The sequence below is a fragment of the Leptodactylus fuscus genome, chromosome 8 (genome assembly GCF_031893055.1).
Source record: "Leptodactylus fuscus isolate aLepFus1 chromosome 8, aLepFus1.hap2, whole genome shotgun sequence".
Classification (NCBI taxonomy): domain Eukaryota; kingdom Metazoa; phylum Chordata; class Amphibia; order Anura; family Leptodactylidae; genus Leptodactylus; species Leptodactylus fuscus.
In genome coordinates this window covers 9,127,650-9,416,007 of record NC_134272.1, presented here as the reverse complement: position 1 = coordinate 9,416,007, position 288,358 = coordinate 9,127,650, and the positions used below count along the sequence as shown (strand labels likewise).

Sequence of the window (288,358 nt, the reverse complement as noted above, 5' to 3'; positions counted from 1 at the left end):
ACTATATACAAGAGGGGGCTTACAGGTCCTGTGCACATCACTATATACAAGAGGGGACTTACAGGTCCTGTGCACATGTGACTATATACAAGAGGGGGCTTACAGGTCCTCTGCACATGTCACTATATACAAGAGGGGGCTTACAGGTCCTCTGCACATGTCGCTATATACAAGAGGGGGCTTACAGGTCCTGTGCACATCACTATATACAAGAGGGGACTTACAGGTCCTGTGCACATGTCACTATATACAAGAGGGGGCTCGTGACACAGTAGCTCACCCATCTCTAGTATTGATCATTTGCAATGGATATGACCATGAATATTTGATTTCCCAGCCATGATGACTCTTCCAGAGATTCCACAAATGCCCATTGGGTTTAGCTCTGTTATCAATCTCCTTGGTCCTTTAGTTGGTGGTCACTGTACTTGGTGCTGATATCAGAATGACATTTGCAGTATTTGACTTATAGCAGATAACATGACTTGTAGGTTTTCTGAGTGACACTTGAAGTGTCTTGGAGATCCCCAGGACACCGGTGTCCCGTTTCTTCCACACTCCCTCAGGGCTGTCCCATGGAGTGGGAGGCCGCAGGGCAGCCCCTCATTACATTACCTTGCATTCCTCTGCTGCCTCTCCTTTGCCCCTTGCTAAGTGTGGCAGATGGTAGCTACAAGGAGCGCTGATCTATTAAACTGCCATCAGTCACCAGCCCAGCTCAAGGAGCCTTGTTTGTTTTGCACTGTAAGACTGTAAGAGCTTCCTACAGCTTGCAGCCATTAGCGCAGGGCTCGGCTATCCATCTTTCGTTGGGTTCCAAACATTAACTTCGTTCCCATCGTGTTGTGAGCCCGGGCTCTTCACGTCTCCATGTCACTTATACCTCCAGGTTAATGGAAGGGTCGGCAGCCATCAACTGTCAATGGATCTCAGGAAGCGCCATAAAAACCGTAAAACCGTCCACAGGGCTCACGGCACTTTACATAAAAACTAAAACAATAATAAAATAGCAAAAATCTGGTCTCTTCTATTATTGCTTATTTTAGTTAGTTTTTACAGTATTCCTTAGGGATTACTATGTAATCATTGAGCTACAGGAACTACCACCATCAGGGGCACCCAAAGGTATCTACTGTCTGCACGTACTGTATAGGAGCCGGCTGATTAGAAAACCGGTAACAAGTCCTATATGGTTCCCACCGCCATCTTGGAGAACTAAGCCCAGATCTCCTGTGGATGTTGCTTGCTGCAATCCGTATGTCTCTTCTAGTCATCCCAGACAGACTGGATGATGATGAGATCAGGGCTATATCTGTGGGGGCCGGATCATCCCTTTCAGGACTCCTCCTCCAAAGGGCAAAAGTGACACCAAATATTGATGGGATTTACATTTCTCTTTTTCTGCATTCACTTCATTCAGGTGAAATAAAAATAAACTATTAACCCTTCTATTTCTGAAAGCATTCTTCCTTTGCAACATTTTTTGCACAGTACTATACCTCATATCACCCAAACTTCACCCATCTGTAGATAACTATTTCAGGGCAAGAAGGGGCAAGAACCCAGAAGCAGCACCCTATCACCCTGCAAATGCATAGGGGGCAGGGCCTGATTTGCTAGATTTGCCTACAAACAGTTTCACGTCCTTCAGCATCGATTGCTCAGGAATGGTGGGGGCTAGAGAAAAAAATTCCAACTGCACTGGAATCAGTGGAGCAGTGCCTGGGACAGGACATGATGGAAGTGGTGAAAGGTCCTCTTTAAGTACAAATGTATTAAAATTTTTGATACTCAATCTTAAAAAAGTCAATCAAATAATTCTAAGTAAACTTCATTAGTTGCAAGTAAAAATAAAGACTAAATGTGTTAGGTGATCTGAAAAAAAGCAAAGGTTGCAAAATCGATGCAGAAGAATGTTTGTCTTCAATGTATTACATTAAGATTAATGGAGATGGGGCAACACGGTGGCTCAGTGGTTAGCACTGCAGTCTTGCAGCGCTGGAGTCCTGGGTTTGCATCCCGCCAGGAACAACATCTGCAAGGAATTACGATCCCGATCTTTTCCAGCAGGATCGAGGTCGGAGGTTATCTCAAGATCCAGAACTGCACCAGTTTTGGAAATCGTAGCATGCCTGCACCGCGTTTTTTTTACCACAAAGTGAGCATGGGATTTGCTAGAATCCCACCCACTTTGCCCTTACTATAAGCGTTTCCGGACCGTAGGGCTCGGCCTTAGGGGTTAAACTGTCTATTAAAGTGTTATCAGATACTGTTTGGTTTCTGGGTTATTGTGAAGGTTTCCGGTGCGGATTTTACAACTACCTTCATCCTTTTGACCATGTCCAGCCATAAGACTAATGGACCCCTATTTATCTAAGGAGTCTTCTGCCTAAGATAAACAGCTGGAAGGAGCGGAGAGAAGCCGACTTGGTTCACACTCTCAAGACACATTTTCCTGACATGATGTAATGTGGGAAAAGAAAGATGCTCGCACAGTGATACATAAGAGATTGAGTTTGTCTCCTAAGTGTTTGGTTGCAAGTTTTATGTCTCTTAAGGCCTGGGATTTCTGCTTATGGCGAAGTGATTCACACCCTAATGAAATCAAAGATCTTAATATGTGGCCAAAATATTGTTATGAAAAAAATCACTTCCCACCCGATTTTTTCCGCCTAGGAATACCCACAATTGAGATTTTCTCAGGACGTTCAAGTGACTGGAACATGTGGAAAGCATAAGGGTCGTGTTTATTATTCTTCTATATTACTAATTGTTCTTTATTAGACGTTTAAAGGAAAAGTAGCACGAGAACCCGAGTCTGGATACAATATGGATACAATATGGATATATTGGAGGAGAACCATACACATGGAGGAGAACCATGCACATGGAGGAGAACCATACAAATGGAGGAGAACCATACAAATGGAGGAGAACCATACACATGGAGGAGAACCATACAAATGGAGGAGAACCATACAAATGGAGGAGAACCATACACATGGAGGACAACCATACACATGGAAGAGAACCATACACATGGAGGAGAACCATACACATGGAGGGGAACCATACACATAGAGGAGAACCATACACATGGAGGAGAACCATACACATGGAGGAGAACCATACACATGGAGGAGAACCATACACATGGAGGAGAACCATACACATGGAGGGGAACCATACACATGGAGGGGAACCATACACATGGAGGGGAACCATACACATGGAGGAGAACCATACACATGGGTGGCCACATCTCTAGCTGGGTGCTCATGACCAGCGGACATCTTATTGGAGGTCAGGGACTACAAATGGACAAATCGGTCTACAGTAAACCAGATTGGACCCAAATAGTCCAAAAGTTTTGAGATCACACTCCAAACTTTGGGGGTTCAACTCCAATGGTTCAAAAGTGCAATTATTATACTCTGGGGTCTCTTCAGAAGGGAGCCAAGGGTGTTGCAAAGAGATCCCGAAGCGGTGAGAGAAGCTAAGTATTATTTTTGTCACCTCCCATGGGTCTCCATCTATTTTAATAATTTCACTTCCAATTCTAACCAAATTTGTTCGACCCAAAACAGATCTTTTGCCCAAAGATGTCAAACATGCACTGAAACAAATCTATAGAGGTTCGCCCATACTTATTAGGGGTCGTCTTTAGCCTAATTGGAGGGAAAGTGGTGAACAAGACAGTAGAAAGTTTGGGTGCAGGAACAGGATACTGGTCCCTTGCACTCCAACAATTTTCATTGGGGATCACAATCTAGATTCCAACCTAACCTATAAGTATGTTTTTGGAGTGTGGGAGGAGACCCCTGCAAACAAGGAGAGAACATACCCCAAGACTCTATCGACCTTAGCTGGATTTGACTCCAGGACACCAGCGCTGACAACTACCAAGTCACGCACAAAATTCCAACGTCCAATAGACAGGGGCCATGATGTTTTCATGTGGCTGCAGAAAGGAAGTTGATGGTTTGGTAGATCAATAGCTCATTTCAAAGCCTAAATGTCACAATGGCCAACTGTAGCCGTGTACCCACTAGATCACTAACACTAATGGCTAAACAAGGGATTGTGAGTTTCTTGCCATTAGACACCAGAAGTCTAGCTTTGCTCTTTTTGGTTTGGCCTTTCTTGAAGCTACTTGGACATGTTCCTCCAAACCTAGTCACTCCTCGGTAGGACCTGTGTCTGGAGACTTTGTGTGCCTTCACTTCCACCAGTGGTGACCTGGAGAACATTGACATTGGTGGGATTCAGGGGTATTTGGTGAGCACTGACAGGCTAGGAGCTGGTGCATACACACAACCCAAGACCAGATTGGCACGATAAGGAGAAAATCAGTAATTGGAAACATGACGTTGGCCATCGTAGGGGAGTCAACCTAATAGCGATGATGCATACAGTACAAGAATGCGATCCTTGTTTTTATAGGTCCCATGCTTAGAATCCCTGGAGGCAGCTGGTGAGCAGAAAGGACAAACACAATAATCGTAGACCTTTCCAGTGATCCTTTCCCAGATTAATTGTAAAGTCATTTCACTGTACAAGTGAATGCGCTAATCCTATTTATATAAGTTGAGTTGACCTATTTCCCAGCCCTAGGAAGCTGCTGTACCAAGTATCAAAAGAAAGAAGATCTAAGACAGAGCACTCGTCATTGTTCGGCAACTGGTCTATACCTCACAATGGCCACCTACGTCAGAGCTTGGATAACGCCAAGACCTTGTATAGAAGCATCTCTAAAGAAAAGCCTACATGAATCAAGCCTGCTTTCAAAAACAAGCCATGTCCTCAAAGCCTTGGTCAGTCCTCCCCTATTGACAGGTGTCCTCCGCCTTCTTTTCGGGTTCCCATCACTGGAACTTCTATCCTTTTGATGGATTGCTTCTTATTTCAATATGAATGGTCATCTCAGCTTGGAACAGCCTGTTTAGCTTTGGTTTGTTAAGCTGACGCCCCAATCTGTCCCCCCTCTTATTTTCCATGCTCCATTTTATGGCAAAAAGCAAAGTAGTTAACAGGGGCAAGGGGGGAGGGGGGAGTCTCCTGCTTTGACAACCACCGCTTTTCTCCAAATGTGTTGAGGAGAATGGGGGGAGGAGTGAGCAACCGGGGTATGATATCAGTTTTTGTCTAAGATTTACTGTGCGTTGTCTCACAAGGGAAGGAGACAAACAAAACTGAATAGAGGGAATCTTGCCGGGAAATTCTCTGTTTAAACAAGTAATTCTTGGTAAGGAACATTAGGGTTGTCCGAGGGGTCTATAGGCACCATAATGGGGAATGTAGAGAATGCACGTTAGATTGTGGTCCGGGTGCAAAGTCAACCAGAATTCTGAATCTATTGAGACATAATAATATAGAGTAAAATTTTTCAAAAACATTGACCATCGTGCCTCTGTGAACCAGAGATTTTATGGGGTTTCCTGGACTTCAATGTGGATGATCTACTCTTAGGTTAAATCAGTACCGTCAGATTGTTGGGGGGTCCAAAGCCTGGCCGACCCCAATAAATAATAATGTGTTAAACTATTTACATTAGCAACAGTCAAAAGAGTAAGTTTTTCAAAAACATTGTCCATCATGCCATAGGATGATCCATGGATTAAGATGTTTTTTTTTTCCAGGACCTAAACGTTGATGAGATACAAATGGACCAACCAAATCCAAAAGGAACTGGTGAAGTGATGACGTATTCTTAGGGTAAATCAACAATATCAGATTGGTGGGGGTCCAGTACCCAGGAGTCCCACCGTTCATCCATTTCAAGAGGTTACAACGTTCCAGCAAGTACTATGCTTTATGGTTACAGCACAGCGCCCTACAATGTATAGTGGCTGTACTTGATATCGGAGCTTAGCACCCTCCCCTTGAATGGGTCATATGGTGGATGAATGTGACGTCACCTGCAGAGGTGTAATGTGATGCAAAATCTACCGCCCTGGTGCCATTTAGAGTAGTTAGATATTTTATGGGGCAGAGGGGCTTTTAGGGTTCATCAGGTTGCAGGATCCCTAATAGCTACGTTGGTCACATGGCTTGTGAGGCCGAAGCGGCATTTACCCGAGCACTGTATAGCAGACCTGAACAAATACAATGGAGTGGAGATCATTGGCCCAGAATGGACACTAGATGATAATCCCCAGGGCAGATACATTCTGTGTACAACGTTGCAGCATTCCTTTCTGCTTTACACATATCGGATACGTTTTTGGCCTCTTATAACATTCCGCAGTATATTCTATTCTACAAGAAGTGATTCTACATAATTGGCGTCTTACGTCATGGCACTGTTGTTGGAATCCGCTCACGGAGCGAAGTTGCGTCCAATTCTTTTCTAACAAAAAAAAAGAGACTTTTCAATGTTCCCGATATCCACAATCCTTTGAATGACACATAATGCGATTGTGTAGGCTGGAATGTCTTTATAGCTCCTGCTCTACTTTCTATACAAGCAATTGTTTTTCTCTATTCCAAAAGACATGTCCTCGGGGATGGGTTGGACTCCTGGTAACTGTTTTTCCCGTAATAACCAAAGCAAATATTCCTACTATAGTCTAACTTCAGCAAGCACGAACTTAACTCCTTTACTGCCAAGTCCCGTCTTCTCAAATACCGCAGAGGATTAGTGCGGGAGCTAGAAACAGGTTGTCGTGTATTAGAAGCGTTCAGCCGTGGAACAGCTTAGGAAATGCTTCATAAATGACATAAAAGTAAGACTAATTGAGAGATATAGGGCTGATGAGCGGAGCCCTGCGGTCCATAAGTCTACGACATATAGGTCTACTCATCAGTTATATGGTTTTTATACTGGACGTCTATTGTACATAGTTACATAGTTACATAGTAGATGAGGTTGAATGGAGACATCAGTCCATCAAGTCCAACCTATAACCCTACAACCCCTACAATGTTGATCCAGGGGAAGACAAAACCCCCCATGAGGCTCATGCCAATTGGCCCATTTCAGGTTCCTAGTACCTATAGCCGGCACCCCACCTTGAGGACCAGGCCCTTCGTTTGGGTCAAATTGGCCCAAAAGGGCATTTTACAACTAGTTGTCCAAAATTACATAACCCATCTATTGCCCATGTATAGTATAAGGGATATAGAGTTCTAGAGCTTGGTTATATAGCAAAGTATGAACAGTAGGGGAGCAATAATAGGGTTTGCAGAGCTAACAGTCACCCCAGAGCCCTGGTCCCTGAGGGCAGGGTTTTCCACTATGCCTAGGAACTTCAAGTTATGCCTCGGGATGGCAGGCTTATAGTGAACCTCCTGTCTACCTGTCCTGTCCTGTCTCGTATTAACAAATATAGAACATGTTTATCCAGATTGGCACGAGCCCTCTGAGGTCTCTACCATCCACCCAGTTTTGCCAGATGATGACTTAAAGGGTATGTATAGTTAAAGGAAATAGTTCAGAATGGGATAAAATAATAAAAGAAGCTTTACATCCCTGCTTATAGAGCAGGAGGAGCCGAGCAGATTGATATATAGTAATGTGGGAATAGATTCACTAGAATATGACATTTATCCATTGAAATTTCTGCTCATTCTATGCTGGTGAAGTCTAGGAGGCGGAGCTATCAGTGCCTGTACATACATTCTGATTGATCCGCCTCCTAGACTCTCAGCCCAAAAAGAGCTGAGGTTTCAATGAATAAATGACACCTTATACTAAATCTATATATCAATCTGCTCATCTCTATCTACTCTACAACATGCTGTCTGCAGATTTTTCACGTGACAGGTTCCCTTTAAATATATTTTGCAAGACAGTCCCAAAAACTCAGCATTGTAAAAAGTGAAAACGTCTCATAAGATCACGTTGTTATATAAACCAGTATGATCAATGGGTCAGAGACAGCTCGGCTCTATCACATTCATTGTGTACTATGAAGCCTGCCTTTGTACGCTTTTAGAAGCCTCCTGGCAATACTTGGCAATCCCTCCATAGCCGGTGGGTGAGTGGCGCTGGAATTAAAGGCATCCATATTTTGATGTCTTTCGATTTCTTGACCGTGGCTGGACAAGAGCGAGATGGTGTCAGGGGAGATCTGCATGGGCTGCAAGTCGGAACATCCATCGCTCTCCTCGGAGCACAATGACGTGATTTACGAAGTCCCTGAAGACTCCCATAACGAGTGATTATGAAGATAATCTTGTTTCCCTTAGTCCTAACAGCGGCACAATGTGGGGTATTTCTGCCCCTGTGTGCTGGTAGGACAGGCGGATATTTAATTAGCCAATCAAATGCGTGGCAGGCCCTATAAGAGGGCACAAGAACCTCCCCTCTGCGTGTAAATACAAAAGTACCTCCATTACATTTATATACAGTTTTATACATAAGATATGATTCCCAGGGTGGGAAATCTTGTGCCGCTGTTAGGACTAAGGGAAACAAGATTATCTTCATAATCACTCGTTCCCTGTCGTCCTCAACAGCGGCACAATGTGGGGATATAGCAAGCAGGTCCCCAAGATGGGTGGGACAAACCCATGACCGAACTTAAACTGGTCTGGGCAAAGGCAGTGGAATCTGCCACTTGGTCCTTCAGGCGGTAATGCCAAATGAAGGTGGATTCAGATGCCCAAGAGGCAGCTGCATATATTTGGTCCACAGACAAAGCACTTCTTTCTGCCCGTGAAGTGGACACTGCCCTGGTTGAATGGGCATGAAGGAAAGATGGAGCCGACAGCCCTTGGGCGGTATAGGCGACTCTAATAGTCTCGGTAACCCACCGGGATATTGTAGCTTTGGCGGCTTTGGCGCCCTTGTTTTTCCCCGTGTAGCTGACCAACAGGTTTTCAGTCCACCTAAAGGGGCGAGTGCGCTGCAAGTAGATCTGCAGGCATCTAACCACATCCAGCTTGTGCCATCTTTCTTCTTCAGCAGAAGAAGGGAACGGAAAAAATACTGGAAGGGAAATCAGTTGGTTCCTGTTTACAGCAGATGGCACCTTGGGACGAAACCCAGGGAGGAACCTAAGCTGTACATGGTCAGAGAAAAAGGTGGTATATGGCTCCTCAGCGGACAAAGCTTGTAGTTCACTAACGCGTTTGGCAGGTGTGACTGCCAATAGCAGCGCCATTTTGCCGGTTAGCGACTTGAGGGAGACCTCTTCCAGAGGTTCAAATGGCTGGCCACATAGGGCGTTCAGGACCGGAATAAGGTCCCATTGGTGGACAGGGGTGTTTACCACCGGTCTCAGCCTAGTTGCCCCTTTAATAAAGGTGCTCACTAAAGGATCCTGAGACAAACGCCTCCCCAGATAGGCGGACAGGGCCGCTACGTGTACCTTGAGTGTGGCCGCAGCAAGACCTCTGTCTAGTCCGTCTTGAAGGAAGTCCAGGATCGCCTCCGTAGGGGGATCGGTGGAGTCCACTTGATGCTGCAGACACCAGGCATTAAAGATGTTACCTATTCGACGGTAGTTCCTGTTAGTCGAATCTGCTCTGGCGCTGGATAGGGTCTTCAAGACGGCTTGTGACAGTCCTCTATTTCTCAATAGGGACTGGTCAACCTCCAGGCTGTCAGGTTGAGGCTCCGCAGATCCTGGCATCTCAGCTCTCCTTGGGTTACCAGGTCTGGGAGTGGGGGAAGCCTCCAATATATGCCCTGACTCATTTGTATGAGCTGAGCAAACCAAGCCCTTTTTGGCCAGAACGGGATTATGGCTATTCCCGAGGCTTGGTCCTGTCTTATTTTTATCAATACCTTCGGTATGATTGGAATTGGAGGGAATATGTAAAACAGCCTGAACCTCCATGGGATGGACAGGGCATCCACCGCCAAGGGATTGTCCTCCTGGTACAGAGAGCAGAAGGTCCCCACCTTGGCGTTGAGTCGGGTAGCCATAAGATCGACCTCCGGGAGACCCCATCTCTGGACGATCTGTTGAAATACGTCTGGATTGAGAGACCATTCTCCTGATACGGTAATACCCTGACTCAGCTGATCCGCTACTATGTTCAGGGAGCCCTTTATGTGAACAGCGGATAACTGGACCAGATTCTTCTCCGCCTAGGCAAATATGAGATTCGTCTCTCTCAGCAAGGTTGGTGACCTGGTGCCCCCTTGTTTGTTTATATAGACTACCACCGTCATATTGTCTGACCGGTTTTTGACAGACTTGCCTTTCAATTCTGGGGCAAAGTGTACTAGGGCCAGGTACACTGCTCTGAGTTCCTTGAGATTGGATGACCCCAGCTCCGGACATCTCCATCGTCCTTGTACAGTTTTGTCTTGACAATGGGCTCCCCATCCCCACTGGGATGCATCTGTTGTCAACAGGGTCCACACTGTCGGGACCGTGGACCTTCCGTCTTTCAGGTGTATCCACCATCTGAGGGAAAGACGGGTAGCGGGAGAAAGGCAGATCTTCTTGTGCAATCCCCGTGGAGACCTGTTCCAGGTTCTCAACACTTCCATCTGCAGGGGACGCAAATGCCATAAAGTCCAAGGCACCGCCCTGGCCGAGGATGACATCAGGCCCAGGACTCTCATGGCGGTCCGGATGGTTACCTGCCGAGTGCGCAATAGGAATCGTGCACTGGCTTGGATTCTTTCCTTCCTTGGACTGGAGAGGAAGATCTGCATCGCTTCTGAATCCACTATAAATCCGAGGAATTTTCTTCAGGTGGATGGAACGATTTCGGACTTCTCCCAATTGATAATCCTAACTCCTGTAGGAAGTTGATGGCAAGGTTGAGCTGCTGGAGGAGGGCAGCAGGAGACTGAGCTTTCAGTAGCCAGTCGTCTAGATAAGGGACGATGAAAAGACCCTGAAGTCTGAGGGCCGCGGCGACCGGAGAAATCACCTTGGTGAATACCAGTGGGGCGGATGTGATGCCGAATGGCAGAGCTGTGAATTGATAGTGCTCCCTGTGGCCGGCCATAGCGACGGCAATCCTGAGGAACTTCCTGTGGAAATGAGCAATGGGGACATGTAGATAGGCGTCCCTCAAATCGAGGGTAACTATCACCTCTCCTGGCTGAAGAAACACAGCCACGGAATCCACGGTTTCCATTCGAAATGACCTCTTCCTGATAAACCGATTGAGGTACCTCAGATCTATTATCATCCTCCAGCCCCCGGTGAACTTGGGGACCAGAAAGACGGGGGAGTAGACTCCCAGACCGAGGTCTGAGGCTGGTATGTTCTCCAGGGCGCCCTTGGTAACATATTCGGCAACCAAGGCTTCTAGACTGGCCTGCTGAGAAGGTGGAAGAGTTTGGGTGGAAACGAACCGATCTGGAGGTGGAAGATGAAAGTCGATGTGATACCCGTGTTGTATGATCTTCAACACCCATGGGTCTTGGATATGGGTGAACCATGCTCTGGAAAAGGAGGAAAGACGTCCTCCCAGGAAGGGGGGCCACAGGGAGCTGCCCCACGTCAAAACTCAGGCTTCCTCTTGGTGTCCTCCTTGGAAGCGCCACGACCAGCTCCCCTAGGGCGATATCTAAAACGCCGTTGTTGGGAAGGGCGTCTATAATTAGAGGAAGAACCTCTGCCTCTAGAGGGAGCACGTCTGCCCCTGGATGCTTGAGGTAGGGACCTTCCCCTACCTTCAGCTAATCCCTCCATAATGGCGTCTATAAGCTTTGGCCAGACACCCTTCCCGGCTCAAAGGGGAGAGCACAGAGTGCTGCTTTAGACGCAAAATCTGCCCGCCAAGGCTTTAGCCAAAGGGGTCTACGGGCCGCAGTAGACAACGCCATAGATTTGGCGGAGATTTTTAATTGATGGCAGGAGGATTCCGCCAAATAATCTGCAGCCCTATGAACTCTTTTCATAGAGGCCAGAATCTCATCTCTGTCTACGCCCAAGTCTATATCCCGCTCCAAGGCGGCTAAGCGGTTGCGCCAAAAGTCACCAACCATAGAGGAGGCTATGGCCACAGAGGCTTGCGCGGAGGAAGCTGAGTAGACCTTCTTCAGAACGGAGTCCGCCCTACGATCCAGAGGGTCCTGAAGATTTGAACCATCTTCCAAGGGCACCAGGGTTCTGCGGGACAGCTTTGCTACGGCCAAATCCACCTTCGGGGGAGGCCCCCAGGAATCCCACTGGGTAGTGTTAATAGGAAACAAACTCTTGAAGATCCTGGAAAGCGAATGTCCTTTCTCTGGCTGTTTCCACTGCTGCGCCATAAGGTCGGTCAGCGTGGCGTCCGCATGGAAGGCAATATGTCCCCCAGAGGCAGACGTGGAGGCTTCCCCGTCAACATCTCGGCCCACTGTAGACCGGATGGACTTCAGCAGCCTGCCCGTTTGTTCATAATGGAACGCAGTTCTGCTGGAATAACTGAGTCGTCCTCGGAGGAATCATCCTCTGCCACCCGCAGGTGTTACAAGGGGGGGGGGGAGAGACGAGGAACGGAGCTCAGAGCATGGTCTCCTGGTGAGCTGAGACAAGGTGCAATGGATCCCTTTGAGGGAATCATCCTGCAAAATAAAAAGGAGAGTACAAGCAAGGGAAAAACTATTTACCCAAGCGATGCCCAAACTCACCATCTCCTTGACCCATGCCATCATATCTCTGGGAGAGGGCTCCACAGGTGGAGGACCTCTGCACCCGCGACAACGGGCCCACTCATAGCCTGAAAATAGGCAAGTTATAGGACCAGTAGTACCCCGCAGGGCACAACCTTTCAAGCCGCTACCTACCATCAGGGAGCGGTGTGTCGCAATCGAAGCAGGAAAGATGTTTCCTCTTGGAAGAGGTTTTCCTCCTACCATCCCCAGGAGGGGTAGTAGAGGATGACATATCCTACAGAGAGAGATAATAGACCATGCAACACTGTCACCATGACATCATACCAGCTTTTAAAAAAAGGGTAAATCTTACCAGGTCCAGTAGACCGGACAGAGAGGTGACTTGGCGCCCAATGTGCGACTCGAACCCACGACCTTGAGATTAAGAGTCTCATGCTCTACCGACTGAGCTAGCCGGGCTGGCGCTGTGAACAGGATCTGAACCTGTGCGGGGAGACCCCATTGGATTTCGAGTCCAAAACCTTAACCACTCGGCCATCACAGCCGGTTCCCAATAAAGTTTGCAAACTGGAAAAGAGTTCAAGATCAATGAACACCACAATCGCACGCCTTCAGCAGATACTGCAGGAAGGTCTCTGACACCAGGCCAGCCAGCCTCTTAATTCTGGCCGGCTGGAAGTGGGCGGAGCCACAATCAAAGCAGGTGAGGCAACCTGCCCAGACAACTAACCCTGTAATCAGGGGTCTGCAAAGATATACATTCCCCCCCACCAAGAGGCCCTTAACACGGGCACTTACCCCCACATCTCCCCGTCTTTTCCGGCCTTTAATAAGGCCTGAATCTTCCCTGAGTGAGCGGCCGCCAGCGCCAGGCCGTTGCCATGGCGCTATGATACTTCCGGCGAAACCGGAAGTGCGCGCTTACAGCGGCCGGCGGGGAACAGGATACACAACAGTGTGGTTCCACCCGCCGGCAGTCCGCGCAGCCACCAGAGGCGGCATGCGGAGTCCCCGAACTCTCACCAAAATGTCAGGTAAGTCACAAGGAGCAGGGGAAGCGGAGGAGAGGGGGGGCAGGGGGGATAGAGGGGGGTAGCCACACATGGCTAACAAGACCTTCTCCCCGCAGGGCACAGAAGGTGACAAGAAGAAAACAACCGCTCAGGAGGTGAGTGATCCTGCTGAGCTTCTCAAAGAGGACACAAGTCCTCCCACCTGTCCTCTGTCCACACAGGACAGAAAAAAACACGCAGAGGGGAGGTTCTTGTGCCCTCTTATAGGGCCTGCCACGCATTTGATTGGCTAATTAAATATCCGCCTGTCCTACCAGCACACAGGGGCAGAAATACCCCACATTGTGCCGCTGTTGAGGACGACAGGGAAAGAAACTTTCCTTCTTCTGATTACATTATCACATGTGTTTCCGCCTATGGAGACTTGTTACTGACTTAACATTTCCTACATGTGAAATCTCCAGGTGACCGTATAATCTTGGATTTTATTGCATCCACACCAGAGTTTTCTGCTCCTTTGATAAATATGGAAGGAATGCGGCCTCTTGTCTTGATTTTGCTTTCCAAGTCTGAACAATCGATTGGTCACGGCTTCTTTCGCTCGCTTCCCGTATTCAGCAGAAAACAGAGGGGCACTTAGAAATTCAGCATGAAAGGGCATTGACTGTGGGCAAGTGAAAAGATGGCTGCGTCAGGAGGTCACAGTTAGGGGGGGCCATTCACCTCAATGAAAGAAACAACCCCTCCCAACTAACATAACTGTTTACTGCGCGAAGGATAATAGTTTGGATACATCAGTGTACCCCATACAGTGGCTTGGGGGCCACATATGGCCCTGACACTCTGCATGTGACGCCCCAATAAGAGCCATGATTAGGGTCTCTCTCCTTACATCTTAATATCCTGGTTTTTTTCTTACTTGAGCAGCAAGAGCAGCGCTCCCATTGAGGAAGACCCGCCCCCAGTGCACCAACGGTCTCATTTGCATAAGGCATTTGCATAAGTTGTAACCTATGCTTGGGGGCCCCCTTTAAGCTCAACATACACATCCATATCATATTTAAGGAGACTTGAGAACAAAGGATTGGACATGTTAAAATCCAACATGCCTGATCATCTTTCATCCAACATCTTCCCACAGGGACACTACCATAGATGACCGACCGATCCTGGTGAGATGTTCCCCTGACATTCATCTCTCGTACCCTTAGACAGGAACCGCAACATTTTTTTAAGGCACAGGACACTTCGTTGGAATTCAGTTCCGTTTTAGCTCGAATCCATTTTTTGCACATTTTTTTGGCACCCGCAGCTCGAGGACCTGGATGATATATACTGTGTGTGTTGCAATGTTGTGACCGCATAGCCAAAAAAAAAGAAAAAAAACTGTCAGGGCTTGATGAAGTGTCTCCGCATAGACCTTCTGTACACATTGGGCGGGTTTACTTAGCAAATGCATCATTATTCTTCTGCAAATTTTAGACAGAGAGTGAAGCACCTGGCCTGCCAAATACATGATCTACTGGACTATAAACCTGCGCCCTGTCTGGCACCGTGTCGGAGCTCTCATACATTCCGGCATCTTACCGCACTATGGATACAATCTATCCCATCTGCCTCTCCAATAAAAATTTGTTATAGGATTTTTGGAACATCATTCACAGCCAATATAAGGAAACGATAATCCCGAAGTCCCAGTTAGGTTACATTTTTGCAACATGGGGACTTGAACTCAACAACATTTGTTTGGCGGAGAGCTATTCCTTCTGAATTTCTCATACACATGCATACTTGGCTCAGTCAGAGTGGCTCATATGACTGCTGAGATCAATCACTGGACTCAGTGGTCACTGGTAAGGAACCGGCAATGTATGTGAGTGATGTCATCAGTCCCTCTCCATTAGTGTCAGCAGTCACGGGAGTCCCTGCACTTCCACCTCTGCGAGTCCCAACACAGGAGGGAAAGGATATGGTGCAGCCGGGATAACTATGAATTTATTTATTTTTTATGAATTTGCTATCATTCCCAGACACTCCCTTTAAGTGGGCATCGCCTGAATGTAGATGAATGGCGCTGGGTGTAAATGGTCTATATCCTGAGATATATCCTCTGGTGTCTTCAGGACATTGTCTTCTAGATGTTATGTGTTGTGGTTTGGAAGCAGTTAAGTGACTTCACTTAGTAATTTTTCCCTTTTGCAGCCATCAGCATTATATCTATCAGCGGAGTCCTCCCTTGTGATAATACCGAGAGATCAAAGCCGAAGGGTAATTGTTAGCTCATGAGTCAAACATAAGACAAGTCAATATTGGATTTGCCTTGATGCTTCCAGATGCAGGCTGCTCACAGTGTATATATATATACAGGCTGCTCGCTGTGTATATTTGTGCCAGGATTTCATCTCTGTCTATGTTCCTATTACTTGCCCTATAGACTTTGCACACGTCGGCTATTCAAGACCCAGATCAAAGGCTTAAGATGCCTTTGTGCTCCTTCCCATATACCAGTGGATGTGACCATACATTGTCTCCTGAGCTGGTATACAGACTGCGCCCCTGGAATGTGATTATTATATAACATCTGCCGGCTACACTACATGCAATGTGTACAGACAAGTCGGAGTTAATTGTGCGGTGGAATGAAAAACAGGAAAACAGCCCCGATCTGGCAGAAATCTTATAGGTCTGTCCTAAGGAAAAATAATACACAATAACAGACTGAGATGACTCGCAAACATTAAAGGGATGGTCTGATATTAAAGAAACCTGACTGATTTGTAACCGGAAACAGCGCCACTCTTGTCTACAGGCTTTGTCTGGTATTGCGATATTCATTTGTAGTCACTAAACTGCAGATACAACATGTGGATAAGAAAAGTAACACTCACGGCTGTCTGAAATTGTTACCTAAGGGATCTTATCAAGTCTTGGATTCGACCTGAATTTTCCAAAAGTTTCGGACTCACCCCAGCCCTGCAGATAGATAGGTTACTGTCACCAGACCCAGCATATCACCCCAGCCCTGCAGATAGATAGGTTACTGTCACCAGACCCAGCATATCACCCCAGCCCTGCAGATAGATAGGTTACTGTCACCAGACCCAGCATATCACCCCAGCCCTGCAGATAGATAGGTTACTGTCACCAGACCCAGCATATCACCCCAGCACTGCAGATAGATAGGTTACTGTCACCAGACCCAGCATATCACCCCAGCACTGCAGATAGATAGGTTACTGTCACCAGAACCAGCATATCACCCCAGCCCTGCAGATAGATAGGTTACTGTCACCAGAACCAGTATATCACCCCAGCCCTGCAGATAGATAGGTTAGTGTCACCAGAACCAGCATATCACCCCAGCCCTGCAGATAAATAGGTTACTGTCACCAGAACCAGCATATCACCCCAGCCCTGCAGATAGATAGGTTACTGTCACCAGACCCAGCATATCACCCCAGCACTGCAGATAGATAGGTTACTGTCACCAGAACCAGCATATCACCCCAGCCCTGCAGATAGATAGGTTACTGTCACCAGACCCAGCATATCACCCCAGCCCTGCAGATAGATAGGTTACTGTCACCAGAACCAGTATATCACCCCAGCCCTGCAGATAGATAGGTTACTGTCACCAGCATATCACCCCAGCCCTGCAGATAGATAGGTTAGTGTCACCAGACCCAGCATATCACCCCAGCCCTGCAGATAGATAGGTTAGTGTCACCAGAACCAGCATATCACCCCAGCCCTGCAGATAGATAGGTTACTGTCACCAGAACCAGCATATCACCCCAGCCCTGCAGATAGATAGGTTAGTGTCACCAGACCCAGCATATCACCCCAGCCCTGCAGATAGATAGGTTAATGTCACCAGAACCAGTATATCACCCCAGCCCTGCAGATAGATAGGTTAGTGTCACCAGACCCAGCATATCACCCCAGCCCTGCAGATAGATAGGTTAGTGTCACCAGAACCAGCATATCACCCCAGTCCTGCAGATAGATAGGTTACTGTCACCAGAACCAGCATATCACCCCAGTCCTGCAGATAGATAGGTTAGTATCACCAGAACCAGCATATCACCCCAGCCCTGCAGATAGATAGGTTACTGTCACCAGACTCAGCATATCACCCCAGTCCTGCAGATAGATAGGTTAATGTCACCAGAACAGCATATCACCCCAGCCATGCAGATAGATAGGTTACTGTCACCAGAACCAGCATATCACCCCAGTCCTGCAGATAGATAGGTTACTGTCACCAGACCCAGCATATCACCCCAGCCCTGCAGATAGATAGGTTACTGTCACCAGAACCAGTATATCACCCCAGCCCTGCAGATAGATAGGTTACTGTCACCAGACTCAGCATATCACCCCAGCCCTGCAGATAGATAGGTTACTGTCACCAGCATATCACCCCAGCCCTGCAGATAGATAGGTTAGTGTCACCAGACCCAGCATATCACCCCAGCCCTGCAGATAGATGGGTTAGTGTCACCTGAACCAGCATATCACCCCAGCCCTGCAGATAGATAGGTTAGTGTCACCAGACCCAGCATATCACCCCAGCCCTGCAGATAGATAGGTTACTGTCACCAGACCCAGCATATCACCCCAGCCCTGCAGATAGATAGGTTACTGTCACCAGACCCAGCATATCACCCCAGCCCTGCAGATAGATAGGTTAGTGTCACCAGACCCAGCATATCACCCCAGCCCTGCAGATAGATAGGTTAGTGTCACCAGAACCAGCATATCACCCCAGTCCTGCAGATAGATAGGTTAGTATCACCAGAACCAGCATATCACCCCAGCCCTGCAGATAGATAGGTTACTGTCACCAGACTCAGCATATCACCCCAGTCCTGCAGATAGATAGGTTAATGTCACCAGAACCAGCATATCACCCCAGCCATGCAGATAGATAGGTTACTGTCACCAGAACCAGCATATCACCCCAGTCCTGCAGATAGATAGGTTACTGTCACCAGACTCAGCATATCACCCCAGCCCTGCAGATAGATAGGTTACTGCCACCAGAACCAGCATATCACCCCAGTCCTGCAGATAGATAGGTTAGTATCACCAGAACCAGCATATCACCCCAGCCCTGCAGATAGATAGGTTATAGTCACCAGAACCAGAATATCACTCCAGCCCTGTAGACAGATAGGTTAGTGTCACCAGAACCAGCATATCACCCCAGCCCTGCAGATAGATAGGTTACTGTCATCAGACCCAGCATATCACCCCAGCACTGCAGATAGATAGGTTACTGTCACCAGAACCAGCATATCACCCCAGCCCTGCAGATAGATAGGTTACTGTCACCAGAACCAGCATATCACCCCAGCCCTGTAGATAGATAGGTTACTGTCACCAGACCCAGCATATCACCCCAGCCCTGCAGATAGATAGGTTACTGCCACCAGAACCAGTATATCACCCCAGCCCTGCAGATAGATAGGTTACTGTCACCAGAACCAGCATATCACCCCAGCCCTGCAGATAGATAGGTTAGTGTCACCAGAACCAGCATATCACCCCAGCCCTACAGATAGATAGGTTACTGTCACCAGAACCAGCATATCACCCCAGCCCTGCAGATAGATAGGTTAGTGTCACCTGAATCACAAGGTGTTTCGCCCCTGCCTGCCTTTGTTGCTTGAATATCCCTTTTTCTTGCACTCTTTGGAGCAATGACAACACCCTTGTTGCTCCAAATTTTGCATATTGTCAAAAACAATATTGTGGGTACGGAGGCAACAAAATCACCATTTGATTCAGTTGACCTTAACCTATGTATCTGGGTTGATATGCTGTGTCTGGTGACAGACTCCCTTTAATCCCTCTAGCATTGGGCCCTTAACAATGGGTCGTCTTCTTCTTTATGACAGGACGGATATGAAAGTTTACAATAACAACATCTCCATATGGAATTACAACCCTCCTGGTATTTTCAGACTACTCTTTGACTTGTTCTTCTAGAACATGGAGGAGATATTAATAGATCTGCTTTGAAGGCAATCCCTATAACCGGCCATCGCCAGAATCGGCAACATGTAGATGAATGATTTCCCATAGTACACGGGTTCACCCACATGAATCAATAGGCAGTCTCTAAAACCGGCCCCGTTCTATTTGTTGTCCGCGGGCCCCGGCTGAGGTTACTGCAGGGACAGTGATCTTTGCGTGACACGCTCCTTCTTACTGGTTCCTTCCAAAAACAAACTACATGTTAAGAAAACAGGAGGGAATTAGAAGGACTTTCCAACCCTCTGGGAGACAATACTTCACCCCAACATAACTGTTTGTGATCCTCGGCCTGGCCGATAAGTGTGTTATTCTATAGAATTAGTAGAAAGTATTAAAACGGCAGAGACTTTATAAAAATCAGGGAATCTGGGAAAGAAGAAGGGGCCACGGAGGAAGAATTTTTTAGCTAGGCAATTTATCATCCATGGCCATGTTGTCTAACCATGATCCAGCCCAGCGTTCCCAATGCTGCAAGAGAACTCTCCAGCACCGCCTCCGTCTTCTTCGCGCCTTCTTCCAGCGCTGGCTTCAAACTTCTAGGCCTCGGGCCTAGGGCAAAGCCAACTACTTGCTGTCCGGCCACAAGAAAATGGCAGCTTACACAGTATTGTAAGCAGCCATTCTCTTGTGGCCAGCCCGAGGCCTAGAAGTTTGAAGCCACCGCCGGAGGAAGACGCAAAGAAGACCCATTCCTGAAGAAGATGGAGGTGGCACTGGAGAGTTCTCTCGCAGCATTGGGGACGCCCCCAGTGCTGTTTGCACGCTGAGGGCCGCCCCCAGTGCTGCGAGAGAACTCATTTGCATACCGGCAAAAACGGGGATTTCTAGGGAACAGCGGCGTGGAGAAGACATCTAAAGGTAGGAGAAAAATGGCCTTTCTTAAAGCTATTCCTAAGTGATAAGCAGAAAAAAATTCAGTTTAAATGATAGGATCCCTTTAAGAAATGCACTATATCCTATAAATTCTACTAAGTCTACGTTCACCTCTGTGTCAGTGTCCATTGAAAACCAGCGGAGGATAAAGTCCTGCACAGAGTCCTCCTCTTAGTTTAAAGACGGTGGTCACACAGCGGAGCCCATTATAGTGAATGGGGTCCACCGGGCTTCTTGTGTAACCGCTGTTTTAGTGGCCCGCCTTTTTATTGTTCGGAGGCCCCGTGATGGAGAAGGCAATACTGTTTTGAACCAATTGTAGGGGTTATCTTTTCAGCAGTCACCTTCTTTACATTCCAAACAGGATTACAATAGTGGATAACACCTTTATAGGTAACATCACTGACCCATCATTGCTTCATCGGATAGGGTAGTCCTAAGGGAACATCCTCCATTTAAAGGGATAGCTAGTGTGATATATTCAGGGTGCCCTTTAATTTTATGAAGATGTCCATTTAATGACCGCAGCAGGAATTTTCATACTTCATTGATAAGACCAGGCAACGCTTTCTTTCTACCTGTCACCAGCCCAACGACATCCATCATGTGATCGGTTTTGTTTTTCCAGATCAGCTATTCCAAAGATATAAGCCCTGTTAGTCTTGATGTAAATTAGGGCCTAGGGGTGGGGTCTCTGAGTGCTGTAAGTCATGCAGTGTCACCGCCCAATTGTCTAATCGAGCATAATTTACAGCAACACCACAGGGCTTATATCTTTGGAATGGCTGAACGGATTTGGATAAATAAGACATCGAAATTCTCAGGTTGACTCTGCCGATCAGATTATGGATATCATTGGGCTGTTGACAGCTCCTCTGTCCCTTTTGACGTACTACAAGTCTCAGATAATCTTTCTATTGCCCGATCATACTATCCATCATCATTATCATCATTGCCCAAGTCCCCGTAAATAAACTGATTATCCGAAGTGTCCTGAGTCCTGAGCCATGTTTAGTATAGACCCCGCTCATCTCTGCAGGCGTCCACTGTGTAAACAGCCATACAATGAAGGTCCCGGCCTTGTGATAGACATCCCCTCTCTATTGGCATCAATGGCTTTTAGAATTTTCTACAATCCCAGACAGGAGACGCTCATTATACAGCCCCGTCCCTGGAGACGCAAGTCTTTGTCCTTTGTGATGTCTCAGTGTCAAACTATAGGCTCTGCCATATTCGCTGTTTACACCCCTACCATCCCCCAAAATCAGATTAGGATCATCCTCTTAGTAAACTAGTTAACCCCACATTAATTCCGATATCAGATCACAAATCACATTAAGGGTCCTCTATCGTGGCGACATTCATTGTTTAACAAAATAGGTGCAAACAGCGCCACTTATGTCTATGGGTTATGTCTGGTATTGCAGCTCAAACACATTCGACTAATGTTGCAATACCAGAGACGGTCAAGAGGGGCGCTATTTCTGGAGGATAGACAAACACTAGATAAAGGAACTGCCATCTCTCTGACCCCTCCTGTAATAATAGTCACTAGACACTCCATAATACTCTGCGTTTGATCTGTTCTACTTATCATTATGGTAATTTACTGGAAATGTGACCAAATGAATTTTTTATGATCTTTCCACTGGTGACATTAGAATGGTGCTGCTTATGAGGATGACCTTTGTGAAAAAAATGTGAGAAATACATAAATTGGAGTGTAGGACGGCAAAACCACAGGAAGGACTTCAGACAAAGCATCGCAGAGACAGACCGCAGCCCTCCCTCCATGTAAAGGCCATCTCTTCTTGTCTCGCCGACACAACTGTGATGTGATTTTGTGCATGTGTTGTCAGATGCCGCCAGGACGGAGGAAGTCCATGAGCAAATAGAACGGCACAGTCCTCGAAAACCGACATGGAGATTAGATAGACCCGGCGAAATGCAAAAAGCACAAAGAGATGGCGACGCTCTGAGAATATTATCTTGTAATCTGCGCTGTTTCGGTTGGTCAATTGATTATTTGCAAAACAAACCAAAATGTTGACAATCCCTTAAAGGGATTAAGGAATTGGACAAACCACCATTTTGAGAAACATAAAAAGAATCCTTCTCAACTGTCCCCAGCACTCTGTTCTCCACCACCAGTGTCCATTCGATCCTCATACCATGTCCTAGATGTGAGTGACATCACTAGTCCTTCTGAGACCACTTCCAATGACAAGGGCATGGTTAAACAGACAGTGGTGGCAGACAACGGAGCTCCAGAGATAGCTGAGTATGAGTTTGCTTTAAAGATAGGTTCCTAGGAGCCCTGACAGTGTCATACACTATGTATTATAGATAGGTTCCTAGGAGCCCTGACAGTGTCATACACTATGTATTATAGATAGGTTCCTAGGAGCCCTGAGTGTGTCATACACTATGTATTATAGATATATAGTCCTAGGAGCCCTGACAGTGTCATACACTATGTATTATAGATATATAGTCCTAGGAGTCCTGACAGTGTCATACACTATGTATTATAGATATATATAGTCCTAGGAGTCCTGACAGTGTCATACACTATGTATTATAGATATATAGTCCTAGGAGCGCTGACAGTGTCATACACTATGTATTATAGATAGGTTCCTAGGAGCCCTGACAGTGTCATACACTATGTATTATAGATAGGTTCCTAGGAGCGCTGACAGTGTCATACACTATGTATTATAGATAGGTTCCTAGGAGCCCTGACAGTGTCATACACTATGTATTATAGATAGGTTCCTAGGAGCCCTGACAGTGTCATACACTATGTATTATAGATAGGTTCCTAGGAGCCCTGACAGTGTCATACACTATGTATTATAGATAGGTTCCTAGGAGTCCTTACAGTGTTATACACTATGTTTTATAGATAGGTTCCTAGGAGCGCTGACAGTGTCATACACTATGTATTATAGATAGGTTCCTAGGAGCCCTGACAGTGTCATACACTATGTATTATAGATAGGTTCCTAGGAGCCCTGATAGTGTCATACACTATGTATTATAGATATATAGTCCTAGGAGCCCTGACAGTGTCATACACTATGTATTATAGATATATAGTCCTAGGAGTCCTGACAGTGTCATACACTATGTATTATAGATATATAGTCCTAGGAGTCCTGACAGTGTCATACACTATGTATTATAGGTAGGTTCCTAGGAGCCCTGACAGTGTCATACACTATGTATTATAGATAGGTTCCTAGGAGCCCTGACAGTGTCATACACTATGTATTATAGATAGGTTCCTAGGAGCCCTGACAGTGTCATACACTATGTATTATAGATAGGTTCCTAGGAGCCCTGATAGTGTCATACACTATGTATTATAGATATATAGTCCTAGGAGCCCTGACAGTGTCATACACTATGTATTATAGATATATAGTCCTAGGAGTCCTGACAGTGTCATACACTATGTATTATAGATATATAGTCCTAGGAGTCCTGACAGTGTCATACACTATGTATTATAGATAGGTTCCTAGGAGCCCTGACAGTGTCATACACTATGTATTATAGATAGGTTCCTAGGAGCCCTGACAGTGTTATACACTATGTATTATAGATAGGTTCCTAGGAGCCCTGACAGTGTCATACACTATGTATTATAGATAGGTTCCTAGGAGCCCTGACAGTGTCATACACTATGTATTATAGATAAGTTCCTAGGAGCCCTGACAGTGTTATACACTATGTATTATAGATAAGTTCCTAGGAGTCCTGACAGTGTCATACACTATGAATTATAGATAGGTTCCTAGGAGTCCTGACAGTGTCATACACCATGTATTATAGATAGGTTCCTAGGAGCCCTGACAGTGTCATACACTATGTATTATAGATAGGTTCCTAGGAGTCCTGACAGTGTCATACACTATGTATTATAGATATATATAGTCCTAGGAGCCCTGACAGTGTCATACACTATGTTTTAAGGTAAGTTAGGGTGTGGTTCACACTAAATTTGTTCAACCTGAATCATCGGATCGAACCACCCAGAACCGAAACAAGGATCCCCTTGTTTTTACACTCCCAATTGAGGACATACGTACAATATTTGCTTTATTTTTGAAAATATTAATTTTATTATAGTTTTTCGATTTTTGCAGCCGCTATAAAAATAATTCAGGCCTAAGGAACTGTAAATGGAGCTACGGGACCCTAAAATCCATAAATGACTCTAAAATGACTTTATCCTAATGGCTCGTAACCTGAATGTTGTCACCATATACCACTGTAATGTAGATATGTATATCTGATGTATTTCACCGGTGACCCCATTCCACCTCTTTGCTATAACACTGCAGCTGTGCGTTATCGAGGGCTGCACATTACCGGGTGGGCACAAGTGACTCTCATAAAGGCCTCCATTGTTTTATGTTGAATAGGAGCCATGTGTTCTGCTAAAGCCCCGCTTGCTGCTAACAAGCCCACCACGCAGTGCACACTGAGCATGAGATTAGTGCTTCTATCACCTCAAATTTAGCTATGGGCCACTTCCCTTGCTCTCGCTACATGCTGGTGCACGGTGGGAACAGTTTGTTGATGGAAGGTTGCACCTACAGCTTCAGACCATCGAGTCCTACAAGGCTCCGCGGCACGTTAATCGGATTCTCATGCTACTGCCTGAGCCGGTCCGTAAGGATCATGTGACCAAGTACACCGATTATGGGAAAATGTCAGGGCTTAATACTTGTAAATATGAGGTGGTAATGACTTAAAACAAAGCCGGTAATCGCATGTAATTGTCACACCAGCCGCGGCAGGCATAAAGGCCGTGACTCCAGTGAATGCGAATAGTCGCCCTGGAATCTGCAGGTACAGGAATGGCGGATTCTGCACAGGAGAAAGTGGTTTTACTTTCTTGACTCTTCCGAGTTTCTACTTGGTAAAAATTCTTCTTGGTTGCGTTTTTGGTAAACCTGTACAGCAATGGCAAAGTGGCCGCCGTGAAAACCTTCGTTCATGAGAGGAGAAATTACTATATTCCACAAGTGAATGGGTCTTATCATGACCAGGGTGTCCGAGACCATAGGATTTCAGAAGGACGGGATAACTTTTTTAGGTGTTTGAGATTGCCCCATGTTTTCCCCAACAGATGATGATAAAGGACCAGCCATGTTGCCCAATCTCTCAGGAGATAACTTGCCACCAAAGGTGTCTGGTGCTCACCCACATACACAACAACGTTACCTGGATTAGCAGTGTTTGACCATTTCATCACCCAGTGACCAATATCAGAATGTGACAATTGAGGTCGGGGTTTTTTTTTGACCATTTTTAGGGAGCGCTCACACTACCGTCGGTGTCCGACAGGTAGTGTCCGCTCCTAGTGTCCGCTCAAAATCTGTCATGGACATTAGGAGCGGACACTAGCTGTGTCCGTGACACCTGTCATTCATTTCAATGGGCATCGGGTGCTTTCTTTTGCACTCTGTGCCCGTCCTTCCCTGTCCGCAAGTGAAGATGTCCGACTTCTCAAGCGGACAGAAAAACCCTGCCAAACCAAGTGTGCAGGTGCATGGGGATGTCAGAAGGTTTGTTGGCTGTTGGCCAGATGACAGCAATTTAAGGCTACATTCACATTCACATCGGCGTCTCCGTAGCAGTATCCGCTGAAATCACAGGAGAAAAAAGGGAAGGAGGAAGGAAGGGAGGAAGAGAGAAAAGAAGGAAGGAAGAAAGAAAGAAAGAAAGAAAGAAAGAAAGAAAGAAAGAAAGAAAGAAAGAAAGAAAGAAAGAGAAAGAAAGAAAGAAAGAAAGAAAGAAAGAAAGAAAGAAAGAAAGAAAGAAAGAAAGAAAGAAAGAAAGAAAGAAAGAAAGAAAGAAAGAAAAGAAGGGAGGAAGAATGGATGAATGGAAGGAAGGAAGGAAGAAAGAAAGAAAGAAAGAAAGAAAGAAAGAAAGAAAGAAAGAAAGAAAGAAAGAAAGAAAGAAAGAAAGAAAGAAAGAAAGAAAAGAAAAGAAGGAAGGGAAGGGAGGATGGATGGATGGAAGGAGGGAAGGACAGGCAGGTACGGAGGATGCTGGGTAAGGAAGAAAGAATGAGAAGTAAAAGAAAACAAAATAGAGGAAGGAGACAAGTGAAGGATGGAGGATGTTCATTTCTAGGCCGTATAGCTGGAGCTGAGCAGTGACAAGGACTGATAGAATTGTACAATTCATTTCCTCGCCGTCTTTGGGCTCCAGGACAGGTGTGCATGTTGCAGAGGGACCGGAATTCATTTCTACAGCTGATCGGAGCATCTGGCACCTCATGTATACTCCTTTAACAAAGCCAAGGGATCTCCCCGCTCTCCCAGGAGCAGCTGGCCCCGAGCTACAAGCTTTGTCTGAGAAACCGAGTCTGGAAAGGTTCACGTCTAAGACACATGGCCAGTCTGCTGCCTCCAGTATCATGTGGTGTATTCATCAGACGGCTTGCCTCTACAAGGAGTTAAAGGCTGCAGCTGGCACCGGCAATATCTGCCTGCGGGCGAGATCTGTTACCAGCACAATATTGTAGGTGGACGCACCGCGCTAATATCACCGCCTAATGACGGATCTAATGGAGTAGACACTGCAAACAGCGGGGAAAAATTAACCACATCCTGACCGGACACATTTTCCCTAGTTCGAGTTTTTTCGTACATGCGGTTTTGAAGGCTATAGATTTTTTTTTCGTTAATAATTTTTGTCTCTTTTCTTCGAGATCAATTTTTCTTTTATATAATTTTCGTGTCCGGGCAGAGTTAATTCCCAACCATCTGTCTGTATAAAGTCAATAGGCAGTTGGTACGGGGTTAAATTATGCAATAAAGAGAGTAAACCTTAACTGCAATACCAGGCACAACCTGCGGACGTGAGCGGCGCTGTTTCTGGGTAATACAGTTGAATTAACTGTTCTAAAAACTATAATATTAAAAGTTTTTTCAGCTTTTTCTCATGTCATCAAGGGAAAATTTGTGTTGGGACAAAATCTGCGCCCAACACCTGACCGCGCTCAATTGTGAGAACTGAAGAGGCGAGATGTTTAATTATCCGTCTCCCAGCTGTGAGAAATGGATGGTTTTAATAAAAAAAAGGAAATGCCTGCAATATGGAGGAATGTCTTCATACAGTTGCACATGGTGCCTGCGGGGTCTGGACTGTGTCTCCTAATGAGGACGTTATGGAGGGTATTTACTAACCAGGGACAAATGTGCAGGAAAATGGGCGATAACAACCTTCATTACTGCAAGATGGATGCTATGGAGGATCAAGCATGTCGCGTGCAGAAGCGGGACGTCTGCAAGAAAGTCCACTATAGAACCCTGGGAAACACCTGAAGATTCTGCAGCAGATTTATTGCAGATAGCAGGGAAGTTCCCCTGCAAATCTGCAGCAGATTCATTCCAGGTGACCCACAAACCGTGCAGCAAAACATTCTGGATTCTGGTGTATTGTTACATCTTATTTGCAGGACCCCCCAACTTCTGGTTTTTGCATTGCAAAGGTGAAAAACACATTCATTGATACACTGCATGCTGGGTATAAAATCTGCAGCGCAAAGTGATTTTAGTTGTGTGCCCCCCCACGGTGTAATGGCGCCTCACTGAGCCCTTCACAATGTAATGTCCCCCATCTTGTAGCTCCCACAGTATAATGGTTCTGCCTTGTGGCCCTCAAATGTAAAGTGGCCCCTGGCAGTATAATGGCCCCACCTTGTGACCCCACAGTATAATGCCCCCTCCTTGTAGCCCACACAGTATAATGGCTGTATATTTATGGCCCCACCTTGTGACCCCAAAAGAATAAAGGCCTCATACTTTATGGCCCACACAATATAATGGCTATTGGTGGTGGTTCCATAGTATAATGGCCCCCACCTAGTGGCTCTCATAGCATAATGGACCTTCCTTGGGGATCCCATAGTATAATGCACCCTCTTTGTGGCCCACACAGTATAATGGCTATTGGTGGTGGTTCCATAGTATAATGGCCCCCACCTAGTGGCTCTCACAGCATAATGGACCTTCCTTGGAGTTCCCATAGTATAATGCATCCTCTTTGTGGCCCACACAGTATAATGGCTATTGGTGGTGGTTCCATAGTATAATGGCCCCCACCTAATGGCTCTAACCGCATAATGGACCTTCCTTGGGGCTCCCATATTATAATGCACACCCCTTGTGGCCCACACAATATATTGACCTCCTCCTAGAGGTTCTCACAGCACAATGAACCTTCCTTGGGGCTCCCATAGTATAATGCACCATCCTTGTAGCCCACACAGTATAATGCCCTCCTCCTTGTTCCCCAAAAGAAAAAGGCACAAAACAAACAAACAAAAACTAATACTCACCACCTGTCTCTACTGCTGGTGCCTTGGGAGTAGCGGGGGTCAATGTAGTGTAATGTTGCCCCTGCCAGATTCCAAGCTGCAGAGGATAATAGTAAAGCAAGGCGGTTTTCAGCTTCACCATTGTAGTCAGTCTCATCTTCATCCTCCGGACACAGATAGGTTTGAAGCTGGAACATAAACCCAACACCGCAGTGGGACAGCACCAGAAATCCAGGACTGTCCCGTTGAATCTAGAATGGATGGGAAATATACAAAGTGTGATCCTGATCTAAGGGTAGCCCATACTTACCAACTCTCTAATAACATCTGGGAGGCTCCGGGGAAAAGGGGAACCCTCTCAGACTCTTGAGCTTCATATATATATATATATATATATATATTTTATGTGCATGGTGATTGGTGGGATGATGGGATTAGATGCAGTCCTGGCAACAGAATTTACATTTAGGGGCAGAGTAGTGGGTTGTAAAGGGTGTCTGACCCCACAAAGAAGGTGCTGCTGGCAGAAAAATGGGACAGGCTATGGTACAATATCCTACCTTATGGACAACCCCCTGTCTGGTTGGTGGGGGTTCCAACCACTGATCACGAGAAGCAGTGATCCAACCATTCACCGTGCCAGAGACGGGTAAGAGGAACTGACAGACTCCCTATAATCGTCTTTCCGTTACCCTTTGGTGGATCCCTCACCCTTGTTTCTAACTCTATTGACCCATGAAGAGCGTATTCCCACCACCCACCACCATAACCCAATCGGACTGGAGGCCCCATCTCTAGATACACCACGGCAGCCAAATGTGCCGCCTCTCCAGCTCACACATTTTCCCACAAGTTGGCCATCGCATCCACATCGCAACGCGTGACAAACCAGACTCAAAAACATTCGCCATCCCCGAAACGGCATTTAAGGGCCATTAAGAGCACAACACCGCGACTTGCTCTATAAAAGCACAAAGAGGAGGAAGGCCTCCGATCAAAACCATCTGCTTCTCGAGGGCGCCAAGTACAAACACGGCAAAACGAGAGTATTACTAAGTAGGTGGCGAGATGGCGGCTTCGATGGGTATCCCAATAAGGGAAATATTAGAAAATAACATGTGTCAGGGATTTCCTTTTCCCACGGAGCACAAAGGATTCGCACTGGCAACCACCCAGTTGGCAGATACAGATAAAGCCTCTTTTTGCTCAATGAAATTTAATGAATACGCTTAGAGTGCACTTCCCGAATTCTCCGGTACAATCGGAGGGCATATTAGTGTCTGAAGCGAGCCCTTCATGTTTCTATGGAGATGCGGAGCTCCACAATGGCCCTGCACAGATCTCCTCATTAGCATGCATTTATGTATCTCTGGCTGCTCCCGGATTACGCCGAGGTTCCCAGCCCTGGTTTCTTTCGCCCCAATTCAGGACGGGATGGGGAATCAATGCAATGCTCTGATGTCTACTAAGAGCCCACTTTAATTGGGACCTGGGCCAGGGTGCGGCTGAGCCATTGTCGGAGCATTCCTAAGAGTTGTTCACCAGCTAGAGATGACTATGCCCCAACAATGAGGCTAGTGTACCAGAGAATTTTACTTTTCTCCTCATTAACATAGGAAATCTTTCAGGGAAACTTCAGAAATCCATGAGGCCTGGTCGAGTTCCCACCAGCGTCCCCGACCTGTCATGAGTGACTCAACCCGTCTACGAGCCAAAACCTCCAGAATAGAAATTCTTCTCCTCTCCTCAAGAGCTGAGATCGCTTTCTTAGACCTAAGTGATCGGGATCTCCATTATCCTCCTAATCTGCTAACCTAAAACAGACAGCCCCAACGCTCCGTAGGGCAGGAACGCGCTGGCAGGCGGCGCGCTGCTCAGGGACGAGTCCGCAGATCTGTCTTCTCAGCAGTTTTCCTCTGATTTTGAGCCAAACTTCTTTTTTTCTATGAGAAATGCAAAGCGTGTGAAAGTCTTATATAATGATATGGTAAAGCCGGGCAGATTATACGTGGTCAGTACATATAATAATAGAGGCGAGATGATATGGTATACGGGAGATGACGGCCGGAGATCAGGGAGGACACAGCATATAATAGACTCAGGGAGCAAGGGGTTAAAGGGAACCTAGTAGAATGCCTTATGTCTGATCGGCAGGTTATAGGGCCCGAGGAGATGCAAGGACTGATATCTGGATTTATAGGAAGAGATTCAGAAGAAATGTTATTCATTCAAATTCTGGGTCTTTCTGAGCTTAGGAGTCCAGTGGGTGGAGCTAATAATTGACTGACAGGTATCTTGTAACTAAACTGTCATACGGGAAAGACTGGAAGACACTGAGAAGGAACGCATACCGGAATAGTGATCAAACATTACATGATGGCCATGGGATGGATAGATAGATAGATAGATAGATAGATAGGAGATAGATAGATAGTTAGATAGGAGATAGATAGATAGATAGATAAGAGATAGATAGATAGATAGATAGATAGATAGGAGATAGATAGATAGATAGATAGATAGGAGATAGATAGATAGATAGATAGTTAGATAGGAGATAGATAGATAGATAGATAGATAGATAGATAGATAGATAGGAGATAGATAGATAGATAGATAGATAGATAGATAGATAGATAGATAGGAGATAGATAGATAGATAGATAGATAGATAGATAGATAGGAGATAGATAGATAGATAGATAGATAGATAGATAGGAGATAGATAGATAGATAGATAGATAGATAGATAGATAGATAGATAGATATGATTCTACACACATATAGTGGATATTATTTGGATTACTTGATGTCTCTCCGCTTTGGCCTTGGGTATTCTTCCTAGATTTTACAGTCACATCTATTCTCACCATCGGGGGCGCCATATACTTTAGCAGTACACTTCTATGCTATCTGCTCTCTCTGGCCTTCCACCTGCTGCGGCCAATTCTCATTACCTCTCTTATCACCTCGGCGGCTCCGCCAGATCCTTTGCTGTGAATAGAAAGCAGTTTAAGTTTCTTGCCAAGAACTAAAAGGGTCTCATCATGTTACGTCATTAACATGTCCTAAGAAACCCTGCTGCCTGCGCTCCCCGGGGGCCGCCGAACCAGTTGGGCCAGTTTTACTTTTCTAAAAATTCAGAATTTCAGACTAAGGCGATTTCTGCTGTTTGTGAACCCGGAGTGTAAAATACATGACATTCTTCTTAATAAAACGTGCAGAACTTTGGGCGACCTGAAATATGCAGAACTGCTTTGATGTGACACGAGGAGGCGCGAAATCGAATACCGGTCAGCGTAAAGGGATTGATCGGGGGCGAGAATGGCAACTATTTGTATTTATTCCCCGCTGCCTATATATAATAGCACCAACATATTCCGTAGGGTGGAGCTGTCACTGAAGAGGTAGAAGAACAAGACGTAGAATGGAGAAGAAGATGTCAAGGTGGACAATTGCCCCAAATACCTCTCCTCTCTGCTCCGTCTCTGGAGGTCCTAGGTGGTTCACGCTCTACTTGGACACCATGTAATGCTTGGGAAAACTAACACTTGCTGCTAGGTTCCAGCTGTTCACCAGAGGTTGTAGCAGAAGGACAGCTTATTTAGGAAAAGCAAAAATAGTCCAGAGTGGAGAACATCTGTGCGTGTGTGGTCTAAGTGGCAAAAACACTGTTTTTCAAAAGCAGCGCCCCACCTGTTCAAAGGGCGTTTCCGGTATTGCAGCTAAAGTGAGTGAGGCTAAAGCTGGCCATTCACATGAGATTTTTGATGGGTTCCTCATTATCAATATTAACAACTGAACGGCCAAATTGGATGGGAAAAAAGCAAAAACGTGCAATGAGTCTGAACAAGTTGGTTGATGGATTGAAAACAGCGGCTGATCATGCCAACAGCAAGCCAAAAATATCCAATGTGACCAGTAGTCGACTGAGGTCAACATCTACATCTACAGAAATCTGATGTGTGTGGCCAGATTGGGGCCGGGGTCCTGCGGTGTTTTACATTCTCTGCATAGTGGATGGGAAAAATATGGAATTTCCACAACTGTTGCGGCTTTGGAAATTGTAGCATGTCATTTATACCTATGGAATCGCCGGAGGTTTCCCTATATGTATAATGTGAACGCGCTGCAGGTTTTTCCCGTGGCGCCTTAATTGCTGCGGTCACATCTGTCCATAGGTAACGACTTAAAGGGGTTTCCCGGGATTGCATTTTTTGGCCAATCCTTAGGATAGATGAGAGGCGCCTCCTGCACCGTCACCATCATCTGTATAGGGCGGCTTCCGATACACATCTGACGCAACAACATGGGGCTGTAAGTAGTGGGGCCCTGTGCACTGTATAGGAGCCGGTCACTGGTACTACATCCATTACAAACGGCATCCAACTCCATGCTGTGTATAGTACGGGTGTCGGACACAGCCCTGATCAGATATTGGACAGGCCTTTAAAACACAATTCCTGGACAACCCCTTTAAGTTGCTACCTATGGACAGAGGTGGCGCTGTTTTAGAAGCCATTTCTTGCACGTTTCCTATCCCGGGGCCTCATCGGCTAAACCTCGGAGAACGTTCCCTTACCTCCCGTAGTAATAAATGGCTGAAGGAAATAAAGGGTTTGCAGTAGGTCGCCTTACAGCATTAGCGCGGCCCCCGTCACCTAGACATGAGTGTCAGCTGGCAGCCAGATAAGCCCTGATGGAAACTTCTGGATACATTTCAGACTTTTTAAGTGCAGAAACATGGAAATGGGAGCAACAAGAGAAGGAGAGAAGCAGAGACACCGAAGAGGCCTCCTGATAAGCCCAATGAGCTGCTATTTGGCAGGTTCAGACCCTAATTTAGTCTCCGTCCATTGTGACTCTTTTAACAAAAGCCACCAGTTTGATTCCCACAGAGTTGACTTACAATGGAGACACAACGGGCCTCTCTGGGGACATGAAAGTATCCCGGGCTATCAGCCTTGTAGAAAGCTTGTTGCAGAAAAGAGTGTTGAAAAAGTGAGAGTCTACCTGCCCCGGCGAACACCTGATCTGAGCTCCTGCGGTATTACTGTGCTCCTGCCATTGTCTGCCCCCTACTCCCTAATGTAACAGTGCGTGTAAAGGAGCCTGGTACAAGGGCGGCCCCGGGGATAATGCACCGAGAAGAGACCTGTCTGCTAGTAATGGAGTCTGATACATGAGCACAGAACCAGTGGCCCTTGTGTACTCACTGCTATATGGAAAAGGGGTTGACAAAATAAAAATTCCAAAAACAGCGCCACACCTGCACGCAGGTTATGTGTAGTATTGCAGCTGATAGCTATCCTCATGGGTTTGTCTGGCCCGTACCAGTACATCAGCCTGAGGTCATCTCTCAAGAGTCCATCTAAGTAATCTATAGGAGGTGCAGGGGTTGCAACTGCACCCACGGCATGAAGTTTAAAAGTGCACCTGTGCAAAAGTTTTAGGGAGAGGTGGAAAAAATTCTGTGGAGTAGGAATGCTTTCAGAAACAGAAGGGTTAATAGTTTATTTTTGTGAAGAAAAGAGAAATGTAAGTCCCATCAATATTTAGTGTGACCCTTGCCCATTGTAGGAGGAGTCCTAGAAGTGATGATCCGACCCCCACAGAACCCCACAGAGCCCTGATCTCATCACCATCCAGTCTGTCTAGGATAACATGAGGGACAGACGGATTGGAGCAAGCAACATCCACAGAAGATCTGGGCTTAGTTCTCCAAGATGGCGGCAAGATACACAACCTCATCAAAGCTCTTACAGCCCAAAAAATCTGTCCAGTTGTTACCCCGCTGTGTTCGGGATAACCAACTCAAGACTCCATCCAGATATGTGCGTGCAATATTTACGATCACCTATAAAACCAAAATGAAAGGTGATGCCCAGAATTAGAAAAACATAACCATTGTTTTTCAGAAATAGCGCCCCACCAATCCATAGGTTGCATCTGGTATTACAACTCAGCTACATTAACATTAATAGCACCGAGGTACGATACTAGCTAACCAGTACACAGGTATGACCCTGTTTTTTGGAAGCAGATCCGTTTTTTCTACTCCTGAACAATCCCTTTAATTGATAAATTCCCACATTTGAAATAAAATGTGATTTTCTTGCTTGGGACTTGGCTACAATCTATGGGAACTTCCTGGAAAGGGATACAATTGAAGCCCCTCGCATGAGCCTGGAATCAATAGACGCTTGCCGAGAGCCGAGCCACAGACTTGGTCATCTTTCTCATGTTACATAGTTGGACGCGCCTGCACATGGTATTAGAATAACTTGTAGTCATAGATTGTAACAATGTGAGGTTTACAGATGACGTAGAATAATTCCCACGTATAGAAGAAGCCGCGTCTTCTACTTACTCTTACATTACACCCCTTGTATCCCCTTTAAGCATCGCCCCTGCACCATTGCCCCAGTTATTACTCTTCTGCATGGTCTTCTGGTTATATCGGGCCGGGCGCGAGGCCAAGATAAAGATTTCGATACATAAATGTTTGCCCCGCGCGGTATGCCGTTACATAGTGTCTCATATTGCTGTCACATTTGTGAGCAGAATATAAAAATATGAGGACGGTTGTAAAAATGAAAACATTTTCACACCATTAAAAATTTCCTTCCCATGTTTTGGCCGCCACTATTGTATTCCCTGGACCAGTTGTTGGCCATTACAGATACGGTAGCGAACACGCCATCCGGGCGGGCCATGCTACTGGTAAGGGGCCCCGGGGGGATAGGCCCGGAGACAAACCAAACATGTGGATGGGTGGCATGGGAACACACTTGGAAACTTCCATATAGAAGGAAGCTAGATAAAGATGAGCGGAGGCGAAACATGAAGGTCCCCAATGCAAAATATGTCAAGGGCCCCCCCATAGCATGTGCCATCTATAACACTGACATCTTCTTATGTTGTAGACAGATCTTTGACCCAGGGCCAGGTAGCAATTGTCACCTTTGCACCTTGGCCCCTGAAGATGAGCACCAGAACCAGCATATCACCCCAGCCCTGCAGATAGATAGGTTACTGTCACCAGAACCAGCATATCACCCCAGCCCTGCAGATAGATAGGTTACTGTCACCAGAACCAGCATATCACCCCAGCCCTGCAGATAGATAGGTTACTGTCACCAGAACCAGCATATCACCCCAGCCCTGCAGATAGATAGGTTACTGTCACCAGAACCAGCATATCACCCCATCCCTGCAGATAGATAGGTTACTGTCACCAGAACCAGCATATCACCCCAGCCCTGCAGATAGATAGGTTACTGTCACCAGAACCAGCATATCACCCCAGTCCTGCAGATAGATAGGTTACTGTCACCAGAACCAGCATATCACCCCAGCCCTGCAGATAGATAGGTTACTGTCACCAGAACCAGCATATCACCCCAGTCCTGCAGATAGATAGGTTACTGTCACCAGAACCAGCATATCACCCCAGCCCTGCAGATAGATAGGTTACTGTCACCAGAACCAGCATATCATCCCAGCCCTGCAGATAGATAGGTTACTGTCACCAGAATCAGCATATCACCCCAGCCCTGCAGATAGATAGGTTACTGTCACCAGAACCAGCATATCACCCCAGTCCTGCAGATAGATAGGTTACTGTCACCAGTACCAGCATATCACCCCAGTCCTGCAGATAGATAGGTTACTGTCACCAGAACCAGCATATCACCCCAGCCCTGCAGGTAGATAGGTTACTGTCACCAGAACCAGCATATCACCCCAGCCCTGCAGATAGATAGGTTACTGTCACCAGACCCAGCATATCACCCCAGTCCTGCAGATAGATAGGTTAGTGTCACCAGACCCCAGTATATCACCCCAGCCCTGCAGATAGGTAGGTTACTGTCACCAGGACCAGCATATCACCCCAGCCCTGCAGATAGATAGGTTACTGTCACCAGAACCAGCATATCACCCCAGCCCTGCAGATAGATAGGTTACTGTCACCAGACCCAGCATATCACCCCAGCCCAGCAGATAGATAGGTTACTGTCACCAGAACCAGCATATCCCCCCAGTCCTGCAGATAGATAGGTTACTGTCACCAGACCCAGCATATCACCCCAGCCCTGCAGATAGATAGGTTACTGTCACCACAACCAGCATATCACCCCAGCCCTGCAGATAGATAGGTTACTGTCACCAGAACCAGCATATCACCCCAGTCCTGCAGATAGATAGGTTACTGTCACCAGAACCAGCATATCACCCCAGTCCTGCAGATAGATAGGTTACTGTCACCAGAACCAGCATATCACCCCAGCCCTGCAGATAGATAAGTTACTGTCACCAGAACCAGCATATCACCCCAGCCCTGCAGATAGATAGGTTACTGTCACCAGAACCAGCATATCACCCCAGTCCTGCAGATAGATAGGTTACTGTCACCAGAACCAGCATATCACCCCAGCCCTGCAGATAGATAGGTTACTGTCACCAGACCCAGTATATCACCCCAGACCTGCAGATAGATAGGTTATACTAGTTCTGATGTCAGACTCCCTTTAAGATAAGATATTGGGCCAAGTAACATGGGCCAGTGGTGGCAGACTCCCTTTAAAGGTTTTTTTTTTCCAGACTTACAAGTATTACGACCTGTCCTTTGGATAGGTCACTAATTTAAGATGACCAGGGGTCTGACATCCAAGACCCCCATGGACCAGTTGTTTAAAATGACAGCAGTGCTCTTTGGTTCTTTGGAGCTCAGTCTCATTTAAGAGAATAAGGCTGAGCTGCAATACCAATCACTGCCACTAGACAATGAACAGCGCTGTGCTTGGTTTTCAGTAAAGATGCTGTGATCTCGTTAAACATCTTATCCATGGGGTTCTCCCCTTAGGTGCTTAAAGGGGTGTTGCACTTCATATCTCTCTCTCTGTAGCATGTATATACTCACTTGTCCGATTGGCTGGAGGTCAGCAGGCTCATGTGCCGGCCAAAGGTCAGGAAGACCAGGAGCCCGAACTAAGACCTTCTGTGGGACCCCCAGCCAAATGTACGGGCGAGTATATAGTGTTTATTATTTAAAGCCATACATTCAGACCCCCCCCTTTAATGGCAAAGTCAGCTCTGCTACATCTATAAATGTGTTGCATTCCACAAAACCGCCAATCATAACAAGTTGTATCGAGAGGAAAACTTTAGCAATGTTTGTCAAACATGAGAAAACAGATTTCCTGTAAGATTTACCCTAAAATTAAGGAACCGCACGGCCCACCCTGGAAGTGAGAGCGTTAACTGCAGACTTAATTGGCTTTTCTGTGACATTCCCACGAATCCCGGGGCTTTAGCTGACGTTCCGGCCGATCATGTGGATTTCATTTAACTAATTTATTTAATGTATGAAAAAAAAGAAGAAGAAGGAGATTATCCCTCCGCCTATAACGTTCCAATTGCAACTTCCTCCGATATCGATACCCCTTATCCCTCGCAGGTTTTCTTTTCCTGCTGTTCTCCACTTCCGATTCCCCTGTTTTTCTTATTGACCTCCTTCATTTCCTCGCCAGGAACCTTTGACCCCGAGCACCAGTGGGTGCAAAATGATGAAAACTACATGTGCAGATTGTTGACAGTGGGAAGACTGAAACATGGAAACAAACACTACATGCTAGGCTTACTGTGTGAACACGGCTCTGTGCAAGTATCAAGTTACGTATCGCTGACCCTACAAAGGCGGAATCGGTCTCAGCAAAAAATATCTGAATGTAACAATGTATTAATAGAAGACGACCTAGACATGCAGTGTTGTATATGCTGGTCTTACAGGAGGTTTCCGAAACGTATATAGCAGGTCTTCAGTCAGCACTGCGGCCTCTTGTATCCTAGTGGCTGTGCTTGGTATTGCAGCTCAGCCTCATTCAATTGAATGGGACTGAGCTAGGCTTGAGATTTCAGGATCGATTTTAAAATCCGATTTCTGATCATTTTCCAATTTGAAATTTGCTCAATTGCCGATCGGGATCTGATCTTTCCCGATCCCAATTGCTCAACCCTAGTCAATGCTTCTCTATGGGAAAAGTCACTCTTAGGGTTGAGCCAATCTTGAGATTCCAAAATCCGATTTCCGATCATTTTCCCAATCGCGATCAATTGACGATCCCGATTTGATCTTTTCCGAACCCGATCACTCAACCCTAGACTGAGCTGCTGCTGTACCATGTGGTCAATAAAGGTGGTGCACAGAAAAATGGCTGCAGCACTATTTCTTCAAATACTTAGGTGTCCGGGTTTCACCGCTTTCGATGTCTATGGGAGAGTTTTCTAGACATGTTCTGTGCAGAGTCAGGGAATAGATACCGGTAAGCTGATAAGGCATCATCTATTATCAGCAATGGATGTAATGATGGGTCTATGGTGTTATCTATAGAGGTGTTATCTTCTATTGTAATACTATCTGTGATGTAAAGGAGGTGATTGCTGCAAAAAAAACCCTTACAGAATTCACGTGTCGGTCTATTATTAGGCTTAGTAGTGAAAGTGAAAATTTCAGCATCTCTAAAAAATCTAAAAAATTCTATTATAAGCCATTTCCTGATGAAAATTTACACTAAGAACAACCCTGTAAGTCTTGGAATAAATAGAATAAGCCGCTGAAGCCGAGAGAACAAGTATGAATATTTTATTGTCTGTACTCAGAGGAAGAAAATGCGAATGTTTCTGCCGGAGAAAGGAAAAGCAGAGAAAAATCAAAATAGCCAGAAACAAGGGAGCCATCAACATGATGAATAAGCGGGATATTGAACCGGGTCCAAGGCTCGCTGGTAGCTTGGGATCCATTTAGCCTCGGGCCTGGGTGACATCACAGCTTGTTTCTGACAGTAGAACCTTGTAATCTGGACACGGCCGGGATAACGTGCTCGTATTACACAGGACTGTCCGACATCTTCTAGAAATGCAGAACAATTCACAAAGTTGTTTTTTTTTTCTTAAGCAAAAATCTAAGACAGTCGTGGGAATTACAGATTTATTCAGGGCAGAAATTCAATTTCTTATTGTTTATAAGGGATCATATTCCAGAATCCAATGGGTTGTCCCTTAATATAGGGGGAGGGGGGGGGTAACTCATGTGAGACCTCCAACAGCTGGAGCAGGGGGGCGCTACATTGAGGGTCTCCCGCTCTGGAGGACCCAGCATGGCCATACATTACACAAACACTGAGATCAATGGACTCCGTGTAATTCTTCCTTCTCCCTGTGGTGGCGCTACTGGGTCCTCCAGAGTGAGAGATGTTCTGTGTAGCTGGATATAGACTGGCAAATACTCAGAATACTAAATACATTTTCTACATCAGCCCATTAAAGGGGCAGTCCATTGGCCTTATCCCTTTTTGTAAGAAGAGTCCCCAGACCAGAAGCAAATCACAGGGCACCGTAGTGACCAACAGGAACCAGCCAGTGAGCAGATTCTCTGCAGCGCCCCCACAGGAGGCAATAATCACAGCAAAGGTCCTGTAAAAATATTTGTAATTTTTTTTTTTTTTTTTAACAACTCTCTTAAGTAGATAAAAAATTGTCTGGTATAAAAATATAAAAAATTCATTAATAAAAATAAAAAAAATATAAAACTTAATAATAAAAACAATTGATTAAAAAAATGGTATAAAAATATATAAAAATCAATAAAAAAAAACAATTAATTGAAAAAAATATAGTATAAAAGTCAATAAAAAAACAATAGATTAAAAAAAAAAAATGTGTCGGGTATAAAAATATAAAAGTTCAATAAAAAAAAACCAATTGATTAAAATATTGGTCTGGTCTAAAAATAGAAAAAAATCAATAAAAAAAACCATAAAAAAATACAATTAAATCAAAAAACAAACAAACGATTGATTTAAAATAATAAAAAAAAACTCCGCAACCAAAACAGTTGATTTTTTTTTAAATTGTCTGCTATAAAAAAAACATATAAAACAATAAAAAAATAACAAGTGAAAAAAATTCTAATATAAAACATAAAATTAAATTAAAAAAATTGAACAAAAAAAATATAAAACTCAACAACAACAATTGTTGAGTTAAAAAAATAACATTATATAAAAGGCAATAGCAATGCAAAAAAAATTGCCTGATATAAAAATATTTAAAAATCAATAAAAAATTGGTATGAAAATATATAGTAACTCAATAAAAAAAAATTGATTTAAAAAATGGTATAAAAATATAGAAAATTCAATAAAAAATTTTTTTATTTTAAAAGAAGCCTTTAAAAAAGCAAATCTCATGGCAATACACTGCAGTTAGTAGATATAATGGACAATTTTTCTCATTCACTTCCATGAAGTAATTTGCGCTTGTTCCAGTAATATTTGATCCCATTAGTATCTGTGGGTTATCTGCCGGTCACACTATAAGACTCCATATACATGCCATACACGTTACATACATACAGGATATGAAGCCTAGTAATGTGATATTAGAGGTTACGCTTCCACCTACAGCCTCTATTCTTAGACGCCTCCTTCCCTTCAGTCTATACGATGACCTCGCGTCCTCCATACGGCCCATCAGATAAGTTTCCATCATTATATAAGCCATGCCTGTGCGTGTTTATAGTCATTGTATCCCATCGTAGATGTCTCTTCTCCAGTGTAAACAAGTCTAATTTCACCGACGTGTCTCATAATTGGAGTGGTCATCTGTTGTCTGGCTCTGGATATTATCTAACGCTACTACAATGGGATTTTTCACAATCTGGCTGCACAAATCCCATGCTTCTCCTTAAAGGGCCATCCCAATGGAGGCTGAGCATGGGATATATAATTCCATTAGATATGGATTCCTTAGTAATTAATGACATTATATAGGCGAGTTAAGGCCCTATTACATAGGCCGACCTGGTTGGACGTCCCCAGGAGCCCTCACGCCTACTCCCACTCCTTTGTAGGATTTATATGCGGCAGATCATCACTACTTCATTGGGAAGATCATTGATATTCCCCAAAAATTGTCCCGATAATAGGATTGTGTAAAGGAGTCCTTAGCCATAGCCTGTGTGAGATCTGCCGTAAAAACTTCCATAATGACCATGTACTCTTACTAAAACGAGCCCACAACCTATATGGTGACATCTATGCAAAATGTGTTGGCCGAGCTCTTGTTGTTGACATGAAGGGCACATTATGTATCCAGGGCACATACAATAATAAATAATAATGAAGTCAATAATTACAGTTTAGGTCTCATTGGAGTCATTCACTTTTTTTGTCTTCTCATTTGGTCCAAGCCACCATGATGACTTCTTCCTGCAAAACAGACAACTTTGGCTTCTTGTTTTCCCATCATTCTCCTGATCTTTATCAAACCTACAGTGCACAACCTTCCCACCCAACTGATACCTTAATTTCTGTGCCTGCTAGAAAATAATGTAATAATACAGGTAGGCCACAGTGCCCTCCTGTTCCCCACAGAACCCCACTGTCCTCCACAGTACACCCTTGTCCTCCGCAATGCCCTCCTGTCCACTACAGAACCCCACTGTCCTCCATGGTGCCCCACCATCCTCCACAATGCCCTTCTGTCCCCCACTGTCCTCCACATTTCTCCCTTGTCTTACACAATGCCCTCCTGTGTTTACAGAACCCCATGGTGCCCCACCATCTCCACAATGGCCCACTGTCCTCCACAGTACACCTTTGTCCTCCACAATGCCCTCCTGTCCACTACAGAACCCCACTGTCCTCCATGGTGCCCCACCATCCTCCACAGTGCCCTCCTGTCCTCCACAGCTTCTTCCCAGTGCTGTAAACCCCTATTTCCATAGTGCCTTCCCATCCTTCACAGGGCCTCCCTGTCTCCCACAGCCAGCACCAAAGGACCAATATATCTGTACCAATATACCAGCATCTGACATAACACAGGCAGGCAATAATGTGATTGTCCAATTTAGGGGCATTCACTTGGTGAGAGAGAAGGAGGTGACAGTGGTGATGTGGACCTCTTCTTCCCAGTGCTGTAAACCAGCAGTAGTCAAAACTGAATTGGCACAACCAGGGGGGACCGACTGCAGTCCACCCTGTTACTACCGAAGCATGTCCCAGAAGAAGGACACCTATAAGAGCACCAGAAGACCACACCTGCAGAGTCAACCCCGTGACTACATGATCACTCCTGGACATAGAAAAGCTGAATGTGGGAGCAAATACTGTAAAGACACCAATTCACAAGCCGGCGGTTATGTGAAACCAATTGATTTATGGGCTGTAATAATGGGCGGATTAGTTTAGCATCAGCGATGAACCCACCAGAGCCGCAAACCTGGAAGATCTTCCCGTTTGTGTCAAAACTCCATTCCCATCTGCTCTTGAGGTTTCTCTCGACTCCCATAAACAACAATCCCTAAAGATATAAAGAGACAGAGACGATTTCCCCCTTTCCCGTCCTTCCTTCTACCCCATAAAGTAAGATATCACATGTGGGCCATATTCTCTGACAAAGCAAATTCTTACTGGATTATAATTTAATATCTGCAAAGCCTCAACTTTCAAAGACAAACAAATGGAAAATCGGGTCACAATTTTCCTTTGAGTGAGAGAAGAGAAACAGGCTGCGAGTCTCTGGAGAGTGGAGATGGGATCCCGTCCAGTGCAAGCGACCGAGAGCTCCCAGATCCTGGCTCCTGCACTTAAAGGGGAAGAAAGCTTCTAAGAAAACAATTAAAGTAAAAAAAAAAATGGTGCCTATATTATAGAGACCTAGCCAAAATTTGGTCTTTATATTGTATTTCCTTGCAGAGATATTGCAACATTTCTGCTACATTGTGGCGGCCATTGTTCTAGAAACAGGAAGTGCAGCCATATTGGTAGCCAACTTCTCCGAAGCTGTCCCCTTGGTGCTAGAATATTCTGAATAATCTTTTACCATATTTTCTTCACAGTTTTCACTCTGGCCACTAAGCCTAATAATAGAGTGCTATCTGCCAATTCTGTAGGGGTTCACCTTATTACAATAGAAGATAACACCTCTATAAATAACATCACTGACCCATTATTACATCCCTACTGACGATAGACGATGCCCTCCCCCTACATACTGTCCCCGACTCTAAATGGTTAATGGTCTATGTGGGAACCCTCCGCGCGCTTCGCTCCTTCCCGCTTTCATCTTATGTAAATGTGCTTGCCGCATGCTCGGTTTCTCTAAATATAAAATCCTTGACCCCAAACTCTCCCTTTTCGGTATTCTTGGAAAGTAAATATTTTTCTTTTTGCCGATGGTTTATTTTAAAATCACAATTTGCAATTTTCACAATGAGAATCGAGGATCGTCCTGCGTGGAAGAAGTGAAGGTTCTCAGGCCGGGGCTATATCATTTACACATCGGTGGTTTTCGCTGTACAAGTCAATTATATGTTTACAAGACGCGATTACAGGAAGACGTTTATGGAATGACATCATGGGGCTGCACAAGGCGCATATTTTTATGCTGACACATGACTTCCATTGGGTGAGAGGCTCGGACTATCCATCTCTCTAGAGCCTGACATATTGACCACAATGGCACTGGAGCAATGTCACACGTTTCGTGGCCAGGAAAATCGTCGGCGTGTTTCCATGTAACGCTGACATAGCCGGGTGTATCGCGCTGGTGACAAGGACGTCTGTGCTGCACATAGAATGCACTAAGACCTTTACTGCCGTGACAAACTACAGTGACAATGTAACTTATTACTGGACTAATGTCGTCTGTGGCTTGGCCGACATGGCCACATTGTGGTTGCAGTAGGGACATGGTGGCCATCTTCATCTCGGACAGAGTGGGGACATTGCGGCGAGAATGGAGACATTGGGGCTGGAATGTAATTACATCATGAGGATGGAGAATGCACATAGTTTTACGCTTACACATGGCTTACATTGGGTGAGAGGCTTCGACTATCCAATTCTCTGGAGTCTGACACTTTGACCACAAGAACACTAGACCGAACAATGTCACACATTTCGTGGCCAAGAAAATCATCGGACTGTTTCCATGTAGCCCTGACATTACTTTACAGTACATAGATAGGTGACAAGGACATCAATGCAAGTCACATATTGCAGCTGAGATGGAACTTTTGGGACACCAATTGCTGGAATAGTCTCATTGTGCCTGGAATTGGATCATTGTGGCTTGAATGGGGGAACCTTTAGCTTGGCCAGACTCGAGACATTGTTGCTGCAAATCAGAGCTGGGTTGGAAGGATCTAATGGGGACATATGTTGGTTGGCTAGAATAGGGACATTGTGGCTGGAATGGGGGCATATGTGGCTACAATAGAGACAGTAGAGCTTGGTTGGGGACATCTGTAGCTTGGCTACACTGGAGACATTGTGGCTGGAATGGGGGCATATGCAATTTAGCCAGAATAAGGACATTGTAGATAAAATAGAGACATTAGAGCTGGGTTGGGGACATCTGTAAATTGGCAAGACTGGAGACATTGTGGCTGGATTGAGTCTGTATTCTTGACCAGAATAGGTGAGTTGTGGCTGGAATAGGGGCATATGTGGCTACAATAGAGACAGTAGAGCTGGGTTGGGGACATCTGTAGCTTGGCTACACTGGAGACATTGTGGCTGGAATTGAGAGCTAATTGTAGGGATCTGTAGAAGGACCAGAGTGGGACATTGGGGCTGGAATGGGGGCATATGTAGCATGGCCAAACTGGGATATTGAGTCTGTAATGGAGACATTGGGGTTGAAATTTGGGCATATGTAGCTTACCCAGAATAGGCAAGTGGTTGGAATAGGGATGTATTTGATAACAAGACTGGAATGGGAAAATTGATGCTGAAATTGAGACATCTGTAGCTTTACTTCTATAGAAAATCTTTACCTTGGCAAGAAAGGGGACATGGAATGTGACTGGGATATGGAGATCTGTGGATGTAGTGAACACCTATGGTCTATAGTCTAGTGGTATCCATGGTTGGCGCAGACAGTTAAGGGGACCACATTGGCTTAATGTCAGGAAAACTGGGGCTCAAAAATAATCAATGTAAAGAACGTGTCTCACTTATGTCACATACGATTCTACGTTCAATGGGACTGAGAATTCAGATTTTGACCCCAGATGAAGAAGTGATGGGAAGGACTGTTACCAACAAATATTGGTGGTTCCATTTAGACAAATTTTTAAGAGTTGAGTATACAATCCAAAATTCTAAAACTAAATCTATCCCAACCAGACAACCCCACCCCATGCCATGTTCCAGCAGGTACATTGGGTCTACATGTCTTTGCTGCAGACAGAGCCCATTGTTGGACCTTGCTGTACGTTGCCCTCAGCTTGATCTTACAGCGAGCCTATTAAATACCCCATGGACCCTTCTATCTGGACGTCTTCTCCTTTTCTCCGCTGACCTCCAGGAGAACCTCCTTCCTTTCTGCCCATGGCAGACGCAGCTCTCAGCACCATTGTTCAGGTTTATCTATAAATCTTCGAGGAAAGGTGACAGTCACATTCTTGTTTCTTTTGTGCAGAATTCCTCCCAGCTGCAAGTCCAGTCATATAGGTTTTATTCCTGCTGGATTTCTATCCAAACCAGCAGATGTTTCTGTGTTACTGCAAATGAACCTGATATTAAATAACCATTTGGGAAGTTTCGATAGATCCTCGTAGATCGCAACCGCGTCAGAAAAATGGCAGGGAAAACGACTTCAGGAAATGCATTTATATCTACATAGTAATAATACGCTATACTGGAGACGACTGGCGATACTTATAGGCGGCAGCTTACTGCGATATAGGCACAGCCCCAAAAATATACAGTATTTACTATGCAAGCTAGGTGCATGCTTAAAGGGAGTGTCACCATAACCAGTATATCACCCCAGCCCTGCAGATAGATAGGTTACTGTCACCAGACCCAGCATATCACCCCAGCCCTGCAGATAGATAGGTTACTGTCACCAGACCCAGCATATCACCCCAGTCCTGCAGATAGATAGGTTACTGTCACCAGACCCAGCATATCACCCCAGCCCTGCAGATAGATAGGTTACTGTCACCAGAACCAGCATATCACCCCAGTCCTGCAGATAGATAGGTTACTGTCACCAGAACCAGCATATCACCCCAGTCCTGTAGATAGATAGGTTACTGTCACCAGAACCAGCATATCACCCCAGCCCTGCAGATAGATAGGTTACTGTCACCAGAACCAGCATATCACACCAGCCCTGCAGATAGATAGGTTACTGTCACCAGAACCAGCATATCACCCCAGTCCTGCAGATAGATAGGTTACTGCCACCAGAACCAGCATATCACCCCAGCCCTGCAGATAGATAGGTTAGTGTCACCAGAACCAGCATATCACCCCAGCCCTGCAGATAGATAGGTTACTGTCACCAGAACTAGCATATCACCCCAGCCCTGCAGATAGATAGGTTACTGTCACCAGAACCAGCATATCCCCCAGCCCTGCAGATAGATACGTTAGTGTCACCAGAACCAGCATATCACCCCAGCCCTGCAGATAGATAGGTTACTATCACCAGAACCAGCATATCACCCCAGTCCTGCAGATAGATAGGTTACTGTCACCAGAACCAGCAGATCACCCCAGCCCTGCAGATAGATAGGTTACTGTCACCAGAGCCAGCATATCACCCCAGCCCTGCAGATAGATAGGTTACTGTCACCAGACCCAGCATATCACCCCAGCCCTGCAGATAGATAGGTTACTGTCACCAGAGCCAGCATATCACCCCAGCCCTGCGGATAGATAGGTTACTGTCACCAGAACCAGCATATCACCCCAGCCCTGCAGATAGATAGGTTACTGTCACCAGAACCAGCATATCACCCCAGCCCTGCAGATAGATAGGTTACTGTCACCAGAACCAGCATATCACCCCAGCCCTGCAGATAGATAGGTTACTGTCACCAGAACCAGCATATCACCCCAGCCCTGCAGATAGATAGGTTAGTGTCATATCCCCTATTGTCCCCTATTGTGTCATATGGACACAGAAGACCCTCCTTCCTCAGGCAGAACCAAAAGTCACTCACAAATATATATATAATGTTTAAGAGTTTATTCAGAGAATTGTATGGCCGGACAGTGCAGTGAAGGAGATGGATGTAGGACCCACATTGATGATCTTCTACAGGACCAGCATCTATTTCATTAGTCATCGTCTCCTGGACGTCCGCTTTAAACTACAACTCTACCACTTGGAGACCCTTCACTGGAGATTTCCAGGACTTCTATATTGATGACCTATCCTATCACTCATTCCTACTACATTTCTATTATAAGACATCAGTCCGGTAATATGTACAGATGTCACCTACTCCTTCCAGCAACAAACCACAGGAAGTTGGTTTTGGCCAAAGGCCCAAGACAGGAACGAGGAATATTCTCCAGAAGCAAAAAACAAAGATTTGCAGGTAATACTTTGCACTACTTACAAACAATGGACAACTCGGCCAAGGAAGAATGAAGAATCATTATTAATATATAAAGAATTCCATATACCATACCAGACGGAGGTTCTACTACTCTAACCATTGGCCCTGCAGTGCTCATGTCTTCATATGCTCTTTGCTATAGTCACATGCTGCAGTTTTTTGGCATCACAATGGAGGGCCAAGTCTGATCTTGGGGTGCGCCAAGGGTACGCCTCTGTATTGGAGCATTTAGTGGTTTTCTATAAAAATCTATTACAATTGCTACTCCTCGGCAGAATCCATGGGACTTCTTCAATGACCTTTGCAGTATCAATGGGTTTATTTAGTGGCCACATTGGCAGGAGGAGGCCCTCATATTAAGCCATTTGTGTCTGAGGTAACTGGGCAGCTGTTCAACCCTTCCCTACACCCCAGACCATTGTATAATCCACTTTGCCAATTACATATTTGCCGCATCCTCTTCATGGCCACGTCTCACGGACTGTTCGGCGTCTGTTCCTCCAAAATATGATTAGGATCCATGCAATTGAATTAGAGGGGACTGGCTTGTACAGAAAGCGGGGCCCTCATAGGGATACGTCTCATTCTGCAGATCAGAACAGATCCTGATTGTATTGGGGGTTTTGCTAGAGATTGCATCTCCTGAGCCGGGCTCCTTACAGCGCTACGCGAGGATTTTGGCAAGGACCGTGGAATTTTATTTTGTGACCCTAGGACTGTAATGTTGTTCTGTCTCGTGCCTGTCAATTTTTTAAAAAATGTTGGGGGTGGGGGGAAGAGCCCGGGGAATGTGGGGAGAGGGTGCAGCTGTCAGCGTGCTCTGGATAATAATTGTGCTAAGAGGGAATACAGGACACCAGGGCTCTGTGCACACTGTACACAGCCGCTGCGCACCACAGACACCGGACATCAATGGCTCTCTTGTGTCCCAGCAAGACATGATTCATTCCATCCAGATGCACTTGTGTAAGACGTCCATTACTTCTGCTTGGGCTCAAAATCTGGGGCATCCAACAACGCAAGTGAAAAGTGGCGGCCATATATAGAAATGGCATTTTCGGGGGATTTAGGACAGATACGTTAGTAATGGTTTCCAAATATGTAAAGGAATAGAAGGTGCAATTTGCACTCTGGCCACTAAGACTGATAATAGACTGACACTGACCAATTCTGTATGGGTTTTCTTTGCAGCAGTCACCTCATTTACATCCCAGGCTGTATCACAATAGAAGATAACACCTCTATAGATGACACCACTGACCCATCAGTGCATGCACTACTGACAATACATGATGTCACGGCTTATTTATGAACAAAATATGTCTCCCATAGACCCCCATATTGTTTCTGCCTATGGCCATGACTATGCTGTAAAGCATAAAACCAAACTGTAATCAGGGCAGAGGAGAAGCTCAGGCAAGATGGCCGCCCCCATAGTCATGGACAGAAAATAGAATTTCAAAAATGATCGGCATCCAACCTCCCATGCTGACCTATAATGTCCATCAGAGTCCATATAAAATATGACAATATCTTCCCGGTGGTTCAGGTGGTCCTAGGAGGACCCAGCAGAAGAAACCCACATTTGAAGGATACAGTCCTATGAAAAAGTTTGGGCACCCCTATTAATCTTAATCATTTTTTGTTCTAAATATTTTGGTGTTTGCAGCAGCCATTTCAGTTTGATATATCTAATAACTGATGGACACAGTAATATTTCAGGATTGAAATGAGGTTTATTGTACTAACAGAAAATGTGCAATATGCATTAAACCAAAATTTGACCGGTGCAAAAGTATGGGCACCCTTATCATTTTATTGATTTGAATTCCCCTAACTACTTTTTACTGACTTACTGAAGCACAAAATTGGTTTTGTAACCTCAGTGAGCTTTGAACTTCATAGCCAGATCTATCCAATCATAAGAAAAGGTATTTAAGGTGGCCAATTGCAAGTTGATCTCCTATTTGAATCTCCTCTGAAGAGTGGCATCATGGGCTACTCAAAACAACTCTCAAATGATCTGAAAACAAAGATTGTTCAACATAGTTGTTCAGGGGAAGGATACAAAACGTTGTCTCAGAGATTTAACCTGTCAGTTTCCACTGTGAGGAACATAGTAAGGAAATGGAAGACCACAGGGACAGTTCTTGTTAAGCCCAGAAGTGGCAGGCCAAGAAAAATATCAGAAAGGCAGAGAAGAAGAATGGTGAGAACAGTCAAGGACAATCCACAGACCACCTCCAAAGAGCTGCAGCATCATCTTGCTGCAGATGGTGTCACTGTGCATCGGTCAACTATACAGCGCACTTTGCACAAATAGAAGCTGTATGGGAGACTGATGAGAAAGAAGCCGTTTCTGCACGTACGCCACAAATAGAGTTGCCTGAGGTATGAAAAAGCACATTTGGACAAGGCAGCTTCATTTTGGAAACAAAAATTGAGTTGTTTGGTTATAAAAAAAGGCGTTATGCATGGCGTCCAAAAAGAAACAGCATTCCAAGAAAAACACATGCTACCCACTGTAAAATTTGGTGGAGGTTCCATCATGCTTTGGAGCTGTGTGGCCAATGCCGGCATCGGGAATCTTGGTAAAGTTGAGGGTCACATGGATTCCACTCAGTATCAGCAGATTCTTGAGAATAATGTTCAAGAATCAGTGACGAAGTTGAAGTTACGCCGGGGATGGATATTTCAGCAAGACAATGATCCAAAACACCGCTCCAAATCCTCAGGCATTCATGCAGAGGAACAATTACAATGTTCTGGAATGGCCATCCCAGTCCCCAGACCTGAATATCATTGACCATCTGTGGGATGATTTGAAGCGGGCTGTCCATGCTCGGCGACCATCTAACTTAACTGAACTTGAATTGTTTGTCCAAAATACCTTCATCCAGGATCCAGGAACTGATTAAAAGCTACAGGAAGCGACTAGAGGCTGTTATCTTTGCAAAAGGAGGATCTACTAAATATTAATGTCACTTTTCTGTTGAGGTGCCCATACTTTTGCACCGGTCAAATTTTGGTTTAATGCATATTGCACATTTTCTGTTAGTACAATAAACCTCATTCCAATCCTGAAATATTACTGTGTCCATCAGTTATTAGATATATCAAACTGAAATGGCTGCTGCAAATACCAAAATATTTAGAACTAAAAATGATTAAGATTAATAGGGGTGCCCAAACTTTTTCATAGGACTGTACTATGGCCTGTTTCCTAGGGGTTCTTAGATGGGGGCCCCCCAAATCCTTTATCTAGTGGGGCCAAGGATCTATTTCAGAATAATCCAACTGCATTATAAAGCCCCAGCGATCTATAGAGGTGTATCTGCCGACAAGCATGCTGACTGATTCCAATGGTTCCCAGAAGAACTATGAATGCAGCTCTGAAGTCTATAACTCCTGACCATAATACCATAAAGTGATGTTCAGATGCAGTAATTCGCTACTCTTATGACAATGGTTTCGCAACGTATAGGAGATGATGTTGGCGTCCAATGAACCATGACTTGTTTCGGAGCCTCTATCTCTTCTATAAACAGATTCCTCTGCGTTACCTTTGCCCTGAACTGCCTTTTCCTACCTCCAGGGTAGAACAACACCATTACTGGGTATAAATAGCTGTTCAGGATGCGGCCACCGATGGAAGGTCAAGCAGCAGGGAAGACGTTCTATCGATCCATGGATTGTTTGTCGTCGAGGATCTTTATTACGGATCTGTACCTTCTGTGTTTTTGGATGGCTTCCCTCAGGAACTGATAGTGAGATAAATAACAAAAACTAAGAGAGAGCCAATGTATTGCTGTCTTGGCGAGCGAGCAGCTGGAAGGACAAACTAGGAGTTATAGCCTTTAAGAAGATATAAGACTGCGAGGGAAGGTTCACCATTGGCCATGAATTGTTACAAGATTTCAGCCAAGTTATAAAAGCCGATTACATTCCAGTTTCCTAGATATTGTGATGTCCACCTATCAGGAAGAGAGGGAATCGATTGCCCCCACCACTGGTCTACACCATCATACCCACCTTGAACTAGAACATCCAATCCTTTTCAGACCATGCACTATAGTATTCTTTACATTTAGCACAATTCCCCAGCGCGAGCAATGCTCCTCCCGCACTTGAGGTACCTGCCAAGAAAGCGCAAACTGCAAAACACAATGTGCACAATAAAGAGTTCACAGCACATACCCATTCCCAATGAGATGGCCTAGCAAGCGGACAAACAGAGGTCAGGTCAGGTGGAGTTCTTTCATTATGGTACAATGGGCAGAGGTCAGGGCAGATAGAACAGGGTCAGAGAAGGCAAATGGACAGAGGTCAGGGCAGATAGAACAGGGTCAGAGATGAAAAATTGGAAGAGGTCAGGGCAGATAGAACTGGGTCAGAGATGGTAAACAGGCAGAAGTCAGGGCAGATGAAGTTCTTTCATAACAGAACAACTGACAGAGGTCAGGGCAGATAGAACAATATCAGAAATGGCAAACGGCACAGGTCAGGGGAGACAGAACAGGGCCAGAGATGGCAAACAGGCACAGGTCAGGGCAGATAGAACAGAGTCAGAGATGGCAAACGGCACAGGTCAGGGGAGACAGAACAGAGTCAGAGATGGCAAATAGACAGAGGTCAGGGCAGTTGGAACAGGGTCAGAGATGGCAAAAAGGCAGAGGTCAGGGCAGACGGAGTTCTTTCCTAATGGAACAACTGACAGAGGTCAGGGTAGATAGAACAGGGTCAGAGATGGCAAACGGGCACAGGTCTGGGCAGATAGAAAAGGGTCAGAGATGGCAAACAGGCAGAAGTCAGGGCAGATGGAGTTCTTTCCTAATGGAACAACTGGCAGAGGTCAGGGCAGACAGAACAGGGTGAGAGACAACATACAGGCAGAAGTCAGGGCAGTTGGAACAGGTTCCGATACAGTTATACAGGTAAAGGTCAGAAAACAATCAACAATTTATCTCAACACCTTTGCGGGGACACCAGGAGCTTTATTGCTCAGGTATCTTGCAGTGGGGAAGACGCCTTATATAACCCCCAAGGCTGTGAACAGATTACAAGAGTCAGATGTAGACACTGGGGGCAGAATTCAGTGACGAGAAACAATATTGAGTAAACGGGGGACCGCGGGGAGAGGAGATGAGGTATTATAGTTCAGCTGCCAGCAGAGTAATATATATGGCCAGCTTTAGCATTCGGGTCTTCAATATCCATATTATACCATGATTAGAACAGGGTATATATCAGATATCCCACCATGGTACCCCGTCATATAGTAGAGAATTATCTTATAGTCTATAGATGTTGTCATGGTTACAGATAATTGTATCAATCCTGATCATTCTTGTCACATATCAGATACATTTCAGCCTTTGTCTCACACTCACATTATTTATTATGTATTTATTATGCTTACTTATATAGCGCCATCCTATTCCGCAGCACTTTACAGGCATTGACAGTCACTGTCCCATATAGGACGCACAATCTACAATCCCTATCCGTGTGTCTTTGGTTGGGCTCCTCTTACCTATTCTCTAAGCCTGGAAGCGTTCGCTCAGATTCCGTCACTCGGTGAGAATGTTACAATTTCCCGTGACATCTTTTAACACCAATATAATTGTTACCTGATGGGATGAAGTGGACCATAAAGAAAGTTTAGGGTAGGGATTAGGGGCTTGTTTTTTGTTGTTTTTGTGCACCAATCTGTCGGAGTGGACTAACCTGTCCAGTTGGGGGCAGACAAAGACTTGGAGTATTCTGAGTGACACAATGTTTTCATAGCCTAAAACTAAGAAATGATAAGCTCCGCTCAAGCTGAATGGTGCACCATCGTAATGTAATGGAGGAGACGTAAGAATTCCCCTGCGAGATCTATGTACATGGGAGTAAGAAGAAAGTACCTTTATGTTAGGAGGCCATATTTAGTTCTTAAAGGGGTTGTCGACTCTAGAAACTTAACTTAATATAGTGGCATCTGTCATTATGAACCTCTATCAAATATCTATATAATATGTATTAATATATAAGAGTCTCTATCTCTCTGGAGGACTAAAGACATCCATGATCTACATGGACAACCCATGGATTCCAAAGAGCACCATGTAATGCTTTTGCTCCCCTGCGGGGGCACTGTGTGAAGATTGAGCACTGCCACATTCCCCTACATGTAACATCTGATTGTGGTAAATCTCAGCAATGGGATATCCCATTATTTGCAAATTTTCAAGGGTCTAAAACTCCTATAATGTTACAGCCTACAAGGTGGTTCATCTTTTCAAGTGTGAATGAAGCCTTCACTGGACTAAGAAGAAGTCCACACTGCTGCTCTCAAAAATGGTGTCCATGCCTGCAGTGAATATGGAGCTTAAAGGGATTGTCTCATGGGTTGTGACTCATAGATGATGGCTGTGGGTAAGGGAACCCATTCTATGATGTCCATAGGCTTTAATAGGACCTATGGACAGGGGTTATCTTCATGAAACAGTCCCTTACAAGAGGACCTATCCTGACATGTCTAGGCACAGGTGGACAGCTGCCAGCACCTGGATGGTGGCAATATGGTGCACTAGCGTTCACTACTCTCCCTATGTGCCAGTTCTCTATCCTGCCCTCATGGAGCTGCCAACCAGACACCGTCCCCTGTGAGTCATCTGGAGTTTCACCAGTGGGGAATGGACATGCATTGCGGTTGTCCTCTTTGCTGTAGATGTTGTGGTACAGCGGACATGCACAGGGTCAACATACACAGTAGGGTAGTAGGGTACACAGTAGGGTAGTAGCATTACTTGGTTGGACCTCTGGGCTGTGATGGTGGATGATGCATTTCCATGGTCGTAGGGGATGGACCACCTGTCACTACAGGTCTCAGGGTCCTGCTCACAAGGGGCTCAATGGGGTGTCTGGTTCAATGAACTATCTCACGTCTAGGCGGGGGTGTCCTTCTCCTCTCCGCCAGTGGTATACAAGGCTCTCCCATTTCACCTGGTTTCATGAGATGTTGCCTCCTCCAAGGAGCGAGTATCCCTCCTGCTCCTACAAGTGTCTCAGACAAGGAGCCTCCTCCTGCCCTTGGTTAGATGGGGTAATACTTGATGTCAGTAGGTTGCAACAAAGGAGATCAACAAACAATGTCTCATAACCCAGAAGACTCCAATAACATATTTAGGAATGGACCACCTCTATGAGAGACACATAAAAGCTTTGCAAACCCTAAATATTAAGCTTCGAGTTCATCTCATGTTCAGATTGTGACAAATAACACGGCTTTGTCCTATAGCCCAGCGGCTGCTACAGAGGCCCCGATAATCTCAGAAACACAATTTTCAGATCATTTCAGACACTGAATAGCTGTACGCCTTCCAAGTCCAGCTGAATGTGTCCCCGGAGGACGAATGCCTGTGCACTGCTTAAGCCGTCACTCTCCACTCCCTTGTATTACATGGCGATTGCCTGAAGAATCTGCTAAACTCAAAGTCGCCATGTCCTGATAGTCGCCATGTCCTACACTGTTACTCCTTAGTAAGAGGACATTGTGTTCCTGGTATTTTATGCTCAAGTCCTCAAGACCTACATAGAAGTCAAACAGAATCTTGTTTGGTGCCTGTTCTTGGCTCTCGCCCCAGGGCACATGATCAGTCGCCACTTTGTATCTTTGGCTATGGTTAATGGTTATGGTTTCCAAGGACCGATAACAATGTCACTTATTTTTGGGATGTCATTGTCTTCCTTGTGAGTTTGGGACGTCTTTTTCGAGATCCAGGAGTGAAGATACCAAATATGTAACAAGCGCCCAGTATGTCAGGGTCACGGCCACCTACAATAAGATGGCACTTAAGAGACTGAACTAATGAATTTCACGGCTTACAACTATTGGAGGATGGTGAAGGTAAGAAATGGGGCCAATAGACTGTTACATAGTAGATGAGGTTGGATAAAAACATCAGTCCATCAAGTCCAACCTATAACCCTACAATCCCTACAGTGTTGAAATCCTACAAGGAACTCTCTGCTATCTGTGTCCAGATCTAAGCGCTTCATGAACTCGGAGGTAAAGGTCATAGATCAACATAGAAGTCCTGCAGTCTATTTGTTTTGCCCAAGAATGACCATGTGTCTCCTTATTTTGTCTTTCAACCAAATGGTCAAACTGGACAGTCATTTAGGTTATTCAGAGACCTGAAGGACAAGATAACCAACCACTTGTTAGACCAGTTTGTCAAGAACCCAATGTAGAGACAGGCAAGATGTGGAGAAGATCTTGTACTTTCCAAGAAAGAAGAGATAACAAGAGTCAAGTCACTCACTTGAACACGATGTACGGTTTTTATTTTATGGAAATGACCATAACCTATATATCTGCAGGGCTGGGGTGATATGCTGGTTCTGGTGACAGTAACCTATCTATCTGCAGGACTGGGGTGATATGCTGGTTCTGGTGACAGTAACCTATCTATCTGCAGGGCTGGGGTGATATGCTGGTTCTGGTGACAGTAACCTATCTATCTGCAGGGCTGGGGTGATATGCTGGGTCTGGTGACACTAACCTATCTATCTGCAGGGCTGGGGTGATATGCTGGTTCTGGTGACAGTAACCTATCTATCTGCAGGGCTGGGGTGATATGCTGGGTCTGGTGACAGTAACCTATCTATCTGCAGGACTGGGGTGATATGCTGGTTCTGGTGACAGTAACCTATCTATCTGCAGGGCTGGGGTGATATGCTGGGTCTGGTGACAGTAACCTATCTATCTGCAGGACTGGGGTGATATGCTGGTTCTGGTGACAGTAACCTATCTATCTGCAGGGCTGGGGTGATATGCTGGTTCTGGTGACAGTAACCTATCTATCTGCAGGGCTGGGGTGATATGTTGGATCTGGTGACAGTAACCTATCTATCTGCAGGGCTGGGGTGATATGCTGGTTCTGGTGACAGTAACCTATCTATCTGCAGGGCTGGGGTGATATGTTGTGTCCTGTTGATGGTACGATATAGTATTGGAAGCCAATGGGCGAGAGTGGTGCTATTATTTGTCTACACTAGATTGTCCATGCAATGCCTATCCTCTAATCCTCTCAATGACAAGTCCAGGATCAGACATGTTGGTAATAATGGATCAGTCATTCTATCCTCATGTACATTAGGTTGCTGACCATGTCTTAGGTATATGGCCAATGTTAAGGTCATGCAGTTGAACCTAAATTTCAATGGGAACAGCGGACTGTATGTTGTGTATTAAATGTTCAGCCATTGTTTGTAAAAGAAGGATTGGTCATGTTGAATTTCAATATGCCTGATCCTTTGTGATCAAGGGAGATAAATCACCCCAAAGACATCTGGTGGTAACTCTCATCCGCCCCTGCATCTGTAAGGAGAACACAAGCAGAGATAACGAACCAAGTGTGCACGTCTATGTGGAGACTGAAAGGAATAGCTGTCAGCCCAACAAGAATTAGATTGACAGTTATGGAAGTATATAATATACAGCAAATAACTGTATGTCTGTACACGCCCTTATAAAATCCTAATAATCCTCCTTATCTGTCATCTTCAGTCTTCTAAGAATAGTTCAAACGTCTTACCCAGTAATCTTAAGAAACCCTAAACTGGTGACAAAGTCCTTGTATACGTGGTATATGTGATAACCACATCAGATAAGAATCAGTATAGCCTGTAAGGTCCGCCATATCTGATAGAGCCTTCCTATACATTGACCATATACTGTCAGATCTGCAGCCTCATGTGACTCCGTACAGATCGTATCATCACATTTCTGTTAAGGCTGATACTTATCAGATGCCGAGTAATGAAGTAAGACGGGGTTTACTGGGGCCAATGGTATCCGCCATGCTTCTGCTTCGCTACAAATATCCTACCGTTTTGTGTCCACAGCTCCTATGCAGGTCTATGTGTCTCCATGATACAGACTACAAATAATCCCGCTGTAGTCTGATCCTGCAGTGATGTCTCCGGCTCCTCCAGTACCAATAATTCTCCCCACCAGCAGCCATAGCTCCGCCACAAGTTAATTTTCACAAGTTTTCGTGGCTTACAACTTGTTTTCACATTTACTTAGCAGATGACAAGATTCTAGGATGGGAACTGGCGGAGGTTTCTGGAAGCTTTGTGGTTCTCGTCTGGGTTTAATTGACTTGTGCTGCAGTTTTCAAGTTCATTTTAGAATTAAATTGGCTTTAAATGCTGTGGATTGCGCAAAAATGCTGGCGAGGAAGCGCAACGGGAAATGAAATGTGGAGGGAAAAAAACAAAAAGCTTGCAAAACAATTCTAAGATAAATTAGTAACAAATAGTCATGAACAATGTGTAATAAATATAATAAATACAATGTATAAGAAATACAATAAATACAATGTATAAGAAATACAATAAATACAATGTATAGTAAATATAATAAATACAATAAATACAATGTATAGTAAATACTATGTGTACTGAATACAATGTATCCTAAAGGGTAAAATCATTCTGCAACTGCAGATACAATAAAGGAATTCTGTATCGGAATTTATGAAGCGTGAAAATATTTGCATTCCATTATTTCCTGGACATGTCGCACTGAACTTACCGGATCCTTCTGTTATATTAAAAATAAATCTGATAGACCTTTCCAGAAGATAACAACACACCATGTTTGTCTATATAACAGGCCATAGGTTTATACTAAAGACTAATGTGGAGACCCTTGTGTATACCTGTTTTAGTTGATGTACCATTTTGTTGTCAGCAGCGGCGTAGCTATAGCGGACGCAGGGCTAGCGATTGTTACAGTGTATTCTGTGTGATGTATCATCAGTCCGCCTCCTGCTTCTGATAGGTTTCTTCCTATCAGCTCTTACAAGCAGGAAAGAGCAGTATTGTGAAGATGCATGTCACATAAATTGTATAGACAAGCAGTGTTAGTCAGGAGAGAGCAATGCAACGTAGCATCTAATGGTTATACACTGGAGACTCTGCACACAGCACATGCTAAAAGTAAAGAGAGGCAGGGTGTCAAAGGAGAACAATGCTAAGCAGTGTCTAATAGAAATACACTGGAGACTCTGCACATGCAAAAAAATAAAGAAGCAATGTGAGTTAAGGGAGAACAATGGTAAGCAGTAGAGATGAGCGAGTACTATTTGAAACAGCCGTATCTCATAGAAATACACTGGAGACTCTGCACACATAGCTAGTACTGACAAGCAGTATGTGTATGGGGAGAGTAATGTAAAGAAGAATCTCATAGTAATACACCGGAGACTCTGCACACAGCACACATCGATAGTATATAGAGAGGCAGTGTGAGTAAGGGGAGAGCAATATAAAGCAACACCTCATGGAAATACACTGGAGACTCTGCACACAGCACAAATAAATAGTATAAACACGCAGTATAAGTCAGAAAACTTCAGATAGTCTTTGCATGACTTCACCTACTTTATCGCTTCATTTCCTGTCACTTAGATAAGAAATGAATGATATCTTCAGCAGCATTGGAAGGATGTAAAGAACAAGATGTATGGAGTCTGACAGAACCTTATAAGTAATGATGTAATCCTGTAGTTCACGTGAAGTCAGACAGACAGGTGAGCAAAATCCGGACTAGTGGTCAGTCTGGGGATTACACATCACCGATAGCTCTGATAGATTGAGATATATAAATGCCCAGAACATGGAGGATGAGAAGGGACATTGACTTCATTCTTTGAGACTAAATATATTTTCTATGTAACCCCCGGATATTCAGAATCAGACCTGAGTAGATCTGCAGGGGGGTCCTCGTGTCCCCATTGCCCGTTCTCGGTCCCTCTTCTGGATTATGGGGCTCATCCTTCCCTTGTGTCCTCGTGGATTCCATCACATCATCTCCCGGGGATCCACCGGTGAAATCCTACAAAACTCAGAATTTATGCTGCAACGTCTAAAACTGATTTGTTAATTCGAGACAGACCGAGGACCGAAGGCAATGGGGGGATTTGTGTGAAAGCCCAATATCTTGGCATTGTTACATTGTGATTTATAATCAGCCGAAGTTTTCTGACTGGACGACCTACAGGGAGTCTCACATCAAGGACTTAGATTACAGCCCAACACTCAGATTTCCTTTCCATCTCTACAATAATATACAGATTTAATTATAGACAGAACAATGCAAAGCAAAGGGAATTCTGCAGGATTGGAAATAGGGTCTGCTTTTGTGCAGAAACAGCGCCCCTCTCCGGCATTGGCTGAGTCTGGTATTGCAGCTTATCTGGAATCATGCACGTATTGCAATGTCAGACACAGCCTGTGTGCTACGGGAAGCGGGATGTGAACCCTGGTTAGACACAGGGCCACAGCTAGAGTCTAAGTAGTATCCTCAGTGTTGACCCTTTAATGCCCGCTTAGTGAGGCTACCAGGTCGGTACTTTTTGGAGTGGTCCTGGTGGCAGCTGGCTAGGGCCAAAGAGACAACATTGTGAAGCGGTGGTCAAGAATGGGCGTGCAAGGTCGTAAACAAAGCCGAAAGGTCAGGACAGGCAGAGGTCACACGGAGAAGGTCAGCCGAATCGGGTCAGAGAGAATTCCATCTCTCCCTATGAAGTCAGTCCCTATAAGACACCATACACATGATGGTAACAATGATGGATAAACCCTCAACACCGAAAAAGTAAAGCGAGAAGCCGCACGTTTCCCCTCTGACGCAACGCTTGTTTTATTGGTTTCTGGCTGTGTTTTCTGAGCATTTTGGCTGGAACCTCTGACATGTTTAGAGGAAAACTCACAGGAGAGGACGATAAGGAAGAATTCCTATTACAGAGCATCCCCTGGAAAGTACAGAGTGATGGAGACTTGGCCGCAGATGGACTCGCCGGTAATGCGGGCCAGACGTGGGCTACACAGGGACTCGCTTATATTGCAGAGACACTCGCAGCTGTTTCATTGTGAATCACTTTAGGATGTGATGTAGTTTTGCTGGCTGCGGAACAACTCCATATTCTCATGTCACAAAGGAGAGGTGGAATAAGAGAAAATCTCATCCAGGATTACAAGTGTTCCTCAAAACTGTAATTTCCCCCTTTCCTGTTATTCACTTTTCATTCCTGATGTATCATTTTACTGCAGATAGAAGAGGAGACCCTCCCTATTGTGTATCCCAAAGCCAGGACAGACTGTGTATCTGTGTAAAGGAGGAGGAGCCGCCGCCTGCCAGAGATGGCGCTAGGTGCGGACTAGTTTAGGTCCTTGCTCAGGAGTGCCCCGTGCAGCTGTTGTGCGTCTACTTACGCTTCGTCGTGCACTTATGACCTGTAATTTGTTGGATATGACTTGTTGCATTGTATGATGTCACACTGTCACTTTCATAGTATACTTGCACTAGAGATGGGAGAGCCGTGCGAGATTCGTTTAATGAATATTTACAAGTTTTGTCCTCCTTTTTCTTGTTTGGTTGTTAGTGCTAGGCTCATACACTACAGTAAAGGCCTGAAGGAGGTGCAGAAACATAACAAACACTGATCCTTCCCTCTCCGGACCTCTCCCGGGCTCCCTCGCAGTGTGCGCCACTCCTTCATGGGAACCTTTGGACCTCTTCAAGTCTCCTGGGTGACATCAGTGGCCCCAGGGAACATTGACATCATAACACTTGCACAATCACAGGTCAGTCGTCACCAAGGAGGCCAGAAGAAGACTCACAAAGGAGCGCAGGACGCCTTCGCTTTTATGCTCTTTGGACTCCAGAGTATATGATCCATGGGGGGGGCGAAACCCAAAAATGAGGGATTGAACCGGACCCAAGATCTTTTTGAAAATTTGAGACAAACCCAACTAGATACAAGACAGATCGCTCTACCAAGTTGGTCTTGGTGGCACAATGGCACTCCAAACCAGTGAAACCTGGTTGCACCCATTGGTTGTGCATCAGGCGGCATCTCTTTGGCATCGCTCGATGCAGAGTCTTCACATGCTACGGCTTGATGTCTTGTAGTCAGATCAGACAGGAAGACTCTCATAATGATAAACATCATCAATATACCTGGGATACAATGTATCACTTGCCTGTGACATCAATACATTCTATGAGCCAGAGGTCATGGTAGGAGAACATGAGCCAAGCCCAGGGTGACCTTCAGTTTGCATAGAAGCCACTTAAAGGGATGTATAGCCGGGAAAGATTTCCTATATGGTGTGGCAGATAAAGCTGATCTATTTATCACAACTGCACCCAAAATTGGTGCACCCCAATGTGCACATCAGGGACCAGCATGCAGAAACCTCACCCCCTTTAGAAGATGGTCACTTATTTTCTCATGGGGGTTTGCAAATGACATGCACAGACACAGCCTCATATGCAGCAGAGCCAAACCTGTATGTTATGGGGTACTTGAAAAGCCTTGGGCATTAGGACATCACCCCACATCCCCCCAAAACCTCTGCCTTGGGCATCAAGAGAGGGCAGCACGTCCCAGGACAGGGCGCCGTCCCACATCCAAGAATAGTATAAGAACCCCCTTCAGATCTATCAATGACAACGTCCGCCCCTGATCCTCTTTGTTCTGGCCGCATCCTATTAACCAGTCGGGGTTATATCTTTTTCCTTGACACGTCCTCCTTGTGAGACAAGTAACTGGTCAAGTGATCATAAATCTTTGGGGTCCTGCCAAGCCACATTTTTTTTTTTTTTTTTGCTCCCCACGTCTTTTCTCACCAAGTCAAGCTGAAAAGCAAACATAAGAAACCAGGAAGATGGGGCGATGCCTTTGTCCCTGCCTTTATGCGGAGTTCAATGCTTGCTTCGGACGCTTGTGTCTTTTGAGTCCATGCTTTCCACAACAATGACCGATCATAATCCGACTCTGAAGGGTCCGGGGTCTAAACTCAGAGATCACTGCCAAGGGATCTGGAGTCGGCCGTCATTCCCCATAGTTCTGGTGCCTGAGACTCCATTGAACTGTAAGAATGACAATGAAAAGAGAGCTTGTTTCTTTAAGAATCCGACATTCTTTTCTGTCTCCACAGCATCAAAGTGAGAAATGCCCCAATTAACCCCTTCCGCAACCGCAGAATTTTGCACATTTTTGTTATATCAGCGTAGATGTATAAATATTAGGACGTCGTGGTCACGTTCACGGCCCGGGTTACTGATATTAGGCCGATCTCATTATTTTATAGATTTTTCATCCTTCCTTAACGGGGCAGAAATAACCTAAGGAATTAAAGGGATATTCTGGTAATTGCAAGTTATTACACAGCACAGGGATAGGGAACTGTCAGATCATTGGGGTCCACCAATAATGAGAACGGGGGTCCTACGTGCCTGGTACAAATGGAGTTACATGCACATTGCAAGTCTACGGGACTGTCAGCGTCGGCCATTGTCTGACTGTCACTTATACCAAGCACACAGAACCCGTATTGTCATAAACCAACCAGACACATATCCATTATTTTTGGAGAGCGGCACCATGCACCATGCACAAGCCTATGTCATCGACACACATTTCACAACGCCCATTATGATGTCAGAAAGACCCATTATGATGCCTCAGATCTCCATTGTAATATCACAATGACCAATTGTGATGTCACAATGTCTATTGTAATGGCACGGGGCCCATTGTCAAGTCACAATGCCTCAATGTGATGTCACAGAGTCTGCAGTGATGTCATCATAAACCACTGGTTAGAGATTGACGTCTTCTTTCTGACCACAGCCGTCAGCGATTTAGTCCGTGCATTGGTTTTCTGATTCTACAGCCCTGGTTGCATAGTCACCTCCAAAATCAAGGCCGTACCTGGTAATTATTAGGATAGCGCCCCCTTCATTCCAACTAAGAGCAATGCAAGACATAACAAATCCATGGGCTCTGGCTTGGGTGCAGCCCCCGGCCCTGTGTATATGTATGAGCCCTCATTGTTTGGCCCGGACGCCCGTCCTTCCCAGATGCCTCTGAGTGGGAGCAGGGACTCATCTGCGAGGCCATATGGGCCATGTAATGGACAAACAGAAATGACATGAGAAAGATGAAGCCAAAAATAAAAGGCATGTTTGTTATCAGGGATCCAGGAATCTGCAGGATGAGCCATTACTTAGCATACAGCTGCACATATAGCCTATAACCTCAGGGGACAGGGACACCATCAGTGACTGCTGTATAGACCTGAGATGGCGGCATTGTGGTGGGCCCGTGTTCTCAGTATGCACAGGCTCCACATGTGCCGGGGACAAGCGGCCTATTGTTGCTGGCGTTCTGAGGCTTTCTGTCGCTGCTGCTAATACTGGGCTTGAACTTGCCGCTGACCCGCGCATCTGTCTCTTCCCAAGACACAGGAGACAGCAGGCAGTGTGGGACGTCAAGAAAAACAGGCCCGGCACACCCGTGACCCCTGCAGTGGCGGCCATGTCTGCGGGGCGTTACGTAACCTCCAAGGAGATGATGTCCAAAATAAATAAGAAATGGACGAAACGTTTCACCCGCCATAAAATCTTCACTTTCATCTAAACTGCTCCATTTCTTCTAAGGAGGAAACGCAGGACATGGAGGGGAGTGGGAGAACGATATAAGATCCGCCGCCATGTCTGACCGTCACACGGAGAAACCTACAAGTTCTGGAGAATTGTGGGAAAGGATTCCGTATAACTTGTATTTCATTCATGTAACGCCCTAATCTTAAGAGTCCAATGGGCGGTGCTACTGAGTGACTGACAGCCTGCACTGTAGGACTGGCCATATCCGACCACCCATTGGACTCCTGAGAATAGAAAGAGCAAGGGTTTAGGATGCCGGTGTCCCTCCCGGTGAGGCCTGGACCCCATGTGACCAATCTGTGACCTCAGAGGTCGCTGGAGAGGGTCCGATGATGTCACTCACATACGGAACGCTGCGGCGAGGGGAGTATGTTTTATGGGCTTTTCATTTTATTTTACACCTGCCAGGCCTCCAAGCCCCAGACAACGCCCTGCAATGTATCTGGACTGTGCGAATCAGAATTTAGGATTATTTTCAATGTCTTCCCCAGTTCTGTATACTGTGTGTGGCCGCTTATGGTATATATGTATGAAACCTTCATCTATAGCAGGGATAGGGAACGTACGGCTTTCCAGCTGTTGCAAAACTACAACTCCCAGCATGCATACTGGCTCTGCTGTTCTTGGAACTCCCATGGAAGTGAATGGAGCATGCTGGGAGTTGTAGTTTCACAGGAGTTGGAGGAATCCAACATGAGGCCATAAGTGTGCATTCTGTAAGGAGGAAAAACATGTAGCAGGTGGAGGATTTGGCATTTTGTGGCCCCAACCAAAGTTATGTCTGGGGATAAGACTACCCCGTAATATCCGCACACACCATACTGCCGCCTCACATACAGTATAATAACCCCTTAATGCCCCTATACAGAGTATACTAACTCTTTAGAGCCCCCATACACAGTATAATACCCCCTTATTGCCCCTCCACACAGTGTAATGCCCCCTTAGTGGCCCCCACACAGTGTAATGCCCCCTTAGTGGCCCCCACACAGTATAATACCCCCTTATTGCCCCACCACACAGTATTATGCCCCCTTAGTGGCCCCCACACTTGCCTGTTACATTGACCTCCCTCCTCCGTTTTGCCGCCCCCATTGAGTATAATATCAGCCATTACATAATGAATAACCCAATAAGTAACGGCCAACATAGAAAGAAAAAACCATTCAGCCGTGTCTTGTGGGTCGGCCCTGGACAGAGATCTGCTGGGACTGATTTCTTAATTTTATTTCGGAATTATCGGCAAGTAGTGGTCAATGGGGCCCCCTCTTATCTCTGGGCCCCGGAAACAGGGAACCTGTGCAGATCCTGGGCCACAGAGAGCAGCTGACGTCTGTCCACTAGGGGGCATCATCTGAGACTGCTGGTATAAGAAGACACTGTATAGAGCAGCGGGCTGAGCCGGTCAGGGCATTGCTGAGACTTGTGGTGTCACCAGATGATTTAGGGGGGATCAGATAATTTGCTGCGACTGTTTTGACTCCGAACCCCTTATGTGTGCATTGTGGCCAACAGGGGGGAGGTAAAGAGATTCTTGGTGGGAAGGTGTCGGGGATTGTGGAGGGGTCTCCATGTAGAGGCCGCACGTGGAGCCCTGGAGGATTTCATATGTAAGTGTTATATTCCTTCAGGCCTCGTGGAATAAGGAGGGGGGGCACAAACTTTCACATATGACACACTTCTGACTTTTCAACAAACACTCCAACACATATGAGTGAGCGCTGGAAGGAGCTGTCAGAGCCCCAAGTAGGCCGGAGGGTAGAAACCAAGCTATTTATATACCGCTGCTGGTGTCAGCAATATGGCCGCCATTAACCCTATGCATGCTAAGAGCGGAGTCAGAGACCTTAAAGGGGCGCTCCACTTATATAGGATAAGCTGATATTTACACCTACTAAGTCCTTAGTTACTACAGTCCAACACTGATGGCGTGGCGCCCCCTATGGGAAACGCTGAGATGTGTTTGCCAAAGAGCTTACACTCTAAGGGTCGTTGCACACGGAGTTAATGCATAATACATGTGCATAGAATACATGGGTAAGAATAACACTCCCATTGGCTTCAATGAAATTTTTTACACGTGTAAAAAACGCGTCAAAATACGCTTCACGTTTCTTGGCACGTATTTTGACGCTTTTTTTTTTTTGTGTGTAAAAATCCTCATTCATGTGAATAGGAAAACTCATCATGTGGTGACCATTTATGCAATGGATGTTTTTAACCCCACGTAGCGAACCGCAGCGCAAAAACATACGCAAATTTTTGCGTGAGATTTCAAAATTCGATTTCCGATCATTTACCAGTCGATCCCGATCATAACATTTGCTCGATCACCAATCGGGATCCGATCTTTTCCGAACCCGATCACTCAACCCTAAAAATGTATTAAAAATTCAGCGGGGGGCGTTGGCATAAAATACGCCCCCCGCTGCCTGTGTCTGACCCTGTTCACACTTGGGTGAGTCGCTGCAATGGAGCCTTCACATGGAGTAAACACGCGTGCAAAATACATGTGTAAAAATACGCCTGTATAATGTCATTGAAGTCAATGGGAGTCTTATTTTTTGTATTTTGCAAAAATACACATGCGTTTACTCCCCAATTCTACAACTTATAGAATGGGATCATCTCCGCAGCCCGTGCACCGATTTCTGCAGGGAACTGAAAACCCCAAATACAGGGGCAGCCTGGTCACTGAGGGGTATATAGGGAGGGGGGCATTCACACAGGGCGGATTTGTTGTACCCATTATTGAAAATCAGTGCTTCTGCATCCGCTGCGTGTGAATTGACTCCTATTGCTATCCCCAGTCTGCGGCTATGAGGACATGCTGGTAGTTGTAGTCCCCCAGGACGATGCTTGCTATGAAGAGTCAGAAACGTCTCGGGCTTTAAGAGAAGTGCATGTTGTGTCCGCTATATGCCGCAGCGGTGCCGCACACGTCTGTCCTGTCGCCTCCCACGTGTGATTCCTCTCCAGGGGGCGTGTCCAACGTTAACCACACCCCCGACAGGCGTGGAAACCCCTAAAGCCCCGCCCTCCGCTGAGTTCTATTGAGCGCGGGGCGGGGTCAGGCTCAGGTGGGCGTGGTCCTGTAGTCGGAGATTTTAAATCCCAGGCGGCGGCGTTGTTGTGCTGCAGAGTGTGATCAGAGCCTGAGCGGGGAGCAGTGCGGCGCCAGCGGATCTATAGCACCGGACACAATGCTGAAGAACTGCGGGAGGAAATTTCTGCTGTCCCTGGTCGGGGCTACTGTCACCTGCCTGCTGGTGCTCATGGTGGACCAGCAGAGCCGGCAGGTGGTGGTCCTGGAGCTGCCACCACAGGGGAAGGACCTTAGTCCAGGAAAGCGACTGGTACTGGTGGAGGAACCTTCTCCAGCCCAGACCATGGAAGGAGCAGAGGCATCAGCTGCTCATGCCAAGGGGGCTCAGACCTTCTCGGCTTATATCAACAAGCTGACCCGGGTGAGGAGAGACGTGGAGCAGGTGGTGACCCCAACCCCAGAGGAGCCCCCCCTGGAGAACATCACCGCCAACGAGGTCTTCATAGCGGTGAAGACCACCAAGAAATTCCACCGATCCAGGATGGACCTTCTCATGGACACTTGGATCTCCAGGAACAAGGAACAGGTGAGACGCTGATGCTAAATCTATCATCCTGACACACTGTAACAGCCCCTCAGCTGTGGTGACAATGGCCGCCAAGGCATTTGTCACATCCATTGACAGTGACAGCTGTGCTGGTGATTCTCAGATGTCTATCAATGCATTGTGGTCATAGACCTGAGATATTTATCTGCAGAGCCAGCTATGTGATGTACAAATCTGCAGATACAAATCTGATGTCTATGGTGAGATTGCAGTCTAGTGCATGGTCCTATCCTAAAGAGAAATCCTACTCTGCTTTGTTTAATTTGCCAAATGTAAAGATGAGGCCGATGTGTAGAGTAAAGTCATGTGTCCACCAGAAACCTTCTGCAGATGTTTGACCTTGCATGGTCACCACTACAGGAGACAATGTCCTTACTAGGTAGAGTTTACGAGTTGTTGTTGTGCGGCATAGACTTACAAGGCTCTAAGATGTCTATATTGTTTTGTATATGGTGAAACCTCTCCAAAAGACCACCTCTTTGAGAAGTCCACCCTCCTAGTCCATGACAGTTCCTAGTCTTGTCATATACTATGTGTTCATTGAGAAGACCACTTACTTTCCATGACAGTTCAGCCCCGTCATGCACTGTCTTCTTTGAGAAGACCACCCTCCTATTCCATGACCGTTCCTAGCTCCATATACTATGACTACTTTGAGAAGACCACCTTCATTTTCAATGAGCGTTCTCAGTCTTATCCTATACTATGTCTTCCTTGAGAAGACCACTCATTTTTCTTGACCGTTCAGTCTTATTATACACTCTTCATTGAGGAGACCACCCTTGTTTTCCACGACAGTCCAGTCTCATCATGCATTATGACTTCTTTGAGAAGACCACTCACTTTCCTTGACCATTGAGTCTCATCCTATACCATGTCTTTGTCATTGAGAAGACCACTCACTTTCCTTGACCATTGAGTCTCCTCATATACCATGTCTTTGTCATTGAGAAGACCACTCATGTTCCTTGACCATTCAGTCTTATCCTATACCATGTCTTTGTCAGTGAGAAGACCACTCACTTTCCTTGGCCATTGAGTCTCATCCTATACCATGTCTTTGTCATTGAGAAGACCACTCACTTTCCTTGACCGTTCAGTCTTATCGTAGACTCTTCATTAAGACCATTCTCAGTCCCTTCCTAGACTGTGACTTCTTTGAGAAGACCACCTCCTATACCACCATGGGTGGTCATCTCAAAGTGGTTTCACAGTAGTTCCTTGAACCTACTTGGAGGAGCCTTCACAAGCTCTTGAGATGTTGCGTATAGTTGCAATGCTCTACCAAACATCATCAAAGCTTCCTGTCAGGATCTGAAGGAACCTGTGTTAGACTGAAGTGTCGGCTTCTAGAAGGTCTTGGCCTGGTCTTTAGATGCTTTTACCTGGTGTATAAATTCTCCTTTTCAAGAGTCTCTTTCATTGTGACTTTTTTTTTTCCTTAAGGGAAATAAAATCTGACTTCTGAATGAGAATCCAAGACTCCATTGAAGATCAGGGGGAGAGAGGATAAATTTCAAGAGTCTTATAGAATGACATCCCTTAGAATGAATGTCTTCTTTGGTTTCTCATTGTTCTGTTGAGTTTTGCAGGCAGTTTGAGTTCCCAGGGACCGAGGCTGTTCTCTCACGCTGTCCCCCTGCGTTGGATAACAATGCCCCTTTTCTCCAAGCAAGGAGAAAGGCTTTTGCCGCCTCATCCATGAGGCTTTTATCATGGGAACACTTAAGTCCAAGCTATCGCTGTGGTGTCCAGGTCAGGTTGCCTAGAGATGTGGGCCAATGAAGCCCCAAGACGAGGGGGGTTAGCTAGTAAGAGTAGGGGGGGTAGTAGCATTCTGGGATCCCCTTTGACAGGTTGACAGTCCTTGAAGGCCGTTTCAGGGAAATGTGACCAAAATAGGTTTGGAAGTGGAGTCTTTATTGGGCTGGTGGAGCTGGTGTTGGGTTCATTGAGATAAGGCTTGACAGCTACTCAGGGCTCGCACTATAGATGGGGGATAATCCTCTTTAAGGCCTAAAAAAAAAAATTTCTAGCAAGTGTCATGGACAATAGAAAGCCTCTGCGCGCTGGCCCTTTAAGAGCAGAAGGTTTTATGCAAATCTCCTTTAACTGTTCCTTTTCGGAGGACGAGTCTCCACTTCTTCTTCTTGTATACAGTCAGCAATGATCTTGTGTTTTGTCAACAGCTCATACTAAATTGCAGTTTTTCTGCCAGGTCCTGAGGGTACACGTGGAATTTCCAGTCCGCCGTGCCCCGGGGTAGTAAACATCCAGTGTTTAACCCAAAACAGAGTAGTCGCCCACTCACACACGCGCTCAGCCTTCATTATTGGCACTCATGCCTCCTCCACCTAGTGGCTTCCTTCTTCTGAGGTTTAACCCTTCCAGGGTTAATGCCGTGTCTTATCTGGTCGCCTTGGAGGACACAGTGTCTTTGATGGACACAATAGGGCCGGGTATCCCGTATCTTGTTCTGGTGCTCGGATATGGTTACCTCGCTCTATTGTCTCGGCTTTGGTTTCCGATGACTATGTTGGAGACTTTATTAAGATATGGACCACCGGGCACGGTGAGGGGGCGACCTGTCATGGCCTAGTGACCGATACTACATATTTAATGGACATAGACTTCAGTAGCTCGATGCCCTCGTTGTAATGGAATCCGAGTAGATGTTGTGGTCTATTTGTAGCTTTGGAGGACAATGGCTGCCCCCTGGGGCTATTGGATATGTAGATACTGTGTAATGGTAAACTGCGTAGCTCTTGGTGTATTTTGTATCCGTGAGTGACAGGTGGGACTGGTATAAGGGTTAATATTCTGCTGATATCATCAGACTTCACTTGTCCAAGAACAATATATAGCACGCGCCTCCGGCAGGGAACGGGTTCTGCACACATCAGATACCTAAGATCCTCTGGATGGGACATCAGCACGACTTGTGTCTGCACCCCTGGCAATGACAAGACAGGTTGCCCCTGTCCTCAGGTCTAACGGCTCAGGAAAGGCGTGCCGTGCTCCTGACATGCTCCTGACGTGCCGCTCTGTGTACATATCAACAAGGATCAGCCTGGAAGAATTCACATGTGTTTGGGGTATAAACATACCTGAGTTTATGGTCCAATCCGATCAGATCTAACCAGGAAGAACTGGTTGTGACCTCCTGGAGCAGGTTCTTGGGGGCGAGCAGAGTCTGCACAACCTGTATCCAAAAATATACAAAACAGGGTGAGGAGGTAATTTTTTTTGTTTTTAATTGCTAGGGTTGAGCCGAGAGCCAGTGTTTTGGGTTCACCTGTTGGATGTCTTGTATTGCTGACGGTGTCCTCCTCCCATAAGAACCTTCTCAGCGGAGCAGGTATCATCCTGTCAAACCTGTCTGCTGGCACCGCAGCGGGAAATTCAAATTTCAAAAAATTCACGTCCAAGATCGGAGATTGCACCACCATTTGTGTATTGTGCGTCGCTCATTATACACAACATCATACTATACCCCCTCCTGCCCCTCCCGACAGGCAAATTTACCAAAGGGGCTACCCATTGTTAGGACTAGTAGCAAGACCAGACCTCTTGGGGGGGTGACCGAGGGAGGGGTTGGGGGTCCTCCATTGTCCACACCTACTGCAGCGGTGGTCTCTATTGTTACGAGAGGAGTTGGCATCCTGTCATTATTTAAGCCGCTGATTTTTAGAACAATGACGTTTCCTCTGCCCCTTTTCTTAAGGGACTGAACATTTGGTGACCGAAACTAAAAATTTCGAGAAGTTCAGAGAACAAAAATAAATCTTCAAATTGAAAGTCGACGGCTAAAAACCAGAAGTAAGATTTTAGAAGAATCGGGCGAATGAGTCACCGAAGTGGGGCGGTTGTGACATTATGGAAGATTTTTTTGTAACTTTTTGAGAATTTTTGTATCCTTGGCATGAATGAAGTTTCTCGCCCTCCCCCCACCTCGCTTGTCACTTTGCTCTCCTGCCAGCTTGACATTCACTGTCACCTACATGTTAGCAAAGCTGTAAAACTTCTGAGACGTCTTATAAAACCCGCAATCGACACTTTTGAACCCTGTACTTTGCCTTAAGGTGTTAACCTCGCCTCTTCCAGAAAGTTGTCGCTGCCTTGAAGAAAATACTTAAAGGAACCAAAAACTCCTTCACTAGATGAATGCGCTGACTGTAAGAGCAGAGGCGGATCTATACGCTTATATATACCGCTATACCATTGGGGTAAGGGTTACTCTTTTTGGAATGCCCAAATTCTGGCATTCCTTAAGGAGCAGATGAAGGTTAATTGTTGGGGTTTAATTAGATTTCCTGGCCGGGCTCCTGAAGCCTTGGGCCTGGCAGGAAGGGGTGTGAGGCAGGGACTCTGCAGATCACCGATATCTCCCAAGAGGTGACACTTAGGGCTTTAAGCAGGCCGTCCCTTCCTTCCAAGGAGCAAGGAGCAGGCAAGCGGTCTACAAGTTTCCGGAGTTTCCTTCCAAGCTGTTCCTTTCCTGTTCATCCATACAGAAAGGAGACTCTTATTCCAGAGCCAGGAATCATCCCATTGTCTCTTTAGGTCTCGGTAGGGAAGAAGGAGGGGTAAGGGGCCGATGACCACGGGGTCCGATTGTTCTTGAGACCTGGCAATAAACAGTCTTTTTATCTATTAATAGTATAAAGGCTTCTCCTAGGGTGATGAAACGAACCTGCGATAAGATAAGCGCCGTACCTTCCTACCGGCCGTCGCCGCGATCGTGTCGCTTCAATGTGTTGACCATGAAGTCAAGTTCAGCAGATAGGAAGGGAGGGCGACGTATACGAGTCCCGACAATGGGCACAATAACCACTTTAACCAATTTCAGCCTTTCTTGTGTTAAATTCATCTCCATCAATAATCCTAGACCCCCTCCCCAACCTTATTCTCTTCCACCCCCCACCCCACCCCAAACAGGCGGAAGAATAGGTCTCCGCATCAATCATTTTCTTTTCTTCTCCCTTCAATACCCCAAGCTTAACCAGGCCAGCTGTATGCTAATAAGGACGGACATGTCTCGGCTTAAACTCTCCCCCTACGACGGAGGGTAGCCGGCGACATTTAGCCCCTTTTGTTAGAAAACAGGCTCCCAACTTTTCCCCTCCGACATAAAGAATACCCACTGCCAGCGTAAATGATTGTTGACGGTGACGCTAGCACTTCAGCCGCTTTCCAGGGCACTTCCCTCCTACCACTTTGTCTTTTGTTGCCCTGTTTTCTCTTCTCTTTGTTGCACGCTTCTTATTTATCTTCCGCCCAAGGTGGCGACCGGCAGCTGGCACCGCGCTCCCTTCTTCTAGCTTTCTCCAAAACTGATTGATGGGACTTATGTTTTCTCGTGTTGTGAATATCTTCCTCCCCACAACAATAAGGACGCACAATGAAAACCTAACCACAGAGACAGCCGACATCTGCTTAGCCCGAGCTGTGTAAATAAGGGAGTGCGGCCGGGCAGGTGGAAGAAGGTAGAGCGGGGCGGGGGAAGGAAGGTAGCCGTCAGATAGGCAACTCCATGAACCTGAGATATTGAGTTACATAGGAACGGCTGGGGGCGTGAAGACAAAAAATAAGAATCTGAAAACAAGCGGGCAGGTGCTAAGGCTGGCAGAGCCCTCTGGGCGCTCCATGCCAGGGCTCGTGCCATAGACAGCTGCTCTTACTGTACAAAAAGTGCAATGTTGTATGTTATTCTATAGACCTGTATACATCATACGCTGGATTATAACCTGTAGGGATCATCGTTGCCTTCTGCGTATTGTTTTTGGCAAATCGACCCCGTCCCTTATAGAACAAAGCCCTGGAGTAAAAATCTTCCTCCATTGTCATTTACCAGCCTCAGGGGTTTTATTCTTGAATTTTTTAACCAACACAGCTGTCTCTATTCAAAGCCTCCCCACACAATAGGGAACGGCTTGTGGATCTGCACGGGGTTAGCTCCAAATTACATGCCCCCCCCAACCATCTGCTCTTCTGCCTCCTATTTGAATAAGCCTCCCAGGTGCGCAGAAAATCTAATGTTCCCTTTGTCGGGATTGTATCTTTCAGACTTACATTTTTACGGACGGCGAAGACGAGGAGCTGCAACAAAAGACAGGTGAGCTTGAGTTTACGTTTCCTTAATGATATTGTTGTAATTGAATTTTTTTTGCAGGAGAGGTGAGTACCTAAAGCCTAAATCCGAAAGGAACAAAAAGTTGCAAGATCTTGAATAGTAAAAAAAGTTGCCATTTTGATTTGTATCAACTTTTTGGCCTTATGTTTTCAAAAAGATATTGGGCTTTAAACCCAACGTTCTGTTTAAGACGCTGCAAACGTATTGGGTCGGTCAATATTGGGATAAGACGGGGTGGTTAAGTGCCCCTCGGCTTTGTCAAGGCGTAATCCTTACAAATGGTCGTCGTCCTGCTCTGGGCTCCTTAGACTGTATCTTAGCCCTTGTTTTTATGGTTAAGACCTTCTTAACTAGACTGCTGAGGAGTAATCTGTAGTATTAACCAGTATGGATAGTGGGGGGCTGGAACACCAGCAGAGGGGTGGGTTTTGTACTAATGCGGCATGTGTATTTTTTCTTCCCCCGTTGAGTCGGGGTCACGGCCTTTATTCTGCTCATGTAAATGATTTCCATTCAGACTACTGATACAGCTTCTATTGAGCGCACGCAGCCAGTAACAGGTGGCCTGATCTGGGAAAGTCCATGCTCAATGGGACAGCGTTCCTTGAAAAAAAAAAAAAAAAAAATAGCTTGGGGAGGGTGGACTTGTAATTAACCCTTTCAAAATCCCCCCCACACACACACACTTGAGGTTGCCCAGCCCCCCATTCTTTGCAAAGTGACAATGTCGTGTTCCATCTGCTACCTCCATCCCCCATGGATGTTCTTCTCGAATGTAACCTTATACCCTCTCCCCCAGCAGCTGTATTAAACCACGCTTGCAATGACCGATCATAACCCATAATTCTTTGCAAGTTGCTTCCATATTAACTTTTTCTTTGTATTGTCATTTTTTGCAGGAAATGTCATCAGCACGAACTGCTCCGCCGCTCACAGCCGTCAAGCCTTGTCCTGCAAGATGGCCGTGGAGTATGACAAGTTCATAGAGTCCAACAAGAAGTAAGGGTCCAAAAATTACAAAAATGAGCGGCTTCTTGAAAAGTTTTAGGTACTTACATGGGGCTGCTTTCTTGTATCTAAGCTTTTGTCTCTACTTCTCAGGTGGTTCTGTCATGTGGATGACGATAACTACGTCAACATGAAGACTCTGCTAAAACTGCTCTCCCGGTACCTCCATACTGATGACCTCTATATCGGGAAGCCAAGCTTAGATCGGCCCATCCAAGCAACCGAGAGGATCAGTGAAAGCAAGATGGTAAGCTACATAGACCCCCGGTAGGACTATGACCCATGATAACCTTTAGACGGTATTTTTCGAAACGTAGCTTGATCTATATACTAATGATATATTCTCTTCGCAGCGTCCAGTCAACTTCTGGTTCGCCACTGGAGGAGCCGGCTTCTGCATCAGCCGTGGACTGGCATTGAAAATGAGTCCATGGGCAAGGTAAGAATTGGTGGTATCAATACCTTTCCATGGAATGGCCAATGTTTCTTATGGCACTGAAGGTTGAAATGGAATTTTTTAAAAATAAAAATTCTTGGTTTTTTTTGTTAGTGGTGGACACTTCATGAACACCGCCGAGAAGATCAGACTTCCCGATGACTGTACCATTGGTTACATCATAGAGTCTGTGCTGGGTGTAAAATTAATCCGGAGCAACCTCTTTCATTCTCATTTGGAGAACCTGCACCAAGTTCCTCAAAGTGAAATCCACAATCAGGTAAGGAACAGAATCCATTGTGGAAGGAGGAGACTTGTAATATATACCGGGTAGAACGTGAGTGAGCAAAAACGGCATGTTTAGCATTATTGGAAAAACTTGGGTTGTAATAAAGTTCTTTGTTTCTTAGGTGACGTTAAGTTATGGAATGTTTGAAAATAAGAGGAACGCAATCCTGATGAAGGGGGCTTTTTCAGTTGAAGAGGATCCATCAAGGTGAACAACATTTAGTGTTATACCTAATTTTTTATTATTGTTTTATATCCCAAAGGTGTCTATTAAGCTGAACAACACCTCCTAGTTTAATAAAACCATAGGTTCACCAACCTATAGCCCTACAAATCCAGAGGAAGTTAAAAACTCCTATATTAGTTGAAAAATTCCTTCCCGACTCCAAGTTTGGCAGAATAAATTTGTGGATCTACCTCTTAGCTCTAAAAAATCTATTCCCCATTTGATAGCTTAATGCAAAGTCATTTTTTATGCACCTACCATCCCGGACGAGCCCCCATAGTTGTATAAAATGTTGATGAAAACTTCTAGGAATCTAAACTTGTTCTCTTCTTTCCAGATTCCGATCCATCCATTGTCTGTTGTATCCCGACACACCTTGGTGCCCCAAGAATATTAGCTATTAGAAGACTACAAATCTTCTTCAACCTCGTCCCAAGTTTCCCTGGTATCCGAAGGGCTATGTGGGACCTGTACGTGTTACCCTTGCTGTGAACGTTGCCGATTTCTGTGCATTGAACGCACAGTGTTTGGTTACATAGGCTGCTGTGCGGCCGGTTACTGTCTCTGCTTCCGCAGCCAGTGACAGCTTATCTCTACAGAGCACCTCCTCGTGTGGCTGAGAGGTGTGCGGACTTCTGGAACAGAGCCTGAAGACTGGCATACTTAGTGCTTGTATGTCACGTGGCCTCTAGACTCTTAAAAAAAAATTGCTTTGCAGTGTCTGCTATTCTTATAGAATGTATGCTGAAGACCTGCTTGCTAAACATTTGCTTCCTGTGAGCTACCTATAGTATATTAATGGCTTTCCCTATAGTGGACCAAAACTTCAAGCACCAATTCTGGTGATCTGGACCCATGTCCTTCTATCCCCGAGTTACTGAAATACTTAAACTTTTTGGTACTTTTTATGTCGGCTTGTAATGATTCCAGCAGGACCTTCTTGGTGCTACTAATTTTTAACTTCTCATAGGTCTTGCGTGCAGTTTTGGGAAAGCTTTGAGTTTATTTTAGAGAATGTTTCCCCCCCTTTACATTTCTTAGGCTCCGGATTTATGTCCAAATGAAGACGACCCCCCCCAACCTTCTTAAACCCTCTCGAATAGATTTATATTTTAATATTTTTATACTTGGGTTCTGCTCCTATAAGATTGTGGCTTGAGAGAGTCGCCATCTTGGATCGAGCTGGAGTTTTACCAGGTTCCTGCCGCTGTTTTGCGTCATATTTGACGGTTGTAGCAGTGAATCGGGTGATCACTTTTAAGGCACTTTTTGATCTTCTGTGTATACCTAGAGCTGGACTCTTAAAGCACCTTAAGCTGCCACACTGAAATGGCCTCCAACATTTAGGATGTTGAGCGCTGCCCGTCTGGTCCCATCCTTTTCCTAGACCACTGTTGATGGTTAGAGGAAGCATCGGGAAGTTATAGTAAGGCCACGTTTTTTGATTTATTGAGATCAAAAAGTTTCAGTGCGAAAACTCTGCCAGTAAAGACTAAGACGGACTACAAAGCCCAAGCTGATAACCTAGCATTATATCAAGTGGGCCCATACGACCTATAAACCATGACTTATGGCACCTTACAATTACCTGTAGAATCCGGTGTGATCCAAGAGAGACCCTATCCAAGTTTTTGGCCCCATATGCTAGTAGGGTGAGGTCGCTTGACTCTACCTACCCACAAGGTCTCATTTCACTCCTGATAACCCTTCTCCCCCCACACCATTGCACCCGAACCATGCGGTGCCCATTAATACTCTATGCAAAACTTATTCTAATCTGGGAACAGCGGCATCTATCAGGAGCACACAGCCCCTTGGCGGACCGGTCCATGCCGCTAACTTTAAGCAGCGTCCTGCGGTCAAACTGCACAGTGTTCTGCCGATTTGCTATAGAACTTGCTAGTTTCCAGCACCCAGTGGGTTAATCCCTCTTCAGTCCGTTTAGCGGCAGAGTTTTCCGGCAGCTTCTAGGTGACACTTTGGGGGGTGTAGTATTATTGCCCATACTGGGCGTTGCCTGTATATAATGTATAGATGCAGTATTTTTTTACTGTGGATCTCACAAATCTTTTTTAATGTATCTAATGAATTTTATAGATTTTTCTGTGGATCAGAAAACGCGGTTAATGAAATCTGTTCTATCTTTGCTTGCCTTATTAAATTATCCCAGTATCTGGGGGTTCATTGTTATAGGACTTTATTGTGGTTTTTTTAATCTAAAGAGAATTAACATTCGTTCTCAGGGGAATTATACCTGGTGTCAGGGTGATTCTGATCTATGTCGTCGTCTGCTTAAATAAAGCAGTTTCTTGCTGAAACCGGTTGTATTGTCTCATTGCTATGGATTGTGCACCGATACATATAGATACATATAGATACTTATAGATACATGAGTGTTCTGCTGATCTGTGATCACATGACTGGGGGAGAGCTTGTTCAAGATGGAGGAGACTGTCAGATGGATGAAGACCAAGGAGCAAAAATCCTGAAAATTGTTAAAATTTCATCAAATAGTTCATGAATATCTTATTTTGTTTAGATGTCTTATCCGTAAGTTTCAGTTTCACATCCATCAACCTAAGTGAGGTTGTACCTTTATGGGTAAGGCATCAATTTTAGAAACTTGTCTCCAGTAGAGATGAGCGAACACTGTTCGGATCAGCCGATCTGAACAGCACGCTCCCATAGAAATGAATGGAAGCACCTGTGACGCAGACTTTGCTGGCGGCTGGCCGCTTAACCCCCCGCGTGCCAGCCGCTTCCATTCATTTCTAGGGGAGTGTGCTGTGAGCGTGCTGTTCAGAACGGCTGTTCCGAACAGTGTTTGCTCATCTCTAGTCTCCAGTGCTCCTCGATGATCCAGAAATGGTCAAGAGTGGACTAAATATTACTGTTGGTGGTCTTCCTCCATAGGTTCTGTATTTCGATATTGTTGGATACATGAATATAGGTAATACGTGTCAATCCTCAAAGTATCTACTCATTTGGATCCATCAGATCTGCTAAATGCTACTGTATTTGTAGGTTCCCGTTTTATATAAACCCTGAAATATTGAAGTTGAAGAGTCTATGGAAATTTCCTCTAGTAAAGACCCCAATAGACCCTGGGTACAGCATTAAGATCTACCTGGAAGCTCCTGGGCATGCTCCGAGAGGGGGTACTCGCATTGAAGAATTTGTAGACTCTGGAAGAATCTGACTTAATAGGTGGTAGGAATGGACTTGAAGTGGAAGACTGCCTTAAATTCCTCTCCAAATTCTGTACAGTGAACCTACCCTTACTGGGCTCCCCCCTACCATATCCCAATTCTGGTGTCTTCTGGGGTACATTGGGCACCAGTGACTTAGTTTTCCCATAGGTAATCCCAGACCCTGCCAACCAACAATGTTTCTTACTAGTCGGCCATAATACAGTTCTTGTATCGTTTACAGAAAATTCTGATCAGAAGTTCTCGCTTTGACTTTGCACGTACAGGAAATGTTGAAGTGAAACCACAGATTAAAACCACATTGCTGCTTCCTCTTCAGCTGCCCAGAAGCAGCGAGATACCCAGAAATGAGCCAGGCCCTGCCAGCCGGCTGCAAACTTCTACCCACAAGAAGACGACTTACTCAGCAACAGAAAAATAAATGCTTATCGCAACACAATCTGTAGCTGAGACACAAGTTTGTGGGCAGCCGGTTAGTGTGACCGGTAAATAACCCAACACTCGGCGCAGGAAAATGCATCACATCAGCTTCCTCTTATCTGAGATGTCATATGACTAACCATCTGTCCTCGTCACCCATCTCCTTGTAAAGCTTTGTTCACATTTCTGTATTTGGTATCAGTATTAGAAGTCAAAACCAAGAGTGGAACCTACAGAGGAAAACAATGGAAGAATTTCCATATGTTTCCAACAATGGACCACATTTCCATAGCTTGGACCACTCATGGTGTTGACTTGCCAATATGGATGCAAAATACGGACCATCCTGCTGCTGAAATTATTATGTTACAAGTTGGACATAAAACAGGATAGACTCCATAACCGGGACAATATGGAACCCTACGCTGGTGCTTGCTGATTTCCTTGCCCAGCTCAGGTTGAACATATAAAAGCTGGTGCGTTCCTCATCGGTCTTGAGAATCTGTCCTCCTGGCTTCGCACCTAATTTTGGATGAGGTGCACACCTTGGTGCATCCTCAGAGGTCCGTGCACCTAAGCAGAGATCTAGACCAGCTTCTGGTTGTCTTAGATTTCTGGAATTTAGGCCAAAAAAGTGGTGTAAATTATGATAAATGTGATGGAGCTCATGACCATACCCCATGAAGCCCACCACCAAGACCCCTGGTGTGCAGTTTTAATTGCTCATTTTACACAAAGGACACGTCCGTTAGATCTGCAAGGTTTTTGGGGTTTTTTGTGACTTGCCCCATAAGAAAGACCCAAGTCCCGAGTAATTGCCTTCAAGCAGAGTTGACTTCTGCTGGATATTTTTGACCTATTGTTGGGCCACTTTACCCTTCCCTTGTTTCCTAATGTAAAGTAGATTTGTGAACCCCTGACATGACTGGCATCACAACTTCCCATATGTACTTCTGCTCATGTCCGGCACCTGCAGACATTGATGCCACCTATAACTTGACTATAAGTGTCACTGTCTCGTTGTCCTCCACCTACTGCCAAGTTATTGATGGGATCATTGACTGCAGGTGCCAGAGGCTGCCAAAATATGGGAGAACATCAGTTATAAACAGAAGGGGTAAGTATAGAACCAGTTCCCAGTACTTGAATCCACATTCCTGCCATCTGTTACCCTGGTTCATACCACCCATGGAGATGGACCATTGACTACATGGTTTGTGGTCATCACTATGAATTGGTCCTTCAAGACATTGATAAAATAAATGTAATAAGCATATACTGGAGACTAGATTATATATGGTAATGTTTCCATCTGGTGTCATGACTTGACCCCCGGCTATATTTAGAAGGTTACGAGATTGCCCATTGAGTTGTCTTGCTGTACAAATACTATACATAGACCACAACTCGTACTAGACAAGAAAAGCTCAATGGGTTTCCGTTCCTGGAGTGGGAAAATGAATGGAGAATCTCAGTAATGCAAAGAACTGGATGCAACTAGTTATTATGCAGAGATGTTTCCATGACATGTCATCCATTTGTAGTAATATCTAGATATTGTAGTTTGGGGGTCCATGATGGGTCTTCAGGGTGGACTCAATCTCTACGTTCTGTTGACTACTTGGAATGTGAATCCTCACGTTAAGATGACTTTTTTATTAATAGGTCTTGACCTTTTCAATCAGTCTGGATTATGAACCACGTGTGACCTTTAGTGAAGGTTAGCCACCCATCAAAATCAAATGGAAACTCTCCTTCAAGTGGTTCTTTCTTTATCTTAAAGAGGAAATGGAGACACGTTAAGAACCTTCTCTCCGACACGAGAGTCTCTCTTGCAAGGAAGCCGAGTACATTCTGCTCCAGTAATGGTGGTATAGTGGTTTGCACATTGGATTTATCACGTTGACCCGGGCCTGTAGCCGTAGCGGCCTCTAGTTTATAGCCCAAGCAGTACCCAAAGTACAGACATTTTCACCAAAGTTCCCCCATAGGGCACCTTCACAGCCCTCTAAGAACTGAAGCTGGTTGTCACAGGTCTGACTTTTTTACCCCCTGCTATTATCCCCGAAGAAAGCTAAGTAGTACATGGCAGCCATATAAATGATTGGCCAACCATATGAAACATGGGTGGCTCAAGTATTGCAGAGCAACAAGGGGTTAAAGGGGTTGTTCAGGGATCTTAAATTACTTCCTCCGGCCATTTGTTCATGCTGGACCTGATGGTTCTGAGCTGGTTCCAAGACTGACCCATTTGATGGGAACGAACCCTGACCCCCTTGTGACTCTGCCCCTTCCTTGCTCTTTTGGGGGCTTGCAGACCATCTCAGAGGTAACCACCTCTCAAAATTGGAGACGATCAAGCGGAAAGACCCAGAGGCTGTTCTGATGACGTGGCCCAGCACCAGGTACGATAACAACCCATTGACACCGCATTAATGTGTTGACGGGATACAGAGACCCCTTTTTCTGCAAACTACTTCGGTCAACTATGACTATGGCATTGAAGAGGTTAATTAACGCGGATTGGAGAGATCTCTAATCCTAACCATTATAGTGGGAGCCCAACTAAGGTCTCTGTCCTGCGCCCATGTTATCACCTTGAAGTACACGTACGAAATTGTCGGTGAACGCCTTCGTGTTCGTGGCCTACATGTAGGTCAACCGTCAAGAAGGGGTTAATTAACAAATTATATTGGACCTATAAATGGTGTGAAAAGGTGAAGCTTTGAGTCAGATCGTCCATTATAAATCAGCGTTGTTGTGGGTAAACAGCCCGTCCTTCCTCTCGCCCTCCCGGTAGCATCATTTTAGGGAGGGCTATAAAGCTGAATGTGAGGTCCACGTATTTCACTCTTTCTTCTCCCGTGGCAGGTCCCTTCTACTTGTGCATGTCAATGTCGCCTCCGCTTCATTCACACGATTCTTTTACAATTCCAACCAAACATTCCCCCATTGTGGCCTTCCCTCCTGGCCCTTGACTGGAGCGTGCATTGTAGGCCCGGAAACCATGGAAACCTTTCTGCCATCGCTGGAAAAAGGGTCTTTTTGTGCTCGGAGACTTTCTATACCTCGTCCCCGCAGCTCCTACATAAAGACGTGAGGAGGAAAGTGATTGCTGGGGTGTAAATAAACTGTTTGGATTTTGGGCAGGGAGGGATGAGGAAACATTACACGGGTGACAGGACGGAGCAGTCATCTTGGTCTGAGTCATCTCCTCCATGGAGCGGACGTTATTCCTCAAGTCAAGACATTGGAGCTCAGTATCATCCTAGACAAGGGTGAAGGAAGCAGAGACCTAGAGGACTAGTTAAAGGGGAACTCCTACAATTGATATTGACCCACAAAATAGGTGACAAGTGTTTGATAAGTGGGACCTCCACATCCACTGGAACAGAAATCCTTCGTCTAGGTTCACATGATTTAGACGGTCTTGGATTCTCTCCAAATTCAGGCCCTGTGTAACTCCACCATGGCGGGGCTTCAGCTATCCCAAGCAAGTTTGCTCTATCATTACCCCCAGAAACAATGGGGTAAGATCATCGTGGCCCTCACCCTTACTGGTTCAGCAAGAGACAACCAAAATGCTTCCATGACAGCCACAATGCCCCCCTTTTGGCCACAATGCCCCCCTTTTGGCCCCAATGCCCCCTTTTTAGCCCCAATCCCCTCCTACTTGCACATGTCCGGACCCACAGCTTTGACATCTGTCGCTGCTGCTTCCCTTGCCAGTCTTCTAAGGACATCTATACCTAAGCCACGTGTCCCCGATGCCCAGGCCCATTGTACAACAGGAAATTTTGGCCGTGCCATGTAATGAGTTTCTAACCCTCCGCTCTATGGGAGCTGTACTGGCAGCAGAGCTTTACATGGTGAACCTTATCTTAAAGTGTCTGACCTCGGCAATACTACACTCACCGGCCACTTTATTAGGTACACCATGCTAGTAACGGGTTGGACCCCCTTTTGCCTTCAGAACTGCCTCAATTCTTCGTGGCATAGATACAACAAGGTGCTGGAAGCATTCCTCAGAGATTTTGGTCCATATTGACATGATGGCATCACACAGTTGCAGTCGCAGATTTGTCGGCTGCACATCCATGATGCGAATCTCCCGTTCCACCACATCCCAAAGATGCTCCTCTATTGGATTGAGATCTGGTGACTGTGGAGGCCATTGGAGTACAGTGAACTCATTGTCATGTTCAAGAAACCAGTCTGAGATGATTCCAGCTTTATGACATGGCATTGCATTATCCTGCTGAAAGTAGCCATCAGATGTTGGGTACATTGTGGTCATAAAGGGATGGACATGGTCAGCAACAATACTCAGGTAGGCTTTGGCGTTACAACGATGCTCAATTGGTACCAAGGGGCCCAAAGAGTGCCAAGAAAATATTCCCCACACCATGACACCACCACCACCAGCCTGAACCGTTACTGATACAAGGCAGGATGGATCCATGCTTTCATGTTGTTGACGCCAAATTCTGACCCTACCATCCGAATGTCGCAGCAGAAATCGATACTCATCAGACCAGGCAACGTTTTTCCAATCTTCAATTGTCCAATTTCGATGAGCTTGTGCAAATTGTAGCCTCAGTTTCCTGTTCTTAGCTGAAAGGAGTGGCACCCGGTGTGGTCTTCTGCTGCTGTAGCCCATCTGTAGCCTCAAAGTTCGACGTACTGTGCGGCGTTCAGAGATGCTCTTCTGGCTACCTTGGTTGTAACGGGTGGCTATTTGAGTCACTGTTGCCTTTCTATCAGCTCGAACCAGTCTGGCCATTCTCCTCTGACCTCTGGCATCAACAACGCATTTCCGCCCACAGAACTGCCGCTCACTGGATGTTTTTTCTTTTTCGGACCATTCTCTGTAAACCCTAGAGATGGTTGTGCGTGAAAATCCCAGTAGATCAGCAGTTTCTGAAATACTCAGACCAGCCCTTCTGGCACCAACAACCATGCCACGTTCAAAGGCACTCAAATCACCTTTCTTCCCCATACTGATGCTCGGTTTGAACTGCAGGAGATTGTCTTGACCATGTCTACATGCCTAAATGCACTGAGTTGCCGCCATGTGATTGGCTGATTAGAAATTAAGTGTTAACGAGCAGTTGGACAGGTGTACCTAATAAAGTGGCCGGTGAGTGTATATTCCTGCCACTTTGGGTTCAGCAACTCTCGGGGGACACATATGGGCCTTATGTTACAGCCCTAATAATAACATATTCACTGGCCGGGTGCCAACTCCATAGACACGCAGTGATCCAAAAGCCTCAATTCTCCAGAGTTTTGGTCCATTACACATAATAGCTGTTTGTATGTTGCCTATGAACACAGTCTAGTCCAGCGGAGAGGCCAGATGGGTTTTGGGATGTCATCACGTTGCAGATTACAGCGATCCGAGGCAGTCCGATAGGATCCTATTTCTAGAGGCAGGTGGCACAAATTTGCAAGAGTAAAATATATTCTTAGTCTAATTTTCCAAACTCACAAATCTTTCTACATCTGCACAGATAACGGTATCGTGGGCTGACGGCCGGGATTTGGTTTCATAACATTAACATTCCTAGAAATGTATATGTGTCAGTCAACATAGTAATGAGATTCTACGTGGTAGTTGTATGACCAATCTCCACAATAGCTCTCCTTAAAGTGAATGTGCCACTAAACTTAGAGAGGACCCCTAATACTATGTAAAATACATTATAGCTGGGGGGACTTGTACAGATTTTGTATCAGGGCTTAATATTACATCTCTGACCATATTTATCTATCTGCAGGGCTGGGGTGATATGCTGGTTCTGGTGACAGTAACCTATCTATCTGCAGGGCTGGGGTGATATGCTGGTTCTGGTGACAGTAACCTATCTATCTGCAGGGCTGGGGTGATATGCTGGTTCTGGTGACACTAACCTATCTATCTGCAGAGCTGGGGTGACATGCTGGGTCTGGTGACAGTAACCTATCTATCTGCAGGGCTGGGGTGATATGCTGGTTCTGGTGACAGTAACCTATCTATCTGCAGGGCTGGGGTGATATGCTGGGTCTGGTGACAGTAACCTATCTATCTGCAGGGCTGGGGTGATATGCTGGGTCTGGTGACAGTAACCTATCTATCTGCAGGGCTGGGGTGATATGCTGGGTCTGGTGACAGTAACCTATCTATCTGCAGGGCTGGGGTGATATGCTGGTTCTGGTGACAGTAACCTATCTATCTGCAGGGCTGGGGTGATATGCTGGGTCTGGTGACAGTAACCTATCTATCTGCAGGGCTGGGGTGATATGCTGGGTCTGGTGACAGTAACCTATCTATCTGCAGGACTGGGGTGATATGCTTGGTCTGGTGACAGTAACCTATCTATCTGCAGAGCTGGGGTGATATGCTGGTTCTGGTGACAATAACCTATCTATCTGCAGGGCTGGGGTGATATGCTGGTTCTGGTGACACTAACCTATCTATCTGCAGGGCTGGGGTGATATGCTGGTTCTGGTGACACTATAACCTATCTATATGCAGGGCTGGGGTGATATGCTGGTACTGGTGACACTAACCTATCTATCTGCAGGGCTGGGGTGATATGCTTGGTCTGGTGACAGTAACCTATCTATCTGCAGGGCTGGGGTGATATGCTGGGTCTGGTGACAGTAACCTAGCTATCTGCAGGGCTGGGGTGATATGCTGGGTCTGGTGACAGTAACCTATCTATCTGCAGGGCTGGGGTGATATGCTGGTACTGGTGACACTAACCTATCTATCTGCAGGGCTGGGTGATATGCTTGGTCTGGTGACAGTAACCTATCTATCTGCAGGGCTGGGGTGATATGCTGGGTCTGGTGACAGTAACCTATCTATCTGCAGGGCTGGGGTGATATGCTGGGTCTGGTGACAGTAACCTATCTATCTGCAGGACTGGGGTGATATGCTGGTCTGGTGACAGTAACCTATCTATCTGCAGGGCTGGGGTGATATTCTGGTTCTGGTGACAGTAACCTATCTATCTGCAGGGCTGGGGTGATATGCTGGTTCTGGTGACAGTAACCTATCTATCTGCAGGGCTGGGGTGATATGCTGGGTCTGGTGACAGTAACCTATCTATCTGCAGGACTGGGGTGATATGCTGGGTCTGGTGACAGTAACCTATCTATCTGCAGGGTTGGGGTGATATGCTGGGTCTGGTGACAGTAACCTATCTATCTGCAGGGCTGGGGTGATATGCTGGTTCTGGTGACAGTAACCTATCTATCTGCAGGGCTGGGGTGATATGCTGGTTCTAGTGACAGTAACCTATCTATCTGCAGGGCTGGGGTGATATGCTGGTTCTGGTGACAGTAACCTATCTATCTGCAAGGCTGGGGTGATATGCTGGGTCTGGTGACAGTAACCTATCTATCTGCAGGACTGGGGTGATATGCTGGTTCTGGTGACAGTAACCTATCTATCTGCAGGGCTGGGGTGATATGCTGGGTCTGGTGACAGTAACCTATCTATCTGCAGGGCTGGTAACATGGTCTATGCAGAGAGTCCGCTCAGTGGACAATGGTCCTGCCCTTCCTTTGTAAATATTCCAGTTGCACCTGTGGGCCAGACAAAAAAAAATTGACAAAAGGCCATTGAGTGTGATGTCGTGGTGGGAATGTGAGTGACAGCCATAGAACAGCTGCACGCTCAGTGCCCTGCTATCTTTGTGGACAGAGGTTTAGGGTCAGTGTTGCGGCTTCTTCTGTCTAGGTCGCGGAGCACAATGCCCATTGACCACGAGCCTCTCTGGTGCATTTTACAGCTTCTCATTTTGCAGATGTCACAGGACAGTGATCTGATTTGGATTGTTCCTAACCTGTCACTCAAACCACTTGGTGACACAACAAGGCAGCGTGCAGGCAGTGTGCCCTGTCCGTAGGCATATGGTTAAGTCAGACTATACAAATGTAAGTTCCTTCAAGGCGTTGGGATGTTTTTGCTTCCGTATATTAAGTCAATTTTGATTATTTATCCTTTAATTCACTTATTTTTGTCAATGGTGATTGGAGAAGCCGACAGATAAGACTTGTTGGTGCCACCTCTGAGACCAGCACCTACAGCACATGCCCGAGTAGCCCCCTGGCTACACCCCTGCATATACATTGCCCCCAACCCCCTCCATAAAGATGGATCCCTGTATGGGGGACAACTGATGGTAGTAATTTTACCATATGGGGCCCATCAGAGTACCAGAGAATCCTCCTGTGGGCCAAGCTCTAACACAATAATGGTCCAGAAGACACTCAAGTTGAAGAAACACTATGGTCTATCTCCTCTAGGTTGTTGGAGGTTGAGCCTCCAGAATCCAAGGAACCTCAGCCTGACACTGTAAATGTGTGTATTCTGTCCCAAATGTTTCAATGCAACCACCATATACGAAGCCCCTGATCTCCTGATAAAAGGCCAAGAGAAGAAGTGAGGCCAAGCTCACATCTCCAACATTGTCTCTATTCTTCTGCTCCATCGCAAGACTACAAGAACAAAAGCATGGTTCGGCTAATGGAGGACAACCATGGATCCTGAGGGAATCCATTGACTAGCATGGGGCTCCATTGGATGTCACTTATTTTTTCACAGACGGGATTCTTTTGTCCAGGTCATCTTCCAGACTCTGAACGAAGACACTGAGGTGATCATAGCCTAACTTGGAGGAGATGACAATGGAAGGATCTACTTTACAAGATGCCAGTGGATGTGCGAGTGGTTGGCCACTAAAGTGTTTCTCCAGTCCTGGTGCACGTGTGACGGAGAATAGGAGATGGCAGCTGCCAGTGAGGGTGTTTTTGTCACTATACAGGTCTCACTTTGGAGGTATTGACTTGTGTGACTTCCACATGGTGCTAAGAACACACTTTTACTCAGTGTCCTGATCTGAATTGTCCCTTTGTTCCTTTTATGACCTTATTTACATCTCAGTGTGAAGCAAGTGTGCCCTGAGAAGAGAGGACTCCGGCCTTCAGGTCCTACTAAAACCAGCACAATGTTAGGAAAGATGGCTACTGATACCTTGGTTGACCTGATCGATAATGAGCCTTCACCAATATGTCATTGAAGGGGTTGTTTTATGAGAAATATCTCCTCTCTTGAGCTGCATCCTCTGCAAACAGCTGATCGTCCCGAGAAAATTCACAGGTAGGCCAAACAGAAATCTAGGGTCACATAGCAGTCGTTCTAAGGCAGCGGTCTCCAACACACGGCCCCTGAGGCTGTCCTCTATGGGACATGGGCAGGGATAGGAGGCAGCCGGCTTCCCCCAGTTCTTCCGATCTAGTTGTTAAAAATGCAGTCGGATAACGGAATGGGGAGAAGAGGAGCTCCAATCCATTACTGACATTGGCAGAGCGGGAAGTTGTAGGCTTCTTGCTCCACCATTTTCCAGAAGATATGGCCTGGGGCCTACAAGATTTGGGCAGAGTAAATGCAGTACTTACCTGAAACCTCCCACACCTACCCAAAGTGCACAGAACACGTCACAGCTGAGAAGTAATAGTCACCTCTGTATAAGGGCACTGATGTGGGCCAGGCCACTGTATGGAGGACAACTGGTGGTAGTAATTCTATTGTATGGGGCCAACATAAGGAACGCAACCAGTCAACTCCAAATTTTTGCTACGTGTGTCCCATTTGCCTGGACAAGTTTGAGACCTCGGTTCTAAAGACTAGTGTTCAATATAATACATGGACAATTTGGGTCAGGCAAAGAACTCTGAGACCTCTATGTCCTGGCCCATAGAAGAGGAGCCTTAAGGCGGAATCCTCCTTTATGTTCATACATCGGATCAGTTTATCTCTATGCAAAAAATTGTTAACCTCTGACCCATCTTCTGATATTCTTGTCCTGTGGGAAACTTTTTGCCTTCCCAGTTGGAGCTCATTACACATGTGGTGTGTAATGTGAAGGGTGGCCGCAACGTGTGACTATTACAATATCCTGCACCCAAAACCAGCCATTTGGTGGAGGTCACCTTTGTGAATTTCAAAGGGTGTAGCCAGGCACACTTCACTGTCAGGGCTGCTGTGAGACTTCCTTCCATGAAACTTAATTACGGAGGAGGTGACGAGATTGTGTCCTGTCTCGGAGGAGGCCAGAAGTGTGCTGCACCTCTTCACTCTTAGGTTTTTCCCACAGTTTTTGGTGTGGCAGGCGTACGCATTATAATGAACTCTATTTGCCCCCCACCGACACATTAGCACCGAATGAGTCGACATTACAAATTTACATTCCCGGGAACCCATATCACTTCTAAGATACTTAATCATCTTGCGCCTTGACACCAGCTCCGCATGGCCTCCATTTGTTGAAGGTGTTGTGCATTGTTGGGTCATTTTTGGCTTTTTTTTCCCGGGCTATGCTCATCCTGTGCTTTTAATTGGCAACGCAGCGTATGATCATAAACCTTGGTGTAAGACATTGGGGATGGGGGGGTTACATGGTGTAGGAACATTAAGCTGGTCATGCACCTCCAATAGCCATGGTGGTGTCCCAAGTCACCCCAGACAGATGTACAGTTTTGGAGGACATGTCTTACATAATACATGAAGGTCTTATGAACTTTAGTCCTTATTAAACAAGACCTCATATACTCTTACCTGGTGGTAGAGCTCAGTTACATCTCTTCTAACCAACATACATTTTGGCAGAGTCCTGACCATGTATGGCCGCTAGAAGGTGGCTTTTTCCACTTGAAGACTTCACTTTACAGGACTCCCTTTCCATAGCCCATTTTAAACAGTATTATGGGGTATAATACTGTGTGCAGGGGCCACTAAGGGACATAATATTGTGTGCAGGGGCCACTATGGGACATAATACTGTGTGCAGGGGCCACTATGGGACATAATACTGTATGCAGGGGCCACTATGGGGGATAATACTGTGTGTAGGGGCCACTAAGGGACATAATATTGTGTGCAGGGGCCACTATGGGGGATAATACTGGGTGCAGGGGCCACTATGGGACATAATACTGTGTACAGGGGCCACTATGGGGGATAATACTGTGTGTAGGGGCCACTATGGGGGATAATACTGTATGCAGGGGCCAATATGGGACATAATACTGTGTGCAGGGGCCACTATGGGGGATAATACTGTGTGCAGGGGCCACTAAGGGACATAATACTGTGTGCAGGGGCTACTATGGGGGATAATACTGTGTGCAGGGGTCACTATGGGGGATAATACTGTGTGCAGGGGCCACTATGGGGGATAATACTGTGTGCAGGGGCCACTATGGGGGATAATACTGTGTGCAGAGGCCACTATGGGGGATAATACTGTGTGCAGGGGCCACTATGGGGGATAATACTGTGTGCAGGGGCCACTATGGGGGATAATACTGTGTGCAGGGGCTACTATGGGGGATAATACTGTGTGCAGGGGTCACTATGGGGGATAATACTGTGTGCAGGGGCCACTATGGGACATAATACTGTGTGCAGGGGCCACTATGGGGGATAATACTGTGTGCAGGGGCTACTATGGGGGATAATACTGTGTGCAGGGGTCACTATGGGGGATAATACTGTGTGCAGGGGCCACTATGGGACATAATACTGTGTGCAGGGGCCACTATGGGGGATAATACTGTGTGCAGGGGCCACTATGGGGGATAATACTGTGTGCAGGGGCCACTATGGGGGATAATACTGTGTGCAGGGCCACTAAGGGACATAATACTGTGTGCAGGGGCCACTATGGGACATAATACTGTGTGCAGGGGCCACTATGGGACATAATACTGTGTGCAGGGGCCACTATGGGACATAATACTGTGTGCAGGGGCCACTATGGGACATAATACTGTGTGCAGGGGCCACTATGGGGGATAATACTGTGTGCAGGGGCCACTATGGGGGATAATACTGTGTGCAGGGGCCACTATGGGGGATAATACTGTGTGCAGGGGCCACTATGGGACATAATACTGTGTGCAGGGGCCACTATGGGGTATAATACTGTGTGCAGGGGCCACTATGGGACATAATACTGTGTGCAGGGGCCACTATGGTGGATAATACTGTGTGCAGGGGCCACTATGGGACATAATACTGTGTGCAGGGGCCACTATGGGGGATAATACTGTGTGCAGGGGCCACTATGGGGGATAATACTGTGTGCAGGGGCCACTATGGGGGATAATACTGTGTGCAGGGCCACTAAGGGACATAATACTGTGTGCAGGGGCCACTATGGGGGATAATACTGTGTGCAGGGGCCACTATGGGGGATAATAATGTGTGCAGGGGCCACTATGGGGGATAATACTGTGTGCAGGGGCCACTATGGCGTCAAAGAGTGTCTTTCACTCTGGAGGACCCAACATGTCCACGTATTACACTTGTAGATTATAGTCCTCAACTAAACTGTGTCAATCTTTATTTCCCCTGCGGGGGTGCTGTAGAGAAGCTGAACACTTAGCTTTGGGTTCTCCTACAGATGACATCTAATTTTAGGAATACACAATTAACTCTTTGCATACAGTATCTATCACCTAATTCAGCAGCTCCACTCATGATACCCCACACGCCCCAAACAAGAACGATGAGACCCTAAAGACACTCAAACCGCCAACCCCACCCACGGACCCCATACCCATACCCCTCCACCACCCCCAACCTCTGTTTGCTTTGGCAACACCAAATGTCTTATTCTTTGGTAACGCAAATAAAGCTCATTTGTATGGTGATACCACAGGTCCATGAGGCACCTCAGTGTCAGGGTGACTGCTATGTCAATGCTACATAACCAAAATGGCTTCTTTTACACTTCGCTTCATATTAAAGTCATCTTCATATCCTCCTGTTGTCCATGTCCTGCTTGTCCGTCTTCTTCTTGGCTGACTCTTGTATAAATGACCTTCTGTGTCTTCTCCACCTTCTGCAATAACCTAATCATATACTTGTGCCTGGTGTTTTGCTTGACTTCATGATATTGGTTGTAGGATCTTTGGGGATGATCTTCGGAAAATAAAGTGACATTCCAGAGATTTATGGTCCATGGAAAACCTTATTACTTGTAGAAGAACTGAAATGGGAACGAGGAAATGCTAACAAGGCCTGGTTGATGGCCAACGAAGTGTCAAAAGAGAATCTGACCCAAGTCTACTGGAGCTGATAGAAGATCTCCGATTCTCAGGGGAAGGGGGGACGGAAAACATGGAAAACACAGGACAATAAATGACACAGATGACAAGGCTGAACCTGAATAGATCTATCTTATATCATCTATCTATCTATCTATCTATCTATCTATCTATCTATCTATCTCCTATCTATCTATCTATCTATCTATCTATCTATCTATCTATCTCCTATCTATCTATCTATCTATCTATCTATCTATCTATCTATCTCCTATCTATCTATCTATCTATCTATCTATCTATCTCCTATCTATCTATCTATCTATCTATCTATCTATCTATCTTATATCATCTATCTATCTATCTATCTATCTATCTATCTATCTCCTATCTATCTATCTATCTATCTATCTCCTATCTATCTATCTATCTATCTATCTATCTATCTATCTATCTCCTATCTATCTATCTATCTATCTATCTATCTATCTTATATCATCTATCTATCTATCTATCTATCTCCTATCTATCTATCTATCTATCTATCTATCTATCTATCTATCTCCTATCTATCTATCTATCTATCTATCTATCTATCATCTATCTATCTATCTATCTATCTATCTATCTATCTCCTATCTATCTATCTATCTATCTATCTATCTATCTATCTATCTCCTATCTATCTATCTATCTATCTCCTATCTATCTATCTATCTATCTATCTATCTATCTATCTCCTATCTATCTATCTATCTATCTATCTATCTATCTCCTATCTATCTATCTATCTATCTATCTCCTATCTATCTAGCTATCTATCTATCTATCTATCTATCTATCTATCTATCTATCTCCTATCTATCTATCTATCTATCTATCTATCTATCTATCTATCTATCTCCTATCTATCTATCTCCTATCTATCTATCTATTTATCTATCTATCTATCTATCTATCTATCTATCTATCTATCTATCTCCTATCTATCTATCTATCTATCTATCTATCTATCTCCTATCTATCTATCTATTTATCTATCTATCTATCTATCTATCTATCTATCTCCTATCTATCTATCTATCTATCTATCTATCTATCTATCTCCTATCTATCTATCTATCTATCTATCTATCTATCTATCTATCTATCTATCTCTATGTACCTATTATGGGTTGTAGGTCGTCCTCTTCTCACAGAGGGTCAGGGGGTGTCAGACCAGTTGCATTGTCCGTCTTTAGTGATGCAGTAAACTTAGTAAACCATTGTCATAGTGGCCATCTTGCATGACACACTCGGCCGCCGCTCGCTGGATTTCTGGCTCATTGCCTGGATTGGAATTCTGATGATTTTGTCTCACGTCGCCTTAATGGGAAAGCTTATGATGAGATTATACACTTTACAGACAATCTGCAGACATCGCTAGGACATTACCCTAGAACAGTTATCTGTCATGTGCAGGGACTCCTAACATTAATAGTGATAATGGCGCCAACATATTCCATAGCGGTTACAGTGAATGAGATAAACCAGCAAATCACCTAAAGCCCGGGAACCTTCTCTGCAGATTCTAATGGACAAGTGTTAAACTATTCGGAATAAAGTGAATTGAGGCCCTGGAATGAGTTGTCGCCTTTGCAAAGTGTGAGTGAGGAGTGTGACCTTATCAGGAATGGGAATGTTGTAGAGACCTGGGTGTGGAGATTGTCATGTGGCAACTGAAGTAATGAAGAAAACACTTGACTAAACAAGTGTGCCAGGGGCCTCATGTCCTCTCCTCATGTTCACACCATAGTGTCATCTCACAGTATCCATAGGTGTTGCCTTGATGCCCTGCAGTGAGGATCTCCTTCTCAAGGTCTGTTTGTGAAGTGTGCAACCCCATGACCCACCAGACACAAGGTGCTAATTTCCTTATTCTCGCCAAGAAGATATTCTGACACTAACCTATCTATCTGCAGAGCTGGGGTGATATGCTGGGTCTGGTGACAGTAACCTATCTATCTGCAGGACTGGGGTGATATGCTGGTTCTGGTGACAGTAACCTATCTATCTGCAGGACTGGGGTGATATGCTGGTTCTGGTGACAGTAACCTATCTATCTGCAGGGCTGGGGTGATATGCTGGTTCTGGTGACAGTAACCTATCTATCTGCAGGGCTGGGGTGATATGCTGGTTCTGGTGACAGTAACCTATCTATCTGCAGGGCTGGGGTGATATGCTGGTTCTGGTGACAGTAACCTATCTATCTGCAGGGCTGGGGTGATATGCTGGTTCTGGTGACAGTAACCTATCTATCTGCAGGGCTGGGGTGATATGCTGGTTCTGGTGACAGTAACCTATCTATCTGCAGGGCTGGGGTGATATGCTGGTTCTGGTGACAGTAACCTATCTATCTGCAGGGCTGGGGTGATATGCTGGGTCTGGTGACAGTAACCTATCTATCTGCAGGGCTGGGGTGATATGCTGCGGTCTGATGACAGTAACCTATCTATCTGCAGGACTGGGGTGATATGCTGGTTCTGGTGACAGTAACCTATCTATCTGCAGGGCTGGGGTGATATGCTGGTTCTGGTGACAGTAACCTAACTATCTGCAGGGCTGGGGTGATATGATGGGTCTGGTGACACTAACCTATCTATCTGCAGAGCTGGGGTGATATGCTGGTTCTGGTGACAGTAACCTATCTATCTGCAGGGCTGGGGTGATATGCTGGGTCTGGTGACAGTAACCTATCTATCTGCAGGACTGGGGTGATATGCTGGTTCTGGTGACAGTAACCTATCTATCTGCAGGACTGGGGTGATATGCTGGTTCTGGTGACAGTAACCTATCTATCTGCAGGACTGGGGTGATATGCTGGTTCTGGTGACAGTAACCTATCTATCTGCAGGGCTGGGGTGATATGCTGGTTCTGGTGACAGTAACCTATCTATCTGCAGAGCTGGGGTGATATGCTGGGTCTGGTGACACTAACCTATCTATCTGCAGGGCTGGGGTGATATGCTGGGTCTGGTGACAGTAACCTATCTATCTGCAGGACTGGGGTGATATGCTGGTTCTGGTGACAGTAACCTATCTATCTGCAGGGCTGGGGTTATATGCTGGTTCTGGTGACAGTAACCTATCTATCTGCAGGGCTGGGGTGATATGCTGGGTCTGGTGACAGTAACCTATCTATCTGCAGGGCTGGGGTGATATGCTGGTTCTGGTGACAGTAACCTATCTATCTGCAGGGCTGGGGTGATATACTGGTTCTGGTGACAGTAACCTATCTATCTGCAGGGCTGGGGTGATATGCTGGGTCTGGTGACAGTAACCTATCTATCTGTAGGGCTGGGGTGATATGCTGGATCTGGTGACAGTAACCTATCTATCTGCAGGGCTGGGGTGATATGCTGGGTCTGGTGACAGTAACCTATCTATCTGTAGGGCTGGGGTGATATGCTGGATCTGGTGACAGTAACCTATCTATTTGCAGGGCTGGGGTGATATGCTGGTTCTGGTGACAGTAACCTATCTATCTGCAGGGCTGGGGTGATATGCTAGTTCTGGTGACAGTAACCTATCTATCTGCAGGGCTGGGGTGATATGCTGGTTCTGGTGACAGTAACCTATCTATCTGCAGGGCTGGGGTGATATGCTGGGTCTGGTGACAGTAACCTATCTATCTGCAGGACTGGGGTGATATGCTGGTTCTGGTGACAGTAACCTATCTATCTGCAGGACTGGGGTGATATGCTGGTTCTGGTGACAGTAACCTATCTATCTGCAGGGCTGGGGTGATATGCTGGTTCTGGTGACAGTAACCTATCTATCTGCAGGTCTGGGGTGATATGCCGTGACATTATGTTTAATGTTCTTGCTTGGGTCACCGTGGCCAAGGTTGGAGACTTTTCCTCTGGATTGTCCTCTGTGTGACATCTCCTTATTACAAGATACTTCACTACTGTTGCCATTTTCCTTGCGTGTTAAGTATCAGAATATTTCCTTTGTGAGAATAAGGAAATTAGCACCTGGTGTCTGGTGGGTCAGGGGGTGGCACACTTCACAAAGACCCTGCAAAGGAGATCCTGACACCAGGGCATCAAGACAACACCTATGGATACAGTGACAATGACACTATGGTGTGAACATGAGGAGAGGATATAAGGTCCCTGACACACTTGTTTAGTCAAGAGTCAAGTGTCTATTTCATTGCCACATGACAAAACCCGCACCAAGGTGTACGCAACATTCCCGAAGTCACACTCATCACTGCCACCCTGCAAAGGTGACAACTCCTTCACTTCATGCAGAATAGTGTAACACATGTCCATTAGAATCTGCAGAGAAGTAATTCTAATAAGCAACTAGAATCTGCCTTTAGTACCCCAGCCCTGCAGATAGATAGGTTAGTGTCACCAGAACCAGCATATCACCCCAGCCCTGCAGATAGATAGGTTAGTGTCACCAGAACCAGCATATCACCCCAGCCCTGCAGATAGATAGGTTACTGTCACCAGACCCAGCATATCACCCCAGCCCTGCAGATAGATAGGCTAGTATCACCAGAACCAGCATATAACCCCAGCCCTGCAGATAGATAGGTTACTGTCACCAGACCCAGCATATCACCCCAGTCCTGCAGATAGATAGGTTACTGTCACCAGAACCAGTATATCACCCCAGCCCTGCAGATAGATAGGTTACTGTCACCAGACCCCGCATATCACCCCAGCCCTGCAGATAGATAGGTTACTGTCACCAGACCAAGCATATCACCCCAGCCCTGCAGATAGATAGGTTACTGTCACCAGACCCCGCATATCACCCCAGCCCTGCAGATAGATAGGTTACTGTCACCAGAACCAGCATATCACCCCAGCCCTGCAGATAGATAGGTTACTGTCACCAGAACCAGCATATCACCCCAGCCCTGCAGATAGATAGGTTACTGTCACCAGAACCAGCATATCACCCCAGCCCTGCAGATAGATAGGTTACTGTCACCAGAACCAGCATATCACCCCAGCCCTGCAGATAGATAGGTTACTGTCACCAGAACCAGCATATCACCCCAGCCCTGCAGATAGATAGGTTACTGTCACCAGAAACAGCATATCACCCCAGCCCTGCAGATAGATAGGTTACTGTCACCAGAAACAGCATATCACCCCAGCCCTGCAGATAGATAGGTTACTGTCACCAGAACCAGCATATCACCCCAGCCCTGCAGATAGATAGGTTACTGTCACCAGAACCAGCATATCACCCCAGCCCTGCAGATAGATAGGTTACTGTCACCAGTACACAGCATATCACCCCAGCCCTGCAGATAGATAGGTTACTGTCACCAGACCGCAGCATATCACCCCAGCCCTGCAGATAGATAGGTTACTGTCACCAGAACCAGCATATCACCCCAGCCCTGCAGATAGATAGGTTACTGTCACCAGTACCAGCATATCACCCCAGCCCTGCAGATAGATAGGTTACTGTCACCAGTACCAGCATATCACCCCAGACCTGCAGATAGATAGGTTACTGTCACCAGACCGCAGCATATCACCCCAGCCCTGCAGATAGATAGGTTACTGTCACCAGACCCAGCATATCACCCCAGTCCTGCAGATAGATAGGTTACTGTCACCAGACCGCAGCATATCACCCCAGCCCTGCAGATAGATAGGTTACTGTCACCAGTACCAGCATATCACCCCAGACCTGCAGATAGATAGGTTACTGTCACCAGACCGCAGCATATCACCCCAGCCCTGCAGATAGATAGGTTACTGTCACCAGACCCAGCATATCACCCCAGCCCTGCAGATAGATAGGTTACTGTCACCAGACCCCGCATATCACCCCAGCCCTGCAGATAGAGAGGTTACTGTCACCAGACCAAGCATATCACCCCAGCCCTGCAGATAGATAGGTTACTGTCACCAGACCCCGCATATCACCCCAGCCCTGCAGATAGATAGGTTACTGTCACCAGACCGCAGCATATCACCCCAGCCCTGCAGATAGATAGGTTACTGTCACCAGAACCAGCATATCACCCCAGCCCTGCAGATAGATAGGTTACTGTCACCAGAACCAGCATATCACCCCAGCCCTGCAGATAGATAGGTTACTGTCACCAGAAACAGCATATCACCCCAGCCCTGCAGATAGATAGGTTACTGTCACCAGAACCAGCATATCACCCCAGCCCTGCAGATAGATAGGTTACTGTCACCAGAACCAGCATATCACCCCAGCCCTGCAGATAGATAGGTTACTGTCACCAGAACCAGCATATCACCCCAGCCCTGCAGATAGATAGGTTACTGTCACCAGTACACAGCATATCACCCCAGCCCTGCAGATAGATAGGTTTCTGTCACCAGACCGCAGCATATCACCCCAGCCCTGCAGATAGATAGGTTACTGTCACCAGAACCAGCATATCACCCCAGCCCTGCAGATAGATAGGTTACTGTCACCAGTACCAGCATATCACCCCAGCCCTGCAGATAGATAGGTTACTGTCACCAGTACCAGCATATCACCCCAGACCTGCAGATAGATAGGTTACTGTCACCAGATCCAGCATATCACCCCAGCCCTGCAGATAGATAGGTTACTGTCACCAGAACCAGCATATCACCCCAGCCCTGCAGATAGATAGGTTACTGTCACCAGACCGCAGCATATCACCCCAGCCCTGCAGATAGATAGGTTACTGTCACCAGACCCATCATATCACCCCAGTCCTGCAGATAGATAGGTTACTGTCACCAGAACCAGTATATCACCCCAGCCCTGCAGATAGATAGGTTACTGTCACCAGACCCCGCATATCACCCCAGCCCTGCAGATAGAGAGGTTACTGTCACCAGACCAAGCATATCACCCCAGCCCTGCAGATAGATAGGTTACTGTCACCAGACCGCAGCATATCACCCCAGCCCTGCAGATAGATAGGTTACTGTCACCAGACCCAGCATATCACCCCAGTCCTGCAGATAGATAGGTTACTGTCACCAGAACCAGTATATCACCCCAGCCCTGCAGATAGATAGGTTACTGTCACCAGACCCCGCATATCACCCCAGCCCTGCAGATAGAGAGGTTACTGTCACCAGAACCAGTATATCACCCCAGCCCTGCAGATAGATAGGTTACTGTCACTAGACCGCAGCATATCACCCCAGCCCTGCAGATAGAGAGGTTACTGTCACCAGAACCAGCATATCACCCCAGCCCTGCAGATAGATAGGTTACTGTCACCAGACCCAGCATATCACCCCAGCCCTGCAGATAGATAGGTTACTGTCACCAGAACAGCATATCACCCCAGCCCTGCAGATAGATAGGTTAGTGTCACCAGACCCAGCATATCACCCCAGCCCTGCAGATAGATAGGTTACTGTCACCAGAACCAGCATATCACCCCAGCCCTGCAGATAGATAGGTTACTGTCACCAGAACCAGCATATCACCCCAGCCCTGCAGATAGATAGGTTAGTGTCACCAGACCCAGCATATCACCCCAGCCCTGCAGATAGATAGGTTACTGTCACCAGACCCAGCATATCACCCCAGCCCTGCAGATAGAGAGGTTACTGTCACCAGAACCAGCATATCACCCCAGCCCTGCAGATAGATAGGTTACTGTCACCAGAACCAGCATATCACCCCAGCCCTGCAGATAGATAGGTTACTGTCACCAGAACCAGCATATCACCCCAGCCCTGCAGATAGATAGGTTACTGTCACCAGAACCAGCATATCACCCCAGCCCTGCAGATAGATAGGTTACTGTCACCAGAACCAGCATATTACCCCAGCCCTGCAGATAGATAGGTTACTGTCACCAGACCCAGCATATCACCCCAGCCCTGCAGATAGATAGGTTACTGTCACCAGACCCAGCATATCACCCCAGCCCTGCAGATAGATAGGTTATTGTCACCAGACCCAGCATATCACCCCAGCCCTGCAGATAGATAGGTTACTGTCACCAGAACCAGCATATCACCCCAGCCCTGCAGATAGATAGGTTACTGTCACCAGACCCAGTATATCACCCCAGCCCTGCAGATAGATAGGTTACTGTCACCAGAACCAGCATATCACCCCAGCCCTGCAGATAGATAGGTTACTGTCACCAGAACCAGCATATCACCCCAGCCCTGCAGATAGATAGGTTACTGTCACTATTATTAAATTACGGATATATATTTTTTAGTATACAAGGCCATCTCAAGAAATATGCAATGTAATATGTGAGAGGAAACAGATATGGTTGAGGTCAAACTGCACAAAAAATATCTGGCTTTTTGAAACTTGCATTTATTTAATACACCAGTAGGTGGCGGCATGTAATGCACTAGATCCATCTGATCAGATGAAATGGACTGAGCAGTAAACTAGCGCCACCTAGAGGAGGAGGAGGAGAAAATTATACAACAGCAAACAAAAACACTATGTCTGGGGGTGACGGCCAAATATAGCAGTGGACGCCTCTGGGAAAAAGAACGAGGGAAAGATAGATCAGTATTCGCCCCTATCCCTTTTCCTTTATATTTTGTGACATCATCACATCTCCATAGAAACATTATTATCTGGTGGTCTTTGAAGGACCCCCATCTGGGGTGGTCTCTAAATTTATTAAAGCCAAAGGATTGTTGGCCCCTGATCCAACTGTGATGGAGATAGAAGGGTAAATAAGCACATAAGGGATGGTGGGCCAAGGGAGGGTCTGGGGCTCGGTCTAGGACAGGGGTCGGCAACCTTGGGCTCTCCAGCTGCTGTGACACTACAACTCCCAGCATGCTCCATTCACTTCCATTGGAGTTCCAAGAACAGTAGAGCAAGTATGCATGCTGGGAGTTGTAGTGTCACAACAGCTGGGCGCAGACCCCTGGTCCAGGCCTTTGGAGTCACTTTTATTTTTGCACAAGCCGACTCCAACTCCAAAGTCATAATCGGTAACTTTTTCCCATCTCTGACTCCTCCGAAAACTGGTCCCAACACTGACTCCACCTCCCTGGACGGGACCCCGATTGATCTCCTTAGTAACCCCCCCCCCCCCCCTTCTCGCTCTTCATCCGTTTTCAGCCAAAGAAAGTTTGAGCCTAAATTTGAGCAAGTAAAAACTTGTAAAATTCCCGATCCAGACGAAGGCGCTGAAACGTGCGAGTGGATGAGATGACACAGTGCGTGCTGCGTTGTGTAAACCGTCTGCTTCAGTTAACCCCTTCCTCCCTGGATTCTGAGGTTCGCCACATGCCAAGCTTTACATTGACTTCACCTTTTCATGTAGCAGAGGAACGTGTCAGCCGATTTCCTCCACAGAACAAGAAAAAAAGACGTTTCCTGACTGCGGAGCGAGAGATCTGTAGCGGGGCTGATACTGTACAAGTTGTTATGTAGCTGAGTTGAGTAAGCTAACATCCAGGGGTGTAACTCGAGGGGGTGCAGCCTTAGGGGGGGCCATAAGCACTGCTATGAGTATTGAGATTGCAGCTTCCATCTGACCCATAAGCCAAGGAGACCCACAAATTACCCGAACCACACGAAGGTGGATTAAACTCCTTAGCACCCGTAACCATCACTATCAAGAATTTGCTCTAGGGATGAGGGGCCCAGACAAAAGATTGCACCGGGGCCCACAAGACTTTAGCTGTCACCAGTTATTGCAGCACACACATAAAGGCCTCTGGTCTTACAAGGGGTTCTGTACCTTTTATCCTGTCCTGGAGTCCCTAGCCCTTAGGCCAGATGTGTGGGGAGTCAACACCAGCACCCCACCGCTTTGAGCTTTCATGTTGTAGACCTTTTTGTTTCATAGACCCATCACATTGCATGGTCTGCTCGCAGCTCAGTCCCATTCAAGTGAATGGGGCTGAGCCGCAATACCAAGCCCAGCCACTATACACTGCACAGCACTGTGTTTGGCCGCAGAGGGATCAGATGCCATGTCATATAGTCATCAGAAGGGTTAATGCCGGCAATCAGATTGGACTCTGGTTTTGGGCATTGCAGTCGGATCTCTAAGTTATGAGCGGACGCCATATTTAAAGTGCTGACGTTTGCCATACTATTACGGAGGGTGTCAGCGAGGGGTTAAACAGAATGAAGGCTGAACCCACGACGGTGATAAATGGGCGCATTAATATCCAGGACACCAAAAGGATATAGGGATACAGTCCCGGCCGTCCACGTGTGTCCTCCAGATAAATCATCCATTACTAGGAGTGTCTAGAAGAATTCGCCGCCGATTCCTCTACATTCCTTGTAATACAATGTCACATTCATCTCCTCCCGGGGTTCCATAAATCTTCCCCTATATCTGATAATTATAGGGCTCCTGTCATGTGCGGCCTATGGGGACGGCACCCCCTTCCTCTTCTAGTCCTATAGTTACTATTCCACAGGCGTCAGGTCCGGGCCCATGTTGGGGCGTAACTATATGCAGAGATGATAGATGCACCTGGCCCTGGTGCTCGGGGGGGAAAGGGGGCCCAAAGGGGAGGGGGATAAGGGTCACACATTTTCACATATCGCCTGTGTACTTGGTTTGTGAATATTTGTAGGATATTTTGGAAGTTCGGGGTGAAGTTTATTATCCTATAAGATCTCTTCAGGCCCCAATTTTAATTCTAACACCCCCCAGCATTCCAGTTTTCTTCCCCGGTCATCCACCATCTTATTAAACCCGCAGGTCACCGCTAAGGGCTGTGATAGGGTTTCAGGAATCATATGGGGTCATCGATGACATCACTCTTTGACCTTACAGTATCATCACCCTGATGTCGTGTCATAGCTTGATGACATCATTCCTTCCCCTGATCACAGAAGACAATGGTGGACGACCCAGGAAGAAGTTCAGAACGGCCGGGGATGTGGCGACAGAGCCCAGGAATGTTTCTGCAGTTTTCGCACCTTTCCTGGCTACCAACTACTGAAATTTTCACTCTGCTTCCGAAACAAATTTTTCCAGTGACTATCTGGAATATTTGCAATAAGAATCTCATGAGGTTTTCCCATCACTACGTGCAGAGGCTCCAGGGGCCCCAGTGCAAACTCTGCAGCCAGACCCCCAACTATAATGCATGGTGTAAAGAACTAGTCTCCTCATATTTGGAAGAGATTGTGGTTCCCATAACGTTCCTGGGCAACTGTACCCTCAGCACCCCCAATGTTGTTCTCCTGTTGGGGCCAGTATTGCAGATTAGGGTCTACACTAGGAATAGGGACAGTGAGGATCGGTGGTGCCTGGTGTTGGGGTCATTGTTCAGGGATAGATATAGGGAGAGTTGGCGCCCGTTGTCATCTGTTTAGGCCCCATGCAGCGGACCGAGTCTTCACCCGATGTGGGGGTGATCTGCTGTCCTGCTACATATCATTGCACTTGTTACTGTCCAGCTTGGCCCTACTGTAAGACTTGGGGGTATCTGAGTACTGGAGACACCCAGGAGAACCTGGACAAGACGACTTCTATCGTTGTGATGAAATTCGTCAGCCCAATCATAGGTTCCCTGGTCCCCAAAGGTTAGAAGATGCCTGAAGAGAACGGGGGCAGGGCATGGAGCCCAGGAGAGGTGAGTATGAGCGTGTTAGGTTTTTACCCACCTGCCCTGGGCGTCTGCCTATTATACCATTGGTTCTTGGGTAACGAACCCCAATTTTTTGGAAAAGTTTCACTCTCCGCTAGGCATTCCGCGTGTCTATGTGAAGATCCACTATCACAGAACGGACTGTCTGCAGATACACGATGAAATCCCGCTGACGGCCATGATGAGCTGAGAAGCCGGCCCCGTAATAACCCTGCGGCTCTCTCTTGCAGACGGTTTAATACTTTTTTGGGATTAGATTTTTTTCACTTATTCCTGGTTTGGATACAAGGAGGGGCGGCATGCCAGGACAGACTAAGACTTATGCCCTGTTAATACTTGCCTTACATTTACATACAATAGAAGCCCGGACCCACATCTCACACCCACCAGCAACGGATAGACATTCTACGTCTGGTGTATGTTTATTACTCAGCACCATAAATGTAACGATTTTATGTCGTAGAATTATCTCTACTCTGCACTGGACTGTATCAGGCACTGACGGACCATGTGATGGGGTTGGACAGGACTGGAAAAACCTGTAAAGACCACCAGGATGTGCAGGTACATGTCCTGCTCAATGGAATGGGACTTTGCTGCAGTTCCTTTGGCAGCCAGCGGACTGAGAACATCCCTTTGCAGGGGATAGTAAGTCAGTATTGCTGCCCCTTGTCTCTCAGGCCAAGTCGGCATCCAAGAAGTAGAATATTCTCAGTCCCCTGGCTGCAAAATCTCCTTGAGATGGAAATAACCCTTTAAAGGGGACCGTTTATCATTTCCAAAAACGCCACCTCTTTGCATCCTTTAGTAGACACCGTTCCACTGATTCTGGAACAGTTTGAATTTTCTCTCTAGCCCCCACCGTTCCCGAGCAATCATTGATGTTAGTTTCAGCACAACTATTTCCTCTGCTGTGAGGTGGGCGGTCCTTGTCTTTCTGCTCAAGTCTAGGACCGCCCCCTCACAGAAGAGAACACAAATGTGCTGAAAGTAACAGCAATGATTGCTCGGGAGTGGTGGGGGCTAGAGAAAAAATTTCAACTGCGCCAGAATCAGTGAAGTGGTGCCTACTGAAGAAGGCAAAGAGTTGGAGGTGGTGAAAGGTCCCCTTTAAGGATAGCAAGTGGCTGCCAAATCATCAGTGGCTAACCCACCGTAGCAGTTTATTGGATATGGTGTATATTTAAAGAAAGGGTTGGGGGGATATCGTCACTCCATAGGCCGCGGCCATTTTAGTTAGTCTGAGACAAATCCCCAATTGTTGGATTTAATTAAAAATGGAACAATTTGGGATATTCAGATCAAACCCAGCTCATAATGAGGCAGGTTACTCATCTCTAGTCCTGGACCTTTCAGGACATTCGGAAAGTGCATAATGAAAACCCAAAACTCTAAAACAGCAACGGCAAATTTGTGAAAACTTTTTGATATAAAATCCTAATATTAAACAAATCTGCAATGAAGTTGATGGTCCACAAGACGCAGAAATCTCACCTCTGGTCATGAACGTTCTTTCATTTCTTAGTCTTCTGCCCATTTTCATTGCTGCCACAGGGTACTGAATATTTCTGTTCTGGTGCTGCCACCTGGTGGATACTTTACAATACAGCACATACTGATAACTTGTATGACAAAGTGGTAAAGTCTCTATAGGACCATGATGGCGAACCTATGGCACTCAGAGCCCTCTCTTTGGACACCCATTTGTGGAACAGATTATACTGTGTTGGGGCCACCGTGGAGCAAATTGTACTGTGTGGGGACCACTGTTCAGCAGATTATACTGTGTAGGGACCACTGTGCAGCAGATTATACTGTGTAGGGACCACTGTGCAGCAGTTTGTACTGTGTGGGGGCCACTATGGAGCTGATTGGACTGTGTGAGGGTCATAGTGGAGCAAATTGTACTGTCTGTGGATCACCGTGGAGCAGATTGTACTGTGTGGAGGCCACTCTGGAGCAGATTGTACTGTGTGCGGATCACTGTGGAGTAGATTGTACTGTGTGGGGGCCACTGTGGAGCAGATTGTACTGTGTGCGTATCACTGTGGAGCAGATTGTACTGTGTGGAGGCCACTGTGGAGCAGATTGTACTGTGTGCGGATCACTGTGGAGCAGATTGTACTGTGTGGAGGCCACTGTGGAGCAGATTGTACTGTGTGCGGATCACTGTGGAGCAGATTGTACTGTGTGGGGGCCACTGTGGAGCAGATTGTACTGTGTGCGTATCACTGTGGAGCAGATTGTACTGTGTGGAGGCCACTGTGGAGCAGATTGTACTGTGTGCGTATCACTGTGGAGCAGATTGTACTGTGTGGAGGCCACTGTGGAGCAGATTGTACTGTGTGCAGATCACTGTGGAGCAGATTGTACTGTGTTGAGGTCACAGTGGAGCAGAAAGCTCTATAAAGCCCCATTCGTATGACCATATTTTGCAGGTCAGCAATTGTGGATCTGCACATTAAAAGGTTAAATTCCCGTGTTGGCACTTAGTAATAAATTAGTGGGTCTTGGGTTGCAGTTTGGGCACTCGGTCTCTAATAGATTCGCCATCATAACTATAGGATGTCACTATTACTGTAGAGAAACATTCGGGGGACCAAGGTGTGGAGTGAAAAATCTCAAACTGATTAGAGTGGTGTCTGATATTGCAGTATGGTCTAGACTTAGGCTGCAGTACTGTACTCAGCCATAGGGGGTGCTGTTTCTGGGAGAAAAAAAACAAAAACACTTTCTCCTAATTTCATACAATCTCTTCAGCTAATATGGATCTTGCTCAGTAACTGTGGGGCTCGCACCTGGATGATGAAGGACCTGAAAAGGGGACAGTCCTAGAGTTCAAATTTTTAACCCCAAAAATTGTGAGTTACAGTCTGCCGCTAAAGACCGCAGTGACCATTATACAGTAACACATCGCCATCTGCAGGATATGTGAGGTATAGCAGGATGTTTTAAGATTCTTAGATACATTGGATACAATTGCAAAGGATGGCTATGGCCCCTTCGACTTGGGTTGTGACCTAATAAAACGGGCGGGGGGGACGTCCTTAGTTCTGGCCAAATGGAAGTGTCGGAGACCAATAAAACGAGCGATGGTCTAACTCGCACATTGTATCAGTTTTGTCTGGCATGATATAGCCATAGATATGCCAAGTATACGGAATAGGACACATGCTGTGTTTATGCAGTTGTTAAATGTATCAAAGGAACACACCAGACGAAACTGATACACTGTGCGGGTTCCGCGGGGGCGGAGCATCACACAGGAAGTCAAAGGATAGAAGTTGTGCTCCGCCCCTGCGCTTAGCATTGCACCGTGCAGCAGTTTTCATGAATGTCGCTTTGCCATTCAATCCGCTGCCCGACCTAGACGTATTCCTCTGCCACAGCCCTACCAGTCCCAGAGGATACGGACCTGCAACAATCTGAGCAGGTCTACACCAGGTTCCGTTTTTTTTGTTTTTAATGAAGGTACGGTCAAGTGTTCACTGCCCCAGACATTTACAAAGGATGGATTTTATTAAATATAACAATTCATACAGAAAGTGGAAGTTAACCATGAGATAACCATTAGATACCTAGTCGGACATTATAGCTATAAAAAATAATAATATATAGAAAATGTTTCCCTCCAATTATTTCTGATCGTCTCCTAATTTCGCAGGTTATCCAGCTCTCGTGTTTTACTGAAATTTTACATTTATTGTTTAGTGGAAACAATAGGCGCATAGTTTGAAGGTGTGATGTCTAGAAGCTGCGTCGCTTTGGACAATCCCTTTTAGAAGGATCCCTTTAAGATACGATGGTCACAGGAGTATCTTGTTTCTGGGACCTGCAATGGTCTACAAGTGTCCAATTTGCCTTCAGCGCCACTACAGGAGAAATGCAAAATGACACAAATAAAGAGGAAGCGCCGGATTAGAAAAACATGATAAACAGTGCCACACTTGTCCACAGGTTGTATGTGGTATTGCAGCTAAAATGCATTATTTTCTAGGGAGTTAAGCTGCAATACCAGACCTGGACAGGTGTGGTGCTGTTTTTGAAAGAATGTAGGCATGCTTTTCTAGTCCTGGACAACCCCTTTAAGCCTGTGGGTGGTCTAAGTAAGACACGGATGTTCTGGGTCCTCCAGAGAGATGTTCTTTGTACTCCTGATGGGCATCCAGGACAGGCCCATGACTTTGCATTGACTCCCAAAGATGGCAAGTAAGCCAGACCTAATTCTTATTGGTTTGAAGGCAATTTAGAAATACGGTGAAGCCTCTTTGAGAAGACTCTGCCCCACCCTAATGCAGACTATACTATCTGTGACAGATTTCAGCTCTACCATACGTTAGGCATTTCTGAAGACCACCCTCCGAATACAACTTTGGGTGGTTTCATTGTATAAGTACATCCTTAAAGGGGACCTTTGACTATATCCATCAACTCAAGCACGTCACATCCTTCAATAGACTCTTCTCTTCTTATTCTAGTGCACTTGGAATTTTTCCTCTAGCCCCCACCATTCCCGAACAATCATCGTTGTTAGTTTCAGTACAGTTGGGTTCTCTACTACCAGGTGGGCGGTCCTGAGCTGGAGGAGAAAGACAGGGACCGCCCACCTGACAGCAGACCCATTAATTGTACTGAATCTTACAGCAATGACTGTTCGGGAACGGTGGGGGCTAGAGAAAAAATTCCAACTGTGCCAGAATCAGTGGGACAGAAGCTATGGAAGGAAGCAAAGAGTTGGAGACGAGGAGACGGTGATAGGTCCTCCTTGAAATACAAGTGTTACCGCTCTGCTTAGAAGCCTAGAGTATTACAGCCTAAAGTGAATCCGTATTAAAATTTCCTAATTTTTAAACAGTGACTACAAGAAATGGTAAAGGTCAGCCCAAATTCAAAAAATATTGTCCAAAAAAACCAAACAAAACTAGATTTAAGGCCAGTTTCCTTAAGACTGGCAAGCAAGCTGAACCTATTAAGATCACAAAGAGGACACAAACACTACAGTAATCATCTCAAGATTTGTTGTGTCTTGAGTCGGTTTCCTTTTACAATAACATGGCAATCTTTTACAGGGGACACAGAGTCAAACATGCTATTTACATTTCACATTTTCAAGATGTCTGTTCTAGAAGAGCCTTTATCTTGTTCCGTTTTGGCTGTTCTAGTCAAGGATATGAAGAATTAAAAAAAAAAACAATGACGCGAAAACCAAGGTGCCAACAACAGCATTGTGCTTCCTACAGGACGTCGATGAAGTGGCAGAACAGTCCGGAATGGTCTTACTTGGACCAGCTTGGCTCAGTTTTATATCCTACGGCCCGAGCCATTAAGACTTAATGCAAAAAAAAATCTTCATTTCTTAAGATTCATCGATACTGTGATTAGATCATGATAAGGAGTCCTTTGCGTTTTCTCCAAAATGGCACAAGTCCATGGTCAAAGTGAGGTGCGGTACATTGACGATGTACATTTCATATCCCATTACAAGGGTTAGGAGATATCTGTACAACAACAACGAAAAAAAAAGAATCCCATTACTATTCTGCAAAGCTTTCTGGCAGCTGACAGACATTGGATGATCAAGCTCAACAGCTTTAGCACCAGTGATAGAAGTTGGAGAGCTCCAGTTGTAGACGTCTTGACTGTAGGCGGTGAGGTTTTGAGTTAGATCCAGCTGTAACAACGCGTTCTCCTGAATTACGGTAAATCTCAGGGACGTCGTGGCCTGACGGTTATCAGATGAATATTACAAACTTATTTGTAAAAGTCTGACCAAAGACCAAAAAATCTATGAGCCTCAGGTAAAAGCAAGACTCATATATATGGCATTTATAAGGGCAGTGAGACATCCGTCGTCTGGTAAGTGGGGTGGACGAAGATATAACAACCATTTATACAATGTAGCGATAGGGAAAGGGGGAACGGATCATTGTAGTCTAATGTAAATAGTCGCCCATTATCTTTCACCAGGTCCTTTGCCGACCCAAACCTGGTCATGTCTTATAGGTCCTTTGTCGACCTAAACATGGTAATATCCCACAGGTCCTTTGCTGACCCAAGTATGGTCATGTTCTACAGGTCTTTGGCAACCCAAAAACGTGGTCATGTTCCACAGTCTGAGAAAGAGCCATAGATGTTCATGTATTGCATTGTCTCCTGTCTATCCATTAGTAGTAAAATCACAAGTAGATTAGCCAGTCCATTAATAGTTAAAAAAACCAAACAGAGCCAACGCAGTCGGAAAGCACGAGAGGCCGTTTAGTAACGCTTGCCTTTGGAGACATAGTGGTTTCTGTAGGGAATAGGGTTTAGCTGCTCTGTTGAACGCAATTGGCAAAAAAGTCAAAGGCAAGACTGGCCATGTGGCCCTATGAAGGGCTACAGTGGTTACCACTTCACACCAGTATAGGTGGAGGTATATGGCAGTAATGCCCCCATGTGTGTAACCAACAATCTGTATTCTGCACTTTCCTAAAGTCTGCATGGTTCTATAGGAATCCCTATACAAATGTCTCAAGACTGCAAGAATAAGAAGGGTCCTAAAACAAGTCTGCATCGTCTAGAGAGAGTCCTGGATACTGGATGGAAGGTCTTGTAAGGAAATAATAGTCACTCCGACAGGACGTCAAGAGGTTTCTAGGAAAGCAGAAGATTTGATAACATCTAATAACAGGGGTCCAGTAAGGGGAATAGTTTGTGTACAGACAAGTGTTACCAACTGTACAATGTGGAGATGGCAAGTGCAGTGGAGTCCGGATATAAAAGGGGATGTTCAAGACCCCGGAAAAGGATCTACAGGAGGGGTCATCAGTATCAGATCGTAACGGTCCGACAAACGGACACGGACCCAGGCATCTGATTTGGCTGTCGAAAGCTGCATATAATGTATATAATGTATACGTCCAGACACATCCCTGCTACTATTTGAGTGAATGGGAGCAGAACAGCAGTTCCCCAGCGCTACCGCTAATGTACGGAGCCAGAAGCTGTATACAGTGTACGGAGCCAGAAGCTGTATACAGAGCCAGAAGCTGTATACAGTGTACAGAGCCAGAAGCTGAATACAGTGTACAGAGCCAGAAGCTGAATACAGTGTACAGAGCCAGAAGCTGTATACAGTGTACAGAGCCAGAAGCTGTACACAGTGTACGGAGCCAGAAGCTGTACACAGTGTACAGAGCCAGAAGCTGTATACAGAGCCAGAAGCTGAATACAGAGCCAGAAGCTGAATACAGAGCCAGAAGCTGAATACAGAGCCAGAAGCTGAATACAGAGCCAGAAGCTGTATACAGTGTACAGAGCCAGAAGCTGTATACAGAGCCAGAAGCTGTATACAGAGCCAGAAGCTGTATACAGTGTACGGAGCCAGAAGCTGAATACAGTGTACAGAGCCAGAAGCTGAATACAGTGTACGGAGCCAGAAGCTGAATACAGTGTACAGAGCCAGAAGCTGAATACAGTGTACAGAGCCAGAAGCTGAATACAGTGTACAGAGCCAGAAGCTGAATACAGTGTACAGAGCCAGAAGCTGAATACAGTGTACAGAGCCAGAAGCTGTATACAGTGTACAGAGCCAGAAGCTGTATACAGAGCCAGAAGCTGAATACAGTGTACAGAGCCAGAAGCTGTATACAGAGCCAGAAGCTGAATACAGTGTACAAAGCCAGAAGCTGTATACAGTGTACAGAGTCACACACCCTGTACAGGGGAACTGCATCTCTGCTCCCATTCACTGAAATAGAAGTTAAGCCTTTCCAGCCGTATACCTTATACATGGCTTCCGACACCTGGTGTGGGGTCCAGGTGTCGGACCCCAATGGATCTGATATTGATTACCTGTGGATAGGTCTCGCCTTAGTCTCAGACAACCACTTTAATGAAGATGTCCAGGCTTAGACAAAAATGGCTTCTATTTTCTAAAAACAGCACCACACCTTTCTGCAGGTTTTGTCTGGTGTTGCAGCTCAGCTTCATTACAGTGAGAGCGGCTAAGCCGTCATACCAGACACAGCCTGGACCAAAGCAGCCATGTTTTTGTAGTCTTGGACAACCCCTTTAACTTTCCGTATAAAGCAGAGTATCGTATCACAGAGCATTGAACCACAGGCATTACACAGAGCGTGGTAAGACCGACACTACATGCAATTTACAATCTGGAATGTGCACAGAAAGTCTGGTCATTGGTGACAAAAAAAATCGCTGCCGACCCTGCTAATAGTTTAGTGCATTTTTACAAAATAAAAAATTTTTTTTAATTTCAATATTAATCATAGTCAGTGGTTTCCAAAGGGTTACAAATAATACTGAACAAAAACATTGGCTTTGTAGGCAAGGGGGGAAGAGGGGCAGAAAGGCAACATTAAAAACCAGTAAGCCAAGACCTTGTAAAAGAATACAAAATACAATGTTACATACAGTTTAAATAATAAAATTGCACAAAAATATGAATTCCTTCCAAAAAAAGGCAAAAGAAGAAAAAACATGAGACTTAAAAGACCCCCGGAGGGACGGCGGTCCGTCTATAGAGATAAAAAGGGTTAAGATTCCTGGACTGAGGGATGAGCTCCTCGTTGAGGTCATCGAATACCGAGGAACATCCCAAGCAATTCCACATTTCCATGCAACGGCTTCCTTCGCTCTTCCCGTGGACAGGAGGCAGGGTCTGAAGGCAAGAAGTACAGGGAGGGGGTGTCTAGGAACGCCAACTATTTTTTTTGTAGACACATTGAACCACACAGCGGGAGGAGTTCGGGGCTATGGCAGGTGGACCTCTGTTGGAGACGTCTGTGTCACCCGCTTGCTAGCGAGCTTCCGATTCTGGGCGGTTAGTAGCCAGATACTTTGCTCTCATGCTTGACGTGTACTGGGGAAAAAAAAAAAAAAAAGAGAAAAAAAATTAAAAGTTAGTCGAGTGCTCGGACTTGGAATATAAATGACAAGACCCCGATTTATTCTCATTAAAGTAACCAACAATGTGGGATGAACAAGTCTACACGGGTCTGGTGGATGGTTTGGCGACAATCCGACCCCTTAACCCAAAACATGACCATCGTGATGAATGGCGGAGACATGGAGGTAGCGGTATGGAAGACGACTCCAATGAAGACAAGACGTGGGTGGTATATACCCTATCTCCACGGCTCTCGTTATGGATGGCATACCCTGAAATCTGGAGCGGTCAAGGACATCAATATATTAGTCGTTTGCATTTTCCTTAGTTCAGCCTAAGAACCTCTAAAAGTGGAGGCCCAAACTTAGGGGGCTTTGCAATAACATACAAGTTCAAGAGTTTGGACCTGGGCCGGTTCCTCAGCTTCTTTCACGATACCAGGGGTTGGAGCACCTACGATCAAAGACAACGGATGGCCTATTGTATGGTTATTGCCCTAGAAACGTCCTTAAAGGGAAGCTCCACCTTTAGTAGTCAGACCCAACAGAGTAAGGCGGCCGTGCACATTAGATTTTGTATAGGATTGTCCATATTGGAGGCGCCAAAAGTGGACAATGATGTCAACCACTGGTATTTTTGGCCAACATCCATCTGAAAATTTGCTTTTGGTCGGGCTAAAGTCTGCGCAGACCCGCCTCGAATGATCAAGAGTCTCTACAGGTCAGAGGTCATTCATCAACCGAAATGGCAGAGTCTCTCATTTGGACTGATGACATTCTCCCCGAGTAGAATACATTGCCAGATACATAACAGGATGCAAGGCCCTGACTGATGACAGGGCGCAGGCTACACAACTGCTGGGCGCGACTCACTCACCTTGTCTACGTGAAGGAAAAAGTTGCTGCAATGGGACATTAAAAAATACTTTGAGGCGCCCCAATATTTGGATACTTATATGAGGTGGCAAAGCCGCAACGAGAGCAACATGCAAAGTTCTAAGAGCAGCATCCTGCTGACAGTTTCCTGTTTTCTACATTCTTCTACACCAGAAAAAAATTCTTAATTTTTTTTTTTTTTTGTTATATTGGTGGAAGATTTCTGCTGAAATGAAAGGAACAGATGAGTAACCCCGCCCACAACAAAAAATCAAAACTCCAATCATACCACAATACAAGGTGGGACATCACCATAGAAGTGTGATCAAACTAACAAAAATCAGTGCTGCCCCCTACAGGACAAAAGCATGATCACACATCTACGTGTTCACAGCAACTGTGTGCAGACATGAATGTGCACATGAACACGGACAGGGGGATGTGTTACTGGTGCAGCACTCTCTTATCCTGCCATGTCTTCGGCCTGGCACCCATGTGGGCACACCGAGGAGTGGAGCTTTTTACCATGAAAACTTTCAAATGCTCCAATGCCTGGACCACCATTTATTTGGTGACCGTGGCCACCGCTGCACTATATTACAACACAAGGAAAGTGAATGGGGTTATGTTGAGCCTTGCAGATTACTACGACCCTACTGCGGCTGTACAGTTGTGGTCGCAGCAATCCAAGAATCGCAACGCAACCCTATTCACTTCCATCAATCTGTGATGACAAAGCAACCTGTGGACACGCAGTCAATGCCATAGTGCACACCCACCCTGCAGCATAGGTGACAAAATCAGCACAGGCTGCAACATGCATGGGCTAGCAAGATGGCGTCTAGTCTTTGTCAGACTACCCCTTTAAAGGGATTGCACATTTATCACCTATAGGTGATGTCTGAACGCTGGGGGCCCCGGTTTTGGAATGAGATGATGTCTATCCTAGGTAACCTGCTTGATCTTTACTCTGGTCAGACGGCTACTCATTGTGGAAGAATGGGGGGCCCGGGGACCTGTTGTAGACATCGAAAAAGGACCCAGCCATCAGACAATGATGATGGTGATAAATGTCTACTGTAGTCTGTGACTAGGACATAGACAAGAGACTGTAGTCTGCTGACTGCTCCACATGGATTATATTTTTTTTGTATCATCATGCGACCTCATGTGCTCCTTATTGTACCCCTGACCTTCCTCTGTCACCCAGTCAGACAATGGCAATATAAAGGGAACTATTTCGGAAGAATTTACTACTCCCTGAGCTCCCTCGACCTGCATGTCTGGATCACCTGAACGCAAGTGCAAGACAATAGCAGCCATGAAAACAATGGAGGGAGATGGCAGGAAGTCCACGGGATGGTCATTGTTTTCTGCAGGAATGGAGGTCAATGTGTTAACACCTGTGGAGGGGAAGGAAACAAGAGAGAACAAAAACACCAACAATTTGGAGCCCCAGAGTTATCCAGATGACAAAGACTGGAGAGAGCGGTGAGGGGGGTGGGGAGGGGGGAGAGGTTGGCAAGCTGAGCTCATCCTCATGCATGCAGCCAGCAAGAAGGTTGCGCCACAGCTCTGCCCTCTGCCAAGTGCGGGGCGGCTGCTGCCAAAGCTGGATGGAGTAAAGCACAGCGGGCGGCGGGCAGACACAGTGTAAGCACAGACAGCGTGACTCCATTGGAAGGGATCAAGCGAGGATGAAGAGGACGTGTTCGGAGGAGTGCGGGTCACAAGTGTCAGGGCAGCCGAAATGTGATCATGGAGAGAGCGCTGACTACTAAGGCAACATCTTACAGCAGGAGACAACATGAGCCAAAAATATGGCCTCCTGGATCTCCACCACACTCAACACTACATGACGTATACTCGTAAAGGGGACCTTTCTCCACCAACTCCTGGCATCCTTCAATAGGTGGCGCTCCAGTGTTCCCCCACCGTTCCTGAGCAGACAACAAGCCCCTCTAATAAGTACAACCTAGATGATCGTCACTATGTCGTGTGGAGAAGCAGATACACCTATAAGACGTAACATCAAACGGGTGCCGGAGACTAGAAGGAAGGTTCGATGTAAATGCCGCAGGTGGCAAATGGTATTATAGTTCACCGGACACAGCCCAGAGCGGAGGAAAGCTGGGTCAGACATCACTAACTCTCTACAAACCCCCTTTAAGAGTCCTTAAAGTGCACCTCTAGGTATAAAGCACTTGCCATAGATAAACAGTACAAGTGAATAGAAGAAACGTCTAGAAGGACATCGGTTTCCTTCTCTGCTTATCAGGCTATGTTACTCTTTACATATTAGACTATGAAGTGGGGAGGCATTGGACAAGACACTAATAATTACTGCGGCTACACTCTGATACTCTGCTAGGTTGTAGATAGGAGGCTGTGAGTGCACAGAATAAGCCAATAAATCCCTTACTCCACCTTCCCTTCTCTGTAGAGCTCTAGGTGTGGCGCTGAATAAGGAGACAAAATCTTCTGCAAGCAACAGATAAGGAGGAGAACAGGTTAACAAGCAGAGAAGGAAACCCATCTCCTTAATAAGATATATTACAAAGTTTCTTATAGTCTCCTGACAAGTTAGAGGTACCCTTTACGCATAGGATTGGGGCTAACTACCCAACACCTCCAAATCTAAGGTGCCCATAGAAATGAGCTACTATTCGTATGGGCTCGGCTCTGTGGATATCTGTGCTCTTACTGGGTGGTCCAGTATACATACAGTATACCTCCGATATAAGGCTACCACATTATCTGCAGGTTGCCCCCTGGGGTCCCATTGAATAAAAATGCTGCACAGTATACTTTCTTTTAGCAATGGCCCTCGGAATAGGAAAGCGCAGATTTATACACCCCAACAGAGGCCAGAAAACACTCTTGTGGCCTCCTTCAGGTGAATGGAGCCCTATGGACATAGAGCCCTTGCTGGTCTTCCTCCCTTCAATCTTAAGATATTAGAAGAATCCCATAAGGAATGGCCATTGGACCGCTAGAGTATAACAGATCTGTTCACAGGGTAAACCTTGGTACCTCCCGAAATGTGTAACCTTATGATGAATTCATTTTGTAAAGGGCCGTGTGATAAAGGTTTCAGCAGGGAAAGGACATGCATGCTTGGCACAGCCATTGCTATGGAGGAGGACGGGGGAATTCTGCCATTGTTTATCATGGGGTTGGGAGGGAGATCACATTGGCAGATCACACTCCTGCCCGTCCATAGTCCGCAGGGAAGGTTAGACTTTCAGCTTTATATCTTTTTATAATTATATTTCTATCAAATATTTAGGTTTTTATTAAACACACCGTCAAATATAGAAGGACGGGGAATAATGAGGTTTCACAATGCCCTAGGCCCTTCACATGAGGGATAGTTATAATCTACATCGGTGCAGATGGTCCTCAGATCCTCCTCCCGTGTTCTTCCTAAATAAGCCCTCTGGTATGTTACAGGACAAACTAGCCATAGGATTATAAAGAGGACTCTCCGCATCTGACACCTAAAGCTACTTAGACTTTACATTGTTCTGCTCCTCTGTTATTCCTCTGGGAAATGACTAAAAGGATCATTGGGCATTTATTATTATTTCTCTTACTTACATAGCACCAACCTATACCGCAGCGCTTTTAATCACTGTCCCATATAAAAGATGACAATGTATAATCCCTATCAGTAGGTATTTGGAGTGCGGGAACCCAAGGAAACATGGGGAGAACTTGTTGATCAGTGGAGTCCCACACCGATTATGAGAATGGGGACACGGGGACCCCCCCCAGCGGACTGTTCTTGGCCGTCTCTGGCAGTCCCAAAGTAGAGAATGGAACCACAGTGCACATGTGACCAGTTGCTCCATTTGGGGGAACTAGAGACCCCCCCATTCTAATGATCCTTGGATGTCCCAACAGTCGAAGACTTGACGATGGAGCAACCAGACGCTCCATTCCTTTGCAAGCGCAAGGAATCCCATTCTCATGATCAGAGGGGGTCCCAATGGCTGGACAATAACTGGAACGCCCCTTTAAGCCTTAACCAGAGCTGTGTCCTCTTTGTCTAGATCAGTCGGAGTACAGTAATGGCGCATCATAGTACTTTAGCATTAGAGCTAGGTGTGATATGTTAAAATTCCCGTTGTGAAAGTGGTATGCTCCACTAGGAGAATGGTAACACCTACGTGGTCAATTTATACATTTCCAGGAGGAATAACAGAGGACTGGCGTAAGCAAAGATACAGCAGCATTGTCATTACATTACAAGTGTCAGGAGAGATGACAGGTCCGCTAGAAAGGAGAGAATCAACACTTCTCCCCTATGAATGGTCTGTGGGGGTTCAGTGGCAGGACCCCCAGTGTTCACACATTTATCCCACCTCTACATAGGGGATATGTGTCCTCTAAGGATAGAAAACAGTATTTTGGATATCTATAACTAAACTTTCAGACTTATGATTTTCTTGCAGAACTCGAGTTATGAATACATTGTGTCTCCTTTCTGTGAGATCCTCCATGTATTCACATGAGGGGGGGGGTTCATGTCACACAGTTATATCTCAGGTATTATATAACATACAAGCTTGCTCCTGGTGTCATATGGAAGAGGAGATTCTCTTCTTTCATGTGACACTAAAGTTAGACAATCTATATTATTTACAGAGATATCACTGGTTGAAAACACAGTCGGGATTAGGAGATCTATAGACAGAATGTATAAGATATAGGATACAAAAATCCCAATTCCTGACCGTGTGCACATATTATAATGTCCAAAACAGAACTGTATGAAGAGACCCCCCTCTACCTCTTACACAGCCCCGTCCTCCATACACAGTAATATTCAGAAGGAGCAGGAACAAGGGAGAGAGTGAAACCATCAGGATGTCACAGAAAGGAGACCAAAATGTGTTAATAAAGTCTATTCCAATGAATGACAAATACTGACAGAAAATCAAACGCTGTCCGAAACTTTAGTTATGCTTTTGTTTTTATCTATATGCGAGTGAGATCTTTAGAGTGATGGCAACTTTACTCCAAAGAGTAACCTATCTATCTGCAGGACTGGGGTGATATGCTGGTTCTGGTGACAGTAACCTATCTATCTGCAGGACTGGGGTGATATGCTGGTTCTGGTGACAGTAACCTATCTATCTGCAGGGCTGGGGTGATATGCTGGTTCTGGTGACAGTAACCTATCTACCTGCAGGGCTGGGGTGATATGCTGGCTCTGGTGACAGTAACCTATCTATCTGCAGGGCTGGGGTGATATGCTGGGTCTGGTGACAGTAACCTATCTATCTGCAGGGCTGGGGTGATATGCTGGTTCTGGTGACAGTAACCTATCTATCTGCAGGGCTGGGGTGATATGCTGGGTCTGGTGACAGTAACCTATCTATCTGCAGGGCTGGGGTGATATGCTGGTTCTGGTGACAGTAACCTATCTATCTGCAGGGCTGGGGTGATATGCTGGTTCTGGTGACAGTAACCTATCTATCTGCAGGGCTGGGGTGATATGCTGGTTCTGGTGACAGTAACCTATCTATCTGCAGGGCTGGGGTGATATGCTGGATCTGGTGACAGTAACCTATCTATCTGCAGGGCTGGGGTGATATGCTGGTTCTGGTGACAGTAACCTATCTATCTTCAGGACTGGGGTGATATGCTGGTTCTGCTGACAGACTCCCTTTAAGCTCTTCCATCTTGTTTTTGGCTACGCCGGGGGTATAAGTTCTCAGTATTCCTGCATACCTTGGCTTCTCACTTCCATTGTGATACTATCAGTGAATCTTCCTGCATAAGAGATTACAGTAGACAACACTTTCCTCTACAGTGGAAGATAAAGGTATGTCGCCATATACCGGCCCCTATAATGGGTACACAGGGACGTATGGACACATCACAGATTCACAATTGGGGACACTACCACCATATATCTCTGACGTAGCCAAAAATCTGACCTTACGTGACACCTGTCCATACCTTCAGTGTTGATGAGAGGGACATTATCCATTGTCCTGCACCATACATGTTCTCCATGGTGTCCTACATGAACATTAGTCAGACGCTGACTCTAGCCATTAATATATCCCAGATCTGTCCCATTTCAGGCTTTGGTTGTGGTGTTTGGGGAGTTGGTGGCGTTGGCCGGGAGGGAGGTAGAAAAGGAGGAGAAGAGTGCAGGGTAAAGGAGAAGGGAAGGGTTACGTGAGGGGAAGGAGGACCTTGGTTTCAGTACCTGTTCCAATAGAGAGCGCTGTTACCAGTACGTCCGGGCATTGTCCGAGGGTTTAAACTGCCAGCTCAAATGGCTGCTACTGTCCATGGCAGCCAAATACAACTGTGATGTTGCAGGAAAGAAAGAGAAAAAGAAAGTGGAGCCTGAACGTGCAATGAAACATGATATAGTGCAGCCGACACATCATGGTGGATTGTACATCCATGTGTGTGCAAGAGGGAGGGCGCTATCACTCTACAGGAATAGCCCTGGATCAAAAAAAAGGGAGCACACGGGGGAGGGAAGACTTGGAGAAGAGATACCAACAAACACTTCACCATGTCAGACGTCTCGCCATGTTCTTTAGATACCAGTACCTGGGCGTTACCGTATGTATTCGTGATGGAATAGAGAATGACCCCCAAATTCTGCAGGAGACTGAACCCCTTGAGGCTGGGCATAGCTGTCAGTCTCGGAGCGGTCTAAAGCATAGGGCCCCCCTTTATTTGGTCTTCTAAGACCCTAAGTGAAATGCCAGTAATAAAGAAGATGCATCCAGCCAGGCCCCATATTGGATGGAGAGCTTGAAAACCAAATATGGAGAACATCATCCAGTAATAAAATCCTGGTTTGCCCGGTACAAGTGCCGTCACCTTCCCCATTGCTATAGAAGGAGGTCAGAGCATAGGCTTACAATTCCTCCATGACCACACAGTTTACTTGTTCACCTCCCCTTTAATGAGTAGCGAAGAGGCCGCTCCGGGGTCGTCTGTCCATTCTGAAAGCAGGAAGGCCGATGTATGGGCTACATAAAGAAACATCACTCAAAACGCCATACTAAGTCCTCTGCAACTGATGAGCTATAAATCTGATCCGAGGGTCAGTGACCGATTCCATATATACCCGTGTGTGGTGCAGACCGAGCAAGAAACCGCCTGTAAAGTCAGAGAAGGGATAAAATTCTGTCAGCCCGCGGTCACCACTAGGGGGAGGCAATGAGCTTGCTGCATACTGAGTATACATTATACCCAATCATCACACAGTAAGCAGTGAGCTCCCCCTAGAGGTGGTTGCAGACAGTGAGAATCCAAAATCACCAGGGAATCCACCAACATGGCTGGATGAGAATGCGTGTGCCCAATATCGGCTACATTACAATATTCCTAAAGGAACACTACATCTAAAGATAAATACTACAAGCAAAGAGATATAACTCTCACATTTTCTGCATGATCCTGACACAAACCGTCCAGTAGAAACCCTGCAGAAAGCAAAGGGTTAAACTCCTACTGACTGGTGGAGGGTTGGGGGGGGGGGGGGTCAGTGTATTTTACAAGGGTTTTCCAGGTTATATATACATACCCTTAGGCTAGGTCATCTATAGCAGATCAATGGGGGGGGGGGGATGACACCTGGCGCCCCCACCAATCCGCTGCTTGCACCCAGAGCTGGATGTAGCGCAGAACACAGTTTCCTATGTAGCAACCTGACCTGTTTGCAGTTCACCGCCCAGTAACCCGGCCAAGATCTCTGGCTGTGAACCGCTGATCAGTAGGGGTGCCTGATCCCCACCGACCCCTGACATTCTAAGGACAGACCATCAAGCTCTATAATCCAGCAAGCCCTTTCAATGATCCTTTGTTCCTCTACAGACAGGAGGGGGGGGGGGGGGAGGTTCCTGCTGCAGCTGGTTGTCTTACAATCAGACACGATACAAGGAGGGACATGGCTGGTCCCCTGAGAGAAGATTTATTTTATAGGTGTCTCAGTTGTAATAGAAGACTAAATACGATCAAAGGAAAAGGAAGAGACGAAGGGAGGAAGTGATGGGAGATTTTTCAGTTTCCATATGTTATGTATTACTGTATGTGAGGAAACGGCCAATCTCAAGGGGGCAACACAGAATGGCCTAGACTAAAATCCAGAATGGCCAATCCTTGTTGCTCTTGACATCAGCGGGAGCGGACTGCTGCCCCTAGACTTCTCCCAATGACCGAGGCAAACAGGACCAGTGAGAGCTAAAATGTGTCCTTGGAGGAAACCTTTACTGCGTCAGGGAGCACAAGAAATATTCGGGAGATTCAGCTTATATGGCCAAGAGACAATGATAAGATGAAGCAGTGACCACCACCAGCACGCTCTCTGACTGTCTAATAGAGGATACTAGGTGACTATTCCCAGCATGACCATACAGTGCCCAATGGAAAGCTTGCGGCCTGAGTAATGGTCGGGGTCTGTGTCCAACGGTTGAGCCGATCCCCTTCCAGCAAAGAGAAATCTTAAAGATACAGCGCACAATCTCATTTACTTCCAGCTTGTGACAAGACTTTCTGAATTTGGTGTGAAAGCACTTAAAGGGGCACCTCCGTCTAATATGGGGGTGCCGTATCTCTAGGACATGCCATCTCTTCGTGACTGGTGGGGGGTTCGACCTCTCACAGCACCACGGCCCCGTGATCACAGTGATGGCAGATCCTAGTCAAAGGGGAAAACTGGAAAAACTAGCGCCCTGTCCATTTCAACGTTGCAGAGGACCAGGGGTAGGTGAGAGTCACTTCTTTCCTTATTTATCTCACCCCCCTTGGATGAAGTGGAACCCTGCCTGCAAGTTGAATGTAAGAGGACCTCTACAAGCTTACCCCAAATCCAGCAAAGGTGAGGATGACCGAGACAGACTCCATGAAAATGGCTCTGGGATGAGATGTTCACACGAGCACGTATGGAGGTGACGTTCAGGTGCACACAGAGATACAAAGTAACAGAGACCCCCATCCTCAATGTCTTCCCTAAAACTACAGACTATGAGGGTTTGGGTATCTTCAGATAATATGGCAATGGACAACGCTGGAGCTGTGTGTGTGTGAGGGGATTTGCACGTGACTTCAACGTATATGGGATATGTAGTATAGGTAATGGATCAGTCTATGCACCGACGTGTCTGCCCTTACCCTCAGCTACTATCTGGTTAAAGGGGTGGTCGCATTCCGCGCAGCCAGGGGGAGGGCTATAAAATAAATCTGCATTTGGCCTTACCTGCATCCTCTGCGCTGGGCCGGTTGCAGCGCTGACATCACCAGAGCAGCCATTCTGTATGCAAACAGAGCCCCGGAGGTGATGGCCGGCCCAGCGCGGGAACAGAGAGCGAGAAGCAGGTAAGAACCAATGCAGAGTTATTTTATAGCCCTCTCCCTAACGGTCAGCAATTTTATTTTTTTTTTTAATTCTGGACAACCCCTTTAATAGAGAATTTTTTTTCATTCTGTAACTCACAACACAACCACTAGGTGGCCACATACAGGATAGACATCCTGTGACAGAACATTGCTGAATCGTGATGTTTTTGAAGAGCTGCTCATCTTGTGACACATGTACGTGGACATGTCCAGCCAAGAGGTAAGGTAAGGAAGGACACACGCCGTACGTCGGCTGATGCCAATGACTATTTGAATTGGTTGATGCTCGAGGTTAAATAGATAGTCATCCCAGTTTAAAGGGGTTACCCCGGATTAGAAACAGCGCCGCTCTTATCCACAACTTCTGTTTGGTACTGCAACTTGCTTTGAAATAAGGATGAGTTGCAATACCAAACATGGCCCAGGCACAAGGGTGGCACTGTTTCTGAAGCAACCTTCAAGGTCTGAATGTGCCACATTTATGGAGTAGACTAATGAAGAGAACCTTTCACCACCTCCACTTCTTTTGCATCCTTTAATAGGCCCATCTTCACTGATTCCAGTACAGCTGGGGACTTTCTATAGCGTCTACTGTTCCTGAGCAACCAGTACAGGAAGTTTTGGTGCCTGGTACGTAAAGTAGACTCTCTAATGTCTAGTGGGTGGTGTCAGACAGGAGAAGGCAAGGGGGCATGGCTCAGGGCTCCAATCAGAGGCAGACAATGTAGGAGCTCTGAGTCACGCCCCCTTGCCTGCTCCTGTCTGACACCACCCACTTGACATTAGAGAGTCTAGTTATCATACCAGGCACCAAAGTGCATTGGTTGCTCAGGAACGGTGGGGGGCACAGAAAAAATTCCAACTATGCCACAACCAGTGGAGCAGCGTTCATATAAGGATGAAAAGAGCCGGAGTAACGGGGGGTGGTGAAAGGTCATGCAGCACTTGCTTATGTTTTACCAATATACTTCAGACACTATGCAGACTGCTCCCTCCTCCAAGTACTGTCTAGTTGACTACCTACTATCAGAGATGTGACTGCGCTCATTTCTAACAGGAGGACTATAGAAAACATGCAGGACGTGAGGCCTAACACACACTCAGCTCTGCCCGGATGATGTAGAATGGGGGTGAAGTGGCAACAAAACTTACTGAAGGAGGAGGTGACTCACGGCCAATCAGAGGAGTGTTTTCACAGCGGGGATTTTGGAAGTTTGCATTCTGACTCCTGCAAAAACGGAAATACCTTCATCAAAATAAAACTGTGGCTTCAGAATCCAGGTGTCAAGATAGAGACAAAACAGATTCTGCGCAAGGAATGGATCACTCTAAAGCAGCCGCCTACTAAAGCCAAGAGCACAAAGGGTTAATAAGAGACGCCAACCAGAGGAAAAGACCATGCACCCACCTAGACAGGCCGAGGAGGAGACGGGCAGGGCCTTGGCTGAAGACAGAATGGCAACACTGTAGACTATCACCTATAAGCTCCTTGATCGGGGAAGATAAAGGGTCCTAAATGGGTCTGGTCGGTGCTACTTACTGGCCAAGATGGCCATATAATGGCCGTGTTCACCAGGTTGGAGTCCTCTCATGCGCTTGCTTGGCCAGTCACAAGAGCCAACATAGCTCAAGCGCACCAATTTACACAAAGAGCAGTAGCCCGATCAGGTGATTGGGGTTCCCATAGCTGCACCCACTGTCTAGCACTGAGATCTCCCTCCTAGTAATACATGTGAGGTCTGTGTCCCCAGGACGCCGCTGCCTTCACTAGCTCTTCTACCTTGTCTAATCCCCCCGCCCGCTGTATAATCTGCTGTAGGTTCTCTCCTTTCTCTTTACCCTCATACACAGTCTGAGCCCTAAATGATCTTTTCTATCCGTCTACAGCCTGTGTGATCTGCCTCCTCTGATTACTTGGATGTCTCTCCCCCCCCCCCCCCCGTTGCTTCATTCTTAGCTGTTTACAACCTCCTCCACTCCCTGCTGCCATCTTTAACACCAAGAAATTTAGGGACAGAAAGCGCAAGCAGAGCTGACGGATCTGGAGGAGTCTCCAAGTGTGGAAAAATGCTGCAAAGTAAGAATGTTTTCAGAGATAGAAGGGTTAATAGTTTATTTTTGTCAAATAACAAAAATGAAGTGAATGGAAAAAAATAGAAATGCAAATCCCATTAATCTTTGGTGTGACCTTTGCCCTTTGGAGGAGGAGTTCTGGAAGTGATGATCCGGCCCCCGCAGAGCCCTGACCTCATCATCATCCAGTCTGTCTGGGATGACATGAAGAGGCAGACAGATTGGAGCAAACAACATCCACAGAAGATCTGGGCTTAGTTCTCCAAGATGGCGGCAGGAACAACCTCCCTGCCCAGTTCTACCAAAAACTGTCTGCAAGTACCGAGAAGAAGGCAAAGGGCAAAGGTCACACCAAATACTGATGAAATTTACATTTCTCTTTTCTTCATTTTAGAACATACTTACTTTGCAGCATTTTTTCCACACCTGCCTAAAATGTCTGTGCAGTCCCGTATATCGGACTCAGCAGGACAGCCGGCTAGGTGAAGAAGTTACACATACTACACAGAAGTGAAACGATAGAAAAATGCTAATAAAGACAATTTAAAAAGTTACTAATTCTGCATTTGGGAATCAAATGAAATTTAAAAAAAAAAAATCATTGCATCGGTGTCCATGGCCTTTAAGAGGGCAATAATCCATCATGTGGTGTGTTTATGAGCTTACTCTGCTGTAGAGATTGTATTGTTGTCAGCCATGTTCCCTGTAATGACTGAAGTGGCGGTGACCCTTCTCGCCCCAGTGTCATAGTACATGGTATTATAAACACCCTATAAGATGGCCGACTCACATACATATGATGGGTTTCTTCCTTCCTGAGGGGATACCGGGGGATTACATGTACAGATACACTCACATGTCGTGTATACATGGAGCCCGCTATTTAAAGTTATTACACCAAAATCTGCATAAAGCTGCAGTATGAACAAACAGGTCTGTACAACCGCTGACCATATAAAAGTATACAGGTAAATCCTGTGTGTATCGGGGGCGAAATGTATTGCTGGTCCTGTTGTATGTGACCGTGTCATGACTGTAATATGTTATATGTGACACAGCAGACAGGACTCGTCTCCATACATCCATAAGAGTAACGTCATTCATGGCCGCTAACATTTTTTGGGTTTTTAGATGTAACTAAATATTTCATTTTCTTGCAGCATTTTTTAAATTTGTAATAAACTATATGAACAAATGTTGGGTCTTTCTGTGAAATTCTGCACTGAAATCCATTTTTCCCCCTATTTCACTATTCACAGCTGAAATCTGTACACTGTTTTCAATAGGTGGGAAGCTGAGGAAGTGGATGGGGTCACTTAAAGGGATCCTATCATTGGATACCCTCCCCCCCCCCCTAACAAGTAGGAATAACCTTAAGAAAGGCTATTCTTCTCCTACCTTCAGATGTCTTCTCCGCGCCGCTGTTCGGTAGAAATTCGGGTTTTCTTCAGTATGCAAATGAGTTCTCTCGCAGCACTGGGGGCATCTCCAATGCTGAGAGAGAACTCTCCAGTGACGCCTCCATCTTCTTCTGGAACGTCCTCTTGCTGTGTCTTCTTTTGTCCTGGGTTTCAATCTTCTAGGCCTCGGGCAGAGACGACTGTGCATGCCTGGGCCACAAGAAAATGGCCGCTTACACCAGCTTACTGTAAGAAGTAAGCTGGTGTAAGCGGCCATTTTCTTGTGGCCCGGGCATGTGCAGTCGGTTCTGCCTGAGGCCTAGAAGATTGAAACCCAGGACAGAAGAAGACACGGAGAGGCTGTTCATGAAGAAGATGGAGGCAGGGCTGGAGAGTTCTCTCGCAGTATTGGGGACGCTCCCAGTGCTGCGAGAGAACTTATTTTCATACCAAAGAAAACCCGGATTTCTACTGAACAGCGGTGCAGAGAAGACATCTAAAGGTATACCTACATGTTAGGGAGAAAAAAGGGTATCTAATGATAGGATTACTTTAAAACACTTATATTTTGGGCATGTAATAAGATAGACCAGTGCACCTGGTGTCCTATGAAAGCCCAAGGGCAGGATCTTGCATAGTGCAGGGCAGCTGTAGAGGCTGGGGGGGGGGGGGGGGGGGGGGGGTGAGAGGTCACTTTAACCATTAAAAAATGTAGAACAATTGTGCCGTCGTGTGAAAAATGCACCAAAATCACAGTTCTATTGCTATTACGTCTAGAGCTATCACCAGTTGAATAGGCAGCTGCTCCAAATCCCGACTGGTGCCGTCCCTGGAGACAAAACTGTAATCTGGTGTCCTATGAAAGCAGGGATTCTTGTCTTTCATATGGCACCAGGAACATTATTCTAAATTATAAAATGTCCAAGATATATCGGTTTAATGTGACCCTCCCCAGACTCAGCTTCTTTGCATTATACAAGTGCCCACCCACCTGTACACAGTCAGATGCAGTATACAGAGCTCAGCTTTAATAGGGAAAGAAAAGAAGAAAAATAACTTTACGTTCTATTATACTATACAATTATTAATATTCTATAATATTAATGTATTTAGATACATAGTTTGCCTATTTATTTTCATAGGAATTCAATCATTTTTCCTGATTTAGAGGATCTTTATTGCTTCTTACTGACCATATAGGACACGGCCCTGGCGATAACCCTGTACATGGCTAATCCTGCTCTCAACTAAGATGTGACTATATAGTAGTTTCCAGTGTAGACAAGGCTCTCCTACCCTACAGTAGGTATATATCTAGGGTTCCGCTAGCTTAAATGATGCAAAAGTTTATACCAGATTCACTACAGATGTAATAGGGAAAAAATAGGAGGAAATGTAACATAAAACACTCATGACTGTGAGGCCACCGACTATGAGGTGAAATGCTGATGAGGAAGGGGCTGCACAACATGTAAAGGTCATCTATGACAGGATTCCACAATTGTCTTGTGCAATAACTCAATTACAATGTATACTATACCATCCCCCCATCTATGAGGCTGACTTACATGTACTCCGTCACTGGTGCGTTGCTGACGGTATGTGCGGCTGCCGGGATACTTGTCTCGCTGCCGTAGCTGCTCCCACAACTGTACAAGCTTGGCATGTGCACCCTGTAGAGGTTGTCATGAGTCTGTCGCGTCCCTGGTGTGGTGGCCTCCTCGTCCCCGTCTTCATAACTGCCCCTGCCAGGAGAATAAGCAAGCGTTGCGGAAATTACCAACAAACCTTACTGAGAAAATGGCAAACGCTAAAGCAGCACTTACAAAGAAACACAATATCCTTAAGCCCTAAGTATACGGAAAGTTATTAAGGTCATGAATTCAGAGGGTCCCTGGACTTGCATATTAGGATAGGTCGTCCATACGGGATCAGTGGGGGGTTCTGACAACGGAGACTACTATTGGGCAGCTGCTTGAAGAGACCCCAGTGATGGGGCGAGTATTGCAGCGTCATCACTGGATACAAAGCACAGCGCTGAACTGTGTGTAGTGGCTTTGTCTGGTATTGCAGGTTAGCCCTATTTGCTTGAATGGGACTGAGTGCTGTTTTTGTCCGTGCCAATGACTTAATATTCGTCAATCACATGACAGGGGCAATGGCACCGAAGGCTCTTCAAACAGCTAACTAGCAGGGGTCCTCAATATCAAACCTCCCCCCAACCCCATCACATATTGATAACCTAACCTAAGGAAACACTATTGATAAATAAGTTCTGGAAAACTCCTTTAAAATTACACCTAAGGGTACAGAGGCTGACATTGCCAAATACATTTTGCACATTTTCCACTAAGCCACTTGAAACTGTTTTAGGCACAAAACGAGCCTAAAACAATAAGGTACAGGAGGGTATTTTGTGCAAATGGTGCCAGGATTTGTATAAGACTTCTGATACAACTGAAAGTTTATAAGAGATTTATAAATTCTTCACAACATCAACGGGAAACCTGAGATTTTCCAGCAGATGCAATGCTACGTAATTGTATTGTATTGTATTGTATTGTAATTGTATTGTATTCAGGTAGCCATGCTTACTCCTATAGCACCACTAGATGGCAGAAGATTCACACAAATCACTGGATAGGACCAGACGTGTAGAGAATGCACAACTGTAACTCATCTACAAACATGAAGGATTTAAAGCAGGCATGTCAAACTCAGGGTACCCCGAGGGCCACATGAGTAACAAGAGGTTGTTACGAGGGCCGCACACAGCAGCTAATGGCTAGGGCCTAGGGGACTGATCACTAATACCATGCATCACAAAAATCCGGCATTTCTATTGCAGGCTACATAGAGTAGCCTACAATAGAAAGTATAGAATGACAGGCTGGAGCCTCACAAGGCTCCCGGCTGCCATAAAAATACACGCAGGCCCCGAATCTTTCTCTGGGTGCCTGCAATTGCCGGTAAAATGGCACCTCAGTTAAAGCTGGCAGACACCATTATTGTGTTGGAGTTTTGGGGAAGGGTTGGAGTGCTGGGGGAGGGGGCCTTCTGGATGTCTGGCCCTTCCTTGGGCCTGAGGACTGTTTTTTCCCACCCACTTGCAATTCTTGCACTTGGGGGTTAATAGGAGCACTACAGACTGTAATGCTCCAATTAACCCCCAAGTGAAAGAATTACAAGGTGGGTGGGAAAAAAAACAGTCCTCAAGTCCAAGGAAGGGCCAGACAGACATCAAAAAGCCCCCCTCCCCCAGCACTCCAACCCCCCTCCCCCCCCATCATCGTAAATCTAGTATTTATCCCCTCTCCGTAGGATAGGGGTTAAATACTTGAAAAATCACAATTCTTTCTGCAGAAGCTTACCTGATTCTGCTTTTCAGCCTGCGCAGTGGTCTTGTGAGACCGTGTAGGACGCAGGCACACGTCGGTTGAGGACCTGATTACGTGGCCACGTCACCCGGCGTGTGGGGAGGAGGGGGCGGAGCGGAGGGAGGAGGGGGGGAGCGGAGGAGGCAGAGAGCAGGCAGGGAGACCTGCTCTCTGCGAAGGGTGAGGGGCGGCCGCTGGAGCAGCGCTGCGTCCAGCAGGGCCGCCCCAATCCACCGCTCACTTTCCTTGTACATCTGCGGCCCGCACAAAAGTCTCACACTTTGTCTCTAAAGTTTAGAGACAATGTTTGAGACTTTTGTGCGGGCCGCAGATATGCCTGTAAAGGGCCGCATGCGGCCCGCGGGCCGCATGTTTGACATGCCTGATTTAAAGGGACAGAAAACCCAAAAAGCAAATTTTACAAAACAAAAATAGCTAGTTCTAATGTGCACTGAGCACCCAAGTGGCCACACAAGCGCTACACAATGGCCGTGGGAAATGTAACTCACGTCTTGGAGTGCATTTTGGAACAGGTTTCTGGAAGGTCTGAACAATTCCAACATGACACAATCCTGTTACGGACTCACCTCCTCTGCTGCCAGGTATGGGGCACGCTGCAAACTATAGAGCTGAACATCAGGGCGGTGACAAAGGAGAAAAGTACCAGGTAGATGAGCCCCTCCACGCCATCATAGCAGAAACCAGTAAGAGACTGGACGTAATCCTTCAAGGGGACAACACACAAGAGATGTCTTAGTGCACAGATCCCATCCAGAAATCATACAAAGCCTGGCATTGTCCGCACAGCCCTTACCAAATGTAAGCCGCGGCAGTCCACCAGCGCCGTCAGATGCTGCAGGTTGATCTCAGTGGAATTGAGGACTCCTTGGATGTTGACCAGTTTATCCTGCAATGAAACGAAAACCTCAGTCCACAGTCATGAAGATATTTACTAGAGCAGCGATATGTGACTGGGACTGTCAGAAGGCCCCGGGACTGCTCAGGGCCCGAGGACAAGACGACAGATGCTTGGAAGCAACGCTCTTACCATAGACTTGGGGTAATCCTTAACAGCGGACCGCAAGAGATCCAGAACGTCGTCCTGCATCTCCACCAGGGCTTTGTGACCACTTGACAACATCTGTAAGAGACACACGAGGACATGAGGGTCCATTGCTATAACTAACCAACATTTGGGTTCATCACAAATAATAAGAGACCTATTGAGTGGTCACTGCTATCAAGATGGAAGTATAGCTACTTGACTTTCTTGCACCATGTTGTAATGTATTGGAGCAGACCAGGCCCAGAATCCTCTCTATAGACAATAACACCTTCCAGCAGATCTTTCCTGCATCCGTAGCCAATATAACTAGTTCTGCTGACTTGTCCCCAGGCTTTACGTCATTGCCGCAGGAGATGGAAGGACCTACCTGCTGGAAAGGATTAGCAGATCCCGGGTTACAGAACAGATAGTAGTTCAGGATTTCTGGAAAGAGAAAAAAATAAAAGATATAAATAGGTGTAATTCTTTCCGTAGCGGGAGCCATGACACGAGATTATTTCAGCCTTATCAGCATAACACAGAAGGCGAGCCATTTAGCAGAGCGCTCCGGGACCGCAGGGAATCGCCAGGGATGGAAAACCTTTTACATTAGATATACGCAGTGTTTACATCTCGCACATCCCGAAGGGCAATTAAGAGTCAGCGGGAGTTGGAAATGGATGTCTGGCCGCAGCCGTGCGGGGTTCATTTACAGGAACAGTCGCCATTTCTGCATTAAGTCTTTAATTCCAATGATGGTCGGAGTCTCTGGATGAGATCTTTGGCTTGTCGACATATTCTGACCCTGCATGGCTGTGTCCGGATCAGCGGAGTGTCTTGCATATTTTTTCAGCGTCCTGCTTTGGTCCCTGCCACCCAATGTGAAGCAGATTCAGGACAGAATTTGGAGCAGATAAACAGATGGAATCAGCTGCAAATTCCTCCGTGTGAACGTATCCTTAGGTCTTCCACAATAAATTCCTCTCCTAAATAAATGAGATTTGGGCCATCTGCAATGGACCCCTGCTAAAGTGCAGCTGCGGCGAGGAGATACCTATGGCTGCAGCACTTCAGTGTTGATCCCTCATGTACTGGATTACTGGGACTATTGGCAGCAAAATCAGATTGTCTCCATTTTATTGGAGAGTTCTTCAAAGGCCTCGCTCGGCACAAGCCGACTGTTTGTTTAGCGACTGTATAATAACATGGCGTCTATGATAGAAGACTTTGATTTGCAAAGCAGATGAGCCAAGTGCAGAGAGAACAGAGGGGAACGCCGAATACATTACAGCTGCTGATGTGAAGAGACATCTCAGGATAGAGCCCGGGCCTCAGCCCCACAATGCTAATAAGCCGCCCTTGTCAGGATGGAGCCCGGGCCTCAGCCCCACAATGCTAATAAGCCGCCCTTGTCAGAATAGAGCCCGGGCCTCAGCCCCACAATGCTAATAAGCCGCCCTTGTCAGGATGGAGCCCGGGCCTCAGCCCCACAATGCTAGTAAGCCGCCCCTGTCAGGATAGAGCCCGGGCCTCAGCCCCACAATGCTAATAAGCCGCCCCTGTCAGGATAGAGCCCAGGCCTCAGCCCCACAATGCTAATAAGCCGCCCTTGTCAGGATAGAGCCCGGGCCTCAGCCCCACAATGCTAATAAGCCGCCCTTGTCAGGATAGAGCCCGGGCCTCAGCCCCACAATGCTAATAAGCCGCCCCTGTCAGGATAGAGCCCGGGCCTCAGCCCCACAATGCTAATAAGCCGCCCTTGTCAGAATAGAGCCCGGGCCTCAGCCCCACAATGCTAATAAGCCGCCCTTGTCAGAATAGAGCCCGGGCCTCAGCCCCACAATGCTAATAAGCCGCCCTTGTCAGGATAGAGCCCGGGCCTCAGCCCCACAATGCTAATAAGCCGCCCTTGTCAGGATAGAGCCCGGGCTTCAGCCCCACAATGATAATAAGCCGCCCCTGTCAGGATGGAGCCCGGGCCTCAGCCCCACAATGCTAATAAGCCGCCCTTGTCAGGATGGAGCCCGGGCCTCAGCCCCACAATGCTAATAAGCCGCCCCTGTCAGGATAAAGCCCAGGCCTCAGCCCCACAATGCTAATAAGCCGCCCTTGTCAGAATAGAGCCCGGGCCTCAGCCCCACAATGCTAATAAGCTGCCCTTGTCAGGATGGAGCCCGGGCCTCAGCCCCACAATGCTAATAAGCCGCCCCTGTCAGGATAGAGCCCGGGCCTCAGCCCCACAATGCGAATAAGCCGCCCTTGTCAGAATAGAGCCCGGGCCTCAGCCCCACAATGCTAATAAGCTGCCCTTGTCAGGATGGAGCCCGGGCCTCAGCCCCACAATGCTAATAAGCCGCCCTTGTCAGGATGGAGCCCGGGCCTCAGCCCCACAATGCTAATAAGCCGCCCTTGTCAGGATGGAGCCCGGGCCTCAGCCCCACAATGATAATAAGCCGCCCTTGTCTGACATATCAGCCGCTCAGTTCACACCTTGGAGATGTAAAACCCTTCAAAGACGAGGAGAAGGAAACACTGCCAGATCTGAGCATAAGGGAAGACGACTACAGGATATAGTGCAGGATGTCAGAAAGACGGGGAAGGGGGGGGGGGGGGTGACAGACTAAGAAAGGGGAGACTGGGTCAAAAGGAGGAGCACAGCGTCAAGGGGGAGCACAGCGTCAAGGGGGAGCACAGCGTCAAGGGGGAGCACAGCGTCAAGGGGGAGCACAGCGTCAAGGGGGAGCACAGCGTCAACGGGGAACACAGCGTCAAAAGGGGAGAACAGCAACAAAATCGGGGGGACAGTCGGAATGAGGAGGGGGAGGTGGTAGCATACGTAGAGATGGATAGTGGGGAATAAAGGTAGAATAGGGGTAAAGGGATTGATAGAGCGGGATAGTGAGAACAGGGAGAGGGGGAGGTGACCGAAGAACAGGGGGATAGAAACAGAGGAGAATAAAGGTGGCAAAGAGTGGAGGAAGGGGGGCAGCGAGATAAGATAAAGGGATGGAGGAGGGCTCAGTGGTTAGCACTGCAGCCTTGCAGCGCTGGAGTCCTGGGTTCAAATCCCGCCCAGGACAACATCTGCAAGGAGTTTGTATGCTCTCCCCGTGTTTGCGTGGCTTTCCTCCGGTTTCCTCTCACACATCAAAGACATACTGATAGGGAATTTAGTTTGTGAGCCCTATATGGGACAGTGACTGACAATGTCTGTAAAGCGCTGCGGAATATGATGGCGCTATACAAGTAAGCATAATAAATAAGAGGGAAAGGGAAAAGGGACAGAGAGAGAGGGGGGGAATGATGGAGGGACAAACAGAGATAGAGGAGGGGAAGGTGGGGGGCAGAATAAGAAATAGGGAGAGACAGAGGAAGTTCTGTAATATTTTACACCCACAGCACAATAAATGGTTAATCTGACCTCCATATTCTGCAGGTTATAAAACAATATGGACAAAACCCAAGGACACAACATATCAGTCCTATGTGTATTCCATATTAATCTATAGGTCATATGTGAAGGGAATAATATACCTGAGCCCTGACATCTTACGCAGGAGATGATCACAAGTCCTGACCCTCCATCACCTCCCACGGCCATGAAGACAATGGTCAGGAAATCGCGCCCAACCCCCAGGTAGTAAATGTTCCTCTGAATGTTGAAGACGACGTCTCCACCTCCATAAACATTCTGATAAACCCCTTTCCCGAGGTCTGAATATTTCATGCAGCTCTCAGGAGATGGGTTGCGTGCGCGCCTGTGTTTGCAGCTACCAGAAAGCATGCCATGGCAGCCGACAGATGTGCTGTATAATTCATTGCTCTCCTCGGCGGCCGCTTTCACCAGCTGTTCATCCTCGTGTATTGTGTGACTTGTCTATCGCTCGGCCGAGCCAATAAAATGGAATTAGCCATAGGCAGCAGAATTGTGCCGCCATCCTAACCCATACTAGGACGGTCCAGAGCTTTCATAGCACATATGGCACCAAGATGCCGGCGATGAAGCTTCACATCTCCATCATCATTAGCCAGAGGAACAGTATCAGGTACACAGACGTCACATCAAAGGATAGAGGCGAGGAGCGGGCTTGTGATTTAGGATGTTTACATCCCTCCTCCATGTTATGTAATGCACCTGGAGTTCTTGGCTGGAAGATGTAAACTAGACAAGATTAGTAGAGATCAGAAACATATGGCTAAATCTATCAGATAGAGCGCCCCCTCTGTCCATAGACTGTGTCTGCAGTTCAACAACATTCGATTGAAAATATTAAGCTGCAATACCAGACATGCATATAGATGGCCAAGGACAATGAATAATGACCAAACACAAATGACAGGGGTCATCCTATTCAGGCAAAATGCACACTTGCAATTTAAGTGAGGCATACATTACAGCAGGGAATGAAGGGTTAAAGCCTGTGATGTTATTATCCTACTAAGTAATGACTGCACTTAAAGGAAGGGATCAATCTGACATGAGAGCGAGCGGAGCTCCCGGGTCCCCTGTAAGCGGAGGCCTCCCCTCTATCACCTCCTCCACTCAGGTTTTAATAGGGTTGCTACAGGCTCAAGGCTACTAAATTAGACATGAGGAGACGCTGCACAAGAAAGCTTCAAAGTGCAAAACCTTGTTATTGGGATGTGGAATGAAGATTTCTCTGTCCGCTATCGTTTCATCTGGAATTAGTGGAGCTGTAGTACAAGTCCCATATACTAATAAGTTATATACAGCAATACACAGTATACAGCACAGTAGTAGTGTCACCAGAGATGTGAAGGGGTGGACGGCCAGAAACAAAAGGATTGTCTGATGAACAGACCCGTTTTATTAAAGTCTGGGCACAACTGGGCACGAATGGCCATCCGTGTATAGTCTATAGGGGCTGGGGTGATATGCTGGTTCTGGTGACAGTAACCTATCTATCTGCAGGGCTGGGGTGATATGCTGGGATCTGGTGACAGTAACCTATCTATCTGCAGGGCTGGGGTGATATGCTGGGTCTGGTGACAGTAACCTATCTATCTGCAGGGCTGGGGTGATATGCTGGGTCTGGTGACAGTAACCTATCTATCTGCAGGGCTGGGGTGATATGCTGGGTCTGGTGACAGTAACCTATCTATCTGCAGGGCTGGGGTGATATGCTGGGTCTGGTGACAGTAACCTATCTATCTGCAGGGCTGGGGTGATATGCTGGTTCTGGTGACAGTAACCTATCTATCTGCAGGGCTGGGGTGATATGCTGGGTCTGGTGACAGTAACCTATCTATCTGCAGGGCTGGGGTGATATGCTGGTTCTGGTGACAGTAACCTATCTATCTGCAGGGCTGGGGTGATATGCTGGTTCTGGTGACAGTAACCTATCTGCAGGGCTGGGGTGATATGCTGGTTCTGGTGACAGTAACCTATCTATCTGTAGGGCTGGGGTGATATGCTGGTTCTGGTGACAGTAACCTATCTATCTGCAGGGCTGAGGTGATATGATAGGGTCTGGTGACAGTAACCTATCTATCTGCAGGGCTGGGGTGATATACTGGTTCTGGTGACAGTAACCTATCTGCAGGGCTGGGGTGATATGCTGGGTCTGGTGACAGTAACCTATCTATCTGCAGGACTGGGGTGATATGCTGGTTCTGGTGACAGTAACCTATCTATCTGCAGGGCTGGGGTGATATGCTGGTTCTGGTGACAGTAACCTATCTATCTGCAGGGCTGGGGTGATATGCTGGTTCTGGTGACAGTAACCTATCTATCTGCAGGGCTGGGGTGATATACTGGTTCTGGTGACAGTAACCTATCTATCTGCAGGGCTGGGGTGATATGCTGGTTCTGGTGACAGTAACCTATCTATCTGCAGGGCTGGGGTGATATACTGGTTCTGGTGACAGTAACCTATCTATCTGCAGGGCTGGGGTGATATGCTGGTTCTGGTGACAGTAACCTATCTATCTGCAGGGCTGGGGTGATATGCTGGTTCTGGTGACAGTAACCTATCTATCTGCAGGACTGGGGTGATATGCTGGGTCTGGTGACAGTAACCTATCTATCTGCAGGGCTGGGGTGATATGCTGGTTCTGGTGACAGTAACCTATCTATCTGCAGGGCTGGGGTGATATGCTGGTTCTGGTGACAGTAACCTATCTATCTGCAGGGCTGGGGTGATATGCTGGTTCTGGTGACAGTAACCTATCTATCTGCAGGGCTGGGGTGATATGCTGGGTCTGGTGACAGTAACCTATCTATCTGCAGGGCTGGGGTGATATGCTGGGTCTGGTGACAGTAACCTATCTATCTGCAGGGCTGGGGTGATATGCTGGGTCTGGTGACAGTAACCTATCTATCTGCAGGGTTGGGGTGGTATGCTGGGTCTGGTGACAGTAACCTATCTATCTGCAGGGTGGGGTGATATGCTGGGTCTGGTGACAGACTCCCTTTAAATTCACCAAAGCAAGAACTACTGCCTGTCGCCCGTGGCTGTGCACTCTCGCTCATAAAAGAAAGTCCAGGGCAGGGGGCATCCACAGGTCTAGGAAATGGTGCATTGTTTTTAGTTTTTTTCACTTCTCTTTTTGCACACCCTTGGATTCTGTTTGCATTTTGCAGCAGCTGCTTGGCATTGAGCGCTTCTATTTAGATTACTGTTGAATGGGTCAATGGCAAACAGCTGCTGCAAAAGCAAACAAAATCTAAGGGTTGGTAAAAGTTCCTTACACGCTGTCTAGTCGGCAATGTGGAAGGATAGTGTATACTGCTGTGAAAGATTACATAGAACCTCATCCATGGGCTGCAGTAAAATAGGGTCACAGAAATAAAGGGTTAAAAACATGACAGAATCAGTAAAGTGAAAACAGAATGTGATCCTCTTAGCACTAATGGAAGACGCCATGTAAACCATCTGAACCCAAGCATTACGGGGTCTAATCCGTGGTAATGCAGGCCAGGGAGCAGCTGCGGTGTGCCGGGGTAATGCTTAAAAGGTGTGGAGAGAAGAGACAGGAGATGGCCGGCTACAATGGGGTCAGGACTCTCTCATTACTAAACAGGACTGCCATTGATCTGGAGGGGAGGGGGCAGTCTGCATTAACACAGCCATACTTCAAAGGATTTAATTATGCAATGAACTTGCTGTGGCCCCTGAGTGTTTTAAAGGGAATCCTTTAGGTTGATTTGGGTCCTAAACCACCCACAGGTCCTTGTAGACGGGGGTTTAGCGCCACAAATCGCTCTTTTTTAAAGCCACCTGTGCCGGCATTTTAGAAAAAACAAACCCTTATACATCTTATAGGTCTCAGCGGACTTCTCTCTGGTGCTCCCGGCCATGAAGCAGAGGACACACACCCCGGTGCCGGAGGTACGGGCACTGAAGACAAGGCGGCGGACAGGGAGTACAGCGGCACGGGGAGGATAAAGGGTTTCATTTTTATTGCAAGCACGGATGTATTTATTACAGAGCAATTTGGGACACTAAACCCCCTAAATAATGTCCCAAATCGCCCTGACTGGTTACTTTCAATATCAGAAAATACACCAACTCTTTATTATGATGAGGACGACAATTGTAGATCTTCAATTCTTCTTCATCTTTTATATTGTGCGTCAGACAAAGCTACACACCACACTTAAAGGGGTTGTCCAGGACTCGAAAACATGGCCGCTTTCTTCTTCTCACGAAGTGACCTGGAGTCCGTTGATCACATGACAAGGCCACAACATCTCTATAATTCCTGGACAACCCCTCTTAAGTGATGTGACCGTGAGCCATAGACATCTAGGTCAGAGTTTCACTTCTCTTTTAGATTTTTTTAGCTTAAGCAGCAGCTACTTGGCACTGGGTACTACAAGTCACTCTCTTAGCAAAAAAATAAAAATAAAAAATTACCTGCGTTCAAGACGGATTTTTCTTCTACCACTTTGGAGACAAATTTGTCGGGATCCACACAAAAATCACTGGAGCCCTTGACAAATAAAGAAGAGTATTTATTATATTCATGCCATACAAAAGTGGCGGCAGAGAAGCAATAAAAAAGACGTGTCAGAGGGAGAGGTTACAGGCTCGGGTATTATGGGGTCGCAGCAGCAGCATCCAGGGCGATACACTGCACACCCAATTACGATTATGGTACCTTATACTAGAAACACTGCAATTTTTTGGTATTTTGTGCTGTAAGATGTGTAACATTAACCTACAGGATACACATGGAAAGGGGAATGTATACTGCTGACTGATCATCAGATATGTGAGGGTCTGACACCTGACACCCCACAATCATCTGCTGGTATTTGGACAAGTGCTGCAGTCTCTTCAGTTACCATTAAGCACAGCGCCATCCAATGTTTAGCAGCCGTGCTTGGTACTGCAGCTCAGTCCCACTCACTTAAATGGGACGGAGCTGGAAACGGACCAAGTCACCGATGAACATGATACTACATGGCCTGTGAAAGGTAAGTGACAGTCACTGGAGTGCCGCTGCGGCTTCATAGAGCCATCTATGGTGGTCACGCTGATCTGATACGGACGACCTACCCCAAACACGGGTCATCAAAATATTAGTCCCAGGAATTCTCTTTAATGTTATTAACACAGGTTTTTATCTTGTAAGTAGTAGGAACTATCCCCATTGTTCTCCTTACCACGGCCACGGCCAGCTCCAGGCCCATGGATGCCCAACTTATGATCAGCGCCAGGACCCCGAGGAAGCAAACGCTGCAAATACAAAGAGACATAAAACCAAGAGTCAGAGACAGGCGTCAAACAAGATGGATTTTAACTTGTACAAGTCTGTCTGGTGCACGTGAGGAGACGTCATTGTAGCTGAAGACCGGAGGAGGAGGGGCTCAAACACAACCACTGGCCACTAACGGGTTAATCCCATTGGGTTGTGATACATGTATACCGAGCAGATGGCAGGGCCGGGACAGCGAAGCTTCTTTTGCTGACTGCAGCACTTTTAAGGTCTCGGTTTTTCCATAGCAGTGAGATATTTCCATGTAAAGTCATCCAAACCTCACCCGCAAAATACGAGGGGATCGTGGGATCAGGACTGTGGGTTTTTTGCATTTTTGGCAGGTTTTACGAGGGCTGGTCCTCCTATTTCAGCATAGGATTTCTGCAGAATTATGATGCTGATGATAATCTGTTCTCCCACAATATCAAGGACACCGTTAGCCCTCCTATACTGATGTTCAGACTGATCTACCTGGTTCATGAATAGATAAGAAGACAGTTACACAGTACACAGGGGGCAGCTCTACATAGCAATGCAGATGAATGCCATTCTGGGTCTGTGGAAAGATTGGTGATAATTAAGCAGCCCCTATGGAGATAGTAGATGGTGTCTATGTGCGGATCCAACCGAATTCTGTGCAGGCCCAGATTCAGAAGACTGCAGCTCTGAAGCCAGCAGAATTATGAATGCAACTCGGGACGACATACAGAAGACAATGTATTTGTCACTGAAATTTTAAATGCAGATATCCTTTAATCTACGATATCGGCAGACATAATGAACGCCTGGGGCAAAGGAGGCAACAAGCGGAGCGCCAGGTACTCGGCGCTTCCAGAACAACTCCTTCCGCAGCATTTTCATTAACTTTCTTGTAAACTCTGTGGGAAAGTTTTGCAACGTCGGCCACCTCTTTGCCTTATGTAACCTGAAAGCAGAAGAGGCTTGTAACGCAGGCACCGGAGGACGCAACAAAAGAGTGAAGACACTTCAAAGTGCAGCTACGTAGGCCATGAATTAATGATGAGGATTAGACACTTTCAAGGGCTTTGAGCTCAAAGCCAAGCTGAAAAATTCCCAAAAGCTGTGGGGCAAAGGTAACGCGGGGCTAGGGGGAAATCCTCTGCTACGGAGTCACGCTGCAAACTCTGGATTTAAAGCGACAGTAGTGGAGAAACTAAGGGGGAAAAAATGACAAATCCATAAAATAAGGAAAATGTGTAGAAAATCTATAAGGTCAGCGTTACGAGTATTATATATCTTACACCGCTCTGTAATAAATCCCGCCTAAGGGGCCTGACGACTGGTTAGTATATACTTGTGTATTACATCGATAACCTTCCTTGTACCGTAGATACATGGAACGTTTATATCCCAACTTTGTGTCATGTAAAGTGAATAAAATCCATGAATCTTCCCTAAGTTAATGATACATATCGTACTGCCGTATCGGGGACAAGTCTGTCATTTTTCCAGACCTCCTACAAAAATGTGGCCCCTTTACAGCTCACGTCCTCATTCCGGCCGACCCCGGAGTTTCCTATGGTTCCTGGACAACCCCCTTAAAAGAAAGGTGCAACCAATTTCAGTAACTCAGCGACTTGTGAGGTTTGTGCCATTGCTTGGCAAAAGTGCTGACAACAAACACGTTATAACCTGTGTAAGATCCCATGTTGATACGCACGACGACTACTTACCCCGCCAGAATGGCCTTTGAGTTCCGTATCAGCCCAAATAGCACCAACAGGCATATGAAGACATGGAATAGGAGCAGGCCCAGGTAACCCAACCACCTAGAAAGAAAAGGAACAACAATTACCAAACGCCCTGGTATAACATGTGAGATGTAAGAAGAGAAATGGCGTCAGATGGAAGTCTATCCCGAGTGTGGAAAATAGCCCAAAAAACCCCCAAGGTGGGACATGGGAAAATAAAATATCAAAAAGTTTAAATGGAATATCTCAAACTGGTCAAAACCCCCTGGTTCAGGTCACAGAATCCACCAAGTGCTCGGCTGTGACTGGCGGGCAGGTCTTGTATCACACGTGGGGGAATAGGGGGTTTGTACAAGAGCCAAAAAGACCTGCTTGTATTTCTATGGGGACTTGATGGTTTAAGTAACCTCAATGTATAGATAAATGATACACAATGTCTGAGCAGAAATCTAAGGTTATGGACAAAGTCTGAGGTTATAGGTATCATCAGTAACTGTGGTAGAGAAGAAGGAGGAAAATAGGAAGGAAAGAGGAGAAGATGAAAATATAGGAAGGACAGAGGAGAAGAGAGGAAGGAAAGAGGAAGAGAGAGGAAGGAAAGAGAAGAGAGGAAGGAAAGAGGAAAAGAGAGGAAGGAAAGAGGAAGGAAAGAGGAGAAGATGAAAATATAGGAAGGACAGAGGAGAAGAGAGGAAGGAAAGAGGAAAAGAGAGGAAGGAAAGAGGAAAAGAGAGGAAGGAAAGAGGAAAAGAGAGGAAGGAAAGAGGAAGGAAAGAGGAGAAGATGAAAATATAGGAAGGACAGAGGAGAAGAGAGGAAGGAAAGAGGAAAAGAGAGGAAGGAAAGAGGAAAAGAGAGGAAGGAAAGAGGAGAAGAGAGGAAGGAAAGAGGAGAAGAGAGGAAGGAAAGAGGAAAAGAGAGGAAGGAAAGAGGAGAAGAGAGGAAGGAAAGAGGAGAAGAGAGGAAGGAAAGAGGAGAAGAGAGGAAGGAAAGGGGAGAAGAGAGGAAGGAAAGAGGAGAAGAGAGGAAGGAAAGAGGAAAAGAGAGGAAGGAAAGAGGAAAAGAGAGGAAGGAAAGAGGAAGAGAGGAAGGAAAGAGGAGAAGAGAGGAAGGAAAGAGGAAGAGAGGAAGGAAAGAGGAGAAGAGAGGAAGGAAAGAGGAAAAGAGAGGAAGGAAAGAGGAAAAGAGAGGAAGGAAAGAGGAAAAGAGAGGAAGGACAGAGGAGAAGAGAGGAAGGAAAGAGGAAAAGAGAGGAAGGACAGAGGAGAAGAGAGGAAGGAAAGAGAAGAGAGGAAGGAAAGAGGAAAAGAGAGGAAGGAAAGAGGAAGAGAGGAAGGAAAGAGGAAAAGAGGAAGGAAGAGGAGAAGAGAGGAAGGAAAGAGGAAAAGAGAGGAAGGAAAGAGAAGAGAGGAAGGAAAGAGGAGAAGAGAGGAAGGAAAGAGGAGAAGAGAGGAAGGAAAGAGGAGAAGAGAGGAAGGAAAGAGGAGAAGAGAGGAAGGAAAGAGGAGAAGAGAGGAAGGAAAGAGGAGAAGAGAGGAAGGAAAGAGGAAAAGATGAAAATATAGGAAGGACAGAGGAGAAGAGAGGAAGGAAAGAGGAAAAGAGAGGAAGGAAAGAGGAGAAGAGAGGAAGGAAAGAGGAGAAGAGAGGAAGGAAAGAGGAAAAGAGGAAGGAAAGAGGAAAAGAGGAAGGAAAGAGGAGAAGAGGAAGGAAAGAGGAGAAGAGAGGAAGGAAAGAGGAGAAGAGGAAGGAAAGAGGAGAAGAGAGGAAGGAAAGAGGAAAAGAGGAAGGAAAGAGGAAGAGAGGAAAGAAAGAGGAGAAGAGAGGAAGGAAAGAGGAGAAGAGAGGAAGGAAAGAGGAGAAGAGAGGAAGGAAAGAGGAGAAGAGAGGAAGGAAAGAGGAGAAGTGGAAGGAAAGAGGAAAAGAGAGGAAGGAAAGAGGAGAAGAGGAAGGAAAGAGGAAAAGAGAGGAAGGAAAGAGAAAAAGAGAGGAAGGAAGAAGACTCCTTCAGGTCATAGTAATACTGTGATGGCCGCTCTGGACTTACTCTTCATCCTGTTACATCTCTTATCAGTGTCAGGGGAGTACTAAAGGGGTCACAATACTAAGGACTGTTTAGTAAAATGCCGCCCAAAAAACATCCGTCTATTGGGCAAGTTCATCCAAAAGCTCAGGGTCGTGAGCGGCAAGCACACGGACCCCATTATAGTCTATGGGGTCCGTGTGCTTGAAATTGGGATTGTATTCCGTCCAGGGAGACTCATGCGGACTCTAACCGGACAGAATACATACGCTAAGTGAATGAGGGGTAAGAATGCGAAATTGTGTCAAAGAGCTGAGACAAGTGAACAACGTGACTCACGACTTAACCAACCATTTAACCTATTTTGCACGCGCGAAGCCGCGTATGACTTTCCATTGGTTTTTGTTGTCTTCTGTGATAAGATATCCCACTGCAGCAGTTTAACCAATTGTAGAAGTTCAGGTTAACTCTGCTACATCTGTATGTTAAGAATAGAGGTCCGCTGATCCCCAAAATCTCACTACATGAGGTAACCACCGTGACTAGACAGGCCGCCATGCATGCTCTGTCCATTCCCTTACCTGTACCAGTCATACAGATCCACCTGTTCGGCCAGGTCGTCCATTGAGATGTCGCCGTTTTTCCAGAAGGGGATATCCGAGGTTTGCTGCACCAGTGTGTACAAGAGACCCTGAAGCTTCTGCACAATGTGAAGGTAATCCGTCTGCTTTGTAAACATGGCTTCCAGTTCTAGGAGATTTGGTTCCACGGTTTGGTTTAGAGCTACGGTGGTTTCTGACACCTAAAAATTAATTTAAAAAATAAGAATAAATAAATAAAGACGTATTATGAGAGCGACGCCAGGTGAACGGACGTGAATAAACTGATTTATACAATTAATAGATCAAACTTTTTGTCAATAACATCCCTATGTACCGCCATAGTGTGCACAGCTTCATTTATCTGATATAGAGCAACAAACTCATTGACTGGACAAAGGGAAACAATCAATTGAAGTCAATGGCAGCTGAACTGCAGTACCGGGTACGACCACTATACAAGGAGACATCGGCTTCTGGGTTCTTGCTGTGTACAGTATAGGGAGAAGGCAGACTACCAGACAGCTGATCAATACAGGGACAGTGTAGCGCCACCTAGAGGACAGGACAGGAGCATGGACAGGTGAGTAACAAGTATCAGCAGCCACTTACAGCAATAATACAATAAGTAGCTGCCGATGAGCGTCACCCAAAATGTCTTGGCGTGTCCTTGGTTTGCCATCGCTGCCTTAGGGAATATTCTCAGTGACTTTCCTATAATCCGGTGTCAATGGGAACCAATATGTGCCGGATTATCAGATATTCATCACACAGGGCTCACATAGAAAGGGAAGAGAAGATTTAGGATGAAAGTCCAAAGTAAAATCTTCTGTCAATGTCCTAATATTCTCCATTTTCTCCACAACTAGCCCCCCGGCCTCCAGACATCCCCCCAAAAAGGGAGAAAAAACCCAAAATGTTAAATCTCTGGACTACTATAGGAGAGAAGTGCAATACTCCTGGCTCTAGGAGAGCCCACCCTACAGATCGAGACCCCCATCTACAGCACGTAAGTGACTATTGTACACCACAATGCCGGCTCCTCCTATAGGGGGGGCACTTACTTTTATGTATAGAGGACAGAAGGTGTGAAGACTCTTTACTCCTCATGTATAGACTTTCACATCTTCTCACCATTCACTGTCTCGTCTCAACAGGATGGAAATAACCAAACGCATTTGCAAGCGGTGCGCAGTGAAAGCACACGGACCTCATAGACTATACTGTAATGGGGTCCATGTGCTTGCCACGACATCTCCGCAGGGAACATGCGGATAGAAAAGTACTTCACTATCTACTTTCCTGTCCGCATGACTCATTGCGGAGATCTCGCGGCAAGCACACAGACCCCATTATAGTCTATGAGGTCCATGTGCTTTCACTGCACAGCGCTTGCAAATGTGGCAGAAACACAACAGCAAAAACTGCAGCGTTTTACAGTCCCTGCAAAGCGAATCCCATCTACACCGAGAGCGGGTTCACACTTGCGCCCGGTCTCCGCTTTGTGGGTTTCCGTCTTCTGCCCACCAACGCCATGTATACCTGTACACCTCCATTATAGATCTTACCTGAGGAAGGTCTTTCGACTACTAAAATGTCCTAAATCTTGTGATCTATGGTTTCTTTATTGTACATATTGTCTCTGATACATGGCGTGTATATGACGTATCAATCTATAGTGTCAATGTGCGGATTTCACAAATTAAATATTTTCTGGCACTGTCCTCGTGTGTGCGGCAATCTACTTCCTTGCACAAAGTCCTGCATGTCCGAATTTGTGTCCGGTTAAAAAAAAACAAAAAAAAAAAACGGATTTGCCGCGAAGAAGCAGAAGACGCTCACAGGCGAACACTTTGCAAACCCCTTCAAGTGAATGGGTTTGTAAATTGACGGCCAGTTTCCATCTCCTGTCCGGTTTCGGGCAGACGAAAGAAACCTGCAAACCGGAAACCGGGCGCAGGTGTGAACCCACCCATAGCAGAATAATACCTGTTGAGTATTTGGATATTGCAGAAACCTATAGAAACACTGGCGCTTTCCGTATAGATAGAATTGAAGTAGAAATTCCACAGAGGAAAACTGTGCACTGTGAAAGGCGCGGTGGATAAAATCGCAATGTGTTTCCACAGAGGTTTTCCCCGCAGGGCGTTTTAGATGTGGCCCGCTATGAGGGTCTTTAACCTAAAGTACATTGTCAATCACCTATGCACCGCCAATGGAGGAGTTTCCTCTTTGCGCCTCTTAGGGGGCATTCACACGGAGTTTTGCGGTGCTGTTTTTGCCACGAAACTCATGTGAAGAATCAGCGCTGTGAAAACACAATCCCATTGAGTTCAGTGTGTAGCGCGCGTAAGATGGAACCCATTGAACTCAATGGGATTGTGTTTTCACAGCGCTGCTTCTTCACACGAGTTTTGTGGCAAAAACAGCACCGCAAAACTCAGTGTGAATGCCCCCTTATGCAAACTGAACACAAGCACCCCCACAGCTTACCATATCACAAAGGTATCAAGCTTGTGCAGCCCCACAGGGTCATAGTTTGCTAAATCCACCAAGCATCAACCATAGCTTGCCATCCCCTAAAGTAACACAGCTCTAAATAACCCCCCCAAATTCACCATGCACCACACATCTCCCACCCCGCACAGTTCACCTTGCACCCCATATCTCCCCCCTACAATTCACCTTGCACCCCATGTCTCCCCCCTACAATTCACCTTGCACCCCATGTCTCCCCCCTACAATTCACCTTGCACCCCATGTCTCCCCCCTACAATTCACCTTGCACCCCATGTCTCCCCCCTACAATTCACCTTGCACCCCATGTCTCCCCCCTACAATTCACCATGCACCCCATGTCTCCCCCCTACAATTCACCATGCACCCCATGTCTCCCCCCTACAATTCACCATGCACCCCATGTCTCCCCCCTACAATTCACCTTGCACCCCATGTCTCCCCCTTACAATTCACCTTGCACCCCATGTCTCCCCCCTACAATTCACCTTGCACCCCATGTCTCCCCCTTACAATTCACCTTGCACCCCATGTCTCCCCCCTACAATTCACCTTGCACCCCATGTCTCCCCCCTACAATTCACCATGCACCCCATGTCTCCCCCTTACAATTCATCTTGCACCCCATGTCTCCCCCCTACAATTCACCTTGCACCCCATATCTCCCCTCTACAGTTTATTATGCACCTCACATGTCTCCCCCACATTTCATCGTGTACTCAGCATCTCCCCCTACAGTACCCCCTGCATCTCTTCCCCCACCAGTACACCGTGAGAGTTGCAATCTTACGAATGGTATATGCGATTTCAGTGCCTGATATATTAGGCCCACCTCGTGTCATCAGAGACCTGCACTTGTAAAACTATTAAGTGGGCGCCCCGGGTACAAGAACCGATGTATATGTGGGTGCAAACTGCTGCTTGGGCACACGGCAGGGCTCAGAAGGGAAGGAGCTGCATATTCTTTGTAGCTTTTGGAGTAAAGATTTAGAGGGACTTTCGGTTGTTTTTCCAGAGCCCTGGAGGTGCCAGTAACTTGGAATTCCCCCAGAAATGACCCCATTTTGGAGGGGCAGTTATAGGGTGTCTGCATACGTGACCTGGTGTCCAAAAACCAACAATCTGCGCTCCAAAAGCAAATAGCGCCCCTTCACATCTGCGCCCTGCTGCGTGCCCCCATGTATGACCCTGGTGTACCCCGGATAATGCACTTAATGCCATATGTGGGTATAAACGGCTGTTTGGGCACAGAAGAGGAGGAGCGCTATGAGGTTTTGGGGTACAGTTTGGTTTTTGGACGTCTCATCTTCACATTATACAAGCTATTTTTCTTCCGTTTTCTGGTTATGGAGCCATAGGAGGGCTGTGTTTTTGCAGGATGAGATGTAATCTGTAATGACACCATTTTTGGGTGCCAATAACTTATAGAATTCGTTTTATTAGCTCTCCCTGCTATACGGGATAATCTGAATACGTCTCTGGGGTAGAGCTCGGAGATTGGTCAAAAGCCAATCACATTTCTTCTTACTCAACAGGTGACAGGATCGGTCAGACATCTGCCGACATACAGTGGAATATACCATCTTACACATCCTGAGGGGGCGGAGTCTATGATACAGATTTAGAAGGAGACATTTAGATAATGAAACAGGTGAAATACAAGACACAACTCTCCGCATATAGAATAAGTATGATGGGGGGAAACACTGGCTGGTAATAGGGGCTGTATAAATCCCAGGAGAATATGCCCCTGTTACAAGTGGTATGGTCCAGCGTGAGATAACACTGCACACGGTCCGATGATGTCACCAGCGATACCTATGGCAAAGGAACCTTCAGCCCATGACCGTAACTGCCGACCCAAACCGACGCAGATCAGACCGACAGCTTGTACAGGACGACTGAGGACAGAACCATGTCTGCAAGACGTTCAACGCGCGCCAATAAAGGCGCCAAATACAAAGAACTGGTGTCAGACGGCCTCCTTGACATGTTACTTAAGAAAGAAGTAACTGGTGAGTGTAAAGTGAAGACTTAGATGATAGTATCTGCTAGAAATGGGGACCCATATGTGCCGGATTATCAGATATTCATCACACAGGGCTCACATAGAAAGGCAAGAGAAGATTTAGGATGAAAGTCCAAAGTAACATCTTCTGTCAGTGTCCTAATATTCTCCATTTTCTCCACAACTAGCCCCCCGGCCTCCAGACATCCCCCCAAAAAGGGAGAAAAAAATAAGTAGAAAAATGATGGAATATTACGAGAGACAGGCAGCAATACTGCCGGCCCTAGGAGAGCCCGCCCTGGAGATCGAGACCCCCATGTACAGCACGTAAGTGACTATTGTACACCCCAATGCCGGCTCCTCCTATAGGGGGGGGGGGGTCACTTACTTTTATGTATAGAGGAGAGAAGGTGAGAAGACTCTTTACTCCTCATGTATAGACTCTCACATCTTCTCACCATTCACTGTCTCATCTCAACAGGATGGAAATAACCCTAATGTTGAAGAACAACAGGGAGAGCGCCGCCTACAGGGAAGAAATAAAGAGGCAAATGGAGGAATGGGACAAAGACCCCGACCTGTGAGTTACTACTGCCCCCTACAGCCACAGCCGGGAATCCCATTTTTTCTTCCATATAACATCTCTCTCTTTCTTAGACCTGAAAATTGGAGAAAGAGAGCGGAGAGAGGACAAGGGGAGGCGGAGAGAGGACAAGGGGAGGCGGAGACATCAACCGGCCCGCCGCCCCCTAAGAAGAAACGGAGGAAACTCCATTAGTGATGAGGTGATACAGGGCAATTCTGTTGTGGAGCGCTGCCTAAGGCCTGGCCACATCTGCGTCGGTAATCCGTTTGGGGGTCCATATGGAGAACCCCGAACAGACTATCGAACGCATTGGCAGGCGGTGTGCAGTGAAGCCAGACAGACCCCAAAGACTATAATGGGGTCCGTGTGCTTTCCGCATGAATCATGTGGACAGGAAAGTAGATTGCGAAGTGCTTTTCTATCCACATGTTCGGTGTGGACACTGCACCGAAAGCACACGGACCCCATTATACCGTAGTCTATGGGGTCGGTGTGCTTTCGGGGGGACCGCATGCAGACTCCCCTGAGCGGATTACCGACACAGATGTGAACAAGGCCTTAGACAAACCCTTTAACTAACGTGTCTGTAATGTGTTCTCTTCTTCCAGGTGGTGTCCTCCCCAATAAGAGCTGGGTAGAGGAACACTCATCATAGCCCCCACCTCTCACCCTCTCCCCGCCAAGCCCGACCACCGGCAGAGACCCCGCCGCCAAGCCCGACCACCAGCAGAGACCCACGCCGCCAAGCCCGAACACAGGCAGAGACCCCGCCGCCAAGCCCAACCACCGGCAGAGACCCCGCCACCAAGCCCGACCACCGGCAGAGGCCCACGCCACCAAGCCCGAACACAGGCAGAGACCCCGCCGCCAAGCCCAACCACCGGCACAGACCCACGCCGCCAAGCCCGACCACCGGCACAGACCCACGCCGCCAAGCCCGACCACCGGCACAGACCCACGCCGCCAAGCCCGACCACCGGCACAGACCCACGCCGCCAAGCCCGACCACCGGCACAGACCCACGCCGCCAAGCCCGACCACCGGCACAGACCCACGCCGCCAAGCCCGACCACCGGCACAGACCCACGCCACCAAGCCCGACCACCGGCAGAGACCCACGCCACCAAGCCCGAACACAGGCAGAGACCCCGCCGCCAAGCCCAACCACCGGCACAGACCCAGCCGCCAAGCCCGAACACAGGCAGAGACCCCGCCGCCAAGACCGACCACCGGCACAGACCCACGCCGCCAAGCCCGACCACCGGCACAGACCCACGAAGCCAAGCCCGACCACCGGCACAGACCCCGCCGCCAAGCCCGACCACCGGCACAGACCCACGCCGCCAAGCCCGACCACCGGCACAGACCCACGCCGCCAAGCCCGACCACCGGCACAGACCCACGCCGCCAAGCCCGACCACCGGCACAGACCCCGCCGCCAAGCCCGACCACCGGCACAGACCCCGCCGCCAAGCCCGACCACCGGCACAGACCCACGCCGCCAAGCCCGACCACCGGCACAGACCCACGCCGCCAAGCCCGACCACCGGCACAGACCCACGCCGCCAAGCCCGACCACCGGCACAGACCCACGCCGCCAAGCCCGACCACCGGCACAGACCCACTCCGCCAAGTCCGACCACCGGCACAGACCCACGCCGCCAAGCCCGACCACCGGCACAGACCCACTCCGCCAAGTCCGACCACCGGCACAGACCCACGCCGCCAAGCCCGACCACCGGCACAGACCCACGCCGCCAAGCCCGACCACCGGCACAGACCCACGCCGCCAAGTCCGACCACTAGACATGTATATACTGTAAATATATATACCGTAAATAATGTATATACTGTAATACTGTAAATATTGTATATACTGTACATACTGTAAATACTGCATATAATATATATACTGTAAATAATGTATATATATTGTATATACTGTACATACTGTAAATAATGTATATATTGTAAATAATGTATATACTGTATATATTGTAAATAATGTATATACTGTACATACTGTAAATAATGTATATATTGTAAATATTGTAAATAATGTAAATATTTTTATACTAAATTCCTGGCTTGTTCTGAGTTCTTTATTATCCGCACTGATAGACACCTTAGTAGTATTAGGCTAAGGCTCCGCGTATCCGGCCGCAGCAGAAAAAAAACAAAAAACAAAAAAAAAACGACAACGCTGCAGGATAAAAACGAGGCGATGGCGACAATACATTACAGTTTTTCCCGCAGCGCTTTCGTAGGTACAATCGACATGCTGTGAGTTACACACCGCGGCGCTGTTTGGAATGGCAGTGTTTCGGCTGCACCTATTTTTCCGCAGTTCGGTACAATCTCGCCCACTATGCAGGGACAGGAGAACGCTTCGGTTTCTCTCACACCACGGCGTTTCCACCACGTGAGGCCCCGGCCTTAGTGTGAATTCTGCCTGACAGACACTGACGATTCACTTTAATTATATTATTTTATATGACGTATACATTACAGCAAGGGACGGACGATTAAACAAAAAACCACTGAATCCGAACATGATCCAGGAGAACCAGAGAGATTCTTCACTTTGGTTATTACAATAATTACAGTTTTGTTTGGACCGAACACCGCTGAACCGAACTGCGATTATTATCGGAGGCCCGGGGGAGGGGATCTCACAGAATTACTCACCTCTCCCGGGCTCCCTGTTCTTTTCGGACTGCTGCCTTTTGTCAGAGACCACTGAGGCCTGTGTTGTGATGTCACCGGATGCTCAGGATCCAATCACAGGCCTCGGTGATCCCAGACGTCAGTCATAAGTGCCAGCAGGGAGTCACGTCAGGGTTTTTATGTTGGCGAACCATCCGCGGGCCTCTGATCATTATACTCTGGGGTCTGAAGGGACCGTGTGAGATGAATCCCATGAGGTGTCGCCCAACAGGCTGTAAAAGAGGGCGTGTCCTACATAATTACCATTAATTGTAAACGAGGTAAAATGCCTCATTAATAACAATTTTCATTTAGGTCATAATCGCCCGGCCCTAAAGCTATAAAAGTCCAGAGTCCACATCACTGGTTGGGTACGTGGCTGTAATGTCGCTGCATCCTCCGTTATATACTGAAGGGAATTACTACGGACAGCGGGATGTGAGGACTCCATAAGAGACCTGCAGGGTCAGATACATTATACAGCCATATACATAGATCGCCATATTGTGCCGCCATCCACAACTACATTCTGTAAGGAGGAGGAGACAAGCAAATAATATGTGAACCCCTAGAGACCCCATACAAGACACCTCAGCCTAATAAGCCGCACCAGTAGGACATCCCAAGTCTCCGCTCCTTACAGGGGCGCATAAGAATCCCCAGAACTTCCTGATGTGACGCCCTGCTGCGTGCCCCCATGTATGACCCTGGTGTGCCCCGGATAATGCACTTAATGCCATATGTGGGTATAAATGGCTGTTTGGGCACAGAAGAGGAGGAGCGCTATGTGGTTTTGGGGTACAGTTCGGTTTTTGGACATCATGCCACTTTTGCAGAGCCCCTGAATTGCCAGTAAAGTGGAATCCGCAGACAGGTCACCCCATTATAGACACTACACCCCTGAGGGGATTTATCAGGAGGGGCAGCGAGCATTTTTAACCCTTGAGTGTTGCATTCATTTAATTTACAGAACTGAATGCGCAGCTGAAAATAAATAGTGAAAATTGCAATTTTACCAGAGATTCAGTGCCCGATATGTTGTGCCCAGGTTGTGTCAGCACACTCCAAAAACTGGTAAGCGGGTACCCCGGGCACAGCAGCTTCTCTAATACAAGGGGTGTAGTGAGTATTAGTATCCCAGACGTGACTGCACAGCGGATGGTGCAGAGGGAATACGGAAGCTGTGCGGGGGACATTGGGAACACCAAACTCCCAGGAGTCCCTATTATTGGGGAGGTCACTCTGGGGGTCACTTCTGGTGTCTTTTCCCTCTGGGTGTCCCCTGATATTCGCTGGCACAGCTTATACATTCCCTCCCTGCCGCAGCCGCTTGTGTTTTTGGACGTCTCGTCTTCACATTATACAAGCTATTTTTCTTCCGTTTTCTGGTTATGGAGCCATAGGAGGGCTGTGTTTTTGCAGGATGAGATGTAATCTGTAATGACACCATTTTTGGGTGCCAATAACTTATAGAATTCGTTTTATTAGCTCTCCCTGCTATACGGGATAATCTGAATACGTCTCTGGGGTAGAGCTCGGAGATTGGTCAAAAGCCAATCACATTTCTTCTTACTCAACAGGTGACAGGATCGGTCAGACATCTGCCGACATACAGTGGAATATACCATCTTACACATCCTGAGGGGGCGGAGTCTATGATACAGATTTAGAAGGAGACATTTAGATAATGAAACAGGTGAAATACAAGACACAACTCTCCGCATATAGAATAAGTATGATGGGGGGAAACACTGGCTGGTAATAGGGGCTGTATAAATCCCAGGAGAATATGCCCCTGTTACAAGTGGTTTGGTCCAGCATGAGATAACACTGCACACGGTCCGATGATGTCACCAGCGATACCTATGGCAAAGGAACCTTCAGCCCATGACCGTAACTGCCGACCCAAACCGACGCAGATCAGACCGACAGCTTGTACATGACGACTGAGGACAGAACCATGTCTGCAAGACGTTCAACGCGCGCCAATAAAGGCGCCAAATACAAAGAACTGGTGTCAGACGGCCTCCTTGACATGTTACTTAAGAAAGAAGTAACTGGTGAGTGTAAAGTGAAGTCTTAGATGATAGTATCTGCTAGAAATGGGGACCCCTATGTGCCGGATTATCAGATATTCATCACACAGGGCTCACATAGAAAGGCAAGAGAAGATTTAGGATGAAAGTCCAAAGTAACATCTTCTGTCAGTGTCCTAATATTCTCCATTTTCTCCACAACTAGCCCCCCGGCCTCCAGACATCCCCCCAAAAAGGGAGAAAAAAATAAGTAGAAAAATGATGGAATATTACGAGAGACAGGCAGCAATACTGCCGGCCCTAGGAGAGCCCGCCCTGGAGATCGAGACCCCCATGTACAGCACGTAAGTGACTATTGTACACCCCAATGCCGGCTCCTCCTATAGGGGGGGGGGGGGGTCACTTACTTTTATGTATAGAGGAGAGAAGGTGAGAAGACTCTTTACTCCTCATGTATAGACTCTCACATCTTCTCACCATTCACTGTCTCATCTCAACAGGATGGAAATAACCCTAATGTTGAAGAACAACAGGGAGAGCGCCGCCTACAGGGAAGAAATAAAGAGGCAAATGGAGGAATGGGACAAAGACCCTGACCTGTGAGTTACTACTGCCCCCTACAGACACAGCCGGGAATCCCATTTTTTCTTCCATATAACATCTCTCTCTTTCTTAGACCTGAAAATCCGAGAAAGAGAGCGGAGAGAGGACAAGGGGAGGCGGAGAGAGGACAAGGGGAGGCGGAGACATCAACCGGCCCGCCGCCCCCTAAGAAGAAACGGAGGAAACTCCATTAGTGATGAGGTGATACAGGGCAATTCTGTTGTGGAGCGCTGCCTAAGGCCTGGCCACATCTGCGTCGGTAATCCGTTTGGGGGTCCATATGGAGAACCCTGAACAGACTATCGAACATATTGGCAGGCGGTGTGCAGTGAAGCCAGACAGACCCCAAAGACTATAATGGGGTCCGTGTGCTTTCCGTACGAATCATGTGGACAGGAAAGTATATTGCGAAGTGCTTTTCTATCCACATGTTCGGTGTGGACACTGCACCGAAAGCACACGGACCCCATTATACCGTAGTCTATGGGGTCGGTGTGCTTTCGGGGGGACCGCATGCAGACTCCCCTGAGCGGATTATCGACACAGATGTGAACAAGGCCTTAGACAAACCCTTTAACTAACGTGTCTGTAATGTGTTCTCTTCTTCCAGGTGGTGTCCTCCCCAATAAGAGCTGGGTAGAGGAACACTCATCATAGCCCCCACCTCTCACCCTCTCCCCGCCAAGCCCGACCACCGGCACAGACCCCGCCGCCAAGCCCGACCACCGGCACAAACCCCGCCGCCAAGCCCGACCACCGGCAGAGACCCCCGCCGCCAAGCCCGAACACAGGCAGAGACCCAGCCGCCAAGCCCGAACACAGGCAGAGACCCAGCCGCCAAGCCCGAACACAGGCAGAGACCCACGCCGCCAAGCCGGAACACAGGCAGAGACCCCGCCGCCAAGCCCGACCACCGGCACAGACCCACGCCGCCAAGCCCGACCACCGGCACAGACCCACGCCGCCAAGCCCGAACACAGGCAGAGACCCCGCCGCCAAGCCCGAACACAGGCAGAGACCCCGCCGCCAAGCCCGACCACCGGCACAGACCCACGCCGCCAAGCCCGACCACCGGCACAGACCCACGCCGCCAAGCCCGAACACAGGCAGAGACCCCGCCGCCAAGCCCGAACACAGGCAGAGACCCCGCCGCCAAGCCCGACCACCGGCACAGACCCACGCCGCCAAGCCCGACCACCGGCACAGACCCACGCCGCCAAGCCCGACCACCGGCACAGACCCACGCCGCCAAGCCCGACCACCGGCACAGACCCACGCCGCCAAGCCCGACCACCGGCACAGACCCACGCCGCCAAGCCCGACCACCGGCACAGACCCACGCCGCCAAGCCCGACCACCGGCACAGACCCACGCCGCCAAGCCCGACCACCGGCACAGACCCACGCCGCCAAGCCCGACCACCGGCACAGACCCACGCCGGCACAGACCACCTGCACAGACCCACGCCGCCAAGCCCGACCACCGGCACAGACCCACACCGCCAAGCCGGAACACAGGCAGAGACCCACGCCGCCAAGCCCGACCACCGGCACAGACCCACGCCGCCAAGCCCGACCACCGGCACAGACCCACGCCGCCAAGCCCGACCACCGGCACAGACCCACGCCGCCAAGCCCGACCACCGGCACAGACCCACACCCGACCACCGGCACAGACCCACGCCGCCAAGCCCGACCACCGGCACAGACCCACGCCGCCAAGCCCGACCACCGGCACAGACCCACGCCGCCAAGCCCGACCACCAGACATGTATATACTGTAAATATATATACCGTAAATAATGTATATACTGTAAATAATGTATATATTGTACATACGGTACTGTAAATGTATTGTAAATAATGTATATACTGTACATATTGTATATACTGTAATAATGTAAATACTGCATATAATATATATACTGTAAATAATGTATATATTGTATATACTGTACATACTGTAAATAATGTATATACTATACATACTGTAAATAATGTATATACTGTACATACTGTAAATATTGTATATACTGTAAATAATGTATATACTATACATACTGTAAATAATGTATATACTGTATATATTGTACATACTGTAAATAATGTACATACTGTAAATAATGTATATACTGTATATATTGTACATACTGTAAATAATGTACATACTGTAAATAATGTATATATTGTATATACTGTACATACTGTAAATAATGTATATATTGTATATACTGTACATACTGTAAATAATGTATATACTGTACATACTGTAAATAATGTATATATTGTATATACTGTACATACTGTAAATAATGTATATACTATACATACTGTAAATAATGTACATACTGTAAATAATGTAAATATTGTATATATTGTAAATAATGTAAATATTTTTATACTAAATTCCTGGCTTGCTCTGAGTTCTTTATTATCCGCACTGATAGACACCTTAGTAGTATTAGGCTAAGGCTCCGCGTATCCGGCCGCAGCAGAAAAAAAACAAAAAAAACAAAAAAAAAACGACAACGCTGCAGGATAAAAACGAGGCGATGGCGACAATACATTACAGTTTTTCCCGCAGCGCTTTCGTAGGTACAATCGACATGCTGTGAGTTACACACCGCGGCGCTGTTTGGAATGGCAGTGTTTCGGCTGCACCTATTTTTCCGCAGTTCGGTACAATCTCGCCCACTATGCAGGGACAGGAGAACGCTTTGGTTTCTCTCACACCACGGCGTTTCCACCACGTGAGGCCCCGGCCTTAGTGTGAATTCTGCCTGACAGACACTGACGATTCACTTTAATTATATTATTTTATATGACGTATACATTACAGCAAGGGACGGACGATTAAACAAAAAACCACTGAATCCGAACATGATCCAGGAGAACCAGAGAGATTCTTCACTTTGGTTATTACAATAATTACAGTTTTGTTTGGACCGAACACCGCTGAACCGAACTGCGATTATTATCGGAGGCCCGGGGGAGGGGATCTCACAGAATTACTCACCTCTCCCGGGCTCCCTGTTCTTTTCGGACTGCTGCCTTTTGTCAGAGACCACTGAGGCCTGTGTTGTGATGTCAGCGGATGCTCAGGATCCAATCACAGGCCTCGGTGATCCCAGACGTCAGTCATAAGTGCCAGCAGGGAGTCACGTCAGGGTTTTTATGTTGGCGAACCATCCGCGGGCCTCTGATCATTATACTCTGGGGTCTGAAGGGACCGTGTGAGATGAATCCCATGAGGTGTCGCCCAACAGGCTGTAAAAGAGGGCGTGTCCTAAATAATTACCATTAATTGTAATCGAGGTAAAATGCCTCATTAATAACAATTTTCATTTAGGTCATAATCGCCCGGCCCTAAAGCTATAAAAGTCCAGAGTCCACATCACTGGTTGGGTACGTGGCTGTAATGTCGCTGCATCCTCCGTTATATACTGAAGGGAATTACTACGGACAGCGGGATGTGAGGACTCCATAAGAGACCTGCAGGGTCAGATACATTATACAGCCATATACATAGATCGCCATATTGTGCCGCCATCCACAACTACATTCTGTAAGGAGGAGGAGACAAGCAAATAATATGTGAACCCCTAGAGACCCCATACAAGACACCTCAGCCTAATAAGCCGCACCAGTAGGACATCCCAAGTCTCCGCTCCTTACAGGGGCACATAAGAATACAAGATAACAAGTAATAACCTCGTGTTCCTGAGTCATAAGACACAAGTTGCACAATATGGGACACACAAATCTGCTGAAGGGTCAATGTTCTGTTCCCTTTTCTTAAAATATTCATATACTGCAGACAGAAGTCTGTATTCTGAGAACATCTGCTGACGCTGGGTTCACACTAGCACCCGGACTCCGTTTTCAGGTCATGCAGAGTTCGGCCGTGAGCGTTTTATGCTCTCTGCGGCGAAACCGTTTCTTTTAAAACTGGACACAGAGTACTGCATGTCTAACTCTGTGTCCAGTTTTAAAAAACCGGTTTTGCGGCGGAGAGCATAAAACACTCACCGGTGCTCACGACCGGACACCTTTCAAATGAATGGGTTTGATAGAGTCCTGCAGGTTTCTGTTTCTTGCTCTGTTTTGTGCAGGAAACGGAAACCTGCAAAACGGACACCTGGGCGCAGATGTGAACAAGCCCTGACTAGTGCAGGACTAGACCACAACTGCTTCTTTCTTAAAGGGACTACCACCTCCCCCCAAGCATATTCAAGGGTCACCATCAGGTCACAGAGCACACATAAAACTGACCTTTGCCATGTCGGTCACCTTTGTAGAAACATTTGGTGCACTGGGGACGGGACTTTCCCCTACCTGGAGCACTCATTTTTCTGCTCAGACCCCTGCACAGTGGGACATCACCCATCCTCCCTGAACAGCAAGAGCAGTGCTCCAAAAACCTGACGTTCCACGTCCAATGCACCCATTGCCTCATTTTGCACAAGTTGTTTGTCTAAAAATCTACATAAATGTTTATTTGTGAGTATGATATATATATATATATATATATATATATATATATATATATATATATATATATATATATATATATTTAGGGGCAATTTCTGATTGTGGGCTCCATCTGAAGCACTACATTATAAGATAAGGGACGCCAATCTACAAATGTGAACTGCGCTCTAATCTCTACTGCTGGTCCTTAAAGGGGTTTTTCAGGACTTCTATGTGGATGACCTATCCTAAGTCATCATGTCTGAATTCACCTCATTACTTTATAGAGTAAATCTGATGGGTAACGCTAATGGCTGCCATGACAGCGCCCACGTGTGCTTTATCCAGCAGCCGTAACGCCGGCTCCGACTCTCAGACATTTGCTTCTTATATGTCACTTAAAGTTCAGCGGCTTTGCTCATGTGGGGGGGAGAGCAGGGAGACGCCATGTCAGGGATGTAAAGGCAGCCATAAAGATAATCGATACGCGTCTGACTCCTATACAGCTTTCCCGAACTTCAGGAATAGCAACTTGCAATATGCACATCGCACCCACGTGAAAGGGTTTTTCGTCCCTTACTGAAGTTTCATTACCAAGACCTATCCACATTAGGAGATCTGTGGGTGTCCCTACACCAGGAGCCTGAACAGATCAGCTGTTTCGGGAGCCTCCAGACATAGGAAGTTGCTGCAGTGGACGGGGTGGGTGTAAGGGCAACACTGCAATGCCCTGGAACCACCGCTGTACAGTGGACGGGGACGGTGCTTGCTTGAATGGAAGCAGCCTGCACATGCTCCCTGTCCGCTGCAGCAGCTTCTGCCATAAAAGCTGATCTGTGCAGGGTCTGAGTGTCGGACCCCAACATGTACATGCTGGTGCTGGTCATATGGCATAAGGCAAGGTCAGACAAACCTCTGATATGTCGGGCGTGCACAGAGAAGGGAGATGTACTGACGCTGATCATGTGCTGAAGGACTTCCAGATTCGGGACCCTAAACCCCAGCTGCACAAAGGCCTACCGGGGGTTTAGTAGTTTGGCACTTCCCTTGGCGCGGGGCACGTGCCATGCACCCTCATCTATAGAAAACCGCGCTGAACGCACAGACATAGGGAATATTACACATGATGATGATGTATTTCTATTTATTGCTACTCACCCGATCCTGGATGCCGGCCACGGTGCGGTTGACATGTCTCAGCGAATATGTCACTCTGTGGACGCCGTCGCTGGTCTCCCCGTTGCCATAGAAGCCCACTGCGATGCCAGCGCTGGAAGAAAGAAACAGAGCAGAAATGACTTCCCATTATGTAAAACACCTAAAGGCAAAGCTAGGACGCGGAGCTCTGCGACCGACAGCGAGGCCTCGAATCTCGCTGAAGAAAAAGCTGAAGGAACGTTACAGGAAAGCAACAAAATGGCGGCCTACACGGTCGGCAATAATACAGGATTACGTCAGGGTAATGTACGGAAGGTTGGCAAAGGGAGTTTTCGCCACCTACATTCTCCGACATTGTAGCGTTGTCTAGACAAGATGGCGACAGCACCATGAACGACAGCGCCGCGACTACCCGCTGGTTGTGTGTGGTATTGCATACACCATATAGTTCAATGAAGCTGAGCTGCGATACCAGGCACCACCTGTGTACAAATACGGCGCTGTTTGTGGAGGGGAAAGGGGGTAATGCAGCCATCGACCCTGATCAAATGAATGACTCTAGTATCCAGACTCTCTCATGCTCACGTGAACCCGTTCTTGGGACAGCCCTTCATACTGTCTGCAGGTCATAAATCGAAGCCGTGTAGCCCTGGCCAATATCCTAGTCCTGTCAAAGTCATTATAAATGAGTCAGTCCAGGATATGAAAATGATAACAGTAAAACCGCAGCTGACCTAGATGAGGAGCGAGCGGGACGTGTGCAGAGAGAAGCCAGAGGACAGCGAGCCGCAATGATATATGTACAAGGGACGTCTGCCGGGCGCCCAGATAACAGCAGATTAAAGCCAAGGCCCCAGAAACGCTGCATCTGTCACAGGACGGAGAGCAAGGAGACCCCCTGCAAGTACTACCACACCAATTAGGGAACTGATTACATTGGTCATGTGACCAACATAAACCTATGACATAGTGGGGTCCAAGCGCACCCCCCAGATAGTGATCCACATTATCCTGCACGCTATATCTTCTTATATCTGCTCTCAGCATCCTCCAATGGGTTCCCCAATTTTTAGGTTGGCATTCTGCTCAATGGATTTTTCCAGGATTGCATAGGATATCAGATTGGTAGAGGGATGATGTAAGGGGCCGTGTCATTCCCTGTGGCATCTTCCCTACTTGCTCCGTACACCTATATACTTAGTGGTGGTGCGGGGTCTTACAGCATAAGCTGCAGTAACATCTACGTCCGACACCTTTGCTGCAGATTCAATTAAAGTTGCAGATGAAATAATCCTGCAAGGAAGACAACTCTGCAATGTGTCAGAAAACAACTAATTCCTGATGGACCCCATTGTGGTCCTTGGGCTCAGATGTTATCAGGGTTCTGATCCTTGGTCATGTGATCAAACCATCCCCCATTCCCCGGTTGGCTCTGCCTTCTCCCTCCTCCTCTTCTGCGGCTACTCAGCAGACTCATCTCAGAGGACACCGGCCATCTTCAAGACTCGATAACAATGTTGAGCGACAGAACTATACTGAGCCACCAGAAGAATCCGACAGACCTTTAGGCCCTGTCTGTCAACTAGAAGAACAAGGTTCTGAGGAGGAAGCGAAACGTAAATGATAAGGAACCAAAACACAAAATATAGCCGAAACTGCAGAAAAACGGCAAGTGTCATCATGGAGCCAGCGGCAGGATAATGGGAGATGTGCAACAAATGGAAAGTCACAGGTTGGCGACTGGACTGAGTACTAGGCTGGAATATCAGAGCGGCGCAGAAGGCCTGGTGTCAAGTGGGGTTCAATGAAAACTAAGTTAATATATTGAATTCCCAACGCATTTGGGAGCCTAAAATGATGGCAAAAAATCCTAGAACTTCCTTTATTGCTCTGTTACATGGGTCACACTGACCTGTATACAGCCCCAGATACTATATAAGTGAGCATACAGTACATGTGCTCTGTTACATGGGTCACACTGACCTGTATACAGCCCCAGATACTATATAAGTGAGCGTACCTTGCATGTGCTCTGTTACATGGGTCACACTCACCTGTATACAGCCCCAGGTACTGCCTTGTATATAAGTGAGCGTACCTTGCATGTGCTCTGTTACATGGGTCACGCTCACCTGTATACAGCCCCAGGTACTATATAAGTGAGCATACAGTACATGTGCTCTGTTACATGGGTCACACTCACCTATATACAGGCCCAGGTACTGCCTTGTATATAAGTGAGCGTACACTACATGTGCTCGGTTACATGGGTCACACTCACCTGTATACAGGCCCAGGTACTATATAAGTGAGCATACAGTACATGTGCTCTGTTACATGGGTCACACTCACCTGTATACAGCCCCAGGTACTGCCTTGTATATAAGTGAGCGTACCTTGCATGTGCTCTGTTACATGGGTCACACTCACCTGTATACAGCCCCAGGTACTGCCTTGTATATAAGTGAGCGTACCTTGCATGTGCTCTGTTACATGGGTCACGCTCACCTGTATACAGCCCCAGATACTATATAAGTGAGCGTACACTACATGTGCTCGGTTACATGGGTCACACTCACCTGTATACAGGCCCAGGTACTATATAAGTGAGCATACAGTACATGTGCTCTGTTACATGGGTCACACTCACCTGTATACAGCACCAGGTACTGCCTTATATATAAGTGAGCGTACCTTGCATGTGCTCTGTTACATGGGTCACACTCACCTGTATACAGCCCCAGGTACTGCCTTGTATATAAGTGAGCGTACCTTGCATGTGCTCTGTTACATGGGTCACGCTCACCTGTATACAGCCCCAGATACTATATAAGTGAGCGTACACTACATGTGCTCGGTTACATGGGTCACGCTCACCTGTATACAGCCCCAGATACTATATAAGTGAGCGTACACTACATGTGCTCGGTTACATGGGTCACACTCACCTGTATACAGGCCCAGGTACTATATAAGTGAGCGTACAGTACATGTGCTCGGTTACATGGGTCACTTTTGCCCTACCTATACTATATACAGCACCAGGACTTAACTCAATGACTGTACTGTCAGTATCCGATTATTCTCACCATAAAATCTATGCTGGAAACACGCTGGAAAGACAATCAATAATCCGCCCGTATCCAATTACATCCGTCCTATAAATGAAGTCCTGTAGCGATGTGGGAACTTCCTAAATGACTTCCTAGATCTCCTATTACATAACCTCTTCAGTATGACGCCTGACACTGCTGCGGCCCTACACAAGGCCCCGGCACAGACACCATCTGCTCCAACGCTAACTCCCCCCCCCCCCCATTACCAGCAGACCCATTTCCATCAGCAACATACAAGATCTACTGGTAAGAAAGAAGCACAAGGAGACTTCATTCTCTTTATTCATGGCCTGGGGTCCTAAACGTCGCTGTGGACTTTGGGTGAATACATCTGCATGGCTTGGCTTCCATTTAGACTGTTGCTTGTCTTGGGAGGAAGGACTAGGTAAACCCGTGGACAAGCGCCATATTGGATGGATTTCATTTGCTGCTCCTATTTGGGGTCTGTGTATGTAGGGGGTGGTAGCAAGTCAGGACCAAAGGATCATCTTGGCATTATAAGGGTACAATCATATAGGTTGCTGGGTTTCGGACCCCAACCCTACCTGATGGTGATGCCTATTCACTTGAATGGGACTGAACTGCTGTACCATGTAATCTATGAGGGAGACCTCATCGGCACCCATGAGCACCACAGCCTCTTCAAACAGCTGATCGGTTCGGATCCCGAGTGTTGGACCCCTATCGATCACATAAGGATAGGCCATCAATGTGTCTTGAAAACTCCTTACCGCGGCTAAAAATTGCACTTTTAAAAAAAATTGTGCAATAGGAAAGGAAGACAAGTCCCACAAATATTTTTGGTTGCAGAACTTGCTTAAAGCTTACAGTTGTGCGACCAAAGTCATTGCGGAGCTCTGGATGGAACAGAACTGCAAAGAACATGGAAAAAACTTCCTATACAAAGCTGTGGGGGAGGGGTGGTATGGCAGAATCGGAGGTATGGCAGGTTTGTAGCATCTTCTTGGGTGTCCAGACGTCCTGACACTAATAGCTCTGTACCAAAGAAAGCCAAGACGTAATGGCAAGTCACGGAAGCTGCAAAGAGAAAAAGTCAAGTAGAAATGAAATTCCAGGATCGATTGAAAACAGTCTGGAGTCCGAGATAAACGCAGAGCGCTCTGTGCGAGCAGCCGAAATCCGTCCGGAGCCCTCCAGACTATCTGTAAGAAATGTCTATTATAGGACAGCGCCGATACAAACACTGTCTGAGCGGGACCAAAACCCAGAGAGGGCTGCACCCGGCCGGAGACCACTGCAGTGTACCAGGGGGGGATGGGGAAGAAATAGGGAAGACTACCATGACCCCACGAGGGGGCCCCATAACCGTGGCCAGAAATAGCGCAACACGGGGTCACAGGAAGGGTCAAATACAGAAAGAGATTGTGCAAAGGGCTAGAAAAGTCATTTCTGCTTATCTAATACTTCCCATTTCTTAGGGAGGCGGCAGTGCCTGGCGGTGTCACCGGCATCACAGAAGTCACATGACCAGTTACTGGGTGCCTTTAATGGTCAAACTGGCTACAATGACATCATCACTAAAAGTAGAGCGCAGACAGAAACCTCATTGTGAGTTTAAAGGGATCCTATCATTAAAACACATTTTTTTGTGACCAACACGTAGGAATCGCCTTAAGAAAGTCTATTCTTCTCCTACCTTTAGATGCCTTCTCCGCGCCGCTGTTCGGTATATAATCCGGTTTTCGCCCTCTGCCTGTGTCTTCTTCCGGCGCTCGGGGTCAAACTTCTAGGCCTTGGGCAGAGCAGACTGCGCATGCCCACAAGAAAATGGCCGCTTACACATTTTTCTTGTGGCCGTAAGTCTGCTCTGCCTAAGGCCTAGAGGTTTGACCCCCAGCGCAGGAAGAAGGCACAGGGAGAGGGTGTTCCAGAAGAAGATGGAGGCGGCGCTGGAGAGTTCTCCCGCAGCATTGGGGACGCCGCCAGTGCTGCGAGAGAACTCATTTGCATACGGACGAAAACCGGATTATATACCGAACGGCGGCGCGGAGAAGACATCTAAAGGTAGGAGAAGAGGAGACTATCTTAAGACTATTCCTACATGTTAGTCACAAAAATTGTTATAATGATAGGATCCCTTTAAGGACCCAGAATGAACATTCATCTCCTTTCTAAATGCTTAGAGGGCCGGACACTGACCCATAGGGTATCAGGAGGGCTAATGTTACAAATTTACTTTCTTATTGAATGGGAGTTGTTGTGCGCACAAGGTCCTCGGGACAAACAGTGAGGCCCGCCAGACTGTCTTCATCCAATATGGCTTCCGTACTTTATGCTGCACCAATAAAGGGCTGGTAGAAGAGGACTGTCTGGTTTGGCTTACATCATAGTCCTGTTTCAAGGCCTGTTAAAAGGATTCTACCATTAAAACCCTTTTTCTGTGGCTAACAGGTTGGAATAGCCTTTAGAAAGGTTATTCGTCTCTTACCTTTAGATGGGATCTCCGCCGCACCATTCCTTAGTAATACCGTTTTTTAGCAGTATGTAAATTAGTTCTCTGGCAGCGATGAGGGCGTCCCCACCACTGCCCGAGAACAGGATCCTGTGCCACCTCTATCTTCTGCTGGATCCTCCCCTTCTTTCTTCGGCGGCTTCACCTCTGTCGGCTCTGACACTAGTAGAGCCAAATGTGCATAATTGCAGCCTCGGAACTATGGCCGCGCATGCGCATTTGGCTCTATTAGTGTCAGAGCCGACAGAGGTGATGCCACCGAAGAAAGAAGGGGAGGATCCAGCAGAAGATAGAGGCGGCACAGGATCCTGTTCTCGGGCAGCAGTGGGGACGCCCTCATTGCATCTTCAGCGCTGGGGCCCGCCCCCATCGCTGCCAGATAACTAATTTACATACTGGTAAAAACCGGTATTACTAAGGAACGGTGCGGCGGAGATCCCATCTAAAAGGTAAGAGACGAATAATCTTTCTAAAGGCTATTCCGACCTGTTAGCCACAGAAAAAAGGGTTTTAATGGTAGAATCCCTTTAAAGGGGCTCTATCAGCAAAATCCTGCAGATAGAGCCAAACATATGCGTGCATAGCCTTTAAAAAGGCTATTCAGGCACTGTAAAAGTTAAATTAAACTACCCCCCCCCCCCCCCCCCCCCCCGGTTTTAAAATAATAACTTTAAAAAGAATGTTCTCTACTTACGGAATGTGCACCCTGGGCGGGCATTCTGGGTGTGTCTTCATCTTCTTCCTCCGACGTCCTCCAGTCCCGTCCTCCTCCGGCGCTTGCTCGCGGACACTGATAAAAAAAAAAATAGCCCGGGTGCACGCGCAGTGGCCGTAGTAGAAGCCGCGTGCTACTGCGCATGCGCCCGGGCTATTTTTTTTTTTACCAGTGTCCGCGAGCAAGCGCCGGAGGAGGACGGGACCCGAAGACGTCAGAGGAAGAAGAGGCGGGGAAAGTTTAATTTAACTTTTACAGTGCCTGAATAGCCTTTTTAAAGGCTATGCACGCATATGTGGGGCTCTAGCAGCATGATTTTGCTGATAGAGCCTTTAAAGGGTTGGCGCTAGAAGACATGCCTGACTGCAGACTCATTCAAAGACCTTCTCACTGTGATTGTGGCCAGAGGCGACAGAGAGGGAAAGAGAGCGCCGACAAGAGGGCGAGAGATTTTGACATCATTTATAGGAACTCTTATACCTCTGTAATTCCTCCTGGAAACATCCTGTGCATTGTCACTCCCCTACAAGCACTGATCAGCCCGACTGGGCCAGGACATTGACCAAGAGGAATGGTGACACCCAGTTGTCAATTCACAATGTAATATTATAAGAAAAGATGCTCCAGATTGTTCTATTACAGGGAATCCAAGTATTTACTACGGCAGACATGGCTGCAGCGGAGACGGATCCGCTATGAGGTAACTCCTCACCCCCCACTGATCACTACGGCACAAGCCCAGATCTTCTCCGGCTCCTCCATTGATAAAACGCAGGGAGCGGATCTTCAATCACAGGAGTCATCTCGCCCCGGCTTTTTGTTCTTAGAAAGATCTCAGAAGTGATAATTAATTCCAGACTTCCACTTCAGTATCTGAGGAAATGTTCTATTCTGGTGGAGAGAGCCGCCTATTGTGGGCTGGACGGAAAGTCACATAGCGAGCGCTTGTCTCCCTGCAGAGCTACAACCTACAAGGATGTCAGTGCATGTTCTGGGCCAGCAGATATTACCGTATGCATGGCTGATAATCGGACAGGACTCGCTGCCCGACCGGAACGCAAGAATGTAATCCTAAAGGCTGTACCTATAATGCTGCAGCACGTCAGCAGAAAGCAATAAAGCGACAGCGGATCCTTGTGCGACATGCATTAGATCTGAGAAACTCTGCAGCCTTACTGGTCTCAAAGGCCACTGGAAAAGCTGGGTACGTACAGTCCTTGCAAAGAGGTCATTCGGCCTTTCCTATCTACAGGAACGGCAAATCCCCTAAAAATGATGATGCATTCCCCTGCCCATTCACTGCAGCACGGTGCTATGTTAAAGGGATTGTCCAGTTTTAAGCCATTTATGGCCTATCCTCTTAAATACCGGATTGATGGGAGGCCGAGAGGCAACCCCCAGACCGATCTATATGGGGCCGCTATTGGCACTTGTCCTATACACAAAAAAGGGGGCGGAGCTTTCTGCACCATCACTAATGAGCCCTGAGCTGCAGTGAAGGCGCTCGGCTGCTATACAAGGGATGACGCTTTCGGCTATCCATAAAGCTGATCAGCCTGAGGGTTGGCTCTTGGCCCCCAGACCGATCAGGTATTTATAATCTATCCTAAGAATAGGCCGTAAATAGCTTAAGCCTTAACAATAGGTTGGTGATAAATAGCTTAGGCCTGGACAAGCCCTTTAAAGTTACTCCTATCACAAAGCTCTCAAAGGAACAGTCCAGGTAAAATGGAGACCCTGTGTTATGCATGGTGCAGGGCCGGAGGGGGAGGAGCATGGCGCAGTGGATCGGTTATCTCTCATCTCTGTTCATTCCCTCTGATACCAATACAGTATCTCATTCATTCGGGCTGTTGCGCTTCATTTCTCACCTGCACACGAGGGTTGCGATGATCACGCACCAAGCAGTACAGCAGCAATCCGCATTTGTGTTTTCTTCTGTCTTACGATGACGGCAGCAGAACCAAAAGGAATAGAAGAGGAGGAAGAGGAGATCTAGAGCGAGGCAGGCGAGAGCCACACAGCTCAGGAGCATCAGAGACTGCAAGAGAGGAGAAAAAATAATCAATGGCAATGCAATGCACGAGACAGAGCAGTACACTATCCTCACCCCCGAAGAGATGGGCGATAACCAACATGGCCACCACTACAGCATAGATTGCTACCCGTGTGTCCCTCAGACCAGGAAAGCTTGTCAAGTATGTGATTTGTTGGTGCGACAACCAGACCCTGCACAGATCTTCGTGACACTGCTGTAGTGGAAAGGCAGCACATCCAGCTCTGCTGCATCGTCAGTAATAGGAGAGACGCTGCAGCCCCATCCACTATATAACAGTGGTCCCGCTCCAGTGAGAAAACGCTCTGTCTGTCCACTTAGAGGGTGTCAAAACCCTAAAGATAACATACTGGCAAGCGGTCCTGTGTACAAGTCATCAGTATGAAAAAAAAAAAAAAAAAAAAATCAATTCAGGGCCGGACAACCCCTTTAAGGTCCCCTGGACACAACCACCTGTCGCTGCCATATATTATTCGCAATAATGGGTCCGTATTTGTAATCTAATAGATGGGCCGATTCTTTGCTATGGCCCCATACACACATCCATAGTTTTTACCAATGTGTATCTGGCCATAGAAAAGAGTCTCCAAATATGGAGCAGGTCCTATACCTGTTCATTTTATGGCTCGGACCGGTCATTCCAGTGTATGGGTCAGTGAAGAACATGGATGGCACACGGATACCTATCTATGTCCCATCCGCTCCGTTCTTACTGACTTGTACACCGTCATGCGCACGAAGCCTTGCGACCAGAGCCGATATGCCCACAGGGGTTCAAACATCAATCCTTGGAAGAATTGGGCAATGCCTCCCCCTTTTATCACGGTCCTGCCAAGTACAGGGAATATCTGCAGGTCACTTTAATATGACTAGAGTTGTACCACAGTTCACCTACAGCAGGGGGCAGCACTGTTCCAGAATCAGCGAGGACCCCCCCTCCACAATCTTTGCAATCCACACAGCCCACCACCCCTGGCTTCTCCTGTCCCATGATCCCTTGTGAGGATTTTCTGTGCAGGGATGAAAGTGTTAAGTGGGATGTAGTGAGTGGGAATAGAGAGCGGTGGGAGGAATGTATTACCGCTATACTCCGCCATTTACTAAAAGCCAGCACCTTTAACGCATACTGTAGGCAGCGCAGGGGACTCCCACGTACCCATACACTGTAACACGAAAAGATTAGAACATGCCAAAAACAGTGAGTCACCGGCCCATTACTGAACCCCCTCTGTCATTCACACCGGCGTGCTATTAATGGGCGCTGCGCCCACGTGTTGCTGCCATATTCAGAGCCAGCAGTCACAGACGTAGCAGATGGGTGACAAGTTACCCCTGCCAGGTGTAGGACTGTGACCAGTGGGCAACCCTGTGTGACACCCCAGACTTAATACATGACATGAGGCTCTTCAGCTGTTGCAAAACTACAACTCCCAGTCTGCAACCATCAGATCATAATGGAAGCTGTAGAGGATCGCTACCAAAAGAGTCGCTCACCAGAGTAGAATGACTGATAACACCAACATGACTACCGGGCTTGGAAAGCAAAGACGACTCTGGTAAAATAACATACAATCACCGGCCACTTTATTAGGTACACCATGCTAGTAACGGGTTGGACCCCCTTTTGCCTTCAGAACTGCCTCAATTCTTCGTGGCATAGATACAACAAGGTGCTGGAAGCATTCCTCAGAGATTTTGGTCCATATTGACATGATGGCATCACACAGTTGCAGTCGCAGATTTGTCGGCTGCACATCCATGATGCGAATCTCCCGTTCCACCACATCCCAAAGATGCTCCTCTATTGGATTGAGATCTGGTGACTGTGGAGGCCATTGGAGTACAGTGAACTCATTGTCATGTTCAAGAAACCAGTCTGAGATGATTCCAGCTTTATGACATGGCATTGCATTATCCTGCTGAAAGTAGCCATCAGATGTTGGGTACATTGTGGTCATAAAGGGATGGACATGGTCAGCAACAATACTCAGGTAGGCTTTGGCGTTGCAACGATGCTCAATTGGTACCAAGGGGCCCAAAGAGTGCCAAGAAAATATTCCCCACACCATGACACCACCACCACCAGCCTGAACCGTTACCGATACAAGGCAGGATGGATCCATGCTTTCATGTTGTTGACGCCAAATTCTGACCCTACCATCCGAATGTCGCAGCAGAAATCCAGACTCATCAGACCAGGCAACGTTTTTCCAATCTTTAATTGTCCAATTTCGATGAGCTTGTGCAAATTGTAGCCTCAGTTTCCTGTTCTTAGCTGAAAGGAGTGGCACCCGGTGTGGTCTTCTGCTGCTGTAGCCCATCTGTAGCCTCAAAGTTCGACGTACTGTGCGGCGTTCAGAGATGCTCTTCTGGCTACCTTGGTTGTAACGGGTGGCTATTTGAGTCACTGTTGCCTTTCTATCAGCTCGAACCAGTCTGGCCATTCTCCTCTGACCTCTGGCATCAACAACGCATTTCCGCCCCCCCACAGAACTGCCGCTCACTGGATGTTTTTTCTTTTTCGGACCATTCTCTGTAAACCCTAGAGATGGTTGTGCGTGAAAATCCCAGTAGATCAGCAGTTTCTGAAATACTCAGACCAGCCCTTCTGGCACCAAGAACCATGCCACGTTCAAAGGCACTCAAATCACCTTTCTTCCCCCCCATACTGATGCTCGGTTTGAACTGCAGGAGATTGTCTTGACCATGTCTACATGCCTAAATGCACTGAGTTGCCGCCATGTGATTGGCTGATTAGAAATTAAGTGTTAACGAGCAGTTGGACAGGTGTACCTAATAAAGTGGCCGGTGAGTGTATATACAGGTCAGCACCATCACTACCCCCTATGGACTGCCCCAGCTGCAGAGGGGACACGGTCTAAGAATCCAGCATTACTCAGCCCAAATTCAGTCTGGAGTCCTGGACTCCCAGCATTATTTTGATCCATGATCTTGAGCCCCTGCCTGCCCCCGGCTTCAATGTCTGTGTTATATACAGTAGGTGACACTGATGCTGGGGCAGGCAAGGGCACCAGGATGGGGTGAGGCCTCTCTGGGACTGATTCAGTCCAGGAAATGTGAACAATATACAGACCATATCTGTCTGTGTGCAGGAGGCCGGGTTATGCCAAAAAGTAATTCACCTGATCAGCGGGAGTCTGACTGCCGAAAACCCCACCATCCCAAGAACAGGGGGGTGTTCTACCCAGCTGTGCATTCAGTCTGGCTAAATGTGAACGTGTCACTTGGTGGATGGATAACCCCAATGATCCAACAATTCAAGGACTGAATAGAAACAAACGTTCCCGTGAGCCACAGGCGAGGTGTGCCAGTGTATACTGACACCTCAATAGTAAGCAGTGAAGACAAGGGATTATACAGACATGGTAACCTGAGGAATCCTACAACAGAGCTGAATCAGATCTTCCCGGCGAGCGCATCTGGAGAGAGGAAGGAAATGTTTAGCCGCTGTGGGTCGTTGTATAAACCAGAGCCGGTGATAAAGCTGTAATGAATTATTCTGATTTACATGTAGTTATACACAGAGCAAAGAGGACGAGAGGTGGAAGAAGTGGAGAAACAGAGCAGAACCGCGCTGACGTCTGTGTCTGATCCCATCTGTCCATCAATCCTTAGGATAGAGGATGTCCTGAGTGGCGCCCCCTGACTGTACAAATCTGCAATGACTAGGTACCGGTGAGGCGAGATCACTTGATCAATATGGAAACCAGAAATCTTCTGAGAACACACATAAAAATCCAGCACCAAGAGTGAAGTTTTCTCAGTGTGACCACAATATGACAAACAAGAGGTGCAGTGTTTTTTTTGGGGGGGAAGCTGGACAATTGACTAGGGGATCCATTTGGGCAGCAGTGTCCCTGCTGGTCTCATAAATGCTCAATCGGTGACAAATCTGGTGAGTAGATCAGGAAGTGTTGTAATCTGGTGGAGAAATTCATGGGAATGTGCGGGCGAGCGATACACTGCTGAAAAATGCATCACCACACCAGCAGGGGGCAGCGTGTCGCTCCACAGCCAAACCCACCAAGGATGAATCCCAAATTTGTCTTAATGCTCCTCACCATTCACCGTCTCATCTGAACAGGACAGACAAAGACCAAACTGGAAAATAAAGTGAGTGAAGGCCGGCCGGAGAGTTTATCTAATTCATTAAATCAGTTCCATAGAAGACAAAGGGCAAACATCGCTGTAAGACTTGGCAGGGCGATGCCAGGCTCGCCCAGTGACCTGCTGTAAAGTCAGGAGGAGCCACGTCGTGACCTGATCCCTCAGAGATTTGGGCACTTTGCCGTCTCCTCCAGCAGCGTGTGGGTCTTGGCCGTGAACGAGACTATGAGTAATGCGCCTTACATCATCCACAGGGCTTACGTTACAAAAACCCCGGAACGCCATTCCAAATTCAGGTCTTATGTGAGGCCAGGAAGCTTTTTCTTTGGTGTTCTTTAAAGAAACCATCTGAAAGCAGAACTGGACGCCATCCAGACACTTCCTCAAAACTTTTTCTCTTTGGAAACGGCTGCTTTGTCAGACAGGTCCGTACGGGATAAACCCTCATTAAGCGGAGTTCAGCTCTGAAGCTGGCATCTTATCAAAGTGGCTCAGAAAGCCTTTGCCAGCACCTTGTCTTACAGAGGCTTCATTTTCCGTGCTCGGGGTTAAGCTGGCACCGACGTTACAGATTTCTCTTGAAGAATATTAATAGCTGACGAGTAAATGACAATGTCTGGAAAGTATCGGATGGCGGATGTGGTCTGGTATCAACGAGAACACGCGTGTGCCTGGGGTGTATCCCACTATGTACACTTATGTCACAGGACAGAGAAGTATCTGATCACTGAGGGGTCTAAGCACCGGACTTCCAGAATTTGTGATAACGGGGTCCGCCGATGCCCCAGGTCAGCAGTGGCGCACATACAGTCAGTCAGGGCTCCATTCACCATTATGGAACTTCAGAAATGGTAATCTGCAGCTGCCTCGGGCAGAGCCGACTGCACTTGCCCGGGCCACAAGAAAATGGCTGCTTACACCAACTTACTGTGTAATCGGCCATTTTCTTGTGGTCCAGGCATGCGCAGTGGGGCTCTGCCCGAAGGCCTACAAGATTGAAACCCAGGACGGAAGACGACACAGGGAGAGGATGTTCCAGAAGAAGATGGAGGTGGCGCTGGAGATTTCTCTCGCAGCATTGGAGACGCCCCCAGTGCTGCGACAGGACTCATTTGCATACAGACGAAAACCGTGATTTGTACCGAACGGCGTCGCGGAGAAGAAATCTAAAGGTAGGAGAAGAATAGACTTTCTTAAGGCTATTCCTACGTGTTAGTCAGAAAAAAAGGGAATCCAATGAAAGGATCCCTTTAAACTTAGGACATGTTCACACAGTGAAAAGCAAACAGGAATTTAAAGGGATTCTACCACTAAACCAACATTTTTTCTAATTACCACGTCAGAATAGCCTTAAGAAAGGTGATTCATCTCTTACCTTTAGACGTGGTCTCCGCGGCGCCGTTTCTTAGAAATACCGGTTTTAACCGGTATGTAAATGAGCTCTCTCGCAGCAATGGGGGCGGGCCCCAGCACTCAAACGGCGATGGGGGCGTCCCCAATGCTGCCAAAGAACTCTCTCCAGCGACGCCTCCATCTTCAACAGCATTCGTGTCTTCTTCCGGCTGCGGTCACACTCCGCTCTTGCGCGCATGTGCAGTATGCTCCTGTAGTTCTCTGTAGAACTACAGGAGCGTACTGAGCGGAGTGTGACCCCAGCCGGAGGAAGACACGGATGCTGTTGAAGATGGAGGCGTCGCTGGAGAGAGTTCTTTGACAGCATTGGGGACGCCCCATCGCCGTTTGAGTGCTGGGGCCCGCCCCCATTGCTGCGAGAGAGCTCATTTGCATACAGTTTAAAACCGGTATTTCTAAGGAACGGCGCCGCGGAGACCACGTCTAAAGGTAAGAGACGAATAGCCTTTCTAAAGGCTATTCTGACGTCTAACGCACACAAAAAAAAAAAAAAAAAAAAAAAAAACGATTTAGTGGTAGAATCCCTTTAAGGTGGACTTCCGCCTCAAACTCCTCGCCACTTTCCATGGATTTTACTTGCAGGTTAGTCCTCCTGTTGCGAGTTCTGCGAGTGAATCATCTGCAAAATCCATGGAAAGATTCCTCTTCAGTCTCTGCCTCTCACTGAATACACAGACAGATTCGGGGCAGAATTTGATGCAGATTTGGAGACGGATTCCACTTCAAAACCAGCACCAAATTCCACCATGTGAACATGCCCCTAGCAGAGGACCCAGTGACCCGCTTATGGTAGGTGGAGTGGCAAGACCGATCTGCCAGCTAGAGATATATTCTATATAATCAATAGGAAGACGATCCCTGACAGGTTACAAATGACAATGTGCCGAGTGCAGACAATGGCGGGAATTACTAGCGGGATGTCATTAGTATCGCTTAACGCAACAATTGGCGGGGAGCGCGTCAGCGCCAGTAAATCAGCTCCTATTCAGAATACTGCAGCGGCAGCGCGACGTGGATGCGAGAAGGCGGCTATTTCTGTACGCGGCTCTCCGCTTCCAATCCAGGCCTTTCAGAGAGGGAGGAAATGAAAAAATAAACCCCACATTGTTCTGAAGACTTTCTGAGGAGAATTTCCAGAATGTTCTTAATTTGGCATCAAAATGTATCGCGCTATAGCAAAATCTACTGAGCAAGCAGAAATCGGTGCAAGCGTCCGTCGCTCATAATAATGGGCCATAAACTGGGGGTAAAAACAGACTATTGTCATATTATACCAATGGAACGTACTGGATGCTCCCTGAGCGCGGCTTCCACGTAACAGGCCATGTGACATCACGTTCAAGTGAATGGGGCTGAGCTGCAACACCAAGTACAGCCACTATGGGGTCTTTCTGTTAAAGGGATTCTATCATTACAATGCAATGTTTTCTGCCTACCACGTAGGAATAGCCTTAAGAAAGGTTATTCTTCTCCTACATTTAGAGGTCTTCTCCGCACCGCTGTTTGGTTGAAATCCGGGTTTTCTTCAGTATGCAAATGAGTTCTCTTGCAGCACTGGGGGCGGTCCTCAGCACTCAAACAGCACTGGGGCGTCCTCAATGCTGCAAGAAAACTCTCCAGCCTCCATCTTCTTCAGGAAAACCCTCTCTCTTCGCGTCTTCCTCCAGTGCTGGCTTCAAACTTCTAGGCCTCGGGCAAAGCAGACAGTGTATACCCGCTGGCCACAAGAAAATGGCCGCTTACACAGTATGAAGAAGGGAGAGGTGGAGCTGGAGAGTTCTCTCGCAGCATTGGGGACGTCCCTGGTGCTGTTTGAGCGCTGAGGACCGCCCCCAGTGCTGTGAGAAAACTCATTTGCATACAGACGAAAACTGGGATTTATCCCGAACGGTGGCGCGGAGAAGACATCTAAAGGTAGGAGAAGAATAATCTTTCTTAAGGCTATTTCAACGTGGTACCTAAAAAAAATGGCAGTTTAATGATAGAATCCCTTTAAGATATCACAGTGCTCCCTCAAACTGCTGATCAGTGGGGTACCAGGTGTCAGACTCCCTCTGATCTTTATCCCTAAGGGTAGGTCAAGTGATAACCCCCCACCCCAACAAAAAAAAAAACCTTTAATCTGTCAAGAGTCAGATAAGATACAGTCCTATGAAAAAGTTTGGGCACCCCTATTAATCTTAATCATTTTTAGTTCTAAATATTTTGGTATTTGCAACAGCCATTTCAGTTTGATATATCTAATAACTGATGGACACAGTAATATTTCAGGATTGAAATGAGGTTTATTGTACTAACAGAAAATGTGCAATATGCATTAAACCAAAATTTGACCGGTGCAAAAGTATGGGCACCTCAACAGAAAAGTGACATTAATATTTAGTAGATCCTCCTTTTGCAAAGATAACAGCCTCTAGTCGCTTCCTGTAGCTTTTAATCAGTTCCTGGATCCTGGATGAAGGTATTTTGGACAAACAATTCAAGTTCAGTTAAGTTAGATGGTCGCCGAGCATGGACAGCCCGCTTCAAATCATCCCACAGATGTTCAATGATATTCAGGTCTGGGGACTGGGATGGCCATTCCAGAACATTGTAATTGTTCCTCTGCATGAATGCCTGAGGATTTGGAGCGGTGTTTTGGATCATTGTCTTGCTGAAATATCCATCCCCGGCGTAACTTCAACTTCGTCACTGATTCTTGAACATTATTCTCAAGAATCTGCTGATACTGAGTGGAATCCATGCGACCCTCAACTTTAACAAGATTCCCGATGCCGGCATTGGCCACACAGCCCCAAAGCATGATGGAACCTCCACCAAATTTTACAGTGGGTAGCATGTGTTTTTCTTGGAATGCTGTTTCTTTTTGGACGCCATGCATAACGCCTTTTTTTTTGTATAACCAAACAACTCAATTTTTGTTTCCAAAATGAAGCTGCCTTGTCCAAATGTGCTTTTTCATACCTCAGGCAACTCTATTTGTGGCGTACGTGCAGAAACGGCTTCTTTCTCATCACTCTCCCATACAGCTTCTATTTGTGCAAAGTGCGCTGTATAGTTGACCGATGCACAGTGACACCATCTGCAGCAAGATGATGCTGCAGCTCTTTGGAGGTGTCTGTGGATTGTCCTTGACTGTTCTCACCATTCTTCTTCTCTGCCTTTCCGATATTTTTCTTGGCCTGCCACTTCTGGGCTTAACAAGAACTGTCCCTGTGCTCTTCCATTTCCTTACTATGTTCCTCACAGTGGAAACTGACAGGTTAAATCTCTGAGACAACGTTTTGTATCCTTCCCCTGAACAACTATGTTGAACAATCTTTGTTTTCAGATCATTTGAGAGCGGGCTGTCCATGCTCGGCGACCATCAAACTTAACTGAACTTGAATTGTTTTGTAGAAAGAAATGGTCCAAAATACCTTCATCCAGGATCCAGGAACTGATTAAAAGCTACAGGAAGCGACTAGAGGCTGTTATCTTTGCAAAAGGAGGATGTACTAAATATTAATGTCACTTTTCTGTTGAGGTGCCCATATTTTTGCACCGGTCAAATTTTGGTTTAATGCATATTGCGCATTTTCTGTTAGTACAATAAACCTCATTTCAATCCTGAAATATTACTGTGTCCATCGGTTATTAGATATATCAAACTGAAATGGCTGCTGCAAACACCAAAATATTTAGAACTAAAAATGATTAAGATTAATAGGGGTGCCCAAACTTTTTCATAGGACTGTAACTACATGACTAGGCTTTGGCCGACTCTGCTGTAGTGTAGTGTGTATGGGGGCTTCAAGACCTGAATGAGGGGGAAGGGGTCTCAGATGCAGACACCCAAATAAGTGCCATGATACAAGCCAAGGCTCAGGTCTACACCAACAAACCCAGACTCCTCAACTCCGAACGAAACCTCAGCAGAGTCGTTGATCCATCGTAAGAGAGACGGCAACATCCAAGACAGAAAGCATCTGCTGTCGATGTGAACAAGCCACACAGGAAATTTCAGGCTTCTAAAAATAGTCAGGCGGGTTCCTATCTTTATAGAACACCCTGGTGAAAAAAAAAATGTGGCCTAGGTTTTAAGGAGGCCATCGTATCTTGTCCGGGGTCCCTGAACCAGAGAATGGCGGGACTGCTGCAGTGCTGCTTTCCCTTCACATTGGCAGCCTAGCCCTCTGCAGCAAACTAAAATCTGCAGAAAGTGCTCAATTCCTGTCACAGCACCCCCAGAGGGGAAGTGAGGTATTACACAGTTTCCATTGAAATCAATATCTTGTGTCATGCAGGATATGGCAGGCTGCAGTCCTTTTAGGTGGCGGGGGGGCTTCTGAAATGAGACATTCCTAAGCCGCCGGCCCTGGTTACAGGCTTATGACTAGTCCATGTAATGGTTAATAATATAAGCATGTCCCTCACTAGAACAAGTGTCCTCTGTGCCGCGGCCTCCACCGCTGTCATTACGTCTCCTCCAATTAGCAGATGACTTCAGTAACCCGAGGACGAGGCCTGCACCTTTTTTATTTCCTTAAAGAAAGGGTGAGGAGGATACAAAGGAGTCGGGTTAATGTGGTTAATGACTTGATGCGAGTGCAAAGAAATCCTTCCAGACAATGCAGGAAAGTGGAGCCTGCGAATCCCGAGCCGCTGACTTTCCCACTCAGCCATGAACAGGAAGCGGATGGATTAGGAAACTGAAAAGCGCAGCCGGGGCCGGTCACCGACTGATGCCAAGACTTCTGGTCACTTATCACTGGCTCATCCATCCAGAAGGCTACGACTACCGAGCTGAGGGACAGGTGAGAAGAAGCGGAGCCGGCGCACAATTACTACCTCCTAGTACCGGAAACATGGCCGCTTACAGGTCAGCACTGAATTTCCAGCATTTTTTTTTTCACTGGCACCTTGAACGATGCGGTGTGAACTTAGGCTTACAAAGAGTTGGTGTCACTTAGGTAAGAAGTCAAGGTAATTGTGTCACATTGTGTAATGCGGTGGAGCGCAGTGAAAGTCGCAGGCTGTTTACTAAGTGAGTCAGTATTTGCCCGCGTCCTTGTGGCGCACTCCACGCTCCTGTCAGTAAACACATCTTATCACCAGATCAACGGTGACACTAAATACACAGAGGCTGCGCCGCCGTCCTTATAACACAGGTAGAGTCACCGCGATGGATGTCAGATCACACTCTATACCAGGAGTGCACTACAAAGCCCAGACGGCAGACCACTGCCCCACACAATCGAGTAGTCAGCGACTGATCCATCCTCATCTATGGCTAGAACTACAGCGGTTTATAACTACTGGTGCATGTTGGGGGTGGTAGTCTGCAGCCTCCTGTTATAGACGTGGGGCAGGGTCACGTGGCCGTGTGAAGTGGATCAGTCAACACTCTGACAACCCAATAGCTGCCAATGTGATGTATGAGACAGCGGGCATAAGAGCACGGCCCACAGGCCACAAGAAAATGGACGCTTACACCAGCTTACTGTGCAAGCGGCCACAAGAAAATGGCCACTTACAAAGCTTACTACGTAAGCGGCCATTTTTCTTGTGGCCCAGGCATGCGCAGTCTGCTCAGCCCGAGGCCTAGAAGTTTGAACCCAGCTCTGGAAGAAGACGCGCAGACAGGACGTTCCTGAAGAAGATGGAGGCGGCGCTGGAGATTTCTCTCGAAGCATTGGAGACGCCCTAAGTGCTGCAAGAGAACTCATTTACATACAGACGAAAACCCGGATTTTTACCAAACGGCGGCGCAGAGAAGACATCTAAAGGTAGGAGAAGAATAGACGTGATCGAGAAAAAAAAAAAAAAAAAAAAAAAAAAAAAAAAAAAAAAAGGATTTTAATGATAGAATCCCTTTTAGTGTGACTTAACCTGCTAGACCAGCGGTGCCCAATACGTCGATCGCGATGGACGTATGGGTCGATCGTGGGATGCAGCCAGGCCTGCCAGTGTCCGTAGATGACTCTCAGCCTGCGCTGTGAACAAGCACTTGCAGGCCGCTCTTAGGGATGGAGGGGGCCCGCAGCACCCCGGCCCCCTCCATCCCTAAGAGCGGCCTGCAAGTGCTTGTTCACAGCGCAGGCTGAGAGTGATCTACGGACACTGGCAGGCGGGGCTGCCGCAGCCCCAGCCTGCCAGTGTCCAGAGATAACTCTCGGCCTGCGCTGTGAAGAAGCAGACAGCGGGGATGCCTGGGCGGCCAACTCTCACGATCCGCCCGGCCACATGCAACGCCCTGCCCCGCCCACAAGCCAGCCCCACCCACAGGCCCGCCTCAGCCACGCCCACAAGAAGTAGGCAGTAGATCTTAGGGCTTGGTCATGTTAAGAAGTAGCTCACATGCAGACAAAGTGTGAGCACCCCTGTGCTAGACCCATGTTGGGGGGGGGGGGGGATTGTCTACGATTAGGAAGACATGGCTGCCATGGTCCATATATAGCACCACACCTGTCCACAGGTTGTGTGCAGTACTGCAGCTCACTTGAATGGACACCAGATACAACCCATAATGATATTATACATTAGAAAATCCCGAACGATCCAAAAAAACAGCTTAGCTACAAATCCACCTGAAACACAGCGACATCGGGAAGCGCGTGCGACTATAAAGACTAGGCCGCGTGTTATGATGAAGTGTAATTTGGGAAGAAAAGGTCACATCCATTAGGATGAGCCTGCATATAGAGAAGTACTAAATGTCAGACATGCATTCAATTACCCAGAGAGGGAATGGGAGGAAACACACGGCAAGCTTCACTGAACAAGTTGTAAAATGACAATTTCTATTCCATTTATATCCAGCCGACGTACAAAGCCGAGCAAACGACAAACACATAAACACGAGCGCGGCCATGTAATAAATGGGAAATCTCATCATTACTGTCAGGCGAGGACGCAAGGTCCGTGACGCCATAGGGCAAGGACGGTAAGAACCAAGTCTAAGGCGGGTCCTGGGGGCGGCACACGGTAATACCCTGATGATGTCATCACACCGATCTGTGCGGCATGCGGGACATTTTATTATAGACTTTGGGGTAGTGATGGGAAGGTCCGGTGTCACAGACACTTCACAGCCAACAGGAAAAAGTAACTTTGCAAATTGTTTGAATTTTCGATTATTAGACCATGGCGCCTATGTGTCACCATGGTAAAAGACTACAAACCAAGGAGGCTACAAGGTGTCCTGGTCTTTGGGTGCATGTACATTACATGGGTATGGACACACATATAGCGGAGGACCATGTGTTTCTGCTCAGTCTCCTGCGGCTCTGCACCCCGCCGACCTCAGCGTTCTTATACACAGTTTTTATATCTCTCCATCTTCATTATATTATGAGCCACTTCCCCTGCAGGATGATAACAGGATATCCTGTCAGCCCACCCATACACGCGGAGGAACAAAGAATAACAAACATTGTATGTAAACCTATGTAATGAGAAGAAAGCGGGGGTCCTGTGTCCCCCTATGTGATATCTTTATGGGCCTGCTGCAGAGAGGCCAGGTACAGGCCCATAGAGATTAATGGAGGGTCAGTGTGCATACTCGACCATCGATGGACTCAGAGGGGACGCGGGACCCCTGTTCTCAATCTGTGGGGTTTGACATATCACCTACAAAGCTAATAGGTGACAAGCTTAAATCTTGAGACAAACCCTTTAAGACAGCCATACCCTGCAGTGTGGATGCTGGGCTTAGCTAACAGCTATTCCTCCTCTGCCCCATATACACATGCACACTCCGTTCAGCCAACAGCTATTCCTCCTCTGCCCCATATACACATGCACACTCCGCTCAGCAAACAGCTATTCCTCCTCTATCCCCCCCATACACATGCACACTCCGTTCAGCCAACAGCTATTCCTCCTCTGTCCCCTATACACATGCACACTCCGTTCAGCTAACAGCTATTCCTCCTCTGTCCCCTATACACATGCACACTCCGTTCAGCTAACAGCTATTCCTCCTCTATCCCCTATACACATACACACTCCGCTCAGCCAACAGCTATTCCTCCTCTGCCCCCTATACACATGCACACTCCGCTCAGCCAACAGCTATTCCTCCTCTGCCCCATATACACATGCACACTCCGTTCAGCTAACAGCTATTCCTCCTCTATCCCCCATACACATACACACTCCGCTCAGCCAACAGCTATTCCTCCTCTGCCCCCTATACACATGCACACTCCGCTCAGCCAACAGCTATTCCTCCTCTGTCCCCTATACACATGCACACTCCGTTCAGCTAACAGCTATTCCTCCTCTGTCCCCTATACACATGCACACTCCGTTCAGCTAACAGCTATTCCTCCTCTATCCCCTATACACATACACACTCCGCTCAGCCAACAGCTATTCCTCCTCTGCCCCCTATACACATGCACACTCCGCTCAGCCAACAGCTATTCCTCCTCTGCCCCATATACACATGCACACTCCGTTCAGCTAACAGCTATTCCTCCTCTATCCCCCATACACATACACACTCCGCTCAGCCAACAGCTATTCCTCCTCTGCCCCCTATACACATGCACACTCCGCTCAGCCAACAGCTATTCCTCCTCTGTCCCCCTATACACATGCACACTCTGTTCAGCTAACAGCTATTCCTCCTCTGTCCCCTATACACATGCACACTCCGTTCAGCTAACAGCTATTCCTCCTCTATCCCCTATACACATGCACACTCCGTTCAGCAAACAGCTATTCCTCCTCTGCCCCCTATACACATGCACACTCCGCTCAGCCAACAGCTATTCCTCCTCTGCCCCATATACACATGCACACTCCATTCAGCCAACAGCTATTCCTCCTCTGTCCCCCTATACACATGCACACTCCGCTCAGCCAACAGCTATTCCTCCTGTCCCCCTATACACATGCATTCTACATTCAGCACAAAGACCTCAAGGAATCAGCAGATCGTTGGTGTGGTTCATTTTTAAAGGGGCGTGTTCTCCCTGCGGGACCGCCCACCAACTATTTGCATCCTTCAACCACGACATAGCTGGAATTTTTTCTCTAGTCCCGACCGTTCCCAAGCAGTCATTGCTATTAGTTTCAGAACAGTTCATCTTTCTAGTGTCAGGTGGGCGGTCCTTATTTTGCAGCAGCCTAGGACCGCCCTCCTGACAAAGCTGAAAATAACAGCGATTGCTCAGGAATGGTAGGGGCCAGAGAAAACATTCCAACTGTGCCGGAATCGGTGGAGCGCCACCTATTGAAGGATGCAAGGCGCTGGAACTGGTGAAAGCTCCTCTGTAAGCTACTCCCTAACACATCCTGGCAGGTTCATGGCAGGTAAGCCTAAATGGTAAGCAAACGGCTTCTAAAGCACAAAAACCTCAAGATCCTACAATGGATATAAAGGCCGCGCAGAGCGGATTACAGCGTAATCCACGTTAATCACGGAAAATGTAAGAAGGATATTTTGGCTTTGTTCTGTGGGGGTTCATAGCCACATCACACACGGGGGTTCCTACACAGACCTGAATAACTTTTAGGCTAAGGCCTCACGGGCCGGAAACGCCGCGCTAAAGCACTGCCGGAACCACCACGGCGTGAACGCATCGCGGTTCTTCCCACAGCGCTTTCAAACAGAAAGTTTGGTTAGGTTCTGTGCTCCTTTAATACTTTTCTACGGTCTGCGCCGTACGGCTCTGCTTCATATTTAGCGCCGTCTTCGCCGCCCTATTGACTTGGATATATATTTAGCTGGGTATGAAATAGAAAAAGCCATAAACAGGTGAATGGGAATCCATCAGCTTCATTATCCCGCCAGTAAATGTTTATCTGCTAAATAAGAAGCCATAAACACAAGTCAATTACCTAATCGATACCTTCTCCGAGCGTCTTACGCACGAACCAGCGATGCCGAGACAAACGTCTCAAAGATTTAGCCGGATCATTAAATAATTAGCTTTCCTAAAAATCTTGGGATCGGCCGGAGAACGTAACAAGGAATGGGAAGGGGTCACGTTGTGGGGTTACACAAAGCTAGGACTGTAGTGACAGAAACTGACTGGTAAGGTCATATATTAAAGGCTGGCAGGGGTCCAAAACATGGCCCCCTGCAGATCAGCTGTTTGCAGAGGTTGCATCGCTCAGGAGATCACTAAGAACAACTCTCCATCTTCGCCTGGAACGGCCTCTCCCTGTGTCGTCTTCTGTCCTGGGTTTCAATCTTCTAGGCCTCAGGCAGAGCCGACTGCACATGCCCGGGCCACAAGAAAATGGCCGCGTACACCAGCTTACTGTATAAGCGGCCATTTTCTTGTGGCCCAGACATGCGCAGTCAGCTCTGCCCGAGGCCTAGAAGATTGAAACCCAGGACAGAAGACAACACAGGGAGAGGCCGTTCCAGGCGAAGATGGAGGCGGCGCTGGAGATTTCTCCCGCAGTATTGGGGACGCCCCCAGTGCTGTAAGAGAATTCATTTACATACCGAAGAAAACTGGGATTTCTACCGAACGGCGGCGCGGAGAAGACATCTAAAGGTAGGAGAAGAATAAACTTTCTTAAGGCTATTGCTACGTGTTAGGGAGAAAAAAAAACGGTAACCAATGATAGGATCCCTTTAAGGATACGACCAGCTTTAGAATTATATCAAGATTTTGCATTGCCAAGACAAACAATAAAAATGTATGAAATCCTCCGACCTCCACGACGCCAGGCACATATGACTACAGTCAGAATGTAAGATTTACTGTACGGAAAATGAACGCATTATCCCCCAACCCTTTCATTATTAGACGTCACACTCGGGCGCACTCCCGGGCGGCTGCAACAGGCATGACATGATTGAAGCGAGAGGAAGATGAAGCGGCGGTCACGGTCAGCGCAGCGCTGGAAAGAGAAATGGTGTCGCGCTGCCTCCATGATCCTCCGCTGGCCGGGCCTTAAATCACTGTGACTTTTAATAGAAGAAATAAACTGGTTCAGACCGTATTGATTTCTGGGGAAAACCTTCTATTTTCATGAGTTAGGGGGGGGAGGGGGCGGGTATCAGATCCTTAAAGATACTCTATGGTAAGTGCAAGAATAGAGTCTAAGGCGGCGCTTTTTGTCTCAGATTTTGCTGCGGTTGAGCCCGAACCAAGATCCACTTTAGGCCTCAACCTTAGAGTCTATGTTTTTGGAGCCAATGGGGTTGGGGGGGGGGGGGGGGGTACGTTTTTCCGCAACCCATGAAATAGATAGGATTAGGTATCAGCTTAACACTTTGACATGTCCATCAGAAGGAGATAAGACTCCACCATACATATTAGGCCACGTTCACATCTGAATCGCAACCTCCGGCCCAAAATCACAGATAAAGTCTATCAAGTCCCGCTTTTTGGCTGGCAAAGTCAGGAATACCTGACGGACGCCAACATAGTCAGCGAGGTTCCTCAAGATGCGTGATAGTCCGTCATTATCGTTTAATCCCATCTACTGTTCTTATGACGGACCAGAAGAAAAGATCAAGCCAGGCAAGTGTGAACGCAACCTTAGACAGTCGCCAAAGTCAGCATTAACCTAATGTCTATGACCGTCTCTATTATAATATACCATACAGATACTAATGATGGGGAGGGGGTCGCTTTTCTTCCATGAACAAGATCTAGAAGGTTCTGGAGCAGACTAGCAGCTCTGCAGAAGACGACCAGGCAGACCCTGCAGCATATTGCATCCAGATTCTCATGTAAATTAACAATAAACCTTCCCCTCCAAGTTTTCTGCCATGTTAAATGAAAACAGATTTTCTTTTGCTGGATTTCAGTTTGGAGAGATGAGCCAGAATACAATCGTGTGCGTCTGAGATTACAGAATGGGGGGAGACACGGAGTCCCTGCGGCTGAGCGCCCTGGTATGTGCAACCATCCAACACAACAGGATTTTATTTTACAAGGAATCCTACATGAAAAAAAATAATTCTGTTTGTCCTTGTATGAGATGTGAGACAGAGAGGCCTATGGGTGCCCTAGTGCGTAATATGGCCATAGGTATGAGTCCTACACCAGCCAAATATCGGAGGCCAGACTATGCCAAAGCTGGATATGACCGGCCATATCAGGGGAAAGACTGTGCAGAATATTCAGTCATAGACCTTTCTGTTCTACATCCCCACCCCCACTGTCCCTTCATTTCGGGCCCCTACTGCGATGTCCCACTAACGTTTTCTTCAGATACAAATACGCCCCAATACACATTATACTGTACAACCCAACACTCCGACTGGACCATCATGCTCTAGTTTACATCCATTCCTTACATATTTAGCAAAATGGTGCCGTTCCCTTACATACTAAGAGTAAGGCGGTGACCCCGAGCGCTCCTGACATGTGGAGAAAACAAGATGAAGTGTGCGGCTCCATTCAAGGACTCTGGGCCTGACTTTCCCACACAGCCCCTCATCCTAATGACCCGACATACAATGCGGGGAGGAGAATCACATCCCGCAGCGAGGAATGCCATCGAGACCGCAGCCATGAGTCACTGACATCACAGCCCCGGGGGCGCTAAACACTGCGCTCCACGGCACGGAGTAGGAGACGAGCGCAGCTCTGCAGCCACAGCTGTCTATGGAAATGCTGGACGAAAACCAACTTGGCTCTTGCACAGATTATCCTACTTTCCCATACCCCTGAATGACAGATTTGCCTAGTTAGGACATGACACGTCTTATCCCCTTATAGATTTCCTATAACAAACCCAAGCTTTGCAATGATATCTATGCTGAAAGGGCTTCTCCAGGGGGGCAGTGAATTACTTCTGCTGGGGATTTTAGGGGTTCCAGGTAGGCTTCGACCCTGGGTCATGTGATTGGCACCAGCACCTGGACCCCAAGACCCCGCCTCCTTCTTCCTTTCCTGTTTTCACTGCTTGGTACATGGGGTTGCCTTTACTATAGTGTCCCTATAGGACAGGTAAGTAACTATCAGGGTTATGGTGGGGGCGACCCTGGGGGGCTCAGAGACCTATATACTGATGATCTATCCCAGGGGTAGGGAACCTTCGGCTCTCCAGCTGCTGTGAAACTACAACTCCCAGCATGCTCCATTCACTTCCATGGGAGTTCCAAGAACAGCAGAGCAAGTAGGCATGCTGGGAGTTGTAGTTTTGCAACAGCTGGAGAGCCGTACGTTCCCTACCCCTGATCTATCCTATGGATAGGAAACCAATACACGAGCAGTGATGACCTGACACCTGTGACCCCGAACAGTTGAAGAGGCCAAGGCATTCGCATGAGCGCTGTGGCCTCTTTAATGGATACCGAGCACAGCGCTGTGTATATTGTGGTGGCTGTGCTTGGTATTGCAGCTCTGCCCTATTCACTTGAATGGGACTGAGCAGCTGCTGCACCACATGACCGATGTACGTGACATGATAGGCAGGGGTCTCACGTGTCAGACGCCCATATAATGATCAGTATAAGTCCAGGTAAATGCCCAAACGCTGTCGATGTGACAACCTCCAATATGTAGCATACCTGAGACTGATTCCTGCTATATAAAAGGGATGTCTCACACAAAGCTGAGAGGAGGCCGAGGACCTTACAGGAGACATGCTGCGGAGGAGCGCCATAATCCCGTATACACACAGTGGCCAGGATACAATCCACATAAAGGACGGAGTAGGAGATGACGTCATCGCTTCAAAAAGAGCAAATCCAAACGTGACAAAGGGAGGAGGAAAAGTCAGATGCAAAAATCACAAATGCAGAAATCAGCTCCCCAAAGAGATATAGAAGCAGTTCCCAAGGTAACCTGAAGAATAGCACATCTGGGAGGCAATTCACATTGTATGAGCGAGGTACGCGGTCTGACGCCACAGAAAACGCCACTGCTCGCTCCATAAAGACCCTGACATCAATGCGACAAGACCCCCGAAATCTAAACCAAGAGCGTAAAGAGCTGTGATACAGGCTCTGATTAGATACAATCTGTAACAATGGAGCGTGACTTAAAGGGATATTTTGGGACTTTAATACTGATGGTCGGACTCCTGACACCTCCATGATCAACAAGTCGCAGCACTCAGGAAGGGTGGGGGGGGTGGTCGAGCAGCCTCTTCACTGTATACCAGGCACACTTGCTACAGTATACGGCTCCATATACTATATACAGCAATGGTGGCACAGGGTGCCCTGCAGGAACAGCGCTCCTTCCGGCCATCTACCTTATATATGGCTCCCAGCACCCAATTCTGCTGATCAGTATGGGTTTGGGTGTCGGCCCCCGGCCCATCTGATTCTCTGGATAGGTCAGCAGTATCCATTATGCTTGGATTTTGGACAGCGCCTTTAATTGAATGTGTATAGCCAGAGTGTTATACAGGATTGTACTCGGACTCCCCGTATCCTCCAGCTTTATTAATCAGATTTTGGTTACAGTGAACATCAATGACTTCCTGCGGACACCTCTCATGCCCAACACTCGCCTTGTTCCTGTGTGTAAATTACAGCCCTGGCGTGTTACCCGCTTTCTGCCGCCGCCACCACATTATGTCAACATAACAATTTTCTGGTTTGCAAAGTAAACCGTAAGTGCCCACACAAAGCTTAACCCCGGCGGTGCCCTGACAAAGCGCTGAGGGCTACGGGCGCCAGTCAGATCTGTCCTACACGACCCCATCTGCATAGAGGCGAGGGCACGCTGCCCACTTACTAATCTCCATATGTTAATCTCGTCATGGATTTCACCCGTTGCAATGTATGTAAAAATGTGCAACGTGTGGACAGAGCCAATATGTGAGACAAGGGTCGCCAGGTCTCCGTGCACTGCTATATCAGGGTCCAGTCCTGCAATAACTGCACGTGATGATCTTCAAGGCCTTGGTCGGCAGTGGCGGCACTCACAGGGTGGCCATATGTGCCAGATATCAGGATGTATCGCCAACGTGACCTCCCATATGTCGTGCTGGGGAACAGATTGGCACCTCTTGGCCAGACTATACTACAACGCTGCTCTCCAGACAAGCCGTTCATTACTTACTGCTCAGCTGATAGTGTGAACGCTCTCCACATACTAAACATGGACAAGCCAATATCAGACCCGCTAGCCACCGGGCACATCGGATACACCAGTCAGTGTGTGCCCAGTCTGTCCTACTAAATATCCTTGGGCACCTGTTTTGGGAGTGTGGACTGCAAAACTTTCCATATGGGGTGCACCCGCTGGATCCAGGTACTATTAGACTAGTAGATAAGAGGCAACCATCAACATGGCTGACAAGAGAGGGCTTGTGCAAATTGGCAAGTGACTGGCACATCAACCAATCTTACCATACACCTGCATATTCACTGCCGCCATAAACATCATAATCTCAACTCTCACCCAACAGAAGTCGGGGGAGGGAAGGGTCGGACATGCTGGCTTTCAATCTGCCCGCTCTTTTTGTTCTCAGGGATCTGTCAGTGGTTTACGCGCCTGAGCACATGCACACTTGGTTGATCCAAACATGGGAGATACCGTCAGCCACATATAGGTATCGGATACATATGGCCGGGCCTTGGGGTATGTTCATATGGTGGAATTTGGAGAGGAATATGAGGTAGTCTCCGGTCTCAAAATCCTCTCCAAAAACCAGGCCTGTAGCAGCCACCGCCTATACAATGTGTGAGCGCTTTCCGTGGTCATACAGGAGCAGGACGCACCTAACAAGGTCTGTCACTAGATCGCATTGAATTCAATGGGATTCAGGATGGCCCCCTTAAATTCTCTCAAGTGAACATACACTTTAAAGGGGTGCCCGTTTATGGACACTTACTCCCCCACCCCTTTAAGGCATCAATGGCTTTAATCAATTGGTCATCGAGTTATTCTCCCAATACGCGTGCATGCTCAGTTTGTCTGAGTGTGCATGTGCTCTCTATGGTTAGAGGGAAGTAAGAGGCTGCTCGGATGTGATCCCGGACCAGAGACCCCTCTGCTGCCCCCCACCAATACCCAGAGCCAGGACTGGATCCCTCAGTGCAGCCCTTGCTGATACCAGAGGACAACAGCACGCCATGACCCAGACAGGCAGAATGTGCTGCTGGAGAGCCGGTTGGTACACATGGCCGCCAGCCTCCTCCCCCATCCCCCTTCCTTTAGCCTGCAGAATTTCTCTCCCTGATTTCCAAAAAAAAACCTAACCAGGAAAACAGATGTTCTCATGTACGTTAACCCCTTAGAGACTGGTTCTTAAAGGAGCCGTACACTACATGGTCTGTCACAAAACATTATAGCGAACCTGATCCTGGACTGAGAGGAGCCGAGACCCAAAAAAGCCCCCCCCCCCCCCCCCCCCCCGCAGGTACATATCCTGTCTACCCCAGGTGTGACTAGTGGGTGCAGCTGCCCCTTCAGGTGGTTGGCAGTACAGCGCCCGTCTCTTCAGGATTCCCACATGACATAATCTCACAGCAGCCGCCATGCTGGATGTTCAATATGAACAGAATCAATGGAGATTATACAAGGTGACTGCCAGCAGGTACAGCGCCCCCTACTGGGGGAGGGCAGTGACAGTCTATGAGGGAGTTCCTGTTATTGTATCCTAACCTGACGTAATCTCCTCAGCAGAGCGCCCCCGGAGTTACAGGCAAAGGCAGGACCTGTACATGTACTGTACATGTATGTGTAATGTGCACAGCAGTATGTATGGTCCATTTATGTATGACAGAGGTAGGATAGTATACAGTACATGTATGACAGAGGTATGATAGTATACAGTACATGTATGAGAGGTATGGTAGCTATACAGTACATGTATGACAGAGGTAGGATAGTATACAGTACATGTATGAGAGGTATGGTAGCTATACAGTGCATGTATGAGAGGTGTGATAGTATACAGTACATGTATGACAGAGGTAGGATAGTATACAGTATGTGTATGACAGAGGTATGATAGTATATAGTACATGTATGACAGAGGTAGGATAGTATACAGTATGTGTATGACAGAGGTATGATAGTATACAGTACATGTATGAGAGGTATGGTAGCTATACAGTGCATGTATGACAGAGGTATGATAGTATATAGTACATGTATGACAGAGGTAGGATAGTATACAGTATGTGTATGACAGAGGTAGGATAGTATACAGTATGTGTATGACAGAGGTATGATAGTATACAGTACATGTATGAGAGGTATGGTAGCTATACAGTGCATGTATGACAGAGGTATGATAGTATATAGTGCATGTATGACAGAGGTATGATAGTATATAGTACATGTATGACAGAGGTAGGATAGTATACAGTACGTGTATGACAGAGGTAGGATAGTATACAGTACATGTATGAGAGGTATGGTAGCTATACAGTGCATGTATGAGAGAGGTATGATAGTATATAGTACATGTATGACAGAGGTAGGATAGTATACAGTATGTGTATGACAGAGGTATGATAGTATATAGTACATGTATGACAGAGGTAGGATAGTATACAGTATGTGTATGACAGAGGTATGGTAGTATATAGTACATGTATGACAGAGGTAGGATAGTATACAGTATGTGTATGACAGAGGTATGATAGTATATAGTACATGTATGACAGAGGTAGGATAGTATACAGTATGTGTATGACAGAGGTAGGATAGTATACAGTACATGTATGACAGAGGTAGGATAGTATACAGTACATGTATGAGAGGTATGGTAGCTATACAGTGCATGTATGAGAGGTGTGATAGTATACAGCATATGTATGACAGAGGTATGGTAGTATATAGTACATGTATGACAGAGGTATGGTAGTATATAGTACATGTATGACAGAGGTATGATAGTATATAGTACATGTATGACAGAGGTATGGTAGTATATAGTACATGTATGACAGAGGTATGGTAGTATATAGTACATGTATGACAGAGGTATGATAGTATATAGTACATGTATGAAAGAGGTATGATAGTATATAGTACATGTATGACAGAGGTATGGTAGCTATATAATACATGTATGACAGAGATAAGGTCCATGAGTATATAATATATCTAGGACCAAAGCACCATCAATACATGTATGATACCTTTTATATATCTATTCTCCATGGATGGGACTGAAAAATGGTCCATTTTTGTAGGATTGATGTATAAATATACTGCACATGTATGTATGTATGACTGATGGACAGTCCATGTATGAGTGATGTACCGTATATCAGTAATATATGGGTGTACAGCTGATGTACAATAGATGTATACACGATGGATGTATGACAGACATGTATGACTTATGTACATGATAGACAGTGTATGATATATATATATATAACAGACGTACTGGTGCTGTATACACAATGTATGAGGTATATATGACAGATATACTAGTGCCGTATACAGGGTGTATGAGGTATATACTGTATGTACTGGTGCTGTATACACGGTGTATGAGGTATATATGACAGATATACTAGTGATGTATACACAATGTATGAGGTATATATGACAGATATACTAGTGCTGTATACACGGTGTATGAGGTATATATGACAGATATACTAGTGATGTATACACAATGTATGAGGTATATATGACAGATACACTAGTGCTGTATACACCATGTATGAGGTATATATGACAGATATACTAGTGATGTATACACCATGTATGAGGTATATATGACAGATATACTAGTGATGTATACACCATGTATGAGGTATATATGACAGATATACTAGTGATGTATACACCATGTATGAGGTATATATGACAGATACACTAATGATGTATACACGATGTATGAGGTATATATGACAGATACACTAGTGATGTATACACGATGTATGAGGTATATATGACAGATACACTAGTGCTGTATACACCATGTATGAGGTATATATGACAGATATACTAGTGCTGTATACACGGTATATGAGGTATATATGACAGATATACTAGTGCTGTATACACCATGTATGAGGTATATATGACAGATATACTAGTGATGTATACACAATGTATGAGGTATATATGACAGATATACTAGTGCTGTATACACCATGTATGAGGTATATATGACAGATACACTAGTGATGTATACACAATGTATGAGGTATATATGACAGATACACTAGTGCTGTATACACCATGTATGAGGTATATATGACAGATACACTAGTGATGTATACACCATGTATGAGGTATATATGACAGATATACTAGTGATGTATACACGATGTATGAGGTATATATGACAGATATACTAGTGCTGTATACACCATGTATGAGGTATATATGACAGATACACTAGTGCTGTATACACGGTGTATGAGGTATATATGACAGATATACTAGTGCTGTATACACGGTGTATGAGGTATATATGACAGATATACTAGTGATGTATACACAATGTATGAGGTATATATGACAGATATACTAGTGATGTATACACAATGTATGAGGTATATATGACAGATATACTAGTGATGTATACACAATGTATGAGGTATATATGACAGATATACTAGTGCTGTATACACCATGTATGAGGTATATATGACAGATACACTAGTGATGTATACACAATGTATGAGGTATATATGACAGATACACTAGTGCTGTATACACCATGTATGAGGTATATATGACAGATACACTAGTGATGTATACACCATGTATGAGGTATATATGACAGATATACTAGTGATGTATACACGATGTATGAGGTATATATGACAGATATACTAGTGCTGTATACACCATGTATGAGGTATATATGACAGATACACTAGTGCTGTATACACGGTGTATGAGGTATATATGACAGATATACTAGTGCTGTATACACGGTGTATGAGGTATATATGACAGATATACTAGTGATGTATACACAATGTATGAGGTATATATGACAGATATACTAGTGATGTATACACCATGTATGAGGTATATATGACAGATACACTAGTGATGTATACACCATGTATGAGGTATATATGACAGATATACTAGTGCTGTATACACAATGTATGAGGTATATATGACAGATATACTAGTGATGTATACACGGTGTATGAGGTATATATGACAGATACACTAGTGCTGTATACACCATGTATGAGGTATATATGACAGATATACTAGTGATGTATACACAATGTATGAGGTATATATGACAGATACACTAGTGATGTATATAGCCCCTGTATACTCCCCGGGTACCACATGACGGTGGCTGACAATGGCGTTGCCCCGGCACTCCGTCCGTCCGTCAGTCAGTCAGGCAGCCATGTATACACATAAGATGGCGGCCGGCCCGTCCTCCGCTGCCCGCACAGGTGTCTCACCTGCTGGTACTCGCTGTCCTCCGGCTTGAAGTCTCCGCTGATAAACTCCCATTTGAGGCTGAGGTGCGGCAGCCGGTGCAGGAGGTTCACCCACCACGGCGGGGTATAGCTGATGGCGGCCGCCATGTCTGGAGCTCACAGCCGCTCAGGGCCTGCCGTTCATGGGGTGCCGGCCGCTGATGTCCCGGGGTCCGCTCCCAGCTCAGGCTCTCCGCCGGCCGGCCATTCTCCTGCTATCCGTGATCACGTTATATCCTGCGGCGTCTCCCCAGGTGATCCCCGCTCATCGTCATCATCCAGGGCCCGGCTACCGGCGCTGCTCCGGGGGCCCCCGGTATCCCACTCCCGAGTTCTGCTCCCCAGATCCGGCTCTTTGTTCCCTGAGACTCGTTGTGCTCCAGACCCCGTCCGCCTCCTCCTCCTCTCCCGGTCTGGCCCGGCCTTCTCTCCGCCCTGCCCCCGCCAGATCCGCCCTCACCCCCGCCCAGCCGCTCCGGGAGACCCTGCGGTACCGCCATGTCTGACACTGACTGCCTGCGTCTGTTCTGCGACTTCATGATGCCAATGTGCACGGTGACTTCAGTGCGATATCCCTGACATGCGGCATATTAAGTGGCCATTCAGCCCCTGTCACTTGGGCTAGAGCCAATATGGCGACCTTGGCCACCACAATAGCACCCCATAGGGTATCATTGTATATAAAAGACACTGGCCTGTGACCAGCGTCACCCGGCGACTCCCATAGTGCGACCAGTGATCGCCATGTGATCAGGATTGAGTCGATCTTGAGATTTCAGGATCGATTTTAAAATCCGATTTCCGATCATTTTTCAGCCGATCCCGATCGTGAAATTTGCTCGATCGCTTATCGATCACCCCCAGTCAATGCTTCTCTATGGGAAAAGTCACTTTTAGGGTTGAGTCGATCTTGAGATAACCTCCGACCTCGATCCCGCTGGAAAAGATCGGGATCAGAATTCCAATCGCAATCGTGAAATTTACTCAATCGCCGATTGCAATCCGATCTTTTCCAATCGCTCAACCCTAGTTGTGATGGCGACTTCTAGTCACTTTGCTCATGAGATGGGAATCACGGCCAAAGTCACCCTGTAACCCTCTCCTAAGTCAGCAAGATTCAATTTTTGGCAAAAGTGACATTATATCGCTTACGGCGAGGGCTACGCCATGACATGTCACACACTATACGTACACGGCGTTACATTGTCACATGTGACTGCAATGCAGCAGTCGCAGAACATCCAAACCTGTTGTATTTTGGTTGCAAGTCACATGTAACTTTTTTTTATTACCAAGGACTTCACATGCAACATATCAGCGACACGACAACTTTGGCTGTGACTCCCGTTGCACGACCACAGATCACCGTGCCACGCTGCGATTCTTTCACCAATGTCAGTGATGGACTCAAATTGCGGCCCTGAGGCTGCGGCGACTTCTAGTCACAAAAAGACTGAGCGCTGCCGGATTTTCTGTGACTAGAAGTCGCGGTCGGAGCAGCCTCAGGGTCGCAATATGAATCCATTCCCTGATATTGGTGAAAGAATCGCAGGGCGGTATGGTGATCTGTGGTCGTGCAACAGGAAAAGTCACCAAGTAGTTCGAGCTTAAAGGGGCTCTATCAGCAAAATCATGCTGCTAGAGCCCCACAATATGTGTGAATAGCCTTTAAAAAGCCTATTCAGGCACCGCTGATGTTATATTAAACTACCCCCCCCCCCCGTTGTAAAATAAAACCCTAAAAAAGAATATGATCTACTTACGCATCGTGCACTGTGGGCGGGCATTCAGGGTGCGCCGTCTTCTTCATCCACGCCTCTTCTTCCTCCGATGTCCTCCGGTCCCGTCCTCCTCCAGCGCTCACGAGCAGACACTGATATAAAAAAATGGCCTGGGCACATGCGCAGTAGCATGCGGCTTCTACTACGGCTACTGCGCATGCGCCCAGGCCATTTTTTTTTTATCAGTGTCCGCTCGTGAGCGCTGGAGGAGGACGGGACCGGAGGACATCGGAGGAAGAAGAGATGTGGATGAAGAAGACGGCGCACCCTGAATGCCCGCCCACAGTGCACGATGCGTAAGTAGAGCACATTATTTTTTAGGGTTTTATTTTAAAACGGGGGGGTAGTTTAATATAACTTTAGCGGTGCCTGAATAGGCTATTCACGCATATGTGGGGCTCTAGCAGACTGATTTTGCTGATAGAGCCCCTTTAAAGATCTAGTTACACAACCAACGTCCAGGTGGGACGAGCACCGATAGACAATATAGGACATCACTCACTTGGATCGGATTTTACACCAGTATGACGCAGGGGCCACAACACCTGCCATTAACCCAAAGATCGCCACGTTGCAACAACGCAAGTTATGAACGTGAACTGGGTGAACAAAAAACCAGTGCACATTGTGACCCCGTTCACTCACATTACTTGCAATGTTACAGGGTGGCGCAGTGATCATTGGTCGTGTGAAAATACCTATAGGATAGATTGTTGATGGGGGGGGGGGCTCAGCGGTCCTGAGAATGGGGGGTTGTCAATGGTGGTTAAAGCTAAAATTGTCTGAAAAACCCGTGTGGGTAAGGGCTAGTTCACACGGGCACAGAGGGGGCGGATTATGGCACAGAATCCACGTCATAATCCGCCCCCTCACAATGGTGGTCTATGGAGAACGCTAGCGTTCTTTTTTTCCGGAGGAAAAAGCCACGACAGTTGTGGCAGGCGGATTTTGGCTCCCCGCATCACTCTCAGTGCCAAAATCCGCCCTTCCGCTCCACTTTTGTCCACCAATTTCCAGTGGACCTTGCAACAGAGTCACAAATGTGACCGTAGGGTGACGCTAGCGTTCAGCTCTCAATCATTCGGGTCCACATGGGGTTCCAAAAGTTGGGAGAGCCTGTCTGCTTAAAAAGTGGTTACCTGTGGACCCCATAGACTATAATGGGGCACACTGGGTGTCTGTCAGGATTCCGATGGTTTCATACTCGGAGGACTGGACCTTTCTCTCAGCCGATTTTAGGCGGAATCTGCGGCAAATCTACAGAGACTCAAACGCTAGTGTGAACCAGGCCTAGCGAAGCAGTGTTGGGTATATTATGGTGAATATTGTCAGTCTGACATTTTAGGAGAGGGGGCGCTCTCCTACAACATATTCTTACCCCGTCTGGTTTTTACGTTTCGCCTTTCCACAGTACAAATGGAGGCTTTGTTCCTCGGCGGCCTCGTCTTCGCTCCTCACGAGCCGCCGGGGTAAAAGTGTTGATTTGGGGAGAAAATTTGCCAAGACGTATTGTTTATGCTGTCAGATATAGGCCATTAGATTGTGAGCTCTGCCGGCGACAGGGTCTGATAGGAGGGATTACAGCCCTTGTACAGCGCTGCAGCGTATGACGGTGCTATAGAGGTGGAGAATCAATCCAATACGTGACCGACTGTCGGCCAGTGAGCCCATTTATTAGATCGGTAACCTAGATCAGACAGAATCCAAAGAAAATGAGAAAATATATTAATTGTGCCTGTCTGGACGCGGCCGGCGCCGAGAGGAAGATAATTTCCTGCCTCACATTTACTAAGTGGCGCGGCAATAACTAAAGACGTGGCGTGTGCTGATAGTATCTGCTCTATTATCTGTCCGCCCGGCTGACCATACAGCCGATAACAAGCATCCTTAATAATGAGAGTCGCCCATGTGCCCAGCGATAGCCACTCCAATAAAAGAAGGGTAACTGAGCTTGAAGAGGGGCTCCGGGGTGAGGTCATGGGCCCTGGGGGACCCCTGAGGACTAGGATTGGTCATAGTAGGGATCATCCCCCGCCATACAACCTATATAAAGGCTGCTACACACGAGCCCGTACTGTCCGGCTCTGTACACTGTGCAGATGCAGCTGATCGGTGGGGGCGCCGGACCTTTCCCATTTTCATATTGACTGATGCTATGAATAAGCCATCAATATATAAGCTTAGAAGACCCCTTTAATGCCCAGTCGTTTTCCAGTAGTGTTGTGTACATGGACATGGTGCCCCTCTGTGTAACGCCCCTTGTTCAGGCTCCCACTGATCTGTATGGCTACGGTCTATGGAGGAAGGCTATTGCTTGTTTACAGGCTTATCTTCCATACACTTCACATCCATACCTGTAGGTCACTTTGGGAGTTGTAATAAAGATGTCAGCTCCTTATGACGGATTTGTAGGGCAGCGGAAGGTCATAGAGGGAACACTACTCATAATAGAAACATAAAGAGGAATTGCCGTTTGTGCAAGATCCTAATACATGTTAAAGAGGAACCATTCCAGTCTCCTGACGTGTCCGTCTTAGGCCGGGTTCACAGGGAGTATTCTGGCTCGTCATTTGGTACGTAGACGCCGCGGGAGGATTTGTGGGCCGTATACGCTCCCATTGTTTTCAATGGGAGCCGGTACCGTACACGCGGCGCTATTTTGTGGCCGCAAAATCGCGCCGTGTGTACGGTACCGGCTCCCATTGAAAACAATGGGAGCGTATACGGCCCGCAAATCCTCCCGCGGCGTCTACGTACCAAATGACGAGCCAGAATACTCCCTGTGAACCCGGCCTTAGACTCGGTTCCCACTAAGGAATATGGAGAGGAATTGGAGGTGGTCTTGTCTCAGATTCCTCTCCAAAGTCCGTCCCTGTGACTCCTACAATGGAAGATGACACTCTTTCCGTTGTGGCTTTGCTTGACCAATACCCTCAATGGGACAAATCAGACAAGGCCCCACCCCATTGACTCTGCAGGTAAGTGGGAAGCTCCAGCGGGATTCTTTTTGTTGCAACGTCATAGAGGGCAGAGTCTGGACGGGCGGAATATGGTGGAATCTGACTCAAAATCAATTCCAAATTCCGTCCTGTGAACCTGGTCTTAGTAGACAGTTGTATTCCCTGTAAAACAAAACTGAGACATCTTATCTCACGACCTTTCATTGTCTTATTCCTCTGTTATTCCTCCTGGAAATGCTTGTGGTCATCTCTCTTGTCAATAACTCTTAACTTTCCACACTTTGATACTGTCCTGAATGTGTCAGACTATATATGATGACTCCCAGTTGTCCATTTCCTTATTAATTTGCAGGAGACATATCAATCATATAGTTATCAATCCATAAGATCTGATTGATGGCGAATGATTAAACAATCAGGATTATTGTCATGTCATAGAGAAGTCGATCTAACGCCCCTGAAAGGTTAGAGAAGCGTCACATTAGTCCAAAGAGTAATAAATATTTATATATAGTCTGTGCTATAAGCAGCCGGCCGGATAATGTGCAGGGTCATGTGAACATGGAGAGTATCAGGCGACGTTCACATCTGCGCCGGAGTCTCAGAGAACTGCCCGGACGACTTTGTCTCCGCTGTTTTCAGTAGAAAATCGAGACCCGATTATAGTCAATGGGGTCCGTGTGTTACCACCTGTCCCCAATGGGACCCAAATCACGGAGAGGAGGTGATGGTGTGAAGCTCACATCATCCATACATCACAACTACTTAAAGTGAATCAATATACGACTAGAATGACCATTGATAGTTATTCCACAGATTTCAAGAAGCCTCCAGCAACGGGTTACCTGGCACGGACTACATCTCCCAGCAGGCCTCTGCTTTGAAGAAACAGAGTGATGCAGGGGTAGGGAACGTACGGCTCTCCAGCTGTTGCAAAACTACAATTCCCAGCATGCACACTTGCTCTGCTGTTCTTGGAACTCCCATGGAAGTGAATGGAGCATGCTGGGAGTTGTAGTTCCACAGCAGCTGGAGAGCCGAAGGTTCCCTACCGTGGGATTAGAGCTTGATCACACTATACTTGCTCCGCTCTGACTCGCTACAAGTGATAGATCAGTGACACGGGACCTAGTTCACACTGCAGAGCCTAAGTGTATTCCATGTGATGAAGCTTTGGCCTCTCTCCTCTGCCTCCTGCTTCTGATAGGTTTCACACTGTGTATTCTTACAAGCAGAAGGCAGGGAGGAGCAGTGTGAAGCTGCAGCTCATAGAAATACTCTGGAGATTCTGCACACAGCACTCACAGATAGTATAGAAAAGCAGTGTGCGAGTCAAAGGAGTTTTAAACAAGATGGAGCTTGCCGGGCAAAGGAAAGTGCCTGACAGCTGCCACCAGGGATTTGTTAGGTGAAGGTGTAACCCTGTAGATGCCAGGAAGTTATCCACACAGGAAAGACTGACTTCATATCTTTATATAAGCACTAGAGATGAGTGATTAGTATTCGATCGAATCCCCGCCATAGGTATCCGTGTAAGTGGCCGAACACCAAGGGGTTAAGTGCATCAAATATTCGATGCGTTTAACCCCTTGGTGTTCGGCCGCTTACACGGATACCTATGGCGGGGATTCGATTGAATACTAATCACTCATCTCTAATAAGAACATGCTCTAGACCAGGGGTAGGGAACCTTTGGCTCTCCAGCTGCTGTGAAACTACAACTCCCAGCATGCTCCATTCACTTCCATGGGAGTTCCAAGAACAGCAGAGCCAGTATGCATGCTGGGAGTTGTAGTTTTGCAACAGCTGGAGAGCCGTACATTCCCTACCCCTGTTCTAGACTGATGGAAAACCAGGTGATCATAAGGTTCAAAACATAAACGAAAAACAGAGCTGGGATAGTGATATGTAGTCACAAGTTACTCCACCCACTCTTTGCCATGTGGATGGTAGAAGAAGGGGCAGAGGGGGTGGAGTAACCTTGATGTATGTGGTTGGAGTTTCCCTTTAAATGCAGCAGTGGCGATGAGGAAGATAGTCTACAATATAAAAGCACTGAGTCCAGGGTTAAGCAGAGTCTTTGGTGAAGATTTATTGTAAAGTCATAGGCTGTATATATTTACACAGGATTACATGCCGATAGTAAAATCCACACTATGTACAAAATCTCAGTAATAGAAGGTAGAAAACACAATAAATAATTCCTATCAAATAGCTCAGGATTCACGGAGAAGCCCTTGTTATGCCTCATTGACATCTACTGGATTTCTTGCATTTTTATGCCATCATTTTTGCAAAAAAATAAAAAAAAATTGCCACAGTCTTGGAGTGACAAATCTGGCACATGTGAATGAGGCCTTAGTGTTGAATGATAAGTGCTTTACCTCTTATCGAACAGTCTTTGAATGAAGGAAAAGATTAAAAAAGCCTGAAAAAGCTCAGACTACCAACAATTCATGTTCAGCATCAGTCATATATGTTGTGATTATCTGAACATATATAGCAGAGCTGAATTTGTCGTAAAAAAAGAATCTGTCGCTGCCCCGTCCTTTTAAAGCTGCTGCTCCACTGATTCCGGCACAGTTGGAATTTTTTCTCTAGCCCCCACCATTCCAGAGCAATCAGTGTTGTTAGTTTAATACCGATTAAGCACTCGATTGTCGGGTGGGCGGTCCTTGTTTCTGTCCAGCCCTGGGCCCGCCCACCAGACAGTTAAGAGGTTAGTATTAGTATTAAATTAACTGATTGCTCAGGAACGGTGGGGGCTAGAGAAAAAATTCCAACTGTGCCGGAATCAGTGAAGCGACGTCTATCGATTGATGTGAAGAGTTGGAGTTGGCGAAATGTTTCCTTTAAGAGTGCCATTTGACAGTGTTCGGTGTCAAGAAGACGCCATTTTTTTGGATAATTTTGTCTTCTGCAGTTGGTATGATGTCAAATTATATACTATATACTGTATATCTCTCTCTATATAATAGTTTTCTTCATAGGGAGTTATTTGTCTTGAGCTTACTGGGAGATCTGGAGGGAATAGTTTATAAGTAATGTACGACCAAGTAGCTCAACCCGAGAAGCAAGTCCTGTCCTTGGCACAAGCTGAGCATATAGAAGTACGCTCAATCCTGGGCAGCGGCTTTACTACAATTCTCTGCAGCGGCTGCCAACGTGGGACGGAGAAGTGTGCCCCGGGCAAATCGCTCCTTCCTGGGGGAACTCTGCTCTCCAGAACCCTCGCTGTTATTTTTGGCTTTGTATATGGGGCGTTTACTATAAAATACACAGATATTCACCCTGACGGGCTCCATTTAAAGACGCACTCCGGCTATTTATTCTGTGTATTGAATGCAGCATCGGCCATTATTATATAGTAATGTAGAGACTCTTGTATAGCTGTGTCTGTTATCTGTCTCCTCTTGTATGGCCTACATATCCCAGGATGCTTTTGGAGACAGAGGGGGTGAAGTCTCATCACAATGCCCTTGCTCTGGGTCCTAGCTAGTGGTAGATCAATAACAGAGAATTTTTTTAGTGCATCTTCAGCCTGTCTGGTAGGTAGAGGATAAGTCATGTTTGTGGTGCAACCCCTTTAACATACTGAAACAGGTTAACTGGCAGTCCCATGTAAAGCTATAGAGAAATTAGTGGTATCTAAGCATTGAGCAAACTCGGCTCTGCTACATCCATTTGTATTCCAAGTAATTATTGTGTCTGGCAAGTCATTCATGATCAGATTGGACTGAGCCGCAGAATCTGGCCACGTACGGTCAGTCGGTATTATAGATACTGTGATTGTAGACAGACAGTACAGAGAAAGTCACACGTAATAAATACAGATGTAGTGAGAGGGGAACGAATTTACATGTCAGATGAGCACAGAGGGGTCACCGATCTCATCATATATTAGTTACTGATCAGGTGACCACGTTGGGTACCCAAGGGCATATCAGCACCTTGACCTGTGATCCTTGACGGCCAGTGGCTGGTCACAGCGATCACCTGAGCCCCTGCATTTCGTACCCAAGTGGTCTGAGGACTGGAGGTAATGGGGGATGCGCTGTCCAAACCAAGGACATATGTAGGGAGTATCATCTGTCTCTCGATTTTTTTTTATTATTATTATTTACCCCTCACCCAGTTACTTACATAGACATTTAGGAAAACCCCTTTAATGGCCATCTTGTCTGTCTGGCCGCTTCTGCGATTAGCAGATTGGCCTGTTTTTCTAGGGTTGCTCTGACATTGCTCCCTATAATCTGGATTAATCAGACATTATTACATTAAGCAACACTATAGGTTAGTCTGATATAAAACATAATTTCATATATGTAAAGTCTTCCCTTATTGGTCAGGACGGTCCCTTAATGTCTAGGCAGAATATAAAAACCTCTCCAAATATTTTCCCATCTCTACATCAAGAAAGATGTTGCTTGAATTCACACACTGCAGTACTGCATGCGTGGACCTGCCTGTTTAATCTGATGCAGATTTCTTGCAAATTTTACATTTTGAAGGGGACCTGTCACCACCTCTACCTCTTTGCACCCTTCAGTAGGCGCCGCTCCACTGATTTCGATGCAGTTGGAATTTCTTTTCTAGCCCCTGCGGTTCCCGAGTAATCAGTGATGTTATATTCAGCACCCAACTGAACTCCCTACTCTCAGGTGGGCGGTTCCTGGTTGGAGCAGACAGACAGGGACCGCCCACTGACAGTAGGGAGTGTCGTTAGTATATTGAGTACTTAAACTACCAGCGCTGATAACTCAGGAACGGTGGGGGCTAGAGAAAAAATTCCAACTGTGCCAGAATCAGTGGAAAGGGGGCTAGAATTGGAGAGTTGGTGAAGGTGGCAAAAAGTCCTCCATAATGTATAGGGTGAAACCCATACCAAAAATCTGCATGTAACTCAAACTGCAGATATGTTCTGTAATCTGTGGCCTTAGGCTACAGGTGACCCACTGGAAAGGGTAACTATAGAAAGAGTTTTGCTAAAAGGCATCCGCACCAGGTCAGATCGTGAAGGCACTAGTGACAGCACTTCAGCCATTTAAAAATCAGAGTCCTTCCTTCTTGCAGGCCGTGAAGGAGACACAACAATGATGTCATCAGAATCATCAGAGTGGGGATCTTCGGCGGGTGGGTGGGACTTGCCTGTACAAAGAGTTATATACATCAGATGTAATGTAGAGTATTTTAGGACACTGCTGGTAACTGTGCTATAACCCAGAGTCACGTACCAGATGGTGATTGCCGGGACACCGAGGTGCGGGAACCTGGCCTCTTGGTTTTTGGCTTTTCCTCTTCTTCTTCTGATATCATTTCTTCAATTAAGTCCTCACTGCTATCACTGGCTGAGAAGTCATATAGATATAGTGATAGTACATAGGGTGTGAAGCTGTGAGACATCCCCATGCTGTAGCGGGTATGGCCACTACACCTGCCAACTTGGTTCATCCCTTTTAAAGGGGTTTTACAGTTCCAAAAGGATTTTTCAAGGGATAGGCCATCAGCATGTGATCCGTGGGGGTCAGATCAGAGGTTATGGCACCTCCAGGCATCATTGGATGGGGAAATATCTGCAGTCTGTTTCAGTAACAGCAGCAGGGCTGCAGCCTTGTCCACTGTATAGCGGTGTTTCCAGGAACTAGGAGCAGCTTGTAGATGTTCCCCACTCACTGCAGAAGCTTCTAGTGCCTGGAGGCTGCTGTAACAGCTGATCTGTGCGGGGTCTGGGTGTTGGATCTCCACAGATCAGATCCTGATGAATTATCCTGTGGATAGGTGACCAGTGTGGAAAATCCATTTGAGCCAAGAAAACACCTTTAAGACTTTAAAGGGATCCTATCATTGGATACCCTTTTTTTCTCCCTAACATGTAGGAATAGCCTTAAGAAAGTCTATTCTTCTCCTACCTTTAGATCTCTTCTCCGCGCCGCCGTTCGGTAGAAGTCACAGTTTCCGTCGGTATGCAAATAATGTAAGCGGCCATTTTCTTGTGGCCCGGGCATGCGCAATCAGCTCTGCCCGAGGCCTAGAAGATTGAAACTCAGGACGGAAGAAGACACAGTGAAGAAGATGGAGGCGGCGCACACAGTGAGAGGCCGTTCCTGAAGAAGATGGAGGCGGCGCTGGAGAGGTCTCTCGCAGCACTGGGCCTGCCCCCAGTGCTGCGAGAGAACTCATTTGCATACTGACGAATTCTGGGATTTGTACCGAACGGCGGCGCGGAGAAGACATCTAAAGGTAGGAGAAGAATAGACTTTCTTAAGGCTATTCCTACGTGTTAGGGAGAAAATAAAGGGTATCCAAGGATAGGATCCCTTTAAGAAATTTTAATCTCACGCAGGATTCAGAACTATACTGGTGAGAATAGGAATAGCAGCCATCAGTACAATACTGATATACTTGACATCACTAGACTATCTACCCTTCCGAGGGGCTGCAGACTCCTTAATGGCAGAGACAGATGAATTACCTAGTGAGTGATGGAGATTCTGCCCCGAGGATTTCCTGGACACTGGAGATCTTGCGTTGGATCTGGGGCTCCTCCTGACCGGGCTCTGTCTGCCTTTCATCTCGTCGTGTCTGAGATAAGAGAAGATGTCAGAGAAGTCGGTGCTGTGCGAGCGAGCGGCCTCACGTGCTAAGTATCTGCAGTAAAATCCTCGGCAGTCATATAAAGACACAGTCATCTCTAAAGCAAACATTGCACAGGCCGCTCGTAATTCCTGCAGATTTACATGACATGGTCAGATGTGACACGTTAGGAAGCGCGGCCATAGTGAACTCAAAGGGAAGGGGGGGGGGGGGGGTTTATTAAAACCAGTGCAGGGGAACGTGGAGGTGATAGGAAGCGATCACAATCCGGCTCAGGAATCTCTGCCATGTTTGCACTAGTGTTATCTCATCTTATACTATAACACTGCGTTCTACGACGCTCCTAATACATTCTGTACCTCTGTCCAAGCATATGCGCGCGGGCCGAGTGTGCACGAAAGGCGGACTGTAGAATGGTCACATGGTCGTCATCTTTGCTGGTCTCTTGCAGGTCTTTACTGTTCGATGTGCTGCTATCCTGCAGAAAAGGTCACAATATTAAAGGGGTTTTCTAGGATTTCAGTATTGATTGCCTTCTCTTAGAATAGGTCATCCATATTAGATGTGTGGGGGCCAAACTGGAGGATTAGCTGATTGATGCAGCGGCGACCCCGATTTTGCCTCACAGATGTCATGTTCAAGTGAACAGGACTGAGCTGCAATACCAAGCACAGCCACTATACGATGTATGGCGCTATGTCTGATTATAAAACCACTTGTCATAAATGAATAGTAAAAGTGAATATAAGAAACTTTGTAATATATCTCATTAAAGAAATAAGTTTCCTTCTCCACTTATGAGGACGCTACTGGTACTCATACAGAAGTCTATGGAGAGGGTAGGGGGGAGGATAAGGGTTTATGTATTCTATTCAGTCTTCTCTTGAACATACAGCAGTGTCAGAAGATCTCCCTGAGCTTACAGGCAGCAGTTATTTGTGTGTGTCTTTTCCAGTAGCCTCCCCTCTCCATAGACTTCTATAGATAAAACAAAAAGTACCCTGAAAAGCAGAAAAGGAAGCATATTTCCTAAATAAGATATATTATAAAGTTTCTTATATTCACCTGAACTATTCATTCACACTTGGGAAAAAATCTAAAAATACACTAATGACTCAAAAATAACGTAAACTGGACTTACCTGCTTGGTGAAGCTGCTCGGTCTGGGAGACCTTGCCCGAGGGGTAGCGGCCAGCGATAACATTTTCTGTCTTGCTAGGTGACCTCGTAGGGCTGCTTGAAGGAACGCGGTTGCCTGTGAAAGCAGTAAAACGTGAGCTATCAGCTATGTAAATGATACGTTGGCGGTAACCTATACCGTGGCGTCCATCTTTACATACCATATGTTTTACGTACATAAACCTATAATGGATTTGTATCACTTTTTTCGCTTTTAATGCGTTCCTCTGAATTTATGACCCCATCACATCAGCGAGAGCAGGATACGGCTTCCCCATGTGTCACATGACACTGTACAGAAGCGAAGGCCGGAGCGAGACCATAAACCTGGCACGGCGCTGATGTAATGATCACATAATCGTCTCCTTTGTCCCGAGTCCATCTGTCTAGTAGTTTAATATCTGGCGCACTAGGTCAGGGCTCAGATATCGGCAGCTGTCTGGCTTCCACTCGCAGACACGTCACGCACCGCATTTATATGATAAAGTGCCAGATCGAGGACACTAAAAATATAACTACTATTAAAAGCTTAAAAGTCTCCCGAATGTTTATGAAAAGGTCTCTGGTGCCGATCTCTGGCCTCGGCGGCCATAAAACGAGCAGATGTCGGGTCTTACAAGTGTCAGTCATATTAGTAATTCTGGCCCCAGGGCTGTCTGCAATTTTAGGAAATACCCAGAAGTTCAACAAGTAACTATGGAGAGTAGTAGGAAACTAGAAAAGGGGGTCCCATTGTTATTAGGCCCCACACAGGGGCAACTATGGCCAGTCCGTATATTGCCTGCATTTGCATACTTGAATCTAGTCCTTACACCATAGTGATCCGTAATGTCCCTGCCTGCCCGCAGGTCTACTGTCCCATACTATATAGACAGTGTTGTACGGCAGAGCTGCGGGCAGGGAGCCACTCCCAACATTACACATCCCTATGGTGAAAGAAGTCTGATCTCTGACCGTATTCAATTCTGAAAAAGTAGGCAATATATGGTTTGGATTTTCCAGACCGTATTTGACCTGTCCGGTGCTCTTGTCCCTGTGTGATCCAGTCCTGCTGCTCCAATTTTTCTTCCGGCGTGATTTTTCTTTTTTTTTTTGTAGATTATGAGCCCCCTATAGGGATATATGATATAGGGATCACAATGTACATTTTCTTTCCTATCAGTATGTCTTTGTAGAATGGGAGGAAATCCATGCAAACATGAGGAGAACATACAAACTCCTTGCAGATGTTGTTCCTGGAAGGATTCGAACCCTGGACTCCAGCACTGCAAGGCTGCAGTTCTAACCACTGAGCCACCGTGTTGCCCTTGGCATGATTTTTCTTCCTGCCACATATGACCGGGCCCTTTCCTTAGGCCACTGATTAGCCATAGCAGTCATGTGACCACTGAAGCCAATAAGTGGCCTAAAGAAAGGGACCTGAGACGTCACAGCCAGTAAGGACATCCATTGCAAGAAAACATCGGAGCAGCAGGACGCTGGGAGGCACTGGAGCACCGGGACAGGTGAGTGTGTGTGTATATATATATATTATTTATTTATTTTCCTTTCTCACCTCCTCTCCTTAATTAATCATGGGACGGGTAGGGGAAAAGAGGGGTCAGGGTCCACCAATTGGAAGAATAAAGGGGCATTGGTACTGGTTAATAGCTCCATTACAGTGACATCACTAGTAATGTGGCTGTACCTGGTACTGCAACTCGACCCTTTAAAAGTGAACACAGCTGAGCTGCAGTACCAGGCACAACCACACTAGTATGGACGGCACTGTATTGCAATGAAAAGACACAGAGGCGAATAGACTAACTCAGGGGTAGGGAACATACGGCTCTCCAGCTGTTGCAAAACTACAACTCCCAGCATGCATACTTGCTCTGCTGTTCTTGGAACTCCCATGGAAGTGAATGAAGCATGATGGGAGTTGTAGTTTCACAGCAGCTGGAGAGCCGAAGGTTCCCTACCCCTGGACTAACTTAATCAGATTTTTCTGGTACACATGGCTGTAACTGTGGGGGATAGTTTTTGTGCACCAGTTCCCTCATTTTGCACCTCGCTTGCTACTTTTTGTGAAAGTGGGCAGAACCGTGAAAGCTCGGCCAGACACAGAACACTGGCTTAGTTATACATGAAATCTATGCCAGTTCCTGAGTGGTGTAGATTTCAATTCGCCTCATAGGACTACGCCCGTATTAGCCAGTCAGAGACTTCATTAGGACTGGCATAGGAAACTCCAGTCTTAATAAATTCGCATCAGTGTCCAAACTCACTGTATATCTATTGCACCCTGGAATATCCGTCCTGCCCGGGTCCATAGTGGATGATGTGCTAGCCCCTGGGGTAGTTTAACCCCTGCAATGCCCACATCTTGCTGCAGCCTCTATAATACGGCTATTTTCAGGACTCACCTAGGGCAGCGATTCTGTAAGATCTGGGCGGATGCAGCACATCGGCCTAACAATGTAAAACAGGTTCTCCCACTGGATTTATTTATAGAAAAACCTGACATCAGACCTAGACTGGCATATCCCGACCTCTGCCAGTGTGAACTACACGCCAACGTCTGCAGACTGCAAATCTGGACAGCGGAGTTACTGCAGACGGGCTGGTGGCTGTGGATGGGTTGCCTCATAGCTACAGTCTTTGGAGGGGATTGTCAGGCATCACATCTCTAGCAACCAGTCCGTCTGTGATCACTCAGGTCATCTGGATGAACTGGCATAGGTGAGGAGAGGAAGAATCCAAGTGTCAGTCTGCACTGCACAAATAAAGTTTTCATCTGACGCTATGAGACAAGGATCGATTACCTCTTCCAAATCATTCTTTTCTTCTTTCTGCCAAAAAAAAAAGGAGAAAAAAAAAAGTTAAAGAAAAAAGCAAAGTGATTTCTAATAAGGACGATCAAGGACTGCCACCTAGTGCTAAGACAAGGAACTGCAGGATGCTTTCTTGGAAGGAACATAAGGCTTTGTTCACACCAGTTGGTGCTCATGTCATTTATGCTGATTGTAAGATAAAAGCCGGTTCTGAGCACACATCTGATTTATGACTATTTTTTTTAAAGTGTAAGTAAAAATTTTTCATAAATCTACAGTGCAAGCGAAGGAAACACTAAAGGTGCTGGTGTATTACTCCAGTCTTTACTTATCTCAGTAATTTTAGTCCGTACTCTGTACACAAGCAGTGTCAGCTTACAATGAAGTCTATGGAGAAGGGAGGAAGAGGAGGAGAAGCAAAGAGTCAGCGATATAAGGAGTCTACAGGATTAAATGAATAATTCTTCTAGGAGACGGCTGCAGAGTAATTCCTGATAAACCAGTTGCGTTATGCAAGAAAACGGTCTCTCTACAGGGCCAATGTCTCTCTGCCCTATAGAGCTTTCCTCTCTCTCCCCTCTCCATAGACTTCTATTTGATCAGTTCAATAATCAGTGGTAGGAAGAGAATCCACATGACTGATTTGTGGGGTGCGACACCCAGACCCTGCACAGATCAACTGATCCCAGTGCTGTTGGGGTTAGGTCTGACAAAATCCGTCATTAATTATATTGGTGAAGGAGTCTCCTCAGCTATACCGCCATGTCGTGCAGACCCAGGCCCATACAAGCACAGTGCACAGCTACTTCTTATGGCCATAAATATGCAAAGACCTGGCTGTGGGGAGAGTAACTGAGCCTGTGTGTCCACCTGCGATCAGCTGATTAGGTGGACGTGCACATTGCTACACACTTTGAACACCAGGGGGCAGAGGTGAACCTGCTCCTTTCGCCACCCGAGCGAAGTACAGAAAGCCGCCCCCCCCCCCCCCCGGCCGGGAGGAGGGGATGGAAGGGGGCGTGGCTTAGCAGAGGGGGCGTGGCACCTCAAAGGGGGCGGGGCTTAGCGCCGTTCGCCGGCAGAGAGTAGGCCCGGAGACTGCCTGCGCTCTGCCTGAGCGTGAGGGGAGGCTGCTGGAGCAGCGCTGCTCCAGTGGCCTCCCCAAACCACCGCTCCATGCTAAGCCAGTCCAGGACAGCTTGTCCTGGACTGGCTTAGGTTAGCAAAAATGCCGCCCTCCCTGAGGCCCTGGCATAGTGCCGCCTGAAGCGCTCGCTTCAGGTTGCCTCATGGGAGGTGCGGCGCTACCAGGGGGCGGCATACTATGCCAGTAAATTCTGTAAGGGAACACCTTTTTAATAGCATTTTTTTATGTTTTTTACCTCTTTACATTGGAAGCACTGACACCTCCTTCTCAGGTGAGGATTAATGTGCTTTGTTCAGTTACCCTAAGGCAGGGGTCTCAAACTCAACTCAGCATGTGGGCCGAAGAGCAAGATCCCAGCCAGTCAGCGGGCCGCACCGCGGCAAATTTAGCTCCACCCACTTTTATGTTGACTCCGCCCATTCATTTTTCATGTGCCCCCACACTGTATAATCCTCCTACAGTCACCCGTAAACTATATGTCCCCCCTCCATCTTTCCCCCAGTTACATATACACCCTTCATCTGCCCCCAGATTCATGTCCCCCCATCTCTGCCCTCAGATTCATGTCCCCCCATCTCTGCCCCCAGATTCATGTCCCTCCATTTCTGCCCCCAGTTTCATGTCCCCCCATCTCTGCCCCCAGATTCATGTCCCCCCATCTCTGCCCCCAGATTCATGTCCCTCCATTTCTGCCCCCAGTTTTATGTCCCCCCCATCTCTGCCCCCAGATTCATGTCCCTCCATTTCTGCCCCAGTGTCATGCCGTTCTCCCCCCTCCCTTCGTCTGCCCCCAGTGTCATGAGCCCCTTCATTCCACCTCAATGTTTAAAGAGGACCTTCCACCATTTTGCCCACAGGCAGTTTTATATACTGCCGGAAAGCTGACAGTGCGCTGAGTTCAGCACACTGTCGGCTTTCCCGATGTGGGCCCAGTGTGAAGAGCTTACGGTCCGGTACCGTAGCTCTTCTATGGTCAGAAAGGCGTCTCTGACACTCAGTCAGAGATGTCCTTCTTCACAGCACAGCCAATCGCGCTGTGCTGTGAGAGCCGGGAGGAACGCCCCCTCCATCTGCTCGCAGTACTCGTCCATAGACGAGCATTATCAGGGAGGGAGGGGGGCGTTCCTCCCGGCTCTCACAGCACAGCGCGATTGGCTGTGCTGTGAAGAAGGACGTCTCTGACTGAGTGTCAGAGACGCTCTTCCGACCATAGAAGAGCTACGGTACCGGACCGTAAGCTCTTCACACCGGGCCCACATCGGGAAAGCCGACAGTGTGCTGAACTCAGCGCACTGTCAGCTTTCCGGCAGTATATAAAACTGCCTGTGGGCAAAATGGTGAAACGTCCGGATTCAACTTGGATCCGGCGTCCCTAAGCTTGTGCGGGCCGCACAAAATTGTTCGGGGGGCCGCATGCGGCCCGCGAGTTTGAGACCCTTGCCCTAAGGGCTACCATGCCGTGCACCCGCTCCTCTATATGTTTGCACGCTCTATAGTTTCGGCGTCACAGTCGCACACATCGCTCACCCTGCCTTTATACCGCCGCCAGTTCTTCTGGATAATCTCAGCTGCTTCCTGTTTCTTCTTCTTCTCTCCTCCACTGGAAGAACTATTGGACCCTCGGTGTGATGAGGACGATGATGCACTTGATGCACTCCTGGCGGAGCTCGGACGGGACCCTCGTGACTCCTTCTGTGCCTAAATAAAAATTCAAGAGATCGTACATAGAAAAATGAGCCATAGCTGTGTATGTGTGTATACACTATATACAGGGACTATAATGGTGAATGGATTATTCTACTGGTATAAGTTTCTTGGGACCCCCAGTGATCAGGAGAGAAGGGAATGCAAAGTGCAGATGTACTTGTGTGGCCAGCGCTCCATTGACTTCTATGGGGCCACCGGGACCGCAATATCCAGAGTCCCCATAGAAATGAATGTGTCGTAAAGAATATAAATGAACCTTTCTTGCGGCTTCCAGGGCAGACCCCTTCTCGCGTTTCACATCCTCCAGCTCCGCTTCTAATCTCTTGATTTTTTGGCTCAGTCGGTTGATTTCTTCTCTATGATGTGAAATAAAAAGACAAGAAGTGACTTTTATCTTATTTATCTCTACAAGACCCCACCAATCAGGAGAACAGGAGAGCTATGCCCTGATCAGAATGCAGCAATGGTTGGAACGGAAATGCACCAATAAATTCTGGGAGTGCTCACTGAAATTAATGGAGCGGTGCGGGGCCGATCCAACCACTGCTCCATTCAGAACAGGGGCCACAACTCTCCCACTCTCCTGATGGGTGGGGGTCTCAGTGTTTGGATCCCCATCAATATGCAAATTATCCCCTATCTTCTGAATAGGGAATAGCTTCTTAAAGGTGCAGCCCATGATCATAAACATATTTAAGTTTGTAGACAAAGAAAAGTTAAAGAGTTTTGCAAATATAAATAAACATTTTGCAGTTTTATATGTTTCCTCTAATCATTTTAATGGTGTCATCTGGCGTCTTGATTGGTTACCAGTGGACACAAGAACTTTCCCAGCCATGATGTCCTTATTGTGGTCGGGTTATCTTCTCATACATGTAGTGTCCTCCTGATAACCAGCCATGATGTCCTTATTGTGGTCGGGTTATCTTCTCATACATGTAGTGTCCTCCTGATAACCAGCCATCATGTCCTTATTGTGGTCAGGTTATCTTCTCATACATGTAGTGTCCTCCTAATAACCAGCCATGATGTCCTTATTGTGGTCAGGTTATCTTCTCATACATGTAGTGTCCCATCCTGATAACCAGCCATGATGTCCTTATTGTGGTCAGGTTATCTTCTCATACATGTAGTGTCCTCCTGATAACCAGCCATGATGTCCTTATTGTGGTCAGGTTATCTTCTCATACATGTAGTGTCCCATCCTGATAACCAGCCATGATGTCCTTATTGTGGTCAGGTTATCTTCTCATACATGTAGTGTCCCATCCTGATAACCAGCCATGATGTCCTTATTGTGGTCAGGTTATCTTCTCATACATGTAGTGTCCCATCCTGATAACCAGCCATGATGTCCTTATTGTGGTCGGGTTATCTTCTCATACATGTAGTGTCCTCCTGATAACCAGCCATGATGTCCTTATTGTGGTCGGGTTATCTTCTCATACATGTAGTGTCCTCCTGATAACCAGCCATGATGTCCTTATTGTGGTCAGGTTATCTTCTCATACATGTAGTGTCCTCCTGATAACCAGCCATGATGTCCTTATTGTGGTCGGGTTATCTTCTCATACATGTAGTGTCCCATCCTGATAACCAGCCATGATGTCCTTATTGTGGTCAGGTTATCTTCTCATACATGTAGTGTCCTCCTGATAACCCATCCACAATAAGGACATGATGGAGCCTGTTCTGTGGTGAGGGATTGTCCTCTTTAGTTCATGCCCCATTTCGGGCTCCATATACTGACTAGATGTGTTCATCGGATGTATGAGATTACAGTAGAACAATAACCAAGGAGCGGACATGTCTGCGGATCCCATCACTGTAATGACATGGACATTCACCTTTCATCTTTTCTCTCCTTCAGTTTTTGCAGCTGCTTCTCCAGTTCGGTCTTTTCCTGCTGCAGTTTTTTCAGGTCGGCGCTGTAAAGAATAACATGACAGAGATCAGACCCCAATCCACCCTTCAGTGACACAGACTCCTCCACCCCGGGCCTCATCTGCTTACTCCTTAGCCCCGAGTCGCTCCTGCAGATCTGCCCGATCCTCCTTTATCTTCTTGACCAGGTTCCTCAATCTTTCACACTCTTCTTCAGGGTTCAGTTTCTGGACTGACGGACCGTCTCCCGGACTGGGGGTAGCCGTTCCTGTTACTTGAGCCAATTTACCTTGCTCTGCCGATGGCTTTGTCGCACTTTCCAATTTCTATAAATGTACAGAACACAGTTTTAAAAATGGCATATAAGTGATAGCTGATCTTTAACCACATGAGGACCGCCGTACGTAAATTTACGGCCTCATGTGCTGGTACCTAAAGACCGGACTATTGCCGAAATACGTCCGGCCTTTAGGTACCTTTCTGGCGGGGGGAGGGGTGCGGGGGGGACAGGGGTTAGGTGTTACTAACACCTAACCCCTTCCTCCATAACGTCCAGTCGGAACTGAGTCCGACTGGACGTGTTAACCCTTTCGATCGCGCCGTCAAACATCACGGCGCGATCGAAAGGGATCCGCCGACAATTGAAAGTGATCGGCACCCCCCGCGGCGAGATCGGGGGGTGCCGATGTCAGTAGAAGGTAGTCTGGGGTCTGGCCAGTGACCCCAGACTACCGGAGCCCCACATACCTGGTGATCCTGCCAGGCGGTGGAGGAAGTGAGCGATGTGTCTCACTTCCCCTGCAGCTTACAAGACACGAGCAGGCTCATGTCCTGCTCGTGTCCTGTCAGCTACTGTGTAGAATCAGCTGATGCTTTCATCAAAGCATCAACTGATTCAAGTGTCCTAAAGGGACACATGAAAAAGTAAAAAAAAAAGTTTAAAAAAAAAAATAAAGTGTATGAAAAAAGTAATAAAGTTCTAAAGTCCAAAAATCCCTTTTTTCTATACAAAATGAATTATATAAAAAAAAGCACTAAAAATTAAAAAAGCAATGCATATTTGGTATCGCCGCGTCCGTAACAACCTGTACAATAAAACTGAAATAATACTTAATGTACACGGTGAACGTCGGAAAAAAAACCCGGAAAAAACTCGCCGGAAGTAATGATTTTTTGCCATCTCATCCTACAAAATATGCTATAAAAAGTGATCAAAAAGTCATATTCACCCCACAACAGTACCAATAAAAAGCGCACATTTTCCCGCAAAAAATAAGCCCTCAACCAACACTGTCAACCGAAAAATAAAAATGTTACGCCTCTCAGAAGATGGCGATGCAAAAAACATTGATTTATGTCCCCATATGTGTTTTTGTTCTGCAGAATTAGTATCGCAAAAAAAAATAACATAAATGAGGTATCGCCGTAACCGTACCGACCCGCAGAATAAAGGACATATGTTACTTATGCTGTATGCTGCATGGCGAAAAATTTAAATTGTAAAACTCAATGCAGGATTGATTTTTTTTTAATCCAGCAAGAAAGAGTTAATAAAATGTATTCAGTATGTTGTAGGCACCCAAAGATGGTGTCATTACAAAATGCATCTCATCCTGCAAACAACAAGCCCTTATATGGCCACGTCACCAGAAAAATAAAGAAATTATAGCCTCTAGCAATGTCAAGGCAAAACCCCCCCAAAATCGCCAAATTATTAGAACACAACTGGCTGCGGCAGGCAGGGAATATATAAGCTGTGCGAGCGAATATCAGGGGACACCCCATATTTACAGCTTATGAGCGAAAAAACACCAGAAGTGACCCCCAAAGTGACCCCCAGAGTGACTCCCCCAATCATAGGAGCTACTGGGACATAGTAGGGAATTTGGTGTCTGCAATGTTCTCCGCACAGTTTACATATTCCCTCTTCGCCATCCGCTGTGCAGTCACGTCTGGGATACTAATACTCACTACACCCCCTGAGAAATTCTTTGAGGGGTGCAGTTTTCAAAATGGGGTCACTCCTTTGGGGAATCCGCTTTTCTGGTACCTTACAAGCTCTACAAACATGACATCGCGTCCAGATACCAAACATCCAAATCTGTGCTCCAAAAGCCGCATCGCGCTCCTTCGCTTCTGCGCCCTGCTGTGCGCCCAAACTGCAGTTTATGCCACATGTATGACACTGGTGTACCCGTTATATCGGACGTAATGTCATATGTGGGTATAAACTGATATTAGGGCACAGCTGGATGCAAAAGGGAAGAAGGGTTATTGGAGCACAGACGGTTTGGTTTTTGGATGCCATGACACTTTTGAAGAGCTGAAACGCTAGTAAAGTGTAATCCCCTGATATGTGACCTTATTTTGGAAACCACACTCCTGAAGGATTTATCCAGGGGTAGAGAGAGCATTTTTAACCCCCAAGTGTTGCTATAACTTATTATCCATAAATGAATATGAAGCTGATTGTGAGAGGTGAAAATGACAATTTTTCCAGGAATCCGTCATTTCTGTGCGTAACATGTTGTGCCCGCCTTGTATCAGAGATGAACGCTCTGAAAGCTGTTGTGCCCGGGATACCCGCTTACCAGTTTTTGGAGTGTCTCTGCTGACATAAGTTGGGCACAACATATCGGGCACTAAAATGGCAAATCTCTGGAAAAATTTCATTTTTAACTTCTCATTATCAGCTGTGTTTTCATTTCTGGAAACTAAATAAATGCAACACTCAAGGGTTAAAAATGCTCGCTACGCCACTTGATAAATCCCATGAGTGGGGTAGTGTCCAAAATGGGGTGACATGTCTGCAGATTCCACTTTATTGGCAATTCAGGGGCTTTGCAAAAGTGGCATGACTTCCAAAAACCAAACTGTGCTCCAAAAACCAAAAGCGCTCCTTCCCTTCTGTGCCCGGCTGTGCCCAAACAGCCATTTATACCCACATATGGCATTAAGTACGTTATCCGGGGTACGCCAGTGTCATACATGTGGGCATACACCGCTATTTGGGTACCCAGCAGGACGGAGATGTGAAGGAGCGATATGTGCTTTTGGAGTGCAGATTTAGATTCTTTGTTTTTGGACACCACGTCACATTTGCAGAGGCCCTAAAATTGTCCCTACAAAATGGGGTCACTTCTTGGTGAATTCCAGTTTACTGTCACCTGTGTAGTTTCTAAAATGGGGTCACAATGGGGGGTTTCCATTGTATTGATACTTTAGGGGCTCAGCTAATGCGACATGGCACCTGAGAACTATTCCAGCCACATCTGCTTTCTAAAAGCCAAATAGCGCTCTTTCCATTCTGAGCCCCACCGTATACCCATACAGCAGATTATGGCCACATATGGGGTATTGCCGTGTTAAGAAGAAATTGTGTAACAAACTCTGGGGGGCTTTTAATTCTTCAGCTACTTGCAAAATTAAAAATATGGCGCTAAATGGACGATTAATTGGAAAAAAAAACTAATTTTTCATTTTTACGTCCCATTGTTAATAAAATCTGTGAATCAGCTGTGAGGCCAAAATGCTCACCAAACCCCTAGATAAATTCTATGAGGGGTGTAGTTTCCAAAATGGGGTCACTTTTAGGGGGTTTCCACTTTATTGGTACACTAGGGGCTCTGCAAATGCGACATGGCACCTGAAAAATATTCCAGCAAAATCTGCCCTTCAAAAGCCGAACAGCGCTCTTTCCATTCTGAGCCCCGCCATGTTCCCATACAGTAGATTATGGCCACATATGGGGCATTTCTGTGTTCAGGAGAAATTGTGTAACGAACTTTATGGAGCTTTTTCCCCTTTATCCTCTTGTGAAAATGAAAAATTTGGGGCTAAATTGACAGTTTGTTGGAAAAAAAGTAAATTTTCATTTTCATGTCCCAATGTTAATAAAATCTGTGAAAGAGCTGTAGGGTCAAAATGCTCACTCTACCCTTTGATATGTTCTGTGGGGGGTGTAGTTTCCAAAATGGGGTCACTTTTAGGGGGTTTCCACTGTATTGGTTCTGTAGGGGCTCTGCTAATGCGACATGGCACCTAAAAATTATTCCAGCAAAATCTGCCATCCAAAAGCCAAATAGCGCTCCTTCCATTCTGAGCCCCGCCATGTTCCCATACAGCAGAATATGGCCACATATGGGGTATTGCCGTGTTCAGGATAAATTGTTTAACAAACTTTGGGGGGCTTTTACTCCTTTAACCCCTTGTGAAAATGAAAACTTTGGGGATAAAGTGACATTTTAGTAATTTTTCTTTTACACATTCCAATGTTAGTAAAATCTGTGAAACAACTGTAGGGTCTAAATACTGACTATACCCCTTGATGAATTCTGTGAGGGGTGTAGATTCTAAAATGGGGTCACTTTTGGGGGGTTTCCATTGTTTTGGTACGTTAAGGGCTTTGCAAATGCGACATGGTGCCTGAAAATTATTCCAGCAAAATATGCTGTTCAAACACCCAGTGTCGCTCCTTCCCTTTTGTGCACTGCCGTGTGCCCAAAAATCAGTTTACACCCACATGTGGGGTATTTCTGTGCACGGGAGAAATTGCATAACAAAATGTGAGATGCATTTTCTCCTTTAACCCTTTGTGAATGTGTTAATTTTAGGTCTAAATGAATGCATTAGTGAAAAAAAATGAAATGTCTAAATTTGACCTCCATATTATTTTTATTCTTATGAAATGCTTAAAGGGTTAACAAACATCCCAAATGCTGTTTTGAATAATTTGAGGGGTGTAGTTTTGAAAATGGGGTAATTTATGGGGGTTTCTATTATATAGGCCTTTATAATTCCTTTCAGAACTGAAGTGTTCCCTAAAAAATTAGTTTGAGGAATTTTCTTGTAAATCTGGAAAATCGCTGTTACACTTGTAAGCCTTGTAACATCCAAAATGAATTAAAAGACAATCAAAAGATGATGCCGATATAAAGCAGAGATATGGGAGATAATATTTATTCATGTATTTGGATGATATGACTATCTGCCTGAAAAGCAGAGAATTTCACATTTTGAAAATTGCAATTTTTTCCAAATTTCCATCAAATTTGCTAGTTTTTTTAATAAATAAATACAAAAATATTGCTTAGTGTTTACCACTAACATGAAGTATAATGTGTTACGAAAAAACAATCTCAAAATCACTTGTGTAAGTTAAAGCGTCTCAAAGTTATTGCCATTTAAAGTGACACATGTCAGATTTGAAAAAAGAGGCCCGGTCCTTAATGTACTTCTGGGCCTGGTCCTTAACCGGTTAAAGGGGTATTCCTCCCATGTTACACTGGCAGTGTCCCCCCCCCCTTTGTACAGGTATATTCAGATTGTTTTATATGGTTAAAAACCCTTGTTGCTACTGATATGAGGCCAATTGTTTGGGAGCCAATAGAAGCTCCCAGGTCCTTCATTCGTAGCCTCACTGACATACACCATATTGACATATGCCATAAATTTTGGTCCCACCCCCAAATCCAAAGTGCGGGTTCACCAACCAATGTCCTCAAGACCAAACCTGCTGCCGATGGAAATGAAGGAACGGAGAGAGATGAGTAAACCTTATTTTCCTCATCGGTCTCATGCCTGGTTCTCAGCTCAGTCCCATTCGAGTGAATAGAGCGGAACTGCGATACCAAGCACAGCGGCGATATAAATGTACAAGGTTTTCTGTTCAGAGGCCGCAGTGCTCACCCGAATGCTGATCTTCAGGGATCCTGCATGCCAAACCTCTGCCGAACTACAAACGATGACCTATCCTACGGATCGGTCATGGATTGATAAGCCTGGAAGATCCCTAGAATGACTCTGGTGGAAAACAACTTTGCTCCACTCACCTTTTCTAGCTCGGAGATCTTCCTCACCAGTCTCTGCTTGCTCCACTCACTGTAACCTAGATAAATACAGCAAAATGTAAGCGCATGACAATAAGACTGGGCGCAGGCGATCGAAAGGTGAGGAATCTTGTGTGTGATGTCCGAGAGACTCATCTCTCTCTTTCTTCTGCCATCATTCACTTCCATACGCAATTGCATAATAGATTTCCACATGTGTCCTGTTTTCGTGAAGTCTTTATACTGTTCTCCTTATCTAATAACAGTACACCGGATGATCACGTGACAGTAAAGAGAACACTACCCAAAATAAGTTAATAAAAACCTAATATTCTTATACAATACATCTATAGCTTGTATTACTGAACTTGTATCACAGCGCCCCCTGGTGTGGAAACAGTGATAGTACAGGCTGTAAAGCGTCACACAATTATTATCTAATCTGCAAATGTAAACTGAGGCTGAGGCCATAAGTAGCGGCTCCTCTGTCGGTATCATCCTGTAAGGGATCCATCCACAGCAAAATGAAATTACTTGTCTTTTTTTTGGTTTTTTTTGTAGATTGTGAGCCCCATATAGGGATATATATATAGGGATCACAATGTACATTTTTTTTTCCTATCAGTACTTCTTTTATAGAATGGGGAGAACATACAAACTCCTTGCAGATGTTGTTCCTGGCAGGATTCAAACCCAGTGCTAACCACTGCAGTGCTAACCACTGAGCCACCGTGTTGCCCCGCCTGTTTTTTGTCATGGGTTTTAGACCGTCGTCCTCGCTGCTTTTCATTCTTTGCATTGCAATGGCTGAAAAATGCGCCAAATTTACAGCAAGGAATTGATCTGCTCTGTGTTCACAACTAGAAGCACAAGGTTGTATACACTGCATTTTGTTCAGCACTATATACTGTATATTGCAGATGGGGAACCCGCTGGGTCTATGCCACAGGTGGAACTAGCCGAAAGCGGTTTCATCACGAAACATACAGGATAAGTGTGAGTATGTGATCATAGAGAGCCCCTCAGTGATCATGAGAATGGGACACCCCATGTCCTCACATGTACATTAGTGCTCCATTCACATAGGTGACCTGGAGACTCCCGTTTTATTCGTCAGGCTTTAATCAGCGACAAAAACTCTGCTGTCCGCCACGGGAGCATAGAGGGATTTGAGGGGGATACTTGCCTCAAATTGCACTTCATTTCCCGTCCTGTGACCGGCCCTTTAGCTAATAATCCATACAGGGCGCACTCACCTTTCGATCTGGTAGATGTAGGAGACTGCGCCATAGCTCTGTCCAAATCAGCCTTAAGACTCTTGTTCTCCTCCTGTAACTCCTTGACTTGTTTGGAGAGTTTTAGCACGGCCGCATTCAATGCCTTTTGTCTCCTGATGGAATCCTTACTTTCTGGAGGAGGCCTAACAAAAACCAGACCCTATTTTAGAAGTGGCCCATTCACAGCCATTGGTAGGAGTGACAGAGACCCCTGACAACTTTACTATGACACGTCAGGGATTGTACACATCTAGCGAGTCCGCATTCAGCAGCGTCTTCAATGAGTTGCCGGTATACTGTCACTGACATCACGTGAAGAGTCTTAGACAAGACCTAACAGACTTAGACAACCCCTTTAACAGACCCCGGACAGTCATCCTTCCTCCCACTGACCTTTGTTGTGCAGCCTCCGCTTTCGCCAGCAGCATTTGCAGCCTCTGAATCTGCAAATATTCAACAAAAAGTAAAATACAATTCATTTTCTTTTCTTGCCATAGACACAGAGATGGTTCCCTAAGCATTGAGCTTGGAGACTGAACGGTGCTAGTTTAGGATTGATCTTACGCTTTGTTCATGGCCCCATGAAATACATCTATTGAGCTCTATGGACATAATATTATCAAGGCCAGGAAGTGAAGAGAATACGGATTTGTGTCGCTCTTTGTGGACGCACCATGAGGTGACATTATCCTCAGTACTCACCTCTTCATAATAGGTTTCCATCGCTATCCTCATCTCTTCCAGGCTGGTGGTTTTCAGCTCGGTCTGGAGTTTGCTATATATATATATATAAAACATAAAGGTATACAAGCGGCAGCCATATACAACAGGATAGGTGAATGGCCTAGGGACATTAATCCCAGAGCAGTGTATAGAAGAAACAGGGGTTAAAGGGGTTTTCCAGGTTAAATAATTGATGACCTATCCTTACGATAAGTCATCAATTAAAGATCGGCATGTCCAACACCCGACCCCCGACCAATCAGCTGTTTGACTGATGAATGTGTGAAATAGAAGCTGATCTGCTGGGTTCCCGGGTGTCTGACCCCTATGGATCTTCAATTGATGACCTACCCTACAGCTGGATTCTGTGTACCCCTTTTAAATGGTGCGGTGACCCAAACACTGCGGTCTCTTCAAACAGCTGATCAGCTAGGGCCCCCCGATCAGATATTGGATAGGTCAACCATATTTAACTCTCAGAAAACCCCTTTAGCTCTTTGTATCAGCCCAACAGGTAATACTATATCCTATAAGTGACGCTTGTTTCGCTTCCTACCTTAAGGTGTTATCCTTCTCCTTACACTGCTTTTCCAGCTTCAGAATCTTCTGTTTCAGATTATTCACTATCTGCAATGGAAAGAAAATGTATTAGAATTTACACACACTCTATGACTTGAATTGCACTTGTGTATAATGTACATTTTTGGGGGCTCTGCTCCTGTGACTCTGTATGTGGGTCTACCATTGCTGTTACTATGTGTCAGGCAGGAGCTGCCCATCATCTATACAATACAGCAATGGCTACAAAAGAAGATTATGGAAGGGAAGTAACACAACCATTGTGTCCAGGATGTTGCAGCCGTCATATAACATCTGCCCCCTCCAATGTACTTATTGGGGTTTGTCATTACAGAGACGAGTCCCTTATACACATAACAGGTGATAAAGGTCAAATCCCTGGTGGTCCAATTGCTGGGACCACCAGATATCAGGAAAACAGGGGTGGGGGTTGAAAGTCTTCCTGCATTCTGAATGTAAATGAAGTGCCAGTGCACATGGCTAACTCACACTCCATTCACTTCTATGGGGCTGTGTCCCTGTAAGCTCCACAGAAGTGAATTGAGCTCCTGTCACACAATTCACATGGAGTATGCAAGGGAACTATTGGGCCCACAATCTCCTGATCACTGGGGGTCCCAGTAGTCGGACCCCCAATGATCTGAAACATATCCCCTATTGTGTGGATAGGAGAAGTGTATGAATTGAAAAACCCCTTTAAATCAATTAAAGACCTCTCTATTAACTCACCAGACTGCTGTCACTTTTCTTGTCCACCAGGCTTCTTGCAAACTCTGAACTCTGTAGTTATGAAAAAAAAAAGTTTTTTATACCATAGCAAGCATACCAACACGTGCGGCGCCATACAAGGGACCGAGTGTAGCGGGAGTGTCATCCAAGTGCATTCACGTCTATGAGGACTTCTGATCCATTCTGTTCTGATGACACGGAGCCGGACAGATCTGCTCTATAATCATCCATGTCATCAGAACGGAAAGAGTCGGAAGCCCCTATAGACGTGAATGCATCACAGAATGAGGAGAGTCATCCGAGTGCATTCGGCTGCAAACTCAGCCCCACATCCGAAGCACACTCTGTACATGGGGACTAAACGTGAACAAATTCAGACCCCCCACCCCACCTAACCTGCTCACAACTGAGCTTCAGAACCGTGCGCAGAGTGCTAAGAATCAGCCCCCTCTGATCTGATGAAGATGCCCTATGCTAACAATAGACCATTACTATTCTCATACTGGAAAACCCAAAGATTGTTCATACACAGCCTGGGAATAAACTTACCAAGTAATCTCACAGACTTGTATATAGTAAAGCGAGATCTCCATCCTGTGACTACAACCCCCAGCAGACCCCTAAAGCTGCATGATGGAAGTTGTAGCTTTGCAGCAGGTTGGAGAAGACTGGGGTGAAGGATCCTGGGTAACTCCTCCTGGCAGGGGATCACACTCACCCTTGAAGGGTCCAGCAGCTGCTCGATCTGACGGTCTTTTCTGTTGTTTTCTTCCTCCAGTCTCCTGAGCTTGGTTTTCATGACATCCGCGTCAGATTTCTGTGCCTGCAACATCTGCAATGGATCAACGGAAGATTAATATGGTGGCAGCGATGCGCTAAATATATCAGTGATAGTCATCATGAGATAAATGGAAGCCCCCACCCCCATAACTGCTCTGTGAAGTATGGGAAGAACCTTTAATATTCCAGTATTGGGTTACGCTGGGTGACAACCACTACTAACCATTGCAGGATCAGGGTCCTCCGGGGTAGTCACTAAATGTCTTAGTCATAAACATGGCAATGCAAAGCACCATCCTCCCTTCTCTCTGCACCCTCTCCACCCTTCTCTCTGCACCCTACTGTGTGTCACCCACCTTTTTCAAGTCTAAGATCTGGTCATACATGTCTTCTTTCTCCTTAAAATCTGGTGTTCCGGGTATATAACCTGCGACTCAAGCACAAGATTACATCAGCTGAATGACGGAACCGTCTACATTGTCAGCGACAACAAATAAGTGCACACAAATCAGTTGTCAGGAAGGATAAGGCCCTGTTCACACTGGTATCATGACTTCACATTTGTTTTATACCAGGCAGGGTATTGCAGCAGATGACATTATCCTGCCCATAGTCTAGGTCGGGGTAGGGAACGTACGGCTCTCCAGCTGTTGCAAAACTACAACTCCCAGCATGCATACTTGCTCTGCTGTTTATCGAACTCCCATGGAAGTGAATGGAGCATGCTGGGAGTTGTAGTTTCACAGCAGCTGGAGAGCCGAAGGTTCCCTCCCCCTGGGCTAGGTTCACACAGCACAATCTGGAGCTGATTTTGTCTCCCATTATTGTCAATAGGGGACGGCAATGGACGCCACTTTTTTCAGGACGCTGAGAATAGCTGGGTACTGGTAGATCCTCCCATAGAGTCCGTGGCTGATGTGGCCCGAGATTTAGGGTGAGAAAGCCTTGAATGGCAGAAATCTGAGTCTCCAAGTCTGCTGTGTGAACCAAGCCTTAGGGGCAACATCCCCATAGAAATGAATGGAGCGCCGAACACACAAGTGCACAAGTGCCCCATTCACAAGGAGGCCTTAGGGGGACTTTCCATTCACCTGATCACTAGGGGTCTGGTCCCCGATCCCCAGGACATGGAATAGAAGTCCATAACAGACCAGTCCCTTTAAGGGCCCGTTCACACGGACACAGAGGGGGCAGATTATGGTGCGTAATCCACGTCATAATCCGGCCCCTCACAATGGTGGTCTATGGAGACCGCCAGGCTTCTTTTTTCCGCTAGCGGCATGTCGCAGCAACCTCTGGTGTCAGCCCTTTCATTTGAGCCGACTCCGGAGGGGGAAGCCGCGACAGTCGTGGCAGGCGGGTTTTGACCCAAGAGTGACGCGGCTCCTCGCGTCACTTTCGGTGTCAAAATCTGCCCCACCGCCCCCCATGTGAACACTGTTATATGTCCATTCTGTAGTTACCGTTACTAGAAGAGCGTGAATATTTGGGCTTCTTCATCCCTAGAGCTTCCTTCAGATACTCCGGAGTGCTGCTGCCAGGGCTCACCCAGGCCTGGCCAATATCCAGGTCAGATTTCAGAGGCTGCGTGAGGCCTGAGAGAGGAAACGTAAGATAATAATATGAAATATCATATATACACTGCTCATCCTGCTAGAAGGATCACTGTATCTCTTAAAGGGGTTGTCCAGGATATTTTTACAGCCGCTCTTTAGGATAAGCCGACAGCCTGCCCCCGCACGGATCAGGCTTCTTCTAATATACTGAAATGGCTCCGTACCTGTATAGTTGTTTGGGTGCAGAGTTTCTAATCCCTTGCTGAGGAAGTTACCATGAGCGATTTCTGGCTGCCTGTAATTACCACTAGGGGGCGTACACACTGCACCCATCAGCTGTTAACCCTTTAGATGTCACAGTCAATAGCAACCGTGGCATTGAATGGGTTAGACAGAGGGACTCTTGCTTCTGCAGTGACTTCGGGGCGTTGATGGGTTACCATGACAGATGGTCTACCACCGTTATACCTGCAGCAGTCATGTGCGCCTATACAGCACACCGTCACTGAAAGAGGAGTCAACACCATTGGCAGTGACATGGATTAAATGGTTAAATTAATTTTCGGAAAGCTGAATGATGATACCCATTCGTCACCCAGATGTCAGAATGTTTCACTGGCATACAAAGCTTCTATATTTATATACCTCTCTCTAAAACCAGAATCCAATGCCCTGCAACGATTCCTGTAGATATCACTTCAGTATATACAAAATACGTCCGGCCTCGGCATGTGACATTGCACAGATCTGAGTAGTCGGGCGTTTGGGCTGAATCTGGGGCAATGACCCCATTAAACATGAAGAGAATTCTACTGACCGACCGGATTTACTATCATGAAAGCTAAAATGCTGAGAATTCTGGAGGACAGAAGATTATCCCGACCCTACAGAAGACACAAAGCTCGGGGTCACGACGATGGTAATGACATAGCCCATGGGTGACGCCTGTGCTTTTATGATCGCTGATGTGTTATCGTGCAGAAGAAAGCCGCAGCGTTACCATTGCCTTGCTTCATGGAGGCCAGCCACAGCTGTCTCGGCACTTTCATCATCGGGTTCTCTGTGTGCATCTGCCCCGTCCCTTTAAGAGACCTCCATACGGGGGCCTTTCTAGGGTTCAGGTTTGCGCTGGAGAGATAAGGAGAATCTGCAAAAAGGAATGAGAAAGCTATCAAGACTTCTGCAAAGATATCAATGGAATAAAGAGACGAGGGAAGGGTCTGCAATGAAAGGGGTTCTCCGCATTTCACAGAGATTAACAGGGCGCCCCCATTAGTAGTGGTTGCCATCAGTGCTGCAGCATTGTCTGGGGCAGAAAGTCATGGAGTACAGGATGGCAGTATGCAATGACTCCATGACAGCGGAAACCCAGCGCTCTGCTATCTCTGGCAATATCACTGTAATATATCATGTGCTGCAGCAGGCGCTGTCCCTCCTATCGCCCCATTTCTCATGATCAGCCCCCTCCAATTAGCGATTTACCCTCCCTACTTGTTCTGTCTGGAACACTCCTTTAATTCGCCAGACCCCAGCCAGGGAATGGAAATGTTCTTTAAATCTCCACCTAGAGAATGTACTGGGTCCGGTTTGCTCCAGGTGCGGTGCAGAGGTGCAGGACATGTATCACCCACTATGGTCATGCCGGGTGACTCAATTATTTTGGGACAGAGTCCTAGTCTTTACTCATACACAAACTAAACTGCAGATGAAGAGAGTGTGATCTCTGGTGGACCCACAGAAATGAATGGTGGCTATGTATCTGCCCCACTATGTACCTGCACCGCTATGTACCTGCACCACCATGTATCTGCACCACTATGTATCTGCACCGCTATGTACCTGCACCACCATGTATCTGCACCACTATGTATCTGCACTGCTATGTACCTGCACCACTGCTCCATTCCAAGGCGCATTCAGGGGACCTTTCATACCCCCCCCCCCCATATCCTGATCTCGACGGGTCCAAGCAGCGATCAGACACAACCCCTTTAATTACAGATACATACTGGACATAGGTACATCCTATTACAGAGCTCTACAAGCTGCCACTTACTCTGTGACCTGGGCGCTTTGCCTGATTTCTTCTTCTTTACTTTCTACAGAAATAAAAATATAAAAATAAAAACTCCATTTCTGAATACATTTAGTGCAATAGACGGCTCAATATGCTCAGCACAGCCCAGGGCAAGATGTGTCCTTACTTTATTGTATTTCTTCTTACTACATAACCAATAGACCTGAGTCATTTGGATTCTCTCTCTGGACACTCCAGCCTTACATAGACATGGGACCACAAAAATCAGATAGGAAAGTCTGCAGGGTCCATGGTTATATAGCGCTAACATATTCCGCGGCGCCTTACAGATCCCTATTCCTAGCGCTGCAAGGCAAAAGAGTTATCCAATGAGTCTCCATAGAGATAACCTATATACAGGATGAGAAATATACTACTGTGTGGCGTCCATGTGGAAGAAGTGTTACTGTGCAGCCTCCATATAGAAGTGTTACTGTGCAGCCTCCATATAGAAGTGTTACTGTGCAGCGTCCATATAGAAGTGTTACTGTGCAGCGTCCATATAGAAGTGTTACTGTGCAGCGTCCATATAGAAGTGTTACTGTGCAGCGTCCATATACAAGTATTTCTGTGCAGCGTCCATATAGAAGTGTTACTGTGCAGCGTCCATATAGAAGTGTTACTGTGCAGCGTCCATATAGAAGTGTTACTGTGCAGCGTCCATATAGAAGTGTTACTGTGCAGCGTCCATATAGAAGTGTTACTGTGCAGCGTCCATATACAAGTGTTACTGTGCAGCGTCCATATAGAAGTGTTACTGTGCAGCGTCCGTATAGAAGTGTTACTGTGCAGCGTCCATATGGAAAAAGTGTTACTGTGCAGCGTCCATATAGAAGTGTTACTGTGTAGCGTCCATATAGAAGTGTTACTGTGTAGCGTCCATATAGAAGTGTTACTGTGCAGCGTCCATATAGAAGTGTTACTGTGCAGCGTCCATATAGAAGTGTTACTGTGCAGCGTCCATATAGAAGTGTTACTGTGCAGCGTCCATATAGAAGTGTTACTGTGCAGCGTCCATATACAAGTGTTACTGTGCGGCGTCCGTATAGAAGTGTTACTGTGCGGCGTCCGTATAGAAGTGTTACTGTGCGGCGTCCATATAGAAGTGTTACTGTGCAGCGTCCATATAGAAGTGTTACTGTGCAGCGTCCATATAGAAGTGTTACTGTGCAGCGTCCATATAGAAGTGTTACTGTGCAGCGTCCATATAGAAGTGTTACTGTGCAGCGTCCATATAGAAGTGTTACTGTGCAGCGTCCATATAGAAGTGTTACTGTGCAGCGTCCATATAGAAGTGTTACTGTGCAGCGTCCGTATAGAAGTGTTACTGTGCGGCGTCCATATAGAAGTGTTACTGTGCAGCGTCCGTATAGAAGTGTTACTGTGCGGCGTCCGTATAGAAGTGTTACTGTGCGGCATCCATATAGAAGTGTTACTGTGCAGCGTCCATATAGAAGTGTTACTGTGCAGCCTCCATATAGAAGTGTTACTGTGCAGCCTCCATATAGAAGTGTTACTGTGCAGCGTCCATATAGAAGTGTTACTGTGCAGCGTCCATATAGAAGTGTTACTGTGCAGCGTCCATATAGAAGTGTTACTGTGCAGCGTCCATATAGAAGTGTTACTGTGTAGCGTCCATATAGAAGTGTTACTGTGCAGCGTCCTCATAGAAGAAGTGTTACTGTGCAGCCTCCATATAGAAGTGTTACTGTGCAGCCTCCATATAGAAGTGTTACTGTGCAGCCTCCATATAGAAGTGTTACTGTGCAGCCTCCATATAGAAGTGTTACTGTGCAGCGTCCATATAGAAGTGTTACTGTGCAGCGTCCATATAGAAGTGTTACTGTGCAGCGTCCATATAGAAGTGTTACTGTGTAGCGTCCATATAGAAGTGTTACTGTGCAGCGTCCTCATAGAAGAAGTGTTACTGTGCAGCGTCCATATAGAAGTGTTACTGTGCAGCGTCCATATGGAAGTGTTACTGTGCAGCGTCCATATAGAAGTGTTACTGTGCAGCATCCATATAGAAGTGTTACTGTGCAGCGTCTATATAGAAGTGTTACTGTGCAGCGTCCATATACAAGTGTTACTGTGCAGCGTCCATATGGAAGTGTTACTGTGCAGCGTCCATATAGAAGTGTTACTGTGCAGCGTCCATATAGAAGTGTTACTGTGCAGCGTCCATATAGAAGTGTTACTGTGCAGCCTCCATATAGAAGTGTTACTGTGCAGCGTCCATATAGAAGTGTTACTGTGCAGCGTCCATATAGAAGTGTTACTGTGCAGCGTCCATATGGAAGTGTTACTGTGCAGCGTCCATATAGAAGTGTTACTGTGCAGCATCCATATAGAAGTGTTACTGTGCAGCGTCTATATAGAAGTGTTACTGTGCAGCGTCCATATAGAAGTGTTACTGTGCAGCGTCCATATAGAAGTGTTACTGTGCAGCGTCCATATACAAGTGTTACTGTGCAGCGTCCATATAGAAGTGTTACTGTGCAGCGTCCATATAGAAGTGTTACTGTGCAGCGTCCATATAGAAGTGTTACTGTGCAGCATCCATATAGAAGTGTTACTGTGCAGCGTCTATATAGAAGTGTTACTGCGCAGCGTCCATATAGAAGTGTTACTGTGCAGCGTCTATATAGAAGTGTTACTGTGCAGCGTCCATATAGAAGTGTTACTGTGCAGCGTCCATATAGAAGTGTTACTGTGTAGCGTCCATATAGAAGTGTTACTGTGCGGCGTCCATATAGAAGTGTTACTGTGCGGCGTCCATATAGAAGTGTTACTGTGCGGCGTCCATATAGAAGTGTTACTGTGCGGCGTCCATATAGAAGTGTTACTGTGTAGCGTCCATATAGAAGTGTTACTGTGCGGCGTCCATATAGAAGTGTTACTGTGCAGCGTCCATATAGAAGTGTTACTGTGTAGCGTCCATATAGAAGTGTTACTGTGCGGCGTCCATATAGAAGTGTTACTGTGCAGCGTCCGTATAGAAGTGTTACTGTGCAGCGTCTATATAGAAGTGTTACTGCGCAGCGTCCATATAGAAGTGTTACTGTGCAGCGTCTATATAGAAGTGTTACTGTGCAGCGTCCATATAGAAGTGTTACTGTGCAGCGTCCATATAGAAGTGTTACTGTGTAGCGTCCATATAGAAGTGTTACTGTGCGGCGTCCATATAGAAGTGTTACTGTGCGGCGTCCATATAGAAGTGTTACTGTGCGGCGTCCATATAGAAGTGTTACTGTGCGGCGTCCATATAGAAGTGTTACTGTGCAGCGTCCATATAGAAGTGTTACTGTGCGGCGTCCATATAGAAGTGTTATGTTATGTTGCAGACGACTATACCGCAGGAGGTTATTACAATACCGTACAATATAACATTCTCTTTACCTTATCGGTGTCGGATTCATATGTGATGGCAGAAATGGCGTCATCTCCCAGCTGGGACAGTTCTTGATACTTCCCATAGGAGAGAAGAGGACATGCTCAGTTGTGACATTTGGTTTTTACTGAAGAATAAGATTATACCTCGTACAGTTTCCACTGAGATCAGCAGAAGTTTGATTGCAGCTGTGGAGTATAATACCGGTCATGAGGTCGCTCTACATTTTTTTTCTAACAGAGTAATAATACTCTTCTTATCATTTTTGGGAGTCTTTTTAGCCAAGGTGGAGCTTAAAATCTGCAGTAATGTCAATATATAATACGTAGGAATACGAGGCGTCAAGAGGTCACATCACTATACTAGAGCTGCATGAATAGTAAATGACAAGGGTCATCAATAAGAGACCAGTGGGGGTCCAACCGCCGAGCCCCCCGCTGATCAGATGTGAGAAGGTGCTGCTGGGTGTGTGCCGACATTGTATACTGACATTGTACACCGCCTGTTACATAGCGACCATGTGATGTAATAACAGCCTTACCCAATTCACTAGGGGACGAGGCTGAAATTACATTGTATGGCTGCTACAAAACAGACGGCACGCAACGTAAAGGGGGTCACGGCGCTCACATCGTACAAATACTACGGCCCCATTAAGAATTGCCTAATTGCAGTTCATTTTTATTAGTGACCTATCAACAGGTTGTGTCATCAATAGGAGATCAGTGGGGTCCAATACCAGGGACCGCATTGATCAGCTGTGCTTGTGACCCCTTGATCCTGTCTTTACATTGTAGTAACAGCTTTGTCCTATAGAAGTGAATGGAACAAGATGGATATAATATCGCAGAGCAGATATGAAACAGACGGTGAGCAGTGTATACAGTGAAGAGGTCACGGCACCGGTGCAAGTAATGCGGCCCCTTCCATCAGCTGATCAGTGGGGACCCCTGGTGATCCCACTGATCTCCTAATGATGACCAGGGGCTTGAAACTGCAATCGTTTAGATTTCTTATACCCTGCAATACGATTGTTCATCAGATGCAAAGGGGCACTAGCCGAAATGTCTCCTCTTTACAGTTACTAACTCACCGCATCTTCAAGTTCTTCAGCTTCAGTCCCATTTTCACTGGAAATCCAAGACATTGCTCAGCGAGCACAAGCACAGCCCAAACTGCAGCGCTGCGAGAGAAAAACAAGGTGAGGTCACCGCCTATCGGTCCCCTCTGACCTTACGACCTCTAGATGACCAGGTATCACGTAGCCGCCATTTATCTGACCAATCCCATTAACAATCATCATTATTGCACACTCACCTTACACACTTATAACCCCCTTTAGGCTCGGGCTACACGCGGACACTGAGCGCGACTTCTGTCAACTGATCATAGATTGGCGCATTGTCCTGTGACCCCTTCACCAATGTAAGTGACTAGGGTCACACTGCGATGCCAAAGAGGCTACGACTGACATCTAGGTGCAATAAAATCCTCCATCCTTTTGCAACTAGACATTACAGCATCTTTGGGGTCAACAATGAGACTCTATCCGCTTGCAAGGATCTTTGTTTGGTCACCATGAGTCGCAGCCAAGCTGACGGTGTAGCCCCGGCCCTGCGGCCATAGGTTGTCGTGCATGGGGGCCACAAGGGTGACATTATACTACAGGGGGGCACAAAGAGACTTCCTGTGATTGGGCGGGATTAGAGACATTACTTATTTTACGTAAATTTGCGGCGACACCCTCCACGCGCTGCAGATTTTGTGTCCCCTCCCTTCATTCCTCAAAAGTTTTTCGGTCATTTTACTCCGTTTTCATTTGGACTTACAAAAAAAAACCCACTAACACACGTGTTTGCTACCGCGGTGATACGGCGGTCAGACATGACGGATTCGCGTCTGACTAGCGATATCACAGCCTCAGGTGACATATGAATTATAATAAAGCGGCCATTACAAGTCACTTCATAACTGTGTGCTCTTCTAGGCTGACCTGTCTTAAGTAGTGATGTGTCAGTATACAGTGCTGGCTACTTGCATTCTATTCCTCCCCATCTCTATACACAGCCCAGCCCCCCTCTCCTCACCTGCTGCCCCGCATCCAGCAACACACCGGGCCCCGACGGTCACCTGAAGCTCCGGGTTTCTCATCGAGTCCTTAGCAACCGAAACCAAGGAGGGGACAAAGCGCTGCCCTGCCACCCGGAGCCATTAGTGAGGCCGGCGCGTCACTGACTCCTCGGGCGCCATCTTTGATTTGGGCAAAAGTCCCTTTTAATGTAACTCGTTAATAAAATTGATTTCTTCTATTTAGTTGTATCTTTAATCGATTAATTTCAGTAACTATACGATCTCAATGGCTAATATTTCATAGGACAGTTTTACTACTTGGTACTTCCAGACGTTCCCAAATTAATGATGGCCGCCGGGCAGCTCTGGCAGCTAATGACGTCACAAAACGGCGACTTCCAGGTTCTCCAGCATGCTGAGGCTGTATCCATAATTCGGTAGTGTTATATATTATATCTACTAGGTCCTCTCCATAGTGTGCAGTGTAGGAGGCCTCATATATATATATATATATATATATATATATATATATATATATATATATATATATATATATATGTGCACTAATACAAGGTGCAACCTATGAGACGCCATCTTTACAGGTTAAATGTAAACTGTGCTCTGCTATGGGCAACTGCATCGCTCTCTTCCCTGCCCTAGATGTATACATGAGGCCTACGGGTGTATAGGTTTATGTATGTGAGGTTATATATTGAACGAGAGAAAAGCTAAAGCTGTTAGCTGCTGTTACTGTCCGTTGCTCTGATCCATCATAGGATCAGCACAATGTGCTGAAATGCAGACGGACCCCCCTCTATCGGCGTCCATTCCCATTCACTTTTATGTAAAAAAACAGGACGCTTTCTTCCATCTTGTACTCCGGCAGGCAAGCGTTATATTACAGTGAATGGGGACAAACGGGTTACAAGTCAGCTTTTCAGTCCATTGTTTTGATCCTATACGTGACGGTAGTGTAAATGTATCTAAACATGTTAAAGGGGAATAAACTTGTAGACAAGTAGTAGTCAAAGGTTTTTGCAGATATAAGTCATTAAAAGTTTTGTAGCGCTTTATAGATTTCCTCCTTCCGTCTTAGCGGTGACATCTTTTGTCTCGATCGGTGGCCAATGAACATGACCACCAATGCTGGAACTTTCTACGGTCTGGGAAAGCCACGTAAAAGTCTTGCCATAAGACAATGCTGTATGTTGTATTTTATCTCCAGGAGTCACTATGGATGAGGAGTGTTCCCAGCTGCTGCCTCACGTCTGCGGAGTCCTGGTTGACAACAGGGAGCTTATGACAGACGACGCCATCTATGAGAAGCTGCTGGACTGGTTTAAGTGCCTGCTTGGGACCGGTAATCTGCGTCTCTATAAGATTTCGACATGTTTTGTCACAAATGGTTGCAGTTTTGCGATTGACAAGTCAGCAGTCCAAGGTGATAGAGCTCTGGGAGATGCTGCTAGCGCTTCATGAGAGGGGCATTTTTTGATTCACTTGGTAGACAGCAAAAAAAGTTTTCACCCTAGGTTGTATTATATTTAAAAGGGGCTTTCCAGAACTTAGTAATGTATGATCTGTCCTTAGTATGATTGGCAGTGGTCCAACACTTAGACCCCCGGCCGTTTGAGGACACTGCAGACCCCCGGCTGTTTGAGGACACTGCAGACCCCCAGCCGTTTGAGGACGCTGCAACCTACAGATGAGAGTTGCAGGCCCCACAGCACTTACCAAGCACAGCGTTGTACATTTGTACAGTGGTTATGCTTAGTGTCACAGCTCAGCCCATTCACTTGAGTGGGACTGAGCTGTGATCAAGTCACATGACTAATGGGTGTGGTGTCACATGGCCTGTGAAGGGGACGTTGCTGCTTCAGCCAAGTGAACCCTGAGGGTCCAGGTGTCAAACCCGACAAATCTTCATTTGATGACATATCCTAAGACTAGGTCATCAATTTAGTCCCAGAAATCTCCATTAGGCTGAAGCCTCATGTTGCAGAAACGCAGCTTTTTTTGTTGCAGATTTTGTTGATTTTTTTGAGTCGAAGCCAGAAGTGGTTACGAAAAGAATGGGAAATATCTAGGAAGTTCTTATACTTCTCCATTCTGCTCAATCCACTCCTGGCTCAAAAAGACACTGCAAAATCTGCAAAAAAAAAAAAGCTGCGTTTCCACAACGTGGGGCATCAGCCATAAGAACTAAACATACTCTACCTGTAATAGTCTCCACATGTATCGGTGGCCCCTCGCTATGGGCGGCTATGATATTGTGCATCTTCACATAACTTCACGTTGCTTTCTATAGTGTTTAGTGTTTGCAGCTTCTTCTCTGTCTTCTAGTTTCTGCCAAGGAGCTGTTGGATGAGAATCCATGTATTCCAGGGCTCTTCCAGCAGGTGCTGAGTATAGAAGAGGCAGACCACAACCTCCTCGCTTTCTCTATGAGACTGGTTGGAGTCTTGGCGGCCCAGGATGGAGGATTTACGTATCTTATGGTGAGGCAAGAGCCTATATTGCCATCTATATATACGAGCAGTCTCCCAGTTGGCTAGGCTGTATTTGGTATGATACAGATTTACCGTATGGGGCTGCATTGTACACACACAGTCCTCCATATAGACGGATACATTAATTCATACAACATGGATGTGGCGTCTTTTTATTCCAGATTTCGCTTTGTTCTTTCAGTCTCATGATGTCATACAGGACATGTTTGGAGAACGTATCTACACCTACGATACATGGAACGATGCGTCCATTAGGAGGGCATGGATACAGGGCCTGCTCAGTATGGTGCAGCACCCAGAAGCATTACACTTGCTGAATACAGGAGGTAAGGACAGTATACAGAGATACTCTGATGCTACTTTTGTAAATCCCATGTAGTTTATTCTTAAGGTATTGCTTATGACAAATGGGAACAGGTTTTGCCCATCTATTTCTGCTGTAGGGCCAACGTCTTTTTCCTTTTGTTTTCTGCCTCCCCCAGGAATGATAGACACAATACTAAAGTTACTGATGGACTCCAGCCTGTTTGTAGCGTCTGCGGTCAATGACCTTGTAGCCCACGTATTTCTTATGTCTGTGATGCTGAATGGACAGTCGGAAATGAGCCGGGTTCCCGATCTGCCCCCAATGGCCCTGAGGATCCTTGGTCACTTAGAGAAGCTGCTGAACTCTATTTTTTCCGTGTCAGTGACACGCTCACTGAAAGCCCTGACCGCCATCTTCAGAGACTGTACCGATACAATGGCCGAGGTTCTCTGGTCAAGAATAGCAGGGGTGCTACATTCATTTTTAGAACAGAAGCCCATACAGGCCGCGCCGCACCTGGAGGAAACCTTGCTTGCCGTAACCAGGTAAAATAAAATAATAAGATGTATATATAAGATAGATAGATAGATAGATAGATAGATAGATAGATAGGAGATAGATAGATAGATAGATAGATAGATAGATAGATAGATAGGAGACAGACAGATAGATAGATAGGAGATAGATAGATAGATAGATAGATAGATAGATAGATAGATAGGAGACAGATAGATAGATAGATAGATAGATAGATAGGAGATAGATAGGAGATAGATAGATAGATAGGAGACAGATAGATAGATAGATAGATAGATAGATAGATAGATAGATAGATAGATAGGAGATAGATAGATAGATAGGAGATAGATAGATAGATAGATAGATAGATAGGAGACAGATAGATAGATAGATAGATAGATAGATAGGAGATAGATAGATAGGAGACAGATAGATAGATAGATAGATAGATAGATAGGAGATAGATAGGAGATAGATAGATAGGAGACAGATAGATAGATAGATAGATAGATAGATAGATAGATAGATAGATAGATAGATAGATAGATAGGAGAGAGATAGATAGATAGATAGAAGACAGATAGATAGATAGATAGATAGATAGATAGATAGATAGATAGGAGATAGATAGGAGACAGATAGATAGATAGATAGATAGATAGATAGAGTTAGGGCCAGAAATATTTGGACAGTGACACAAGTTTTGTTATTTTAGCTGTTTACTAAAACATGTTCAGAAATACAATTATATATATAATATGGGCTGAAAGTGCACACTCCCAGCTGCAATATGAGAGTTTCCACATCCAAATCGGAGAAAGGGTTTAGCAATCATAGCTCTGTAATGCATAGCCTCCTCTTTTTCAAGGGACCAAAAGTAATTGGACAATGGACTCTAAGGGCTGCAATCAACTCTGAAGGCATCTCCCTCGTAAACCTGTAATCAATGAAGTAGTTAAAAGGTCTGGGGTTGATTCCAGGTGTGTGGTTTTGCATTTGGAAGCTGTTGCTGTGACCAGACAACATGCGGTCAAAGGAACTCTCAATTGAGGTGAAGCAGAACATCCTGAGGCTGAAAAAAAAGAAAAAATCCATCAGAGAGATAGCAGACATGCTTGGAGTAGCAAAATCAGCAGTCGGGTACATTCTAAGAAAAAAGGAATTGACTGGTGAGCTTGGGAACTCAAAAAGGCCTGGGCGTCCACGGATGACAACAGTGGTGGATGATTGCCGCATACTTTCTTTGGTCAAGAAGAACCCGTTCACAACATCAACTGAAGTCCAGAACACTCTCAGTGAAGTAGGTGTATCTGTCTCTAAGTCAACAGTAAAGAGAAGACTCCATGAAAGTAAATACAAAGTGTTCACATCTAGATGCAAACCATTCATCAATTCCAAAAATAGACAGGCCAGAGTTACATTTGCTGAAAAACACCTCAAGAAGCCAGCTCAGTTCTGGAAAAGTATTCTATGGACAGATGAGACAAAGATCAACCTGTACCAGAATGATGGGAAGAAAAAAGTTTGGAGAAGAAAGGGAACGGCACATGATCCAAGGCACACCACATCCTCTGTAAAACATGGTGGAGGCAACGTGATGGCATGGGCATGCATGGCTTTCAATGGCACTGAGTCACTTGTGTTTATTGATGACATAACAGCAGACAAGAGTAGCCGGATGAATTCTGAAGTGTACCGGGATATACTTTCAGCCCAGATTCAGCCAAATGCTGCCAAGTTGATCGGACGGCGCTTCATAGTACAGATGGACAATGACCCCAAGCATACAGCCAAAGCTACCCAGGAGTTCATGAGTGCAAAAAAGTGCAACATTCTGCAATGGCCAAGTCAATCACCAGATCTTAACCCAATTGAGCATGCATTTCACTTGCTCAAATCCAGACTTAAGGCGGAAAGACCCACAAACAAGCAAGACCTGAAGGCTGCGGCTGTAAAGGCCTGGCAAAGCATTAAGAAGGAGGAAACCCAGCGTTTGGTGATGTCCATGGGTTCCAGACTTAAGGCAGTGATTGCCTCCAAAGGATTCGCAACAAAATATTGAAAAAAAAAATATTTTGTTTGGGTTATGTTTATTTGTCCAATTACTTTTGAGCTCCTAAAATGTGGAGTGTTTGTAAAGAAATGTCTACAATTCCTACATTTTCTATCAGATATTTTTGTTCAACCCTTCAAATTAAACGTTACAATCTGCACTTGAATTCTGTTGTAGAGATTTCATTTCAAAACCAATGTGGTGGCATGCAGAGCCCAACTCGCGAAAATTGTGTCACTGTCCAAATATTTCTGGCCCTAACTGTAGATAGGAGATAGATAGATAGATAGATAGATAGATAGATAGATAGATAGATAGGAGATAGATGGATGATAGGAGATGAGATAGATTGATAGATAGATAGATAGATAGATAGATAGATAGATAGCTCTCTTATGAATGTAACCTTTATGTGATACCTTATATCTGCTCATTCACATTGTTATTTCTCGGTGTAGATTTCCAGCTCTGTTTAATCCTGAGCACAATCTATGGACGGTCATACATTGCGCCCTGAAGAGTCTAAGTCCTGTCCAGGCCGGTTCTCTGGCATTTGGCATTTTGAAGTCTAAGTCCTGGTAAGCCCAAGATCATCTATTACAGTATATATCGGTAGTGAATATTGAAGAGTAAGGTATAAAAGTCAGTTCACTTGGAATAGGTGCAAATACTTACATGATATAATATCGTACAGCAGCTGTGCACACATATTCATAGTCTTATTTTCATACATTTTGCAGAATAAATGGCATATTGTGCAGAGACTAAGACTTGTGTGGACTATCAATGTGTCAATTGGCTTATCCCAACATGTGTGAACGTACCCTAAATGGTTCATTGCAGTCTGTAGTGAATATTTGCAGCAATTCCACGTGATATGTGACCCGACCAGTGGATTTCCTCAGTTCTGTTTCTATCGCTCACACAGGTTATGTTTTTGCTTCTTCCCAGTCCTCAGGATCTTGGCCTACAAGCTGTGTGCGTGCTGCTGCAGCCCCTGGACTACGTGCTGAGAACTTCGGCTACAGATCTTGGCCAGCCAGGTACTATGGAGTGCAGTGATCTGAAGACATGAGAGCTGGAGGACAGAGATTGATATTCATTTGCTCCTTTTATTATTAGGTTTTCTGGATGAACTTGTGTCTGATCCGGCCATGGTTGAGAATCTTTTATCTAAGAAGACGTCATGTGTCAGCCTCTTGTGTCAGTGCCTGAGCCATCTGACAGAACTCTGCCAAAAGGTAATGTATTAGACATCTTACATCTTATATCTAGATCTTATATCAGTGCTAAGAAGGTCACTATCTAGATTTCTTTGCAGAATAATCTGATTTCTATGGCAGTAAGAATATGACAGGGTTGTGAAGTTGGAATCGGAAGAGTTTTGGGTTGGCTCAGATAAAAAGTTTCCAACTATAGCTTCAATATAAAATGAATAAAGGGAGTCCTGGGTGAAGAATATTAAAGCAGCAGCACAGTTAGATGGGTCGGGCTCACCTCTGTTGTATAATATGTAATTGAGCGGTTTGGAGCACTGAGTACGGAGCTGTTGCACCAATCTGCTACACCCCCGACTGCTCCCGTACACCATCGTGAACATGAGGAACATGAACACCGGGTAGAGCTCCTTGACGTAGTCACACCAAGAAGGAAGGGATGAAGGAGCGTGTACTGGAGCAATGGAGCCACCCCCAGTGCTCCAAACTGCTCATTTACATATCGTGAAATAAATGAATATATCAGCAACCGAGGTACGAATATTCATAGAGGAGTAGGCGTCACATTCAGGCGAGCCTGCCCTAACTAACGCGGTGCTGGTTTAATAGGCCTCATCCTGGTGACAGACTCCCTATTACGGGGCCACACGGTGGCTCAGTGGTTAGCACTGCAGCCTTGCAGCACTGGAGTCCTGGTGTTCAAATCCCGCCAAGGGCATAAAACCATCTGCAAGGAGTTTGTATGTTCTCCCCGTGTTTGCATGGATTTCCATCCGATATTCCAAAAAAGACATAATGATAGGGAAAAATGTACATTGTGAGCTCTATGTAGGGCTCAAAATCTACATTAAAAAAAAAAAAAAAAAACTCCCTATTACACAATTATTCATGTTGTATAATTACATGGATACTTTGTTACAGATTTACTGCCACCAAGCAATATGCTGCAATATGCTGCAAAATCATAGGGCGCAGACTACAAATTCTGTCTCCGTTGCTACAATATTAATCAGATTTTCGGAGACTTTATATATTACCTGTTGTCTTTTCCTTTTCTTATTTCAGGAGCGTCTTGCCATGCAGATCCCCCATAGCTCCATCCTGAGTTCTCTGGGGCTTATTCTCTACTTCTGCATCGGACAAGCTATCAGTTCTTCACCTGCCGATTCACATTTGGGTCGGTCACTGATCGGTTCTCTTCGAGTACAAAAGTCAGCCCTGGATGCGATCGGAGGCCTCTCTCCTTGGCCATGTGAGGCAGATTTTGATTGGCTAGTTCTGGTACGTTCACATCTGTGCCATTTTAGCCGTCAGAGGACTGGAGAAACAGGCAAAAAACGGATCCATACTATATGGACACAAATGGTGCCCAGAAGACCCCGTTGACTATTATGGGTCCATCCGGTTTCCGTTTTTGCTGAGCTAAAAAGTCGCGCTTGCAACATGTTTTCATCCAGCAATTTGTGATGGATCTGCTATGGACGGACATCTGGCGCACATGTGAACCTACCCTTATAGGACGTAACATATCACTACAATGTGCACCTACATCTTTTCAGGAATTGTTTCTAACATCGTATATTTTGTTAACAATTTCCTTCTAGTGACACCACAGGCCTTGAAGAAGACATATAATGTGCTCACTGCTTATCTTGAGAACCCAGAAACAGACCCCACAGTAAGAATCCGACATTACTACAAGACTGTCTGTGCCTTAGGCCTTGGATCTGTCTCTGTGACTCCGGGCAGGGGATGTCAGTCCCTGTGTAATGGGACAATGCTGGGCCACATAAGATGGTGACCGGTGATGTGACCATGTCCCTGATACACTGAGAAATTTTCTCCTAATGGACAGATCTTTGGAAAAAAGATACAGATATAGCTAGCAGCGCTAACCCAAACCCAAGTCTGCAATTGGTTAAACTGCTGCAGTGCAATATCTCAGAATCAACAAAAGTCAATGATAAAATGTTTTTTCATTGGTTTTTGTTGCATTTTGTGATCTCAGTGCAGAAGTTTGGGTTAGCTCTGCTACATCTGTACGGCTTAGACGCCGCCCTACACAATATGGGAGCTGATAGTAAAAAAAAAACAAGCGTTCTTGTACCTTAGGAGTAAATGTATATGTGATGTCTGTCTTCACTGTAGGTCCTGAAAAAGGCTTTCCAGGCTTCTCTGAAGTGGCTCCAGGCCTGGCACACATCACATGAGCACCGGGCAGAGGGAAGAACTTTTCTTCAAGGTCCTGTAAAAATAAGTAATGTAATATACAGGGTTATAGAGATCGCCTGCACCAGAGCTCCGTGCAGGGCTCATCGCCTATTATATTGTAAATAATCCCCCCCAATATATCCCTTATCTCTGTCAGTCAAGTGTGGGGTTAATAATTCTGCTGTGAAATATCATTTTTATAGGTTTTATTTCTATTCTAGGCCTCTCTCCTGTGATAATGAAACGCCTCTGCAGCCCTTCTTGGGAGGTTCGGGACACTACATTAGAGTTTATCACCAACCTCGCTGCTACTGATGAAGGTACCTTGAGTTCTGCTGTGGGTTCCCTTTGCATTTCCTTGGATTGCTAATTGGGTATAGGCCTATAGTAAGTCTATGGTCCCCTACACCACTAAGGGGGCATTTACACTTGCACCCGGTGTCTGGTGTGTGCATTCCACCAGATTTCCGTCTGCAGCACCGGTGCAACTGGACAGGGGACGGAAACCCGTCAGTCAGCTTTAAAACCTATTCACTTGAATGGACTTGTAAAGGTGACCGCCTGCAGCCTGTCCTTTGTGTCCGTCTAAAAAAAAAACGGTTTCCCATGGACAGGCCGCAGGGGGTCACCTTTACAAGTCCATTCAAGTAAATAGGTTTTAAAGCTGACTGACTGTTCAGTTGCACCGGGGCTGCAGACGGAAATCTGGTGGAATGTACACACCAAACACCGGGTGCAGTGTGAATGAAGCGTAACCCACTTCTCCAAGGAGAGCTGATCATAGACAGAGGAATATGGCGCTTATGTCCTTCCGCAGGTAGTGGAGATCCCAGTATCACCATATCTGTCTCATCCATTGCAATATAGTCAAGGTAAAATACAGTATTTACCATGAAATCCTATGTGAACATTATAGAAAGCTATGTCTCTGAGATCTGTCTTCAAAAGGACTTGTACCAGCTGAGCAGAGCAGAGCTTTATATTAAATACCTGTATAAATTTATATATATTTAATATTAATATTGCCACCCCTGTCTCGGGTATTGCAGCAGGACACAGCTTGGTACCCATATAGTTTTGTTTATTGATTGTTCAGACCATCACTCCCTTTGTAAATCCAATATATCTGAACCAAGGCAGAGTAAACCTTCTTGCATGTGTATGAGCATCTATAGGGACACACAGAGTTTATGTGCAGATATTGTAAGACATCCTATTGAGATACCGCATTGCTTCAAGGCTGAATACCTCGGTGCAGGAACCCACTGGGATATGTGAAAATACAGAACCTCTTATAGTGATTGTCACCATTTATACTTTGGTCTTGCAGAGATTGCACAAGTTCTGAGTAATGCCGGACTTCAGCAGCTTATCCTGGATCTTCTTAAGGACCCTGAGAGTTATGTTCGTGCAAGTGCCGTCACCTGCGTGGGCCAGATCATGAACAACCCCCGCACATCACCTGCCAACAACTCCAGATCTGGGGAAGTGCTAAAATGTGAGGTCAGTATTTCAGGGGTTCATTATCCTTTGCACAGAAATTCTGCAGAATTCACATTTTACTATAGTACACTGTATATGTACAGCATTTAACCTACTTAAAGGGGGTTGTCCAAGACCCAGGAAAATTGAATACTGGTGACCTACCCACAGGATACGTCATTAGTATCAGATCGGTGGCGGTACAACAACATCAGTCAGCCGTTTTTAAGTCCCCGGAAGCCATATAGAGCAGAGCTGCAGTTCCTGGCGTCGCCACTACATTGTAAGGACAGGAGCTGTATACAGTGTACAGGGCTCTGTATACTATAGTGGTTAAGAACTGCAATTCTGCTCTCATGCCTCTGAATAGGAGCAAAGCCGCTTCCGATACCTTGTATATAGCTTCCAGCAGTCAAATTGGTGTGAATTCAAGGTGTCAGACCCCGGACTGATCTGATACTGATGACTTGTCTTGTAAGTAGGTTATCAGTAGAGATGAGCGAGTACTGTTCGGATCAGCCGATCCGAACAGCACGCTCGCATAGAAATGAATGGACGTAGCCGACACGCGGGGGGTTAAGCGGCCGGCCGCCGTCAAAGCGGAAGTACCAGGTGCATCCATTCATTTCTATGGAGCGTTCTGTTCGGATCGGCTGATCCCAACAGTACTCGCTCATCTCTAGTTATCAGTCTCCAGCTTTCCTGGGTCTTGGACAACCTCTTAGGTAAAATGATATCATCAATCATTGTGTCTCCATAACAGGATCTGGTGCCCAACCTGATGGATATTCTACTTCACGACACAGAAGGTTTCCCCAGAAGGGCAGTGGTAAAAGTATTTACCGACTGGCTAAGAAAAGGTCACATGGAGAACTTCCAAGATTGGGAACTTGTGCTAGCCCAGATTCTGGAGACGTCGTGCAATGACTTGGATTGGGAGGTGAAGATGAATGCGTTGGATCTTGCAGACGTCTATATATCCAAAATACTTGAGAGAGGACTTTCCCAAAGTTGTCCATACACTATAGGGTTACCTTCTAGTAAAAACACAGTCTCCCTTTCAGATGCATTGAGACAATGTGAAGGCGTGGGGCTGTTCCAGGCCTTATTGAGTTGTCTGTGTGACTGTGACCGGCCGGTGGCTTTAAAGGCCTGTGAAATCCTTCTCACTCTGAAACCAAGACTGTGCAATGGAGACAACCAATCCTCAGATCTGCATGGACGAGACTGGCTGGAGCACGCCATGAAAGGACAGCGTAGCCAGGCAGGTGCTGGGGACAGGCAGCAACGTACAGAATGGGCCACTGACGTCTTAAAGAGGATCGATTTGGAGAATATCAAGTGTTTCCTATCAAAAAGCAGCGATTATTTACATGAAACGCCATTGTCACTGCTGCAGGACATCAAAGCCACGCTATGGGGGGGAGAGATGCATGATGCAGACTGCTATTGATGGGAAAGTTTAAAGAGGTTGTCCGGGATTACGCATTTTGGTGCATTTAGCAGAGACGTGTTAGAAAATAAAATGCACTGATACTTAGCTACCTTGTCCCCTATGTTCCTGTGCTGGGCCGGCCGTCTCCTCTGCTTGTATACAGGGCGTCACGTAAACAGGACTGCTATAGTCAATCACCGCTCTCAGCAGTATACAGTATTTAGTTGTAGTGTTCCTGTTAATGTGATGTCACCCCTGCAGCCGCACCGTATACAAAGTAGCGGAGGTGATGGTCGGCCCAGCACAGGAATGGAGGCGGGGATGCAGGTAAATAGTAATGCATTTTTATTTTCTAACCCTGTCCAGCTGTCTGCATTAAAATTTGCAATCCTGGACAACCCCTTTAATACACGGCTACTGCCACAGCCCTGATCTCCATGTAAGTCTTTGTAAGAAAGGTCATCACTCTGCAGTCCAGAGCACTATGTGGTGCGTACAGTCATGTCTGTTAGTTCGGCTTACATGGGGCATTGCAAAAGTTAGCTTTTTTTGTATGACATTAGATTAAAAAAACTCTCCATATTCTGTTTGGTTTTCTTTTTTTTAAAGCGAGTTGGTGGAAATAATACGAGTATGCAGACTGCCCTAGCACCGTATCTCTATACTGTATATGGGTCGTATCTCTGAGGGTGGTAGGTTGCTGTGTGGCACCCCACCCATTAGAGTAAGGACCCGCTATACAGAGGTCACTACTAAGTAGCCAGCCATCTTTTACACCTTGATCAAAATGTATACTAAGAACCTCATGTTCATTTTTGTAGAATTTGCCGAGACCCATAGATGAATGTTTAATACTGGGGTAGGCAGGCCATGTCTGTTTTTTTCTAAAGCCACGGATACTTCCAGGCAGGGGCCCCGCGTTACAAATACGCTGACACTGTTGTACAGATTTGGTGTATCAGCAGTCAGTCCCTATAAATTCTTCTAAGAGCCATATAGGATTTCATAGCAATGCATAGGAAGACCGACTTCTGTTTCCTACTATAGACCCTGTAAGATCTGGTGACATAAAGTGAGGGGTCATGTGACGGAGCCGAGAATGGAGCTTATTATTTGTAATGAACTAACCCCTGCCTGCAACATGTGCATTACCAATGGGCGGGAGGAGAAAAATCCAGAAAAGGTAGAAAACAGATCCAGTAAAAAATGCAATTTAATACATTCTAGCAATACAAACCCTGCAGTATTTGTCCTATTATCTTTAGCCTTAAAGGGGTTTCCAGCCCCAGATTCATGCCGTCATATAGCCAGCGTCTGAATCTGTTCTAAGGATTAGGGTTATACTCATGTTTTACACTCTGTATTCTGGATGTAACGACAAGGCTCCTGTGGCTTTACGTGGTCAAACTTACATAAGCTCTGTATTCCTTATAGGAAAAGGTAATTATGGTGACAGCTGTAAAGGAACAGTCCATGGGACACCATATGACTGGTCAAGACCACCAAAAACTGACAGAAAAACTTATATCTAGAGCCCTGACGTAATGCCACCACTTCACTGGGATGAAGAGGATCTGGCCAGGGCGCAGGATACACTCTTGGTAATCTGCTTTTGCAAAGTCAGGAAACTTGTCTGTGTCCGGATTTTCAATGTCGACCTAAGATGGATAACAGGTGATTAGACTTGTAAAATATAACTCCTATAAAGTCCCTGTGCAGCAGAGGGTCACTTACCTGGCTGGTGTTGTGCAGCAAAGAGCTATCGAATGGATACAGACGCTCAGTCTCGCTCACCGAGTACAGCCGGAGATACTTTCTGCCTACAATCTACAGAAAATTGCAGAATAGATGAGAATTACTCAGTGCAAATGTAATTTTCTCACTCCAAAAACAACACTGCAAGAGAAGGGGACAGGGAACCTGGAGATAAATGTGACAAGTGAGCATCACCATGTGCACAGCACACCTCAGCGACGCAGTGAACCGCACCCGCCACAAAACCCTGGCCCAACTGGAGCTTGTGCCACATTGTCAACTGGAATACCTGGTTTAAAGGGGTTGTCCAGGATTTATTTATTAAATGCACATTGATCTAGAGGGCAAGAATATAAAAATGCATGGATACTTACCTGCATCCTCCCCTCTGTTCCTGTTCTTGGCCACCCATCACTTGCACCGCTTGTACAGAGAGCAGCTGCAGCGGTGACGTCTCGTGAATGGGATTGCTGCAGCCAAAATGTCACTGAGCTGTATACGGTGTTTGACCGCTCTATATACAAGTGGAGCAGTGGAGGTAATGGGCAGCCAGGCCTAGCGCAGACACAGAGAGGGTGCAGGTAGGTGTCCATGCGTTTCAGTGATCCCTCACAACTCTTTAAACTCCATGAGCACCAAGAGCTGAGCGGATCCTAAGCCTTCAGGACTAGCCAGACATTACTATGACATTCAGGGTCAGATAGAGCTCCAGGATCTCCAGACAAGACATTTACACTGGTGGGACTCCTGAGGCTACCTTATCCAAGAGTCCTGTGCGGCCCAGGAGTCCCCAGATCTTAAAGAGAGAAGGCTTGTGGAAGATGAGGTCGTATGTCTCTAGGGGGCGATTCTGCTCTTGTGGTGCTGTCACAGGTAATATAACGCACATATATAACATACCTATACATGACTAACTTAACTTTACTATATTGTTTAGAGCAATTGCATATGGGGGGTGGGTGTCAAAGATGGAAAAAAACAACAACCTTCTTCCTTCTCGTCTTTAGCATTGTCTGGAAACGAGATCTAAATGTCTTGAATAACAGATCCAGCCCATGAACAAACAAGGAAGCAGATCGGCTGTTATTTTAGACACATTTGCATAGACTTATTGATTTTATGGCCAGTTACATTTGATAATTGAGGGTCATTACTTGCTTTGGTTTGTATGTGAACACACTACATTGCTAGCTGCAGGACGACACTGAGGAGCAAATCTGTTAACTTGGTCATAAATCGGCTGTAAAAGACCGTTTAGTGGAGATTGGAGGCCGACAGTCTGGTGGATTAGATACTGAGCGGCTTAGATACTGAGTGCACATATACGTAAGCTGCAACTACTAGGAAAAAGGCAAACATTTTAATTGCTCCCAATCATAAAAAGTGTTTATTTTATTGGTAAAACACATATAAATTCAATACTGAAAATGGGTTATGCCACCAAATCAAGTTGTGACCAATCCACAGAATGGAGTAAAACTACGTCCACATCATTCACACGGAGACAGGACCCTATGTTTGGGATTGTAGGGATCCCAATAGTCAGAATGGTAACAATGACGTACCATCAAAGGAATTGCTGCAAACCGAAATGTCACTGAAGCGTTTGTTGACTGCAGATATAATCATCGGGACCTCTACAATTCCAAAAAATGGAGCCCTGTCTCCGTGTGAATGGAATGGCCAGTTGCATGTGCACAATGTCACTCCATTCTGTGGATACGTCATAACTTAGTGGCACAACACCTTTAAAACACGGATGCAAAGGTGAACATTGCCTTTAAGATGGATATACACTACACTAGCTGCCATTTATATATATGTCTGCAAAAAAAAATAATAAAAGACTACTTAAAACTTTATAGTATGGGAGACATTTGGATTTCACCTGTGCTAGGAAGTTCTGCTGAGGATCCTGATGGAGAGGAGAGACGGTTCCCGCCGGCCCAAACCAAGCATTAACCGTGATGTCATCTTCATCGCCTTCACCGAGGCAGCAATAATCTGGAATACCAATATCCTCCTTCAGTTCACCAACCTGTTCCCAAGACAGAAGCCAAATCTACAATGTCACCTTGGAAGCCAGATGGGGATTTTAATGGCATCACACATACTCAACCATGGGTCTATTCTCGTGGTTCTCGTGATTATTGAGTTTCCCACCCATGGGGCTCCCAACTATCAGACCCTTATTACGCCAGGCCTATTATAGTCTATGGGGTCCATGTGGTTTATTAGCTAACCGCTTTTTAATGGGTATAGGTTTCCGTTCGGGGGTTTCCCAAGCGGACTACCGAATGCAGACGTGAACCGGGACTCAGGGTGTTCAATACAATGATACATAGTTACCTGATCAAACAATTGATGCTGGGCGAGGTATCCTCTGCGAGCCGGCTTATAAAACAAAGAAAAGCAATAAATTAGACAATTACGGCACAGGACAGGCCACACGTCAGTATCATCAGGGACTGCTTAGAGATCAGTACTAGCTAGTATGTATATAAATCAATGCCTTGTGTTACGTCCCCTCACAATAAGCTGACCCTAGCGTGTGATACCAAGTGATCAGCTGATCACTGATGGCACAATGTCCCTGCAGCGCCACCCCAGGTGAAATTAAGTATCACAGAGCTCCTATTGAAACCTATGACATGTCCACATAATGCAGGAACGCGCCAGGTCCTACAGAGCGAGAGTTGTCATCTCCGTAGACTCCGTTTTGACAGAGTAACAGGCCTAACGTGTGACCCTCCGCTCCATCATTCTATATGGGCGCGCTGATGAAGACTCAACTATCTCCAGTCCCTGGCGCTCCCATAGAGAAGGAATGGAGCAGCAGGGTGCATGCTCGTCCTGCCAATCCATCAGGGTGGAAGAAGCAGACCCCTTCTTAGGTTTGATAGGGGTCTCAGAGGTTGGAACCCGACAGATCATAAGGTATCCCCCTATCCTACTGACAAATGACAACTTCAAAACTTGGTAAATCCCTTTAAATGACAATGTTGGCAATGGGTTACTAACCAGAAAACGTATGTATACCTGATATGTATGTATGTATACCTGATATGTATGTATGTATGTATGTATACCTGATATTGCTCAAGCAAATGATATTGACCGCGTGTTACCTACCTGATCCAGAATATAATTGTTGATAAATTCGTTTACAGTCATCAGACTCTGAGACCATCCTGCGTCTGTGTATCTGGATCCCAGCTCCACGGGTACAGTACGACAGCCAGCTACCTTCTGTATATACTCCACACTGTTGGGGTATACGTACAATGATGATGATGTCGTCTACCACAGGACTTCAAACAGACTTGGCCACCATTTATAGGAGGTCTATGGTGGCTCCATCAGGTCTCCTATCTGAGGACAGCATAGGATAGAGGGGCCGCGCCGAGTGCTCGAATGTGTTGCTTTTAATGATCCGATTCAGTTTTTTTTTTTGTAAATGCTGTGAGATCTCATCTCTCCCGCCCACACAGAGTGGTTGACAGCATTCACAGTATATACATAGATATCCAGGAATCCGTGCGGGTGCAGGAATCAGGATTTGCAAGCTTGGTCTATTCACAAATATTATTTAAAGGGGTTATCCCTCTATAGCAGGGGGAGGGAACCTTCAGTGAAACTACAACTCCCATCATGCTCCATTCACTTCCATGGGAGTTCCAAGAACAGCAGAGACAGTATGCATGCTGGGAGTTGTAGTTTTGCAACAGCTGGAGAACCGTAGGTTCCCTGCCCCTGCTCTATAGACACTTTTTCCCTATGAAATTCCTGAACAGTGGGGGTCTGACCTTTAGGACCCGCACCAATTCCTGTATGAATGTAGCAGCGAATCCTGCACACAAGATACCACTTCATTCATTGCTACAGAACTGCCAGAGCTAGCGCTGACACTCCCATAGAAGTGAAAGAAGCCGCAGCATGCAAGCGTGATCTGCCACTCCAATCATACAGGACAATGGGACCCCCTATTTCATGATTGGTGATGGTCCCATCATAGGGAATACATGTCTGTAGTGGAACAACCACAATCAATGTGTCTTGCCAAACCTGTGATTCCATAATAGGACCTACTGTTATACAACCAGCAATACACTACAAGGCGGGCGGAATACTACAGATGTGCGTTGCACTGTCTTACCTCCATTTCTTCATACACGGCCAGTGATCAATCACCCCCTCCAGTATTACAGCTTTCTGCGGTATCAGATAATTTTGTCTGAAGTATTCCAGGGAGGGGCAGCAGATAGTTGGAATAGTGGCATCTACATGTAGGAGCGGGGTTAGTGGACGGGGTATTTTCTGTACCAAAAATAAAAACACCACCAACAGTAAAATCTTCTGCAGAATACACAGATACATTACAGAATACACAGATACATTACAGAATACACAGATACATTACAGAATACACAGATACATTACAGAATACGCAGATACATTACAGAATAAGACACCAGTTCTCTAAGAATCGCTACCTCCGGGGTGGTGCCGTCGGGTTCCGTTTCGGGCTCCTCTCTTGGCCTCTTTTGTGTTTTGTTGGTCAGGCCTGCAGAAGAAGGTACGGTACTAAGGTACAGTCAGGAATCAGATTTGGATTCTCTAAGGCTAAGGCCCCACATAGCGGGCTGTGTTTTTCACAGAAAGTCTGCAGAGATTTCCTATATGGACTTTCTGCTTCCATTATACCTATAGGATGTTTCCATAGGCATAATTGACATTCTGTGACTTCCAAAATTGCAACGGTCCGCTGTGCATATACTTCCGCAATGCACGGATTGGATTCGCCATTCACTTTGCAGTGACTGTAAACCGCCAAGTGGGGCCCAGGCCTAAAGCTACATTTGTAATTGCACTGCAGTCTCTACACGGCCCATCACCCCTGTCATAGGAAGCAATAAGATCACTGCTGCCATATTGATATGGTTGTGGTCCAGAATAGTCAGGAAACTGGAAATCTGTCCCCTCCCCCACTTTATTTACTCCACATTATCCAGGGATGTCATACCTGTTGTGCCCTCCGGAGGCTCCACTGAAAGGGGATCACTCAAAATTTGGATTATTCTACTTATCACATTGTTCATGATCTCAGCTCCCAGGAGCAATGACATGTCACACACCCGGAGAGCCTCCTCTTTATTGAAAACCGGCTGCTCACAGCTGCCGACCACCTTAAACAGGCATCCATAGGAATACGCAGTCCTCCAGTCCCGGGATACGTCTCTCCAGTTACGGCCATTCAGTTTCTCCCAGCTATAGTCCATGATCAGCTCCCCCAGCTGTCCACACCGCCCCAGGTCATGGGCATAGATACAAGCTGCTGCTTCTTTCATACACATGACAATGGCTCCATCTACCTCCGGGCCCCGCACCTGAGGGAACTCCTCAAGACTGGGAGGCAAAATGGACCTGATCTGGGACCAACGTGAGGGCTGCATTTGCTCCACTTGGGGAATCCTGGCTTCCTGGGAACGGCTCGCATTACTTTATAATGGTTCTGCCAGTTACATAGTAGGTACACAACATGGTCTACACCTGTGAAGAAACAGAAATACTCATCAAAATAGGCTTCACAGCAAATGTGATTCATTACCGTGTATCAGGGTAGGTTATTGCAAACAAGAGAACTGCAGAGCAATGTTTGTCTGATATGTAGATGCTTCCTATCGCCACCAGTGCTGTAGTTTGTATGGTAAAACCCACGGGCACCATTGACTATCCCAGTGGACTGCAACCTCTGGCTCTCCACTGTTGTGAAGCTATCGTCAGCATGTCATGGCGGCGTGCGGCTTAAAACTGGAGACCATTGGCCTAAAAACTGGAGACCACTGGACTACAAACCGGAGACCATTGACCTACAAACCGGAGACCATTGGCCTACAAACCGGAGACCATTGGCCTACAAACCGGAGACCATTGGCCTACAAACCGGAGACCATTGGCCTACAAACCGGAGACCATTGACCTACAAATTGAAGACCATTGGCCTACAAACTGGAGACCATCCTATTAATATTATAAATGTGAAAGTTTGTGAGTTTGGATGTTTGTGGGTTTGTGTGTTCGGATGTTTGTTAGTCAATCACGCAAAACCCGCTCCACCGATTTGGCTGAAAGTTTCCACAAACATAGTTAATACACCTGATTGCGCAATGGGCTACTTTTCATCACAATAGCGCACATACGTTTGTGCCAGGACCCCCACAAAACCCAAACTCACACCACCATCTCTGCAATCTCACACACTTTGGACCATAGCAAGCCACAAAATTCATATTGCCCTCTACAGCCTCGCCCCTAACCCCACACAATCACATATACATATACTTTACCACTTTGCCCCTCACCTTAACGATACTCCAGGAGGCGCTCTTTAACACTCCGGAGCAGCCATGTTTGCCGACCCCCACCGCTCTGACAATCCGCGACACCGCCCACCCATGTCAATACCCCTAGGCGGTCTAATAAATGCAAAAAAAAAGTTTAAAAAAAAAAGTAAAAAAAAATATAAAAACAAATAAAACGGATTAAAAATTCAAATCACCCCCCTTTCCCTAGAACACATATAAAAGTAGTTAAAATCTGTGAAACACATACATGTTAGGTATCCCCGCGTCCAAAATCGCCCGCTCTACAAATCTATACAAATATTTTTCCTGTTCGGTAAACGCCGTAGCAGGAAAAATGGTCAAAAGTGCCAAACTGCCGTTTTTCACTGTTTTGATTCTGATAAAAATTTGAATAAAAAGTGATCAAAGCAATAACATTTCCCGAAAATGGTAGAACTACAAAGTACACCCGGTCACGCAAAAAAAGACGCCCTATACATCCCCGTACACGGACGTATAAAAAAGTTACGGCTGTCGGAATGACGACTTTTCAAAAAAAAAATTTTTAACACAGTTTTGGATTTTTTTAAAGGGTCAAAAAGTAAATAAAACCATATAAATTTGGTATCCCCAGCATCGTAACGAAACACAGAATACAGGGGACATGTCATTTTGATTGCACAGTGAACGCTGTAAAACCAAAGCCCGTAAGAAAGTCGCAGAAATGCATTTTTTCGTCAAATCCACCCCATTCTGAATTTTTTCCCTGCTTCCCAGTACATTATATAGAATAAACAATGGTGGCATCATGAAGAAAAATTTGTCCCAGGAAAAATTAAGACCTCATATGGCTCTGGGAGCGGAGAAATAAAAAAGTTATGGGGTTTAGAGGGAGGGGAGTCAAAAACGAAAATAAAAAAATGCCATCGGCGGGAAAGGGTTAACTTCAAATACTTCTGTCCCAAAGTCACTATGTAAAGTTTCTCACAACACCATATACAGTCCTATGAAAAAGTTTGGGCACCCCTATTAATCTTAATCATTTTTAGTTCTAAATATTTTGGTGTTTGCAGCAGCCATTTCAGTTTGATATATCTAATAACTGATGGACACAGTAATATTTGAGGATTGAAATGAGGTTTATTGTACTAACAGAAAATGCGCAATATGCATTAAACCAAAATTTGACCGGTGCAAAAATATGGGCACCTCAACAGAAAAGTGACATTAATATTTAGTACATCCTCCTTTTGCAAAGATAACAGCCTCTAGTCGCTTCCTGTAGCTTTTAATCAGTTCCTGGATCCTGGATGAAGGTATTTTGGACCATTCCTCTTTACAAAACAATTCAAGTTCAGTTAAGTTTGATGGTCGCCAAGCATGGACAGTTCGCTCTCAAATGATCTGAAAACAAAGATTGTTCAACATAGTTGTTCAGGGGAAGGATACAAAACGTTGTCTCAGAGATTTAACCTGTCAGTTTCCACTGTGAGGAACATAGTAAGGAAATGGAAGACCACAGGGACAGTTCTTGTTAAGCCCAGAAGTGGCAGGCCAAGAAAAATATCAGAAAGGCAGAGAAGAAGAATGGTGAGAACAGTCAAGGACAATCCACAGACCACCTCCAAAGAGCTGCAGCATCATCTTGCTGCAGATGGTGTCACTGTGCATCGGTAACAATACAGCGCACTTTGCACAAGGAGAAGCTGTATGGGAGAGTGATGAGAAAGAAGCCGTTTCTGCACGTACGCCACAAATAGAGTTGCCTGAGGTATGAAAAAGCACATTTGGAGAAGGCAGCTTCATTTTGGAAACAAAAATTGAGTTGTTTGGTTATAAAAAAAGGCGTTATGCATGGCTTCCAAAAAGAAACAGCATTCCAAGAAAAACACATGCTACCCACTGTAAAATTTGGTGGAGGTTCCATCATGCTTTGGGGCTGTGTGGCCAATGCCGGCATCGGGAATCTTGTTAAAGTTGAGGGTCGCATGGATTCCACTCAGTATCAGCAGATTCTTGAGAATAATGTTCAAGAATCAGTGACGAAGTTGAAGTTACGCCGGGGATGGATATTTCAGCAAGACAATGATCCAAAACACCGCTCCAAATCCTCAGGCATTCATGCAGAGGAACAATTACAATGTTCTGGAATGGCCATCCCAGTCCCCAGACCTGAATATCATTGAACATCTGTGGGATGATTTGAAGCGGGCTGTCCATGTTCGGCGACCATCTAACTTAACTGAACTTGAATTGTTTGTCCAAAATACCTTCATCCAGGATCCAGGAACTGATTAAAAGCTACAGGAAGCGACTAGAGGCTGTTATCTTTGCAAAAGGAGGATCTACTAAATATTAATGTCACTTTTCTGTTGAGGTGCCCATACTTTTGCACCGGTCAAATTTTGGTTTAATGCATATTGCACATTTTCTGTTAGTACAATAAACCTCATTTCAATCCTGAAATATTACTGTGTCCATCAGTTATTAGATATATCAAACTGAAATGGCTGCTGCAAACACCAAAATATTTAGAACTAAAAATGATTAAGATTAATAGGGGTGCCCAAACTTTTTCATAGGACTGTATATGGATATATATATATATATATATATATATGTGCCTATATATTTGTGCGTGCCTATATATGTGTGTGTGCATATATGTGTGTTTGTGTGTGTATATATATATATGTGCACGCATATATATATATATATATATGTGTGTGTGTGCGCACATATTTATGCACATATACAGTCCTATGAAAAAGTTTGGGCACCCCTATTAATTTTAATCATTTTTAGTTCTAAATATTTTGGTGTTTGCAGCAGCCATTTCAGTTTGATATATCTAATAACTGATGGACACAGTAATATTTCAGGATTGAAATGAGGTTTATTGTACTAACAGAAAATGTGCAATATGCATTAAACCAAAATTTGACTGGTGCAAAAGTATGGGCACCTCAACAGAAAAGTGACATTAATATTTAGTACATCCTCCTTTTGCGAAAATAACAGCCTCTAGTCGCTTCCTGTAGCTTTTAATCAGTTCCTGGATCCTGGATGAAGGTATTTTGGACCATTCCTCTTTACAAAACAATTCAAGTTCAGTTAAGTTTGATGTTCGCTGAGCATGGACAGCCCGCTCTCAAATGATCTGAAAACAAAGATTGTTCAACATAGTTGTTCAGGGCAAACAAGGTAAGTATGACACTACACTATGGCATATAGCACAAGAACATCTGATCACATGTAATAAAAAGAGTTTTATTAAGTATCAAAAAAATATATAAAATTACATGGACATACATATGAAAGGAAGAAAATACAAGTACAAGGAAACAAAATGAAGGATAGGGTACCAGTTGGAATACGGCCCCCAGAGGGGATTACTGCACAAACGACATAATATTATCATAAGTATTAGTACACACAAGGTCAAGAACCTGTATACACAGCAGGGTAACTACAAGACATGGAATGACCTAAAAATGCTTAAACCAGAATAGATAAATGTCTCCCACATGGAGCATGAACCCTGTTACCAGATAGCCATATTAGTATAAGTACTTATCCATGCCAGGATGTAAGTAGTAACTGGACAGAGTGGTTCAAGGCTTACCCATGTGGTAGTGCTGCCCGCCAGGGGACCGGACCCTATGCTTCAATTCCCAACGCGTTTCGGCGCAAAGGCCTTCATCAGGGGGATGTATGACTGGGGGGTAACAGACTGGTATATATATATGCCGGCATATGTATTGAGGTAAGCCCATTGGATCCAGCTGAGAAGGAAATAATGTGTTGGAAACCGGAACTACGTAACCGAGACCCTCAAACGGCGCATGTGAACAAGTCTCCGCCCAATCAGTCACGTGCTTTCGGCTTTGTGATCACGTGACTGATTGGGCGGAGACTTGTTCACATGCGCCGTTTGAGGGTCTCAAACATTTATCTATTCTGGTTTAAGCATTTTTAGGTCATTCCATGTCTTGTAGTTACCCTGCTGTGTATACAGGTTCTTGACCTTGTGTGTACTAATACTTATGATAATATTATGTCGTTTGTGCAGTAATCCCCTCTGGGGGCCATATTCCAACTGGTACCCTATCCTTCATTTTGTTTCCTTGTACTTGTATTTTCTTCCTTTCATATGTATGTCCATGTAATTTTATATATTTTTTTGATACTTAATAAAACTCTTTTTATTACATGTGATCAGATGTTCTTGTGCTATATGCCATAGTGTAGTGTCATACTTACCTTGTTTGTGCTGTTGTTTTGTTTATCAACTAATATGGTAAGGACACAGTTGTGGGTAGGGCTATCTATAGGTACTGGAGGCAATCATGCACTATATTTGAGCCTCTATGTGTTTTTTGGTTTGTATTGTTCTGTTTTTGTTTCTTGTTATAGTTGTTCAGGGGAAGGATACAAAAAGTTGTCTCAGAGATTTAACCTGTCAGTTTCCACTGTGAGGAACATAGTAAGGAAATGGAAGACCACAGGGACAGTTCTTGTTAAGCCCAGAAGTGGCAGGCCAAGAAAAATATCAGAAAGGCAGAGAAGAAGAATGGTGAGAACAGTCAAGGACAATCCACAGACCACCTCCAAAGAGCTGCAGCATCATCTTGCTGCAGATGGTGTCACTGTGCATCGGTCAACAATACAGCGCACTTTGCACAAGGAGAAGCTGTATGGGAGAGTGATGAGAAAGAAGCCGTTTCTGCAAGCACACCACAAACAGAGTCGCCTGAGGTATGAAAAAGCACATTTGGACAAGGCAGCTTCATTTTGGAAGAAGGTCCTGTGGACTGATGAAACAAAGATTGAGTTGTTTGGTCATACAAAAAGGCGTTATGCATGGCATCCAAAAAAAACAGCATTCCAAGAAAAACACATGCTACCCACTGTAAAATTTGGTGGAGGTTCCATCATGCTTTGGGGCTGTGTGGCCAATGCCGGCATCGGGAATCTTGTTAAAGTTGAGGGTCGCATGGATTCCACTCAGTATCAGCAGATTCTTGAGAATAATGTTCAAGACTCAGTGATGAAGTTGAAGTTACGCCGGGGATGGATATTTCAGCAAGACAATGATCCAAAACACCGCTCCAAATCCTCAGGCATTCATGCAGAGGAACAATTACAATGTTCTGGAACGGCCATCCCAGTCCCCAGACCTGAATATCATTGAACATCTGTGGAATGATCTGAAGCGGGCTGTCCATGCTCGGCGACCATCAAACTTAACTGAACTTGAATTGTTTTGTAAAGAGGAATGGTCCAAAATACCTTCATCCAGGATCCAGGAACTGATTAAAAGCTACAGGAAGCGACTAGAGGCTGTTATCTTTGCAAAAGGAGGATCTACTAAATATTAATGTCACTTTTCTGTTGAGGTGCCCATACTTTTGCACAGGTCAAATTTTGGTTTAATGCATATTGCACATTTTCTGTTAGTACAATAAACCTCATTTCAATCCTGAAATATTACTGTGTCCATCAGTTATTAGATATATCAAACTGAAATGGCTGTGGTAAACACCAAAATATTTAGAACTAAAAATGATTAAGATTAATAGGGGTGCCCAAACTTTTTCATAGGACTGTATATATATATATATATATATATATATATATATACATGCATACATACATGAGCACATATATATGTGATGTCAGAACCAGAATCAGTATGAGAGGTCAGAGCAAGAATCAGTCTGAGAGGTCAGAGCCAGAATCAGACTGAGAGGTCAGAGCCAGAATCAGACTGAGAGGTCAGAGCCAGAATCAGACTGAGAGGTCAGAGCCAGAATTAGTATGAGAGGTCAGAGCCAGAATCAGTCTGAGAGATCAGAGCCAGAATCAGTCTGAGAGGTCAGAGCCAGAATCGGTATGAGAGGTCAGAGCCAGAATCGGTATGAGAGGTCAGAGCCAGAATCAGACTGAGAGGTCAGAGCCAGAATCGGTATGAGAGGTCAGAGCCAGAATCAGTTTGAGAGGTCAGAGCCAGAATCAGTATGAGAGGTCAGAGCCAGAATCAGACTGAGAGGTCAGAGCCAGAATCAGTGTGAGAGGTCAGAACCAGAATCAGTATGAGAGGTCAGAGCCAGAATCAGACTGAGAGGTCAGAGCAAGAATCAGTATGAGAGGTCAGAGCCAGAATCAGTATGAGAGGTCAGAGCCAGAATCAGTCTGAGAATTCAGAGCCAGAATCAGTCTGAGAGGTCAGAGCCAGAATCAGTATGAGAGGTCAGAACCAGAATCAGTATGAGAGGTCAGAGCCAGAATCAGACTGAGAGGTCAGAGCCAGAATCAGTGTGAGAGGTCAGAGCCAGAATCAGTGTGAGAGGTCAGAGCCAGAATCAGTATAAAAGGCCAGAACCAGAATCAGTCTGAGAGGTCAGAGCCAGAATCAGTATGAGAGATCAGAGCCAGAATCAGACTGAGAGGTCAGAGCAAGAATTAGTATGAGAGGTCAGAGCCAGAATCGGTATGAGAGGTCAGAGCCAGAATCAGTATGAGAGATCAGAGCCAGAATCAGACTGAGAGGTCAGAGCCAGAATCGGTATGAGAGGTCAGAGCCAGAATCGGTATGAGAGGTCAGAGCCAGAATCAGACTGAGAGGTCAGAGCCAGAATCGGTATGAGAGGTCAGAGCCAGAATCAGTGTGAGAGGTCAGAACCAGAATCAGTATGAGAGGTCAGAGCCAGAATCAGACTGAGAGGTCAGAGCCAGAATCAGTGTGAGAGGTCAGAACCAGAATCAGTATGAGAGGTCAGAGCCAGAATCAGACTGAGAGGTCAGAGCAAGAATCAGTATGAGAGGTCAGAGCCAGAATCAGTATGAGAGGTCAGAGCCAGAATCAGTCTGAGAATTCAGAGCCAGAATCAGTCCGAGAGGTCAGAGCCAGAATCAGTATGAGAGGTCAGAACCAGTATGAGAGGTCAGAGCCAGAATCAGACTGAGAGGTCAGAGCCAGAATCAGTGTGAGAGGTCAGAGCCAGAATCAGTATAAAAGGTCAGAACCAGAATCAGTCTGAGAGGTCAGAGCCAGAATCAGTATGAGAGATCAGAGCCAGAATCAGACTGAGAGGTCAGAGCAAGAATTGGTATGAGAGGTCAGAGCCAGAATCAGTATGAGAGGTCGGAGCCAGAATCAGACTGAGAGGTCAGAGCCAGAATCAGTGTGAGAGGTCAGAGCCAGAATCAGTATAAAAGGTCAGAACCAGAATCAGTGTGAGAGGTCAGAGCCAGAATCAGTATAAAAGGTCAGAACCAGAATCAGTGTGAGAGATCAGAGCCAGAATCAGACTGAGAGGTCAGAGCCAGAATCAGTGTGAGAGGTCAGAGCCAGAATCAGTATAGAAGGTCAGAACCAGAATCAGTGTGAGAGGTCAGAGCCAGAATCAGTATAAAAGGTCAGAGCCAGAATCAGTCTGAGAGATCAGAGCCAGAATCAGTCTGAGAGGTCAGAGCCAGAATCGGTATGAGAGGTCAGAGCCAGAATCAGTCTGAGAGGTCAGAGCCAGAATCAGACTGAGAGGTCAGAGCAAGAATTAGTATGAGAGGTCAGAGCCAGAATCAGTCTCTGAGAGTATGAGAGGTCAGAGCCAGAATCAGTCTGAGAGGTAAGAGCCAGAATTAGTATGAGAGGTCAGAGCCAGAATCAGACTGAGAGGTCAGAGCCAGAATCAGTATGAGAGGTCAGAGCCAGAATCAGTATGAGAGGTCAGAGCCAGAATCAGTATGAGAGGTCAGAGCCAGAATCAGTATGAGAGGTCAGAGCCAGAATCAGACTGAGAGGTCAGAGCCAGAATTAGTATCAGAGGTCAGAGCCAGAATCAGTCTGAGAGGTCAGAGCCAGAATCAGTCTGAGAGGTAAGAGCCAGAATCAGTGTGAGAGGTCAGAGCCAGAATCAGTATGAGAGGTCAGAGCAAGAATTAGTATGAGAGGTCAGAGCCAGAATCGGTATGAGAGGTCAGAGCCAGAATCAGTGTGAGAGGTCAGAGCCAGAATCAGACTGAGAGGTCAGTGCCAGTATCAGTATGAGAGGTCAGAGCCAAAATCAGACTGAGAGGTCAGAGCCAGAATCAGTATGAGAGGTCAGAGCCAGAATCAGTATGAGAGGTCAGAGCCAGAATCAGACTGAGAGGTCAGAGCCAGAATCAGTATGAGAGGTCAGAGCCAGAATCAGTATGAGAGGTCAGAGCCAGAATCAGTATGAGAGGTCAGAGCCAGAATCAGTGTGAGAGGTCAGAGCCAGAATCAGTGTGAGAGGTCAGAGCCAGAATCAGTCTGAGAGGTCAGAGCCAGAATCAGTCTGAGAGGTCAGAGCCAGAATCAGTATGAGAGATCAGAGCCAGAATCAGACTGAGAGGTCAGAGCCAGAATTAGTATGAGAGGTCAGAGCCAGAATCAGACTGAGAGGTCAGAGCAAGAATCAGTCTGAGAGGTCAGAGCCAGAATCAGTATGAGAGATCAGAGCCAGAATCAGACTGAGAGGTCAGAGCCAGAATTAGTATGAGAGGTCAGAGCCAGAATCAGTATGAGAGGTCAGAGCCAGAATCAGTCTGAGAGGTCAGAGCCAGAATCAGTCTGAGAGATCAGAGCCAGAATCAGTCTGAGAGGTCAGAGCCAGAATCGGTATGAGAGGTCAGAGCCAGAATCAGACTGAGAGGTTAGAGCCAGAATCGGTATGAGAGGTCAGAGCCAGAATCAGTCTGAGAGGTCAGAGCCAGAAACAGTATGAGAGGTCAGAGCCAGAATCAGACTGAGAGGTCAGAGCCAGAATCAGACTGAGAGGTCAGAACCAGAATCAGTATGAGAGGTCAGAGCCAGAATCAGTCTGAGAGGTCAGAGCCAGAATCAGTATGAGAGGTCAGAACCAGAATCAGTATGAGAGGTCAGAGCCAGAATCAGACTGAGAGGTCAGAGCCAGAATCAGTGTGAGAGGTCAGAGCCAGTATCAGTATAAAAGGTCAGAACCAGAATCAGTCTGAGAGGTCAGAGCCAGAATCAGTATGAGAGATCAGAGCCAGAATCAGACTGAGAGGTCAGAGCAAGAATTGGTATGAGAGGTCAGAGCCAGAATCAGTATGAGAGGTCAGAGCCAGAATCAGACTGAGAGGTCAGAGCCAGAATCAGTGTGAGAGGTCAGAGCCAGAATCAGTATAAAAGGTCAGAACCAGAATCAGTGTGAGAGGTCAGAGCCAGAATCAGTATAAAAGGTCAGAACCAGAATCAGTGTGAGAGATCAGAGCCAGAATCAGTGTGAGAGGTCAGAGCCAGAATCAGTATAAAAGGTCAGAACCAGAATCAGTGTGAGAGGTCAGAGCCAGAATCAGTATAAAAGGTCAGAGCCAGAATCAGTCTGAGAGATCAGAGCCAGAATCAGTCTGAGAGGTCAGAGCCAGAATCGGTATGAGAGGTCAGAGCCAGAATCGGTATGAGAGGTCAGAGCCAGAATCAGTCTGAGAGGTCAGAGCCAGAATCAGACTGAGAGGTCAGAGCAAGAATTAGTATGAGAGGTCAGAGCCAGAATCAGTCTCTGAGAGTATGAGAGGTCAGAGCCAGAATCAGTCTGAGAGGTAAGAGCCAGAATTAGTATGAGAGGTCAGAGCCAGAATCAGACTGAGAGGTCAGAGCCAGAATCAGACTGAGAGGTCAGAGCCAGAATCAGTATGAGAGAACAGAGCCAGAATTAGTATGAGAGGTCAGAGCCAGAATCAGTCTGAGAGGTAAGAGCCAGAATAAGTCTGAGAGGTCAGAGCCAGAATCAGTATGAGAGGTCAGAGCCAGAATCAGTATGAGAGGTCAGAGCCAGAATCAGTATGAGAGGTCAGAGCCAGAATCAGTATGAGAGGTCAGAGCCAGAATCAGACTGAGAGGTCAGAGCCAGAATTAGTATCAGAGGTCAGAGCCAGAATCAGTCTGAGAGGTCAGAGCCAGAATCAGTCTGAGAGGTAAGAGCCAGAATCAGTGTGAGAGGTCAGAGCCAGAATCAGTATGAGAGATCAGAGCCAGAATCAGTATGAGAGGTCAGAGTCAGAATCAGTATGAGAGGTCAGAGCCAGAATTAGTATCAGAGGTCAGAGCCAGAAGCAGTATGAGAGGTCAGAGCCATAATCAGACTGAAAGGTCAGAGCCGGAATCAGACTGAAAGGTCAGAGCCAGAATCAGACTGAGAGGTCAGAGCCAGAATCAGACTGAGAGGTCAGAGCCAGAATCAGTATGAGAGGTCAGAGCCAGAATCAGTATGAGAGGTCAGAGCCAGAATCAGTATGAGAGATCAGAGTCAGAATCAGTATGTGAGATCAGAGCCAGAATCAGTATGTGAGATCAGAGCCAGAATCAGTATGAGAGGTAAGAGCCAGAATCAGTATGAGAGGTCAGAGCCAGAATCAGTCTGAGAGGTCAGAGCCAGAATCAGTCTGAGAAGTCAGAGCCGGAATCAGTCTGAGAGGTCAGAGCCAGAAGTAGTATGAAAGGTCAGAACTGGAATCAGTATGAGAGGTCAGAGCCAGAATCAGTATGAAAGGTCAGAGCCAGAATCAGTATGAGAGGTCAGAGCCAGAATTAGTATGAGACGTCAGAGCTAGAAGCAATATAAGAGGTCAGAGCCAGAATCAGTCTGAGAGGTCAGAGCCAGAAGCAGTATGAAAGGTCAGAACTGGAATCAGTATGAGAGGTCAGAGCCAGATTCAGTCTGAGATATATATGTGCTCGCAAATACAGGGTGTCCAAAAAAAAACGCGCGCGCACATGGGCGTGGGTGTCCCATATATATACGTGCACATATACAGGGTCTCGCATATATATGCACTCGCATATACACTCACCAGCCACTTTATTAGGTACACCATGCTAGTAACGGGTTGGACCCCCTTTTGCCTTCAGAACTGCCTCAATTCTTCGTGGCATAGATTCAACAAGGTGCTGGAAGCATTCCTCAGAGATTTTGGTCCATATTGACATGATGGCATCACACAGTTGCCGAAGATTTGTCGGCTGCACATCCATGATGCGAATCTCCCGTTCCACCACATCCCAAAGATGCTCTATTGGATTGAGATTTGGTGACTGTGGAGGCCATTGGAGTACAGTGAACTCATTGTCATGTTCAAGAAACCAGTCTGAGATGATTCCAGCTTTATGACATGGCGCATTATCCTGCTGAAAGTAGCCATCAGATGTTGGGTACATTGTGGTCATAAAGGGATGGACATGGTCAGCAACAATACTCAGGTAGGCTTTGGCGTTACAACGATGCTCAATTGGTACCAAGGGGCCCAAAGAGTGCCAAGAAAATATTCCCCACACCATGACACCACCACCACCAGCCTGAACCGTTACCGATACAAGGCAGGATGGATCCATGCTTTCATGTTGTTGACGCCAAATTCTGACCCTACCATCCGAATGTCGCAGCAGAAATCGATACTCATCAGACCAGGCAACGTTTTTCCAATCTTCAATTGTCCAATTTCGATGAGCTTGTGCAAATTGTAGCCTCAGTTTCCTGTTCTTAGCTGAAAGGAGTGGCACCTGGTGTGGTCTTCTGCTGCTGTAGCCCATCTGCTTCAAAGTTCGACGTACTGTGCGTTCAGAGATGCTCTTCTGGCTACCTTGGTTGTAACGGGTGGCTATTTGAGTCACTGTTGCCTTTTTATCAGCTCGAACCAGTCTGGCCATTCTCCTCTGACCTCTGGCATCAACAACGCATTTCCGCCCACAGAACTGCCGCTCACTGGATGTTTTTTCTTTTTCGGACCATTCTCTGTAAACCCTAGAGATGGTTGTGCGTGAAAATCCCAGTAGATCAGCAGTTTCTGAAATACTCAGACCAGCCCTTCTGGCACCAACAACCATGCCACGTTCAAAGGCACTCAAATCACCTTTCTTCCCCATACTGATGCTCGGTTTGAACTGCAGGAGATTGTCTTGACCATGTCTACATGCCTAAATGCACTGAGTTGTCGCCATGTGATTGGCTGATTAGAAATTAAGTGTTAACGAGCAGTTGGACAGGTGTACCTAATAAAGTGGCCGGTGAGTGTATATGCGCGTGCATATACAGGGTGTCCCAAAAAAACGTATACACATTTTAGCAGCTGATAACTCAATTTATTCTTTCTTTACAGACTGAACCCATTACGAGCGCTCCCATTGAAGTTAAAGGGAAGTGTTCGGCAGCCTGCCGTAGCGCTGGCGTGCACGGCTGTGATACACGCTCGGCGTTACTCTGTGTGAATGTTCCCTTACACGTGGTTGTGCACGTCAGTTTCACAACCTGAACAGGTGAGAGGCCATCGGGTCTAAATAGATATTATTACTTTTTATACTTTTTTTGTACCAACCATATTTTAAAAATTACTACACTATCATTGGTTTTTGCTCGGTGCTGTTTTGTTTTGTGTTCTCTGAGGTTTAATTTGATGGAAGTTCTTGGTTGTCCTGATCTGGTCCTAGTCTTCGCTGAAGTCCTCGCCTGTCTTGGATTGTGTTCAGTCCTGGTCTTGGGTTGTGTCTGGCCTTGTCCTGGATTGTGTCTGACCTTGTCCTGGATTGTGTCTATTCCTGTCCTTGGGCTGTATCTAGTCCTGTATTGGGCTGTGTGTAGCCTGGTCTTGGGCTGTGTCTAGACCTATTCTTGGGCTGTGTCTGACCCTGTCCTGGATCGGGTCTAGTCCTGTCCTTGGACTGTATCTAGTCCTGGTCTTGGGCTGTGTCTGACCTTGTCCTGGATCGAGTCTAGTCCTGTCTAGTCCTGTCTTGGGCTGTGTCTGACCTTGTCCTGTCTTGGGCTGTATCTAGTCTTGTCTTGGACTGTATCTAGTCCTGTCTTGGGCCGTGTCTAGACCTATCCTTGGGCTGTGTCTGGCCTTGTCCTAGATTGTGTCTAGTCCTGTCTTGGCCTGGTGTAGCCTGCTTTTGGGCCGTGTCTAGACCTATCCTTGGGCTGTGTCTGGCCTTGTCCTGTCTTGGGCTGTATCTAGTTCTGACCTAGGGCTCTGTTTAGCCTGGTCTTTGGATGCTTCTTAGTCTTGTCTTGGGCTCCGTATACTCCTGATCTAATATTATCTATAGTCAGTGTTTTGAGCATGCATTATCCCTAGCCTCACACAGCGGGGACTCAGTAGTCAGCACTGCTACATCTGTCAGACCCCATAGGAATGTTATTATCCATATTCTGCACCGATTCTATGCTGATGGCTTAAAGTGACAGAGCAGACTTTCATATAACCTTCATGGAGTGCATCTGTCAGGGGTTTGTGTGATGCTGCGGTGCCGCATGTGTCTCATTCAGTCCATTCTTTGTTACAAACACATATATATATATATATATATATATATATATATATATATATACATACTGTACATATCATGGAGGCTTCAGACCCGGGAGGTCAATTATTACCATCCCCCAGTACATGCTCGGCGTTCTACCTCCCAGAGGACACAATCCGCAGCAGAACCATCACCCAATTATATCGACAACCCAGCAGGAGCCACAATTATTATTATTTCTTTCTAGTCACGTCCAATGTAAGCATTATAAAAAAAAGTATTTGCCCCCTTCCAGAATCATTATTTATGAGTGTAAATGTACTTCAGTACTTTCCTCCTGTATTTGTAGTGCAGAAGTCTCGCCCCTGGCCATTGGGGGTAGCTGGTTCCATAGATCCAAAAAGCCCCAAGATGTCTCCGTAGGACAGAGGCAGGGTCTTCAGTATGGCACCTGTGAACCGAGTAGGGTCCAGTACGTAGACAATGGGGCTGAGCCACAGAACTACCATTGGAGAGGCTAGACAATGTTGCAGACAGAAAAATGGAAAAGAGTCCATGTTGCTAGTTGGGATGGGTACAGCACAGATCCAGTTGTGAACCCTCAACAACATGGAAGACGTCATCTTATCAAGAGACTGAGTTGGCCTGGAACCTGGAGGACAAACCTGGGTTTGTCCTTGTAACGTAAGAGACCAGCTTGTAGGCCGTGGGTTGAAGACCAGAGGCAAAGACAGCAGAGACACTGCACTTATTTGGAGATCCCTGGGTGGAAGTGGTGATCCTGACACCGCCAAAAACGGCCTATAGAGTCACCTGTAGGGGTGGGATGAAGCCGCTTCTCCCCAGTTCTGTTGATCTACTTGTTAAATATTTGGCAGGTTTGCAAAGACAGTGATAAAAGGTTCAGATGTGATTCTGAGCCTCCGGTAGAGCAGGAAGCCGTAGGCCTCCTGCCCTACCACTCTGATATATAGGTTAAAAGTACCCTGCGGTCTACAAGGTGCGAGGAAAACAGACAAGTTACGTATCCTGGTGCAGGTGGTGGAATAATCACTGCCTTGTGTCCCCCGTGTCGGGTCACTCATGTCCTCTCAGAACTCCCGCTACCTTGTATGTGGCTCACAATCTGGAAGAAGAAGCAGCGTCACCGTGGGATGGCGGAGGTGAGTATAATATTCACACATCGGGGGGGGGGGGGAAATAATAGGGGGACATTGTGGGGGATTATATTATTGGGGGAATCAGGTTACATTACAGGAGGGTATAAAAACATGGTGGCAGCAGGTGACATTGATGGTCTTAGAGCACATTGGGGGGATTGGTTATATCATGGGGGCATCAGGGGATATTGGGGGAATATTAATACAAAGAGACACCATTTATATCAGGCTACAGTCATACTACCTTCTTTCTATCTTGAAACACTATGCTAAAAAAGCGCAACGCCACAAAAAATGTTTAACAAAAATATATCAGACTTTATTTAAATACATGTTAAAACATATATAAGAAAAGAGATAATGAGGTGGTACAAGCATACAAAAAATGGAGGCCCAATTGAGATAATACTATATATAAGTAAATGACACTCTTATTGCATACATATAAGGATACATACAATATTTAGAGTGCAAATACAACATAGAATTATCATAGTACAAAAATATTAATTATCTATGGGAAGACCTCCATATAGTAAACGCATCCCAGGGACCTCCAAACAAGGACACAGGTCGCAGCATGGGCTTGCTATACTGTGGGGGGGCACTGCTGGGCATATAATACTGTGGGGGGGGGGGGGACACTGCTGGGCATATAATACTGTGGGGGGGGCACTGCTGGGCATATAATACTGTGGGGGGGCACTAATGGGCATGAAATACTGTGTGTGTGTGTGTGGGGGGGGGGACCCTGCTGGGCATATAATACTGTGGGGGGGCACTGCTGAGCATGTAATACTGTGTGTGTGTGTGGGGGGGGACACGCTGCTGGGCATGAAATACTGTGCACGCCACTGCCCTCCCCCTTAGACGCAGCAGTACCCCCAAAGATCTCCTGCTCCCCCTTAAATGCCAGAAACACCCAAAGAACCCTGTCTCCCTCCATGCCAACGACTCCTATACCACCCTAAACATCAATCCAATCTCCCAGACCCTCCGGGATACAGTCCCATATAAAACATCACTCTCTTTTCAGCCTCATCCAACGTGCAGCCCCATGTAACTACGTCACTCACCCCCCCAGCCTTACCCAACGTGCAGCCCCATGTAACTAACTCACTTCCCCCCTCAGCCTCATCCAACATGCAGCCCCATGTAACTACATCACTCTCCCCTCAGCCTCATCCAACGTGCAGCCCCATGTAACTATATCACTCGCTTCCCTCAGCCAACGTGCAGCCCCATGTAACTATATCACTTGCTTCCCTCAGCCTCGAACATGCAGTCCTATGTAACTACATCACTCTCTTCCCCCTCAGCCTCATCCAACATGCAGTCCCATGTAACTACATCACTCACCCCCCAGCCTTACCCAACGTGCAGCCCCACGTAACTCACTTCCCCCCTCAGCCTCATCCAACGTGCAGCCCCATGTAACTATATCACTCGCTTCCCTCAGCCAACGTGCAGTCCCATGTAACTACATCACTTGCTTCCCTCAGCCTCGAACATGCAGTCCCATGTAACTACATCACTTGCTTCCCTCAGCCAACGTGCAGTCCCATGTAACTACATCACTTGCTTCCCTCATCCAACATGCAGCCCCATGTAACTACATCACTCTCCCCCCTCAGCCTCATCCAACATGCCGTCTCATGTAAAACAATCCTCTCTCCCCCCTTCCATCCTCCATTACCACGCTACAATCCCCTCTGCTTTCTCTTCTCCATGTGCTCGGCTCCGGCTTCCTCTACACAGCACCGAGCAGTGATGGCCGAAACTCCGCCCTCCTCTGAGAGGCCACGCCCCTTCCTGTGACATCATACCTACCAGGAGCAACTCCACTCTAGTCACGAGCACAGATCTACACAGCCACTTGCTCCTATAGTTTACTGCAGTTGCATTAGAGATCAGTGCACCAGTCTAGAGCCAGAATACCGCACACTCCCTGCAATAACACGGCGCCATTATACCGCCCTGTACACACTACATTTACCTGCACTCACTGTCCGTGCGCGGCCGATGACGTCACGCCTCTGCTCGCTTACTATTGGCCGGGTGTAGGCGGACGATGATTGGATAAAGCGCGTCACCTGACCCCGGAGTCACGTCAGTCAGTCAGCCCGCGTAGTGTGCCGGCTCTTCCCGTCCTGAGGGCTGAGGGGAGATGCGCTGCGACTGCTGCCAAGTCTGACGAAGTTTTTATGGATGTGACTTAATAAAATAACATGAAATAAGAAAAAAGTGTAAAACACATCACACAGCACGTCAGATAAATGGCAGAAAAATAAAAACACTGAGAAAATGTCTATGAACTGTTACTGACAAATATGGCTGCCATTGGCGCCACTACGATGATGGTCCACCGTGTTTCTAGTCACCTGAGTCTCTGTGAAGATGTGAGAGCAGAAAATATAACACTACATAAGATGGGAACTAGACAACTAGGCGGAAATCCCTGCCCCGGCGGCCATTTTGGTTGTCACTTTGCCCATAACCTGAGGGCTTGTTTCTTGAGTAATAAAGTCACATAAAAATAAGGTGTCATAACCAAAAAGAACAAGAACCCAAAAAATTATTACAGAACAATTTAGATAAAAAAATTTTTTTTAAAAAAAGCTGAACAATATGGCTGCCTATAAAGCAACTCTAATGAGTGTCACTCAGCTTTTCCAGACTCCTAAATGGCAAGTCTGTTTAGTTATGAAGAGATATGAGAGCTCAAACAGCACTGGGGGCGTCCTCAATGCTGCGGGGGTCAAACTTCTACGCATGCGCACGTAGACTACGCAACTGCACATGCCCACGGCCATTTTTTGTGGGCCACTTATGCGAGCGTACTGCACATGCGCAGTATGCTTCTGTAGTTCAACGGTGTACAGAACATAAGTGGCCTAAAAAAAATGGCTGCGGGGATGTGCAGTCGGCACAACCAGGGGGGTAACTAGAAAAGGCCCCAGATCAAACCTTAAGTCACTCCTATTCTAAGCATGAATATGAAAAATACGGCTGATATCAGCATATTTCATTCATAACAGCCTTTCAGTTTTACACATTCTGTCATCCTGCTATAAAGTGTCAGACGGGTCCAGGAGAATATCAGGGGAACCTCTCATGGGGTATCAGAGGAACCTCCGATGGTCTCAGGCCCTGACACACAATAAATGGCCACCAATACAAAAGAGCTTTAAAGTGGAACTCCCATTTTATTTCTTGTTATTGTGTTAGGTGGTGTTTGGTGAACATTATTAACCTGTCTAACTTCCTTTTAATAAAAAAACAGGCAATAAAGTTCCCAATAACAATGCCCTAACTAAGCATGGCCATGGAGACTCAGTGCGGTACAGGTAGTCCTCGACTTACGACGTTGATCTGTTCTTACGCGGTGTCGTAAACCAAATTTCAACGAAAGGTGGAAACATACATAACTGTACCATATGACGACGTGTAGGAACGGATCAACGTGATTTAGTGTGCAGTACAGTACAGTCTTGCTGCTGCACACTAAATCACGTACTGTACAGGGAGAGCTGGCAGCTTGCGTTTATGCAGGAGCTTACTTTTTCTCATAGGAATGCATTGGCCAGCGTTGATTGGCCTGTGTACAGCATTTGGCCAATAAACACTGGCTAGGAGGCGTAGTCTAATATCGGACCACACTGGAGAGTGCTGTGGGACGATCTTAGACTCCGCCTCCTCACAGACGAGCCTCCGGCAGAACCAGCGTTGATTGGCCGAATGCTGTACACTGGCCAATCAATGCTGGTCAATTCATTCCTATGAGAAAAGTAAGCTCCCTCGTAACCGCAAGCTACCAGCTCTCCTGACTAGCAAGGAAGAGCCTGCGGCAAATCAACGCTGGTTCTGCATCAGGCTCGTCTTTGCTAGTCAGGAGAGCTGGCAGCTTGCGGTTACGAGGGAGCTTACTTTTCTCATAGGAATGAATTGACCAGCATTGATTGGCCAGTGTACAGCATTCGGCCAATCAACGCTGGTTCTGCCGGAGGCTCGTCTGTGAGGAGGCGGAGTCTAAAATCGGACCACAGCAATCTCCATTGTGGTCCGATATTAGACTCCGCCTCCTGGCCAGCGTTGATTGGCCGAATGCTGTACACTGGTAGAGATGAGCGAGTACTGCTCGGATCAGCCGATCCGAACAGCACGCACGCATTGAAATGAATGGAAGCACCTGGTACTTTCGCTTTGACGCCGGCCGGCCGCTTAACCCCCCACGTGCTGGCTACGTCCATTCATTTCAATGCGTGCGTGCTGTTCGGATCGGCTGATCTGAACAGTACTCGCTCATCTCTATACACTGGCCAATCAACGCTGGCCAATGCATTCCTATGAGAAAAAGTAAGCTCCCGCATAACTGCAAGCTGCCAGCACTCCCGACTAGCAAGGACCTACTCGCTCATCTCTAGTCGTAACCATGAAATGTCGTAATCCGAGGACTACCTGTATATGGAACTGAAACATTTCCCAAAGGGTCACTTCAAATGTCTGTATCTCTGGTGTTATACATTCTAGAAAAATGGGTCTGGTATCACCTACTATATACCCCCGAAAACTATCTGTTAAGATAAGACTTCCAGTGAATTTACAGCACAATGAGACGTCATAGGAAATGCCCAACGCCCTCGGAGACAGTGTTCTGCACACCTCTGTATGTAATTGAGAGAAGCCACAAATTATACCGTATGAAGTCGGGATTTCCCATCTCTTGTGCAGCCACTGGATAAGCTGGCAACGAGTGAGCAGAATAGTCCTACTAAGTCCCTGCTACAAGTGTTAGTTGACACCAGTCACTTGGTGCAAATCACCTTGGGGTGTCCAGTGTCCCCCTTGGTCCTTAAAAGCTGATTGTCCAGTTCAGTAAAACCTGAGATAGAGGTAGAATAGAGGAGCAGAACTTTAGGAGGAGACAGAAGCTCGCAGACAGAGACTGACATACTCAGCTTGTGAGCAGAACCTTACTGGATATCACTTCCTCCTCGTTTGCTTGAGAGACAACGGTCATTCCTAAACTGTGCCCCATTGGACATATAGATATATTTTCACCAGCAGGTGATCATTGTACTGTGAAATTCTGCAATTGCTCAAATAGTAGAAATTAATTTGTAAATCGTTTCAGTGTAAGCTTACCAGTCTTGCTACATAGTTATACCACATTCCCGCTCACACTATCGTATTGTTTGACTACTCGGTCTCTGACTGGTCTAACCAGGTAGTGCTAGAATTTACTACTATCCCATCCTGAGGAGAGAGGAACACAACCTAAGTCATGTGTATCATCTGCTCACTTCAGCCTAAATGGTTCTGTCCAGTTAAAGTTACCGCATTGTACAACAACATGTAAGCAATTCTCAAAGTGCAAACACACAGCAACAATAAAGAAGTGCAACAGTGTTACCCTAAGAAACCACATCTGTCCCCACCAATCTTGTGGCTTTAGACTTGAGGTTCTCAAACTTATTTCGTCTACCGCCCACTTTGAGAATCAATTATTTTCTTGAAATCTAACTTGACCACATCTTAAAAATCACAATCACAATCATTGCTTTCATTTTATTTAATGATTGCTGCCATAGGAGTCTTATCCTGTTTCTGAGTTCAAACTTACATTTTAAGAGACCAATAAAAAGCAACTTTAGAAATAATATTTAGAAAAACTTTTATGTAATTTAAAACAAACATTTCAATTACAATTTTAAAACTAATCTAATGTGAAGGGGGAATCTGATGATATGTTACAAGTTTCTTAATATCAGGCTTGAGTTTACTCAAAAACAGCTGTAAGTCACTGCGTTCGGTAAGGGTTAGTTCAAATCTGCGTTGGTATTGCTTCCGGGGGAGTCTGCACGGGGAACCCCCAAATGGAATACCAAACGCATTTGCAAGTGCTGTGCAGTGAAAGCACATGGACCCTATAGACTATAATGGGGTCCGTGTGCTTGCCGCACGCTGCCCGCATGAAAAGTAGATTGTGAAGTACTTTCCTGTCCGCATGATCCCTGCGGAGATCTGGCGGCAAGCACACGGACCCCATTATAGTCTATGGGGTCTGTGTGCTTTCACTGCACACCGCTTGCAAATGCGTTCGGTAGTCCATTCGGGGGGTCTCCTTGCGGACTCCCCCAAACGGAATACCAACGCAGATGTGAACCAAGGGTAAGCTACTTATCAATATATCAGATCCCGTAAGCCTTGTCTCAGCCTGGCTCTGCTTTTCCCTCCTTTCCCTTACACCTACCCTATCACCAATATTACATGATGCTTTATATCACTTTATATCATGTATCCTGTGTTGTATGGTCCAGTCACAATCCTGTACTGTGTCACACGCTTACAGTGTACAGTTTATGGTTTCGGTTTTGTTTCTTCTGTCGATTGTCCGATGTTTGTTATTTTGTACATAGTTGTTGGTTAGGCAGGGTGGAGCTGTTCATTCCCAATCAGGTGTGGATTGTGGTAAATAGGATGTGGTCCAATAACATAGCAAAAGATTTAGGAAAGGTATACCGCTCTGGTGAAATGATATCAGTGCAGCAATACTGAAGAACATAGAATTATAAAGATACACTTATCTGTACACAGCAGGATTTGGCTTTGGTAAGTACTTGTTTTTACTGATTATTTATAATGATGTCAGAGACAGAATACAGAGGAATAAGAGGCAGAATACAGGGGAATAAGAGACAAAATACAGGGGAATAAGAGACAGAATACAGGGGAATAAGAGACAAAATACAGGGGAATAAGAGACAGAATACAGGGGAATAAGAGACAGAATACAGGGGAATAAGAGACAGAATACAGAGAATAAGAGGCAGAATACAGGGGAATAAGAGGCAGAATACAGGGGAATAAGAGACAGAATACAGGGGAATAAGAGACAGAATACAGGGGAATAAGAGACAGAATACAGGGGAATAAGAGACAGAATACAGAGGAATATGAGACAGAATACAGGGGAATAAGAGGCAGAATACAGGGGAATAAGAGACAAAATACAGGGGAATAAGAGACAGAATACAGGGGAATAAGAGACAGAATACAGAGGAATATGAGACAGAATACAGGGGAATAAGAGGCGGAATACAGGGGAATAAGAGGCAGAATACAGGGGAATAAGAGACAGAATACAGGGGAATAAGAGACAGAATACAGGGGAATAAGAGACAGAATACAGGGGAATAAGAGACAGAATACAGGGGAATAAGAGGCGGAATACAGGGGAATAAGAGACAGAATACAGGGGAATAATAGACAGAATACAGAGGAATATGAGACAGAATACAGGGGAATAAGAGGCAGAATACAGAGGAATATGAGACAGAATACAGCGGAATAAGAGACAGAATACAGGGGAATAAGAGGCAGAATACAGAGGAATAAGAGACAGAATACAGGGGAATAAGAGACAGAATACAGAGAATAAGAGACAGAATACAGGGGAATAAGAGACAGAATACAGGGGAATAAGAGACAGAATACAGAGGAATAAGAGGCAGAATACAGGGGAATAAGAGACAGAATACAGGGGAATAAGAGGCAGAATACAGGGGAATAAGAGACAGAATACAGGGGAATAAGAGGCAGAATACAGAGGAATAAGAGACAGAATACAGGGGAATAAGAGAGAATACAGAGGAATAAGAGGCAGAAAATAATGGAATAAGAGACAGAATACAGAGAATAAGAGACAGAATACAGGGGAATAAGAGACAGAATACAGGGGAATAAGAGACAGAATACAGAGGAATAAGAGGCAGAATACAGGGGAATAAGAGACAGAATACAGGGGAATAAGAGACAGAATACAGGGGAATAAGAGACAGAATACAGGGGAATAAGAGGCAGAATACAGGGGAATAAGAGGCAGAATACAGGGGAATAAGAGGCAGAATACAGAGGAATAAGAGGCAGAAAATAATGGAATAAGAGGCAGAGTACAGGGGAATAAGAGGAAGAATACAGAGGAATAAGAGGCAGAAAATAATGGAATAAGAGGCAGAATACAGGGAAATAAGAGACAGAATACAGGGGAATAAGAGATAGAATACAGATGAATAAGAGATAGAATACAGAGGAATAAGAGACAGAATACAGGGGAATAAGAGGCAGAATACAGAGGAATAAGAGTCAGAATACAGGGGAATAAGAGACAGAATACAGAGGAATAAGAGGCAGAAAATAATGGAATAAGAGGCAGAATACAGGGAAATAAGAGACAGAATACAGGGGAATAAGAGATAGAATACAGAGGAATAAGAGACAGAATACAGGGGAATAAGAGGCAGAATACAGAGGAATAAGAGGCAGAATACAGGCGAATAAGAGACAGAATACAGGGGAATAAGAGGCAGAATACAGGGGAATAAGAGGCAGAATACAGGGGAATAAGAGACAGAATACAGGGGAATAAGAGACAGAATACAGAGGAATAAGAGGCAGAAAATAATGGAATAAGAGGCAGAATACAGGGGAATAAGAGACAGAATACAGGGGAATAAGAGGCAGAATACAGGGGAATAAGAGGCAGAATACACGGGAATAATAGACAGAATACAGGGGAATAAGAGACAGAATACAGGGGAATAAGAGACAGAATACAGGGGAATAAGAGACAGAATACAGGGGAATAAGAGACAGAATACAGAGGAATAAGAGGCAGAAAATAATGGAATAAGAGGCAGAATACAGGGGAATAAGAGACAGAATACAGGGGAATAAGAGGCAGAATACAGGGGAATAAGAGGCAGAATACAGGGGAATAAGAGACAGAATACAGGGGAATAAGAGACAGAATACAGGGGAATAAGAGACAGAATACAGGGGAATAAGAGGCAGAATACAGGGGAATAAGAGGCAGAATACACGGGAATAATAGACAGAATACAGGGGAATAAGAGGCAGAATACAGGGGAATAAGAGACAGAATACAGGGGAATAAGAGGCAGAATACACGGGAATAATAGACAGAATACAGGGGAATAAGAGACAGAATACAGGGGAATAAGAGACAGAATACAGGGGAATAAGAGACAGAATACAGGGGAATAAGAGACAGAATACAGGGGAATAAAAGACAGAATACAGGGGAATAAGAGGCAGAATACAGGGGAATAAGAGACAGAATACAGGGGAATAAGAGACAGAATACAGGGGAATAAGAGACAGAATACAGGGGAATAAGAGACAGAATACAGGGGAATAAGAGACAGAATACAGGGGAATAAGAGACAGAATACAGAGGAATAAGAGGCAGAAAATAATGGAATAAGAGGCAGAATACAGGGGAATAAGAGACAGAATAAAGGGGAATAAGAGGCAGAATACAGGGGAATAAGAGGCAGAATACAGGGGAATAAGAGACAGAATACAGGGGAATAAGAGACAGAATACAGGGGAATAAGAGACAGAATACAGGGGAATAAGAGGCAGAATACAGGGGAATAAGAGGCAGAATACACGGGAATAATAGACAGAATACAGGGGAATAAGAGGCAGAATACAGGGGAATAAGAGACAGAATACAGGGGAATAAGAGGCAGAATACACGGGAATAATAGACAGAATACAGGGGAATAAGAGACAGAATACAGGGGAATAAGAGACAGAATACAGGGGAATAAGAGACAGAATACAGGGGAATAAGAGACAGAATACAGGGGAATAAGAGACAGAATACAGGGGAATAAGAGGCAGAATACAGGGGAATAAGAGACAGAATACAGGGGAATAAGAGACAGAATACAGGGGAATAAGAGACAGAATACAGGGGAATAATAGACAGAATACAGGGGAATAAGAGACAGAATACAGGGGAATAAGAGGCAGAATACAGGGGAATAAGAGACAGAATACAGAGGAATAAGAGACAGAATACAGGGGAATAAGAGACAGAATACAGGGGAATAAGAGACAGAATACAGGGGAATAAGAGGCAGAATACAGGGGAATAAGAGACAGAATACAGGGGAATAAGAGACAGAATACAGGGGAATAAGAGGCAGAATACAGGGGAATAATAGACAGAATACAGGGGAATAAGAGGCAGAAAATAATGGAATAAGAGACAGAATACAGGGGAATAAGAGGCAGAATACACGGGAATAATAGACAGAATACAGGGGAATAAGAGACAGAATACAGGGGAATAAGAGACAGAATACAGGGGAATAAGAGACAGAATACAGGGGAATAATAGACAGAATACAGGGGAATAAGAGACAGAATACAGGGGAATAAGAGGCAGAATACAGGGGAATAAGAGACAGAATACAGGGGAATAAGAGACAGAATACAGGGGAATAAGAGGCAGAATACAGAGGAATAAGAGTCAGAATACAGGGGAATATGAGACAGAATACAGGGGAATAAGAGACAGAATATTGCCCTATGAGTGCATTTGGCGTTCTAATATATGGTGATGCCATCTGAACATAGTCTAAGCCCTCCGGTAATCTTATTCATAGTTCTGTAATAGACAATAATATTATTGTTCCAGCTGCGTGTTTATAAGAACGAATGTTCAGATTTCATTGTGTGTCTTTTTTCTGTCCTGCAGTTTCTAACCATGGACCGAGAAATAATGAAGAACTTTTGTTATTTGCTCTCGGACATTGCCAATTCCCCAGAACTAAAAGCCTTATCTCCCAGCACGACGCGCCCGTCCGCCATCCAGTACTCCAGCTTTGTACTGTCCATAGTCACCTGTTGTATTGGATTGATCGCCAACATTATTGTCATCCTCGCCACCGGATTCTTAATGAAGAAGAACAAATATAAAATCTGGTTCCTGAACTTGGCTCTGGCGGATTTCATCTTTCTTCTCTTCCTACCACTTTATGGTGCGTCTGTGCTAAGAGCAAAATGGCCGTATGGATCCAACATGTGCAAATTCTACAACTTCCTTAGCTTTGTTAATACCTATGCCAGTATTTACATCCTCACAGCGCTAAATATTGATCGCGCCTTGTCTGTAGCCAAACCACTCTGGCACAAGGCGTTTCATTCTCGGACATTTTGCTTGTATATGTGTGCACTGATCTGGGTATTATCCTTGCTATGTAGTATCCCAGCCATCATCTACAGTGATATAGGTGGAGAAGGCATATGCACTCTTTCTCGCTATGACACTACCTATTTTGCCTACAAAGCTGGAGCAATCCAGGTAGCTCCTTTTTATCCACGGGAATTCTGTAATGCACACCTTACTGACCTTAAAGACCTTACAAACCTTACAGGCTTTACAGGCTTTACAGGCTTTACAAGCTTTAATATTTCTGTAACAACAGAATATGTCAAAGTGTGGAGCGAGGTGACTTTTACAGCGATGCGTCTTGTAGTTCCACTTGCAGTTCTTGGTTTCGTCGTCCCACTGTGTATTATCCTGGTCTGCAATGTCATCGTTGTCATTGTTCTTTATATAAAGAATTCTAAGACAATGACATCATCCACACCGTACAGAGTGGTTATACTTTCTGTTTTGAGCTTTTTCTGTGCCAGGACTCCATATGTTTTATCCTATATCATTTTCTTGGTATCTGTTCACACAATGAAGATGACTTTGATGTATAAACTATCAATCATTTTGCCACTGTTATTCACCATAGCTGCTACCAGCAGTTTACTAAATCCACTGGTGAATGTGTTCATTGGAAAGCAAGTCAGGAGTGAAATAAAGGATTTTTTCAGGAAGAAGTCCATCTGTGTTCCAAAATCATGAGAGGAGACAGACAGAGATAGAGGAGAGAAATAGAGGAGAGGGATTTCTATCTGCTACTTATGGCACTTTATTAGCAGCTTTTGCTACAGTTTAGTCAGTAACTACTAATATACATAATAGCACTTTGCGGAATTTCCAAACTTAATCTTTATGTAACTAAATCACGTTTCTTGATTGAGCGGCCACATGTCAGTGCATGTAGTAACACATAGAGAAGTGGTGACAAGAAGTTCAGTCTCCTGTAATATAGTTTGCATGTGGACGCTACACAAGCTTGTATGAGGTCACTTTATCAGGATACAAGTAATACAAGAACATTACAAGATAATAGATACAATGTAATCAGAATCTCGTAGGTGTATAGGCAGTAAATATAACAAAAATGTCATTTACAATAATATCACTATTATGTGCTTGCTCATATCTTAGGTGGAGAATGACTTTATGATCTGCAACTTGTCTGATAACCATTTGCAATAAAGTCTGGCTTTGAATTTAAGAGTGTGTCGGATTTCTTCATGCTTTATTGTATCTTCACTTCACAAGCCAACACTCTCTGGACACTGCTGTTTCTTTCCTGAGATATATAGTTACGTAGTTACATAGTAGATGAGCTTGGATAAAGACATTAGTCCATCAAGTCCAGCCTATAACCAGATCTCCATCAAATTTATTTATGAGTTACTAAGGAAGTAAAATCTCCCTTGGAAGAGCCAGCGTATTCACATGGGCAATGCTTGAATTCTTACACAAAGTAAGAATGAGTAAAATTATCAAAAATTCATTTAAAAAATCTGCTTTAATATAAAAACTTGACTTAAAAATTAGGACATTTTTGGTGACACATTCCCTTTAAGCCGGTCCTTGGAAAGTGACATGAACGAGCCCCAGGAGTTTCCTTCTCTTTGTGGTAATAGGATGATTTGCAGTTTAGTGTTAGCACCCTCTGAATATTACGTTGATATGTTTTTTATATTTTCTTATTTCTTTTATCTATATTTGTAGCTCTATATACATAGGCTCATGTTTTACATAGGCAATCGTCATATCCTGTACATGACTCTAGTCACATGCAGATGTTAGTTGAGATAGAAACATAAAACTTGTTAAACAGCCAATGGTATTAAAGATAAGTCTATAGACCCTGAGACGAGATACTTAATGTGTGACTATGATACAAATTGTGCAGTAGTGACCAGGAATATTCTAACATATCACTTCTCATTATACAAGACCTTCCTTTTGAACACAGTCCATCACAAGGTCTGCCAAGGAATGAAGATAAGGTACGGGGACTGAATATACAGTATGTGTAGATGTTGGATTTGTACTGTCCTTGAATAGCCCTTGTGCTAACTGTATATGTGACCGCTAGGGTTGAGCCGATCTTGACTTTTCAGGATCGATTTTGAAATCCAATTTCCGATCATTTTTCATTCGAACCCGATCTCGATCCCAATGCAAGTCAATGGGATTTTTTTACTAATTGGAGATCGGATTTTAAAAATAATCCTATTCACTATACAGCATGGAATCTAACAATGGAATGAAGAAGAAGGAGAACACCGGGCACCAGACCAGCCATCTCTGCAGCTAAGTAGCTAATAGAGAGGTTAGCTAGTCTCCCAATAGAATGAATGGACGCAACTGGCGCGCAGGGGGTTAAGGCTGTGTACCGGCTGCTTCCATTCATTCCTATGGAACCGCAGCGGAGCCTTCACACTGAGTATACACTCCGCTCAGAATGAAAAATGAATGAAAAATCAGCAACATCTGGATACAGGTATGATATCTCTGTCTGTTCCAGTGTGACGCTCCCTTCATCTACCTGTCATCTCTTCTTATACCTTATCCTGGGGAGTCAGCCATTTGCCCTTGGGGGAAGGAACTTCCTCCCAATCCTTTGAAGACAAAACTAGTTCTTCTCTGTCTCCCTTATACATGCAATAATAATAATATAGAGTCCTGGGATGTATTTGGAGTATACATACAATAATAATGCTATCTGGGCATAGTCTAAGCTCTCCAGAAGTCGTATCCATAGCTAGAATACACCGTCATATTATTCTCCAGCTGCTTCTATATAACAATGAATGCTTAGATTACATTTTGTCTTTTTCTCCACCCTGCAGTTTCTAACCATGGACCGAGACATACTTGAAAACTTGTGTTATATGATGTGGGATATAGCCAATTCCCCAGAACTCAGAGCCTTATCTCCTAGCAGAAGCCACCCCAATACCATCCAGTACTCCAGCTTTGTACTGTGCATCGTCACCTGTATCATCGGATTGGCCGCCAACATTATTGTCATCTTCACCACCGGATTCTTAATGAAGAAGAACAAATATAAAATCTGGTTCCTGAACTTGGCTCTGGCGGATTTCATCTTTCTTCTCTTCCTACCACTCCATGCTGTGTCTATACTAAGAGCAATATGGCCGTATGGATCCAACATGTGCAAATTCCACAACTTCCTTAGCTTTGTTAATACCTGTGCCAGTATTTACATCCTCACAGCGCTAAATATTGATCGCGCCTTGTCTGTCGCCAAACCAATATGGCACCGGAGGTTTCATTCTCGGACATTTTGCCGCTCTATATGTGCCCTCATCTGGGTATTCTCCCTTCTATGTGGTATCCCAGTCATCATCTACGGTGAAGCATATGGACAGAGCCTATGTGTTGTCACTTACCAAAATGCTACTAATTTTGAGAACATTTTTAGTCACGATTTAGAAGACATTAAGTCCGCTTCGATTCCACCGGAATGGTGTAGACTATTTCCAGACATCCTCAGTATTTCTGAACAAACACAAATTCTCACAATGTGGAAGGCTGAGACTGCAATGACAATGAACCTTGTAATTCCACTGGCAGTTCTTAGTTACATTGTCCCGCTATGTGTTATCCTGGTCTCTAACATCATCATTGCTCTACATGTGAAGAATTCTAAGATGGCGGCATTGTCCCGACTCTACAGAGTGGTTATAGTTTCTGTTATGAGCTTTTTCTGTGTTAGGACTCCATATGTTTTAACCTATATCACTTTGTTGGTATCTATGCACAATTTGAAGATGAGTTTCATATATAAACTATCTGCCATTTTGCCGCTGTTGTTCACCATAGCCGCTACCAGCAGTTTCCTAAATCCGCTGGTGTATGTGCTCGTAGGAGAGCAAGTCAGGAGTGAAATGATTCATTTTTTTAGGAAGAAGTTGATCTTTGTTCGCAGATTGTGAAGAGTGATATGAGAACGGGACTCGCAACTTCTATCTGATGTGCAGCTTTTGTTAGCTATTACACTATAACTTAATATGTATGACATCACTTTGCAGAATATCTGATGCATGACATCACTTTGTGATCTGATTTCTCTCACTCTTATACCAACACTTTAAGGACAGCGATACTTTATGTTTTCTGAGCAACTGCCTTGTGTCTTGTCTCTATGGCCATCAGTTCAGTACATGTAACACTTACAGGCGCGGTCACAGGCAGTTCTATCTACTATAAGATACTGTAGTTTGCAATTGGATACTACATGTTTGTATCACAAGCAGATTACACAGGATAAGATGATACATACAATCTGATCAAAATGTGCGCTAAGAACCTCCAGTTTATAGATAGAATATGTAGCGGTAATGTCATTTATAATAATACTACTATTATCTGCTTGCTCATATCTTAGCTCATCCATATCTTGGATGTTGGATGTCGGGCAGGGGTTAAACAGCGGATCAGCCAGGGGCCCCAGTGTGTGACCCCTGACGATTTTTAATATCTTATCTAAAGTTTAGGCTTTCAATTATTTAGCTTGGAAAATGAGTTTGGTGCCTCCTTTGCAGATTCCATCAAAAATTGCCTGCATGGTTTCTTTCAAAATTGCTATAGTGGATGCAAAGACGACATAACTGAAGATATCTGTGTGGGGGTGATGGCATTCCTGTTGCATGCTATATGCTATTAAAGGTGATGAAGAAGCCCTCCTCATATATTTATATAACATGTTTTATACCCCTCCAGGGCCAGAACTCCCTTAATATGATGGCTTTGTATTATGCTATGTGACGTTTGTAATATGCATCATGTACAATATGTATGGTAATGTGCAAAAGGTTGAGGCAGGCATGAAAAAAAGTGTGTCCAATCTGGTGGCGTTGTGTGTCCAAACCTCTGTGGCGTCTCTCTGAAGTGCAGTCTTGGTGTGTCACCCATGGATTGGTGTTGCCTATCCCTTCATAGTACTGTTTAGCTGAAGAACCTCAGGGAGTCGCCTTCCTTGGTCTCCCGGCCTCACTGTTTGGAACAAGGAGGGAAAAACAATGTAGCACATTCTCAATGTTGTAACAAAATCATTTTGTGGGACAAGTTGTTGCCGGATGTATGGAAGTGTGTCCTGTTTGGTCATCAGTAATTGCTGGGGACAATGTCAGACCGCCTGACTACATTGTCAACTACACATGACATGAACACATGGCTGGGAGAATGTTTATGCCTTTCGAAGGGCCCTTATATATCTCTATATTTAGTTTGTGTGATACATTGACCATCGCCATGTCCTGTAAATAATCATATGCAGATGTAGAGATAAAAACATAAAACTTATCACTCAATGGAATGAATGCTAAATCCTAAAACAAGATTAGATACTTAGTATAGAATTTATTGTCCTGTAGTTATATTGTAGCATATCACATCCAATGTCTATCAGAACATTATAAAAGCCGTTCCTTTTGATGAATACAAACACAGTCCATCCCGAGGTCTACCGAGGCGTGAAGATAAGGTACAGAACCTGAATATATCAGTAGATGGACTTGTACTGTCCTTGAATTGGCCACATATATAATCCAATTGACAAGGAGCAGTGACTGGAGAAACAGTAACATGATTGGGAATGGAGAGAAGGTTTTCTTAAAGGGGTGGTCCAATTTCAGCAAAGAAAAGTCCAATATACTTTCTGTATCAATTCCTCACGGATTCCTAGATCGCCACTCGCTGTCATTCTTTGTGGATACAAATCAGTCCATGGTCATGTGATGGACACACAAATGTAAAAGCCGATTGCTGAGCTCTACTAGATTGGTCAGTGCGTATCCTAATAATATATAATATATAATATAATAATAATATAATAATAATATGTAATAACAGAGTTTGCTCCCTTTCACTTTTCATGTGATTACCTTACCACATGTTTGTTGCCGCTTACACAATGTCTATTTTTTGCAACATTATTTATGGCAGGATGTGTCATTCTAATTGTTATCAGGTATAAACAGGAATATAGACGCCTTGATATTCGGAGGCCATTCTTTGCCCGTGTTATAATTGCATTTATTATTGTTGTACATATATAGGAGATGGGTGTAGTCACTATTTGGTTTGGCGCCTCCACTTACACTATGAATAATGGGATTTTACACGAAACACAGAAGTAAATGGAGAAATAAAACCTTTGGGGGTGGAACTGTCCCTTTGGATCTTCTGCCCTTGTCTATCAGTCCTGAAGATGAAGACAGGATCCTCGATACTTTGTAGCCTCATCAGGAAATGTTCATTTTATCGAGTTCTACCCATTGGTGAGCAGTTACATTATCTGTTACAGCAATCTCTGCTTCCTCTACAAATTATAACGTTTATTTGCTGAAACTCGACAACTCCTTTATGTCATAGAATCTGTAAGGGGCCTGCTTTGCAGATTGCATCAAAAATGGATTGCATGCAAGATTTTACCATAATGGATACTCAACAGACCAATTATAGTTAATGAGGACCTATAGTCTATACGCCAGCTCTATCTCTGTCTGTTATAGGAGCAGAAAAGCGGAAGCAGATGTGAACCGTGCAGCAATGTGGTTGGGAAAACAGCTACTGCCCATTGCTTAGATAGGAGGCTGGAGCCAAAATCATCAGAAGTCTGTAAAATTCTAGATCGATGGATAATGAAAGTTATTTTTTGGATAACTTCTTAGAACAAAGTTAACTATGTATGGCCAGAACAGAATCCAGTCCAAAGATCCCTTATACTTCATATATGCTATTATGTAGCAGGAGCTGCGCCCGTGGAGCCTCTGGTGGTCGCTTGGTGGTTAAGGGTTCATGAACTCTGATATCCGGAAAGTGGATTTCTTTCTTGATCCTGATCCAAGAATTGAAGCCATAACCTCTTATGTTATTTAATGAATGTCTCTATTCTATCTGTTGCAGGCTCAGTCCGCTGTATAGTGTCCAGACATCCACCATACATTACTATTGCTGTCTATAGTATGAGTGATCAGACCCCCCAACCAGGGTTCAAGGTCCATAGGGGTCTGAAAGTAGAAGAAAAAGGAAAAAAAAAGTTTTTAAAAGTATAAACAAAACACATTAAATAAAAAAAAATTATCATCCCCCTTTCCCTATAGCACATATAAAAATAAACTGTAATAAACATAAACATTTTACTGAAAAATACCTAAACTATTAAAATATAAAAAAAATTGTACATCAAAGCGGGGCAAAAAGATCTAAATAGCCAAATGGAGATTTAAAATCTAAAAAAAAAAGATAAGAAAATTAATAAAAAGTGATGGAACCACCAGGTCCTTCCCGGAAATGGTATCAATAAAAACTACATTTGTCCTAAATAAAAAGACGCCTTATCCAGATCCATACAGGTCCATATGAAAAAGTTACAGGTGTCAATAAGTTACAAGTTACATTATGGCGACAATTTTTTTTTTTTTTTTAAGGGTATCAAAACCTTAAAGGGATCCTATCTTTGGATTCCCTTTTTTATGACTAACACATAGGAATAGCCTTAAAAAAGTCTATTCTTCTCCTACCTTTAAATGTTTTCTCCGCGCCGCCGTTCAGTAGAAATCCGAGTTTTCTTTGGTATGCATATGAACTCTCTTTCAGCACTGGGGGTGTCCCCAATGCTGTGAGAGAACTCTCCAGTGCCGCCTCCATCTTCTTCTGGAACGCCCTCTTCCTGGTCTTCTTCCGTCCTGGGTTTCAATCTTCTAGGCACGCGCAGTCGCCTCTTCCATCGGGCCTCAGGCTACAAGAAAATGGCCGCTTATACCAGCTTACTTTGTAAAAGGCCACAAGAAAATGGCCACTTACACTAGCTTACTGTGTAAGCAGCCATTTTCTTGTGGCTGCGGACATGCTTAGTCGGCTCTGCCCGAGGCCTGATGGAAGAGCCGACTGCGCATGCCTAGAAGATTGAAACCCAGGACGGAAGAAGACCAGGGAGAGGGCGTTCCAGAAGAAGATGGAGGCAGGGCTAGAGAGTTCTTTCATAGTATTGGGAACACTCCCAGTGCTGTTTGAGCGCTGGGGCCTGCCCCCAGTGCTGCGAGAGAACATTTGCATACTGAAGAAAACCTGGATCTCTACCGAACGGTGGCGCAGAGAAGACATCTAAAGGTAGGCGAAGAATAGCTTTTCTTAAGGCTATTCCTACGTGTTAGTTAGAAAAAAAGGGTATCCAATGATAGGATCCCTTTAAAAACACTATATAAATTTGGTTTCGCGGTCAACACATTGATTCCAGGTAACACGTCAGTTTTACCGCACAGTGGTAAAAATTAAAGGCATGCTAATTTGCTACCAATATGTTTTTTTTCCCCTCATTCTGATTTTTTTACAGCTTCCCAGCACATTGCACAGGATATAGAGCGGTGCCGTTACAAGTGCTATTTGTTTTGCACACAATAAGCTATCATCTGAACTGAGAAATGAAAAATTTATGGTTCTTGGAGTGTGAGGAGGGAAAAAACGGAAATGCAAAAACGAGAATTGGCTCAGTCCTGGAGGGGTTAAATTTGTGGCCCACGGCCCTCCCCTATCATTTCCTAATTACCTCTTCCAGTCTTCCTTACACATCTACTACAGCCCTGCTGCAGTATCAGTAATGTGACGTAATGTGTGTGTATTACATGTGAGGAGGAGATGAAGCATGAAATCTGTGCACAGAACTAGAAGACCGAGCAGAATGTAGCGGCAAGAGAAGCTTCAAACCCTGGGAGTCTACTGTCTACTGCTGGTAAACTACAAGGGGGGCTGGGGCTTAGGACAAGGAGCTCCTAAAGATGTTCCTGTGG

The 288,358-nt window shown here is 46.1% G+C and overlaps 7 protein-coding genes and 1 non-coding gene across 11 annotated transcripts; 4 read left to right on the top strand and 4 right to left on the bottom strand.

Moving 5' to 3' along the window:
- Window positions 1–12,976: 12,976 nt before the first annotated feature.
- TRNAS-CGA (transfer RNA serine (anticodon CGA)) lies at window positions 12,977–13,058 on the bottom strand. Its single transcript has one exon. It is a non-coding gene; the product is annotated as a tRNA-Ser (tRNA).
- Window positions 13,059–67,878: 54,820 nt separating this feature from the next.
- Window positions 67,879–77,266, top strand: LFNG (LFNG O-fucosylpeptide 3-beta-N-acetylglucosaminyltransferase). Its single transcript, XM_075285563.1, has 8 exons — window positions 67,879–68,357; window positions 74,445–74,493; window positions 75,411–75,510; window positions 75,613–75,766; window positions 75,873–75,958; window positions 76,070–76,235; window positions 76,366–76,451; window positions 76,807–77,266. Exons 1-8 carry the CDS (start codon window positions 67,929–67,931, stop codon window positions 76,871–76,873), a joined length of 1,137 nt encoding a protein of 378 aa, XP_075141664.1. The 5' UTR covers window positions 67,879–67,928; the 3' UTR covers window positions 76,874–77,266.
- Window positions 77,267–112,697: 35,431 nt separating this feature from the next.
- TTYH3 (tweety family member 3) lies at window positions 112,698–195,549 on the bottom strand. Of its 4 annotated transcripts, XM_075284708.1 has the most exons (15): window positions 195,149–195,549; window positions 169,148–169,317; window positions 160,973–161,084; window positions 144,872–145,092; window positions 142,250–142,345; window positions 140,461–140,533; window positions 139,709–139,784; window positions 132,217–132,272; window positions 131,832–131,924; window positions 131,598–131,690; window positions 131,371–131,507; window positions 128,975–129,151; window positions 125,086–125,161; window positions 120,782–120,883; window positions 112,698–113,653 (listed from the first exon to the last, which is right to left on the bottom strand). In XM_075284708.1, exons 1-14 carry the CDS (start codon window positions 195,272–195,274, stop codon window positions 120,803–120,805), a joined length of 1,587 nt encoding a protein of 528 aa, XP_075140809.1. In that variant the 5' UTR covers window positions 195,275–195,549; the 3' UTR covers window positions 112,698–113,653; window positions 120,782–120,802. The 4 variants fall into 4 exon arrangements, with proteins under 4 accessions (XP_075140809.1, XP_075140810.1, XP_075140811.1 ...); XM_075284709.1 differs by lacking the exon at window positions 120,782–120,883; XM_075284710.1 differs by lacking the exon at window positions 120,782–120,883 and having other exon boundaries at window positions 125,106–125,161.
- Window positions 195,550–202,456: 6,907 nt separating this feature from the next.
- On the bottom strand, window positions 202,457–234,362 carry IQCE (IQ motif containing E). The gene is made up of 24 exons (XM_075284707.1): window positions 234,259–234,362; window positions 233,265–233,354; window positions 232,180–232,248; window positions 228,760–228,802; window positions 227,704–227,850; window positions 226,611–226,742; window positions 225,504–225,574; window positions 225,086–225,199; window positions 224,368–224,418; window positions 223,616–223,686; window positions 223,039–223,111; window positions 222,730–222,779; window positions 222,316–222,479; window positions 221,063–221,118; window positions 215,361–215,557; window positions 215,195–215,275; window positions 213,604–213,703; window positions 213,168–213,338; window positions 210,485–210,511; window positions 207,643–207,756; window positions 206,861–206,979; window positions 206,380–206,489; window positions 205,142–205,255; window positions 202,457–205,055 (listed from the first exon to the last, which is right to left on the bottom strand). Exons 2-24 carry the CDS (start codon window positions 233,316–233,318, stop codon window positions 204,952–204,954), a joined length of 2,232 nt encoding a protein of 743 aa, XP_075140808.1. The 5' UTR covers window positions 233,319–233,354; window positions 234,259–234,362; the 3' UTR covers window positions 202,457–204,951.
- A 286-nt stretch (window positions 234,363–234,648) lies between these two features.
- On the top strand, window positions 234,649–246,069 carry BRAT1 (BRCA1 associated ATM activator 1). Its single transcript, XM_075285595.1, has 14 exons — window positions 234,649–234,678; window positions 235,467–235,601; window positions 236,585–236,739; window positions 236,933–237,077; window positions 237,234–237,603; window positions 240,089–240,208; window positions 240,582–240,673; window positions 240,753–240,871; window positions 241,913–242,099; window positions 242,452–242,525; window positions 242,996–243,089; window positions 243,280–243,378; window positions 244,389–244,561; window positions 245,304–246,069. Exons 2-14 carry the CDS (start codon window positions 235,475–235,477, stop codon window positions 245,991–245,993), a joined length of 2,445 nt encoding a protein of 814 aa, XP_075141696.1. The 5' UTR covers window positions 234,649–234,678; window positions 235,467–235,474; the 3' UTR covers window positions 245,994–246,069.
- A 1,174-nt stretch (window positions 246,070–247,243) lies between these two features.
- Window positions 247,244–270,560, bottom strand: KDM8 (lysine demethylase 8). The gene is made up of 9 exons (XM_075285816.1): window positions 270,522–270,560; window positions 252,754–253,280; window positions 252,224–252,294; window positions 251,887–252,047; window positions 250,863–250,995; window positions 250,080–250,124; window positions 249,619–249,768; window positions 247,710–247,802; window positions 247,244–247,633 (listed from the first exon to the last, which is right to left on the bottom strand). Exons 2-9 carry the CDS (start codon window positions 253,181–253,183, stop codon window positions 247,469–247,471), a joined length of 1,248 nt encoding a protein of 415 aa, XP_075141917.1. The 5' UTR covers window positions 253,184–253,280; window positions 270,522–270,560; the 3' UTR covers window positions 247,244–247,468.
- Window positions 270,561–279,107: 8,547 nt separating this feature from the next.
- On the top strand, window positions 279,108–280,259 carry LOC142216717 (chemerin-like receptor 1). Its single transcript, XM_075284752.1, has 2 exons — window positions 279,108–279,753; window positions 279,826–280,259. Exons 1-2 carry the CDS (start codon window positions 279,108–279,110, stop codon window positions 280,257–280,259), a joined length of 1,080 nt encoding a protein of 359 aa, XP_075140853.1.
- A 2,141-nt stretch (window positions 280,260–282,400) lies between these two features.
- LOC142216716 (chemerin-like receptor 1) lies at window positions 282,401–283,501 on the top strand. The gene is made up of 2 exons (XM_075284751.1): window positions 282,401–282,943; window positions 282,977–283,501. The coding sequence occupies exons 1-2, from the start codon at window positions 282,401–282,403 to the stop codon at window positions 283,499–283,501; spliced, it is 1,068 nt and encodes a 355-aa protein (XP_075140852.1).
- Window positions 283,502–288,358: the final 4,857 nt, after the last annotated feature.

What these genes read in the sequence shown, in the direction of transcription:
- LFNG (XM_075285563.1), top strand. Translation starts at nt 67,929, where the DNA reads ATGCTGAAGAACTGCGGGAGGAAATTTCTGCTGTCCCTGGTCGGGGCT. An exon ending in TCTCCAGGAACAAGGAACAG is followed by an intron (nt 68,358 to 74,444) that starts GTGAGACGCTGA and finishes TGTATCTTTCAG; the next exon opens with ACTTACATTTTTACGGACGG. An exon ending in AAAGTGAAATCCACAATCAG is followed by an intron (nt 76,236 to 76,365) that starts GTAAGGAACAGA and finishes TTTGTTTCTTAG; the next exon opens with GTGACGTTAAGTTATGGAAT.
- TTYH3 (XM_075284708.1), bottom strand. Translation starts at nt 195,274, where the DNA reads ATGGCGGCCGCCATCAGCTATACCCCGCCGTGGTGGGTGAACCTCCTG. An exon ending in TGGCCGGCATCCAGGATCGG is followed by an intron (nt 145,093 to 160,972) that starts GTGAGTAGCAAT and finishes ATTAATTTTTAG; the next exon opens with GTGTCAGAAACCACCGTAGC. An exon ending in GCACCAGTGACGGAGTACAT is followed by an intron (nt 125,162 to 128,974) that starts GTAAGTCAGCCT and finishes CCGTTTTTGCAG; the next exon opens with GAGTCAGAATGCAAACTTCC.
- IQCE (XM_075284707.1), bottom strand. Translation starts at nt 233,318, where the DNA reads ATGTCTTGGATTTCCAGTGAAAATGGGACTGAAGCTGAAGAACTTGAA. An exon ending in ATGAATCCGACACCGATAAG is followed by an intron (nt 228,803 to 232,179) that starts GTAAAGAGAATG and finishes TTATTTCTGTAG; the next exon opens with AAAGTAAAGAAGAAGAAATC. An exon ending in GAGAAGGATAACACCTTAAG is followed by an intron (nt 223,112 to 223,615) that starts GTAGGAAGCGAA and finishes ATATATATATAG; the next exon opens with CAAACTCCAGACCGAGCTGA.
- BRAT1 (XM_075285595.1), top strand. Translation starts at nt 235,475, where the DNA reads ATGGATGAGGAGTGTTCCCAGCTGCTGCCTCACGTCTGCGGAGTCCTG. An exon ending in TACAGATCTTGGCCAGCCAG is followed by an intron (nt 240,674 to 240,752) that starts GTACTATGGAGT and finishes TTTTATTATTAG; the next exon opens with GTTTTCTGGATGAACTTGTG. An exon ending in GGGAAGAACTTTTCTTCAAG is followed by an intron (nt 243,090 to 243,279) that starts GTCCTGTAAAAA and finishes TTTCTATTCTAG; the next exon opens with GCCTCTCTCCTGTGATAATG.
- KDM8 (XM_075285816.1), bottom strand. Translation starts at nt 253,183, where the DNA reads ATGCAGCCCTCACGTTGGTCCCAGATCAGGTCCATTTTGCCTCCCAGT. An exon ending in CCGTGTATGAAGAAATGGAG is followed by an intron (nt 250,996 to 251,886) that starts GTAAGACAGTGC and finishes ATACCCCAACAG; the next exon opens with TGTGGAGTATATACAGAAGG. An exon ending in AGCAGAACTTCCTAGCACAG is followed by an intron (nt 247,803 to 249,618) that starts GTGAAATCCAAA and finishes AATTTTCTGTAG; the next exon opens with ATTGTAGGCAGAAAGTATCT.
- LOC142216717 (XM_075284752.1), top strand. Translation starts at nt 279,108, where the DNA reads ATGGACCGAGAAATAATGAAGAACTTTTGTTATTTGCTCTCGGACATT. An exon ending in TAATGCACACCTTACTGACC is followed by an intron (nt 279,754 to 279,825) that starts TTAAAGACCTTA and finishes TTTCTGTAACAA; the next exon opens with CAGAATATGTCAAAGTGTGG.
- LOC142216716 (XM_075284751.1), top strand. Translation starts at nt 282,401, where the DNA reads ATGGACCGAGACATACTTGAAAACTTGTGTTATATGATGTGGGATATA. An exon ending in CATATGGACAGAGCCTATGT is followed by an intron (nt 282,944 to 282,976) that starts GTTGTCACTTAC and finishes ACTAATTTTGAG; the next exon opens with AACATTTTTAGTCACGATTT.